Raw genomic sequence first — 285,403 nt, 5'->3', positions numbered from 1 at the left:
TACATCAACCAGATATCTAAATATAAATCTCACATTATAAATTGTATGATTAAATTAAGATTAGAATTCACTTCTTAACGAATATAATAATAAAAATATAATGAAATATAATATAAGATGACATGTGACTTTATTTTATTAAAAATGTCATCATGGTTTTCAATGTAATTACTTACAACAACCAAGAGATTAGTTGTGATGATAACTTTGATATTATTATCGACATTGATGAATAAAATATCATTATTCAATATACTTTCAATTTAAAAAGCAAAAGCAGCTTATCATTTTATATTAACTACATGTTAAAAAATGTATAGATAAATAAAACTAAACAAAATAATGATGATGTCCTCTAATTAACGAACTTTTTTAATAAAAACTACTTAAATGAAAAATGTTTACGATAAAAGAGTTGAAACTTAATTATGTCTTGAAAGAAAATGTTTGAATCGAGCTAAACTTATAAACAAATTGTTTACAAATTTCATTAGCAATACTACTAAAAAGCTTCATATTTTTTGTTAGTTTTATTTTGATTTTTTATAAATTATTTATAAATTTTATTATGAAAAGAAAAATATACAGAAAATTGTTACCAATTTTTTTAAAAAAATATTCTGTCTAAACATTTTTCACAACAAATCTGTAAGAAAAATTTCATTTAAAATTTTTAATAATGTAATATAAAAAATCGTGTCTAATGAAGCTTTTTCTCTATAATTTTGATAATATTTAATTTTTGTCCTTAACTTTAGAAACTTTTGAATTGTGGGTTGATCCAAAACCCGACTTAAAGAAAAAAAGTGGCATATGACATAAAAACATCTCCCTACATGTTGTTTTAACTTTGTAACACGAGTGATGATAAAAAAGTAAATTCCATAAAAATGGATGGTGGTGTAGAATAAGAATAAAATATATTATTTGCAGGTAGAAAGAAGAAAGAAGAAGAAGAAGTGGAATATTTAAAAGAGAGAATCGAAGATGACGATGATGATGATGAAGTTTGAGGTCATATATGAGAAGTGTGATTGAAATGGTAGGGTAGTCACCTTCTCAAAAGCTTCTGCAAGCCTCATCTCACTTCAACCAAAACTACACTCCAAAACAAAACTACATTGAAGCTGGGAAATGTTGTCGTGCTGCACTCTTCTACCTTTCTTCCACGTGGCAAAACTGAATAAATTATTCAGGAGTAAATTATTGAAGGGTGTCAATTTAGATTTTTTATATAAAATTTTTTGATTAAAAAAAATTTATTCCCTTTATTTAAATAATTTTCGTACCATATAACGTTCTATTTAATAGATAACCCTAATTAAAAGAAACGTACACAGATAACATAGCAACACGGTCTTGGAACATAAGTATAACTCCTTACAATACTCAAGACACACATTATGGCAAAAGCTAAATAAGATACAAAGTTCAACAATACTCCAATTTAAAATTAAAAGTCAAGCAAATACATGGGTCATAACCCTATAACGAAGCCCAAAGCAGTAAAATCCAGTCCAGGCGGACTGCGCAGCGGAATCATCCCTTCCCTGTTAACCTCGAGTGCCTCTCACATCAATAAATTGATCATCATCGCAAAAGGAGAAGAACCACATACAAGACAACCAAACAAGCAACAAGGTAAAGTAGAGTAGAAACAGTTTATCATGCAGTCACATGTTATCACACAATCCAAACAATATTTATCAACCAATCATGTTATGACTTCTCAAACAATACACTAGACTCAGAGTCGACTCATCCGGATTACATATAATCTAGTCGGATTCGGCGAATGCTTGCACTTGTGGTGGATATCTCTGCTCACCCCCGAGCTAAGTGTTACAAGTGGTACAATGTCTCAACCCCCCACACACAAGGTTAGCCCTTGATGAGTTTCATGCCTCCTGCTACTCTCACCACAAGAGTCAGTCTGCTTTAAGTGAGACTAACTGACTCCTTAGAGTGTCAGGATGCAACCTTACCTTGAATCCTTACCAAATTATATAGATGGGGCACCACCATGAACTCCCACTAACAATGGAATTACGTCCCGACCACTGAAGCACTACCACGAGGTCTCACCTAGAGGCTCATGGAATTACGCACTGACACAGACCAATCATACTCAATCAATCAAGTATTATTTATCATGCACATAACTTTCATGCCAACCTTTATAACCAAACCCACATTCATATTACATGTTGAATCCATTCCAACTCATCCTTCCCAATCCATGAATATAGAATTGTACTTCATACCAATACCATGTCATTTTGATACCAACCATTTCATTGAAATCGCATGCCAAGATTTATCCAAGTTCATCATTCACAATCCATGAATCACATCACTCATGCAAATTCATTCATCTCATACTTTATAAATGCATATCAAGACATACATATATCACAAAATAGTATTCATCCCAAATAAATGAGTGCCAACATTTAAGTACCTGCAATTTCATACAATCAAGCACAACCCACAACCATAATTCTTACACCAAAATTCCTAAGAAAATTTATTATCACAAAACCAAACATCATTGCAGTAATGCGTGACACATTTCTCAAGCTACAGACATCTATTAAACGATCCAACCGGTCAAATCATAAAATAACATGTTATGAACCAAATGTCAAAAGTTGAGCTCAATCCAACGGTTAATGAGTCGGGAAAGTCAATTTTACTAAAACTGCGCATATCAAAAAAATACACAGTCGCCCAGCGACCAAGTTAACTCGCTCAGCGACTGCGCGACGCATCCAGAATATGAGAAATAACCTCAAATATCACAGTTTCATGAATATTTGAACCCCTAACTCAGAAATATACCAAAAACTAATGTTTTCCCCAAACTTTTCTCATATTTTACAAAACATTAATCGCATAAAATAGAAATAACGTGAAACCCTAGCTTCCCTTACCTGGAAAGGGGTCAGCAGAGGACTTCAACACCCGAATCGTGACGAACAGTAGCTCAAGCAATAGCTTCGAGTGCTGGAAAACAGTGGAACGAGCTTAAAATGAACAGAATGGAGCAAGAGCATGAGTTGGAAGCTAACTTACGAAGAGTAGAGAACTGGTCTGAGTTCACTTGATGAGAAATAGTGGCTGAACCCTAGCAGAGCTTCACAACTGCTCAAAGAGGAAGTAAGGGAGAACTATTTTTCTGAAATGATACGAATGAGTGGGTTAGGGCAGGTCTTGGGTCATTTAGTTCCCTATGAGCCAACCCTTAGGCCCATTATACCTTGGGGCAGCCTTTAAAGATTGGGACTGAAATAAAAGGGCTTTACATACCACAATTTGCATTTTTCAATTTTTAATTTTTTAATTGATTGAATTTATGGAAAATAAGTATTCTAATTTATATTTTAATTCAAGACTATTCAACTCATTCATTGTATGCAAACAGAAAACACAAAATTCCAACATTTTATAATATAGAGTTATACTAATTTGAAAAAAAAAAATTGGGTTCATGTCAATTTCGTAAAAAATATTCTTAAAATCATACTTAGTGTTCATACTAATTTGAGGAAAAACTTCATTTAGAAGAAATATCGTAATGAAAAAATGATAAATCTAACATACATAGTAGGTTACTAATTCATAAGATATTGTGAGCATGTGTTCCTCTTCTCTCTATTCTCTCATCTATATTTCTCGATCTGTCTTTCTTTTTTCTTTCACACTTTTTTAATGACTTGCTGTGAAAAAAACCTTATGAGTAGATATAAAACTTTAATCCCTTAATTAACCAAGGTCCATCAAATTAATTTTTATTTTACTTTTTAAATAATAAAAGTATATAAATAATATAATAGTATATAAATTTAAATTTAAAATACATATAAATATATATAAACAATAAAATTAAAAACTTAGGGAGTCTTAGCTTCCCTTGGTCATAAAGAAGGTCCGCTTTTGCTTTCTTCCCCGACAAAACCTACATTCCTTCGGTCTCTTCTTCACCTATTATATTATAAGATCATATTGAATTGATTTAGGACGATGATAATGATATTTTGATAACTTTATTTTATAATTTGATATAACATCTTTTAAGTAATTTTGGAATATAAAAAATAAAAAAATAAAAAAAATAAAAAGCTACTTAAAATATGGCACCTCATGTTGTAAAAGAAAGTTATTAATATTTAGTAGTTAAAAAATTATTTATTTTAGATTTAAAATTCATTTCTTAAAATAATATTAAAATTCTCTGAAATTTATCATAAGAAAATTTAATATTTATCAGACTTATCATTTTATCATATCAGTATTAATCTAATCATATACTTAAGATGTAAATGTCTCAACATGTATTCAAAATCTTATATCAACTAAAATAAGATAAATTTACGATATATAAATCACTCTAAACCTTATCTTATAAATGGTTTTTTAAACTTAAATTAAATTTAAAAATCGTTATTTAAAGAAATATAAAATAAATGTGCTCTAGTCATAAATTTAAAAAGCTTCAGCTAACATATTACATGAGATTTTATAATACACTGATGATTCTAACCAAAGAATATGATATGAAGTTTATTCTTACCAATCGTCACGTTTTAAAAAAATAATTAAATCGTGTTTCATATATAAGAAACGATTTTACTTTATTATGATAAAATGAAGTATGTTGGAATATAACTCATAGGGATGTCAAAAAAATCCGTACACGTGGGTATTCGCGAATAAAACCCGCAACGGGTAGAAAACGGATATTAAAAATAGATACCTGCTATCCGCGGGTACGGGTATTTTTGATACCCGCATGTTAACGGGGCGGGTACGGGTATCATAATATCCGTACCTGTGGATATCCGTACCCGCTAAACATACACCTATTGACATTCTTCTCTTTCCTTTCTTTGAGATTAGATATATACATCAAACTTTATATAGACAATGACGTGCTTGTTGTCAAATGATGAAATAAAAATAAGAATACTTGGTATGTGACAATTGAGGTTTATTATTTGCTTATTTTGTTTATTTTTTAGGAATCAATAGGAGAGAGTGAGTTTGTTGATCAAAGCACTAATTAAAGAATTTCCAATGTGTTGAACGTCATTTTATATTTACTTATACAATTATTTGGACTTGTATCAACTTAAGTTTATTTGAATTTTTATTTAAAATTTATGACAGTGATGTATTTTATTTTATTTGAATTTATAATTAAATATTTATTTTTTAAATAATTTTGCAAATACCTGCTGGTACCTGTGATACCCGTGTATATGAAAAAAAAATAGGCAGATACCCGCACAACGAATACAGGATAGATACTTATTCACCGGGTAAGGTACAGGAAAGCTACTACCGATATCCTACCCACCCATTGACATCTCTAATAACACGTGAAAATGGTGACAACTTTATAATTGAATTGATGTAGTTATTACAAAATTTGAAATATTAGCTTTTAATTTGCATCGTTCGTTGGTTTTAATGGAGGAGTCAATTAAAGGACAATATATTTACTGTAAAAGAATCTAGTTTGTTGTTTGTACGATGTTTGAGATGCTCAATGATTCACTTAAAAAAGTATCAAAGTTAAGTGATTTGTCTTTATCCAAATTCTTTAAACACTATTTTTGGTTGTGAAATAGAACAGAACATTGTAATAATGGCTCCTAAAGATTTTTTTTTTTTTTTCACTTTCTAAATAGTTTATCTAAAAGTTGTGAAATAAGGTTCTAATTTTCTTAAAGAATAAATATGTTTTTACTTTATTTTTTATTTAAAAATTATAAGTATATTTATATAATAAATATATTTTTAGTTTATATAGATAATTTTTTAGTATAATGGAAAATAAAAAAATAATTATTGAATATAAAATATAATGAAAGAGATAAAATGATAGTTACTCCAATCTCATTTATTAACACAACTATAATCTTTTTGTTATAAAATAAAGGTAATAAGAGAGACAAAGGAGAGGAAGAATAGAGAATGAGAGAGTAGGGAGCAACTTCTGTTTTTATGTGTGTCTCATTACTGATAGGACGAGTCCTATTTATAGGTACAATATGGTAACCCAGAAAGGATATAAAATCAAATAGTAAATACAAAATATTACATCATAAAGAGTAATGAATAATATGATTATCAATCATATGAGTAATTGTATAAATCAATGGACGACCATTAATTCATAACACTCCCCCTTGGGTGTCCATTGATAAAAGAATGTGCCTCGTTAAAACCTTACTAGGAAAAACCCTTTGGGATAAAAACCTAGTGAAGGAAAAAGAGTACATCATTCTATATAATATTGTTCTTTGCATCTTCTAATTTCTCCCCCTCATGTAAACTTACATCATTAAGATGGCGGAGTCCAATCCTATGAACCAATTGCTCAAAAGTTCTCCTTGGCAAAGACTTTGTAAATAAATCTGCTAGATTTTCACATGAGCGAATCTTTTGGATCTCTACATCACCATTTCTTTGAAGATCATGAGTGAAAAAGAATTTTGGAAGAATATGTTTTGTTCTGTCTCCTTTAATATATCCTTCTTTCAATTGAGCAATGCATGCACTATTGTCTTCATATATCGTTGTTGGTTTCATTTTTCCCAAGGATAAACCACAAGTTTGTCGCACATGTTGAATTATAGACCTTAACCAAACACATTCACGACTTGCCTCATGTAATGCTAAAATTTCTGCATGATTTGACGATGTTGCTGTTATTGTTTGTTTCACAGATCGCCATGAAATCGCTGTGCCACCACATGTGAACAAATATCCTGTTTGTGATCGACCATTATGAGGATCTGATAAATAACCTGCATCTGCATAACCCATTAGATCTAATTTTGAATCATTTGGGTAAAACAAGCCCATATTCATAGTGCCTTTAAGGTAACGGAGTATTTGTTTTACTCCATTCCAATGTCTTCTTGTAGGTGAAGAACTATATCTTGCTAACAAATTTACAGCAAATGCTATATCGGGTCGAGTATAATTAGCAAGATACATTAGTGCTCCTATAGCACTAAGATATGGTACTTCAGGACCAAGTAGTTCTTCATCTTTTTCTTGAGGTCTAAAAGGGTCTTTATCAACATCTAATGACCTCACCACCATTGGAGTGCATAGTGAATGTGATTTGTCCATATAGAACTTTTTAAGCACTTTCGTTATATAAGCTTCTTGATGTACAAGAACACCTTTGTTTAAATACTCAATTTGTAATCCCAAACAAAACTTTGTCCTTCCAAGATCCTTCATCTCAAATTCTTTCTTTAAACAATCAATTGCCTTTGTGAGCTCATTAGGAGTTCCAACTATGTTTATGTCATCTACATAAACAGCAATTATGGCAAATTCATTCTCGGATCTTTTCATATAAATACAAGGACAAATAGGGTCATTTTTATACCCTTCCTTTAATAAGTACTCACTTAGACGGTTATACCACATACGTCCTGATTGTTTCAATCCATAAAGGGACTTATTCAATTTTATTGAATAATCCTTTTTAGAATTTGCTTTGTTGGGCACATTAAATCCTTCAGGGAGTTTCATATAAATATCATTTTCCAAAGAGCCATACAAATAGGCTGTAACAACATCCATGAGGTGCAAATTCAAACCTTCTTGTGCAACAAGGCTAATTAAATATCTAAATGTTGTTGCATCCAATACTGGAGAATATGTCTCCTCAAAATCAATACCAGGTCTTTGTGAAAAACCTTGAGCAACTAACCGTGCTTTGTATCTAACAATTTCACCATTCTCATTTCGTTTTTGTACAAAAACCCATCTGTACCCAATAGGTTTTACACCCTCAGGTGTGCGAACTACAGGTCCAAAAACCTTTCGTTTAGCAAGCGAATCTAATTCTGCTTGGATTGCATCTTTCCATTTTGGCCAATCATTTCTTTGCCGACAATCTTCAATTGTCATTGGTTCTTGATCATCATTGTCACTTATGACATCCTTTGCTACATTATATGCAAAAACCTCGTCAATATTGACTTTATTTCGATTCCATATTTTATGATTCATGACATAATTTATTGAGATCTCATCATTTTCAACAATTTCAGGTACCTGAGGTTCTTCTGGAACCGAATCATTGATTATGTCAAAAGAATCTTTTGGGACTTTTACCCCCTCGATTAGGCCATCTTGCCTTTTTTCCCTTTTTCTCACACGAGGATTTTTATCTTTGGAACCCAAAGGCCTACCACGCTTTAGGCGTGTTTGAGATTCATTTGCTATATTAGATTGTCCAACAGGAATATCAATTCTGATTGGAGTATTAGCAGCGGGTATATGCGACTTAGTTACCCTTTTTGTGTCAGTAAAAGCATCTGGTAATTGGTTGGCCAATTTTTGTAAATGAATTATCCGTTGAACTTCTAGTTCACACTCTTTTGTACGAGGATCAAGATGAGATAATGATAATTCATTCCAACCAATATCTTTTTCCAGTTTCTTTCTTTCTCCCCCTAACGTTGGAAAAATTGATTCATCAAAATGACTATCAGCAAATCGAGCTGTAAATAAGTCACCTGTTGATGGTTCAAGATATTTTATTATCGATGGAGAATCATATCCAACATATATTCCCAAACGTCTTTGAGGACCCATCATAGTCCTTTTTGGTGGGGAAATTGGGACATATACAGCACACCCAAAAATTCTTAAATGAGAAATATTTGGTTGTTGACCAAAAACCAACTGTAAAGGAGAGTATTTGTGATAACTTGTTGGTCTGATGCGAATCAATACTGCAGCATGCAGAATTGCATATCCCCAAGTAGTCATTGGAAGATTAGCTTTCATAAGTAAAGGTCGTGCAATCAATTTTAGACGTTTTATCAATGATTCTGCAAGTCCATTTTGAGTATGAACATGTGCTACTGGATGTTCAACTTCAATTCCAATTGACATACAATACTCATTAAAAGCATGAGATGTAAATTCACCAGCATTATCAAGACGAATTTTCTTAATTGGATAATCTGGGAAGTGGGCTCTTAACTTGATCAATTGTGCTAATAACTTAGCAAATGCTTGATTTCGAGTTGATAGTAAACAAATATGTGACCATCTAGTGGACGCATCAATTAATACCATGAAATATCTAAATGATCCACATGGTGGGTGTATTGGACCACAAATATCACCTTGTATTCGTTCTAAAAATGAGATTGACTCATTTCTAATTTTTTTCTGGTGATGGTCTTATTATCAATTTTCCCTGCGAACATGCAGTACATGAGAAATCATTGGACTGAAGAAGCTTTTGACTTTTAAGTGGATGTCCACATGAGTTTTCAGCTATTTTTCGCATCATGATATATCCAGGATGACCCAACCGATCATGCCAAACAAGAAATTCATTCTTATTTGTAAGCTTCTGGCTTACAATAACATGCGTCTCAATCGCATTAATATATGTGTAGTACAAGCCATAAGAGAAGGCTGATAATTTCTCCAATACACATTTTTTATTTGACTCAATTTGAGTGATATAAAGATATTCAACATCTCCTTCATTATTTGTCTCAATATGATATCCATTTAGACGAATATCCTTGAAACTTAATAAGTTTCTATTGGACTTAGGAGAATAAAATGCATTTTTAATATGCAATCTTGTACCTCTTGGCAGAAGTACTGTAGCTCTTCCAGAGCCTTCAATTATATTTGTAGTACCAGAAATAGTACTAACATTGACTTCTCGCATTACCAAAGTAGAGAACAATTTATTACTCTTGAGAATTGTATGAGTTGTTGCACTATCAGCAAGGCACAGATCCTCATCATTGGTGTTAATGCCAATATTCATTCTTCATATAAACATAAATATCAATATTAGAGATTACTTTGTAAGAGGAGAGAAAGAAAAAAAAAAATAAAATAGAGGATTTTATTCATAAAAACATAAAAACTTGTACATATAAAAGCAACATGAATTAAATATAAAACATTGTCTTAAAAATTAATCATAAAATAAAACTATTTTCTAACACTCCCATCACCAATAAGGTGATCAATGCTTCCATCGGGTTTAGAAAAGAAATCACCAATATCAAGATGAGTAGTATCCATATGACCATAATCAGAATCACCATCTTCATAAGCAAAGTGTGTTTCTACATTCTTCTTTTTAAGTGATTCTTGGTAGAGTTCAACAAGATGCTTTGGTGTATAACAGGCACGGGTCCAATGACCTTTACTACCACAACGGTAACATATATTTTCAGCCTTTTTGCCATTATTTTCACCCCTTTCTTTTTCCTTTTTCGCATTCTTGTTCCACTTCTGTTGATGAAGTTTCTCTTTGAAAATTTCCTTTATAACCATGTCCACGACCATGATTAATAGCACGACCACAACCACGACCATGGCTACGACCACGGCCAAAATTACGACCACGATTATTATTATGGTCTTGACCTCGTCCATGATTATATGGATCAGATGTTGCTGCATTCACTTCTGGGAATGGAGCAGAACCAGTTGGTCGGGCCTCATGATTTTTCATCAAGAGCTCATTATTTTGTTCAGCCACAAGAAGGCATGAAATCAATTCATAATATTGATTGCTCCATTCACTTCTGGGAATGGAGCAGATTAGGCGGATCTCATGATTTTTCATCAAAAGCTTTATTGCTTTGTCCAGCCAGCCATGCATAGGCATGAAATAAATTCACAATATTTGTGAAGTCTCTTTTCACAATATTTTTGTTATGAGCAAATTAGTTGCTTTATTTCTTTATTTAATGGTATCCCAATATCCATTGCATCTAAATATATTTCAACATTTAAAATCCAATATAAGGAATTCTTCCTTACAATATCAAGGGTCACAAATCCAAATTTTGCAACGTTTCGCGTGTTTAAAACTAACACATAAAATAATAATATTAATAATAATCATCATCATCAAAATAATAATATTAATAATAATCATCGTCATAATAAAAATATTATGACAGAGAATTTTGCAACGTTTCGCGTGTTTAAAACTAGCACATAAAATATTAATATAATCAAATTTCATGTATGAAATTATTAAAATCAAATAATAATAATAATAATAATATGACAGAGAAAAATAAATCAAACAATTATCATTACACAAAAAAAAGAAAATGAGATAAAGTTTGTGAATGAGAAAAAGATTAGAAAGAACCTCGGTTAAGGAATATAGAGCGTTGTTCTTAGGGAGAAAAAAAAAAATATGCCTTCACGCTCAGTTGGATAACCCTCGTGCTGATAACGTGTTATAAAATAAAGGTAATAAGAGAGACAAAGGAGAGGAAGAATAGAGAATGAGAGAGTAGGGAGCAACTTCTGTTTTTATGTGTGTCTCATTACTGATAGGACGAGTCCTATTTATAGGTACAATATGGTAACCCAGAAAGGATATAAAATCAAATAGTAAATACAAAATATTACATCATAAAGAGTAATGAATAATATGATTATCAATCATATGAGTAATTGTATAAATCAATGGACGACCATTAATTCATAACACTTTTATGTTTGTTATTTTAGGTTCTTTACATTATTTTAGGTCAGATTGATGTAAGACATATAAATTTACGTTACATGAATAACATATCGAACTATATTTTTTTTAATTAGAATAATTATTTTATTATTTTTATTAAATTTAACTATTTTATTTATTTATTTATTTATTAAAATTTTATCATTTCTTTATCTACAAAATAAGTAAATAAATATTCATAATGAAATTTAAAAAATATTCATATTTATTTTAAAAATTAAGAAAAGTAAATATACAACTAACTGATTTCTTAAAAAAAACTATTTAGTTTTCAAAAAAGTATAAATTATAATAATTTTTTTATATTATAATCAATATTATGTAAGTGTATATTTAAAACTAAAACCTCTCCTTTTCTGATAATTCACATGTTATAGTAATTTATGATAAATTAAAATTTCATAAAATCAACTTTTAGAAAAAAAATATAATTATAATAAAATGTTTTAAAATATGAAAATTAAAATACTTCTGGAATTAATTTAATGAGTTTTTTTTTTAATACCTGGTGTTAATATTAACGATGTAAGTCCACAGTATTTATTATTTTTGTATAGAATTTATATTCATACTAAATATGCCACATATTATATACCGTCCAATGAAAATGGTTAATGATTAACATTATTGGTTCGTCATGGATCACTTTGAACAGAAAAACTAACTATCACTTTTAAAAAGTATTAATAAGTATTAATAGTCTCTAACTGTAAAATGTGATTTTAAATTTAATTCTAACTAACCTTACTACTATTAAAAAAATTGTTTTCTCGCATCTAAAGCTAATATTTGTTACAGTTTGCTTCTTTTTATTTTATTTTATTAGTTTACATGAATTAAAAATAATGACATTTAATTTTGATCTTTCTTAATTATAATCAAATGATTTATCATATCTCCTATCATGTCCATGTCCATATCTTATAATTTTATCATACTTATTGTTATAAATTGGTATAAGGATAATTTTAAATTATTTAGATGAGAAGAATAAATATTTGATATTGTAAAAATTTTAATTATATAAATGAAATTCATGATAATTCAAATCACCATTATTATTAAAAAGATATATTTTTCATGCTAGTTGTTGTTGACCATATCCATATCAAAAAAATTGAGACAAAACTTCATGAACAAAACAATATGCATATAATTGTTAGGATCAATATACATTCCAAATATTATTTATTTTTATGTTCTATGTCTTGTGGAAAGATGCATAGAAAATTTTAAAAAGATCGATATTTAAAATTTATCCTTAGTTTGATACTGGTGTAGTTTTTACTATTTAACTCATGTGATATGCTTTAATTTTAAAAGTAAATAAAACATAAAATGCAATGACAATTTTAAAATTTGTGTGAACTTATAAGCTTTGATTGTTGCCATAACCTAAGCCTATTCACCTATATGCTTCGATTGCAAAGGAACTGAAACCTATAAGTTTGCAAAAATTTAAAAATTGTTACTTTTTTTTTAACTATTTCATTTTAGCGCAAAGATATAGGCTTCAATTTTTGGGGAACCAAAGCCTATACGCTTTGATTTTTTCTAATAACCGAGGCATAAAACTATGCCTAGAGTTAATTTTCGTGAAAGCCTTCACTGCGAAGTTCATTTATGCAGTTTCGCGAAAACCTCCACTTCAAACGTCATAACCATTTTCCTCTCTATCTCCACTACCTCTACTGCGAACTCAATTGCGTTCATTGACGTTGTGACATCCACTCTCTACCACTCAATGTCAAACTAGTGAGTGATTTTTTCGTGCCTCCTAAATATGCTCTCATTTTTAGCAATGCTCACACAACTAAATCTAATTAACCTAATGATTTTTTGTATTCTTTTTGCTCGTTGTACCTAGTTGCACTTTTGAGGTGTCATTTTTGCCCCACTACAATTCTCTCCATTCTTTCTCTATTTTCAACTTGCTTCATTTCCACTGTTGGCTCACTCGTCAAATTTGTTCTTTCTTCCCTCGTTTTTTTTTGTTTCATTAAGACTCGTTATGTTCTTCCTAATGCATGCATTTTGTGCCGACATTCATGTCCAGGTTTTGCATTCAGGTGGCATTGGTGCAACACATGTTTCCTTGCTTCCAAAACGTGTTTTACACTATTGCAGTCCTCCCCCCATTGTTGGGGTAGCTTCTACGCTCCTAGGTTCTTAAAAATTTATATTTTTTTATATGATTTTAATATATTTTTTGTATGTTTGATATGTTTAGTTATTGTGCCAACTACATAGTAAAATTGTACAATAGTATGTGTAGGATATTTAAAGTGTTTTGATTCAAGATTGTTATTTGTGTATTGTAATATTTGGTTTGTGTCTGAATATTTCTGGTTGTTTTGTTTCAGTCCAGGTTGATAAGGTAGAAAAAGAAATATTTAAAAAAAAATTATAGAATAGGTTTCGGTTATAGCATCAACTGAAGCATATAGTGAATAATAGATTTTGGTTGCCAAAGGAACCAAAGCATATAGTTGAATAGACTTTGGTTGTTTTCAAAATCGAAACCTATCCTTCACTTCAATTTTTTTTCAATATTTTTTTAATTACTTTTGACTTCGGTTATGAAGATCATCAAAATCTATTCTTAAATTACATGATTCGATTAGGAACCGAAGTCAAAAGTTTTCCCTTTTTTACCTTGTTTGGATACACTTCAGTTAGAGAACTAAAGTATAAAATTGAAGAAAACTGATGTCGAAACCTTTCACCGTGAAACATCCCTACTTTGAATAGTGTATTATTTACTTTATCCTTACTTTTAAAATTTAGAGTTAGAAAATTATGTGTTTTTACTAATGTTTTGTATTATATCTAGATATAGTTTGAACATTGAGAAAGAAATTAAGTAGTTTTTAAGAAACATTAAGAATAAGTAAAATAAAAATAACAATAAATGACAACAATTATGCACAAATCAATTTTGTTTATTTTTTTTAATTTATTTCCATTTATGCACTGGTCCTATTTATTTATTTTATTTAATCAGATCATGTTTATTTATTTTATTTAATTTATTTCCAGTTATGCACGGATCCTTTTTATTTATCACATTTAACTTATCTCTAGTTACACACTGGTCATGTTTATTTATTTCATTATACACACAAATATATATATATATATATATATATATATATATATATATATATATATATATATATATACACACACACACACACATATATACTTATGCACTGGTCCGATTTAATTTATATTTCTGTTGTTATATTTGTTTATAACATTCTATTCCATATCTAGTTATTTATTTAAAATTCTTGCTTTTATTCTTATTTTATCATTAATTTTAATTCAAAAAATATAAAAATAATGTAAAATTAAATATTATTTTATTGAGTGAGCTTGGATAAAAAGAAATTATATGTATATTTTATTGTTATTTTATATTCTTTGTGTATAGTTTGTATAATGACATAATTTGATAGTTATAACATTTTATGACATTTGAAAAAGTCCAAGAGTATGTCACTTAAGAAAGACTTAAGTTTGGTTTCAATAAGTTGAGATCAAACCAACGTCACCATTTTTATATTTGGGAAGTCACAATTTGGTACAAATTGGGATGAAAAGCAGGACCATCGTGGGGTTTAAGGAAATTTTACCAAGTACGTGAATATTTGGATAGTTTAGAATAGCGCACTGGAATAGGATATTCATAGGTCAAACTTTGGACTATCTAATATCTACTCGACATCCCCAAGGTTGGATAATGAGTATATATCTCTTTTATGGACCGATAAATGACTAATATTCTAGAAAAATAAATAATTATGATTGTACCAATGTTTTATGAGAAATACTCAACTATCTAATCACTTCCCAAAGTAACTTTTGATGTTCGTTCATAATGGATCATCAGAGGTGAACTGTAGATCCATACGTTTGATAAAATAGGATCAAGTTTTGTGGTTGTAGGTCTAATTCTAGGTCCCTAATATCTGTATTGTTTGTTGAGTTTATTAAGATTGATATTTAAGACTTATAAAAACCTCACTAATTTTATATATATTTTTTATATGTAGTTAGTTGCATGAGTTGTAAAGGAACCTATTTAATGAGAGTTATTTGAAATATTATTGATGAATTAGATTGACTTATGAATAATAGTTACAATATATATATATATATATATATATATATATATATATATATATATATATATATATATATATATATATGAAATTGTTATCGTTAGTTTTTTTCGAGCAAAATTTTATGAAAAATTTAATTCTATTTTTTTTATCAAATAATAATTATCTAACTGCACTGATATTACATCAACCAGATTTGGCTGTGGACATATAGATATTTATTTGATTTTTGTTTTTTCATTATTCAAACCCAGTGGCCGAGTCAATATTGGAGGGCTGATACTTCCCTTATGTGGTGGCATTTATACTCTTTCTAGTTTAAACACATTTTTTTAATATTTTAAATAAAATAACAATGACTATCTGAAATTTAAATAAATATACACCCTTTTGTGTGTTTTTTTATCATAAAAGATGTTCACTTCATGTTTTTAATAAAGTGACAATTATATATATATATATATATATATATATGTATATAATCTATAAAAAATAAAATTTTTCATTTTTCATTTAAAGAATATTATCTCATTTTTATATTGTTATCGCTTTTTATTTAAATTTTAGTCTTCATTATATTTCTAAATGAAATAAATGAAGTAAATAGTACTTTATAAAAAAAAATGAATGTATATTTAAAAACTATAAAGTATATTATTTATTTTTTAATAAATTTTATATACTAATAAATAATTGATAAATTTTGAGATGTCAACATAATTAAGATGTCAAAATTCATAATAATATCTAATATAATATGATTTGAAATATGAATCACATTTATTGTAAACAATTATCTATTTTAAAGCTAGATAAAGCATGAATATTATAGCTACGTTATCATATGACAAAAACTTTGAAAATGATGTGAATCAACCATCTTTAGTTCTAATGAAGGAATTAATTCGTGGTTAAATACAAAAAAGAAAAAATGACATGCACATACTAAATACGTCAGATAAATTTAATAAACTTTAATAAAAAAATATTAAATTTATGCATTTTAAAAATAAATAACTAAATTAGTTAAAAGTTTAAAAAAAAAAAACTAATTTCAAATTTTATTGAAACTAGTATGTTTTTCTTAAGAATTATAATAAAAAATGAATTTTTAGTAGGGTAGGGACTTCTCTTTTTTACTAATTAATTTTCTACCTAAGTACAATATTAGTTACATTAAAGTTTATGTATTTATTTTCTTAAGGTCAAACAACACGTGAAAAGACAAAAAGTTCAAACATTTCTTAAGGTCAAACAACACGGAGAGAGATCAAATAATTCTAAAAAGTTTTATCTTTTTTACTAATTAATTTTCTACCTAAGTACAATATTAGTTACATTAAAGTTTATGTATTTATTTTCTTTAAATACATTTCTAATTTTACATAATTGTTTATTGTGATCTTTTCTTTATCCTTATACTTTTTATACATCAAACTATAAGAAAGGTGAGTGTTTTCAAAATTAGAAAGAGGGTAAGCATGATTTAGCACGAGCTATAGTTATATTTTATTTAATATTAATGATTACATATTTGACTTTGGTTTTGTTTTGTTTGAAAGATGACTAAATCCAAATCCATGGCAAATTAAAAATATCACATGTGACACATGTTGTTGAACATATATAGTACACGAGCTTCCTATGAAAAAAACAAAAAAACATGTACATGAAAGATAGTGAAATTTTTGTCTTTGTTAGGGAAACCTCTCAAATCCATAATAATATTTGTTTTTAGTATTCTAAATTTCTGACACTTTAATTATTGCACTAATATGTTATAATTAACCCCATTCCAAAACTGCCTAAATTATTGGAAAAATTTGTCACCTATATCACATCACATTCACGAATATTTTCAAACAAATTACATTGCAATCATGAAATACATACAATTTTTTTAATTCTTTTTGTTTTTTAATAAAAGGAATTATGTTTCAATATTATAACTTTTAATAAAACATCTTTGTCTAACTTAAATTAATAAAATTTATTTGAGTTATCTATAACGATATATAAAGAAAATTTTTTATTTTGTGTTTATATTTTAAATATCAATTTTACTTATTAAAATACAATTATTTATTAAATTTATAAAAATTAATTGTTATTTTCATAAATTTCTTTTTCTATTTATCAACAATTATTTTCTCATATTTTCTTATATATTTTACTTTATTTTTAATAAATATGATTTTATTTTATATATTAACTAACATTATATTATTACCATCTATTAATATAATATTATACATATTTAAAAATTATGTACACATAGAAATACACCGGTAAAATCTTAAAAAGGATAATTATGACTTATTTAATAATTTTTGAATATAAATTAATTTATTAAATCAAAAACTACTTTTATAATTTTACTGAAACCATCATACCAACATAGAATCTATCAAAAATTCTGAATCATAAAAACATGTTTGGATTTTACTTAGAACAACTCAAACTCCCTTTAAGTTGAATTAACTAAGAGACAAGTTGATGAGTAACTTGATAAACATTTCATTTATCATTCGTGCAAACATATGGTGGAATGATTAATGTCAACTAAATGTACTTATTTTATTGCTTAAAAAATGGTGAGATTTGAACTATTACACGAACACGAACATGAACATTTTCTGATTTTGTCACTTTATTGAAAGGGATGAAAGTGAAAAATGAAGACAATGATGACGAATATTGCACACTGAGATTCCTGTGTGCCTGGTCCCAACCAAGTGTGCTTTGTCATTCTCAGATTTTAAATCTTTTAAACATATTTTCATTAAAAAATGTTTTCTTGAAAATATTTTCAGTGAATGTGGATATTTTATATTGAGGGAAGATATTATTGTGATTCCTAGGGAGAAGTTAAAAATAAAAGCAAGTCATTGAAAAGTTGTTATATTAGAATTAAATACTGTGCAATATTTACTTTTTACGGAATACCTTCATCCTCACGTGGAAATATTTTTTAATTCATTCTTTTTATAATTTATGATACCATTACAATTATATTTTAAATTTTACTTTATTTTTTCATTTTTTAAATATTTTTCATAAAACTAAAGACACATAAATAAAGATTGTCTTTGTTTTAGTTAGTAGAATTATGAAGTTATCAGAAAATATATAATTATTTAGCAATAAACGTTACGTAGAAATATGCACCGACATAGACTATTTATTTATCTTGTAAGAAATCAATGTTCAACTAACAATCTTATTACATGACCTTAGAATAAAGAATAAAGCAAAGTAGGTGTGGACAAAAAATCGAATTCTGATAAATTTTTTCAATACACTCATGCACTATTACAATTATACATTACAAATTTAATCCTCCAAAATCCAAATTCTTGACTTTAATAAAAAATAGTTGTATTGTGATAAATAGTGTTATAAGAGACTTATCACTTCCACAGATAATAGAAAAATTTATAATTAATACTAACATCACTTCATAAACGATTTTATAAGATTATAATTAATACAAACATCACTTTATAAACCAATTTTATGAAATGATATAATTACTGATTTAGTCTCCTAATTTCTTGGTTTGATTCAATTTGGTCTTTTTTTATTTATTAGTTCAATTTAGTTATCCAATTATTTAAAAATGTTCAATTTGGTACTTCTCCTAAGTTAGAGTTAACACCGTGTCCGTACATGATACGTGTCAAGGTGTGAAATTTTTATTTATTTTTGGTTCAATTTAGTACCATATTTTTAAAATGATCCAATTTTGTTCTCTTCAATTTAAGATCAAGGTAGTAAATAAGCTTAATTACAACTTATATATACATAATTTTTTTTTGAATTTATATATCAAATCACTACACCTAAATATTCAAATTATTTTATTTTTTACAAGTGTACAAAATTTCAAGTGTAAAAAATTACAAGGGTAAAAATGTAAAAAATAGGGATATTATATTGAACAAAAAATTTAAACAGAGCATATGTTGAAAACGATTACTACCATTGTCACGTGTCATCATGGTAAACTGTCACATCACTTGGCACGACGATAACATGATATGTGACAATTTATAAATTTTTAGAAAAAAAATTGAAAATTTCATAATTTGACACATGTCATGTATGAACACAGTGTTAACTTCAACTTAACGAAAAATACTATATTGAACCTTTTAAAATAATTGGAGGACTAAATTGAACCATCAAATCATAAAAGATTAAATTGAACCAAATCAAAAAATTAGGAAACTAAATGAGTAATTATATCTTATAAAATTAAATATATTGTTTAGCATAATTAGCATAATGTTATAATTTTTTAAAATTTATTAAAAAAATTTATTATTTATTGAAGATTATTGTTTTGTGATATTAAAAGAAAAAAATGTACTTTTGAAAAAGTCACTGTGATTCATGGTGTAAATATTTAATACTAATAATACGTACAGTTAAACTCCTACCTTAATTTTTGAAATTCTTGTAATGTGTAACTTGTTTAAAAATAAATTTAATTCCATTGAAATTTGATAATAAATCAATTTTAACATAAAAATTTAAAATTTAAGAAAAATAAAAAAGTTAAGATATTCAACATATTTTAAAATAAACAATATAAGTATAAATTTAATTCAAAGTAGATAAACTCATGGATTTGTTTATTTTAATACTTTTTATTGTTTTTAAATAGGTTTCGATATCTGAAGAATTAATCTTTTAACTTTTAACTAAAAAAAGCACCTAACTTCACCAGATATACACAGTAACAATGATTGAGAAACAATATATATATAAAGTCCATTGCAGATAAATTCAGCAAAAAGAATTTATGTTATCTCCATCAAAATAAAAAGTTCCATTTTTAATATAATACAGCAGAAAGAGGACACGAAATATGATCCACCAAACTTTGAAAATTAAATTCATTTTTGATCTGTGAGGAGAAAGGGGATGAACACCCTCTCTCACCAACACTAACCATTAACTGAGTGAGCAGGGTTGAAACCAAAGAACAAAAACGTGTGTTGTTTTCTTTTGTGAGCAAAAGAAGAAAGTGATAGTAACACTTAGTGGAAGTGATAGTCCTGCATTTTGATGACATTTCAGAGGAACTACAATGGCCAACAAGGGAAGTCCAATGCATGAGAAGATGCAGAAAAACCTTTGCACACAACTTGCTGTTGCAGTGAGAAGCATTCAATGGAGTTATGGGATCTTCTGGGCACCTTCAACCACTGAAGAAAGGTACAAACACACACACAGACACACACATCTTGCTGTTTTTGTTTTGTTTTGTTTTGTTTTGTCATATGCTACCAACATGTCTCTTTTCTGCAAGCTTCACTTCCTCTTGGTTAAGTCTTGAATCCCAAATTTTGATTGGTGAAAAACTGACATGGAAGTGTGCAAGAGAAAGATGTGAATGGTATGAAAGTTTAGTCAAAAGGGTGTGGTGAGGATGAACTGACACAAATTTTTTCCAGGTTTTTAACTCGTTTGGGTCTAAATTCAGTGTATACAGCTGAGTTAAGCACTTTAAAAGGAAAAACTTTAGTTACTATTTATAGAGAGTAGAGTCTATCAAACATCATTAACTTGTTTCAGTTTAACCAAACACTTTGTTTTGAAAATTTATCCATGTACACAGCTACATTAAGTATTCTGAGGAAAAACAAAGAAAACTTGGTATCTATGATGTTTTAATCTGATTGGAACATGACTTTAACTTATGTTTATGTGTGAAAGGGTGCTGGAATGGAGAGAAGGGTACTACAATGGAGACATCAAGACAAGAAAAACTGTTCAAGCCATGGAATTGGAAATGAAAGCTGATAAAATAGGTCTGCAGAGGAGTGAGCAATTGAAGGAACTATACAAGTTTCTTCTTGCAGGTGAAGCTGATCCACAAACCAAAAGGCCTTCTGCTGCATTAGCTCCAGAGGATCTCTCAGATTTGGAGTGGTATTACTTGGTTTGCATGTCCTTTGTTTTCGGTCACAATCAAAGGTACCAACATTCTTAGTTCCTTCTTCATTAGTACAAACCCTTCTTGTGCAATTTTTTGTGGTTTTTTTCTTTGGATCTGGTTTTGTTGTCTCACCATGGAAGATTTTTCCTTCCCTTGTCAAGTAGTTTGCCGGGGAGAACACTGGAAATTGGTGACACAATCTGGTTATGCGATGCTCAACATGCAGATAGTAAAATTTTCTCTCGTTCTTTGCTAGCAAAGGTTGGATTTTACTTCTGAATTTGATTCAATCAACACAGTGACTTACTGTTCTTCATATGTATTTTTATTACTGGTTTTTAAAGTTTACTAAAACTTAAAAAAAGTCATTGAATTGAATTTATTTATCTATCATTCAGTGATTCTTTTGATTAAAAAGAAAAAAACTGAGTCTGATAATAATAATAAGAGTTTGCAACTTTGCACCACTTTTCTTTTTGCTTTTTGCTGATGACTCTACTGGCATAGGATGATGAGCATAACCCTTAATTCTGAATTGATTTTGTGAGTGGATATATACTGTACTGAAAGTGGTGCATATTGGGCCTTTTTGTGTGTCATCTGAAATCATTTCATCCAAATTCATGAGAGTACCACTGCATCATATATTTACTTTATATATTGACATTCATTAAATTTTAAAGTAATTAAAGAATGAAAATTTTGTGCAGAGTATTAAAGAAACTGCAGAGGATTTTTTCTGTAGTGTATCCCAGCAGAACAGGATTCTTCAATCACAGAATAAAATCTTAGCCATCCAAAAAAAAAAAAAAGTTTGCATAAAAGTGTAACTAAAAGTTTTAGGGCATTGGATTGTCCCTGCAAGACCCTGCAGTTGCTTTTATGACACTATGGAACCCTGACCACATGTGCAATTGGTCCTTATCATAGCTGTATTTGAAAACCCATTTGCCTCTATTTTTTTTATCATTTAAAAATCCATCATGAATATTTGGGTCCCATTTTAATATATAGCTCCCTCAAAATATTTACAAATTATAAAATTAGTTTTAAAGTAAAATGATTTACCTTTAATGTTTTAACTCTGTGAGTTCACATAAAATCAGTATTCATTTTAATTTGTTACATCCAAATGATTTCTTGTTATTTCTTTTGTTTTGTTTTGGTTACAAACAAAGTAATTTCAAACATTAATGTGTACAAATATGACACAAAAGTTTGGTTGGAAGAGAGTGAATTGACAGAGGCCCCACATCGGACGGAGATAATACGCGAACATACATAAAAGCAAAATGCGGTAATAAAAAATGAAAAATTTAATTTAATCTTCTATAAATTTTTATTTAATTTTAAAAATAATTTAATTTTAAATTTGTGTTTTTTTTTTTTGTTTCATTGAATCTTAGTTCTACATATTCATTTGAAATGTCGTAAAAAAATCGAATTAATTAAAACTAATAAAATTAAGAATTTGATAAAATTATAGATTTTTCTTAAACAGGAAACCCATTATCTTTATTTTAAAATAAATTATGGATTAAACAAAACAGAGGGTATACATAAATCATTTTATTAATTCATCGTATCATATTATATATAGCTTAATACTTTATTTTGTAGAGACATTGAGAGAGTACTGATTTTTTCTTTATTTTCAACAACTTTTTCATGTGGACATTGACATCAATTGATGTATCCAGAGTGCGTCAATTCAGGTATGAGACTCTCTCTTGAGATTCAAATTTTTTTCATTATCTGAAGACTATATTTTATTATCTGAAAACCATGCAAACAAAGTTGAAAATATATTTGTAATTTGTAGAAGATATGAAAACTAAGTTCTCTTGAATGCAAGTACTATGAAACTTGGAACCAAATTAAGTAAAATGTTACTATGTTATAATCTTGTATGACTAAAACATAGATATTAACGTTGATGTTGTGTGTTAAACCTGTTTTCCACAGACCGTGGTGTGTTTTCCCTACCAGAAAGGCGTTATTGAGATAGGTTCAACTGAACTGGTAACATTTGTGTTCTATATGAAGATTCATTATCATTTCAATGTTGAATCTATATGAAAATAGGTAGCACTTACTTGTGATGTTTGTAAACACTGTTACTGTTCATTTTTCGTAGGTTATCGAGGACCCTAATCTGATCCAACATGTGAAGGCTTGCTTCTTAGAAATCTCAAAGCCTACGTGTTCTGATAAATCTTCCTCTGTGCTTGATAAGCCTCATGATGACAAATATCCAACATGTACCAAAAGTGACCACAGGGTGTTTGATGTAATGGCTCTGGAGAATCCATGTTCCCTTGAAAAGAAAATCAAATTTGATAATCATGATCCTGTCAATGGGTTAGAAGGTGATAACAATGAAGATTCTAACATGGATTTTCCTGATGGTTGTGAGCACCATTACCCTATGGAATCCATGATTGATGGTATGAATGGTGTGCCCTCTCAAGTTCATTTTGTGAATGATGCCTTAGTCATTGGTGCTCCTGATTCCCTGAGTTCTTGTGACTGCATGTCTGAAGCTTCTGAGAACCAAGGCAAGGATTCCAAGAATGAAGGCCAAACTCAACTTTTGGAACTTCAAGATTGCTACAGACCAAAGAGAGGATTCTTGGATGCTGGAGCTGATGAAGACTTGTGCTACATCAGAACCCTTTGTGCTATTTTGGGGAACTCGTCAACATTCAAAGCAAACCCTTATGCCGGTAACTCGAATTGCAAATCTAGTTTTGCAAAATGGAAGAAAGGGAGAGTTTCTGAAAGGAAGAGGTCAAAGTTTCACCAAAGCATGTTAAAGAAGACTTTGTTTAAGGTCCCCTTCATGCACAGAAGTTACTTTTCCCGCAAGTCACAGAAAGAGAGTGACAGAATGGAATGGACTAGTAAATTGGAAAATGCTGGTGATGGTTTCATGGGAAAAACATTATCTGATAAGAAAAGAGAAATTAAAAACTTTCAGGTTGTCAAATCTTTGGCTCCATCTTCTATAAGTGAGGTATTTATTTGCTTGTCATCTGCTAAAACTAATGTTACCATAGGATAGTGAATACTATGTTTCAATGAGGTCACTTAGTGAATATTGTGATGCAGGAGGAGAAGATATCAATTCTTGGTGACACAATTAAGTACTTGAAAAGGCTTGAGACTAGAGTGGAAGAGCTAGAATCTTACATGGAAGTTGCAGATACTGAAGCAAGAACAAGGAGAAAATGCCCTGATGTTCTGGAACAGATGTCTGATAACTATGGCACCAGAAAGATTTGCATGGGAGTGAAACCTTGGATGAACAAGAGGAAGGCCAGTGGTTTTGATGAGATGGACACAGAACTAGAAAGAATTGTTTGCGAAGAAGCAAAGGCTTTGGATGTGAAAGTGAAGGTAAAGGAGCAGGAGGTTCTGATTGAGATGAAATGTCCTTACAGGGAATACATTCTCTACGATATCATGGATACCATTAACAACCTACATTTAGATGCTCACACAGTTGAATCATCAACAAGTGATGGCGTTCTCTCATTGACACTTAAATCTAAGGTTTGTCATCTCACTTTTTCATCAGTGTTTATGATTCAAACATTTGTTCCATAACATACCTTCAAAGTGTTAGTATAAATCCTTGTTTTAGGTCCATTTACCTGTGACTTTTAATGACTTTTAGGGTTAGTTTGTGTATTAATACACTTCTTGTAATAATTTTTACATACTCAATAATACACAGTCCCTTTCTTTGTGTATTTCTTTGATTTCTATTGAAAGGAAGGGAGAAGAGTAAGTTATTTTGAGCAGGACCTTGCATCTTTGTTTCTTAGTACTTTTTTAACCATTATAGAAGTTTGAACACTTTCAGAACTTTTTTTTTTCCAGTTTCGAGGAGCAGCAACAGCACCACTGAGGATGATCAAAGAAGCTCTCTGGAAAGCATATGGAAATGTTTGATATGCCTGTTAGGATTTCTGATGATGGTGTTAGTAACAGTAAATACTTGTATGATTAAACAACGTTGTAGCTCTAGAACATTTATTTGCTTGCTAACAGAATATGTTTGTCCTGTGGTATGAACCTTGATTTTTGTTTTTGTGCTTAAAAATACTGATTTCTTGTTACCATTTCCCATTTTCCCATTTTGTAATTTAACTTTCCGTTATTTTTGTATCACTTCAACCACTCTGGTAGCATACATTTGCATTATTTTGTTAATGCAATCTTTCAGTTTGATCAAGACCCTGTTTCAAAATTTTTCTATAGATTTCAGTTACATCCTTGTGATATGTTTTCCCATGGAATATGTGTATTATAAAATATTATTTTATAATACTTATAATAATAATAATAATAATAAAATAATAATAAATGAACATCTTTCTAGAGGGATGAACACTTAAAAATAAACAAAATTATCGTTTGTTGCTTTCTCATTGAGATTTGTTACTTTATAATTCTTAGTCGTGGAATCAACTTGTTTATTTATGATATCTTGCTCAATTTCAGGGTGCAATCCTTAGCCATCTATAATATATATTATTTTGTGTGCTAATTATGGTTATATAATTTTTTTGAAATTTCTTAATCATTGATGATGACAACCTAACCGAGCCAATGTTGTGAAATTTTCTTAATGGGAAGAATTAGTGTGTTTTATCGGTAATTAATTTCTGTTAAAAATTGACTAATTTTTTTACATTTTTCTTTTTCAAACCTAAGAGTTTATTTAAATTTTTTGAATAAAAAGCACTTAGATCTATCAAAACTAGCTCAATCTAGCCCGATGGCAACTAGACAGATCAAATTGCAAAACAAAATTATCAAAAAATAATCGTATTGATTTAACTTAGTTCATTGAATTAAATAGATTAAATCAAACTTATAAATTTTTAATTGAATATCATCGGATTAATTTTATAAAATTAACATTTAAACAATGAATAAATAAATTTGATCTAATCTGACCAATAATAAATTATGAAAAATATGATTAATGAAAGATTGAGTTATATTAGATCAGTGTATTTGACCTCTTAATTAATATTTAAGTACTTTCAAAATGGGGCTTTTGTTTCCCGCAGCCCACAATTTTTGGTCCACACTCCTCAAATTTTCAAAATGACTATTTTATTCTCTGAAAAAGGACCTCTAAATCATATATTTTGAAAACTTTTTGGAACAATCTCTTTAGATTTTTTGAACAAAAATTTACGAACAAAATTTTGAGAATACAAGAAATGCATATAATATATAATATATAATACATTTTAAACGAGTTTTCTATAACACCCGTACAAAACTGTATTTTTTGAGATGATTTTTTTTTTCCGTATTTTCTCTCTTCTTTCTGTTCATCAGCAAAAGTAATGCAATAATAAAAATGTTTAAGTTTTTTCTTTTATTATTATTATTATTATTATTATTATTATTATTATTATTATTATTATTATTATTATAGGATGCAGTTAGTAATTGTAGAACTACAAGAAGCAGTAACCTTAAAAAGGACTGTGGTGGGGAATTTTCAACTTATGAGACCAAAATTAACTTACAAGGGCAAACAAAAAAAGTATCCAAAAATTTTCATTATTACCGAGTCTAATTTAATTTACTTTGATTAGACTAACAATTTATTAATATATGATACATATTTTGAATGTTATAGTTTATACATATCTGCATACCTTATTGATTAACTATATTTTGTTTTCAAATCTCATCCTTTGAATCCTTTTACTCTAATTAGGGATGTCACCAGTGTGAGTGAGTAGGATACTGGTAGTAGTTCCTTCGTATCCTACCTACTGGTTAAATATTTGTCCCGTACCGTATTCATATTCGTGCGAGTATCGTTATGCGGGTACCCGCATATTTTTTTAATATCCACGGATATTCATGAGTACCTACGAGTATTTATAAAAAAAATAAAAATAAATATTTAACAATATATTTTAAAATATATTTTAATTGTAAATTCAAATAAAATACAATACATAATATTCATAAATTTCAAACAAAATCTAAATAACTCATTTAAATAATGTTGAATAACAGTTTATCAAGAAATGACATTTTTTTAATTACGTTTTGTTTAATTTAAATTAGAGTTTAACGAGTATGAATATCCATATATACGAATACTATGATACCTCTACCCATCCTATTAACATGCGGGTATAAAAAATATCTGTATCCGTTATCCACAAATATCCATTTATAATATCCATTTCCTGTCCGTTACAAATTATAATACCTACATGTACATATTTTTTTGACATCGTGACTAAAACCATATGATCTTATTCTATTTTTTCAACCACAAAAATAATATACTTAATGATTGCATGTCTCAAGGATTACCAGTCTTTTGGGAAGTACATTGATTAATCATAAACTCACATCTAAGATTTTTATGAATGATGAATGTATTGACTACTAATTACTTATGTATTTCATATAATTATTTTTTTATTTATAAACGTTGTTCACTAGTGTTTTAAAAATTTGTATTCAACTATATATGATCAAAAGATAAGTAAAATCTAACATTTTTTTATTAAATTCAGCAAAATCATAACAGTTTTTGGTTGAACTTATTTGTTTTGAATTGCGTAATGTGACCAACTGCCAAAATAATGAATTAATCATTGTGATCACACTTGCCATCAAAATTAAAGAAAGAATTGTTGAAAAGAAGGAAATAAAATATTTTAGGTTTAATCATAATTAATATAGTGTGCTGGTGAAGAAAGAGAATGAGATTAGTATAAAACATTATTATATGATGATGAATGAGTGTGTCGTGAAGCATGTGATATGGTTAATTAGCAGTTAATTACAATACAAATCAAGATTAATGCACTCTTAGTCTTATAAGCATTCCAAAAAAAAAAAAAAATATATATATATATATATATATATCACAAAAGGAAAAGTTATTCAAGATGGTGCACTATGAACTTGGTAATCATTATAAAGACTTTACTTTTACAAAATTAAGGTGATGTCATTCAAGAGAGTGAAAAATGTATATGTTTTGTTTTTTGTTATGGAGACTTTCTTATGTATAGTATTTTAAAAATAATTTATATATAAATTAATGTATAATGCTTATTTTATACATTTTTTTAAATCACTTGTATGTAAGTTAACTTTAGTCTATAAAAATGAGTTTTTGATAGACTAAAGAAAAAAGTTATGAATGAGTCACCATTATAAATTTATGAAAACACAATGTTATTACAGTAATATAACTTTTTTAAAAAAATTTAAAGTTTAATTTGTATATTTTAATCCACAACAATATATATATATATATATATATATATATATATATATATATATATATAGCTTAAAGTGATATTATTAATTATGAAAATACAGTGCTGTTACAGTAAAAGAAACTAAAATAATAAATTTTTAAATTTAGAGATTTATACCAAACTATGGAAAAAATTCGAAACTATTTTCGAATGTTTCTGGAATTAATGTAACAGTTATATATATTTTTTGATGCCAAGATGATGGTTATAATTACCTTATAAACCATTATTTTTGTTATATCCTTGAGTATTTATAATTAATACTATTACTTAAATTTATCTTCTTTTTTTTAAAATCAGTTTGTCACGTCATTATGCTTTAACAATATTTTTTTTCACAAGATCTATGCTTTTATATTTGAATTTTATAATTGACCTTTTTTATATTTAATATGCATATTCTATTATTATGTGAAATCATTTCTTCAATGATAGATTTTTTTTCTTTCTAAATCTAACTTCTTTTCTTATAATTTGCTAAATATTACTTTTTAAACAAATATTTAATATGCATATTCTATTTTTCTTTTTCTTTTACTATACATTTTAGATAACTCAACCATAGTGTTTGAAATTTTAGTTCTCTCAACCATAGTTTTTGAGAAGGAACATGTGTAGACCCAATTTAGTTGGATAAAATGACAGTTTTTCAATGCATGCAAAGGAAGGGTTTTTATGAATAACAATGGTACACGTATTTGCTGGTTGACAAATATTATTGTTTGCTCAATAAATGCTATGTACAACCAGCCAAAGAACAGCAAGAACACAACAAAATTATTTGAAGACCAGCAAAGTTTTTCTGTCTATTTATTTTATATACCAAGAGCACCATCACTATTGGAACAAGTCACAGCAAGCACAAATTGCTCTCTCTGATGAACTCATTTTCAACTTTTATAACCATTTTTACGAGTCCAGATTCATACCGGTTCTTTGGTGTTGTTTTTTGCTGAGTATCTAAAATACACTAATGTTGATATTTTAAAAATACATCAAAATAAGTGTCTATCAGTGTATTTTAAAGATACAGCTGATAAATAACAAAGAAAATCCAAATTTTTACTTCACAGTTGAGACCTGATTCCTGCAAAATCCTTAACTGTATACCCCACCTTTTCAAATCTTCCTCTCTGATTGTTCTCTCTGAATTTCAAGTATTCTGAGCACACAAATGGATTATACACCCTTTTTTTTCCTTCTCCAATAACTTCATCTGGTGCCATCACAACCTTCTCATCCTCAAAGCACCAGAAGAAAGCCAATGAAAACCTGTTCAAAGGTTGCTTCAAAACAACTCTATGTTCAGAAGATCTTAGTTTATCATTGCTCCATGCTTGCATCATGTCTCCTATGTTCACCACTAGGGTCCCTTCAGAAGGGTTTATGTCTATCCACTTTCCTTCATGTGACTTCACCTGAAGCCCTCCTATTTCATCTTGGTACAAGATTGTGATGCAACTCATATCAGTGTGCATTCCAAGCCCCTCAACTTGATCCTCCTCCAATCTTTCTGGAGCAGAGTAGTTGTTTATCCTCAAGTAACCATGACACTTGTTGAATTCAGAATCATAGAAGAGGGTGTCAAACCCATCCTCCAAGCTCATCAACACAAGCTTCAGAATTTTCTCTGACAAATCAGCCATCTTACTGCAATACTCTTGCAGTGTCTCACTGTTTCAAAACAAATCGATAAGTTTTGCAGTGTCAGTCAGCATAGCTGAGATATCTATGTCAAAGTTCATAGTGATGCCTAACATGACCTTATTTGAAACACAAAAGAATGAAACATTAGCAATGTGATTGTTGTACATTACCTGAATCTGGAGTTGTGTTTGTCAAAGAGGATTTCTTCAGAGCTCTTAGCAGAAACATAGAAGTTTGGTCCATTGATTCTGAGGCTCTCAAAGAATGGAGAGGCAATGAAGTGAGGGGTGTAGGACTTTATAGAGGAGAAAGGACCAAGTTTAAGTTTTGCCTCAGAAGGGAGGCTGAAGAGGTATTTAGATAAATAATGGATCTGGCTGCAAAGATCTTTGGAGATCCCATGATTGATTATGTGGAAAAATCCCCAATCTTTGCAGGCTTTAGAGAGAGAGGTTAGAGAAGAAGGGTGTAATGGCTGAGAAATGTCTAAAATAGGAAGCTCAACAACATATTCAGACTTAGACATTATGGTATGCTGCCACCACCAAAGTCCTCAGAAATTTAATATATAGAAGTTTGGTCAGAACCTTTAAATCAGAAGACAGGTATAAGACAGAGTATAGATAAGACAAGTCCATTATTTTTATCCATCAAGTGGAGAAGTGCCAACAAAGATATAGAGCATAAAGCAAAACTAACTTCTTGGTGTTCTTCTTAGAGTCAAAAGGAATTAGGATATATAAGAGACAAAAAAAGTATGTGTACCGTCATCATCCAAAGTTTAATATTGTGATTTTATCTGATATCTGCCCAAATTTGAATTCTCTACTGTTTATCTGTTTATCTGTTATGTCTTCAAAATATTATATATACATTGATTTTGATTTTTAAAATATATTAAAAAGAGTTATAATAAACCAATATCGGTGTATATTTAATACTGGATAGAACAAAAAAACTCAACTCAGCAGAGAATCTGAACTGATTTTTACAGGAAGTACTTTAAAAGTCATAGTCATTATAAGATTCTAAATTGATAACAGTGTAATTTTTTTGTACTGTGGTTGTGGGAAGCTAATGATTGGCCAAAACTGAATGATAATATGCTAACAATGTGTCTATGAACTTGACCTGTTGAAAAGGCTATAAACAGAAGGCTACGAAGGTAGAATAAAGATATAACAATTCTGTCGTTAAAAGTGCATACACTTTTTCTCACCCTCTTGTGGAAATCCTTATTTCAAACAGTTAACAGAGATAAAGTTGGTATAATTCGGATATGTATGAGATAGAGAAAGTGATGAAGGAAAAAAACAAGAAAAGGGTAGCAGAGAGAGTGATGCAAGATGAAGATGTTGAAGAATGAAGATACTTTTTTTTTTTCATTTGTTTAGTTCCCACTTTTATAATATGCCTTCAGAGTCAAAAAGACAGGCTGTGAAGCAAGCATCTCAACCACAATTAGTTTGTATATTCCGTTATGCATGGAACTCTATTTCTTCTGTGAAAAGATTTGACTAAATACTTAGTCAAAATGTTCATCTAGATGCTTAAGAAAAAGAAAAAAGCCAAATATATCAACAAAGTACAAACCATACACACGCTTTTAGAGGCTCTGCATTTGTCAAAATTCAGATATGAATACAATACTCTGTTCACATGTGAAAAAAAAGATTGTCTTAAAATGTCTATGAAATGTGTACAGAGGGAGTTAATGTATCAGAATAGATATGCATGAGGTTTAGTGCATTGATTCCATGCTCATATTCTGAATATACATGAAAGGACGAACTCTCATAGAATTGTTGGAAATTTAAGTACGAGTCTAAGTTTTACATTGAGTAAACATGAAAAAGCTGAATACCACATAAATAAGATCGTCTTAAAGTGGTACATTTATTAGAAGTGGGCTTTCTGCCTAACTCAATCCCACAAAACCGAAATTAGTGGGTGGTCCGTTAGCGGCCTAATAGTTGGTGGAACACCATGTTCAAGAGATTTTGCTAGGATAGACTCTAACCTGACTTTGATACCATGTTAGAAGTGAGTTTTAAGCCTAACTCAACTCCACAAAACTGACTTGTAAGGTGAGGTTTGCATCTCACTTATATATTATGAATTGGCCTTATCTCTAGTCGATGTGAGACTTCCAACAAAATTACATTTGTGTTTTATTAGTATTGTATCCCACTAAAGATCCATAAAAAATGATGCATAAAGTCTGAAGTTTTGTATCTTTTTAAGGAATGGTATTATAGTATTATAGTTCATGTTTCAAGAGATGACTTTTTTGTTGTTGTTGATGTTTTAATGTGTTTCAAACTTGTGTATTGGAAAAATGGACACCAACATGTGTATTGTAACATTATAATAAGGAATGTGGTGTGTATGCACTTTTTTGAAGAATCATATATTATAGTTTGTCTGAAATATGTGAAGGTGGTTATTTTTTTCTTCTTTCTTTCTTTTGCTTTAAAATTGTAGATTATCCCAACCATGAAGATTGATGCATGAAGACATTCTATGACTTCCAAAACCAGAAAACAAGTAATGGAAGAAAGTGATTTCTAGGACTTGGAAGGATTGACTTGGGAAGAAAAATGGTTGTTGAATCATCATGGTATTCAAACAAGTTTTAAGATATAGAGAATCTTTGCACTAGATTTCAGTGGATTTAATATGATTGCATTTCATCATTCATATCCAAAAAGGTGCTTTTTGATTTGCACTTAGCACTAACGTGCTTTCTTGCTATTTGTATTTGTCACTTTTGGTTCCAATTTAATGCTTCCAGCAGCCCCTCGTGGATTAAACAACAAAGTGGGAAATCTTTGTGGTGGGAAAAAAGTACACAAAACTTTTGATGAAGATTTAATGTTATGCATACACCATTAATAGAGAATATTATAAGATGTTGTCATTTTCTTATTAAAAATGGTTAACGAAAATCTTTAGTTACTGGGTTTGATGAGAATAAAAAATTTAGTAATAGTAAATCAATGTTTAAGGATTGTTTGGGAAAACAACTTACATATTTTTTAAATATTTTTGATTATATAAAACTTGTGTTGTATGTGCTTAAAATATTAATATATTTGCGTTTGAATATACACGTTAACAAACATTTGCACAAATGTGAAGTATGTAGATGGAATGCTTCATAAACATCTAGCTTCATTAAAGGAAATGTGATAAAAAAATTTGAAATTAAAATATTAACTAAATGGTGAATATAATAGTTATTCAGATTTCAAGTTTATTGATATAACATCAGAGTCGATTAAAGCTCGATTTTATCGTTAAAGGACAAAACAAAGATAAAAGAAAGAAGATATATTTAAATTATTTTTTTAATTAACTTTCAATTGATACGAGATTATTGGACATACTACGACAATAGTATTTAATATTTTACAAAATAAAAAAAATCATAAGTTTCCACATACTTGACTATATTTTTTATAACAATAATTTAAGTATCATAAATTTCAGAAAAAGTATGAAACATTTTAAGTTGTTTAAAAAAAAAATCAGTAAAAGAAATTTTTTTTTCACACACAAGAATCATTAACAATCATATATTTATTATGTTTGTAAAAATTATTGTACACATTTTCAATATTCATATATCACGTATCTATTATGTATCGTATTTTATTATTTTAAAAATAAACATATCGACGTATTAGATACGTATCATATCCGATACACGTATCATATCTGAACATCTTAGCTAACTATACTGTTCAGTGATCTGGAGTGGGCATCATTATGTATCAAAATAAAAGTAAATTTGTAGAGTTATCATTAAATAGTTGGTCACTTACTATTTGTCACCATTTATACCTATATCAACTATCAAATCAATTTATACTTATTGGTCTCTAAGGTGGATTTAGGTAAACAACTTAATTAAACACTTGTTTAATGAGTATTTAATTAAACTATTTATCTAAATCCATGCTTTGTTATTGATTAATATTTATTAAAAACCATAAAAAACAACAAAATCATCCATCTTAGTTAAGGAGTGTCACTCATAGTTTTTATTATATTTAGTTAGAGTGTGCCATGATAATTGTGTTGATTCACTCTATTCATTTTTGGAATAAAGTTATAGTTTATTTAGATAATTTTTTTTTAAATATCTAATAAATTCTCCAAATTTTTACTTTTTATTTCTAAACTGGCTGATGAAAAATTTATTTATTATTTTCTTATTAATTTTCTTTCTTAGAAAGACTTGTTGAAAATGTTTTTCAGATACCATTATTGAATAATCTTACATCCTCTTTTGTTAAGGAAAAGTAAAATGGAAAGGTGGAACCTTCGTACCTGTTAATCCAAAATTTAGAAAAGGTGTTCAAAAAGATTAATTTATAATGAAGGTTTTGTATTTCAAATTGACTAATCCAAAACTTAAAAAAAAAGAGTATAAACTGCTATTATTGAGATTGAGGAAGAAATAGTCCAAAATGAAGCAAAGAAGAAACAAATAGTGCTTTATTAAGCTTAGATAGGGAGAAATATTTCATGGAGGTGTCTTTTTGAACACCATATGACCTGAATCATCCACATCAAACAAACGTCCAACAAATTCATTCCAACTTTGTGTTCTTTTCTTATGAAAGAAGGAGGAACCTTCACTTGATCTTCCAGAATCCTCTCCAACATCAATTTCATGAAATGTTCCATAGGATGAAGGAGAGTATGCTTGTGGAATATCCAAAGCAACTGCTCTCTGAAGGGCTGCATGGTACTCTTCACTGTGTTCTCGAGCTATGGATTCATGCCTCTCCATCCTCTGTTTTGCTGGAATCTCCATATGATCGTCTCTGTCTCGCATTAACTGATCACAGAAAATACCATATATCAAATAATAGAATATTTTTTCTTAAGTTCCTTCAGAAAGCTGAAAAATAAAAACAATTACATTCCAAAAACCCAGTTAGTGTACAAAGAGTTCAACTTACAAAAATCTACAGAAGACAGTCACCACCAGTATCTGTAGAAACACACTTAACACACTAACAAGAGGGAAAATGCTTACTAATGTCTACTAAGGTTGGGGAAAGATCGAGATGTGATAGATACTTCAGGAATGACTGCACTGAAACATTTACCATGTGGTTTTCTAAATTTTCTTAATCAATGGCTATTCGTCAATGGTATCATAAGAACATAAGTAGAAAATGTGACCAAGTGCTTGACAGTATCATAATATCTCTACTAGTGAAAGTAAACAATTACAAATATAACTAGCCGTGTTCTTGAAGTGTATGGAAACTATTTGATTAATGCAAAATTTATAAATAAAACCAAATTAAAGAGATGGGATTAAGTGTTTACATTGGTAATATTGAATATTCAATTTTATTAGACAGGATAAATTAAATAGATAAAATTATTAAAAGAGAGGAATAAATCATAGAAATAAAGTATTCCAATAAGACAATTAATCTTTTTTAATATTATATATATATATATATATATATATAATGTTTAAAATCAAAATAAAATTAGCTAGAATAAGAAAATAATAATAATAAAATTCAATTTATCTAAAAAAAGAAAGATATCTTCAATTTAATATAGTTTATCAAGATTAAAAATTTAAATTGGAAATCAAAGTCAAATTAAGCAATAGGGTTTATTAAAAGGAATAAAAAGTTATAGATTAAATTAGGACTTTTAACCTCATCCCACAATTCATACCAAGCTCAGGTAAAGTAGGAGGGTTGTGCTAGGCCCTAAAAAATTGATGTAAGGCTTGCTGAATACATGGATCACTCGTGACAAATTATGCGTTGATATACATGGCTTGAGTACAACGACCAATAAGATAGAGTGTCACTGCTTTGGCGCCTGAATGTAATATCAAAGCAAGGGCGACAATAATATTGAAATATGCATGATGCTCAACATCAACATTCATACATATATCAATATTATCTACCGCTCTTCTTCTTTAATACTACATTCAGGCCAATGCTCAGGAAGAAGAGGTTACATGTCTGCTTATCCTAACAAGTTTCTCAGGAACTGATGAATTCTTACTAATTATAATTCCAACCACATTATCCTAATTCCTAAAGAACCCGGTGCAAATGTAATTGGAATTTTAAGACCAATAGGTTTGGCTAATTTCAAATATAAGATTTTTTTCTAAATTCTTTCTGATAGATTAGCTTTGGTTGTAGGGAACCTCATCTCTCCCTAACAAAGAGGTCCGTTCCAGGAAGAGTATCACTGACTGCATAGGCACAGTTTCAGAGTCCATAAATTTATAGACAGGAAGTGCTCTTCTGGAAACATTGCTCTCAAGATTAATATTGGAAAAGCTTTTGACACCATTGATTGGAACATCTAAATAGTTGTTCTAAAAGCCTATGGTTACCATGACATTTTTTTGTAATTGGATTCTTTTACTTTTAAATTTTGCTAAATTATCTGTGCTGATCAATTCCAGGCTGAATGGTTTCTTTTCATGCTCTAGAGGGGTGTGTGTGTGTCCGGTGGTGGGATTTTAGGCTTCAAGAGCAGAGAGATCATGGGTTTTGGGAAAAATTTATACAAGAAAATTCAGTTTTTGAAGCTGAACTCCCGGATGTTATTCAGGCTATTGATATCACTATTCAAAAAGGTTGGAGAGCACTGCGGTTGGAGATGGATTCCTTGCTCACTGTGAAAGCTTTGTTGATAGTTTAGTTTCTAGGAAATTATGGAATAGATGGAATAATGTTTTGAATTCTATTAAATGGTATACAGTTTAGATTTTCACACACTTATAGGGACGGAAATAGGTGTGGGGATGGTTTAGTTGTTTATGGTCTTAGAACTTTAGCTTTTACTGGGTGGGATGGAGTACCTCCTATTGTCCCTTTTTTTCGTAGATTTGGTCTCCCACATTAGATATTTTCTTAGTGGGTTTTGGTTTGATTTCCCATTTTTGTATTTTTTTTAATTGTACTAAGAATACTGCACATGATTGTTACATGTTATTGTGCTAACTTGGTTTGGATTGCAGCCTGTAAGGTGATGCAATAACATTCAATCCTTTGATTAAAGAAAATATATCTATAACTGGATTGGGTAAATAAGTTAGTCCAACTGTCCAAGAGTGAGCAATTAAGTTTGATATGCAGAATATTGGTACTTTCACAAGTCTTTAGAGGTGGTGGACATCATGATACATCATGTGGGGTTATGGGAAAAGTTAACAAATAAAAAACTATGGAATTTAAACTCTGGTGAAAAGGGAAAGTATAGGAAAGAAGAAAGTGAAGATTATTGCACACAAAAATTAAGAGAGTATATGTAAGAAAGACCTGGGATAATATTTTATCTTTAAAAGTAACGGTAGGAGCAGAAATTAAAAATGGGCCAGTTCGGTTAAATATAAAATAAGTTTTTCAAAATATGAATTTTTTAAAAAATCACTAATTTAAGAAGAAAATATTTGCTTCTCCAAAAAAAAAAAACTACTGTTTAAAAAATTAGATTAGACAAACACAAAAAAAAGAAGCAGAAATCTGCTTATTTTATTAAAAAAAACTTTTTAAATAAAAAATCACAAACAAACTCACCCAATATCATGAGTGCTTAAGCAGTACAAGTAGGACTGGAATCACCTTTTAAGAAAAAGTTGCACTGCTATAATGAATCATTGAATATAAGCCAGGTTTTGGAATATCATTAAAGCACAAATTGCAGAGAAGTAGTTACTTTATATATACTGTTTTGGTAGACAACTCTGTTATTATTGAATAAATCTTATTGCTTACACTGAGTGCCCGTCGGGATTCTCTCTCTATCCAAATGATGGCATGGTCAGAAGTTGCATTGCAAGAAAGAACTAAATGCTCAAACCTCCCATCAACAGGTACTGCTGTCCTAACAACAGGTGGAAATCTTCCCAACCTGCAACCAGAAGAGACTATAATCCTAATTATTACTGCATATAGATAACATTCTGCTCTTCTAATTTGATCACTTTATCCTTTAAGCATACATAAAAGTAGATTAAAAGAACCTTTCAAACGTAAATGCAGATATGAAACCATGGGTCATACTTCGGAAGACTCAAATGTCAAACTCAATAAATCCTATTCCAGAAACATTAGATAATAGCATAAGCGGGCACACTCACATGTGCACACAGAAAAACTGTTGAATCTTGAGTACTGACAGGACATTTACAATATTCTATTGAAAATTTATCTACCGTTGAAAATTATAAAGTGCAACTTTCTTTGTCTTACACACATGCACAACCTTACACAAAGTTGCAAGATTTTTATGTTCAACTCTCTAGGAATGAGAAAAAATCAAAGGGAAAGTAGGATGAGAAAAGGTTTAATGCATAAAGGCCTGCTTCTCAACTAAATCAGAGGGAATACATGCATTTAGGGTTTAGGGTGAACAATTTGCACAAAAGTCACATGGTTAATAGGTGAACAAAATAAAAATAAGGTAAATTTGCTTGCAGCTGTGTAAAATCTTTCAGGGAAAACCCCATGCATATGGACTGTTAACTGAATGCCTTATTACCTATTAGGTAATAATAAGGCATTCAATTATGCAGATATAGTCTGTTTAGTTTTTATTTTACTATATATAAACTCTTGTATCTTTCTTAAAGAATAATACAGAAGAATGTTATTCAGTTTTTCTTTTTTCCAATTACAATATGCATCGATAGAATTTAAAGGATAAAACCAATTACCTTGACTACAATCACTATAGTCCTCCAAAATTAGTTCACTCACTACTGTGTTGGATAATGTTCAAAATGAAGAGTATTGGATACATTTTTATTAAATGCATGATTGCATAGCGACTATAGTAAGGCCAGTGAGAAGTCTTCCTTTAATTAGAGGGAGCTCAATAAGATGCCACAGCTATGAGATAAATAAAAAAGTAAAATTTGAGAGTATCATACTTTACCTAAATGGTTTTCGCTCCACAATGTGATAGAGCCGACCAGGTGCATATAGACGCCTTGGATCTCTGAGCTTCTTCTCCTCCAATGTGCAGGTATCCTTTAAGCACATTATACACAACAAACAGGGCCAACTGCCAATAAAGGATAACAACCACTGTAACCCGTTTTAACAGCAAGAGCTTCATTGTACTAATCCAATGCATATGCATGAAAATTTGAAAAACTTATCCTATTTTAACATATTAAAAGCCTGATAGGCTTCTAAGCTGTGTTTTAATCAATTAAAACTATCAGGTTCTGAAATCTTTATATCTCCCTCATTTGAAAATCAAATTACACGAAATCAGTTGCATTCTTTCTGAAAACACTTTGTCTACTGAGACAGACTGAGACTTGAGTAATACAATTCTTCTTGGAGACATCTTGCTTGAATTTGGTGATAAAGACCTTGGCAAAGAAGAACATTTAAGTAATCACCTGACTTTGTAGTTTTTCTTCTGTGCTTAAACTTTTTTAGGTGATATTGAATTGTTTTTCTGGTAAGGGTGCGAACTTGGATAGGGTTTCCATGTTGTTCTTGTGATAGGGTGTCACAAGAGGATGAACTATAAAGTCTTGTAGAGTTCAAGACAATAGTTCTTGGGGTTTCTTTCTTGTTTTTAGAGTGCTCGCAAAACTAGAAAGTTTAGAGGATAAGTTTGGCTGGAGTGGCTGAACAATTGGATGTAGCTATGATTATCGTGTGAATAAGTATAAATCTTGTTTTTCTTTTCTCTCTCTATCTTCTATACTTGATAATTGTAAATTTTCTTGTTCTTTTGCAATCAATCATCTTTATACATTAATTATTGTCTGCTGCTTTCTTGTTCAATAAATTTGATAAAGCATTTGATCTTTCTCTTCAAAAATTGGTGATAGTTCAATCCACATACCCCTCTTGATCTCAGTCCTATAATTCTAACAAACTCGGCCCCATTTGAGGTTGGGGCATAGTCAGCTTGTCCTCAACTAGAATGTTGTTCACTCACTCAATGCATACTCAACTCCACCTCGATTTTATGGCAGATGTCTAGTCGGTTTCCTTAAGACAGATATTGATCGGGATCATTTTTCAGATGACATTGCCAAAGTTATTTTTTCACCAATGTAAGCTAATGTTATTTCTTAGATGATGTTAACTAGTATTTTCTTGGTCCACATTGGCAGTGCGTTTTGACAAGTGTCAAACAATTTTTTTCACTAATGTTATGATGCGATCTAGAGGAGGTCAATATAATTGAGTATTCTTTGTAATTTTTATTATGTTTTTTAATTAGGCTTAATTGTCACAATGGAAGACTAAAAACCACAAGAGAAGGTAAACCATCATTTTCTCATGGTAGGAAATAATGACACATATAGTGGAATTAAAGACAACACTAGTTGGAGTTAATTGCTAATGAACAATAAAGACTACTTAGTGGAAATTAAGGTGGAATTTAGCAGACCTTATTATTATTGTCAAGAGTGACACATAATTTAGCCTATAAAAACGTGTTGTAATGCAATGGGAGATGTATCAATTTTGAAAGAAAATTAAGTTTCTTTTTGAGAACTTTATGGAGTTATGATTAATAAAAACCCAAGTATTGATCTTATAAAAGTAATTTGCAGCAATCAAATTTGCAGAAATCAACCCTAAGACTTATCACTCCCCTTCTTATCTTTCTTGAATGGGACGTCAATATTCATCCCAAACTAAATACCAAAATGGTCCCTCCATTCATTTTCTCATCACATTAATTGGTGTTATTTTCTGTGGATGTCATAGTTGTTTATCAACATCTCATAGTTGACATTAACCAGGAAGATTATCTTCTTGCCAATCTAAGTTAAAGTTTTTCAATTGATGGGGTACTTTTTGTTGACATTGTTAGGATTACTTTTCCAATGACACAAGACAAATTTAGTTCTCAGTCAACATTGGTCAGCATTTTCTCGGCCAATGTTGGCGAGACTGTTTTTCAATTGATGTCAACTAGTTTTGTTTAGTTGAATTTTTTGGTATTATTAGTTAATGGATGTCAACAAGAGTTGTTTTCTAATCAATGACACTAGTGTTATTTATTGCCCAAAATCGGTCAGAATTTTTTCTTATGTTGATTGAGGAAACTTTTGCATTATGCTTAAGTAGTACCATTTTCAATCAATAGCAATCAAAAAGATGGTCAACAAATAACTTCAACCAACAAGAACAAAAAGATAACTTTGACCAATGTCACATTTGTGACCAACATTGATAAAAGAACATTTGAATAAAATTTTGTATTTGGTGATAATTAAAATACTCTAATCAAATAAAATTAAAATTAAACAAATGAAGAATGTATTTTAATTTCCTTGAACTTGTGGAATTCTCTATCCTAACACAATGTAAGGAGGAAGGGGAAGGAGGAAAATATGAAGATTTTTTTACCATAAAAGTGATTTGAAGACATCTTCCAAAGCAGCAGTTGTACGAGGTAAAAAATCATCCTGGTTTGTCAAAGTAAAGCATAGAAAATTAGTGCACAGAACTGATAAATTGATAAATAAGAATAATAATGGAATAAATATCCCTGTCGCAAAAACAATTATTATATTAATTCTGTGGAGCACACATTCATCTAATTGTTGAAATTTCTCAAAGCATTCTTTCATCAATCACTATATTTTTTCTGGATGCACATCAATTTTCTTTTTTCTTTTTCTCAAACAAATTCTGCTTAACAAATTGTATGAGTATTCATTCTTAAATTTCAACAGTGCAAATCGTTACTGCTTTAATCATTCTAAATCAGCATATCACATTGACAGAGTATGTTCATCCTAACAAGGAATACAAGCTCATCAATTATCTAGGATATAGTTATACAAATATATCTTCCAAACATGAAATAAATTCGCAACACGAATTCAGGAAAATCATTTACTAATTGTTAGACATGCAAATATAGATGTATTATAAAATCCATCAACACTTAACACCAGAAAGAAATCCAAGTAGACCCTTATGTTATTACATCACTAAGAGAAGCATGTTTACTTCCACCACACTTAACACACTTAAGAGTTGTCAAATCATCTTGTTTTTTCAGTAGATCCTCCCTTTAATAATGTGTACAAAAAAGAATTCAGAGGCTTCACTCACAACCTAAATGAAACGGCAGATTTCATGCATATGATATCTTGATAAAGATTAACAAACAATTTTGTACTTTTAAACAAGACTACAAGAAGTAAATCAGTCAAGTTGTTGTACTAAGTTCATATCAAAAGGAGACTGTACAACCTGGAGTACAACAGAATTGATCACATCTGCATATCTTACAGCCAAGTTGAGAGACATACACCGAGGAGAAGCTATTGCAAAGCATCTGATCTTATTTCTCGGTATACCCAATTTGTCTCGATTATGAACTGCTAGCATTGTCAACAATGCCACCACCCCAGCCCCTAGAGAATGCCCTGTAAATATTAACATATAAGTTGGATTTTCTGCCACTAGCTTCCTAAGAACCTCATATTCTGCATCAAAAACCCATCCAGCTGCCTTCAATAACCCATTATGAACATAACCACCATGAAATTCAGCTTGTCCGAGCTTATTATCAAGCAAAACAACATAATCACTTTCCTTTGCTAAATTGAGTCCACTGACAGCTAGTATGATTTCAGCATGATCATGATCAAGGTATATCATGTATGGTGTAACACGGCCTTGGTTATCGCCGTAGTCCTTCCGCAAGATAACCCAATCAGGATTAATGCCATAACCTCCTTCGGGAGCCCATTGAGGGTTACGAACATCATCTTCGTAGACGGCTAAGATTAGCCGACAGATCCGAGGAACAGGCTCAAATTCTTGTGCAGTAGCCAGCCCCCAATTTTCACTCTCATAGCCTGCACTGTACAGACATTTTTTCCATGCCCAACGAGCACAGGCCAGACAATAAACACACTCAAGGACAGGAAGCCCACACAAAAATGACATCAATGCCTATGTTTTATGCATGTCTACAAAAACTTACACAGCAAAATACTAATTCGTACGCCTAAAAAATATGAAAGTTCACATAAATGACATCAATGGCAAAACAATAGTGCTCACAATCAAAATAAACAAGAAACTAAAACCTATGCCACTAGGGTTTGATCAGACAGTGATCAACAGAATCAACTCTATGTATCATCCCTAAAATGAATACTGAAAGCTTGAGTGAGACTATCACTATGCCTTCATAGATGAACAAAGATGGAAGCTACGGACAAATCTAAGTTAAATTGAAGATGCACATGAATAAACTAAAAATGTGAACTTCATGTTGAATTAGAGTTCATAAACCGTTTTCAAGTATACCCAGTTTGGGATAGTTGGGAAAATCCAACAAATTCAGATTGAGTTTACACAAAGCGTAAACTGAAGAATTGTTTTCGGAGGAAAAATAAAGCATTCGATGGATTTGGTTGGAGTGGAAATTGAAGCAGTGAATGAAGATTAGAGAAACAGATGAAAGGAAACACAGCGAAAGAAAAAGGAAAGAGCGAAAGGATTTAGGTGAGAGTGAGAGTAAGACAAACATACCTGCCACATAGTCAAAACGTTGAAGGGTGGATTTTGAGAATATGCTCACTCGAATCATTCTTTTTCTCATTCTTAAGAAATTTAAGAATGTGTTACGGTGATGAAATTAAGTTAAATTTAACTTCATTGGAGTTGAAAAATAAACCATATATTATAATTTGGAAATTAATTTAAATTTGGGATGAATTTTATTTTTAATAACAAATATCAAACGTATTAACCTAACGTCTAATAGAAACTGAAAAATAATTAGAGTATTCTAACTATTCAGTAGTCATAAAATTTAAGTGATAAAAATAGTATACTTCAGTATGATTTCTTTAATAAAAAAAATATGATTATCAATGACTAATATTGGTTTGATTTGTTACAATGCAAATTTTTCATATTTTAAAATTATGATTATCAATGACTAATATTGGTTTGATTTGTCAAAATTATTTATTTATAACATGTAAAAGAAAAATAAGACCAATGTTTGAGAGGGAACATAGTCTTCCGAACTGGAACAATCCTTCTTATGTCACAGAAGAAGAAAAATTGTTCTGATCATAAAAGAATTTAATGAATATGTGGGGCAAAGCATTCAATAAAAATTTATCATATGGTCATATTATTTTATTAATTGATATGATATGACAATACCAATTTCTATTAAATATGCATGTAATATTTTTAAAATAGAGATTAAAGTTTAATCCATAATATTATATAGCTCCATGCAGCACGCGCGTGACGGTTTTGTCTTTGAAAATTAAATATTCGAAAAATTATCTCTCGAATTTTGAATAATAACTTAATCTTTCAAAACCTGTCGTGGTTTTATGATGTTAGCATTCTAGTTAAGATTGATTGAAGTTCCCTTTTACTGAGAAATACTATATTCAAATGGTGAGATGGAACTTATCCTTTGCCATGCATTCTATACTGTATGGGTCGGTTTAGTATCTTAATTGAACAGTGATGTGAGGTTATTTTGAAGAAGATTTCTATATATGTCATTAAACATTTGGTCATTGGTTATATGAGATTATTTTAAAGAACATTTTTAGAAATGTGATCAAATAATTAAACATTGATCGTGTGAGATTACTTCGAAGAAGAATTTCAGAGATGCGATTAGTAGTCAATCGACCGTGTTGAGTGGCCATTTTTGGTATCCTCAATTGGATTGTCTATAGGACTTCACCCTAGTCTTTTATACAGATTAGGTGTTGCGTTGTTCGACCCATCGTGTCGAATGACGTTAATGTTAATCTCCTATTAGTGTAATCAAATCAGAAATCAGGATTAAAAGAGATTGGACCGTAATTAGACCGACCCTAATTACATACCCATGAGAAAATTTATAAATATAAGTCAAAGGTATGGTTTTTGAAACTTTTGTTTTACACTAATTACAACATTTATTGCATTAATCGATTGATCAATCGTTAACTCTAACATTGGAGCACCTTTGACAGGTACACATAGATCGGTTGACGAACAAGACCACCAAACGGATAACAAGAATGGAGCTTTGGAGAACATGGAAATTTTTGAGTGGACATGATATTCTTATACCCGAAACATTTTGACACCCACCGTAAGGCGATGATCATTCTACTTAAACTTATATGGTGACCACAAGAAACATGACAAGTAACACTGTTATGAACCTAAATGAGAATGGTGAACCAGTGAATTCAGAGGACTGTGAGATAGACAACCCAATTACACATGTCAAGCCCAAACGTAATAGAGCCAGGCCCAAGTATCTAGAAGACTATGCTACTGATTAGTGGGGAGGAGGTGCACGTGAGTTGGGGTGCAGGGTATTATTTCTCTTGGGTTGTTAGGATATATGCTAGATTTGTTTTCTGAGCAATGATGACGTGCCTGATGTCGTTAGACCATTTCCTTGCTATTTGTGTGTGAATATTGCATTGAATAAAGGAAGTGAAGAATATTGCAGTTATTTTGTCTTTTATCTTCTTGGAGGTAGCCTTCCCTCGAAGAAGGTCTTACATTCTGGTGCTTTCATTGAGAGTTCTTTTTTAGCGACCATGACAGGATCATCAAAAAATCAGGATAAGCTCGAAGCAACTATGAACCAGCTGTTGGCGAATCAACGAATCTTTCAGGAGGAAATGACCAATCGCATGACTAATCTCGAAGCACAGGTTCTCTCTCGTCACAACAACGGACCGGAATCCTCTAACAACAGGATTCTTCCATTTTCCCGCACCACAGTAAAGCTAGACATTCCGCGTTTTGATGGATCTAATCCGTTGAGCTGGATTTTTCAAATTACACAATATTTTGACTTACACAACATACCGGAAGAGCAACGACTTCAAATAGCTTCATTTTCCATGGAAGGAGAGGCTCTCAATTGGTTTCAATGGATGCATGCTAATAATCAATTGACCTCATGGGCAACTTTCATCCATTGTCTAGAAATCAGGTTTGTGCCGTCGCACTATGAGGATCCTAAAGGGGCCCTTTTCAAGCTATGCCAAACGACCAACGTGAGAGAATATCAGGCTCAGTTTGAATCCCTTGCCAATAGAATTGTGGGATTACCTCCTCCATTCTTTTTGAGTTGTTTTGTTTCGGGGTTAAAACCCGAGATTAGAAGAGAGGTGCAGGCTTTCCAACCCATTTCATTGTCACAAGCTATTAGCCTAGCCAAGTTGCAAGAGGACAAATTTGCAGATATTGCAACCTCTATTCGTTCCCAGCGTTTCACACCAATAGCCCAAAGATCAGTAGTAAACACTGATTTTCCTTCATCAAAACCAGTATCCATCCGAAACAGTTCCTTTCCTCCTCAATCGAGCCCAAACACAAATAATCCTCCTATAAAACGACTATCGACCGCTGAACTACAAAATAGAAGAGAGAAGGGTTTATGTTACTATTGTGATGACAAGTACAAACCTGGACACAAATGTAAGAAGCAATTTATGTTATTGATTGCTGAATCGGAAGATGCAGAGGGGGATTTGACCCGTTTATTGCAGGCTGAAACCCAAGATCAAACCGACCCACCCAATCCACTAGATAATGTTGCAGCCCAAATTAGTTTCAATGCCTTATTGGGCCATTCCATTCCGCGGACACTGAGAGTTTTGGGCCACATCCAGTCCTCATCCATTGCGATTTTGGTGGACAGTGGCAGCACTCACAATTTCATACAAGATCGAAAGGCTAAGTTCTTAGGTCTTCAAGCGGTTCCAGCGCAAGGGTTCCATGTCCTTGTTGGCAACGGTGAAGAGCTTTCTTGTAAATCTGTGTGCAAGCAAGTTCCCTTGCATCTAGGGACACACAAATTTCTAGTTGACCTATTTGTTTTGCCATTAAGTGGAGCAGAGCTGGTATTGGGAGTTCAATGGCTTACTACCTTGGGGCCGGTACTTACAGACTATGAAAAACTGACAATGAAGTTTATTAAGGATGGCGAAATGGTGTAGTTGGAAGGCCAAACTCGCGAAGTTCCGCAAGAGGCTTCCTCGCATCAATTGAGACGCTTGATGGTCACTGATGGAATTGCGAAAATGTTCCAATTACAATTGATACCTTCTCCCATGGAGCAACCTTGTCCTCAAGTCATACCCGATATTTGCGATCTACATGGCAAATACCCTCAATTGTTTGCTGAACCACATGGTCTTCCCCCTATTCGTGAGACTGATCATCATATTCCACTCCTTGAAGGGTCCAATCCAGTAAATGTTAGACCGTATCAGTACCCTTATTTTCAGAAGCATGAGATAGAAAGACAAATCAGAGATATGATGAATGAAGGCCTTATTCAGAGAAGTACTAGCGCTTTCTCTTCTCCGGTATTATTAGTACGCAAAAAAGATGGAACATTGCGATTTTGCGTTGATTATAGAGCCCTAAATGCCATCACGATAAAAGATCGTTTCCCAATCCCTTCAATAGATGAGTTGATTGACGAATTACATGGAACTCAATGGTTTTCCAAGTTGGATTTGAGATTCGGTTACCACCAAATCCGCATGAGCCCAGTTGATATACCAAAAATTGCTTTCTGAACTCACGAAGGGCATTATGAATTCTTGGTCATGCCCTTCGGCTTGTGCAACACCCCTGCTTCATTTCAGTCCACAATGAATATGTTGTTCCAACTACATTTGAGAAGATTTGTTATAGTCTTCTTTGACGACATATTGATCTACAGTAAATCCCTGGAGGAGCATCTTTCGCATTTGGATATTGTTTTCCAATGTCTGATTTCCAATCAATTCTTTCTCAAGAAGTCCAAGTGTTTGTTTGGACAAATTCCATCAATTATCTTGGGCACATCATTTCTAGGCATGGGGTGGGACCAGATCCAGAGAAAATTAGGACAATGCAAGGTTGGCTGACACCTTCTTCATTAAACCAGTTGCGGGGTTTGCTCGGGTTGACTGGTTTTTACCGCAAGTTTATTCGTCATTATGCCTCTATTGCTGCTCCTCTGACAAATCTGCTCAAGAAAGATGCCTTTGTTTGGTCTAACGAGGCTCAATTAGCTTTTGACGAATTGAAGACTGTTATGTCTCAAGCTCCGGTGTTAGCCCTTCCAAATTTTCAGGAAGACTTTGTTTTGGAAACCGATGCATCAGGATAAGGTATGGATGCAGTGTTATTGCAAAAGGGTCATCCCATTTGCTATTTTAGTAAGAAGTTTTGCCCAAAACTTTTATCAGCTTCAACCTATGTTAGAGAATTACATGCTATAACGGCGGCAGTAAAAAAATGGAGGACATATTTGTTGGGCAGAAAATTCACCATTCACACAGATCAACGAAGTCTCTGTGAACTCATGACTCAAGTGGTGCAAACACCTGAACAACAATATATTTATCCAAGTTGATGGGTTTTTCATATGAGATTGTGTATAAACCTGGAGCTGCAAATTGTGTGGCAGACGCCCTAAGTAGAATGCATGAAGATGAACCGCAATTGCTAGGACTTATAGTATCTCGATGTGACCTTGTGTCCAAAATACAAGCTGAGTATTCCTCCAACCCTATCTTAAAAGACCAGTATCAAGCGGTCCTTCGCTGCCCAACTCAACATCCGGAGTACAAGATCATCCAAGGAGTCTTATTTTACAAAGGTAGAATTTTCATCGCAGCCAACTCTCCTCTTAAGCAAGTGTTGCTCGAAGAATTCCATTCTACACCTATGGCGGGTCATGCGGGAGTCCACCGGACCTATGGGAGACTTAGTGAAAACTTTTATTGGATGGGCATGAAACACGATGTCACAAAATACGTAAAGAAATGTATTACATGTCAACAAATAAAGTCACCCTCACAATTGCCTTATGGGTTGTTGCAACCCCTACCCCTACCCACGACAGTATGGGAGGACATCTCTCTGGACTTTATCACAGGCCTCCCTTCTTTCCAAAACTACATTGTTATCTTGGTTGTAGTTGACCGTTTCTCTAAGGCTGCCCACTTTGGAATGCTTCCCACCGCCTTCACTGCAATTATAGTTGCGGAACTATTTGCTGTTCTGGTGTGCAAACTTCATGGAATGCCTAAGAGTATCGTATCAGATCGTGACCCCATCTTCATGAGCAAATTTTGGCAAGAACTTTTTCGGCTCAGCGGCACTAAATTACGGATGTCCACGGCTTATCATCCTCAAAGTGATGGTCAAACAGAGGTCGTGAATAAGGTTTTGCAACAATACCTTCGAGCTTTTGTTCATGATCAACCCAAGCAATGGGGAAAATACTTACACTGGGCAGAATGACACTACAACACCGCCAAACATAGTTCCACCGATATGACTCCCTTTGAAGTGGTCTACAACAAACCTGCACCAACTTTACCTTAATATATTGCGAGAACCAGTCAAAATGAAGCTGTGGACACAGAAATGTCCAACCGTGAAATGCTCATAGCAAAGTTGCGTTCTAAACTACGTAAAGCTCAAGATTCAATGAAGCTCTATGCTGATAAGAAGCGCCTCCAACACTCTTTTAAGGTGGGTGACCAAGTATTTGTTAAATTAAGGCCTTATCGACAGGTATCAGTGGGAGGTTCGCGAATTCAAAAGTTGGAAAAACGTTATTATGGCCCTTTTACTGTTACTAGACAAATAGGTGAAGTGGCTTTCGAGCTAGCCTTACCCCCGAAATCCAAAATTCATCCAATATTTCATGTTTCCAAATTGAAACCATGTCATGGAGATGTTACAGAGCCTAGTCTCTCATTACCGGAAGAGGCGCATAATAACCAACCCAAGATTCATCCATTAGCAATTTTGGATTGGCGTAAGGTAGAAGGTTCCGGCAACACTCAAGCTTTAATTCAATGGCAAGGATTGTATCCAGAAGACTCAACTTGGGAGTCTATTCAGGAATTGCTCATCGAGTTCCCTAGTTTACACCTTGAGGACAAGGTAATTGTGGAAGGGGAACGGTATGTTATGAACCTAAATGAGAATGGTGAACCAGTGAATTCAAAGGACTATGAGATAGACAACCCAATTACACATGTCAAGCCTAAACGTAATAGAGTCAGGCCCAAGTATCTAGAAGACTATGCTACTGATTAGTGGGGAGGAGGTGCACGTGAGTTGGGGTGTAGGGTATTATTTCTCTTGGGTTGTTAGGATATATGCTAGATTTGTTTTCTGAGCAATGGTGACGTGTCTGATGCCGTTAGACCATTTTCTTGCTATTTGTATGTGAATATTACATTGAATAAAGGAAGTGAAGAATATTGCAGTTATTTTGTCTTTAATCTTCTTGGAGGTAGCCTTCCCTCGAAGAAGGTCTTACAAACACACATGAGGAGGATGCTTTAGACGATCACGTTGACACAAGGGAGATGTTGTGGAGGATTCAAGGACACATGGATGAGATGCAGAGGGAATATGAGGAAGAGCTCAAGGCTTTGAGAAATAAGTATGACACCATTAGACAATAGAGATCTGGTAAGGATCTCGTACCATCAACCCCGACCCTCCTAGGCTCGTTCAAGCAGCCGAAGCAACCTAGGAAGAGGAACCTCGACCTTCACGAGCGAAACCGAACGGGCAAACTCGGGAGGAGCTAACTCACATTGTTTAAAAGATTACAGGAGTCTGCAGGGGCTTCAACCCGTCTGGTGCGACGATCAACACTGAAGGAATGTTCCCGTTCACGCCTGAAATCCTAGAAAACCCTTTGCTCGAACGATGGAAGATGACGAACTTCGAGAAGTATGATGGAACAATCGATCCTGAACACCACTTGCAGGACAAATTCAATTTTCATTCCTTCTTCTCAACCTCTCTCAGAAGCATTCTTGTTAGCTCCAATTGGTTTCTACTATTGACCATTGATTTGCTGGATGTGTGCTTCCGCTTCGCCCCAAGTCTCAACGTAGTCATTTTGCCTCTCTATCTGAAGCTTCAACGAATCCATAACTTCTCCTTGTGCAACCGATGTTGACCTTGCAGGTAGTATATCTCGTAGAGCTTTAGTTTTCCATCACTCGCCTCGTGCACCGCCACTGCCTCTCGTCAGATTGATTGCATCTCCGGTGTGTGTTTGTTTCATCTTCCTTTTCACTTGTTTGGATAATTTTCTGTGATGGTTTTATCCCATTTCACATGTTTGTATAATTCTCTTTGATGGTTTTGTTTGCTTGTTTGATCATTCCTTTTGGAAACAACGATTGAAGGGTGGGTTCCACACTTTCTCATATGCATGCATATTGGTTGATGAAATGTTAATGTTGGGTTTTGTTTGTGATTGGTTGGAAATGGTTTTGCAACCTTTGATTTGAATACTTAGACAATAAGTTGTTAAAAGAACTCCTTGAGGCGTCTGATGGAACAGGCAACAACTCCAATTAAATTAGAGTGGTCATGCTTTAGGTGCATTTTTTTTTCCTTTTGGTTTTCTTTATGTTTCTAAAGTCAAAGCTTTTTGAAACCTGAGTGGTTCTAATTGTAGACTTTAGGTCATAGAAATAAACAGAGAATTAAGTTGTCATTACATGTTCTCTTGAAATGGGCGTTTCCTTGATGACTTTTAATATTGATACGAGGGTATATATAAATAACACTCATTTCTTTCTTTTTCTCTTTTATAAAAAAGTTTAAACCAAAATTTAGTCAAAAAAAGTGGAGCATTGCATTAAGCTTGGGTGTTATAGAATAATAATTATTTGAAAGTTATTAAGGTTTAATCAATAGTTTATGAAGAACTTCACACATATGGTTGAAGCAATCTAACAATGTAGCCCCATACTTAGGGTTCCGCTTATTAACAGATATGAGGTCATGGTCAACTATCTGCGAGCAGATGGAAATGTCTCTCCGGTTGGCTCATGGGGATGCTCATGGGTGTTGTGTGACTAGGTAATTTTTCATCACCCACTTCTTCTTTTAACCTTTCATGGGTGCAGGCAATACGAGGAAAATACTTGCAACCAGTTGGCTATTGCAACTTCATGCATTTGAAGAGAATTAACAGGTAGAACTATGGTTTTGGTGTTTAGTTTTTTTTTTCTTAAAGATGGTGGTGTTTGTTGGATACTTGTGTTTAGAGGAGCCTTCACAAATTCGGATGTCACTTTATTTTGAAACCACATTAGTAGAAAAACTAAGTATAAAAGTCCAATTCAAAAGCTATTAAAGTCGCTTCAGCCTAAAACTAATTATAGACTCGATCATGAACATTGAATTAAACATGCAAAATTTTGCCTATAATCATGGTAGCGAATATTTCAATGTGATATTGGATTTAGTTTGAATCCAACCATGCTATAAAATTTACAACTTAAATTTTTGTGATTTACTTTGTGTACATGGATTTGAGACACCAATTATTGGGAAGCACCATATAAGGCATGTAGTCCAATTAGATATGGCGGCAATGAGGAGAGACGTGCCATAATTAAGCAGTGGAACATGGAGAAGGAAGAACAGGATCTTGGAAACAAGACTAAAGCTGAGAACATCGATAATGGTAACTATTAGATATATTCTTAAATATATTAGATATCTTAAATTTTTTATCTTTATTTTCTATCTTTAGTTTCTTTGTTATTATTATTTATCTTGTATATTGGGCTTAACCCATGTCTCCTTAATTAAAAATACATTACCCTACTATGTGTAGTTTTACAGAAGAGGGAGATTAATCTCAAACCTATTTTAACTATATTTAATATGGTATCGAGATCCTAAGGTTCTTTTAGAAAAAAAATTTACGCCTCTACCACTGCACCTGTCATTGCCGCCGACGGAGTTGCCGCTACCGTCACCGTCGCTGGAGCACCAGTTTCAATCGGCGACCACACGATTTTGATCGTCTTGTCCAGGCGGCCATCGTGCCGTCAACGACACCTTCGTCGGATCTCCCACACACCCTCACGCGCCTTTGTAACGTCTCATATCTGCCACCGTTTCCATCGCGCGTGGCAGCACATCCAACCTCTTCTCTAGCTGCGATCACCGTCGATATGCACTTCCCCATTGATAAGTTAGATGACAAGAATTATGCGACTTGGGCATTCGACGTTAAACGTTGGCTTGAAAGTCAAGGGTATCTTGATCATCTTACTCTCAAAGTGACTGATATTGCTACTTGTGAACACCAAGAACACGAAGACGAACCTAGACACGAGTAGAAATTGGGTTGTTTTGGGCAAACATGAATAGAAACTGGGTTCTTTTGGATATAAAGAAAAAACCCTCTAGACTAGCCACCTCGGTTGCAGACTCATGAGTTCAACCGAGTTCACACAGCGAGTCTACCAAGTTTGCTCCAAAGGCGAGTTTGCTTCCGAGTCAACTCGCTAGGATGAGTGGAAATGTAAATTTGGACGAGTTAACAAGTTAACTCGCGAGTTTGATAGCCATGGTACTAGTTGAGGAAATTCCTTTCCAAACACACCACCGCCTTCCCACCATTGATATAGGGTTGATGGCTCTTGAATGTTGAAAGGGATGAAGAAGATGAAACCCTTGTAGTTATTTTTGAAGAAGAAAAGAGTAAGGGAATGTTGCCAGTGATGATAACCCAAGTTGGCAGAGGGTCGCGGTGTCAAAGCCGTTCAGAGTGGAAGGGAAGGGAATAAGTGGTCTCTAGGTCGAATTGGGGGAAGAATCTCGTGGTCTCTCGCTATCCATGGAAGTGGATGAAGAATGGGATAAAAAAATAAACGTAACATGCTGACAGGTTGATGCAAGCTGACGGGTTAAAATACATGACCCAACCCACCATTTTTTGGTCAGGTTGATAGATTGGTTTGTCGGACTCGACCTGATTAGACACCCTTAAAGCTCAAGCTCTTGGTCTGGGCGAATTAAATGCTGGTTGATTTAGTTGTTTTCCAATACTAGGATGAGCAGTAGAGGATACAAACATCTCGGTAGATATGTGAATGACAATGGTGATTACGGTTGATGTAGAAATAGTTTAATGGTTGACTTGACCTCAGAAAGAACAACATATTTTTTTATTTTCTTAAAATTAAGGCTTAAATATACATTTGATCCCATTTTCGTTGTGTTTATTCAATTTGGTCCTCATTTTTGTCAATTTTTTGTCAATTTGGTACTTTTTATTAATGGTGTTTAAATAGTTAACATTTTTTAACATTGCATGCCATGTGTTAGCTCCTGATTTTTTTGAATTTTTTGATGTTTTTTTGAATTTTTTGAATTTTAAAAAAATTGTCCATGTGTTAAGTCACAATTGTGCCACATGTTAATACTAGCGCCACATGTGAGTTTGTAGTCGTGTTATTTTTGTTTGTTCAATTTAGTTTTTATATTCATTATTTTTGTCCAATTCAGTCTATATATTTATTATTTTTGTTCAATCCTAATTCTTGTTAAAATGGAGCAATTTTGTCCCTCCCAAATTGAGACCATGGCTAAAACATTTAATATTTTTATTGTGTTTTACATATTAAAATCTAAAATGTTTTATATTTAAATGTTAATTTTAGAAATATTAATATACTTTTCTAAAATATTTCTATTGTAATATTTTTAAATGCATGTGTTAGTCCTAAATGATAATAACATACTTATATTAATTTACTTTACACAGTATCTAATTAAACATATTTACGTATGTTTACATAATAATAATAAGCTAGTTCTTATTTACTCAAATTATGAAATTAAAATATTAAGACAGTTAATACGGTTGTTATGGCCAACGTTACATCTTAATTTCAACTCCAACGTTTCATCTTATAAAAGGATTATGTAACTAATACTAATAGTAGACTTTATTTTGGAGACGTTGAAATAAAAAGTACCGTATATAAATTTTTAGGTTTTAAGAATTTATATACAGTCTTAATATTAAATATATTATATTATATTATATATATATATATATTTCAATTAAATAATGATATATAAATTTTATTTTTTTTATTTTTTATTCACGTCTATGATCTTTACAGTCAATAAATAAATTCAAACTTATCGCTAAAAGACTTCAACGAGGTAAATAAATATCATTTATATCGGTGCAAATTTGCTTTTAGTATTAGAAGTTCTTAATAATTATTATTTAGAAATAATATATATTGATCTAATTTAATAAATTTTAATGCGTGCGATGTCAAGCACACAAAATGTCTTCTGGTAATGGTCACAGTTTCATGTAAAGAATGTGATAGAAAATGTGTAATGTGTCAATTAGGACAGAAAAACACCACAAATCATTTTTATAATCCTACCAACCATATCATGAAACTTTCACCTCATATTCTCTTATAATCAAACTGAAATCTCATATTGAACACAGAATTATATCTCAGTATTATTGATTTTGTATAAAGTAAAATTAGGGGTAGGTTAAGCATTATTTTAATATAAAAAAATTAAATAAAAATAGGGTAATTTTGTTATTTTAATTATCTTTATTACAGTGTACAAGAATAATGACGTCATTCAAAGAAGTGATTTTTTAGTTTTTTTGTTTATTTGAAATTTTTTTAAAGTATAATTTCGTCGATGAGTGGTAATTTGTTTTTGATGGAGAAATAATTTGTTTTTATAGAGAGACGCATTATTCTATGACGTAATTTGTGTAATCTAAGAATTGTGAAGTGAGAAGGTAACCAAGACCCTCTGAATCGTGTAAGAAAGAGGGACAAGAGGATTCGTGATTAAATTATTTGATTAAATTATTTGATTAAGTTCGTTTTTTGTTAAGTTCTTTGATGGTGGTAGAAAAAAATTGTCAAAGGGAGAAGAAAATCAGTAACTTCTAAATGGTGTAAGAAAGATGATAAGAGGATTCGTGATTAAGTTCTTTATAGTGGTGGGAAACAAATTGTTGGAAGCGGCAATAGAAGCCGTGGAAACCGCAAGAAAGAAAAAGAAGATCAAAGAACGAAAATTATTATTTAATAATTTATTTTGTTAATAAATTAAATTTAAAAAAAAATAAAGTTAGATATTTATTTTTTTTAAAAAAAAAGTTAAAGTTAATAATAAATATTTGATCGAATAATATGGTTAGATTAATGATTATATACATATGAACTTAGCTATATTTAGAAAATAATTTTATATGTATTAAACTTATATGTACATGGTTGATTTAGTATTCTTGTAAGTGGTTTAATGATCAATTCAACCAAATAAATTAATGTTAGATTGTATTTTGAATATTGATCTTGAGCTAAAAACATTTAAATGAATTGAGTTAAAAAATATTTGGATTTCGTTAATGACAGTTAAGATCATAAATAATTTTAAAAAGTTTATCTACTTGATATCTTCTAGATGTAAAGAAAGGATGTGTTACGGGATATCTTCTTGCAGATGCCTCAAGTCATAGTGGATTTCTTCATTAGTCATTTTCTTTACTTTCTTATCTCACAACCGTACAAGTTTGTTTTGCAGAGCATTCCTTTGTTATCTTATTTATTTCAATTTGTATCTTTTTCTTCTTCTTTGTAATTTACCTGTAATATTTTTACATAAAGATCAAGGTTTTTTACTTTAGCTGATTTGTTTAAGAATTTATGAAAACGGTTTAATATTTTTAAAACTTTTAAAATTGGACAATTCCTTGTAAGAGAAGATGTTGGGTTAATCTTAAATGATTTCTTAAGATTTAATTTAAAATCTGTCGACATGGAACTATTTATTTGATTTTAGGTTTAAATAAATATTTAGTCTTTATTAATGATTTTTTTTTTGTCATTTTTTAATTTGGTTATTTTTATTAACGATATTTAAATAATTAATGTTTTTAAACAGAGCATGTCACACGTCAGTTATAGTTTTTTTTTTGTAAGTTATTTACGTGTCAAGTTATTATTGTGTCACATGTCATTACCAGTACTACGTATGTCAAGAAGTCGTAGTTGTGTTATTTAATTTTGTTCAATTTAGTTCCTATATTTATATTTTATTCCAATTCAGTCCCTATATTCGTTATTTTTATTCAACTAAATCCCTTAAAATGGAGTAATTTTGTCTTTTCCAATTTGAGACAAAATCTAAAACATTTAATATTTTTATTGTATTTTAGATATTAAAATCTAAAATGTTTTGTATTTAAATGTTAATTTTAGAAATATTAGTATACTTTTCTAAAATATTTCTATTGTAATATTTTTAAATGTCAATTTTGAAAGTAAGTATTTTAGAATATAATTATTAGAAGAAAAAAAATTTAATAATTATATTCTAATAATATTTTAAATAATTGTATTCTATTTAACAATCAAATATAAGATTTATGGCATATGGTACATATGATACAATTGTAACTTGCCATGTGGACAATTTTTTTAAAATTTTTAAAATTTTAAAAAAATTAAAAAAAATTAAAAAAATCAAGAGCTAACATGTGGTATATATTATTCAAAAACATTAACTATTTAGACACCATTAGAAAAAAGGACCAAATTGACAAAAATGATGACCTAATTGAATGCAAAATGAAGATGAGGACCCAATTGAACAAGCATAATGAATGACCAAATGTATATTTAAGCCTTGATGTTAAGAAAATAAAAAATCATGTTGTTCTTACTGATGCCAACTCGACCCTCAACACGTTACAACTGTTGCTATATCAACTGTAATCACCATTGCCATTCACATATCTACTGAGATGGTTGTTTCCTCTACTACTCATCCTGGTATTGAAAAACAACTGAATCAACCCGCATCCAATTTGCCTAGACCAAAAGCTTTAAGGGTGTCTAATCAGGTCGAGTCTGATGAGCCGACTTGTCAACTTGACTGAAAAATGGTGGGTTGGGTCATGTATTTTAACCTGTTAGCCTGCATCAACACATAAGCTTGTTACGTTTATTTATCTTTTATCCCTTTCTTTATCCACTTCACTAGGTAGCGAGAGACCACGAGATTCGTTGCCCACTTCTTCCTTTCCGTCCCACTCTGAATGGCTCTGACACCGCGACCCTTTACCGACCTGGGTTGTCGTCATTGGCAGCATTCCATTACCTTATTCTTCTTCAAAAGCATCTACAAGGGTTTCATCTTCTTCATCCCTTTCAACGTTCAAGAGTCATCAGCCCTAGACTAATGGTGGGAAGGTGGTGGTGTGTTTGGAAGGGAAGGTGCTCAACTAGCATTATGGTTATCAAACTCACGAGTTAACTCGTTAACTCATCCAAATTTATGTTTCCACTCATCCTAGGCAAGTTGTCTCGGAAGCAAACTAGCTTTTGGAGCAAATTCGGTAGACTCATTGTGTGAACTCGATTGAACTCATGAGTCCAAAACAACCTAGTTTCTATTCATGTTTACCTAAAACAACCCAGTTTCTACTCGTGTTTGGGTTCGTCATCGTGTTCTTGGTGTTCACAAGTAGCAATATCAGTCACTTTGAGACTAAGATGATCAAGATACTCTTGAATTTCAAGCCAAAGTTTAACATCGGACACCCAAGATGCATAATTCTTGACGTTGACACTGCAAAGTAGAGGTTGGATGCACCGCCACGTGCGACAAAAACGCTAGCAGATCTCAGATGTTGTGGAGGCACGTGAGGGCACATGGGAGATCTGAGGTAGGTGTCGTTAACGACATGGTGGACGCCTGGACAAGACTATCAAAATCGTGTGATCACTGGTCAAAACTACATACAGTAGGCTAATGTATTTATAATTATGGAAACATGGGCTAAGTCCAATATACAAGATAAATAATAATAACAAAAAAAGTAAAAAATTTAAGATATCTAATATATTTAAAAATATTTCTAATAGTTACCATCATTGATGTTCTCAACTTTAGTCTTGTTTCAGGTATACATCTTTACTAAGTATGATGTATTCCTAAAATAAAACACATTGTTTATAAAATAAATATTTAATTATAATTTTAATCTTTATTTTACAAAATTCACAACTTTTATTTTTCCCACAACTTTTGTATTTTATTCTTTTACTCCACTCTAATATCTTAATTTCTATAATAAAAAATAGGTAACAACTTTTTTTTTGTATAACTTTGTCATAAATAGTTTTGATATGTAGCACAAGTTGTTTAAAGAAGTCATCATCTTTAATCCTGGTACAAAGTATTTCACATATAATATATATGTTTTTGTTTTCCTGTTATAACGGTGGTTCAAAGAATTAAATTTATAAAAAATTAATAATAATTAAAATTAAGGGATTACATCTATAAAAAGTTATAGAATAAAATTGTGGATTTATAAAATATAGGAATCAAATTTTTGAAAAAAAAAAAAAGAATAGAAAGGGACAAATAGTGCACCTATCAACACGTGATAGAATTAATGCGGGACAAATTGCCACGACTTTTGGATTTGAATATTGAAAACAGTGAGAAAAAAAAAGAAAAGAAAGAAAGAATAAAATTCTTGGATCAGTGGATATCTGATGTGGGCCACCACGCCGTAAACTCATGCATCCGCCGACCACTTTTCCACGTTGACGCAGATATTGAACGCTCTGTTGGCACTTCAATTTCACCACGCCCATCGGTGCAATGCTATTGGCTGAAATCCCACACATCCATGATTAAGCCCGCACGGCAGCATACCGGATCTCACACCGACCTCTGCACTATATATACCGAGCACAATTTGTCATTGTACACCCATCCACGTGCTAAACGCTAAAGTCGAATAAATATAATTGAAAATTTCAATCTCTCCGTCAAAAAATGGAGACCGAGAGAGGTGAGTTCGAATGAGAATTCATAAAATGTTTTTTCTTATTCTTATTATTATTATTATTATTTTTTCTCTGAGCAATCAAAACATAATGAAGATGATGACGATTTTCGGGGCTGATTTTTTTGTTTGCGATTTTTTTGGTTCGGTTTGAGTTTGACGCTTTTGGATTTTTTTTTTTTATTTGCAGCGTTTGAGTTTCTAGGACGCGTTCCTCTTCTGCAGAGACTTCCGAGCTCGTCTGTGAGGAAGATATCTGAACTTGTGGATGTCAAAAGCTGCGGTAATTTTTTCTGTTTTCTCAAGGATGCATTAGTGTTTGTAAATTGCTGCTGCACAGTAATCATATTGTCAGTAGTGATACATGAAAATGCAGTAAACTGGCTAGGTAATTTCCTAATTGATAGTGATTGCGGAAACCTACAAAGCTGCAATGCAGCATAATTGTACTTGTGGACACTGATTTAAGACCGTGAAATTCCAATTTATGCCGTCAATTATCTTAAAATATGGTCGGAGAATAGTTCTTAAATTTTTTGTCAGGATGTTATTCCGTTCATCTTATGGAGTTAGTGAAGTCTTTACTTTTCTTAGAAAAAATTATGGTACTTCATATTCACTATTTGTAAACATTGATTGGAAGATGCATTGATTAATATTTTCAATTTTTGATTGATGGATTCTTGTGTAGAACCGGGAGAGTATGTTGTTCGTGAGGGTGAACATGGAGATGGCGTGTACTTCATATTGGATGGAGAGGTATGCTTATATATTTGTGTTATTAGATGTCAGAGAAGCAAAATCTCAGGTTTTATTGGGTTGCCTTGGATTTCTGTAGGCCAGTTTTGATAGGACTCTGCCCCAGTCATGAGGCAAATATGATAATGGCAAAGAGAGTGTTAAATTGTCTATTGCTCTTCTCTCCAACTGATTTTTTCGTATTTTCTTGAAATGTTTATTAAAGATCCCAAGTTAAATTTGTTGTATCCCCTTAATTGTCTGTTTCACTCTTCAACTATGTGCAAATCTTTAAAAACAGGTTACATAATGAAAACAAGGTGGCAATTTTATAATTTTAAGATCAAATTCATGACCAAGGGCACAGAGGCTTAGATACCATGTCATGAACTTTACTACCATAATAGCTTAAATTTATAAGTGAAACTGCATAAATGGCTCTTTATATTTACCAGTAGCATTTCATTTAACAAATTTATGCTGAAAATCCTGTTGTATTGCTTGTAGGCTGAGGTTGTAGGATCCGTAAGTGCCAATGATGAAAATCGGCCCGAGTTCCAGTTGAAAAGATATGACTACTTTGGTTATGGTAGAAAACTTAATTCTTATATCTCAGATTGCACTTCATTATATCAAATTGCACTTTATTATATAAGTATTTTCCTTTCATCCCATAGGCTACATACTTGTCACTTGTCTGGCAGCTCTGGCATTATTTGGTTAACCATAATTACTTTCTTCAGCTGCGCTATAAAGTATATAAGTTAAACCCTTAATTACACTCACTCAAGTTTAAAACTTTATAAAGTATTGATTTTTTTGAGACATATGGTTAAAGTTAGCAGGAAAATGATTGACTAGTTTTTGGTTGTTATTATTTCTCCAGTCCTTCATTCTCTGTAATATTATCTCATGATACCACAGTTTTGTAGAACTTTGCCAGTGTCACTGCTATGTTTCGTATCCATTAACCTTTCTCTTTGGGTTAGTTGGATATTCATTTGCTAATTACAGTTATTGTCCTGTTCAAGATTCTTGTACATAAGCTTTTACTTTTGTTTTGAGTTATTTTCTGCAATTAGAGACATGAGAATGGTGTGAACTTGCTAATTTCAGGTTTGTCAAACACAGTTCACCAGGCAGGTGTTGTTGCTTTGTCTAAGGTACCCTTTTAGTTTCTTGTCCCACTGCTTTCCAATGTCAAAACATCAGTTTGAGCGTACAGGCAATCGCCTGAGATCACTTAAATGAAATAAATTATTCACTCCTGCAGTGACATTTTTTGTTTGATGTGGCAGCTGACATGCTTAGTGCTTCCCCACGAGCACTCAACCCTGCTGCAGCCAAAATCTATCTGGAGAGCAGAAAATTGCGCTGAGACATGCTCACATGTGGAGAATATATTGCATGTGGAACCCATGGAGGTGCTCTCAATGTATATCATTAATTTGATTATTGATTACTTCTTGTTGAAGTGTTTACATAGTGAGGATTTTATAGAGTGATTATTTTATTTGTGCAAGAAAAATAATTGTATGTGTAACTGCCTGCATAGTACTCATTTTGAAGATCTTTTCACAACTAGTCTATGCATGACCTTCAGAAAAGACATGCTACCATGCATACAGGTGAAAGATAAAAAATAAAAAAGAAAAGTAGGGAAAGGAAAGATGGTTCAGTAATTTAAATATTGTTGAATATGGATAGAAGCTTGATTGCTATTGGAAAAGGGTAGGAAAAAATAGACTGATGTGGATATCCTAGTTCTCTATGATGGTAAATTTTTGTATATTCGTTCATATTTATGATCTATCTTTTATGTAGTAATACCCTGGAATTAAGCCCTAAAGTATTTAGTTATTCTCTTTGGAAGGTAGATATCTTCCGAGGAATTACCCTTCCAGATGCTCCAAGATTTGGAAAGGTGTTTGGGGGGCAGATGATTGGACAGGTATGATTATCGGTCATAATTAAGGCATGATATTCATGTCAGTGGTGCCATCTTTGATACATATATTGATTACTGAAATATTTAATGCGCAGGCACTGGCCGCAGCATCAAAATCTGTTGACTGTCTAAAGGTTGTTCATAGTTTGCATGCCTATTTTATTCTTGCGGGAGATTTAGAAAGTAAGCATGTTTGATCACTTGACTTGATTTCCCTTTCTATTTCTTTTTCCTGATATGAGACGTGTCCTATTATAGGCTCTTAAACTATGAATCTTGAAAGCTATATCTTCTTTTTCTGATCCTGCCCATTAATTTGTAATAAATCATTCAAGCTCTATATGGGTCATTAGCTGAACTCCATGCTTTCTTCTCATATGAATTGCATATGCTCGAGCTTAGTTGGGAAAATATTTTGTAAGCTAGTTTTCATGTGACTTCACAGTTTCTACCAGAGACTAGATCGTATATTTTGTCCCTTTTAAGATTAACTTGAGTTAATAATGTCATATTCTTTATGATTGATTTTATGAAATTTCATGTGTAAATACGATTATTATCATACTTGTACTGCAAATTTATTTCTATGCTTTAGCTTGTAAACATATTATACATAGTGTGAACAATTCTTTACAGTGCCAATTACATATAAAGTTCATCGTATCCGCGATGGGAGGAGCTTTGCTACAAGGAAAGTAGAAGGAATTCAAAAGGGAACCGTCATATTCACGCTGTTGGCTTCATTTCAAGTAATCTTATATAATTTTTGACTTAGATGAATAATTTTTTTTGTAATTATTTTATTAGTGAATTTCGCCTTATTGTTCTCTCTTATATTTATATTTTACTTGTTATATTTAATGGTACATAATCTATTAAACCAATTTTTTGTACTAAATTAGTATTTCTGCAGGTGTATTGCTTATATATGACAAATGTTTATTTCATATAACGAAAATTTATATTAAGTAAATGCATTTGAACATATAAAAATTATATTATTGTAATTAAAATTCGTAGCAAATAGATACTTTTGAGTATATAAATTATATTTTAAATTAACGATAAGCAATTTCCATTATGATGCACAGTTTTTTTTAGCTGTCAATAATTTCTTTTGAAAAGTATTGAAATTCAATTTCGAAACAAAAGATGAAAATAATAGATTGACAGAGATAAATTAATTAAGAAAATTTTCTAATATTATTGTCGTTGAAGAATAGTTGTAAAAACATTTTCATTCAAGATAACTATTCTAATCTAGATAAAGGATAGTTATCTTCCAACTTAACATTTTAGACTTTACGACTAGGAATTTTAAAGATGAAAATACCATTCGGTAGAATATCTAAGACGTTGCAGCTATATAGGACTCCTATCGTTAACTACATTAGGACTAGATGATTAAACCAAGTGCTGCAGAACGGGGGCATTCTGGAGTTATGGAAATGAAAACGTTTATATTTAATTGGGTTATGGCACATAGATCATTATATCTAACGCAGTGAAAAAGGACATCATTGCTTATGCATCTGTTACCTGCACTAAAACCACTCTATCACTTGTCTGTTACTATTTTTTTGTTTAGTATTTATTTGTAAAGTACCCATTCTATTTTAAAATTACAGAAGTACGGACAGAACAAAAGTGAATTTTGGACATCTCGTGACCTCATAGACTAGGTTGAATGGTTAGAACTTAGATACTATTGAGATATCATAATCCGTAAACCCCAAGAATTGATTTCTTTTGTATATTGCTTAGCAATTTGTACACTATCTACACACAGTGAATCAATCCTTAGAGTTTACGGATTATGATAAGCTATCTAAGAAAACTATATGACCAAAATATCTAAGAAGCTAAATAAACAAGGAAACATGGAAATAGAATTAGGTTAGCATCAGGAGGATGGTATCTTAACTTAACAGATATAAAATATCTGTTTATTGTGTCCTTTATGGTTGGCTGCAAGGGAACAGGCCCAAGATCATCTTTCATAGAACAAGAATGTAAAAATAATGATATTTAAATTGATAGAGTATAGGACTATAAATGTGGTTTTTTGCTATTTATGACTACAATTTAAAATATGGTGCAAAATATGAAGAATGGATCCAGTACATGAAACAGGCCGCAGGGATCATTTACACAGAAGAGGCATGACATTCTGAACTGTTATGAGTTGTATCTTGGAATATCTGCAAGTTTTCAAGATTGTGTTGGATAAAATTTATTTTAAAGGTCAAAATAAGCATAAAAGAAATTAGTTCAATTACATAAAATGTAAATTTTATTTTCCATGATAAGTTTCTTTTTTGTCTATTTTTAATTTTTTCATAACAGCAAAGCACAGTGTAGCTAATTCATCTTCATGTTGGTTGTTGTTATTGCTCCACTCAAGGAATTACGTTCTGGATTTATAGCACATTCATCAGTTATTTTCTTAATCTGCAGAAGGAAGAACCGGGGATGGTCCACCAGAAAGTAGCTATACCATCTGTCCCATCTCCAGATAAGGCAAGATACAAGGTTATGTCTGTTAAGATTTTTTGTTACTTTGGATTTCTGATTATTAATATTTTTTATTCTGTTACTTGTAGCTTCTACCAATGGAAGAGCTACGGGAGAGACGACTTACTGACCCTCGTTTACCAGTGTAAGATTTATTATGAAGAACATGGTTGATGCAATATTGTTCTATATGACTATATTTGTTTTTATTTATCTTTTGTATGTTGATATGTGTGTTTGTTTACTGTAAAATGGTCATAGAATCTACCGGAACAAAGTGGCTATATCTCAATTCATCCCCTGGCCCATAGAGATACGATTATGTGAATATGAATTCTCAACAAATATGACAAAATCTCCCCCCAGGTTAGGCTGATCCTCGGTCTGCAATTTTTTTTATTTCTTTACTTTGCATTTACTTAATGCACTAATAAGAAAGATTTGGAAGGGAGCATCACGCTCTTTTGTTTTCCAAATCTAACCTTAATGTCTGCTTTTTTAAATGATAGATTTCATTGAAACTTGTGTAACTACTGTTTGCAGTTTGAGATACTGGTTTAGAGCAAAGGGTAAACTTTCAGATGATCAAGCCTTGCATAGGTACATATCTTATATATTTACTTTAGATGTGTTTGGTTCTTCAATAATTGAATTATTGCCCAAGCCAACGCTTGTATCTGTTGTTACCCTGCTAAATTCTGGAGCTACTTAGTGTGTATTTAGATTACCGCTTGAGCACCCAAAAGTCAGTTGAAGAGCATTAAAAGTCATACCCACTTGTTTGACAACTTTTTTTTGGCGTTTCAATTAGTATTAAAGAGGTTTAAACTGTAGTTGCATTCAAAACAATACCTTTGATGCTTTTCTGTTGGATGAAGTTTCATTCAACAAAACTTAATTTTTATAACGGTAATCCAAAAACACACTTAAGCAGTTTGAGTCATGTTAAATTTATGTCTTGCTTCTGAAAAATTCTCCCCATAAAGGATTAGTTGACAGAGTTTGAACAAACGGAAATTGCCAAAAGTCTGTTGTACCAAATGAATATATTTTGAACCTGCATCACTAGATAATTTGATACTCTTTAGCATACTTAAACAACGCATGATAAAATTTTCCAAAGATTGAATAAAGAATTCAAGAAGTGGTATTTGGTTTCTTGCATTTCATTTCTTTTTCATACTTTTCAGGTGCGTGGTAGCATATGCTTCAGATCTAATATTTCTTCAAGTAAGTTTGAATCCCCACCGTGAGAAGGGTTTCAGGACACGTTCTGTTAGTCTGGACCACTCGTAAGTATTTAAAATCCTACTGGTGAGCTAAATAGTTTATATGTTAACATTAGAAAAAGTGGGCTTTGTGTAACTAGTTTTTAAGGTATGAATTTTTCTTTCTTGCTTTTTGCTAAATGATTTTTTGGAATTTTATTTCAGTATGTGGTTTCACCGATCTGTAAAAGCAGATGATTGGGTGCTGTTTGCGGTGAGTTTCATATCAGTTTCACTCTTGTTTCTCATCTTTAATTTTGGGGGAAACTTGCAGAAAAAGAAATTTTCATAGAATTATTCAGTTTCTGATCAATGACATAAATCAAAATTCAGTAAATTATTTTTCATTAATCAGCTGCGACACATGTTTCAATATAAAATTTAACATTTGACAGTTCAAAATTAATTCTATCAAACTTCAGTTCAACTAAATTATGCGAATTTCTTTTTTACTTTGTTCCATTTTTTTATTTGTGTTGATTATGAATACATTTGGCTGTACAGATCTTTACTCCTACTGCCCACAGTGCACGCGTCTTTGTGACAGGCCAAATGTTCAATCAGGAGGGAGAGGTAAAGCATGATCAGATTATATCAATTCATTTTCCCTCTTTCCCTGTTTATCTTTATTTTTTTACATGTGCTACTCTGTTAATCTTGCAGCTTCTTGTATCATTGGTTCAAGAAGGAGTAGCCAGGAAAATTAATCAAGGAAATTCAGCCATTAAATCTAAGTTGTGAGCTGCTATACACAGACTAACATGTATCCATTTTATAGTTTTATTTTTAAAAATCCCGTGTGTCAATAACATCTTAATAATTCAATTATATATGTAAAATTATATTTTGTTCTAAAAATGTTTCTCTCGAATAAACTACACCATGGATTTGGAGATAGAAGGATTGACTTTGTAATAAAAGATTCTGGGAGGGAGCTCTAGGAAAGCTATACCATATAACAGGTCATAAAAATGAAAAACCTTATTGTAAGTTACTCTAAAGAGTTCAAATTATATATTCATAAAATTTATAGTATAATTATTAATTTCATAATAGACAAATGATTTAAACCACATAAAATTATTGGTTCAGCATTAATGCGTGTTTTCTAAGTAAATTTCACAACTTTTGTATAATTAGATGGTACAAAATAAAATGGAAATAAATACTGAGTGTGTTTCGATAGAGAAATTTTGGTAGATGTTTTTTTTATATATAGAAAATTTAGAATTTGTTGGATGTTTACAAAATTTTAAAATATAGAAAATTATGAAAAACATTTTATTATATAAAATTAGGTAATTTCAAATTTGAACTATAAAACATAAATTAAATTTTGTTACACTCTCAAATTTCTAATTTTTTTTTTTATAAATATTGGTTGAGGTTTAGAAATTTGACGGCGTCTGGTGAGATATGGTTTGATGAGCAATACTAATGATTAGTAATTGTTTTATATATTTATAACATTATAAAATTATATATGATGATAATTAAATAATATGAAAGGACAATATACTCTCTACCCCAATCTCCACTATAAGATTTTTTTTAATTCTCACCATCACGTGAGTATGTAAGGAGTTCAGATTTTCTACTGGTTTTTTCGGTGCTGTCCTCTGCTGAGCATTAAAAATACATTATACTGATATTTTAAATATCTTTTTAATATATTTTAAAATGTCAAAATGAGTGGTAATCAGTGTATTATAAAGACACAGTAGAGGAACAACACAAAAAAATTAACAAAGAATCCAAATTCGTCGTAAGTCTAGTAAAATTTGCAATGACTTCTCACCAACATTTATCCTTAATCAATGAATAATACTAAATTTACTAAAAAAAATAGTTTTCCTTCTTATCACACCAAATACACATCTCTTTACACCAACTATCCAATTTCACAAATTGTTTGATATCATCATATAAACTACATTCAAATATAACCGTCCACAATGAATCACAAATACCATCACAATATTCCATCATTAATAATAAAACTACTTAGTATATACTGCTCAGCGCTAATCCAAGAACGCCTAGCGATACCAAAAAAGAGACCTCCCTGAGAAAAGATTAAACTCACACCCAACGACAAGCTCTTGCGCCTGGTGCCTCAGACCATGAATTTAGTTCAATTCTTCAAACAATTCATACCTACAAAAACACAACAATTGACATTAACAAGTTATGCCTGTTCTGCACAACCTGATTGAAGATGGAAGGAGAGATTATGCTTGTCCTGCACGGATCGGCTAGGAAGGAGATGAAGGTGATTATGGTTTAGAGAAAGAAGATTGGACATTTGAAGAAGAAGAAGAAGAATAAAAGATGGAGGGAGTGGCTAAGCCTTTCTCCTTTATGCGTGGGTAGAAGATGGTAGGAAGAATGATGGAGAGGATTGAGTGTGCGTGGAAAATGAAGATAATAGGAAAACAAAAATCAACTCCAACCTTTGTTAGATTGAATTTAATTTGAGTTACTAACTAAATAGTTAAAAAAAAAATGATACAATAGAATCCACAATACACCTATTTAAATTTGCTGAAAATTAAAAAAAGAAAAATGAAAACCTCACTCCTTTCTAATGAACAACCTCTTTCACAATTCTACAATTTTCTGTAGATTTTAAACAATAGCAGAAATGAGAACCTGTATTTTGACTCCACTATAAAAACTTGTTAAGAATCATAGTTTGGGTAACCATGCAACAATAAACACAAAGGACTCCAACAGCGTGCAGTCCACAGATGCAAGTACCACTAGGAATATGCAGATTATGTATGATTCAGGTAATTTACAAAAATTCACAAGTTAAAAACCTTGGTACCATTGTACCAAGTAAAGAAAAAAATCATGTAACATTGATACATGTATCTTAACATGAATATACACACAAACTCATTAATGCTCAGATTGATAGGCATTTACAACTTATTACAGTGAAATCAGATAACAATCCTGGTATGGAAGAACTCATCAACACCTCATTCCCCAAATTACCAACATCAACAACCACAGTGCTAAGCATTTTCCCAACAATGAAAATGCTTCTACCAACTGCAACAAGCTGACAGGGTGGTCTAGTAAGCAGTGGTGATAGTTTTCCAACCAGTATCCACTGGCGTTTCTCTTTGTGCCACATCATTAGCCTAGTTCCTAAAGTTTGATCCAAGACATAAAGGGTGTCATCCACAACAACTGCAGGGCCTGTCCACCCTGAAACCATGTCTGCATCTGCATACTGCCATGTGTCACTTGATGGTTCATATACTATGGCAAACACATGAGGAGTTACAGGGTATCTGGAAAATCGGACGTATATCTTCCCACCAAGAACTACTGAATCTTCAACATCAGAAAAAATAGCAATGTCTCTCTGAGATCTCCAACAATTTGTCAGAGGGTCAAAAGTATCCCAAGAATGAGAATAGGTTGGATTTGAAGCTAATCCTCCAATAGCATATAGTTTTTCATCCAAAACTTCACAAGCAAAGAAACACCTGCAAGTTTTTTGCAGAAGAAAACAGTGATTTCTACATTGCTGTTGGGTTGAAAAACTAAGGTTAACAAAGACTATGCAATTTCAACTTCAATAGTAAAATATAGACACCTAAATTGACATATAAAATGTGCACTAATGATTCTTTGACAATGTAATGAGAGCATAATGTCAAAGCAGTTGTTGATCAAATTATACAGCATAAGGATAACTGTGATTTTAGAATGGAAAGAAACCTTATTTCTTAATAGGATATGTACTCCTAAAATCATGTTGTACAAATACCAATTACGGATCAGTACCTGGTACTGGTGGGTAACAGAAAATTTGGGTACTTTTCAATTCCAATAAAACAGAGTGCAGAAGTCATTAATCATGAAAATAAATTATTTGGATGCCATATACATGTAAACTATTTTCTCTCCAAGTAAAATACTAAGTTTGTAGCTGTCCCAAGTTTTCAGGTATCAACAATCCTTAACAATTCAAGTAACTGCAACAACTCTACCTAAAATCTATGATGAAAAATCTTAGGAGATTGATATTTACCAAGCACATACAAACTTAGCTTCCTGAAGGAATAAACATCAGGACATTTTACCTAGCAGTTGACATGGAAGTAGCTTGAACCCAACAGTTTGAGCAAGCATCATATGAATAAACCTCATCAGTACAATCTATTGACCAGCTACAACCACCCAACAAGAATAGCTTATTTCCCAAAGCTTCAAAACCCATGCCTTTTCTTTTTGAGGCCTGAGGAGGAATACCATCAACCAGCTTCCAATATCTTAGTGAGGCGGTTGGATCCAAAACATAACAGAAAGTCTCATTCAATTTGTCCCTGCACAGAGCATAAATCCAGGTCTCTTCCAGTTTGTGCTTCCGACGGTAAGTGCACCACTCTTCGTTGCAAATTAAGTCCCTCCATCTCTTTGAGACACACTTCAGGACTGGATGATATTTTCTAGGAACTCTTGCCAGACACATTAGAGATATATCATCTGGAAGGCCACAGATAAGTACAGAATTGCTGTCTTCTACTTTATTCACACTATTTGATGATTCTTTTCCATCATCTACATTCTCCATGGGATAGTACAAACAGAAGACCTGAAAAGATAGGATAAATGTTGGTGAAACTCTTATCAGATCATAGTTGCACTTGCTCTTTGTGCTTACACAGAACAAGAAACATCTAGCCAATATGATCCCAAGCCGAAAGTAACATCATGGCAGATATAAACCTCAAAAGGCTGTGTCAAGACACAAACAAGATCAAGCTTTGTGAGACCAGCACTGTACAACTTTTAAAGCTTAACGTTGACATGGAGAAGGTGCACAAATCATGTGATTTAAACTTTACTTAAACATGAACAGACTGCGGACACTTTAAACAGATTACAACCCTCACTAACCAAGCTGCAGACTCAATGAAATGTCAACTTCAAAAAATGCTTATACTTTCTAGTTATTAAAAAAATTCTCCTTCTACTTACATATACCGATAATTTTTATATACCCTACTGAACATGAACATGTGTAGCTTAACCAAGATGTGAAATACCATCACCTTTACGAAAACAATTTACAAATAAGTCCATTCCATTTTGCAGGCATTAGTTATCAAAAGACCACAACCAGACTACCAAAAAGGAGAAACAAACTTCTGCTGTCAAATTATATGAAAGAATATACAATTTTTTAACTTCACGCATAATATTGAGGCAAGGAAAATCAATGCCCAAATCACGTAAAAATCGCATAAGCAAAACACAAGCAGGGTTTCCCAACTGCCCACAGATCAAGCATAAATGGAGACGCTATCAAACTACAATCACAAGCTTCATAATCATTCTCAGCATCACAGTCCCAAAAAAAGAATCCAAATATACTCCTAGTATAAACCCAGTGCATTTCATTTTCTCAGACCAGAGCTAGACCAAATGCAAAACCACAAGCAACCCATTTAAGAATAAATGCAAAAGATAACTTCTTTACATGACCCTTCCCGCAATCATTGCAATTCCAGATCTAAAAGCAAAAGAGGCACACAAAAACTCTCATCATTCCAAAGATTTCAAATTTGAAAGTAAATGGCAAAGAGAGATATAAATCGAAGATCGATATAATAAGAAAGGTAATTCAATTTTTTTTTTTTTTTTGGGTTATTGTTGTGATAGGAGGAACGGAGAAAGAAAGTCACCTGTCACCAACAAAAGGATTCGACTAAGAAGTGCGGCAAAACGAGAGAAAAAAACAGTCCCAGAGATATTTATCGTGTTGTTGATGACCATCTTGTAATACAGAACTTCACTTTTTATTATTTTAATCAAAAAATTAATACTCAATAATTAAAACATTAGTCCTTTTTTTTATAATTACTAATTTTGTCTTTTAATTTTTTTATTTAGTTTAATTTGGTACTTATATTATTTTTTTCAAGTTAGAACTCAATTATTTAAAAGAATTCAATTTGGTTATTTTCGTTAGGTTAGAATTAACATCGTAATCATACAGGACATGTAGCAGTAAATTTTTTTAATTTTTTAATTTTTTTTTCTACTTTTTTTCTAAAATATTATAATATGTCACGTACGAAGTTACTACTGTGTCACATGTCAGTTTACAATCATGACACGTGATAGTAGTAAAACTTGTTTTTAATTTAGTTTTCTATTAAATATTTTTGTTAAATTTAGTATCAATTCTTTAAAACGATCTAATTTTGTCCTTTCAAATATAAGACCAAATTAGTAGATAAGTTTAATTATAACTTATATATACATATTAAAATTATTGTTTTAAATTTATACATCAAATCACTACACCTAATTGAACCATTTTAAATAATTGGGTACTAAATTGAATCAATCAAAAATACGAGGACCAAATTGAACTAAATCAAAAAATTAGGATACCAAACCAGTAATTATACCTTTTTTTTCTCTTTAGTCCTGTACTTTCGCTTAATTTATTAAGATGTTTTTGTGTTACTTTTATTTTTATTTTTCATTAAATATAGTTTTAGCCTCTAAATTTTTATATAAAATTAAAATTCATTTATATTTTCAATTTTTAATACAATTTAAATTTTAAACATTAAAAAATAATACATACAATACTCTTAACCTATTTATGGTAAAAAAAAATTATGTGTCTAATAATATTTTTAATATTTTTGATTAGCGTTTGAATTATTTATATTATTTCACATGTTCCTCTTCGGAAATCAATATGAAATGTCGTTCAAGAGTTTAACAGATAAAAGAATTCACTTTAGGTGAAGAGAACTATATCTCTTTATTTTTTAAATTTAAGACCCAAATATTTTAAACTTTAAAATAAACAAAAAAATCCAATTTTATTTTAAACTTAAGTAAATTATATACTTATTTAACTCCTTTTATTTATTACGAAATTGGAGGTTAATAATTAAAATAAGTTTTAATGAAAAATGGGTAAAAGAATAAAATATAATAGAATAAAAAATAACTTGAATATTTTTTTATTACATTAAACGGATTTTGGAGTTTGACTAATTACATAATTAAAATTAATTACAATCCATAAGACTCATAATTAAGATTTCAGATATATCTGGAGAAGGGCTATCACTCTATCTATATAATTCACATGATTTATTTGCTTTAAATATTCATATTTTAAACATCATGAGTTTGATAACATGATGCAAATACAAATCAAACTTGATTTACTAACAAATTTGTTAGCTTCAAAATTGAAAAGTCAAGTGAGAAATTTTGAAGAACAAAACTTTTGAGCTTAATATGAGTTCACATTCTCGATTGAGCTTTTGTTGATGTCCTTTGATGAACACCGAGAATATATTATGTTAGTATTTTAAAATTATTTTTAATATATTTTAAAATTTCAAAATCAATGGTTATCAAGATATTTTGTAGACACAATAGAGAAACAACAAAAAAGCAACAGAAAATTCAAATTCGCTTAATATAACATATACAACAAGTACACTCTACATCATTATATAACATAATAGTATTAGTACAAATGTCATATTTGAGCAATTAACATAAAAGTCACAAGTTCAAGCATTATCATCAATGTAGCAAGAAAAGAAAACAGAGCTTGATACTCCTCATAACATACAGAAACTAATTTATGCTACAAATTGGATTCACACACTCGTGAGACTCTCTCAAAGCTCTAGAATAGTTTCACATTATTCTCCGTCAGCTTCATCCTCTATTGGATAACATAACCCGAAAAGAAAGGAAAATGTTGATAACACATATTTTCATATGAAAATTTTTACTTGTGGAAATTTTCACTTTCTCTCAATTTAGTGTCATGATAGTGTTCATAGCCTAGCCAAGTTACAAACTCAAGAAAGACCTTAGTGATCCATGCTTATTGTATGTAGAAAACTTGCAAGGTTGTTTGGAGCGTAAAGATACTTAAGTTGGAGCATAAAGATCCTTAAGTTGGGGAGTGCATTCAGTTTAAACCAGATTGAAAAACTTGAGTGAAAATCCATGATGGTTCCAAAACTATGAACTGCTATGATTTGTTGTTGGTTCAAAAATGGATGGATTCTTTTGTTGTTCCCTCTCTTGCATTAAACATGCTAAAAGTAGTTCTTTAACAACCCATGAAACTCATCATTTTTCCATTATGTCTTGTTCTACTTTGCTTGAGGACAAACAATAAGCTAAAGTGGAGTGTGGTGATAAGTGTCAAGAATAAGTACATTTTCCATTTGAAATTGACACTTATCATGTATCAAATGGTGCTATTGTATACAAAACAAACCTCCTTAGCTTAAGATACAAAATGAGATATTGAAAAATAGAGTTTTATGAATTATAATGATATTTTGTTGTTTTTCAGTAGAAATAAAAGAAAATATCAAGTATGCATTTGAGCCACAGTACTGGAGCTGAGCAATGGAAATAGAAAAAATAGGATAACATATTTGGACTTTCTAGCTGAGCACAAGAAATGGAGCTAAGCCTCGTGAGGAAACCCTCTTTGTAGGGAAACCTAGAGCTATAAATCCATGAGGTTGAGCAACCAGGAAAACCCTTCCAAGAAGGAAAGGTCATGTGTTAAGCATCAGGACAAGGGGTTGAGCTGAGTATTGTGAAGTAACCTCTATGGTAGAGCATCAAAAGTTGGGCTGAGCACCGCCCAAAAATTCCTATAAATAAAGACCTTGGGTCTTCATTCTAGGCATTGAGTGGAGGCTCCACAATGTAGTAGTATGGTAAAATAGGATTTGTAAGGCACAAGAGAGGTGCTCTTGGTGTAAATCTTATGTGTAGATGCTGTTGGAATTTCATTGTAATATTCTATGAGTAGTTGAACTCCCTGGTGTCCAGGTTTGATGTAATCAATTTTGATTCTATTCACTTTTACTCCTTGGGTATTTATCTTTGCTTTCATTCAATTGTTTGTGGTTTGATTTATGTTTAATTATGACTTAATCACTCATTTATTTATCTGGTTTGGATTTTAAGTTGGGAAACCATTCTCAAACTATGGTCCAATCAAATCATCATACATGTACTGGATGCTCATGGCATACCAGGGTGGATGCTAGAGGAGAGAGTCTTGCACATTAGAACTCATTCTACCAGGAGTTGAGGAATCACACTAGGGTTTGAAGTCCTTAGGTTCTAATGTAATAGGGATGAACCTAGATCTACATAGAAATAGTACTCTCAGGACATTGAATGATTTGCATAGTAAGTAAACAAGATGGTAGTGGTCTAGTATAAGAAGATGAGATGAAATCAATTCATAACCCTACTCCACTCAATCTATCTAATCACTACTATTTTTACTTACTTGCACTCTCTATCAATACAAAAAATCCAAAAATCAAATTACCAATATACTTGTTAAATCTTTGTGAATACAACACTTGTTAATACTACTACGTACCCATATATCTGCTAAGGAAATGGTTGGTGAGAAGCACTCATAGAAACACATTAAAAGAATGTGAAAGGAACAATAGTTCCACATTTTTTGTTCAAACATAAAATAAAACATTTTTTATTTTAGTATATTTTATATATTTGGTATCCCAAAATTTGTATACATCTGTTTTGACAACTCCAAACAATTTTTAAAAATACATATATAAATATAAGTTTTATCACCTTTCTGTATACCATGTTTCATTGGGTGGATGTAGAAAACATGAGATTCTCCTAGAATTTGCTCTAAAAAAACTTTTTCTATGTGTCATATGACATGTTTGGTTTAATAAAGAAAGCTTCTTTTATTGTATATAATATGTTCATCTATCTTACTATGATATCGCATGGGATCCAATTTTTGTTTTGTCGTTGTTTCTCAAAATATTATCTTTTTAGAGAAATACCATTGACAAAAGCCTTAATTATAACTATTGTAATAGTAAGAATAGAAAAAAAAATATTATTTCTATATTATTCTTATAATTGTTTTAGTTGTTTAGTGAGATAAGATGTTAACAAATATAATTAGATAACGTCTCTTAAATTATGACTATGTTTTTTTTATAATGTATTTCACTTTGTGTATATTTTCACTAGTGTGCTTTATTGATTCGGCATGTAAAATTAAAAAAATTATAAAAATATAAGAAACACGTATTACTAATTATATTTGTCAATGGTATTACAGGTTGTCTCTTTGTTATAAGAAAATAGTATTTTAAAATGGGTTAATTATGTTTTTCGTCCCTCAAGTATTATGCGATTTTGTTTTTAGTCCCCCAACTAACGTTTGCTCCAATTTGGTCCCTCATGTTTTGAAACGATTGGAAATAGTCCTCCTTTTTGGACGCCGTTAGTTTTGTTTGACACCTGGCAAACGGAGTGCCACGTATGGATCCCGTTTTAAGCTGTATAAGTGGAGTGTGTTTCTGCACGTGCTAATTACAGAGAAGCTTTAATTAAATAAAACGAAAATTTTATTTCTTCAGTGGGAGAGTTATTTTGTCTGAATTAAGTGGGTTGTGTTATTTAATTAAGTTCTTCGAATTAAATGAGAATGTCGCTGTTCAAATTAAAAAGATAGGAAAGGTAGTATCTTGAGTGGGAGAGTTATTTTGTCTGAACGAAAGCGTTGCACAGACCATTCCAGGGCTTGAGGGAAGGGATTAAACCATTACACAGCAATCAGGAGGTTGAGGATAGGGATTAAAGCATCGAAGAGTAGAATAGGGAGTAGAATCAGGAGGTTGATGTAAGGGATTTAAGTATTGAAGAGTAGAATCGCGACCTAAGGTAAGTTCGTTCCTTCATGTTTTTTTTTTTTGGATACTTGGTCTGGTTTGGTTGCATATTTTGGTTCGTGTGTGGTTGTATTTGTTTAGTTTGTCTATTGATTGGAAATGTAGGGCTGGAAATGGGGTTTGCATGGAAATGGGGTTTGCAGTTGCTTTTCATCATATGGGTCGATTCGAAAGGAATAAGGGATTAAAATACGTTGGGGGTGAGATTCATGTAGTTAAAGGGATCAACCCCGATTTTTGGTCTTATTTTGAAGCATTGGGCATCCTCAAAGAGTTTAAATACGGGGGTTATGTTAAACTGTGGTGGAAGGGTTCAAAAGAGAAGCTATTAAACAATCTACGGACGCTGAATGATGACAAGGATGCAATGGCTTTGGCTTTCTTTGCAGAGGAGACTAAGGAAGAGGTTGATATATACGTTCAACATGTACCTAGTCAGCCTGAAGTCGTACACTTTATTTGTGATGGTGTAGCAGAGGAGGTAGTGGGTGAAGAGAATGTTATACACCAAGAGGAAGTACTGGTTAAAGAAAGTGTGGTAGGAGAAGAGGAAGAAGTGGCTGCAGCTAATGTGGTAATTGAAGAGGAGGGAGTGGGTGTAGATAATGTGGTTGTAGAATAAGAACAAGTGGTTGCAGATAATGTGGTAGTAGAAGAGGAAGAAGTGGCTGTAGATAATGTGGTAGTTCAAGAGGAAGGAGTGGCTGTAGAAAATGTGGTTGTAGAAGAAGAACAAGTGGCTGCAAATAATGTGGTAGTAGAAGAGGAAGAAGTGGCTGTAGATAATGTGGTAGTTCAAGAGGAAGGAGTGGCTATAGAAAATGTGACTCAACAGAATGTGGTAGCAAAAGAGGAAGTAGTGGCTGAAGATGTAAATTGTGAAGATGAAGAAGGTTTAGGTGGAGAGAAATTAGATGACAGTGAAGAAGAGAGGGTGGCAGACGATGATGGGTTTGGGATGGATATTGATCCACCTGTGAGGAAGTTTGGGCCTGTTTTAGATAGGTGGAAATCATTCAAACGGAATTCAAGCAGAGTGAAGAGGAAAAGAGATATTGGTGAAGGGGCATTTGTGACAAATGAAGAAGTTGGAGTGCATGACATTAATGAGGTAAACGCAAATATGTACTACTTACAATTTCTTTCATTCCTAAATACAACTTCTGAATCTTGAATTCATACCAAATTGGCAGGGACAGATGCATACAACTGGTAGTGCAGCAAGCAACACTGCAGGAACATCACACCTTAGCTCCACCAGTAGAACCAGATCCACATTACGGGTTGCAGCATCCACCAACCAAGGAGAAAGACCTCGAACCACTATAAGGAGAAGAGGAATGGGAACAAGGGTTTTAGGGTCTCAAGCAAGTACTGCAACTTCAGCACAACCCACATGAATGTGAAAGAATCAAGTTTTTTTGTTGCTTTTTTTGTATGGTGGACCACTTTGGATGTAATATAGTGCATTATAATAGTGGACCCCTGTTTTAGAATATTGGGCATAGTGAAAGTTAACCACTTTTTTGATTGCAGAACTATTGGATTATTGTATTTACAATTTGGGACCACTTGTCTGCTAGACTTAATTGACAGCTACTATTTGTTGGATTACGTTTTATTGTTGATGAATGAAAACTATTTAGACCACTTTGTTTTATCAGTAAATCATGATGTAATTATTTCATTGCAGTGAGTTTTGTTTCAATTCCTTGAATGTGGTATTAAGGAAAATTTTCAGAATCTGAGATTGATGATAACAGTAAACGCATAATAATCACAGCTACAAGTTCCATTTTCATTGCAAATACTAAGACATAACAGTAACCAAAAGTTTGAAATTCCATTACAATTCCAATAATATCATAATCATAACTACAAAAAACTTCCCACTACAGTAATCTCAAACATTGCAATTAACTTTGAACAACAGCATGAAGACCATTACAATTGTTGAGACCCACGATATCACAAATAAAAAAAACAGGAATGTCCCAATTTTTTTCTCTTGTTGCAATTTCATCTTCAACTTCTCATTTTTCTTCATCAAATCAAGCATAATTTTCTCCCTTTTCAAAGAAACTTCATCTTCTTCACCTTTTTTTCCACCATCAACTCTTTTTCCACCACTGGCTTCACTTTCTTTTTCTTTCCCTTGAAAATCAGAATCCTCGTCGTCAACCCATTCAAAGTAATTACAATGTGAACTGGTCTGCCAAAGAAAAAGATGAAACCATTACCACAAATACAAAAGCAACATCCAATAAGTCACGGGATTTGAAACTTACAGCCCAATTTCGACATCTCCAAAATAATCTCCCTTTGTTTTTCACAGTAGATGCCTTTAGGAGCAACAATCTTTCCCCACACCCATAGACTTTGGATGGCATTTCTGAAGATGACGCACAACTTTGCGACATTTTCGAACCTGTATTCCGCGGCGTACATGGAAACCCTTTGCTACCACTCTTCATCAGTCAAGAACGCAATAATTATGCCAAACTTTGCCTGCCCAGTGACGATATGCAGCAATTCCTCACTATCTCGAAGCCCCAATTCACAAATTTCAATTTTAGGGTTTCAAAATTTCCCAACCCCTGTTTTATTTGGATGTCATTCTCTGTAATTAGCACGTGCAGAAACACACTCCACTTACACAGGTTAAAACGGGATCCATACATGGCACTCTGTTTGCCAGGTGTCAAACAAAACTAACGGCGTTCAAAAAGGAGGACTATTTCCAATCGTTTCAAAACATGAGGGACCAAATTGGAGCAAACGTTAGTTGGGGGACTAAAAACAAAATCGCATAATACTTGAGGGACAAAAAACATAATTAACCCTTTTAAAATTAACAAATCCAACGGTAGAATAACACAATGGAGGAAGTGTGGGTGGTGGAATAACCACTGAATTTAGTAAATTTTGATGAAATCAATTTTTTTTTTAAATTATAGATCAAAATTAAGAGAAAAATTATAGAGAAAAATTTAAAAGTATCGTGATATTTAAATTTGGAAATCAAAATTAAGGATTTTGTAAAGTAAAGGTTAAAATGCCTTTTTAGTCACAATTTTCGTCAAGTTTTGTCAAATAAGTCTTAATTTTGGTTTGGTGTTCAAATAAGTTCTAATTTTTATCAATTTTGTTTAATTTGGTCTTTTTTGCTAAAACTGTTTAAATCGTTAACGGTCATAAATAATGACTGTCACGTGTTACTTTATGATTTATTATTATTATTATTATTTTTTTAATTTTTAATTTTTTTTAATTAGGATATCTAAGGTGTTTTAACCTAAAATAAATAATTTAAAATTACAATCAGTCGTTCAATATTCATTTGGGAAAAAAATTAACTTTTTCTTTTTGCTTCTGCGGTAGTTGATGTCATTGATCCACTTGTTGTAGAACCATTGAACATAAATAAGTCCTTCTGTTTCTGGTGCATCTAATAAAATGTTTCGCTAGTTTTCTTGATATAAAGAACGTGTTCAAATTTTTGTGGGCTCTATTTTCCTGGGGAATAGATTGATGGCAGAAGCTGAAAATAAAATTGATGAAAACAAAAGTAGATTAAAAAATAGTTTGACAGTCACATTCATAACTGGTTTTCACAAGTTCAAAAGTGAATGTAAAAACAAACAGAAACAACTCCATGAACAAGCGATTAAAGTTACCAAGATGCACACCCTTAAATTTAAATACCTATACCAAAAAAGTAAAAAATTGAAAACACAAAATAGTTTTACAACCATTTTTAATTAATTGATGAATGTGCTAGTGCTCCCTCCATATCCTAATTTGTGATCTTGAGTGTGTTCTTCAAATTCTTCTTTGGCTTGCACCAACTCCTTTCTTGCCCTTTCAACTTCTGTCTTCAGTATCTCTATTTTGATCTCTAAACCATCCACATCCTCCTTCAGCTTTTTCACCTTAGCAGCTTTCTCCTTCACGCCCAAGGCAAATGCAACATCACATTCTAACCAATCCAAATCAAACTCAAATATCTTAACTTCATCCCATAAACTCTGAAGATGATCACATGCTTCATCATCCATATCTTCCAACTTTTTCGTTATCAGAAAATGAAGAACTCGACCCAAAGCTGTAAATGCCCATTCTGTAAACATGCAACCTCTGTTTTCTTGAGATTCAACCAGTGCAGGATGTTGTAAACAAACTTCTTCTAACAATGGAACAAAGGTTGGATCTACATTTTTAAATGACCTTCTAAACATTTCATCGAATAAAGGATTATCGTTATCCTTCACAGGATTCTCATCAATCTTGCAAATAGGTTCATATTCTTCATTCTCGTACACATACTTAGTCACAAAAATCCCAGCTTCAATCACACAGCTATCATTCACAATAAACCCATTCTCAGGGTTTTTAAGCTCATCATAAGATACAAATTTATTACCTTCGAACGAGTTATGTACACTAAATTCATATTCAAATCCTGAAAAAGTCATATACTTATGTTAGATTGTGAATAATAGACTCATTAAGGTAAAACAAATCATATTAAAAAATTATTCTTCATACAATTTACAAAATAAATAAAAAATACCTTTTCTTATTGTCCTCTCATCATTAACCTGATCAATTAAAGCCAAATTAAAATTTTCAGTTTTTTTCCTTCCCTCAGTTAAATTAGCACAACCCGGATCAACTTCTAAATAAATTTCCAAGTAATCTTCGATCCCGTGAGGTGGACAGATAACAATGAACCTAAAAGCAAAATTAAAACACTTAATAAATAACACTAATAAAAATGATATCAGAGGTATAATTAGTATACAAAATGTTAATAGAGCACCATGTAAGATCGTCGATGATAAAGTTGTCGGAGTAAGATTCACAATCTAATGTAGAGAAGTTGTCGATCCTCCAATTATATTTCTCAAACATTAATTTACACCTTTTGTTGTCGTTCAGTTTAGACCTTTTGTTGTCGTTCTCCATTTGAATAACTTACAAAAATTTCAACCTGAACAAAAAGAACAAATTGTTAGCATTCTCTTAGAAAAAATGAAAACCGATGATTATCAAGAAAAGATTTGTAAAAAAGCATAAAGATGTGAAGATAAATTTTGAAAATTTAAGGTGGTTGGAAAAAAAAAGAAATACTAAGAACATATGAAATATACGGATTACTCACTTCACTTCAATTAATTGGAATGAAAACAAGTTGACTGCGAAAATGAGAGAAGGAACTATAATTTGGTTTTATAGTTACTTGTGTGTGGAGCTGAATAAAATTGAAACTTGAAAACAAAAAAAGTAACTATGGAAGTTTAATATTCATTAAAAAGATTTAATAATCCGAGAATATGTTCAGTTTTCTAAGAGATTTTCTGTAACAGATTCACTGTAACAGATCTTCAAAGGTAAGAGGTGGCATGGATTCTGTTTAACCAAGCTTTTGGTATTTCACTATTTTTTCCGGCCTCTAATATCTTATTTAATTTTTATTTTTATAATAATTTCATTTAAGATTTTAAATTCTTCTTTAGTTTTTCTTCTTTTTTTTTTTTACATTACGACTTTTCTCATCATGTTTATTAATTTTTACCAGTTTAAGTAAATTAACAAAATATATTTCTAAACCAAACTATATTTTTGTTAATGTAATTTTTAAAAAGATGATTAAATAATTTTTTTTTCAGTTAAAATTTTTCGTTCAAAAATTAGAATAAATAAAAATTGTTATTAAAGCTGTTTTGTAATGTTTCTCGTTACTTTTATTTAATATCTTTATTTTTTAAGTATAATGTGTTGTAAAAATATTTAAAAGTTATAATTTTATTACTGTTATTAATTGTTTTAAAATAATAACGAAAATGGTTATCAGCTAATGAAAAAAGTATACTAAATTTAATTTTAAATGGCCAAAACATAATTATAACTCTAATTTCATAGACTATTTTATGGTTTAGATTCAAATTTTACACATCTGAAAATTAGTGACTTAAGATTTTTTATTTTATATATATATATATATATATATATATATATATATATATATTGGTTATTTGATTCTCCCATTGAAGAGCGAATCTCGTAAATTTTCTATTGATAAGGAAAATGTGAATTTCAAAACAAATTTGAACAGAAATGAATATAAAATGGTCACTTCAACTTTCTTTTATTATCTAATAAATTATTATTTTAGTTCTTCGTAATATCAAACATATATAAAGTTGAAATTATTATGCTAATCAATTTAATAAATTTTGTACATTTCTAAAATTCATTTTAAAAATTGATGATTCTTAAAATATATAAATAAATTATTATATTTAATAATTCATTTCAAACGTTTAAATATATATAAAATTATGAGCTAACAAAATATAATTTTAAAATAGATATATGTAAGTTTATATTTGACGAACAAAGAAGTCTGGGTGTGAAATCCTCACACTTGAACTCCCCTTGAATAATTCCTTTCAGGTGCATCAAATAAAATTTTTGGCTTGTTTTCTTGATATAAACATTGTTCACTCCATTTTCGTGGGAATTAGATTGATGGTAGAAGTTGAAAATAAAATTCTGGAATGAAAACAAAAGCAGATTGAAAAATAGTGGTTTTCAAGAGTTAAAAAATGAATGAAAAAACAAACAGAATCAACTCCATGAACAAATGATAAAAGTTGCCAAGATGCACACTCTTAAATACCTACATCTAAATGAAAAATTGAAAACAAACAACTTTTTCCACCATTTAATAGTCTCTATATCCTAATTTGACATCTAAACGACGTTCTACAAATCCTTCTTTTGCTTTCACCAAATCTTTTTTTGCACATTCAAGTTCTGTCTCTCTCTCAATCAAGGCTAACCTCAGTCTCTTTGTTTCAATCTCTAAAGCATCCACATCCTCCTTCGCCTTTTTCACCTTAGCAGCTTTCTGCATATAATATCTCAAATTCAAAGCTTGTGCAACATCAGATTCTAACCAATACAAATCAAACTCAAATACCTTCACTTCATCCCATAATCTTTGAAGATGATCACATGCTTCATCATCCATATCTTTCATTTTTGTAGTGATGAGAAAATGAAGAACTCGACCCAAGGCTGTAAATGCCCATTCAGTAAACCTGCAACTTCTTTTTTCTTGAGATTCAACCAGTGAGGGATACAGTAAACAAACTTTTTCTAATAATGGAAGAAAGGCTGGATCAACATTTTTAAATGAGTTACAAAACATTTTATGGAATAGAGGATTCTTGTTATGCTTGACAGGATTCTCATCAATCTTGCAAATAGGTTCATATTCTTCATACTCATTTACATACTTAGTCACAAAAATCCCAGCTTCAATCACACAAGTATCATCCACCGTATATCCACTATATCGAAAAGGAAACCAAATCTCCAAAGCTTCACAGTTGTCATATGCACTAAATTCAAATTCAAATCCTGAAAAATTCATATACATTGGATTAAAAATAATAGACGGATTAAGGACATAACGAAAATAGATTTCTTCATATAATTTACAAAACATTTATCATGAAATTCAATATAGATGGTTTTTCAAATAGATTAAAGCGTCTACTAATTTTTTGTGTGCTGTTATTTGAGCATTATAAATACAATCTTGGTATTTTAAATATTTTTTAAATATATTTAAAATAATAAAATTAGTAATAATCAGTGTATTATAAAGACACAGTAAAGGAACAGAAAAAAAATCAATAGAGAATCCAAATTACAAAAATACCTTTTCTTATCGTCAGTTCTTCATCATGCTGGTTGATTAAAGCCAAGTTAAAATTTTCAGATTTTTTCCAGCACTCCGTTGAATTTGCACATTCATCATCTACTTTTAAATAAATTTCCAAGTTATTTCCCATGTCCGTGAGCCAAAGAGAGCGAATAACAATGTACCTAAAAGCAAAATTAAAACACTTAATAAATCTAAAAAGACAATAATATCAAAATATCAAAAGTATAATCAATATACAAAATTTAAATAGAGCACCATGGAAGATCATCAAGTATAAATTTGTCGGAGCAATGAAGTTCTCCACCATGTAATGTAGAAAAGTTGTCGACCCTCCACACATACTTATCAAATATAAGTTTAGGCCTTTTGTTGTCATTCTCCATCTAAATAACTTAAATTTCAACCTGAACGGAGGAACAAAATGTTAGAATAAAGATGTGAATATAAATTTTGAAAATGTTGGAAACACAAAAAAATGAATAAAAGAACTTATGCAAAATATAGGGATTACTCACTTGAATTAATTGAAAAGAAGAGAACTAGTTTGGATGACTGGGAAAATGGGAGATGGAACTATCACTTGGTTTTATAGAGTTACTTGTGTGAGTACCTAGATAAAATTGAAACTTGAAAAAAAAAAAGAGTAACTTTGGAAGTTTAATATTCATTAAAAAGATTTAAGAATTCGAGAATATGTTCAGTTTTCTAAAAAGACAGTTTTGGAAGAAGAGGATTCACTGTAACACGGATTGTTTAGGCCAAGCTTTTGGAATTCCACTGTTTTTTTCCCGTCTTTTAATATCTTATTTAATTTTTATTTTGATAATAATTTCATTTAAGATTTAAAATTCTTCTTTGGATTTTTTTTTTTACATTACGACTTTTCTCCGAATGTTGATAAATTTTTAATTTTCAATTTAGAAATATTAGGATATTTTTATTGTATGATTTGTTTTATAAAGTTTTAATTTAATTTTTGTGACATTATTTTTTGTGAAATTAAACCTAATTGATTAATTGCATATTATTTCTTATTCTTAGTTTTTATCTCAAAAAATTTAATTGATTATTTCAACAACTGTAATTGTTAATTGTTTTTATATAGATCTATTTTATTCAACTTGATTATGAAAAAAAAAAAAACTTTATGACCTTTTCGAAGAAGACTCATAAAAAACTCTTCTTTTACTTCATGTATACTAAGAAATAGCTTAAAGTATTTACTATTCTTCGTTATTCTAACTAACTATAATCATCACTATTATTATTAACAAATATAATTTAAATTTATATATCTAAATTCTCTAACATGTTATAACTTATATGCACTTGAAAATTAATAAATAATGTTTTATTTGTTAGCTTTTAGAGTTATATCAGGATGAAAAAAGTGACGAAGAACTGTTGTTTTTGCCTAAATGAGCTCGTTTCGTCTAGGTGAGAATAACAGAAGCTCGCCCAAGAGTTTTGCTCAAGCACTCGCTCAAGCGGGAGACTAAACTTTTGAGTGACGAACCATCTCGCTCAAGCGAGATGGCCTTGTCTAAGTGAGAGTCTGCAAAACCTCCAGGGCCTTTGTTCGCGGTCTCGTCCAAGCGAGAGCCTGCAACTAGAGCTGTCAAAATGGGTTGAAACCCGCGAGCCAACCCGGCTCACGACGGGTTTAGGCCGGGTTGGGTTGAAATTTTTTTACAAATTTCAATATGGGTTTATTTTTGACCCGGCTCATCCAGGTTGAACCCGTGGTGAGCCGGGTTGGTGAGCCAACCCGCAGATATAAGGGTCACACAAGTGTTTTTATTTTTTTATTACGTTGGACTTTACATTTGGGTCATGTTAGGTAGCTTTTTTATCCAACACATAAATAATTTGTATTTTTTTTATTTTGGTTTGTATTTGGATTGTATTAAAATTTGTTTAGATTTAAATTAGAATTACAATTTAGTTTTGACTGGAAAAAAATAATTTTTTTAATTAAGTGAATCTGTGAGCCAACCCGTTTAACCCGCAAACCCGTGGTGGGCCGGGCCAGGTTCGAACTTTTTTGGCTCGCTAAAAAGTGAGCCGGGTTGGGTTGGCTCACTAAATCATCAACCCGTGGTGGGTTGAGCCGGGTCAGGCCGGGTTACCCGTTTTGACATCTCTACTTGTAGCTTGAGCGAGACCACTCCTCTCGCCTGAGTGAGGGCTCCTAACTTGAGCGAGACCTGACACAGATGTACTGTTTTCTCACATGTTTGTTATTGATGGTATGATTGGATGGTTTGCTCTAGTTAAAGTGAGAGGCATGTGATTATGTATGAAATCTTTGATGTTATAGGTTATAATGATGAGTTTGGCATGTGACATGTATGGAATGGTTGGTTATAAAAATGGCATGGGATTGACATGAGAAATGATTTTATATTAATTGATGGAACATGATGTTGGTATGGTTAGGGCGTAATTCCATTAATGTCACTACAAGTGCAAGTCATAATTGGTTGACATATGCATCTTGGATTATGAAATAACTTTATATATATGGCTTATATGGGTTATAGGCATGGTCATGGATATAGTCATTGAGAGATTGTGGTTCCATATGGTTATATGACATTAGTCTTACACATATAAGACCTTAGACACCACTTTAACCCCAAAACCTTAAGGCAATGTTGTTATGGGTCTTTATTCTTATATAGTGTTTAACTTTGTCTATTCTATCCAATGTGGAACTTTGACTCACACTTGGACTATTTCAGTATGCGGTCAGTCACATCGGTGACCCCTTTTTGTTTATGGTGGTGTAGTTATGCGGTCAGTCACTCCGAACTTTCAGCTCTGATACCACTGTTGGGTTATGTTTCATATGTTATGGTCATGGTCATTGAGTGATTGTGGTTCTATGGTTATATGACATTAGTCTTATACATATAAGATCTTAGACACCACTTTTACACCAAAACCTTAAGGCAATGTTGTTATGGGTCTTTATTCTTATATAGTGTTTAACTTTGTCTATTCTATTCAATGTGGAACTTTGACTTACACTTGGATTATTCCCAACAGATAAATCATTTTATGCTTTAGCTCACCCTTTGCTTGTTTGATTGTTATGTGTGTGATCATCAATTTATTGATGTGAGAAGATACGAGAACCCCTTGTGGTCAACAGGGAAACAATGATTCCGCTGCATAGCCCATCTGGGTTGGATTCTGCTTGTTTATGTCTTCATTTAGGATTGTGGCCCATGTAACGCCTTATCTTAAAACTTTATTTTGAATACTTTAGATCTCTTGTTCTCTTTTGTAACTGGCATCGTGGTGTGCCTTAATCTTTTCCTGGTTTCTTTTGGAATAACGGAATAGCGTTAATACTCCAGTACCTTGCTTACTATTTTATTTTGTGTGACATTTTCTTTAATTGGGTTATTAATTAAATGGGGTATTAGGATTACACATCGCATGTGGAAATCTTATATGCACAACGCAAGATATGCTATTGAAAATTTAACAATAGTGAAAAAAATATATTACCACCAACTAAGAAACCAACAATTCAATCATACAAGTTTAATCTTCTATCCTTTTATCACACTCTCTTCATCTCTGCCATAAATTTAATTCAACAATAAACAATTACTTTACAAATTGAAGTCATGAATAACTTTAAATCCACAATCAACAGCAAAATAAGGTCAGCCGAACCGGTTGCTGGTATCAGTCGGTCAAGCAAAATAAGGTAGTATTAAATGCATATTAAATGTACCAACAATCATAACTTTGATTTCCATTTATAGTTTTTTTTTTCATGGATTTTGATTAGAAAATATAAAAAAATCCGTACCGCATGTATCCGCATATAAAACCCTTAACGAGTAAGAGATGAATATTGTAAATAGATATCCGCAGGTAATGAATACGGGTATTTTTTATACCCGCATATTAACGGAGCCGAGTATCATACTATCAGTACTCATGGATGATACCCGTACCCGCTAGACTCTAATTTAAATTAAAAAAATAATAAAAAACATGATTAAAATATTAAAATATTGATTTTGAATATGTTATATTTTATCAGTTAGTTTTAAAAAAAATGATTTCTTTCTAAATTATCATTCAACACTACTTAAATGATTTATTTGGACTTTGTTTGAAATTTATAAATGTTATGTATTGTATTTTATTTAAATTTTGCAATTAAAATATGTTGTTAAATATTTTTTTTTATTTTTTTTAAATACCTGCGGAATAGTGGGTACCCACATAAAGGAAACCCGCATGACTATAGGGACGAGTACGAGACGAATATTTATCCAGCGGGTAAAATATGAAAAACTACTACTCGTATCCTACCCGTCCGGTTGACATCCCTAATTTTGATTAGGGACGGCATAATGAAGGTCTAATCCCTCCTAATTATATTTACTGTTACTCACCGTTCCGTTACTATTTTGGTGGTCATATTGGATCGTGTTTCAGTATATTATTATTATTATTTATTGTTATTATTATTATTATTATATTTTTGTTTTTATTCTTTTTAACTATACAGTTTTTTAATGTTGGTTATTTGTAATTTTAATTATTATTACTATTATTATTATATTTACATTTTTTAATTATATTAATTATAGTGTGAAGTAAAAACATTTAGAAAGTATTGTTTTAGGACTATTATTAACTGTTTAAAAATAATAACCAAAATAATTATTAACTAACCAAAAAAACAACCTAAATTTAATTTTACAGATAGAGAATGAAACTATTTTTTTTATTCATATCGAAAAGAAGCTTATCTTTATTACTTACGAGCATGTGTGATTTTTTAAAAAGTATTTAATTTATTTTTTAAATTAAATATTTTTTTAGGTGGGCAGCAGGTGAAATTTATACAACAAAAAAAATCTCTATAACATAACTTATAAAAGATATGTTTATGTCTTAATTATAAATTAAGATTCTAATTTTATAGATCTAAGTATTAGTAACTTAATATTTTTTTTAAAAACATATATTTTCTTGAAGCTTTATACTACGTTTCTTTTTTCACGAAAATAAAAATATCTAAAATATATTTTCAGCTTACTTACTAAAAAAATTATTTTTATTACAACATATAACCATTATTTGTATTACAATATATAACCATTATTTAAATAATTTAACTTTTATTGCTATTCTTTACTAAATAAGTTAAAACATTTATTATTTATTATCAAAAAGTCTGGGTGGTGTAGTTGGTTATCACGCTAGTCTCACACACTAGAGGTCCCCGGTTCGAACCCGGGCTCAGACAATTTATTCTTTTTCAATCTGATTATGATTTTAGAAGTTTAGGCTAAACTTTTGGAAACTGTGCTTGCCACCTTGGAATTCTAATACATTCTCTTAGAAAGATCATACTTCCATATTTTCTTCCATCTTTTACTATCTTAATATAATTTTAAGAATTTAAATAACCTTTTTAGATTCTACATTTTTTTTTAGGACATGACATTTTTTTTAATTTTAAATTTTTTTCATTTTGCATGTTATAAATCTTATAGCTCTCTCCTTAACACAAAATCTTACAAATTGTAAATTTTATGATTAATATTCTCTACTCTGAATACTTTAAAATTTAAAAATTGAATATCATAAATGATATAAACTTATCAGAAGAAGCCTCAAATTTTTTGGAATGTTATGATAATCAAGTCTTAATATCAATTTATTATTTAAAACTGAAAAGAAAGAATTGTGTTATTATCTATTACAGAGAGATTGCATGCATTCACAGAGTTGGTGATCAACAAGCAACCCATATTATAGTTTTGTAGTAAGAGTAAAGTGTTACACTCTAAGGGAAGAAAAACATCACACATAAAACCTGTTCAAAAGTTATTTAATATGTATCTTAAGATGTAATTAATTTGACAAAGAGTCTTCTGGTTGAGTGTCATGGGCTTTTAATTTAAAACTCTAAATTCAATGTGTCATTGATAACATTGATATAGAGATAATAATTTTTTATCTCTTCTTATAGATTTTAATATGCAATATTATTATCACTAATCTCATCCAATGCAATCTTTTTACTATAATATATTCTCACAGCATGCATCCAGAAACTTTTTCTCCATGAACTCTGTTAGGTTTACATACATGTTTAACCGAAATTCTTGTCAAAAAAACTTTCGATACTAAAATTATACTGCATTTGTTTGAGTTGATTTTAACTGATACCACTTGTTAGGTTTATAGGGGGGTTTCACTAGGAAGATTATGAGACCTGAGACTCTCAACCCAAAACCTTAAGGCGATGGTTTATGGGTCTTTATCCTTATACAATACTTTACTTTCTCATTTCTAACCAATATGAAACTTAGACTCACACTTAGATTTCTAACAAATTGTCCCTTAGATATCCTAATTTGACATCCAAATTGACTCTTCACATCTTTCTTCTGCTTTCACCAACTTTTTACTTGTTATTTCAAGTTCTTTCTCTCTTTGAATCAACCTTGTCTTCAACTACTCTGTTCTAAACTTTAAATCAATCACATTTTGTCTCAACTCATCAACATTTTCCATGAATTTTTTCACATCTAAAGCAGATTCAATATAAAAAATTCTAACCAGGTCAGGTTAAATCCACATGTCTTAGGTTCATCCCACATGATTTGGAGATAATTATTCATTCAAATACCAATAAGTAGTTTTTTTCGGATTAAAAATATTTTACACATTAAGGCCAAAACAAATCATACTTAGATTCTTCTACCTGAAATCTCATCTCATAACCTTTAAAATAATTAACAAAAGTCCATAAACACGACAGAACTTGGAAAAAAAAAAGTAGGGGTAACAATTTTCTTTTAAATTATTATACGTAATTATAAGAATTTTAGAGAATTGTTTTTAATGTCATTAATTATTGAATTTTCATTAAAAATTCTTGAAAAAAAAACAATTTTTTTATTCTTTATCACATTTATTATTTTTTAATTGTTTAAAAAACAATTATCATTGTCCAATAATACATAATAAACAAATTTATCATATGTAAGTGAAAAGTAAATTATTTCAAAATTAATAAAAAAATAAAATTATTCAAAAGAAAAAATTAATCGATCAAAAATACTTTTTAACTTTTCAATCTTATTATGAATAGTTGAGAATAAAAGTTAAAATAAAATGAAAAAAAGACGAAAGTACGAAAAAAAGAATCGAAAGAAAGAAAGAAAAAAGAGGAACTATACATGTGCATGTTAAAAAAATAAAAACAAAATATATAAATAATATAATAATATATAAAAATAACTTTAAAATATATAAAGCCACATTGAAATGTACAGATTTTTTCCAGTCCTCAGGTAAATTAGAACGATCCATTTGAGCTTGTAAGTAAATCTCCAAATAATCCTCAATGACCACATTTGGGTTGATAGTAATGTAACTAAAAACAAAGTTAAAACACTTATTAACACAAAGAACAGAAAATAATATCGTGTATAAATAATGAACAAAATTTCAATAAAACACTATCTAAGATCGTCGAGTATAATAGGGCCGGATGAAACTGTTTTGCCATATTTCAGTTTACAGTTTAGAGTAGTTTGTGATCCTCCAAAAATACTTCTCAAACCTCAATTTAAGCTTTTTGGTGTTATTCTTCATTTCAGGCAAATTTCAACCTGAAAGAGACAACAATGGTTAATATTCAATGGGAAAAAATGAATACTGATAAATAATAAAGAGGCGAAGATAAATTTTGGAATTTTACGGTGGTTAAATACACCCAAAAAAGATTGAATAAAAACACGAATGAAATACAGGAATTACTGACTTGAATGAATTAATGAAAAAACATTTATATCTGGTTGAATGCGAGAATGCGAAGAAGGAACTATTTTGGTTTTATAGAGTTACTATAGGAGTAGGAAAATAAAATTAAATGCTAAAAGTAAAGAAAGAAGTGAAGTTAAATTTTGGATAACCATAGTTTAACCTGATATTTTTTTCCTCTTTTTAATCCGCTACGTGTCACCATCTTGTGTCATTTTCATTTTTGTTTTTGAATAATTTTAAATTGTGTGATGTGCTAAAGTAATTGCGTGTTGCAGTGGAGAAACAGATGAGCGTGTGTGAAAGACAGAGAATGCAGTGAGCGAAGTCGTTCCATCACTGAAGCGGAACGGAAGCAGCCACAATTTCTTTCTTTCTGCTAAGGTACACACACTTCCTGTTTGTTTTTCATCTGTTTTCTTTCTTTAAGAAATCGTTACTGCCACATTCTGGCTAAATAACAAATAGCAAAGGCAAGTTTTATATTTTTTCGAGAATCCTAACCGAGAGGAAGGATTTAGGGTTTGAGAAACTTATGGATATTTTAAAGGGGGAAAAGGGGAAGAAGGGAGAGAGCAACGAGCATATTATCGATGTTCTGTTATCACAATTTTTGACTATTAAGAAATTTTTGGTTTGATTTTTATACTCTGGTGATATTTTAATGGAGAAATTTTTAGGGATGCATTGTGTTATAATATAGGATAATGATACAGTGACCGGATTTTTTGATCTCATTCTTGTCCGTCTATGTGTCATTCTTTATTTTATTTTCTTAAAAGTATAAATGTCATCGGAGGCTGATTACAAACTTAGTTAGTGTGGAGTGCACACCGCAAAAGGCAAAGAACATATTAAAAAAATTAATTGACGTGTTGGCGTAAAAGAAGAACAATTTGCAGAGACGTTTTTCCTCCTTCTTCCACAAAGCTTCTTCTTCCACAAAGCTTCTTCATCCACAAAGCTTCTTCTTTCACAAAGGTTGTTCTCGTTGATATTTGGTGTGGGTAGCAATCAGAGCGAAGAAGTCGAGAGTGGATTGGGTTGTTGGACGTCGTTGGTTTGCCGGAAATTGGTCGTTACCGTTGGGCACATTGCTTGGTCGTAGTGTTCGTCGCCGTCTTTTTTCTTCATTGAAGGCCATTCACATAACCAATCGTTGCCTGCTAGGTTTTCGTCAAAAACCCCTCTTTCAAGCCTGTTATTCCCGAAATGGTTAGTTGATGAAGGTAAGTGAAGATAAGCTTTTTATTCCATACTCGAACAAGTACTCTGTATTTGAAATGATTGTTTTATTTTTAACAAGAATGTGCAGATTAATCGTCCTGACATCGGCGTTGAAGTTGTGTTCATTGTCATCTAACAGGGCTTCCATAGTAGAATCAAGGAATTTTTTGACTTCGTTGTTAGTACATTCTTCATTTACGGTTGAACATGGTGTGTTTCGTTGTTGTTTAGACATAAATATTTGTGTTCTTTGTTTTACATTTGGGATTGTATTTAATTAGTGTGGTTTAATAATGGAGTATTTTGTGATTCCTTAATTTTTGAAGTTATTTTTTTCTTGAATGGAGTTCCTTGTTGATTGTTGGACGTTATATGATTATGATATTTTATAGGTTGTTGATGAAACATGGGTGAAAAGAGTAGAAAAGAGAAAGTCGTAGAAGAAAAACAAGTGAGTGTGTTGAATTGATGTTTTGCATGCAAAATTTTATATTCTGATATGAATAGTTAATAATGCAATGTCTCTTGTTGGTTTCGTTGAAATGTACAATTAATTAATTTTGTGGACACAAAATATATTTGTTCAAATGAATAATTTGTTGACGGATGCACACCGTTCACGGATTAGAGTGACACCTTTCAAATAGTGTTTGGAAATGAAAAGATATTTAAATATATGTACTTCTTCAATACAACAAATGGTTCGTCGATGAAATTCATGTGAACAATGTTTTCATATCTGGTAGTGTCTTGTCCCCTTTGATGTAGTTGATGTATGTATGAGCTTGGGTTTGAGTGTAGTTGGGGAAGAGGTTGAGTTTGATGCTTATGGTTGTGGTTGTGTTGGTTCACTTTTTAGTGGTGAAAGTATAATAATCAAAGGTATTATTAAACTGATTAGTTGTACAATAGGCACTGAGCAAGATGATGTTGACAATGTTTGTCGGTTGTATATATTGTTGTGTTTTTTGTCTTGTACTTTCCAGGAAATTCAAAATGTGTGTGTAACATGTCATTTATCATATTAGACAATATTGATACTTTGATGAACTATAATTAGGGTGGGCCAGTTCAGACATTTTTTGGTTAATGGACTAAGTCGTACACATTTGGTGGATTGCAAACAAAAAAAATCAACATAACATATTTGTATGTTTATTAAACATGGTAAGGTTATGTTATGTTGATTTTTTTTCTTGCAATCCACCAAATGTGCACGACTTAGTTCATTAACAAAAAATTTGTGAACTGTCCCACTACAATTATAGTTCATCAAAGTATCAATATTGTCTAATATCCTAAATGGCATGTTACATACACATTTTGAATTTCTTGGAAAGTACATGACAAAAAAACACAACAATATATACAATCGACAAACATTGTCAACATCATCCTGCTCAGTGCATATTGTACAACTAATCAGTTTAATAATACATATGATTGTTATACTTTCACCACTAAAAAATGAACCAACACAACCACAACCATAAGCATCAAACTCAACCTCTTCCCCAACTACATTCAAACCCAAGCTCATACACACATCAACTACACCAAAGGGGACAAGACGCTGCCAAATACGAAAACATTGTTCACATGAATCCCATCGACAAACCATTTGTTGTATTAAAGGAGTACATATATCTAAAGATCTCTCCATCTCCAAACACCATTTGAAAGGTGTCACTCCAATCCGTGAACGGTGTGCATCGTCAACAAATTATTCATTTGAACAATATATTTTGTGTCCACAAAATTAATTAATCGTACCTTTCAATGAAAGCAACAAAATACACTGCATTATTAACTATTCATATCAAAATTTGCATGCAAAACATTAATTCAACACACTCACTCATTCCTCTTCTACAGCTTTCTCTTTTTTACTCTTTTCACCCATGCTTCATCAACAACCTATAAAATATTATAATCATACAACGTCCAACAATCAACAACGAACTCCATTCAAGAAAAAAAAAATCACTTCAAAAATTAAGGAATCACAAAATACTCAATTATAAAACCACACTAATTAAATACAATCTTAAATGTAAAACAAAGAGCACAAATACTTATGCTTAAACAACAATGAAACACACCATGTTCAACTGTAAATGAAGAACGTACTAGCAATGAAGTCAAAAAAATTCCCTGATTCTATTACGAAAGTCCAATTAGATGACAATGAACACAACTTCAACGCCAATTTCAGGGCGATTCATCCGCACATTCCTATTAAAAATAAAACAATCATTTCAAATGCAGAGTACTCGTTTCACTATGGAATAAAAAACTTACCTTCATCAACTTGTTTCACTACTCTACAAACTATTCTTCTTTTATGCCAGCACGTCAGTTAATTTTTTGAATATGTTCTTTGCCTTTTACGCACGTGCACTCCATACTAACTAAGTTTGCAGTCTACCTTAAATGACATTCACACTTTTAAAAAAATAAGATAAAGATGCCACGTAGGCAGGTAAGAATGAGGTCAAAAATCATGTCATTGTATCATTATCATTTAAAATAATTAAATGAAAGATCATATAGTTGGTTTTTAAATAGATTACAGAGTCTACTTACACAAAAATAGAGAACAAAAGCTTAAATTTAGAAAGTCTAAAGTAAGAAAAATAGATTTTGTAACAATCATTTTCATTAACCTGATTAATTAAAGCCACACTGAAATGTTCAATTTTTTTCGGCCTTGAGGTAAATTAGCACAATCCATATAAAATCCATATAAACTTGTAAGTAAATCTTTCAAGTAATACTTACAGAATGGCTTCATTTGGGTTGATAGTAATGTAGGTAAAAGAAAACTTAAAATACTTGCCGTAAGGGAAATATTTTAATGTTCTCACTGAAACAAGAATAAAGCATTCTCTTAATCTATTATGAAATAAAGAACATTAAGGCCAGAAAATAGCTCCCTTGACCCTGAGAGTTAACCTTTTATTTTTAGACAAAGAAGTTACAAATATCATAACCGACTGATCAAAATATCTCTCATATATAAAGTATCTTAATAGAATATCAACTATTAAAAAGGAAATTTAGGCCCAATTCCTATGTCCATAGAATTTCATGAATCGGGTCGGGTTCCGGACGACGAGGACGGTACATAGCCCAATAGCCTTGCCTTGAGCATCAGTATCTGAGGCGTAAAGGTTGAAAAAAGAAGTCTTGGTTTTTCGGGATCGTCGATTTAGAGGCTCTTCATTGCCCCAGAGTCGAGCTTGATGTTTGTCGTTTTAACGACTTTTTACCGCTCCCGAGCTGAGCTTGGCATTTGTCGTTTTAACGGCTCTTCACTAGCCAGCGCCGAGCTCGACGTTTGTCATTTTAACGGCTCTTCACCGCCCCTGAGCCGAGCTCGAGTTTTACCATTTTAACGGCTCTTCATTGCCCCTGAGTCAAGCTCGAGGTTTGTCATTTTAACGACTCTTCACTACTCCCAAGCCGAGCTTGAGGTTTATCATTTTAATGGTTCTTCACTGCCCCCGAGCCGAGCTCGAGGTTTGCTGTTTTAACGGCTCTTCACCGCCCCGTGCTGATCTCTAAGTTTGTCGCTTTAACAACTCTTCACCGTTTTGAGCCGAGTTCAAGGTTTGTTGAATTAAATACGATGAAAGAACTTTGAATACAACTACAAAATAAAGGTTAGTCCGCCCAATATAACTCAAATTATATATAATAATGATAATATTCATTGAAATAAATTTATTTATAAATAAACATATATAAATTAAATTAAAAATATCTTGCAAATAATAATTATTTAATTTCAACACCAATGTTTGTTGGCTCAGATCCTTCGCATCGTACGCTCTCTAAAGCTTAGTATTTTATTTAAAATTTACAATCAGTTAGTTAGTTAAAATATATCCTTATTTAATGTGAGTAACAAAAAATTTAATGAGTAAAAATTACCACGACCATACCGAATATAACAATCTTTCAACATACATAAGAAAACATATTTACTAATCAATATTCAGAAACACATATGAAACAATTTTTAACCTAAAAGTAACACGCTGTTTATAAAAGAGACATTTTTGAAAGTAACACTTCAGATAATAATATTAAAATAATTTCTAACAATATCCTTAAACAAATAACTTTTAAAATAAGAACCAAAATATTTATATGTATTAACAATATATATTATTCTTAAAGATAAGTGACAAAGAAAAATAATTAAGAATATTTCTAATAAATACTTATATATTAAAATCCGATACTTCTACAAAGCTATGCATGTATTCTTTATTTTGTATTATACTAATTATTGAGTAATAGCAAATAAAATATTATCAAACTTATTCTAATTAAAATTATATTAAATTAATATCAAATTTACCAGCCCAAGAATGGTTGAAACTGACGAAAATTAGCTCCCTCGTTTGTAAGACTTTCACGTTTGAAGTTGAACAATTGCAAGCTAATGTAGATAGACATGTCACGTTCTAATGAAGGAAGGAATTTTTAGTTGAGAAATGCGTTGAATTTTTTTGAATGAATGGGACCTGAGATAAATTTTACCGGCTACACGGTACACTTACTAAAACAAACAAAAGAAAAATAATAGAAAAAACGTAAACAGTTAACAAAATTTGAATAAAGCAGCATCTAAAATCATTTCTTTCTCTATTACATACGTGACAGATAACGTGGCATTAGTTTTTTTTTTTCTTTAATAAATTGATTTTTTCATGAAAATAAAAAATTAATACGACGTCACAAGCCAAGTATCGATGATAGTAAGAGGAAAAAAAAAAGTTATTAAACTATCATTTTTAAAATATTTGTAATTATAAACGTTCTTGTGTATGCTTAAGTATTTCTTTAAAATACTTATTGTCACATATAAGCCCTATCCTAGGTATCTTGTTATGTTACATGTTTTATATATGTTTTAAAGTGTTACATCAATCGTTTCTAAATGTAGATATAAAAAAAAGTTCGAGTTAAAGAATATAAAAGTTAAAAAAAAAACATTAAAGAAAAAATATAAAACTGAAATTTTTTAGCATACTTACTAAAATAAAAATTTATTTTCATTATAATATATTTATAGAAACACATGCACGTAAAATAATCAAAAGTTAAAATTGATTTTTCTAGTTATCATTAAAATAAAAAATATTATTATATTTACAAAAATTATATTCTTAAAATAATTATAAAACTAATTTGTGTTGATAAAAATAAAATTATTTATAAAACTAAATGAATGGTATTCCTTTTATAAACCCACTTTAATCACTCTTAAAGAACATGCAGGTATTTTTGGTACAGAGAACATATCCAACTTTTTAAAACTTTTTTTGGCTCTAATTTAGTGAAAGTTAAATTGATGGTAGAAATTGAAAATAGAATTGTTGCATGAAAACAATATAGATTTAAAAACAATTTGACAGTCTCATTCATTTTTCACAAGTCCAAAAATGAATGAAAACGAAAACAGAAACAACACAGATCATAAAAGTGATTAAAGTGGCGAAGATAAAACACTCTTAAATACCCATACCTCATAAATGAAAAATTGAAAACAAACTCATTTTTCCAACTATTGTTTAAAATATTCATCAAAATACAAGTACTTCCAGTCAATTCTTTGATTAATTTATCATATCAATGTGCCTCCATATCCTAATACACTATCCAAATTGTCCATTCTCTCTTCAAATTGTTCTTCTGCTTTCACCAGGTTCCTTTTTGCCATTTCAAGTTCAGTCTCTCTTTCGATCAATGCTGTTCTCAGCACCTTTGTCTCAATTTCTAAAGCATCTACGTTCTCCTGAGCCATTCTTACCTCCATAGCATCTTCCTCTATATAACTTCTCACAACAAGGCATCTTCAACATCATCTTCTAACCAACTCAAATCAAACCCAAATGTATTAACAGTATCCCATAGAATTTGAAGATGATTACATGCTTCATCATCCATATCTTTCAACTTTTTAGTGCCCATAAAATGAAGAATTTGACCCAAAGTTGTAAATGCCCATTCAGTAAACCTAAAACTTCTCTTCTCTTGACTCACCACAAGGGAGGGAACATATAAACATACTCTTTCTAATCGTGGAATTAAAGTTTGCTCTATATTTTTAAACGAGTGTATGAACATTTCATGGAAGGAAGAATTATCATTATCTTTTGGAGGGTTGTCATCAATCTTGAAAACAGATTGATATTCATCATTAACATACACGTACTTGGTGACAAAAATCCCAGCTTCAACAACACAGGTATCATTCACAATAAACCCACTTCCAGGTTTATTAAATTCACGGAAAGACAAGAAATTACTCCGACCATCATAGTAGTCATCTGCACTAAACTCAAATTCAAACCCTGAAAAGGTCACATGCTAAAGGGTTAGATATTTTGGATTATGAATAATAGACTCAATAAGTTCAAATCAAATTGTAATTTAATTCCTCTACACAAAATCTCTCCTCTCTCACAAAGCATATCATTATCATGAAATTTGATATAGTTGGTTTCTAAACATAGTCCGGAGTCTACTTTGACAAAAACAGTTAGCATAAACATAAAATTTAAAAAGATCAAAGTACAAAAAATACCTTTTCTTACGCTCCATCTGTCATTGACCTGATTGATTAAAGTCAAATTGAAATTTGCAATTTTTTTCCAGTCCTTAGGTAAATTAGCACAATCCTTGTCAGCTTCTAAATAAATTTGCAAGTAATCATGAATGTCTCCAGGTGGACAGATAACAATGTACCTAAAATCAAAGCTAAACCCTTGCTAAAACAAACAAAAAGAAAAAAATAAATCAAAAATCAGAAGAACAAAATTTCAATAGAGCACCATGTAAAATCATTGAGTCGAAATTTGTCAGAGAGAAGTTCTTCTTCCGGATTCAATTTAGAGAAGTGATTGATCTTCCACGTATACTTTTCAAACATCAGTTTAGGCCTTCTGTTGTTATTCTCCATTTCAGTAACCTGCAAATTCATATCTGAACTAAGGAACAAAATGTTAATATTCATTTGAAAAAAAAATAAAAACTGATAATTCCCCCGTAGATATTCACACAAAAAGAGTAAATATGTGAAGATAAATTTTGAAATTTTAGGGTGGTTTGATGCTCACACAAAAAGATCTTCAATATAAACTATGAGATATAGTTGCTCGACTGAGTGAAAGAGAAGGAATTGGTTTATAGAGTTACTGTGTAAGTAGCTGAATAAAGTTGACACTTGAAAAAATAACGACACAACAAATTAAAAAACACCGCAATATCAATTCACCAATAATTATGAAACAATGAGAAGCAGAAACAAAACAATTGTTCCATAGAGGACAAAACTGAATATGATAAACTCAACTCCCAGGGCCAGGAAAGTGTAGCATTGGATGGAGAAGAGAACCTATCTTCCAAATTTTGTGGATACCGCAACCGGAAGGATAACAAAACACCCAAAAATGCTACAAACTTCACCATAAGAAACACATTCACAGCAAAAATACTGAAATCAAACCTATTTAACACAATCTTCACCCAAAAATCGTACCCAAAAACAGAAACTTCAAAGCAGAAACTACACAAATCCAACAAAATTAACCTAAATATAAACACACGAAACCAACCAACACAATACACATACGACAACGGAGGGGAAAACCATACCTGAAGACATTACTCATGAAAAACCCCAATCTATCAACGAAGGAACCACGAGCGGGAATGAAAATTTGGACAAATAAATCCTAAATTTCAAAAAGCTACCAAGTCTACCCACGAGCGTGTAATCCAAAAAGATGTTCTAGTTTTCTAGTAAGGAAAACGAAAAGGTGATTTTGGAAGACGAAAAGATTCAATGCTGCTGCAGATTTTGGAAGACGAAAAACTTCTGTCTAAGCCAAGCTTTTGGAAACTAGTGTAAGAACACATTACACTATTTTCTTAGTCTTTTAATATCTTATTTAACTTTTGCTTTAATAATAATGTCATTTAAGATTTTAAATCACTTCTTTAGATTCTAAATTTTTTTACAATACGACTTTTTTTTTCAAATGTTGATAAAATTTTTTTTTTTTTACTTTAAAAATATTTGGATATCCCTATTCCATGATTTATTCTATATGATCTTAATTTAATTTTTATGAATCTTACCTTGTGACATTGCTTGATTTTTTTTTGTAATTTTTATTTTAGGCTTAAATATACATTTGGTCCCTATTTTTGTTGATTTTATTCAATTTGGTCCCTATTTTCGTTTTATGTTCAATTAGGTCCTCATTTTCGTCAAATTGTGGTCAATTTGGTCCTTTTCACTAACGGTGTTTAAATAGTTAACGTTTTTGAACAGTACATGCCACGTGTCAGCTCCTGGTTTTTTTGATTTTTTTTTAATTTTTTTTAATTTTTTTTTAATTTTTTTTAATTTTTTTTAATTTCAAAAAAAGTGTCCACGTGTCAAGTCACAATTGTGCCACGTGTCAATGTCAGTGCCACGTGTCAATTTCTGATAGTATTTTTTTTTTGTTCAATTTAGTCCCTATATTCGTTATTTTTGTTCAATTCAGTTCCTATATTCGTTATTTTTGTTTAATTTAGTCCCAAATTTTGTGAAAATAGAATCATTTAATTTTTAAAATTGACATTATTATTACTTATTTTTTAAATTTAATTATAAATTATAATATTTAATTGTTAATTGAATATAATTCTTAGATTCAATTGTTAAATAAAATATAATTATTTAAATATTATTAAAATATAATTATTTAAATATTATTAAAATATAATTATTTAAATATTATTACAATATAATTATTAAAATTTTAAAAATATATATTAACATTTGTAAAATTTACATTTAAATTTAAAGTATTTAATATTTTTATTGCATTTTAGATATTAAAATCTAAAATATTTTATATGTAAATGTTAATTTTACAAATATTAGTTTATTTTTCTAAAATATTTTGAATATTTAAAATATTTTTATATATCAATTTTAAAAATATTTTAGAATATAAATATTAGAAAAAAAATTAATAATTATATTTTCATAATATTTTAAATAATTATATTCTATTTAGAAATTAAATATAAGAATTTATTCAATTTATAATTAAATTTAATAATTTATAATTGAATTTAAAAAATAATAAATTTAAAGATCAATTTTAGAAAAGATATTAATATAATTTGTATAAAAGATATTAAATTTAGTGTCAGACTAAATTGAACAAAAATAACGAATATAGGGACTAAATTGAACAAAAAAAATAATACTACCACAAACTGACACGTGGCACAATTATGACTTGACACGTGGACCATTTTTTTGAAATTAAAAAAAATTAAAAAAAAATTAAAAAAAATTAAAAAAATTAAAAAAAAATCAAAAAAAAAATTAAAAAAAACCAGGAGCTGACACGTGGCATGTACTGTTCAAAAACGTTAACTATTTAAACACCGTTAGTGAAAAGGACCAAATTGATCACAATTTGACGAAAATGAGGATCTAATTGAACATAAAACGAAAATAGGGACCAAATTGAATAAAATCAACAAAAATAGGGACCAAATATATATTTAAGCCTTTATTTTAATACAAACATTTTATAAAAATTGAGAGATATATAGAGAGCCGGATGCTAAAGTCGAAATTACACACAACAAAAGTAACTTAGAAGAGGGAATGCTATAGTAGAATTATTTCCTTTACGATTTTTCTTGTTCATTGTAATATCAGTGACATTTTATGCAATCAATTTTAAAAAATTAATTAAAGAGCAAAATAAAAAATCACAATTGTAATAGTAATTACAAATAGTTGTAGCATATTCATCTCAAAAAAAGACATCAACTTTTTTCATGCTTCGTCAATAGTTGATATCATTGATCCACTTGCACGAGCAAAATCAACTTGATGAATTTTGAGTATGGTGCATCTAAAAATTATCTGGAAGGTATTCTTGATCTAAAAGAACATACTCAAATTTTATAAATTTTGTTATTTCTATTTTCATTAGAATTAAGAATGTGTTTGGTTATACTTTTATAATTGATTTTGTGGTTGAATTAATTCGTGTTAATTATTTCTCTTTAAACGTGATTTTTTGACATTTAAATTAATTTTGTGTGAAATAAAATTGATATCAACACGCACTAACTAAATTGATTGTAGAAGGTGAAAATAGAATTCTGGGATGAAAACAAATGTAGATTTAAAAACGAAAAATTATAGTTTGACTCTATGTTTTTTATTCTTATCTTTTACTCTATGACATGGTTTAGTATGTGTCATTGATTCATTCAAAAAATATAATGGTACATTAATCGATGACCTATACTAAACCACATTAAGAAGTAAAAGATGAGAGTAAAAAAATGAGAATCATGTTATCATGTCATTCTAAAAACAGGTTAACATTCTGATTCATGAATTATTTTCACAACACTCTTAAAATCCCACACCGAATAAAAAGAAAGAGTAAAATTAAACTAATTTTTCCATCCATTGATTAAGAAATTCATAAAAAAAAAAACAAGTACTCTGTATAGATTAATTTACTAATAAGTTTCATATCCTAATTTCTTATCAAAATTGTTTTTGTTCTCTTCAAAGCGATAGATTAATTTACTAATAAGTTTCATATCCTAATTTCTTATCAAAATTGTTTTTGTTCTCTTCAAAGCGCTCTTCTTTCATCAAGTTCCTTCCTGCCATTTCAAGTTCTTTCTCCTTACTTATCACTACTTTTCTCAACCAATTTGTTTCAATCTCTAATGCATCTATATTCTCCTTCACCTTTTTCACATCCATAGCATCATTCTCTTTATAACTTTTCATTTCCAAAGCATATTCAACATGAAATTCTAACCAAGTCAAATCAAACCCAAATGCATTAACTTCATCCCATAAACTTTGAAGATGATTACACGCTTCTTCGTCCATATCTTCCATCTTTTTAGTGTTTAGAAAATGAAGAACTCGACCCAAAGCTGTAAATGCCCAATGAGTAAACCTCCAACTTCTCTTTTCTTGACTCACCACAAGGGAGGGAACTTGTAAACATACATCTTCTAATACTGGAACAAAATTTTGCTCCATAAATTTAAATGAGCTTCTGAACATATCATGAAAAGAAGAAATATCATTATCATTGTGAGAAAAGAAGTCCTACATCGATGGGAATTTACTTTGGGGCTTACTTTTAATGTTATAAAAGGAGTTCAGTGTTTCCTTAGGAAATCATCCCAAAGTTTCTCCCTTTTCTATTCCTTTTTGCTTTATTTGCTTGAGAGAAGAATTAAGAGAGAATATTAGTTTCTCCTTTAAGAGAGAATATTAGTTTCTCCTTTAAGAGAGAATGTTAGTTTCTCCTTTAAGGTTTAAGGTTCTCCTTGTATTAGTTTTTCCTATTTCCAAGAGAGGAGTTGTCATTGTTTTCTCCTTGGGATTAGAGAGAATGGTATGTAATTTTTCCTTTCATTGAATAAATTATATTCATTGCCTATTATCTATTTTTGTTCCTTTATTTTCATCTTTTATTTTAGTTGTGAGTACTTGTGCTAGTACTCTGATACCCAACAGTGGTATCAGAGCTGTTGGTTCGTGTGATTATATTCCGCTGCTATTGTCATTAGAATAGTGTTGTGATAGTGGATAAAGTGTGGTAGTGTGAAAGTGCATGTCTATGAAAGTTCTGGCTAGGAAAGACTTGGTACTTAAGCGTGTCCATTAGTGACCTACCTCTCTTTCCTGGGAATTACCTGGTGCACTGGTTCACGGTCTGCCTCCATTGTTCCAGTAGACAGTACTATTCATAGTGAGAAGTGCATAAGTCTGTTTTAAAGCCATGACAACAAGATACGAGATAGAGAGGTTCAATGGGAAAATTTTCTCATTGTGGAAACTGAAGATGAAGGTAATTTTGAGAAAGGACAACTGTCTAGAAGCAATTGAAGAAAAACCCGAGGGCATTACAGATAAAAAGTGGAAGGAAATAGATAACAATGCTATAGCAAATTTGCACTTAGCATTGGCAGATGCGGTTTTATCCAGCATTGCGGAGAAGACTACAGCGAAGGAGATATGGGATACTCTCACAAGCCTGTACGAGGTTAAGTCACTTCATACAAGAATATACTTGAAGAGAAAACTCTATACTCTTCGAATGAGTGAGTCTACATCGGTGACAAACCACATCAACAATCTAATACATTGTTTGCCCAACTTTCAGCGGCAGATTTCAACATAATTGAAAATGAACGTGCGGAGCTTCTACTACATAGTTTACCTGATTCGTATGATCAACTTGTCATCAACATTACAAATTACAACATTATTGACCTCCTACGCTTTGAGGATGTTGCCGGAGCTGTTCTTGAAGAAGAATCCAAGCGAAAGAACAAAGAGGATATGGTAGAAAGTGCAAGGCAAATAGAAGCTTTGGTGATGACGGGAGGTAGATCAACAAAACGTGGATCTAGTGGGAGTCAGTCTCATGATAGATATCAAAGTAAGAAACATCTCAAATGCTACCATTGTGGCAAAAGAGGGCATGTGAAGAAAGATTGTTGGCATTTGAAGAATGGAGGAAAGAACTCTGAGGCATCAACCTCACAAGGTTGTATGGCAAATACCTCGGAGGACGAAGATATTCTGTGAAGAAGAGGAGAGATCTGGTAAGTCATGAAAGCTCAGAAGATTATGGCAGATGTGTATGTGCTTTTGGAGATACGTTGCAAGATGCTAATGCAATGATTGCATCGACGAGTCAAGAAGAAGCAATGTTGATGTGACATCGTAAACTTGGGTATAAGTTAGAGCGAAGTTTGCAAATCCAGGCAGAACGTAATCTTTTACTCGGGCTCAAGAAGGTTGTTTTATCTCTACGCGAGCACTGTGTGGTAAGCCAACAAACATAGTCATAGATCGCAGATTACTAGTTTAACTACCAGGAAAAAGGAAAACACAAGAAGACTCGATTTATTCTAATGTAAGGGAATCACCAGAGTTATCACTAGGAGAATTAAAGTTTACTCCAGGAGATTGTGGGTGTACTACATCAAGAGGAAGTCAAATGTGTTGTTACCAGTTCAAGGAATCCAAAGCACGAGTAGAGCTTGAAACTGGGGAAAATTAAGTGCTTGGGCTATGCTAACAATGTGAAGGGGTACCACCTGTGGGTCCCACTACCCACAAGGTTATTGTTAAGCAGAAATGAAATGATGCTCCAACCAGAAGGCGTTAAAGAACAAGAAAACTTGGTTTGCATGGTTGAACAAATCTTAGTACGGTTTAAAGAGGGCGCTCAAATGTTCGTACCAGAGATTTGATTCCTTCATAAGCCTCGGTTACAACAAACTGATGTTTAGACCATTGATGTTGTATGTGGATGACATGTTGGAGGTAGGCCCCAACAAAGTTCAAATCCAAGAATTGAAGGCACAATTGGCTAGGGAGTATAAAAAGGTCTTGGAACCAGCAAACAAGGATTTCAGGGATGCAAATTCACCGAGACAAAAAAGATAGGAAGGTTTGGCTTTCTCAAAATAAATACTTACTGATAATCTTGCGGCGCTTCAACATGCAAGATTGCAAGCCAATTTCTACCCCACTTTCTATCAATTGTTCCTCACGTATCAGTCCTAGCAGTGAAGCAGAGAGGATGGAGAAGTCTCGAGTATCGAGTGCATCGGTGGTGGACGACCTTATGAATGCTATGATGTGTACAAGACCAGACATTGCACAAGCAGTGGGAGTGGTTAGTAGGTTCATGGCAGGTTTGGTGGAGAGCAGTGAAGTATTGACAAGAGGTCCTTAAAAGGAACCTCGGGTGTTGCATTGCGTTTTGGAGGATCAGAACTATGTGTCAATGAAGTCTACGTGGATTCGATCCTACTAAAGTCTATCAGAAGAACAAATAACATGAAGGCAGAGAATAAAGCATGGTGTGAAGATTTGATTAATTTCATCAAAATCTTCAAGTGGGAGATTGTGAGAAAAGAAGTCTTACATCGATGGGAACTTACTTTGGGGCTTACTTTTAATGTTATAAAAGGAGTACAGTGTTTCCTTAGGAAATCATCTCAAAGTTTCTCCCTTTTCTATTCCTTTTTGCTTTATTTGCTTGAGAGAAGAATTAAGAGAGAATATTAGTTTCTCCTTTAAGAGAGAATGTTAGTTTCTCCTTTAAGGTTCTCCTTGTATTAGTTTTTCCTATTTTCAAAAGAGGAGTTGTCATAGTTTTCTCCTTGGGATTAGAGAGAATGGTTTGTAATTTTTCCTTTCATTGAATAAATTATATTCATTGCCTATTATCTATTTTTGTTCCTTTATTTTCATCTTTTATTTTGGTTGTGAGTACTTGTGCTAATACTCTGATACCCAATAATCATTTGTAGGGTTGTCATCAATATTGCAAACAGAATGATATTCGTCATTAGCATCCACAAATTTGGTGACAAAAATCCCAACTTCAACTACACAAGTGTCATTCACAATAAACCCACTGTCAGGTTTATTTAATTCAATCCAAGATAACATATTTACCATACCATTAAAATAGGCCTTTGCACTAAACTCAATTTCAAATCCTGAAAAAGTCACACAACAAAGGGTTAGATAGGTTAAAACAAATCATAATTATATTCCTCAACCCAAAATCTACACTCCCACAAAACATAATAAAATATTATTGGTATAATTATTGATTTGGTACCTAAGTTTTTGAGTTGGTTCAATTTAGTTTCCAAAATTTTGGAAAATTCAATTTGATCTCGGAGTTTTTGAATATTCAATTTGGTACTCTTATTGTTTAAAGTGGTTCAGTTTAGTACTTTCCATTAGATTCCAGTTAACGTCGTTTGTATATTAGTGAGATGTCACTGTGCAATAAAATCATGGATGAAATTGTTAATTGGATTGTTTGTTTATTGGATGTAGTTAACATCATTTTAGTCTCTCGATTAATGTTTCATTGATCAAGTGTATTCAGTATAGTACTAAATTGATCTACTTTCAAAAAATAAAAATACCAAATTAAATCTTCTAAAAATTCAAGAACTAAATTGAACAAAATAAAAAAATTGTAGAACCAAATCAATAGTTATACCAATATTATTCATCATATAACTTAACAAAATAATTCAATGATCTCCCAAATTTTATAAATATAATATAAACAAATTTTTAATAGATTTAGTCTCCTCAAATTTATTTAAACTTAAAAATAAGATTTTGGCATCTTTAAATTACTGGTAGAAAATCTACGATATAGTTAGTTTTTAAATATTACACAGTCTACTTTGTCAAGAAACAGTATACATAAACTTAAAGTTTCTGAAAACCATAGTATAAAAAATACCTTTTCTTATCGTCATCCTGTCGTTAATCTGGTTGATTAAAGCCAAATTGAGATTTGCAGTTTTTTTCCAACCCTGAGGTAAATTAGCACCATCTTTATCCGCATCTAAATAAAATTCCATGTAATCACAAGTGTCGCGAGGTAGAACAATAACGATGTACCTAAAACCAAAGTAAAACACTTACTAAAACAAACAAAAGAAAAATAATATTAAAAGTATAAATAATGAACAAAATTTATTTAAAGTACCATGTAAAACCATTGAGTATAAATTTGTCAGAGTGAAGATTTGCCCCACATCCGTCTAGAAGTTTAATATGCATTAAAACGATTCAAGAATATGAAAAGATATTCCAGTTTTCTAAGAACGAAAATGAAAATGAAAAGGTGATTTTGGAAGACGGAAAGATTCTGTTTAAGCCAAGCTTTTGGAAACTAGTGTAAGACCACATTACACTATTTTTTATTCTTTTAATATCTTATTTAACTTTTGTTTTAATAATATTTTAAATCACTTCTTTAGATTCTAAACTTTTTTACAATACGACTTTTGCTCAAATGTTGATAAATTTTTATTTTTACTTTAAAAATACTAGGATGTCCATATTGTATGATTTATTCTATAGGATTTTAATTTAATTTAATTTTTATGAGTTTTACTTTGTCACATTATTTTTTATATTTATTTTGTTAAATTTGCCTTTTATATTGTAATTTATTAATCGATCAATTAGATTTCAAAATTTAATAAATATTTGAATTTATCTTTTTTATAAACTTTGTGAAGGTCGAAAGCCTCATTTATTTGTTCAATATAAAAATTAAAAGTGTAGAGGTACATGCCTTTAAAAGTTAAATAATTAAACTTTATTAATCTGTGAAGCCATCATTGTTATTTTGTTTTTTCTTCCTTTTCCATCACCCTTTCTTTCTCTTCCATTTTTCTTTAAGATTTTGTCCAAAACCTGATTTTCTTTCAGAATTTGATTATACCTCACAAATAACTTACATAGGAAGATACAAAAGTTAATGTAACTTAAGTATAAATACTTAAAATGAAATAAATATGTCCATGTATATTAAAAATAAGAACAAAAAAACTACACACCCCTTTTATTTTATAAAAATAAATTAAAAATTGTGAAAAGTAAATTTTGAAAATAAAATTAAGAATTTCTTAAAATTTAAAAAATCAAAAATTAAAATGAATTCTAACATGTTAATTTGAAAAACCAAATTACTAATACCTACAACCAAAATTATCATAAATTGTAATAATATATAATCATTCATCCCCAAGTCAACATTGTTGAAGCTAAACAGCATATGAATATGTATCTTCAATATCCTAATCTGAAATCCAAATTGACTCTTCAAATCTTTCTTCTGCTTTCTTCAACTTCATAATTGCCATTCCAAGTTCTTTCTCTCTTCGAATCCACTTTGCCTTCAACTTTTCTGTTCTTAACTTTAAATCACTCACATTTTTTCTAATCCAATCAACATTCTCTTTGGATCTTTTCGCATTCAAGGCAGATTCAACATGAACTTCTAACCACGTTAAATCAAATCCACATGTCTTAAGTTCATCCCAGAGAATTTGGAGATGATTACATGCTTCATCGTTCATATCTTTTACTTTTTTAGTCTTGAGAAAATAAAGAACTCGACCCAATGCTGTGAATGCCCATTCACTAAACCTAATACTTCTTTTCTCTTGACTTAAAATAAGTGAGGGATGTTGCAAACATACTTCTTCTATCAGTGGAATAAAAGTTTGCTCTATATTTTCAAATGAGCTTGTGAACATTTTATGCAATAAAGGATTGTTGTGGTTGTCATCAATCTTGCATACAGGCTGATATTCTTCATTTTCATACACATATTTGGTGGTAAAAATTTCAACTTCAATCATTACAGTATCATTCACAATAAACCCACAACTAGGCTTATAAAGATCATTAAAAGTCAAGGTACCATCGAGAGCCCAATAAGAGACATTTGAACTAAACTCAAATTCATATCCTGGAAAATTCATATACCCATTTGTTAGGTTTTTTGGATTAAAAAGAATACACTCATTAAGGTCGAAATAGATCATAATTAGATTTTTCTATCAAATATCTCCTCTCCTAACTTTTAAAAATAAAATTGATTTTTAAATGAATTACAGAGTCTACCTAGACAAAAAAACAAAAAAAACAAAAAATTTAGAAAGACTAAAGGGTGAAAAATACCTTTTGTTATAGACATTTTGTCATTAACCTGGTTAACTAAAGCCAGATTGAAATGTGCAGGTTTTTTCCCGTCTTTAGGTAAATTAGCGCAATTCATGTCAGCTTGTAAATAAATCTCCAAGTAATCCTGAATATCCTGATTTGGGTAGATAGTGATGTAACTAAAAACAAGGTTAAAACACTTATTAAAGCAAACAAGAGAAGATAATATCATAAGTATGAACAGTAAACAAAATTTCAATAAATCACCATCCAATGTCATCAAGTATATATTTGCCAGAGCAAAACCGTCCGCGATTCACTTCAGAGAAATTGTTGATCCTCCACAGAAACTTCTTAAAAATTAGTCTAGATTTTTTGTTGTTATTCTCCGTTTCAGGAACTTGAAATTTCATTCTGAAAGAAGAGAGCAAATGTTAATATTCACTTAGAAAAAATAAATAAAAACCGATGACTAGCCAGTAGATATTCACACAGAATAAAGATGTATAGATAAATTTTGGAATTTGATGGTGGTTAGATACACAGAAAAACCTTGAAGAAAAACACCTATGAAATATGTCGAGTGAATTGGTGATAAGAGAGCTAGACTGGATTGAATGTGAGAATGGGAGAAGGAACTATCTTTTGGTTTTATAGAGTTACTGTGTGAGTAGCAAAATAAAATTCTCTGTTAGAAATAAAGTAAGAAGTGAAGTTAAATTTTAGATGTTTAATATGCATTAAAAAAAATTTAAGAATCCTAAAAGATGTTCCGGTTTTCTAAAAAGGAAAATGAAAAGTTGATGTGGGAAGAAGAAAGGTTCCACTCTTGCAGATTTCTCAAGAAGCGGCAATGGATTCTGTTTAGGCCAAGCTTTTGGAAGAAGAAAATATCATTATCGATGGGATATATCATGTAATTAATTTTTTGCTTACTAAAGTTCTGCTTTAGTGATACCTTTACAAACTTAGTATCCTGACCTTTCGCTTACTCAGCATTTGAATTGTATTCTCTACCAGCAGGCAGATCTATACAAAATTACTGGTGTTGGACACAATCACCAAACAAACAAAATTGTAGAAAAGAAAGTTTGCTTCATGAACTTTGATGTTCAAATTTACTTTTGAAGATGGAGTTGGCTTAGCCATGCTTACCTTTATTTGTTTATAGTTTATATATATGAAAATAGTAATCATTGAGAACTTTAAAGGAATCTTTGAAAAAGTGAAACTAATTCCATCACAAGGAAAACCGTAGAAACAAAAAATGTGTTTGCAGTGTACATTTGAAGGAGGTGGGGGATCACAAGAATGACTAAGCATACTTTACCTAATAACAAGAGTGTGCGAACAGAGTACATTGGTTGTGAACAAATAAAATAAAGCATTAAAGTTTGATTAATTTGGTAAGAGAGCAACTAAAAACAATAGGAAGAACGAGAAAATATCTGTTCTTAGCTTAGACATGACAGATAGACAGACAAACAATGTTTCTCTCTAGGGCTTGTGGAGAATCCCTCCAGCCAGTAAAGCGGCTTCCATAACAACATGTATTACTTCAACGACATCATCCACATTGCACGTGTTTCCTTTGAATGTAGGAGCCCTCGAGTTCTTGAAGCTATTCATACAGTTTATCAATGCTTGGCTGCATTCTTGGCTTAGGTAGTCATCTGCATAACACAATCATTAATCAACAGTTACCACATTCCCCAACGCAACCAAGAGTTGCTTTTGAGGTGATTTTACACAAAGTGTGAATCTCGGATGGAAAACCAACCCACCTAGGATGTGTTTGGTTCAACATCGATCAATTCTTCGACGCAGAAGCAAGAATTAATTGTTTCTCATTTAACATGAATTTTTTACCCTTCAATTGATTTTAGAAACCAAACACATTCTGATTTTGTGTTAGAAAATCAATTCTAATCAATTTTACATCAATTTGACACAAAACCAAATACGCATTTAGTCAATAAAGCAAAATTGGATTTTCCTGTTCAATAACACTAGTCTACAAGATTTCAGTATTCGACAAAAATAGTTCAATAATCATTTTTGTGGGGTGCAAAGTTCACTGTTTGTTGTAATTATCACTCGAATGTCCTCTTATGCATGTTGTTCGAGTGTAGAAGAAGGGATGCAATGAGGGTCATCTTCATAATCAAGCCAACTAAGTTGGCTAAGGAAGCTCCGTTACAAACTTATGGTAGTAGAATCAGTAATTCAAAAAAGAAGTAAATAGATGAAAGATCACGATTAGTTTCTATTTATGTTCATTAACTTCATGGCATTTACTGGATTCATTAGTGTACTGATAAAAAGCAATTAAGTAAAGAATCCCTATCAACTGTCATCTTTATTTCATTTTAATTCAAGACTTTAGACTTAAGAAAGATGCATACTTTGCCTTTTCTTCTAATATAGTGTTTGGTCCAGCTCTACACGAGTGAACCTTTTATAATAAATTTCCATAAAAACTCTGAATTTTGGGATAAGTTCATTGGAAAAGTTATTTTACTTATAAGAGATTGTGTTTAAACCCACTTCCTTTTTTTGAGAAAAAAGAGAAGGTAAACAAGAAGCTAGACTACACTACCTAAATCACTTTTCTAATTCTCACTCTGCCCATCCTAACGATTTTCTAAGCCATGTGCTTGCAACAGCAACTGCACTCACTGATTCAATTTCCTGTCATATCTATTTCAATGGTTCATTACCATCAGAGCTAATTTAGTACAGATTCAGTTTTTTTATGTACAAAATAAGTAATCATGGATCATTCAAAACTGAGTTTTAAGATAATACGGGACCTATGAAAATAAAGACAAACGCGGTACAAAAAAAAAAAAGAACACTGAATTGAACATCTAGTCTGTGAAGGGACGTGATGATCCCACTTACTAAATGTCAGATCCGATAGATTCTGATACTGGAAGTATTCAAGCAAATCTTTCTCTAATTCAAATCATAATGTAAGATGTCTTAATTGAAAATCTATTAGAGAACTCACTGTTTTTGGATTGCACACATTGATCATGCTTCATACAACAAGCATCAAGGCCATCACAAGGTTTTTCACCAGGGCATCCACTATACAAAAGTCCACAGTATTTGCCATATCTCAATAATGGAGGCACTGTCATTCCAAATTCCAAAGTGTTATTAAACAAATTATACCTTAATCCAATCAGCCAAATCTTAAAAATAAGAAGAAAAACACTCATAGGATCAGTCTTGTACCTGAGCAGAAACTTGACTCACATTGTCTACTGCACTCTTTGCTCTGCAGATGAAAGATAAAAAAAAAAAAGAGAATTAGGAAAACTACTAGCCGTATATGTTAACGCTTAATAAATTTGTTTGGAACTGGATGCTGTAAAAATTAAACAAGAAGATTACCACAGAGACAGCTACTCCAGTGGTTTCAGCTCCTATGTTGAGGGCACAGCCAGGAGTGGTTAACAAGTTAAAGGAAAAAAAAGTACAATAAAAGAGGAGAAGAACATACTTGAGTGAGGAGGTTGGTAGCATTTTTTGACGAACAAGGGGGAAAAGTGAGCTTACTTTTGAGTTTGGGAAACTTGGTTTTGCTTAAAGGCTCTGATTTATGTGATGAAAAGGTGTGTTAGATTTGAGAACAAAGTTTCAAACACATGGCAGGCACAGTCTCAGCCAGAGCCACAGAGAGAAAGAGAGGAAGGTAGGTGATTTGTTTTGTAGTGTCTCGTGACTGTATTGTTTGCATTATTTTAATCCATTGTTTTTTAGCTGCATTACAAACTTTAAAGCATTCCCATTATGCAATTTTCACAGCCAGTACATAGAAATCTCTCAGCATATGACGATATTGCAGAGAAAAGGCATTTACAATGTCAACACATCGAATTAAAAATCTTAAATTAATGACAAGAAAACAAACCCTTATCTTGTGGAGGCTGCTTTCATTGTCTCTCTCAACAACTCGTGAACTAATTGCTTATTAAGTTATTATATTACTTCCTACCTATTTCTCTATTCAGGGCCAAACAGGGATCAGTGATCATCAAATTCTACATCATATATTATTATCAACTACTATTTACCATCATTTTAATACTCAAATAAATTATCTTTTAAATTCTATTTTACTTTATTCAAGAAAAATATTCTACCTGACTTTCTGGAAACCTCACTCACTACCAAGTACCAGACATGTATATTACATTACTATTATTAGTTTTATCTATAACAACAACTTATTATCTATAGAAAACTTTTAAAGAATAACTATTAAAAACTAAACAATCTTGAGGGCACTACTTTTGTTAAGGCTACGTTTGGCAAAAGTAAATTACTTTCATGTAAAGCATTTTACGATTTGTATATATATCATCGTAAGATTAAATATTAATGGATGATTTCGACAAACTAGAATATACTCCAATACGATGTTAAAAAAATAAACTTCAACTTCAATTTTACAAAATTAATTTATAAAATAAAATTCATATCTATTTATATATTATAAATTTAAATTTACTTTACTTAAAGTTTACAGCAATATATCTATATATAATGCAAGATACCCCTTAAGTAATTGTTTTTACCCCAACTGATTTGGACACTCTACCAATTTTTCGTGCAATATCGTAATTGGTTATATGTCCCACAAAATTCAAACATGCATGCAAGAGACAAGTTACCTACAAATATTTAAGGATATGTGATGGGTATAAATTTAATTAAAATGTATTAACAGTATAAAAATATTGTTACACTAATTTGTTATAAGTGATTAAAACAATTATATTGTTGAAAGTTAAACTCAATGAGTCAGAAAGACCATACTTAAAAACAGAGAAAAAAAGGAAGAAATTTGTTTAGTGTTCTGAACAATTTGCCTCTTCATTCAATTGTCGTTTCCCAGAAGAGTTGTTTACATCATACACATATATGTTTATTATACACGCATGAACAAGTTGAACAAAAGACAAAAAGATTCCATGTTAAAAGAATTAATATTGTTTTTGGTGAGAAGCAAATGGGCTTTTGGGTTATGATACAATGGAAACTACTTTTTACACATCTTTTGTTATTAGCAATTCCATCATGTGTAAATTTAATGTGACACCTCAAGGAATGGACACTTACCACTCCCTCTTTTCATGTTCCATATAAATTTGAATAAATCAAACTTTAAACTTCTGTTTTTTTTTTTTTTTCATATTGAGTTCCTCATCGAGTGGCATATTAAGTTGATACATAACCGATACATTTAGATATAATATATAATGAGTCTTTTTAAAATTATTGTTTAATATTTTTTTATTTAAATTAGTTTTTGGAAAACTTTTCCGTCTTTTTATAAAAATGTATTTACTTATTATTTATATTTAGAAAATTAAAATTGAAATAATGTAAATATTTTATATTTTGTCACAATTTACGTGAATAAAATAAAATGACAAACTCTTACCTATAGCACATCACTAATATATTTTATATGTTCAAAATATATTTCTATAATTCAAAATATCATCAAGTCTCAAATCATGAGTAAACTTATGTATGAGAAACCTAATAAGTTAATAACACCTCTAATTTATAACATAAAAACTTTGAATTTGTAATCTTTTTTTTCATTATATGTTATTTATCTCTGAGTAAAACTCTTAACTCACATGAATTTCTCGCATTTCCACCTTCTAAAATGTTAAATTAATTAGACACTTGAGTTTGTGAAACAATGAGGATGCAAGTTCCAAAATCAACATTCTGAAAGTATATAATTTTAAACATTTGTTACACGCAAATATGAAAAAGTAAAAGATAAAATGCAATTATGTGACACTTAATAATTAATATAATATTGGTTATGTTTTTGGTAGTTTCAACAGGAATAGAAGTAATGCATGGGAAAGAGTATCCAACATAACATTGTAATTGATGGTCGCATGAAGGTGACATGACAACCAATTGTATATAAAATAACTTGAGTATAAACAAGTAGGATATGTTGTATCTGTAAAAAGGATCGTGTGTTGTACCAATGTATTCAAAAAGCCTATTGAGTGGTGAATTAATATCTCACCTAACTTTTATTTTATAAATTGCAATTTTTCCATTACAAGATCACCAATTGAATTGGAAATAGGCATATGGGAAAGAACGATTCCTTGTCATCATCATTCTGTCAGAAGTTGGAAGTTTATGAAGAAAAAAGAAATTAATTTGGGGTTGCGAAAAGTTCAAATAATGCAACTGATTTGGTACGTTTAGAAATAAAAATGTTGAATGCAGTTGAATAATTGTAATAATAATAATAATAATAAGCTTTTAAAATGGTGTGAAGAATCCTATATGTTTATATTTACAATATTGAGTTATTATATTATTTCACCAATTATAATTGGGCCGTCTTTATTTTCAAATCGCAACCCATTTTCTTCTCTAATCCCACAAGAAAAAACCTATCATGGATAGAGGAGAAGATCCAAGAAAAAGTGAAAGAGTTTTCCAACAACCCTAACAACTTCCAAGAGGCTCTTCAAGTTAGAGGTGACAAAATGGGTTGGGTTGAAGGTTTCAACTCGTCAATCGATTCTAGCCCGTCTCGTCCAGTTCGTCAACTTGACAGACTAAAGTATAGGTCAACTCATCATGACCGTTGGCCCATCTTAAAAAAATAAAATAAAATAAAAGTAATTAAAAAGATTAATTTTTTATACTATATTTTTTAAATGTGTAAATATATAATAGTATTGTAATTTAAATCATTAACACCTATAAATTAAGTTTCAATTATTAGTTATAATTGAATAATTTAGTATGTAAATTTAATAATTATTTTAATTTATCTAATAAAAAACATTAACTAATCAACTAAAAGTTTAAAAAATACTTTATTTGATTAAATATGCTTTTAATAATAATAATTTATATCTAAATATAAACAAATTTAAAAAATTAAAAAAAAATTGAAAAATTGAAAACAAATTAAAAAAATTATAAAAAAGTGGATGGGCCAGCCTGACCCGGCCCGTTAGCCCGTCCTATACGGGACATGTTGTGATAATTGACCCATTTTTGTTTGACGGACCAACCCGACCCGGCCCGTTTTTTTACGAACCACAAACGGGTGGGGGCCAAAACGTGCCGGACTGGCCCATTTTGCCACCCCTACTTCAAGCACCCAAAAGTGAATCTCTACCATGCAACATGAGGAAATCCCCCAAAACCCCGAAGAACATGATTAAATACTCATTTTTGACACATTAGCATCGCTATCACTTAACCCCATTTTCCACAGGATAACCCGAGTTCTTTCGGATGAACTGAAGCTTAGTGCCACTTTTCCACCACTCAGCGTTGCGGTGCTCAACCCTATACAGGGAAGTGATCCAACGTGAGTATTTGCTTCAAATTGATATTTTCTTGTCCAAAACATACTTCCTTGAGTTCTTGCTTGTTTTCCTTCACTAAAATTGATCCTTATTAACTTATTTCACATACTTAAAAGAAGAGATTAGAGGTAAAACAAACATAAAACAACTAAAATACAAAATAATACAAAACACAATAAACTTGAGAATAAAATAAAATAAAAGGTAGAAAGTAGTTGATTTATTTAGGACAACAAATACAATAGGTAAAAATGGACATTATGGACCATCACCATCCAACCATTAATGTAATTATGCCTCATGTGCAACATTTGGTTAGAGTGGGGATGCTTCATAGTCAAATCCCCAATGCTCTGATGCCACTATGAGGCGTTCAACATCAAGGTGGCACCCACCATGCCATATTCAAGCTCCAACATGAATACCACGATAGCTGTATGTAGGTGCACTCTTGACATGTTGAAGTAGACATCTGAGACTTCATTGTGTGGAGAAGATATTAATGAAGTATGAATGAGATGAAAATGAAGGTAGAAAGTGAGTGGTGTGATGAATAAAAGTGATAGGATAGTTAAAGGTGATAAGAAATCACCAAAGTTAGAAACCACATGGAGATTGTTCTGCTTCTGAGCTACCATGCACCACATACAAGAGAACTTCACCATAATGCTTGGCAAGGTTGACCATATTTATTACCCCATTGTCATCCTTCATTAGAAGCAACATTTTCTCTACATAATACCACAATTGCATAATAACAACATACCCTATATCCCTAACAACACCTAACACTCCAAAATAACTCCAACGATCAAGGTCACATGACCAATTACTAATTTCCCCACCAGTACATGCAAATGCACCATTTTCTTCAAACTCTCCACCATGGTGGACCCCAACTTCGAATTTACCATCACACATCTCAAACACCAATGCATACAAATATGTAACAATCTTGTGAAAAATAATATGCTTAAATTACCGAGGGACCACAAAGGAAAGCATTAAAAATGAATAAAGAAGAAAAGAAGTGGGATAAAGAAGTCTATAAAAAATTACTGAACTAACAACAAGGACATTAATCAATTCATCAAAATCTGACAGCAACATAACACACCTCAACATCGAACCCTTAAAAGAAAACGAAATAACATGATGGAAATGAAACTCAACTCTAAGATGCTTAACCCCGTCTCTCGTCACCAGAACTCGCCAAATATTTGTAAATTTATGAAACTAACTTTTTCTTCCTTTGATATAAAGGACATTCAAATTCTGTTTAAGAAAGTAGATTGAAAATGCTAATTTTTTCAACTCCAATAACAACACTAAATGTCATACATGTTTCACAAGTTCAATAACAATGCTATTGCCAAGCAAGTTTCACAAGTTAAACAATGAGTGAAACAAAAAAAGAACAGAAACAACACAATGAGAGCAAGTGGGGAAGCAATACCAACAACAAAATACGCAAAATAGAAGACAAAGTGGGATAAAGAAGTCTATAAAAAATTACTCAACTAACAACAAGGACATTAATCAATTCATCAAAATCTAATAGCAACAGAACACACTTCACCACCGAAACCTTAAAAGAAACCGAAATAACATGATGAAATTGAAACTCACCTCTTTGATGCTTAACTTCGTCTCTAGTCACCATAAATCGCCAAATATTTGTAAACGACGACGAATTCCACCACCTTCAGCTCACCAAGTTGCCTTCTTCTAGAATCAAAATGCCTCAATCTAGCACTCGTGTATGAAACTCTAAACGCACCGAACATTAGAAACAATTTCTCACATTTTCAATTTGAAAAATAATAATACAAATACATTTAAATTAGTTCAAACAACACACATCACATTTATCATTGCCACGTAACGGTATTTTGCCGACCTGTACTATTCACCATTAATTATTTTAACGTTATTAGGGAAAATGACTCAATTGAACAAAGTTGACGAATATTAGGATCAAATTGAACAAAAATAATATTAGAACCAAATTAACAGAACTTAACAAATATATGGAAAAAATTAGATATTAAACCTTTAAAATAATTAGACGTAAGGTTATATTTGCTTATTAAAAAGGTTTGGGTGGTGTAGTTGGTTATCACGCTAGTCTCACACACTAGAGGTCCTCAATTCGAACCCGGGCTCAGACATTTGCTTCTTTTTTCACTTTTAATATTAGTGAAAATTTATGAAACTAACTTTTTCTTTTTTTGATATAAAGAACATTCAAATTCTGTTTAAGAAAGTAGATTGAAAAATGCTCATTTTTTCAACCCCAATAACAACACTAAATATCATACATGTTTCACAAGTTCAATAACAATGCTATTGTCAAGCAAGTTTCACAAGTTAAACAATGAGTGAAACAAAAAAAGAACAGAAACAACTTAATGAGAGCAGGTGGGGAAGCAATACCGACAACAGAATACGCAAAATAGAAGACAAAGTAGGATAAAGAAGTCTATAAAAAATTACTCAACTAACAACAAGGACATTAATCAATTCATCAAAATCTGACAGCAACAGAACACACTTCAACACTGAACCCTTAAAAGAAAACGAAATAACATAATGAAAATGAAAATCACCTCTTTGATTCTTTACTCTGTCTCTCTTCACTAGAACTCGCCAAATATTTGTAAACGACGACGAATTCCACCACCTTCAGCTCACCCAGTTGCTTTCTTTTGGAACCAAAATGCCTCAATCTCGCACTCGTGTATGAAACGCTAAACGCACCAAACATTAGAAAAAATTTCTCACATTTTCAATTTGAAAAATAATAATATAAATACATTTAAATTAGTTCAAACAACACACGTCACATATATCATTGCCACGTAACGCTATTTTGTCGACCTGTACTATTCACCGTTAATTATTTTAACGCTATTAGGGAAAATGACTCAATTGAACAAAGTTGACGAATATTAGGATCAAATTGAACAAAAATAATATTAGAACCAAATTAACAGAACTTAACAAATATATGGAAAAAATTAGATATTAAACCTTTAAAATAATTAGACGTAAGGTTATATTTGCTTATTAAAAAGGTTTGGGTGGTGTAGTTGGTTATCACGCTAGTCTCACACACTAGAGGTCCCCGGTTCGAACCCGGGCTCAGACAACAGAATACGCAAAATAGAAGACAAAGTGGGATAAAGAAGTCTATAAAAAATTACTCAACTAACAACAAGGACATTAATCAATTCATCAAAATCTGACAGCAACAGAACACACTTCAACACTGAACCCTTAAAAGAAAACGAAATAACATAATGAAAATGAAACTCACCTCTTTGATTCTTTACTCTGTCTCTCTTCACTAGAACTCGCCAAATATTTGTAAACGACGCCGAATTCCACCACCTTCAGCTCACCCAGTTGCTTTCTTTTGGAACCAAAATGCCTCAATCTCGCACTCGTGTATGAAACGCTAAACGCATCAAACATTAGAAACAATTTCTCACATTTTCAATTTGAAAAATAATAATACAAATACATTTAAATTAGTTCAAACAGCACACGTCACATATATCATTGCCACGTAATGGTATTTTGTCGACCTGTACTATTCACCGTTAATTATTTTAACGCTATTAGGGAAAATGACTCAATTGAACAAAGTTGGCGAATATTATGATCAAATTGAACAAAAAAAATATTAAAAGAACTTAACAAATATATGGAAAAAATTAAATATTAAACCCTTAAAATAATTAGAAGTAAGGTTATATTTGCTTGTTAAAAAGGTCCGGGTGGTGTAGTTGGTTATCACGCTAGTCTCACACACTAGAGGTCCCCGGTTTGAACCTGGGCTCAGACATTTCCTTCTTTTTTCACTTTTAATATTAGTGAAAATTTATGAAACTAACTTTTTCTTTTTTTGATATAAAGGACATTCAAATTCTGTTTAAGAAAGTAGATTGAAAAATGCTCATTTTTTCAACTCTAATAACAACACTAAATGCCATACATGTTTCATAAGTTCAATAACAATGCTATTGTCAAGCAAGTTTCACAAGTTAAACAATGAGTGAAACAAAAAAAGAACAGAAACAACTCAATGAGAGCAGGTGGGGAAGCAATACCGACAACCGAATACGCAAAATAGAAGACAAAGTGGGATGAAGAAGTCTATAAAAAATTACTCAACTAACAAGAAGGACATTAATCAATTCATCAAAATCTAATAGCAACAGAACACACTTCACCACCGAACCCTTAAAAGAAACCGAAATAACATGATGAAATTGAAACTCACCTCTTTGATGCTTAACTTCGTCTCTAGTCACCATAAATCGCCAAATATTTGTAAACGACGACGAATTCCACCACCTTCAGCTCACCAAGTTGCTTTCTTCTAGAACCAAAATGCCTCAATCTCGCACTCGTGTATGAAACGCTAAACGCACCAAACATTAGAAACAATTTCTCACATTTTCAATTTGAAAAATAATAATACAAATACATTAAAATTAGTTCAAACAGCACACGTCACATATATCACTGCCACGTAGCCGTATTTTTCCGACCTGTACCGATCAATGTTAATTATTTTAACGCTATTAGGAAAAAAGACTCAATTGAACAAAGTTGACGAATATTAGGGTCAAATTGAAAAAAAAAATATGTTAGAACCAAATTAAAAGAACTTAACAAATATATGGAAAAAATTAGATATTAAACCTTTAAAATAATTATAAGTAAGGTTATATTTGTTTATCAATAAAGTTTGGGTTGTGTAGTTGGTTATCACGCTAGTTTCACACACTAGAAGTTCCCGGTTCGAACCTGGGCTTAGACATTTGCTTCTTTTTTCACTTTTAATATTAGTGAAATTTTATGAAACGAACTTTTTCTTTCTTTGATATATAGGACATTCAAATTCTTTTTGAAAAAGTAGATTGAAAAGTGCTATTTTTTCAACTCCAATAACAACACTAAATGTCATACATGTTTCACATGTTCAATAACAATAATATTGTCAAGCAAGTTTCAAAAGTTCAACAGTTCAACAATGAGTGAAATATTGTTGACATTTAAGGAGATTTTGACATGCACCTAAGACTTAGAATTTTTTTTTCAGATTTGTCATTCCACCTACCACAAGAGTAGAAACTAAATCTGCATTTCTTAACCTCATTTTTCACATTTGCTTTCAGGAACATATTATGAAGATCCCTAAACTCACATCGAGACATTCAATGAACGTTGCACACAACAATGGGAATTGGAATAAGGGGCTTTGAATACTTGACTAGTACTTAAAAAACACAACTAGCCAATACTAAATCTGGCCAAATAAGTTAAGGATTTGAACCAGAAACACAACTTACCAGTACTAAAGTTGATCATCAACTTGCTACTCCTGAAGTTGACCATCAATTTGTCAATACTGAAGTTTGTCAAACAATTAATAACTAAGTCATAAAAGAGAGGGAGACCTCTAAATTTAAAGATGATAAGTTCTTTGACAAAGTGGTTCAATCTAAGAGATAAATAAAGGATCTTGATGTAGAGAAAGTTGAAACCACAAAAAATAAAGTTGTTTTAAATTTTTGCACATTTAGTTTTCTGCACATTTTAGTTTTTGGCATTAAGTTCAAGTTTTAATTTCTTTGCACGTTTTGGGATATCATAGTAGTTGAATAGTTGAATTATGTTTAGATATAGTTATTAAACCCTTTGAAAATATGTTTTGAAAGGTTTAAAGAAGAACCAGGAAAGCAATATTTTTTGAAAAGAAAAACCATTTTTGGATATGGAAGAGTAGAAAAAATTTTGGAAATCCTAGTGCTTAAATGACAAACTAACAATACTAGTGAGATCATAGTTAAAAATTAACATGGATGAATGCACCTAATAAGTGAAAAAAGCAGTCAAACACTAAATTGAGAACCGAGTGAAAACATATATATATATATATATATATATATATATATATATATATATATATATATATATATATATATATATTCACTATGATGGATGTAGAAAATTTTCTCACTAAGGCCACGCTTCTTCCAAAGTATGGAAATGCATGCACAAATTGACTATTTATTGAGAAAGTAATAAATAGAAAATAAAAAACTCACAGTAATAAAAAAATTACTTGGGTTTTAAGTTTCTCTTCAACACAGTAATAATTTTATTTTTAGATAAAGTTAATTTTTATTTAAATAATAATAATAATAATAATAAATGCAATATAATAATAATATAAATAATGATAATGAATATAAATATTAATAAATAATAATTTTATATTTTTTCAATTAAAATATTTTTTTAATCTATTAAATTTGTGACATCATTCACTAACTTTTATAATTTTTTTCAAATATTCTCATTTCTTACCATTACCATGTTTCTTTTAATCAAAACAATTTCACATTCATTTTTGTTTCTTACAAATTCACTTCTTCAAATTCATCTTCAAATCCAAACATAATTTAAATATTTTATAGCATATGATTTGATTGTGAACTCTATTTTCCCGTCTATCATAACATGTTTCTTCCGATGAAAAACCTCTTGTAATGTAATTTATTCAAACATATAATTATTTCATTAGTGCGTAAAACACATTAAAAAAATACAAATAACTTAAAAGACATATTTACTTTCAATTGTTATATATATATATATATATATATATATATATATATATATATATATATATATATATATATATATATATATATATATATAAGAACTTGGTTCAATGCGAAGGGAGCATTGGTCTTCACAATTATTGTTTTTTCACACACATAAATCAATATATAAATAAAAATATTTTTTAATATATTTTTTCAAAATCTATCACTTTTATAAATATAAATTTTATCATCTTCATTTATATCGTTGGGTGGATTTAGAGAACAATCTTTATTTATATCGTTGGGTGGATGTAGAGAACATTCTCACTAAGTTTCTAGCAGAATTTGCTCAAACGAAAATACTCTTTTTCCATTTTTCCATGCGTCTCATGACATGTTTGGTTTAATAAAGAAGGCTTCTTTTGGTAGTACTAGTACGTTCCACAATATACAAAATTATCACCATGATTTTCTTTTATAATGTATTTCATTTTTTATCTTGTAGCTTGATTGATTCGGTAAAAAATAAAAATAAAATACAAATAATTTAAGAGACATTTAATATCTAATTATATTTATATTTGTTATCTTATCTCACTAAACAACTAAAACAATTATAAAGATAAAATACAAAAATAATATATAAAATTATATATATTAAGGTTTTTAATAATGGTGAAAAGATAATATTTTGAGAAACAACAACAAAACAAAAAGTGGAATCCCATGAGATATAAGCGTAAGATGAACTTGTTATGTACAAAAATTAATATAATTAAATATAGATACTTAAAATCTAAAAATATGCAGGAGATTACTTTAAAATGTTGTTTTTTCATAAAATTTACGGTTAAATATGTTTTGTCTCCTAATTTTCAGTGAAAATTAGAATTAGTTTTTTTTTTTAAATTTTGACTCAATTCAATCTCCAACTTTAGAAATACACGGATAATTCCTTCAACCAAAGTTTATTAAGTTTATTTGACATTTCAGATATGTTTTATGATAGTTTCTTAGCTAACATTAAAGTGAAAATATGTCGTATGAATAACTCAAATGATACCATAAAATGCACTTGAAATCCCAAATAAACCAAAATTTTATTAAAATGACTAAATTCATGTATTTATAAAGTTGGGAGACTAAATGAAGCCAATGTTTTGAAAAGAGACTAATTCTAATTTTCACTCAAGATCAAGGGACAAAAAACATATTTAACCCTAAATTTTATTTATCATGCAAATTTAGTTTTGTATATTCATGATGAAATTATTAAATTTGATTTGGATAAATTTATTCATATACACTTCTACGACACAAGAAAAAAATGAAAATGAAATAATTTTTTCTGTGTAAATTAAAAAAAAAATGAAAAAGTTATGACTCCTTCTTTAAATTAACTCATATTTAATAGCTATTTTTTTTATAAAAAAATAAAATTATATTTATTTTATCCTCACAAAGAAAAATAGCTTAAAGTATTTATTATTCTTCATTGCTCTAAGTGTAAAATCATCATCATTATTATTACTAGCAAATCTCATTTAAACTGATATCTAAATACTTTGAGATGTTGTATGCACTTTGAAAGTTAATAATATGTACAAATAATGTTTTTTTTTTTAGTTTTTAGGGTTATAGCGGGATGAAAAAAGATATTCAAAGTCAATGTTTACAACTAAATTCCTCGGTCATTAAAAGAGCAATAGTTAAATAGTTACTCGTACAAAACTTAAATGATATTTACGTACCTATTAATAAATTAGTGCTAAATATGAGTCTCAATTATTATCAATTGGAGTAGTTACACGAATATTATTTCTAAACCAAAATATTTTGTTAATTCAATTTTTTTAAATATTTAAATAGTTTTTGTTTTTGTTTTCAATTAAACTATTTCGTTAAAAGGTTATAATAAATTAAAATTTTTGATTAAAGTATGTTTCTAATTATTTTTATTTTACTTTAAAATGGTTCATATAACACTAACATCTTACTCTATTTGTCCGAAAAAACATATGTATTGAATAGATTCGAAGATAGTTATTTCTCACCCTTGCCTCAAAAGAGTTATAGTTATATAATACAAAATCAAAAAATCTCACTTCCATCAAGTACGAGATGGTAAATTCTATATTTGTAATATCAATCACTAAAACTCGAAAGATAAAATGTTCATCAAGTCTCACAACTAGACATCTTCTTCTATATGAGTAGGAGACTAGTAGAGTCAATATAATCTCTTGATGAAACCACTTCTCAATAGACCACTTAATATCACATCAATATAGTACTCCCTTCCTAAGAGTTGCATATACACCATAACTCACATATCACATTATCATATAATCTTAAATTATACATCATGTCATACTTTCATACATATGTATCTTACTTTAATCCAAATCAATCTAGAAAATAAGGTGTAATGAATAAAATCCAAAGTGGAAATAGTAGACAGCGATATAAAAAAAACAAAAAAGTTCAAATTACAAACAATAATGTGTAAAGAGAAAATTGGAAGAGCCAGACCCATATCCAGATTTTTCTTATTATTTGTTTGTTACTAGTTTTGTTTTTTATATATATTTCTTATGCATTTTTTATTTTTCTTTTATTTCATTCTCTTTCTCCTTCTCCTAGGACACTACATGCTTCTTCTCCAAGATGCTATTTCCCTTCTTCCTCTCCATAGCGCTATTTTCTTAAACATACATTAACAATAATTTAATTTTTTTCAAGTTAATTTTATTTCAGTTCTCTATATCTTTCCGAGTCTCAAAAGTATATTAAATATAATTTTAGTTTTTGTTGAATTTGTCTTTCAGATTTTAATTCGAAAGTTTAATTAGTTTTCAAACCTTAACACAAATATTTTAATTTATTTTTTTATAAACTTTGTGTGATGGTTCTCACTTATGGTTGGACATATTAATAATCATTATTTAAATATTTTAACTCTATTGATATTCTTCTATCAAATCACAGTATACTCAATTACAAACTTGTATTTAACATTATGAAATGGGTGATGTAAATAGTTATCACGCTAATCTTACACATTAGTGTCTCTGATTTGAGACATACTGGGTCTAGGCAATCTCACCCACATATATTTAATGTTAAAAGATTTTAAACCAATTTCACATGCTTGTTAGGAGCAATTCTCCTAAACCCTAATGAGTTATCATGCTAATCTTACACACTGATCTCTGTTTTGAAACTGAATTTAGGCCATCTCACACACACTAGTAGTAGACTTTTAACCAAAAACCAAAAACTAATAGTAATAAAAAGTACAACCCAGAAGTAAAACACTACATGGGTCATAACCCTAGAGAAAAGCCCAAATAAAATGAACTCCAGTTCAAGCAGACTATGCAGTGGAACCTCCATCACCCTGATGATTACGGGGAGTTCTCACATCTGCTCATATCAACAAGTTGATGATCATCGCAAAAAGAGAAAACCACACAACAGAACATACAACAAACAAAAGGGTAAGCTAGAGTAGAAAATAGTTTATCATACAGTTGCATACAATTTCACAATCCAAGATGCATATGTCAATCAATCATGTTATGACTTCTCAAACAATACACTAAGACTCAGACACGACTCATCCGGATACATACAATTAGTCGGATTCAGCGGATGCTTGCACTTGTGGTGGATTTCCCTACTCTACCGAGCTGCTCTCCCCCGAGCTAAGTGTTACAATGTCTCAACCCCACACACAAATCATGTTATGACTTCTCAAACAATACACTAAGACTCAGACACGACTCATCCGGATACATACAATTAGTCGGATTCAGCGGATGCTTGCACTTGTGGTGGATTTCCCTACTCTACCGAGCTGTTCTCCCCCGAGCTAAGTGTTACAATGTCTCAACCCCCACACACAAGGTTAACCCTTAATGAGTTTCAGGCCTTCTTCTACTCTCATCACAAGAGTCAGTTCGTTCTATGTGAGACTAACTGACTCCTTAGAGTGTCAGGATGCAACCTTACCTTGAATCCTTACTAAATTATATAGATGAGGCACCACCATGAACTCTCACTAACAAGGGTCATGGAATTATGTCCCGACCAACTGAGACACCACCATGAAGTCTCACCTAGAGGCTCATGGAATTACGTCCTGACCATACCAATAACATATTTCATCCATTTATATCATATCTCATACCAACACCATGCCACTTTCATTACCAACCATCCCATTTGTTTTACATGCCCAGATCATACCAACACACCCAACAAATTCATACCCTCGGATATTTCATGCATAATCACATGCATCATACTTTAAATAAGCAAACCAACCAATCAAACAACCAATAAAAACCATGTGAGGAAAAATAGTGTGACCCGTAGCACATCTCGCTCAAGCCAGAAGCCCTCGCTCAGGTGAGAGGGGTGCTCTCGCTTAAGCTACAGACTCTCGCTTAGGCGAGATCGCGACAGAGGCCCTGGGAGATTTTGTGAACGCTCGCATAGGCGAGCCCTCCTCGCCTGAGCGAGGCCACCCCTCGCCCAAAGGTGAGGTTCTTCGCCTGGGCTAAAACTGGAGCAACATACCAAGGCTCCCACACGTTCTCGCTTAAGCGAGAATCTCTCGCCTAAGCGAGATAGTACCTCGCTCAAAAAAAGAGCTCTCCGCCTGAGCGAGGGTTCGAGTGTGAACTTGGCCTGCTTCTGCAAGTCTTGCCTAGGCGAGGCAGGCCCGCTTGGGCGAGAGTATCAGACCTCGCCACTATTTTCCCTGCAACAACTATATTTTCATACCCAAACAGTAATACTAGACAGTTCACATTTCCACAATAGCACACAAGCCATAAAATCATGAAACAACGGCAATGCAAGCACAAATCTAAGTAGACAATAGAGCCCTAGCTTCCCTTACCTGGAAAGGGGCTAAAATCAGACTTTGACTCTTAAGCCAACGAACCCAGTAGCTCCAAGAGCAGATTTATGAACTGGAACAGCAGCACAAAACAAAGGAACGAGGTTACCGCAGTGTACCTCTAGCGGAAAGACGAAAAGGAGACAAGAAGGAACTAATATGAGCTGAGAGTTAACTCACATGAAATAGAGCCGAGTTTAGAGCTAGCTTGACCAAGAGGGGACCAAACTCTAGCAGAACTCTCTCTCTGTTGGAAAGAAAAGGTGAGGAGTGAACACTATTTCATAAAAGTGAAATCATAATGGATCAGTCTTAGGTCCATCTGCTTAAGATAAGCCCTTAAAATTTAGGACATAAATGAATAAAAATAAAGTGGTTCTTACGTACAATATGCTATGATGAATGAATAAATTCATTTTGTTGGCATGTTGTTAATTAATTGTTTCTTGAATTAGTACAATATTCCTCTGGCTCGGATTTGCATTTAATCGAATGAGAAGGTTTTTTATTCTCCAATTTCCTGCCATTTGATGATTATGGTCCCGTGATTTTAGTTTCATTAAGTATGTTTTACGTTTAATTTGGTTGTATGTAAATGAATGATTTTCAAGGTTTTGATTTTGAACTTGATGTTCAGATGTCTGTTTGAATATTCTGTTACGGTGTTTAATTTAGAGACAGGAGTGAAGATGTATGGGCATAATAACTTGTGTTGGTTAGTCTAATATTGAAATGTGAGCTTTATTTCGAATCTTGAATAATTAAATATTATTTATTCCAACACTTGACGAGGAGGGTGAGATATTTGTATATTGATTTGATACGGGGACTGTGCTTTATATAGTGTTGTTTGATATTGGGATTGATGCTCATATAGACCAAAGAGTTGTATTATTGAGAAATCTCTTGTATTATTTCGCACACCCGTAAATATTAAAAGAAAAATTATATTTTGATTTTACTTTAATATATTAATCAAATACTCAGATTAAGTTATGTTAGGAAATAAAAAATGAAAGTCAATAAGTAGAAGTCATAATATCATTATTTATATTAAAAATATTAAATTTTAGAAGAAAAGTATATTATAGTCTTTAAATATATTTATGAAATTGAAACTATACTTTTTATTAAAGTGATACAATAAATGATTTTTCTAATTTTGAATGAACCAAATCATATGCGCCCAAAATTACTGAATTAAAAATTAATTAAACAAAAAAAATAGTTAATTGTTTTCTAGGCAATCTTGCTTGTTTGGACAAAGGTGGTTTGGCTACACCGGGAGAGCAAAGAATAAAACAATTGCTTTTCTCTTTTCGTAATATCTACAAACACTATGCAAGCACTGTGTTCAGATTGCACCCTTCAGGTGCCCAGGTTCTCGATTACTGCAAATCCTCCAAAGTTTGCATCTTTTGTGTCCACCCTGAGCCCCTCCAAGGCTGGAACTAGGTTGTGTTTGACTTTTGGTGGTGGGAGTTACAAACCCATTAGGAGGAGTCGGTGGAATGGGTTTGGGGTGCAGTGTGCATCCTCCGATGGAGAAAGTGATGATGGGTTTTACATGAGAAGATGTGTGGAGCTTGCAAGAAAGGCTATTGGGTATACCAGCCCCAATCCATTGGTGGGGTGTGTTATTGTAAAGAATGGGATAGTTGTTGGTGAAGGGTTCCACCCTAAAGCAGGGCAACCGCATGCTGAGGTACCTACCTTCCCTCTCTTCCCCTCTCTGTCTATCTGAATTATTCTCTGTATGTAAAATAAAAATTATTCTTACGGTTCTGGTGAATGTTACATAAAATTAGGAGATATTCTGGTGAACATGTTTTGATTGTGAGATGTTACTGTTTCTTACTTAGCCTTTGGATAAAGACTTGTGTTTGTGAGTATGTTGAGTTGGGGAGATGAGATTGTCAGGTGTTTGCTCTGAGAGATGCTGGTGATTTGGCACAAAATGCAACTGCTTATGTGAGCTTGGAACCTTGTAATCATTTTGGTAGGACTCCACCTTGTACTGAAGCTCTAATTGAAGCTAAAGTGAAAAAGGTTGTTGTGGGGATGGTGGATCCAAATCCCATAGTTGCCTTCAAAGGGGTGGAAAGATTGAGAGATGCAGGAATTGAAGTTGTTGTGGGTGTAGAGGAAGAGTTGTGCAAGAGTCTCAATGAGCCTTACATTCATCGCATGTTGACGGGAAAACCTTTCCTTACTTTGAGGTAATTCAACTCTTCCTTTGTCCTTTGACACTTTCACATGCTTTTCCTAACAATGATGATTGTTCTTTGGATGCATTTTGGAGTTTGGTTGATCCTCATGTGTTTTAGTTATTTCATAAACATCACTTCACAGCCTAGCCTGTACTTGCATTGCAGATATTCTCTTTCTGTCAATGGAAATTTTTTGAACTTGCTTGGGAATGGAGCTGCAGAATGTGGTGGTTACTATTCAAGGCTATTACAGGAATATGATGCAGTGGTAATGTCTTCTTCCTTTTTCACTGAAAACTTTAAAGTACCTGCATCTCAAGAACCTGGAGCCAACCAACCAATTCGGATTGTAATACATAAAGATCCTAGTTCTTTGAATCAAATTCTATCATCCATCAATGACATCACAAGCAAAATCATAATCTTCACTGAGAATAAAGCAGGAACAGCTCCAGAAGTGGCTCAACAAGGAATTGAAACTGTAGTTCTGGATCAAATAAATCTGGATGTGATCTTGGATTATTGTAATAATCAAGGATTGTGCAGTGTTCTGTTAGATATTAGAGGTAGTTTCAGTGAGTTTGAAGTGCTTGTTATGGAGGCTATTGAGAATAACTATATTAATAAATTTATCACAGAAATTTTGCCTGTTTGGAACAAACGTACTGAGCCAGATCCTCTACAGACATTGAAGAGCTTAGACCAAGGAATGAAAGTGCTAAACCTGAAGTCCAAGGCCTCTGATCAGAGTGTTGTAATTGAGGGATATTTTAAGTCTGAGTAAATGGAGCCATAGTGCTCACAACTTCCATTTATCAATATTTCAGTGTCATGCATGGATTTTGCTGTAGGCTAACTTAAAAGAGCAGTTAATGTATTTTGCTGGCGGAAACTCGAGGGTATTGTAACCAATGATTTTTGTTTTCATTTATGTCTGGGCTAACATTTTGTTTAGTTGTCCAGTTTTTGCATGTATGCAAATCTTTGACTTGAAATTTAAAAGAGATTGTACCATTCTTATGTTACCTTGAAGTTGATCTGCGTGTTTCATGTGCAATATAAGCCCTTTGAATTAATGTGGACGTGGCAGATTTTAACAAATGAAAGTAGATTATTTGGTTTGAGCGTTCTTGTGCATTGTTTCTGAGAGTAAAATAACACTTTATGTACTTCAAATTAACTTTGATAAATTGTTATCATGAATGAAGTTTAGAAATCTGGATCGACACTTATCTTTTGGGCGAATGGAGTAAAATTTATTTGTTTTGGTTCTGTAAAATAATTATTTCTGCAAGGATTAATTTTATTCTTGGATATTAGTGCAATGATAAAGTTGCCTTGTGTCTCAATTTCTGCATCCACTTTTATATCCTTATCTGTTAATCTATCCTTCATCACTTTCTTTTATGACTTGGCTATCTCTTTCTCAAGGAATATACATTGAGCTTTCATTTTTAGTTTTCAATTTTGCACGTAAGTTACTTTTAAACAGATTATAATCAATCTCAGAAGAGTCTGCTCAGGTTCTTGCTGTTGATCTTTTACTTGTAGGTTATCTATAAGATAAACTGTTATGATTTTAAGAATGTTATGGATTTGGAATAGAAAGACGTTTGCACTTTTAATTACCAGAAACAAGTGTTCTATCTTATGTCCAAGTAACGTATGCAACAGTCGCATAACCTAATTAAAGTTTAGTTATTCCGTGCTCAAAGTTTGCATACCCTCACTCTCAATCGATGAATAATCATTAGAGCAGTCAATAGATATCAACACAGCTTTTAGATGCTCGGATTTGACTAATTCAATTTAATTGATGTGCAAAACACCCTTCTCAATTACAATTTTGGTTGCTCAGATAAAAGAAAAACAAAGAAACAATACAGATGCTGCTCCATAATAACACAAATGGTCATATTCATGTTATTGATAGTGCTGACAATCCTCCATCATTTATTCATCCTCAGCCTATATTCATAGCATCATTCTATTACACTTCAGTTCAAGCTGCTAAAACAAAACTTTGACTCAGCATGATGTTGCTATACAAGACTACCCATAAATCTATGGTTGATCCTTGTTGCTGTCCAATTTGCCCACCTGGTTTTCTTGAGGTTCTATCGTTGATCCCAAAATATACCCTTTCAGCGTGCTCTGTGCGGAAAGTATTTGCTTCTTAATCTGCCATTAAGAAAATATAGCATCAGAAAATTAATTGAAGTTAAATCATCTGAACCAAAATATAGATGGAAAACAAGAAACCAGTGTCAAATATAAATGAATTCCCAAATGATCAAGTAACTCGGCAAATATCAGAAAGCCACTCAATTGCATTAGATTTTGCCAACTTCTCCTCCGATTAAGAGTGTGAATTCATCCCCTCACCCCTTCCATCTTTATGAAATAAAACATAAAATGTTTATGGAAGAACCAAAACTTTTGCGACAACTTTCAAGGGGTCAATATCCCAATGAACCAATCTGTACTGTCTGCTTTACAATGAGAATAGAACATCCATCAGAGGGTCAGTAGAAATCAAATTGGAGTAGAAGCCCGCACAAAAGGACTGTCGCAGCTAATTGTAGCAGTCAAGGGAAGCTTTAGACAGAAGCAGTGCCAGAAACAAAGCTAAATTGGTCTCTGCTTGTGTCTATCATGCCAATCATTCAGACAGAGCTGAAAGTGAAGCAGGTGCTACAAAGTTTGTAACCTCAAAGTTGTCCATCAAGGTTAGAGATTATTCACTGTAACTTTAGATGGTATCAACATCCTGATTACTACTGGTGAAGAGATTCTACGTAGTATGTAGAACCTGTCTAATTTTGAAGGGCACCTATATTTAACTGCAAGGCTATAGCTTCTAATCCACCAAAGAAACTCCAACTCAGGACATATCTTACGGCTCATGATTCTGCCATACAGGAATGCAAGTCCAGGAAACCCCCTTTATGTCATTTCTGTACATCTAATTGCAATTTTACAAGAGGCAAACTAATTTAAACTTACTCATCACAAATGAGAAAAACCTTGTAAATCTTTTGTTTCATCACATTTAACATGAAAAAACAGAGTTGGTAGCAAGGCATGAAACCACTGTGAACAGGACTGTAAAGGTAAATAAACATATTAGGATATTGTTCTCTACTTCTCCCACCATAATACACTTACCCAATCAACTTGATCTGAGACCTAAGAAATGAATATACTAATTAATACCTCCAGCTGCTATCATCCAGGTAAATAGAATTTGCATACTCTAATAGCATCCTATCAGCTAATGCTGTGTTTTTCTAAAAGAATGTTATGGATTGTTTGGTTTGAGAAAATGTTTTTGTTTCAATTCTGTTTTTCACTTTTTATTATAAAAATCTCACATTATTTTCACTCCATTTCCTATTTTCAAAAGTTTGAATACGAAACAGTTAAAACAATTTTTTTCTCCAACAAAAGGAAAAATATTTGAAAATAGAAAACAAATGAAAATACCGTGGTGCATTTATAATTAAAAGTGAAAAATAGAAAAGCATTTTCTCAAAACAAAATAGTTCATAAGCTTTTCAAAAGCCTTCAATTTTATACCTTTGGTGTTGTTATAGCAAAGCCAACGCAATAGCAAATCCAGTCCTGTGCCATATTCTTATTTCCTGACACAATTTCTGGAGGACACAAGGCTGTATTAGGTTTGTGTTTCTTTTCACTGTTCTTGTCATAGTAAAGAGCTTTAGAGGCACGGATCAAACAGAACTGAACACAGTAAAACAATGATGTTCTGCACTCATTAGCTCCACCCTTTTTAGTGAAACCAAAATGTACAACTTTTAACTCCTCAAGCAGTTCTATTTTGAATAGCATCATAGAAGGAAACTTATGTTATGTTCCATCTAGTTTCAACATGTCTTATAAATACAACCAATGGATTCAAAATTGCTAAGAATTACAACTAAAGTGACCACAAAGTCGTTCTGAGGGCTGTTTGTTCCCACTTCCCTCTGTCAAATCCAACCCAAGCTACTTTGCTTGCAGTTTAGCCTATCATCCCCTTCCCACACAAGGTTTTATTATACCTTCGAATTCACAACAACAAAAGTCGTCACTTTCTAAGAAGTAAAAATTGATGAGTTTTTTCATCAGCAAATTAGATCTACCATATTAGTTTGCATAATAAACTAATCTAATTTTAACCTATAAAAAAGCTGTTTTTTTTTCTCTAGAAGTGCGTACAGCAAAGTTTATTTAAACAAACCCTTCATCAAACTTTGCAAACAGAACGAAAACCAACAGGCAAAGCCAACTCCAAACAATGAAGGACGGTAATTCAACATTGCAACATATACTAAAAACAGAAAAACAAATTGAAACGGTTCATCGAGAAAGAGAAAACCCATATAAGAATTTTAAAATATAACGGAAAAACCGTGTAGGGCATGGAAGAAATGGTAAAAAAAAAAATAGCTTGAGAGAAAAGGAGGAGACTTACAGGATCGAGAGCATTGGGTTGAGGACCGTAGTCAGCGGTTAGGAGAAAATAGGAAGCAGTAACAGTGGTCACAATCGTTAACCTTCTCACCAATTTCTCTGTTCTCGGATTCATGAGACTCATCACTGATGATCTTTACTTCAAATCAAACACTACAGTTATAGGTTGAAGCTTCAAGTTCTTCCCCAAACCTATTTCAGGGTTTCTCCTGTCAGAATTTCTTTTAAGAAAAAACATAATATTTCACTTCATTCAAGATTAAATTTAGGTTCAATTAAATTTAAAATTCTTTTCTTTTTTATTTAAAATTTTTATATTATTTAATATTTTTATTATTCAATGATTTCGTTGCTATTTCATTTTTATATATTGTTCATGTATAAAATTTTATGTTTAATATAAGAGGATATTATGCAATGTAAAATATATTGTATAAAAGTTAGTAATGTTATATTTTATGATTCTTATGTGGTCATCATATCTTATGATTTTTTTTTATCGATGATCATAAGGATCCCTTAAAGGAAGTAAATAAAAGTTAATTATTTATTATTTTATATTAATTATAATATCTCACAATTTTTTTAATAATCAATTTATATTAACTTCTCAAATGTATGATAATCAATTTATAATTATTAATTTTTAAAATATCAATATTTTAATTAAAATAAAAAATAATTAAAAGAGTATAGAGTATTCTTTTAATTTGTTATTAATACGCTAGTTTTAAGATTCTTGAGTTAAAATTTTTCCATATTATATTTCTTTTATATATAATACGTGTATTTAGCTATTTTGAAAAGTTTCCAGCAATATATCAGTACGTATACGTGTGAAGATATTACTTTTGTCATTTATTTTCAAATATGTTAAAATTGCTCGTCAATATTATTTCTTGTAAAAATTTTGTTAATTCAAGTCATACAAATTGATATATCAGAACTTATTATTATTATTATTATTATTATTAAATGTGAATTATTATTTAAAATAAAAAAAAAATATTAATAAAAATTATATTAAAATAAATTAACAAAAATTATATAAAATTAAAATGAGTTTTGTATAATTAAGTGAAATAAAATGTTGTGATTACTTTAAATTTAAATGAATTAAGTAAAAATTTAAATTGGTATTATTATTCTTGCAAAAAAGGAAAATTGGTTATTGTTATAAAGCATAAGTTTATATGACTTTTTCATTCGAAAATAATAGGAAGCTCACCCTTATAAGTATATTTACACAAATTCCTCCAAATAAATTAATTAAAAAAAGATTTGCACCTTTTTTTTTCAAGAGGATATTATCTCAAACAAACACAACATTAATCCAAACAATTTTATTTTCATTTATTTTTCCCTTACACTCCCCCAAATCTATCTTAAAAAAAATAGACCTTAATCTCTATTTATTTATAATTTTATACTGTTTAGAAGATAGAAATGCAATGAATGTTATGTTTGTATCAAGCGATTTCAGAGGAATTTTGACAAGGAATTTAGGAGAATAGGGATGAGACTCATCTTCGTTATAATGGAGAAATTTGAGAGGAAAGACAATTCCCTACCAACATAATTACCCTTTTGTCTTCAATGCTTTTTCACATTTCCACTCTCCATGGCTTATGCTTTTGGGGTAGGAGAGGTTTCATGGCAAATGAAGGAGAACTCAAAGGTCACGATAATCAATCATCTTGTTTCATTTTGCAGCTAGAATCAATTATGTTGTCACCTAATAACATGATAATCAATTATCTTCTCTTCCTCTACCTCCAAGAATCGATTATCTTCTCACCTAATATAAGGAGAATCTCAGTTTATTTACTCAAAGGGGTTAGTTTTCACAAAATATTACAGATATGGGCATTTTTTTTTTTAAATGGGTAAGTTGTGTTGCCGCCTATCAACTTTTATGGTATAAGTCAAACTTGGTCAAAAATGAAAGTCGTAAGGGAATGTGAGACTTCAGTTTGAAGTCATAATGGGGCAATACGACTTTAGTTTGAAGTCGTAGTGGGGTCTCAAGAATTCCAATTTAAATTTGAAATCGTCAGGATAACGACATAGGCTTTTTGATATCGATGACAAGGACCTTGTAATTGATTATCAGGGGTGGATACATAATTAAAAGTTACAAAACAATGAACTTCACTAACGAAGGACATGTTCCCCTATGGATGACCTTCATTGCGACAATAAGAACATTTTTTTGGCTTATTTGGAAGTGGTTGATCCATTTCATTATGAATGCGTTTAGTAGCTCATGTTCCTAATCCTTACGACACATTTAAGGATCAATGGTGAAATTCAGTATTGTATAGGTGGACCAATAATCTTCATTTCTTATTAGATGAAATTGAACTTGACAAACCATATTAATGGTGTGAAGGCGGTAAACAAGATCTATAAATGAGGATAATTGTATATGAGAATAAGAACAAACTGTTATGACGTGGTGACAAGGAAGGCGAATTGTTTGAAATTGACCACAATCGATTACAATAACATTGCTAGCTCAAGTACCCACCCCTGGTAATAATTACAGGGTCTTTGTAATCGATTACAACAAGGCAATGCCCGCTCCCTCTTTAGCGATTCCAAATTTAAATTGGAATTCATGCGCCCACACTATGACTTCAAACTAAAGTCATATAACCCCATTACGACTTCAAATTGAAGGCTTGCACTCCTCTTACAATTCTCGCTCTTGACCATGTTTGACTCGCACTATAAACAAAGTTATTGGGGGTAGCACAACTTACCCATTTTTGAAATCTTTTAAAAATCTACCCATTTTATAATATTTTGTGAAAACTGACTCCCTTGAGTAGAAAATTCAAAAATCTCTCATATTGAGAATCAATTTCTTAGTGGTTTGAGCGTGTTAATTCTCCTTGTAAATAACAAACTTTTTGCACCAAATTTGACTATTTACAAAAATGAAATCAAATTGCTAACATACATGTCTAAGACTTATAGAACTACATACATGTCTCAGGCTTATAGAACTTGAAAAATATGGAATATGAAAAAACTCTTGGAGTTATGGCTTGTTCTCATACAAAAAAGCTTAATGATTGAAAATGTAACAGATCACAAAAAATTAGAAATGATTATACAAGTCGATCCAACTCGTTTAGGTTCCTCCCATAGACTGAATGTACAAAATCAATAGTTAATAACCATCTTTTACGTGATAAAATCCCTTAACAAAAATACTATGAGCAATCAAAAATATACTTATCAAATATAGAGACCCTTTCAGATATTAGGTTTCTAAACTGGTTCCAAATTATTTTATTTAATCTATCCAACACCTTTTAGAAGATATTTTTGAGTACAGGTAGATATTTAGTGGGTGAATTAAAAAGGTGTAAAAACGTGGTGCATTATCCATCAAGCCATCACCAACACCTTCAAAAAAAAACCTACCAACCATGCCATCAACGGTTCTTTGAAACTAAAACCCCCTCATCCCCACCAACCAACCAACCATGGCATGTTTGGTTCCCAGTGTTCCTGAAACGTAGGATTAACTTTGGTTTGGTCTGAAACACAGTTTGGTTGGAAACAGAGCCACCCAATAATAATTTCCCACATACTAAAACAAACCTTAACATAATCAACGTACATGCGTTCCATGTTTTTCTATTATTTTTCTTCTTCTTCGTCTTCTTCTTCTTCTCGAACTCAATGTACCACCAACCCAGAACCCAACAACTCAAACCCACAACCTTCTTCTCTTCTCTCTTCTGCCCAAAATGCCCTCTCAACCACAACCTCCTTCTTCTCCTTCCCAAGCCCAACAAAAAGCCCACCATCTCCGCCTCTATGCCTCCCGGGCCCGCCTCCGGGCCCGACCAGGCCCTAATCTCCCTCCTCCGCTCCATCCCGGACTGGGCCGACACGGTGCAGGAGCGCGGCATGCAGAAGAAGCGCTCCCTCTACACCCACCTCAACTGGCGCGACCACCGCAGCTCCCTCCGGCACCTCCGGCACCTCCTCTCCAGCCTCTCCTCCCGCGTGATCCTCTCCCTCGTCCCCCCTGTCCTCTTCTTCACCGGCTTCGCGGCCGCCATCGCCTCCTACAACCAAGCCCTAATCCTTCACATCCTCCCCGACTTCCTCCCCCTCCTCCACTCCTCCTCCCTCCCCTACCAGCTCACCGCCCCCGCCCTCGCCCTCCTCCTTGTGTTCCGCACCGAAGCCTCCTACGCTCGCTTCGTCGAGGGTAAGAAGGCCTGGACAAACGTCATCGCCGGAACCCACGATTTCGCCAGACAAGCCGCCGCCATCCTGGACGACGTCGATAACGCCGACTTCTCCCTCAAGCACGCGCTTTTGCAGTACATAATCGCCTTCCCCATTGCGCTTAAGGTCTCTCTTTCTGAGCCTTTCAACTTTAATCGCAATTTTTTGTACTGTGGAAAATGACAGACCAATGCAGATCGTGTGGCAGATTGCAGCGTTAATGACTGTTTTCTAAAACCTAGATCTAAGTTTGTGTTTGAATCAGTTGGAAGAGCTCAAAAGAGGTTTCTAGATGCAACACGTTCTTCTATCTTCGTTTGTTGCATTTCAATGGCGAAAGTACTTTTTCAACTTTAATTTAAGCAATAGGTTTGCTTGAAGAAATTTCTCGATTAGAACTTGTAGGATGGAAAAATGAAACAGTTTTTCCCTTAATTGAGATCAGCTTGTCTGAGTTAATTCATAGAAGATATTTTCCATTAGCTTCTCTAAATCTGATCTTAAATTTGTTTGGAGAAGTTTTGTTAATACAACATGCTCAAAAGCTAAATCTGAAGCATTTTTTAATCTGAAGACAACAATTGTAGATCAATTTTTAACCTGAAGACAACATTTTTTTCTTCTTCATTTGGTGCATTGGAATTTGCAAAAGTACTTTTTGAACTTCATTCAAACATAGCCTAACGTGTTAGGGTTCTACCCATTTGGGCGTTTTATAATGTTAATGTGAATGGTTTTTGTGATTGGACTTGTGGGTTGGTAGTTAGTTGTGTTTGATAGTGAAACTTGCTGTTTGAATGCAGTGCCACGTGCTGTATGGTTCGGATATCAGGAGAGATCTTCAGGATTTGCTAGAAGTGGATGATCTAGCAGTGGTAATGAATTCAAAGCACCAGCCACGCTGCATTATTGAGTTTATATCGCAGAGCATTCGGTTGCTGAAATTGGAGGATTCTAGAAGAAATGTTCTGGTATGTATGAAGTAATTGGAATTGTGAGCAAGGTTTTAAATTACTAGTTGGAAATGTCCTGGTTGATAGTGTTTTTCTTCTTATAGTTGGTCAAAACCAGGATCTCATGAATGCACCGCAATCCCACAAATTGTCATAAACAGAAACAGGATGTGTGAGATAATACTCCCAGAATTAACACTTATCCGCTTGGTCCACAGCTCCTACAAGATTAAACAAGCTCCTCTTGATGTTGGTTGAGGCATTAAAACCAGTAAGATATCTTGATGTGAACCTAGGAACTCAGAGAAAGAGAATGCTGAAAAACGTGAGAAAAAATGTTGAGTTGAAAAAATAGCAGGTCTCTTAGAAGTTAGAAAACATGGAAATCAGGAGTAGATATATGAGATTTATACACAAGAACCAAGTAAAAAGATGGAAACATGAAATATCCTTTTTTCAGATAAGCATGAGCTTAAAATATTCTCTTAAAAATGATGTGATACTCTAATCTTTCAAAATATTATCAACAGATACAACAAATATTGCATTCAAATGCAGTTGATGTCGTCACAATTATAGTCATGATGTGACTCAGAAACCTTGATGAGGCAGACCATTTTGTAATTGTATGCATGTTTGTACATGTTGAATTAGGCAGCATTGCTGCATGTGAATTTGTCAAGAATGTAAATTTTTGACTCCTCAGTAATTTGGTAGCGAGGTTGTATTTTAGATTTGGATTTGTTAACATAACACTTCACTATGTGGTAATTCCTTGGCTGTATAACTCAATTAACACTTCCCCCATTGTGGCACAGGAATCAAAGATCTCTTGTTTCCATGAAGGAATTGGCATATGTGAACAACTTATGGGCATTCCCATTCCATTATCATATACTCGCTTGACATCAAGGTTTCTTGTCCTCTGGCATCTGACACTACCTATCATACTTTGGGACGATTGTCATTGGATTGTGATTCCTGCAACTTTTATTAGCGCTGCCTCTTTGTTTTGCATTGAAGAAGTATGTACCTCTCCTTACCCTGACTACTTGTCAAAATAGGTTGTTCTGTAAATTATTATACATGCAGCCAACAGAATTGGGATGCGACCTTTAATTTTAGGCTCTTGCACATTATTTAGGTTTTCCTTTCTTCTGAGTAATCCATTAGGTAAACAGTTTTAGGTTTTCCTTTCTTCTGAGTAATTGTGACAATGCCTTTCTTCCCATCAGCTACATTTTAGAGAATTGATTTGTGTAAACATTTGGAAATAATTATGGGGATACAAAATATTTTTTTTCAGTTTTGGGGAATCGTTATTGATAGAGCTTTTGTATTTACACTGTCAGAAATTTAGTTTCAACCACTCATCATTGATAGAGTGTTGCCAAAGTATGATTAAATTTGGGTCTGCCTCAAATCTAAATTGATTGAGCACTTGAAGAAGTATTGATGGATTCTCTTAAATATAATAAATTTTCTGGTTAGAAGAAAGCTAATCCAAAAATGTGAAATTGATTGGTGTAGGTTGGAGTTCTCATTGAGGAGCCATTTCCAATGCTTGCACTTGATGAACTATGCCAAAAGGCACAGAATGACATCCAAGAAGCAATTGCAACCGGGAATTTAATCCATGCACGCTTTGTTGCTAAGAAAAATAGCCACTCTGAAGAGCATTCACCAAATGGCTGGCCCAACTCATAAATGGAAAGAGGGAACTTTACTATGAATGTCTTCAATTTTTGCTTGAGGTGGCTCTGCACGTCCTGCTTGTTTAACCAAATTAATTGTAGTTAGGAGTTCTGTTGTGTAATCACTAATGATAATTGTGCAACACTTGCACCAGCTCGACAGAGTGTACCTCAAATAGGCCAGAATGGTGCTTTTGGAATGTATGTTGCTTATGAACTGGTCTGTATATATCATAAATTCATTATCATGTAAATATAAGTTATATTCATATTCAGGCTTTTACTTTTATATATCTACTTTTAGGACGAACCAGAAGTTCTATAACGCATTGGATTTTTCTACCACAAGTGCATAAGACTGTTTAACTAATATGAATCACGAGTGGACCATTTCTCCCGAAGTTGTCTATTTGATTCGCAAACAAAATTGAAAGCTTTTGAAAAGCTTAAGAACCATTTGTTGGGAGACCATTTTGACTTTGTTTCTGATATTACTTGTATCTACAGCTTCCCTTCACTGTCTTAAATAGTTGTATATGACAATCCTTTACTGGGGGCTTATACTCGAATTTAATTTCTACTGATGTTTTGTTCTCTCATTGTAAAGCAAACACTGCAGAATGGTTCATCTGGATATTAACCTCTTGAAAGTTGTCACAACAGTATTGGTTCTTCCATAAACATTTGGTGTTTAGAGTCGATTATTCCATAAAAATGAAAGGGATGGAAGGATGGCTTTAGATTTCTGAATCTGAAGAGAGGAAAGCAAAATCTATAATGCAATTGAGTGGCTTTCTGGTATTTACTGAGTTACTTGATCATTTATGCTTGACATTGATTTCTTGTTTTCCATGTATGTTTTGGTTCAGATGATTAAACTTCAATTTAAATTCTTTAATGGAAGACGTTGTAATTGAATTCTACGGGAAGCTCCGATGGTATATTTTCTTAATGGCAGATAAAGAAGCATACGCTTTCAGCACCCAGAACGGTGAAAGAGTATACTTTGGGATCAAAGGTAGAATTTCAAGAAAACCAGGTGAGCAAATTGGACAGCAACAAGAATCAACCATAGATTAATGGTAAACTTGTATAGGAACCTCATGCCGAGTCCAAATTTTCTTTTAGCAGTTTGAACTGTAGTGTAACTGAATCATGCTATGGACAGAGGTTGAGAATGAATAAACTGTAGATTCACTCGTCAGCACTATCAATGTCATGAATAAGACCATTACACCATAATTTTTTGTTTTTCTTTTGTCTTATTTGAGCTACCAAAATTGTAATTTAAAAGGGTATTTTGCGCATTAAATAAGAAGTTGCATTAGTCAAATCTGAGCATTCAAAAGCTCTGTTAATATCTGTTATTGACTGCTCTAATGATGATTCATCGACTGAGTGCAACAACAGGGTATGCAAACTTTGAGCAGGGGATAACTCAAGTTAAAATGGGTCATGCGACTGCTGCATACATGAACTTAAAATAGAACACTTGTTTCTGAAATTTAAAATGTAAACATGTTCCTAATTAACAAATATACGTATTAAAGTATCAAAAATGTCATTCTTCAAGTGTCAATTTTGAAAAGGTATCTATTGTCAGTAAAACGAAGAGGCTAATTTGGACAAGTTCCAGCACATGAATCCGCGAAGTTTAATTGAGGCAGAGGTATTCATGCTAAAGAAAACAGTTTTTTTTTTCTTCATTGCTCAGGAATTATGATGTATATACCTTGAGAAAGAAGAGATAGCTAAGGAATAAAAGAAAGTGACAAGAGAATAGAGAAACAGACAATGATATAAAGTTGATGTAGAAATTGAGACATGAAAAATTCAAGATAGATAGTAGTATCACGGTCCACAATATTTTCGGGTGATGAGGCAAACAGTAGGAAATGAACACTATTTTGGTGTCCTAAACTCAATGGTTTGCACCAGACAAAAGGTACACAGTTTGAACAACAGCTTTTAACTCTTCACATTTTGACCATTTATAAATAACAAAAAAATTACTAAAGTTTAGATTCATGCTTGCTCAATCAATCAAATCATAGAACTAAATGAACATCCTAGCCGACCCAACAAAAAGGGGGAGGGGGTGTTACAAACACTTAACCAATCCTTGTTTCTTGAAGAAATCTTCGAACACATGCAACTTTCTGTGGATCTATTGGTATCCAAGATGATCTTTATGACCAAAGTTGTGGGAGCAGTTATCAGCAAGAAATTGTCTATGTACAACATTTTTTCATTTTTGCTTGGTAGTTGCACTCCTCTTGGATTCCAGAGTTGTGCCATCTTTAAGTGCTGCTTGAGCTTCATTCTCCATCCCAAGTGCAGTGAGGGCAACAGATTGAAGATATGATGCTATGTGCCAAACAGGGGAAACAACTTGCGCCTGCATTGCATCGTTCAGCGCTTCCTGAGGCATGTCACTGATGAGATAACACATACTACGCCTTGCATAGACTGTTGGAGAAACCATTGTTCCAGCATCAATGAACTGCATATAAAACAATGAACTCTTAATGACTAAACTAGCATTAGAATCCAAATAAAACATTGAACAGAACAGCTCAATATAAAAGATCCGGTCACTATCAGTGAAAAAAAAAAACCTTTATTCTTGACCAGTACTCTTATTAAACATAAAGTATTGTGTGCATCTCTACCAAGAAATCTAAAGCATTATTCATAATTATGAAAATCTCCCATGTAGTGGATCTGAAGGATCTGGTCACTACCAGATTCAGTTTTATTTTAAAAATCCAGTAGAGATCTATTTTGTGATATGCAATCTAATTTGACTAATCAACAGTTGGAATAAAAAATTGCAAGCCAAATTCAGACAAGTCTAACCTATGATGCACAGATATAATTGTTGTATCGGATGCGACATATATGTGATACGCCAGTATGTTTATTTTTAAAATAATAAGATATGATACGTGATATATATATATATATATATATATATATATATATATATATATATATATATTGAGAAACATACAAAAATTCTTAAAAACATGATAAATGTATGATTGTTATTGTTTGAATCCAAATTAAAATCATATGTATTAAATATTATCAAAATAATATAAATTATTGTCATTATAAAAGTTTTATTTTATAGATTAGATACTTCGTTGGTAAATATCAGTAAAATATCCTAAAGTATCTAACACTGATACATGACCCGAATTGACGTATCCGTGCATCATAGGGTCCAACTTATCAACATAAGTAATCTACCTGCGTGTAGCACTCAATTGCCAGTCTAAAATCTTTTTGCCGGAAAGCAACATCCCCCTTTTTCTTACAATTTAACGTCTCCTGCATCTGATCAGTCCACATCTGAAATGATAACTGCAATACCAGAAAAAGGTAGAGTGGATACACGAGTTATCTTCTTTTAAAGAACATATATGTGTGTGTGTTGTGTATATGTGTGTATGTATATATATTTGTTATTCGGTTCATGGATTGTGGAGAAAGATAACCCAACAATTAAAAGATATGCAGTAACTCAGTGAAACATAATTTAGATAGAGAACCTCATTTGCCACTCCTTCATCATCTTTATAGCCAATATTTTCCAGAACTTCATGTATGGCAGTCAAGTCCTTCCTTGAGCATGCTTCACCAAGTGGAGATAATGAGGCAAAAGTAGTACTGTGCTGGATGCCCATCAAGACATGTGAAGGAACCTAGAAATAAATGAGAATAAAGGAATATTGTTAAGAAAAAATAATCACAACTTGAACTTCCAAATTGATTAACTAAGCTGTTGTGATCTGTTTGTCATGCATAGTGGGCAAAGATATGATAACCTGAATGAATAATAAAGACATGCTAAGAAAGACATGCCTTCTAAAATAGAGCCTAAATAAATGTTAGTTTAATTGTTTGAGATGATGTGCGTGTTACAAGAGAACAGATATAAGAACAAAATCTGGTTTTTCTCCACACAAACATATAAACAAATACAGGTGTTTATTCTTCAGTTTTGATCAGTTTCTAAGCAAAAATTCATCTAATATAACCATAAAAATAAACCATGTTTCCATTTAGATTGATTTGAATATGATCTCTAATTCAGACTACTCAAAAGTGGTATTGGATTGAATTATATTTTCATTTATAAATTCTAAACATGCAGTTTATATTAAATAAATATAAAGAACATAGTGAACTAGTACTACCTTTGTTCCGTTTTAAAGAACATAGTTGATATCTTTTTTTTCCATTGATATTTCATAATAAATGCATATTAGTTGTTTCTTTTTCACTTCCATTTTCATGGAAAATATGTAAATTAATTAAGAATGGGGTAGAACAAGTGCCAATTGACAAAAGAAATTAATGATATCTTGAACTTTGGAAATGAAATAAATAGGAAACTTTTTTTCAAAAACATTGACTTTATAAAGAAACGGAGGGACTAATTATAAAAAATATTAGACAACATAGTCTTAGTTCTTTTTTAAAAATAAATATCCAAATAAATTTGACATACATCTCAATAAGATGTAATTTTGAGATAATGAAGTTATGAAGAAAACATATTTATCACAATTTTCTACAGTATGAGTTACATGATTATGTTATAAATAAAATTATGTATATGGGTAAGTTCAATTTGGGTCAAATCAGTGTTTAAAATCTGGTTCAATCCAATATTTCTTTCTCTCAATTCTTTCAGATTTTAGTTTATTTAATTTTTAGTTTGCTCAGGTCTCTGCAGTTTGCATTGAATTAGACCAATTTAAGAATATCCCCTACACAGCAACTGCACTAAGCAAAACAAAACTTCAAACAAGATACTCATTGGTTACAACTAGTTACTTGATCCCTAACTATTACATAAAAATACTAAACCAACCTCAGTTTCCTTCTGAAGAGGAGCCAAAGCAGCTACCAATGACTTTGGATTAGGCCGTTCTCTAGGTTCATATTGTAAACATCGAGACGCCAAGCGTACCAATTCAGTTCCATCATCATCAGAAAATTGTCCTTCCAAACAAGAATCTGTCAGCATCTGAAGGTTTCTTCCACGAATGACATCGAGCGCCTGCACCAAATTTTCTAATAATCACATATGCAAGTTTACATACAATATCCAAATTTTCTAATAATCAAATATGCAAGTTTACATACAATATAGTAATATATAATAATCACATAAAGGTTTTGAACTATCTCAATTTGTACAAATTTCAAGCCTTTTAGCATCAAAACAAGGAAAGAAACCTGGTAAATTTCCATGATTAAACTTAAACTTCTGGAATTGTTGGCATTAGCACATTTGTTTTATTAGGAAAAAGGAAAAGGTAAATTCGTGGACAGATTAAAAACTTGAGTCTACCAACCAAACCAATGAGAGGCACTGGGAAATTTTAGGACCTAAACTGAACTCATAAGTCATTGAAATCAACCTCCACCTATATTCTTTACCAATTAGTAAGAATTACTTACATGACTTGGAGGGATATGCTTCCCACTGAGAAGGTCAAGCAGAAGAGTGCCAAAGCTATATATTACACTTTCTGGTGTTACTCTCCCTACAAAACATAGACATATAAGAAATCATGTATTGCTCATCTCTACATAACACAAACAATTGAAAATTTTCAAATGAAAAACAGATATTCATTTCAATATTATAAAGTGTTAAACATAAGCAAGAAGGCCAAATTAACAAAAAAAGAAACCGTATTATATGGCTTACCAGTTCTGAGATACTCTGGAGGGGTAAATGCCAAATTTGTGCTATAACTCTTCCCATCCCTGCTGTTTTTCATAAGACCAAAACTTGAAAGCCTGGGATTACCATCCTGCAAAATTCTAACACATTTTTATTAATCTAATTATTGGGATGTGTATAAAAAGGGGATACACAAAAACTTACCTCGTCAAAAAGAACTCTATATGCATTAAGGTCATGATAGAGAGCACGCCCTTTGCTTGTGCAGTACTCTAGAGCTTGTGCAAGATGTAGAACAACTCTTAGTCGCATTGCCCATTTCATAGGTTGTGTTTCCCCTGATTAGACACATGGCCACATTATTTCACACCACAATAACTTGAGGGATCTGGTGTTTAAAGTATCATTCCAACAACACATTCATAACAATATAGCAAAGTAAATAGGAGATTAGAAGAGTAAGGGCAGCAAACATCATGAAGAATATATGTATGTCACATAAGCTTAGTATAAGATCGAGCTTACAATGTTTTGATCAGACTTTTAAGGACCAAAAAATACACTGTTTGGAAAAACATGTAAAGACTGACTCTAGAAAACATGTAAAGACATTGCTTCCACCATCCAAAATAACTTTAGACACCTCCCAATACAGTATATATTTACATATTTACATAGAAGTCTTCATAGTTGTTGATATTCATTTTACACGCTTCTTGGTAATTTGACAGTTAAAACAGAGTTTTGTACACAGCAATCTTCCAACAAGTTGTAGTCAGTCAAATCTTATAAAAGTAGTTGTCCGCTAGAACCTAAATCATGATTGACAGAAACCAAGACTAAAATCTGTTTACACTTCATTACTTATCTCAGAAAAAAAATTACTAACTAATTAAAAGCATATTGATCTACATAAGCAACTTCTAAAGAGAAAAGAGAAAAAAATGTAATTATCAAATAAAAGTTATTCAAGTGATTATAATTATAACATAATGCACTGCATCTTTTATAATGTGCTCAGTTTGTCCAAGAAAACATGATAATCAACAAACACAAAAGAAATGGACAACATCATGAAAATTCCAAAAAGAAAATGTTAGAAATTTGGTGGCTTATGTACTAAGTATGTTGCACCAACAAAGTAGAGCATTAACCGCACAAAAAAGCACAAAAACAACAAAACCATAAACCATAAATTAGCACTGATCAGATTTTCAATACTTAGGGGATTAAAAAATGTATCTCTTACAATGGAAAAGGTGTTTCGCCAGTGTTTCATTGGGCATATATTCTGCCACAAGCAACCTCTCATCTCCTTCACAAAAACATCCAAGCAAATTCGCCAATCTTTGGTTACGAAGCTGACCGACTGATCTTGCTTCCTCCTGTAGTTATAAAAGAAATTGTTTTGATTAATTGAAAGCAAAAATGAAAACAAAAGAAAGGTGTAGCAGAACAACCAAATGCACACCAATAACTCATAAACACAATGAAACCTACACATCTGGGATTATTTTCAGTCCATTGAAAATTGTTATATACAGATACAATGTTAAGCATTAGACACACTTGCATGTTACCAAAACTGCAAAATTGACCAAGCAACATGGGAAGAATATATAGGATGAATTATTATCCATTTGAAAACTTGATTATGGCCAAAAAGAACTCAGAACTTACTATCTTTATCATTTTCACAGATGGTTCACTGGCACTAGTCCACATCTATGGTCATTTGAGTAGTGCAGAGTACATAAATAATGCATTTGTGCAATGCAAGGTCATGACCAGGAGAATATACAGCTAAAAGAAAGGTTGGAGAAGAAATCAAATGGAACAGATAAGCTTACCAAAAACTGCCGAGCATCTGGCCAAGCATTCCTGTTAAACCGCTTAACAGCAATCCTCATTTGATTCTCCAGTTTTCCTTTATAAACAACATTAGGAGCCTTCTCTCCATGTTCAGATACAATGTTCTCAACAGCAAAACCAGATGTTGCATTCTTGAGTTGCTCGAGTGTAAATTCCCGGAATGTAGGCCAGTTACTGACCTCACTACTATCCTCAATTTCTGGAACAAATGTTCAAATAAGTATATATCATATTTCCTTATACTCATCTAGAACTATATAAGGCACTAAAGTATCACTTTACCCACCAGCATCTGGAGTTTCAATAACAGATGCCTTAACCTGTGAATCCACACAGCATGGCATGAGTCTGGAACACTGAATACCCATTTTGGAAGACTGAAATCAAACTTGAAGCAATGAAAACCTCTTCCACTTTCAATGACAAGCCAGTCTTTACTGAAAATATTTGAAAATGACAATCAGTCCACTCAGATCCACCTGCACCTTATCAACGCTATGCACTGTCACAAGACACATTCATATTTGGCTTTGATACCACAGCTTATGTATCTGTAACAAAGCCAGAATTGTCTGTGAATCACTTCAAAAGCTTCCCTTAAGTGAAAAAGATTCATTTGATTATAGCACAAATTATGTATCAACATGATCTTCAAATATTTCAATACAAACAATCAAGCAATTGAAACAGAATAATCTGTAGATTCTGTACTTTTTTCCAGATTTTACGAACATTAGGAACCTTTTGGAAGGAAGAAGGAATAAGTAGCGTAGAAAAATTAACAACCCATAAAAGCACAACAAACCGAAAAGTACTTCTTCATTTAAGCATAAGATGGAATACTAGTACTTTTGTAGACAAGTTCATGTTCTCACAACCCAAACTAATGACAGCAACAACTCCAATTAAGATGCTCTTTAAGTATGACAGTCTAACTACTACCACCTTAGCATTAAAAGCTAAAGAACACCAGACATGAAGAATTACTGCATTCCTCAAAATGTGCAAGTAAAAATAAAACACAAACACTCATATGTTGAAGATTTAACTTCATATAATAGCCTACCTACTAATGTTTTAACATCTATATTTTCTATCTATTTTTTGGGATTTTTTGCTTCAAGTCAACTCAGTTACACTCAAGTCTTCATAACCAAAATGCTGAGCAAAAAGCACCAACTTTTTCAACCTACTCAAAAGGCTACTTCACCTTTTAAACTTCTTCTAACCTTCTCCAATGGCAGAGGAAAAAGTTGAACCACCTGGAGCTGAAAAAATGTGTCTTTTTTCGTCTTTTCTTTTCTTTCTCGATCAAATCAACACCTTTTACAAGATCCACATTCTCGTCCCCAGAGAACCTCGTTTTGCAATCTGCAAAGTTCAAGTCTTTCCCTCGATCCAACCAAACCCCAATAATCTTTTCTCTTCAGAAAATCAGGATTCTACAAATCACCCCCTCTCGGTTCCAACAGATCAAGTAAAATGCTCAAACCCCACAATATGAAAAATTCAGTTTTTTTATGAACAAAATCAGCTTGAGAGGAGAAAAATACAGGTGTTGGGTGAGAACTCAAAGCTGAACTGAAGATCTGTTGAGAAGCAGAAGAATAAGAAGAAGATGGTGATGAATGATAGAGCTATGGCTTTGGTTTTCTGACATTTTCTTTTTTAGCCTTTTTGGTTTTAATAAATAAATAAACAAATCAATTATTACCGACATGTCATGAGTGTATGTCATGAGTATATGTTCAAGATCAGGAATCTGTATGCTATTTAAACAATTTTTTATTAAGAATTTGTTGGCATAACACATTTTCTTGTACATTTTATTTTATTTTATCATTTCCATTGTTTCAAGTTTTGCTTTTTATTGTTAAGATTTCTTATAAGATGTTTGGTTGCAGTAAAATATTACTTTCCATATCAATAAATAATTGAGATTACGATCATTTGATGAAATTTGACCCATATATAATTACAATCTGAGAACCCATAAGTAACAGTAAACAGAAATTAAATGTGTCAATTGAGTTATAATGAGTCATTGAATTAGAAATAATTATTTTCTTTTTATTAACTTTATAATATTCAAATCTTAAAATTTGAGTCACTACTCTATCAAACTTCAATTTAATTTTACTCTCCAGTCTTGAAATTAACTAAATACCTGGTCAAAGTGTGATTATATATATATATATATATATATTTCCACCGCCAATTGTTTTGGAGGATTATCTGGCATGGCTAAAGCTTATCAAGTCAAATATTTCTTGCTGGCATATCAACCAATCCATGTGTGCATTTTACAAAAACTAAAGAAAAGAGAAAGGATAATGCTACTAATTGAGTTTAAGGGAGACAATTTTATTTGTAACATAGTTAATGGAAATAAATAATAATAATAATAATAATAATAATAATAATAATATGGTAATAAACATGGTCATCGTTTCTGCAACCACTAAAAATTGAAACAGTGCTAAGAGACATACAAAATAATATATTTAAAGTTTGTTGTCACTGCAACCATATAAAAACTTAACCATTAATGTTGTATTTGTTAATAATTTAATTTAAAGAGTTTTACATTTTTAGTTTACTATGAAAACTCAACGGTGTGTTTGATTTAAATTTGTGGATTCTTGAAGTATCATAAAAAGTAATGTTCTTTCATCATGTCTTCTTTCCATATTTACTGAGAAACAATAACTGAAACTGGTTGAAAAATGTTCCCATAAGACTTTTATATATGTAGCTGAAGGTATGTATTCTTTTCCACATTGTCAATGATGTTTAATTTAACAGTGTAGAAATTTTGCTTGTATCTGTCTTGCTTTTTGAAAAACACGAAATGATTATGTTTAAGTCTAACAACTCCAGCAAGATTTCTCATGCTCAAATCATTCTAATAGGTGGCTGATTATTACCATTAATATATATGTGTGTTATTTTATTTTTGGTTTAATTTTTTATGGTATAAAACTGTAGTAAACACATGACATTTCAAAGATCAATGTTGTTAATTAATGTTGTTGACCATGTCACCCTTATTACAGGTGGTAAAGGGTGGCATCATTCACATACACAAAGTGACAAGCTGAAACAAATGGTTTGATATCTACATCAAATACCAACAAAGCACTCAAGTTACAAGCAAAACTATAACACAGAAACCTTAACCTAAGGAATTTTACAATTTATAAAAATAAGTTATTGAAATTTTAAAATGTTTTATTTAGATTAAATCATTTAAGTTTATTAAATTCCATTTTTATTTAAATAATTATTAAAAATCATAAAACTATCATTAATATTGATAGGAAAAATAGTTATTATGAATTGACTAAAAATAACAATTACAAATTTCAATACAAAAATATAGTTCACACCTATAAAAAAAATCCCATCATTTAATTAATATATATATATATATATATATATATATATATATATATATATATATATCAAGAAACGGCAACTGAGAACAAATATTTAGAAAATTATTGATCTACATTGAAATACCTAATTTCAATTATGTCAATTAGAAAATAATATATATAAATTTTGACTAAAAAGTTTGAACTTTATTGAACAAAACATTAATTTTCTTGACATTAATTAAAAAATATCCTACTCATCAATAACACTAAAATAGTTATTTCAATGATATCAAGAAAATTCTGAAATTAGTGAATAAATAGTCCTAACCTACGTTTTATTAATGGTAATTGAAAAGACCATCAATATTTACTTAAAATAATTTTACTTAAAGTCAATAAAGTCGCATTTAACATTAGTTGAAAAATAACTTAATTAATAATTAATAATTATATGTTATATTTAGGTTTATAATTTATTTTAATTTCTATATTTTTTTATTTAATTGAGTTTCAATATTTATTAAATAAAATTAATTTAACCTTTAGTTATTAAACCTAAAACATAACACTAGATAAAGTAAAAAATCTTAGTAATGACTATTAAACAATAACCCTAATCAATTTAAGTAGAAAGAAACTTCTATGATATTAGTATAAAAGAAATTGATGTTAAACTAAGGAATATCCTAACCAAAACCACATAATAATATCTAGTCGAGGTGTAACTGGAAAGAATATAAGAAAAAAAAAAACATGAAGATACAAATTTAGAAGTTATTATATTTTAGGAAAAATTTAAAATTTTCCATGTTAAGTAATTAAATTATTTGTATAATTTTTAAATTTTCAATTTCACTAAATTTTATATCCAAACAATATATTTTATTATAAATAGTCCAACCTTTTATAAATTATATTTTGAAAATGATTAATTATGTTTTTTATCCTTAAACTATTAATAGATCTTGGTTTTATTCTCTCTTTCAAAGTTTTGTCGAATTAGGTTATTATCCTTTCAAAATTCATGGAATTAGTATTCATTGGTTAACACTGTTAATGTTTTCTTTGACATGGTAAATGGTGATTTACTTTAGCATTTCGTTTGAGACACGTGGCAAAGTATTTAATTTAAAAAGTAAAATTATTTTTCCCCTCTATTTTTTTCTTTCTCAAGTTAGGGCTTCCCCAAAATCTCCACCACCACCACCAGAGGCTTCTTTTTCCTCAACGAGCTCGTGGTCTTTGTTCTCCACTATCATTAACTATCTTCTTCCCTTCCTTTCCTCCATGTCCTCCATTTCAATACACACAGGAAAACATTCATCCACCTCCAACTTCAAAAAACCCTTCTCCACTTAACTCACAAAGTATCTCATCTTCTTCTAACCCTTTCATCACATTTTCCATCTTCACAAATTATCAACCTTCATCGTCCATCTCCACAAATTCTCTTCTTGGATTAAATAAAATTTATTTTTAACATCTTCACACTTCTCATTCTTCTCTAATCCCATACAAACTCCACTTCAACTCAATCATCTTTCACCTACACCAGATGATCACAAACAAACATAAAGCATCTTCATTCGTTACAACACCCACATAGCCAACTTTTCCACATTGTGACAACTCACACAAATATATTCAAACTCTCTCATTACATTTGGTTCCTCCATTGCCTCCACCCTTCACCTTCAACCTTCATAACATATTCCTACATTTTTAAACGCCATTGCAACTTCATTCCAATCTTCCAACACCACTCGAGACTCACTTCCATTCTCTCTCCATTTTGGCCACCACCTGAAAAAAAAATAAAAGCAACACGGTATCAATTTTCAGAACACGAATTTTCATTAATCCTCTTAATTCCTCCATACTCCTCTCATTCACAAAGACAAAGAAGACTAGAGAAGAGGAGAAATGAGAAGTGTCGTCGACGCTAGTAGTGCCTCTAGTCGTGAGCAACAACGAGCTTGGAAAGAGGTTGTTCGCCTTCACCAGCATGACTGGAGCACCGCGCCAGCGTCACCCACAATTCTTCCATCTTCCAAAACCTCGATCTCCATTTTCTCCTATTCTTTTTCTCTTCCAAGCCATAGATTAGGAACACCATAACCCTACCAATACCACCATCGCATTGACGTCGTGGTTGAAAATCACTTGGTTGAACCCTAAATCTGATATTGGTTTCTTTTTTTGTTGTAGAAGCACAGTTTGATGTTGGTGGTTAAGGAAGGAAGAAGAAGTTCTTGTTTGGCTTGTGTTGTTACGTGTAAGATGGAAGACAAAGCTACAATAAGGTGAGATTAGGTGGTTCTTTGAGAAGAGAATGAAACCAAAAATAAAAATATGAAGAGGATAGATATGGAAAAGAAATAATAGTGAAGGCACTATCACCAATGTTCACGGGTGTTATAGTTGAGATTATGATTGGTTTCTTTTCTTTTTTTTGAAAATTAATTTAAGGAGAGTAATAATGGAAGAAAACATGTGGTTAAGACATGAGAGTGATAATGAGTTTCCTTTGTGGTAGTGGTGGGTAACTGCTAGGTGGGTGGCTCAATTATGTGAATGGGGAAGGAAGAGAAGCCTCTTGTAGAAGAAGATGGAATAAGGGTTCACACGTGTCCAAAAATAAAGGGTGGTGTGACAATCCATTTGCCACATAGAGAAAAACACTAACGATGTTGGCCATTGAGGATGGTTTCCATGGATTTCAAAAGGATAAGGACCTAATTACTAGATCAAAATTTGAAGTAAGAACCAAAACCAAAATCACTTAATAATTTAGGGACCAAAAACATAGTTAACTCTTCTGAAAATTATATGTCTAAACACATTATAAATATATTAGTAAATACTCTGTATAGGCATAGAAACAAATAGGACAATTTATCCTTTTGATAAAAATTATCTTGGAGTTTTCTTAAGTATTTTTATAATGTCTTATATTGAAAACATAATATTAGGTGATATACCATCAAATGTGAAGCATTTCTCCCAAGAACTCAAACCATAATTCATTGCTTCATAAAAAGGTTAATTCCTTTCAAAACATAAAAACATGATTAGTTTATGAGAGTCTTTTATTACTACTAATAATAATATATTTAAAAAGTATATTAAAAAAATTTCTCACGCTTTGTGATGTAAGTTTCATTGTTGCAAATTTTGTACCGAGATTTTGAAAACAAAGTTATAAGGTGGTTTAGTGGTAAAGTTGGAAGGGAGGGTGGAAGAAGTTGTGGGTTCAACTCCCTCATTAACATTTGAGAGTTATAAAGTTGGTTTCAAGGGTTTGGAAGGGAGGGGGGGAGAGGTTGTTGGTTTAACTCATTTTTAAATCAATAGGAGTCATTATTGTAAATACTACACATCCACTCAATTAGAGTTGAAAACAAAGTAAGTTTATCTTTTATTCTTTCTCGAGTCATTTTCTTTCTTGTGTTGCTTGTAGCCTCATGGTTTTTGTATATGGCTTAAAAGATTTTTAGATGAATCTCGCTTATTTATGATCGTTAGGATATGATCAAATCTTTGATTTAAGTTTTCTTTGTGTAGATAACAATATATTGAAGTTAAAGTTGTTAGGAGTCGTGGTTGAGTTAATCCAGGTAAGCTAGTAATGTTTTTATGCATGATTATGCTTTGATGGTATGAATTGATATGTTGAGTATTGATGAAGTGATATGATTATTTGGTATGTGATGTTGGTTGATGTAGCTTTAAATGTGTAATATGCATGCGATTTGTGATTGTTGAACTATTTGGGATGTATCATTTTGGTCAATTTAGTCAATCAAAGACGTTTTGAACTTGTATGTATGTTATCTATGAACTAATAAAAGTGTAAGAGTGATTAGATGGACCAAATAAATGATTTGATACATATGTTGAGTTATTGATTTTATCCAAGCTCGTTGAATGAGCAAGCCGCTCATTGGAAAAATATGAAATTGATCAATCTAGTGAGCTCATATGGGCTCATTAACCGGGTGAGATAAGACTCATTGGGAGAGCCTAGCAAAACAACTTCCAATTGTCTTAGTTATGAGCGAGTGAACCTTGGAAGAAAATATTTTTGAAAAATCCAATGAGTCCAAGTGGCTTAATCGTGGACGAGTTTATATCTCATTGGTCGACCATACCTCTAGGGGTGTCTTGCTGAATAAGAAAAGGATTCATTAAGCGAGCTTAAGTTTAAGAGAAGAACAAACTTAGGAAATGAATCACTTGATGGTTGTGCAAGAATTAAAGTTTAAGAACATGAGATTTTAATGGTGGATTTTAAGAGTGAGGTTGAGTAGAGTTAGGACCGTATTATGTCATAAATGTGAGGTTGAGTAGAACCTAGCTGTTATTTACCAAAATCTATTGGTATTTGAATTGTTTTACCTTATGTGTGGGTAATATGTATGAATATGGTAATTTCTAAGGAGATATCTCATATTATATAATGTTAGCATATGTATTGACTAGGGATTTTGACACAAGGTCATCCCAATTCTACCAAACATTCAAACTCACATAAAGAATGATGTTTAGGTGGTGAGAGTTGAAATAATTCTTTAGTCTCGAGAGGCGATTTCAAAATGTATTGTATCTTGCAAATGATATGAGAATTTACATTGTCCAAAATGCAATGGCTTCATAAGAATCCGACTCAATTACGTTCGTCTTCCAAAATTAAGTCTAGAATTTGGTCATTAATTTTTTTTGTTCAATTTGGTCATAATATTCGTCAATTTTGTCTAATTTGACCCTTTTTGCTAACATCGTTAAAATACTTAACGGACTGTGAACAATAACTACCACATGTCATTTCATTTTTTTTTATTTTTTTTATTTTAATTTTTTTAATTTAAAAAAAATGTTCATATGTCAAACCAATATTATGCCACATGTCAGGATAATTATTTTTGTTCAATTTGGTTATAAGTTTTTTTTTTTAAATAGAGCAATTTTTCCTCTTTTCAAATTGGGACCAAATTTAATTTGTATATAGATGTTATATTGATATTTTTATTAAATTCATATTTTTATTAAATATTTTTTATTTAGGTTTAAAGTTGATTTAAAATTAGAAAAAAAAAATTAAAAAGTAGAGAATGAGCCCATTTATCTAAAAATTTAAGAGGTAAAAAATTACATAAAGTATTCAAAATCACTTTAACATTATAATACTTATTGATTAATACAATGTTTATGTGAATTTTTAATAATTTTAAATTAATAATATAAGTTAAAATACAAATTAATTTTTGATTCAAATTTTCTTACTTTTACATTTTGAAGTTAATTGCAAAGTTTTATTTAGTCACGCGCAACATTAAAAAGTTGATGACAAATCATAGTGCTGAAAACACAAATATTAAATTCCCATGTAAGTAAGAAATGGAAGGTTCATATTCATATTTCTTTATTTTCTTCTTCTACTACTACTATCGGTGTCAATAAAATTTTTTGAAATAATAATTTTGTAATCTATTATAAATAGAGAATTTATTTCTAAATGAAATGATACTAGATAAAAATACACTTTATTATATAATATTGAAATATTTTTCAAATAATTTCCGTAAGAAAACAAATATTAGGTCACATTTTTTACTGTCATTTTGTAATTCTTTTAGAAAGTAACTATTGTAAAATAATATGAGAATTTGATCTTAAAATGATTTTCTAATTGATAATATAGTCATAAAATAGTCATAATTTTTTTTAAATACTTTTTAATTTTTTTTACAAATATTGTTTCAATGATAATTTTAAAAAATCTTTGGATATATTTCTATTTTAAAAATGAAAACGGTTTTTTAGAAATAAGAAAAAAACACGCACAAAATATTAAATAACTGATGTACCAGAAGAAAATTAACTAAAACAAATTTCTAGGGTTAGGGTTTAAATGATCATAACCTAACTTTCTTTCTCCGTTCAGTGTTGGGAGTCGATTGAGAAGCAGAGGAACAATGTCGAAGAAGAACAACCTCGCCAAGAGAAAGAAGCAATACGAATTCGATCTCCAAAGTACTGTAATCTTCGATTTCTACCGTACTCAATCTCACTTTCAATATTCATCTTCTGATTTTCGTGTTTGTGTTGATTTTCATTCAGGGGAGAAGCAAGAGAAGCAAAAGAAAGAGAATAAGCTCCTTGCGAAGAAAAACAGTATGAAAGTCAGTGTTTGCTTCTCAGTTCCTTTTTTTTTTTGCGCTGGGATTTTTATTTATTTTTTGGTTAAAAAAGTTGCAGATTTTTGGTTTTAGGTTTCTTGTTTTTCGTTTGGGTTTTAATTTTGTTATGTAAAAAGATTTTAGCTTTTTATGCGAAAAATCTGGTTGTGGAATGCTGAGATAGTGGATCAAATTTAAACTCTGTCATTCTTCTTAATTGATTGAATGCTGAAGTAACCAATGGTGGCTGCCCATTGGTTTTTGGATCTAGGGTTTAGTGCAGAAGGGGTTAGTTTCTAATGTGACGAACAGAGGTTTGAAGGTTTCTTAGTATTCAGGTTTACCTCCAAAGGTACCTTGTTGATTTGAAAAAAAGTTGAAACCTGTTGAGAGAGAAATAAAAAAGAGTTGAAAGCTGAAATAGGATAAACAGAATGTATGCTATATGATCTGAATATTGGATTCTAACTTTGGACTCGAAGGAAAACTGAAAGTGAGAAAGTTTGAATTGTGTACATTTTTATGTGTTTGTGTTTTGAAGATTAATGTCTTTTGTTTGGTTTTTGTTTTTGCTGGGTATTTAGGTTGATGGTAGCAACAAGAAAAAGGGTGGATTTCAGGTGGGGAAGAGAAAAGTGAAGGTCAAGTTGACTGCCCTTGCTAAAGCCAAGGCTGCCCAGGCAATGGAGCTTGACAACTGAGGTTTTACATTTGCCATTTTCCACAATGTATTGAAATTGGTGGATGACAGTGTTGTTTTAAGGTTTAATGATACTTTGTTCTGTTCTGTTCGTTTCAGCTATTCATATAACTATGGTAGTGTAAGGTGTATATTATGTTATAATATTATTGTCTCTCTTTTACAATTTTTTCGTCAATCAACTCCTTGCTTCTACTTCTACATCTCTTAATTGATGATACGATTTTATACTTGTGTCTTCTTTGTGCTGTGCTCGCTGCTTATACAGCATGTCTGTCTTTCAAGTAATTCTAAGAGATGAAGAGGGTTTAGCATTTTGTTTTCTTGAGGTATTATGCTTTCTATGAGCACCGGATTATGTCTATAATTAGAAGAACCAGTGAGGTGTAATATGTCACTTTTTGGTTTCAGTTATCTAAGTTTTATGGATGTAGATATCACCAGAAAGGTTTCTTGTCCACAAAATCTCCTTAGTTCAGCAGTTCTATTTGATTTTGAGGCAAAATGGTATACCTGGGGTTTAAGCTCTTTATTAAGATACCTGGAAAAGGGCAATGGATTCTCTCATGCAAAATTTGAACATAACTAGATCTTGTTTAAATCCTGTTTGTGTCTCTCTCTCCGCCATAAACATGATTTAAAATCATAAAAATTGTCATTAGAAAGTATAAGTGATTGACTAATGAGTTTCATTACTAAAGGCATTGTCCAAATTTAGCAAACCATTCAAAATCTGAACTCATGCCATGCCTATGGTAGCAAGGTGCAGATTCGAAGCCGCAAATTCTATTAAAATTAGCAAGGTGAGAATAAAAGGCAAATTTGCTAGGATTTTTAGTCTCCATAATCTCTATTAACATTATAATATTTGTATTTGAAATAGTTTGTAATATCTTAGTGGAGTGCTGGTCTTTATTCTTCACTCAGACAATTTGAATACCAAGTGAAAATGTATGGCTTCTTTATGCTACTTTCTCCATAGTGGAATGTTAATGAACTTCAAATATATATATATATATATATATATATATATATATATATATATATATATATGTGTGTGTGTGTGTGTGTGTGTACATATGTATAATAGTTAAAACTGTAAGTGTGTGGAAAATTTTATAAGGAAAAAGAAAAAAAAAATCAGTTTCTTTATTAATTAAAAATTAGTTTCTTTATTAATTTATCTATGAGTTATTTAATAAATTGATTTTGTCTTAATTTTAACTTACAGATTTTATTCTTCTTTTTCATAGATAAAGTATAAGACCCTCATATTTATTCCTTTTAAGCATAAGTTAAGAACAGTCACTTTTTCATTTGAAATCCATTTCATAAAACAAATTCAGACCAAGCGTGCTCAAGGAATTAATACTTTCAAGTGTCCTCCAGAAATAAATAGATTTAAAAGAAAAGAATTTTTTTTTGAAAGCAATAAACAAAAGCTTGTCTTAGTTCGGGGCTTGCAGTTTTGGGCCAGACTTGCATAAATGAGGCTCAGCCCAGAATCACAAGCATTAGTGACCCATTAACTCCTCGAGAAATAAAGACAATTAATATTTCCACCTATCAGTTCTATTTAAACACTATTTTTTTCACAATGAGTTAAAATTTCACCATAATTTAAAGGTATTTTCAGAAGTGTTAAAATTTTAGCACATTCTCACAAAAAAAATTCTGGAGACTCAAATTTAGAAGAAGAAAAAGAAAAACGAAACCCCAAGAGAACAATCTTTGTATTATTTTGAAGAATCGATTACAATGATGCAGAACCCAAACAATTGTGTGTGTTACAGATCTGCATTGATATTATTGGAGTGGAATGTGATTCAAAATTCAAATGTGAAGAGTGGGAAGTTGCATTAAAGAGATTGTGACGAGACATAGCAGACAACCTCATTTGTGAAAACCACATGGACATGACATGACACAATGTTATCCAGTTATTCCTCTTTCCTTGCCTCACATAATCAATGTCACAATGAAAGTACACACTGTATATTACCACACACTTTATATTAAACTTCTTTTACTTTTTCTCTAATCATACTTATAAGAATCCTCTTACACATCGTAGGTTAAAATATTCTCTTATTCCATGTTTTTGCTGAAAAATTTCAAATAGGTCATAAGATTTTTTTTAGTCTCAATTAGGTCCATATTTTTGAAAATGTGTAACAATTAGGTCCATTCCGTTAGTATAGAGTTAACGGTGTTAAAGATGTGACACGTGTCAGCTTCACATTTTTTTTGAATTTTTTAAAATTTTTTTAATTTTTTTTAAACTTTTTTTAAAATTTTTTAATTTTTTTTTTAAATTATTCATGCCACGTGTCACGTCAGTATTGTTCCACGTGTCAAGTCAGTAAGGTGACACGTGTCAAATCATTGTCTGAATCTCAATTTGGTCCATATATTTGTTATTTTTATTACATTTCAGTCCATTTTTTAAAATTTTTTTAAATATATTTATTTTAACTTTTTACAAAATTGTTTTAAAATTTTATATTTAAATTTATAAAATTGTTAATTTTAAACCAACTCTAAGATTTGTATATAAATTATTTAAAACAATTTTGTAACAAGTTAAAATAAATATTTTAAAATTTTAAAACAAAATATAAAATAAACTTAATATTATTAAAATGTTTAATAAAAATATCATTATAAAATTTATATAAAAGTTAAATTTGATCTCAATTTGGAGAGGATGAAATTGAAAATTAAAAAAAATGGACTGAAATATAATTAAAATAATAAATATATGGACCAAATTGAGATTCAAACAATGACTTGACACGTGTCACCTTACTGACTTGACACGTGGCACAATAGTGATGTGACACGTGGCATGAATAATTTTCAAAAAAAAGTTAAAAAAATTCAAAAATAAAATAAAAAAATTCAAAAAAATTCAAAAATTCAAAAAATGAGAAGCTGACACGTGACACATCCTTAACACCATACTAACGGAATGGGCCTAATTGTTACACATTTTCAAAAATATAGATCTAATTGAGACTAAAAAAAATCTTAGGACCTATTTGAGATTTTTCAACAAAAACATGGACCAATAGAGTATTTTAACCTAGATCTTATTAGTTATCTCTAAGTTTAGATACACGTGTTTCTAATTGGTAATTCAAAAAGCTTTGTAAGAGTTTTATTTTTTATTTTTTTATGTGAATATGACTTGAGTTGAGTACCTAACATATGAATAATATAATAATGATCATTATTTGAAATTGTTTTTTTAGTTATTTTTTAGTTTTTTATATAATTTAAAATATTACAAGTTAATATAATACTACATGAAATTACAATATAAAAATTATAAAAAATAAATTGAAAAATTGAAAAATGAAAAAATATTAATTTTTTAAAAATAAATAGAAATCAAATTTGATCTATACTTGTTAGATTAATTGGTTTAAATAAAAATATTTTTTTCAATCAAAAGAACAAACAAATTTTAAAAAGGTAAATACAAGCAGTAAAAAGTTTAATATATATATATATATATATATATATATATATATATATATTTTAAATTATAATTATAATTACATAAGAATATATTTTATTTAAAAAGTACGGTTTTTATTTGTATAATAAAACTTATGTAGATATATCATTTCGTCGTTTTATATTTATTAACTAACTTATCATCTAATTTTATAAAAGAAAAACATTACAAATATTTTTTTAAAAGATTAAATATTTTTCCATTCTATTTATTTTTCCTTCTCTTTTTTATTTTCTACATTTTTTTCCTATTATCTTATCTTTCTTAAAAGGGGTTAAAAGTAATATACTTGATAATAACTCAATGATATTACATTATTCAAATTTTTTTCATAATTTTTTGTAATTATGTCATAGCATGTAACTATTCTATAATCGCGTATGCCATGTAATTATGCAAAGACTTTAGTTTTATAATTCTCGTCATTGATTTTATTTTCAAAAAAAAATCTATTTATGAGTTTTAACGTTGTAATGAAAATAAATTATTTTGAAATTTATTTGACATAATTGATTCTTTTAACAAATAATTAATCACATAAAAAAATTATATTAGGATGTCGTAGTAAAAAAAAATGCTTTTACAGTATAATTTGTTTGTCTGAATTGTAAAATAAAATATTTGCCATGATGAAATTTAAATATACAAAATAAACATTAGTTAAAAATAAACATTTGACTTATAAGAATTGTTCAATTAAATATTATCATCTAATCATCATAATATTTTGAAATTTTATGATAATTAATTTAAAATCCAGATTAATTTTTTAATCAATTAACATTTAGACTAAAATGTATGAAAAGTAAAATCAACTTTTAATCATAGTTTCTAAAACTTAATATATATCATCAGAATTTTATTTTCTGTGTTAAGATTACAATCTAAATCACCATATATACATCTAAATAGTACTACTGCCAACCTTTTTTTTTTTCTTCTATCAATCACATGGTATCATACTTAAAAAAAATAATAATCAAATTCAATGATATTTCTTTATTTCATATAAAATAAATATTCAATGCAAAATTTGATCCCATGTTCTCATTCTTTTACATGCTATTCCATTTCACTACCGACAAACATTCAAACACTTTCCAAAATTTCATGAACAAACATTCAAAGACAACAAAGAGTTATAAAATACTACAAGTAGAGGGAACAATGTATTTATTTGCTACACTCTACAGTTATGAAGTTATCCTTTTAAATGACTCAAAATAATTTCTTTTAGTTTGGCAGTGAAATATACAAAAGAAAAACACACATTTTTAGGGAAAACAAATCTACAACATATTTAACACACATTTATTATAAAAAAGAGAGTCATAGTTATTAAAATTGGTTAAAGATATATTCAAAACTCAAAATGAATTGTTTCAAAATAATAATCTCTTTCACCTTTGGAATAGACTTATCCTTAACATTATGAAAGAGGTTTGTTTTGTGGACCAAAGGAAAAAGTTAGGAAACTGTCTCTTCCTGTTTTTGTTTTTTACCCTCAAAACCAAAGTGAATCATTATGAAACATTTTGAGTCTATTTTTCCTTCCCCTTTTTGCTGTTTTAATTATGTAAAGTGCAATTGTAATTATGTGCTCTCATAATTGGTCTCACACACTCTCTCTCTCTTTCCCTATACATAGGTGAATTTAATAATCAATTTAACCAAGAAAACATTAGGTTTCTTGATTTAGTTGCTCATAACTTTGTGCTAATTATTAATGTAATCATAGGATTATAGTTGGGTATTCATGAATGGAGTGGTAGGGTTGTCCCTTTAAAGCTTTTTTTTCTTTTTTGTTCTTAGAAGAAAAAAAATGAAGATGTGGATGGAGTTCCTATGGAAGAAAAATTAGGGTTTCATAGTCAAAGAAATACTCATATTTAATGAGAAAAACTTTTTCTATACCAAAAGACACCACTTATTCCCCCAACAGATAGAGGTTGAGGGTTGCTTCATCATCCAATAATCTTTGCTCTTTTAATTCTTATATCTCATCTTTTTTTTTTCATGTACTCTTCAACACTATATATTCAAAATGAATGTGAAAGGGAAAATATATTGATTTATATTTGAAAAATGATTTTTTGACTACTAATTTTTAACAACTTTATCTTTCAATTATAAGTGGCATTTTTTAAGTGGTTTTTTATTTTTCTATTTTCTCATTCTTAATATTCTAAAATCACTTAGAAGATGACACCTCATGTTGTAAGAGAAAGTTGTCAAAACTTAGTAATTAAAATATCATTGTTTTATTTGCTTAGAGTGTTATTGGAATGGTTATTTAGTTTATATGTTGGATTTCTTGATTATTACGGTTTGGGTGTGTTTAGTAATTAGCTATTCAATCCATCTTAGAGAAAAAGTGAGTCCTTGCCATAATGACATCTTTTCCTTATTGTGTTAACCTTTTTTTAATGTTCAAAAAGTTTAATATGGTGACAAGATCGAGTTTCTCAAGACTGTTTTGATTGTTCATACACATTCAATATCTTGTTATTTTTTGAATATTGTTAAATAAATCTGACTCTCTTCCGAGCCTTTTTTTTAATCTAAAAATAAAGTGAGGATATTTTTATAATGCTATTTTCTATATGCATATAAGAATAACTAACAAGATGTATGTACTTAAAAAAAAATTAGACTCCTTGTGACAAATTAGATTCCTAATTTTCGTTAGCGAGACATTCCCTTTGATGGAAGTAATTAATTGCGATATTTTATAATATTTAAATAATAAATTTAAATGAATAGGAAAATAGAGGGTAGATGTTAATCTTTTAATTTATTTTGAAATATTCAATTTTTATTTTTATTTATGATTAACTGTTGTTGAGAATTCAAGTGAGTCTAAATTTCATATTAAATAGAGATCATAAAGTTGAGTACTTCATAGATAGTAAATCTATAAATATGTTGTCTTAAGGTTTTAGGTTATAAGTTTGTGTCATTGAATACATATGAGAAAGTTGAGTACTTCTATGTATCAATGTGGAAGAGACTCAAAGACTCATTCTTGATGTTATGTTTTCACTTAAGGATCTTGGTCACCTACATTACTTCTTAGGTATAGAAGTTCAATGAAATGTATGCACTTGAAAAAAAATTAGATAGGTGGCATTATAAGGAAAATCAACATGGAAAATGTATCACTTGGCCCAACATTCATGGTATTAGAGAAACCATGTGTTAGAGCATATCATAACGAAATTTATTGTTTGTTGAGTCTATTATTCCACCTGTCATCGGGCCACTATCGTGTCACCGTTAATGTCTAGTTTTACGCTTGAGATGTATATGTCTCGACATGAGGGCTGTGTGTTGGAGTCCCACATTGACTGGAGATAAAGTCAATTTACAATATATAAGTAGATGCAAATATCACTTTATAAGCCGACTTTATAAGATTAAGTTAGACTTAAACTTCTTAATATTGTTTAAGCTATTGTACTCTTTAGTAGAAAGAATTGTACTACAAATATTGATTATAACTTCTAACATGACAAATATTGAAGGATAAATTATTGCAGGTGACATTAATTACCATATGGGTCAAGTCATAATGAAGTCATGACATTTGAACTATTATGATTTGTAATAAAAAGAATCGTTAAGTGAGATACTCAAATTTATGATTTCTTATACGCTTATATATATATATATATATATATATAATATTTAGAGACAAAAAATAATGAATTATTATATTTATTAAATTAGAGAGCATTTATAAACTAGAAATATTGATATCTAAAATAGTTTTTATTGTTAATAAAAAAAATTAAAATAAATTTGTGAGTTAAAGTTTAAATTGGTTTTTAACATTAGTTACCAAAGTTTTAACTACTTATTGATTCTAAATTAGTCTATACTTTTACATTAAAGACTAATTTAATAAAAAGTAATATATTTCCATAATATATTTATAAAATTAATTTAAGAAAAATTGAAATATCCTAGTATAATATATAAAATAATTAATATATAAACCATCTCACAAACATGTGTCTCTCTTTAAGTTTTGTTTGTAATATTCATGAATTAGAAAAGAAAACAATAAAAAAGATAAAACAAATATTATATGGACGAGTCATAAAGAAGAAGAAAAAGAGATTTGATCATATGAAAAAGAGAGTAAAACTAATTTTTAGGTTGTATTTCCTAACCTCTCTAATATATGTATGTAATGAGACATAAGAAAGTCCTAGTTTCTAATTGCTTTTGTCTCCACTAATTTACACAAATAAGCTTACCATTTGACACATGTTTCATTTGCCATATTAAATTATGTGAAATCAACAATAGAGACATTGAAAATTGAAAAGAAGAAGATAAAAAAAAAATGCAAAGAGAAGTGCAATTGTATCTCTCTCATATATAATATTACGAAAGAAAAGAGAACCTAGTTACAAAAGCCTTGTCCTTGTCAATTAAAAAATAAGAACCATTATATATTATTATTATTATACAGAAGAAAGTTATGAGGAAAGCATAAATATGGAGAATGACTATATATTTGGTATTATAATTTGTTAGAGAAGCTTAGTACTAAGGACAAGATTGGATTAGCATGTGTGGACAGAAGACAGAAGACGAGGTTGCGAAAAGCAATATAAAAACGTTAAAGTTGTGTTCCAATGTTAGGACATTATAGTATAAACTCAGAGATAAAGTACTTCCATATATGGAATAGAGGAATCTAATCCATGATCCCATGTGGGCCAAATCAACCATTTCATAATTTTTAATTCTTTCTTCTTCAACTTAGATACTCATAACACACACATGTTGCACGCAACTTCTTCTCCATCATTCATCTTAATGCCTTTGGGAGAGAGAGAGAAACACATCACATGTTCAAAATAACCTCATGCTTTCTCATCTTTACATCTCAACAAAATCCTATATTTCTTATATTTTTAAAACAAAATCCTATATTTCTTATATTTTTAAAATAATTTAATGTGAGTCTAAGTCTCATATTGGATAAAATTAAAAAAAATGAAACATAATATAAGGATGAATATCCATAAACTCATTGTTTTAAGAATTTAGATTGAAGATAGTGTCAACGACTTATATGATCGAGTAAATCTCATTAATATTGTATCTCCAATAAATCTCATCCATCAAAAGATCTAACAAATAATATTCAAATTCATTCTATCCATATTATTATATAAGAAGAGATTTTATTTCGTGTGTAAATGTTTTTTTAACTTTACGTTTTGAGTAATTATTTTTTTAAACTAAATTAGTTATATTATTATATTTAAGTTATTGTTAATTTAAATTTAGCTATTTTTTTCAATTTTATTTTTTGAATGTTTTTTAAACTAAATTAATTATTTAATCATTTTTAATTTTTTAAATGACCATTATTTTAAACTTAATTATTTTTTAAATAAAATAATTATTTTATCATTTAATTTTTTAAAATGATTTTTATTTAGATTTAATTATTTATAATAAAAAAAACATACATGTACATATATTATGTGTTTCCGTTAGCATTTATTAAAGAATTAGCTACTGTAATATACTTAACAATGTCGTAGTATTGAACACATGATAAATTATCAAAGAAAAAATTAAGTAATATATTATCCAAAGTTAATAACAAAATACAACATATAAAAGGATAATTTTTACTTTATATATATTGGAAAGCTGAATTAAGTATAAATCTCTATTACGATAAACTAGTTAAATTTGTTTCATAAGATTAATCATGAAGAAATATGTCATGTTTAAAAACGTATTAACTCTAACTTTTTATTATTATTATTTTGTATATGATTTGAGTTGAGGAAATCATTACTTTGGTTTTGAAAAATAAATTTCAGTGACATGTTTTTCAGTAATTTATTCTTATAAATATTTGCATGCCCCAGTACCTACCCACTGAAGCACTGTCGCAATTATTGACTGATAACAAATACCACAGTCAACATTTTATTTTTAAATAAAAAGATACCATTTAGATAACACATTTAGTACTTATGTGGGGTCAAATTTTGACAAAATAATGTTGACCCTTATTTTTAAATAATTTAGTGAAATGTTTTCAAGATTATTTTTTATGATGTTATTTTATTTTATTTTTGTGTTCAATACAAGAAGTTTAGGATATCAGTTTAAGAATTAATCTGTGATTGTTCTTGTCTAATGAATAATGGTAATAACATAACATTTGTGTAACAAACATTCTAGCCAGAAATTGCATTGCACCTTCTTCTCCTTCGTGCACTTTATTTCAATTTTCTTTAAAGCAAATTGCACAACTCATTTTCATAATAATGATGGTAAGACAATTAGTCTATATAATGACATTCACATTAAGGAAAATGCCTCATAAATATTAAAAATAATATTTTATTTGAATTGGACATGCTTTCTTTTTTAATATATGCAAAACTATAATTTAATGATATTCAAAATTGGACACAGTGTTAAAGAAAAGAAAAAAGAAAAAAGAAAAATTGTGGAAGAGAATGTGCATTAGTTTGAGTAGATATTTTGTTGAGTGGAGTGAATGGTAAGGTGTGATGCAGAGAGAGACAGACAGAAAGTCAGATGGAGAGAGAGAAAGTCACATGCAAACAAAGTCAGCCATTTTTCTGAGACCAAACCCGTTTTGAGTCAGCTCTGTCACAACTTGTTTGTCATCACTTTTCTCTTTAACACGCGCCCTTCTTTATTCCCTTCTTCACTCTCTCTCTCTCTTTCTGTCTCTACCAACATACATGCTTTCACTCTCTCTATTTTATTTATTAAGGATGTGTTTTTTTTTTTTTACATAGATTTTAAAGTAGTATTAAGATGAATATGTATTGATGTGAGAGAATAAATTTGTTTTTTTTTTAAATTATTCTTTTGGTTCCTTTATTTGTTATGAAATTTCATTTTGGTTATCATGTTTTTTGTTGTTTCAATTTGGTCCTCATTTTCTTAAAAATGACTCAATTTGGTCTTCACCGTTAACTTTGACCAGACGGTGTTAAAATCAATGCCACGTGTCAATTTCTGGTTTTTTCGAATTTTTTAAAATTTCTTTTTTGTTTTTCTTTTTAATTTTTTTCTAGTAGAATTAGAGTGTGTTCTCTTGATAAAATAAAATTACGAAGAGTCTAAGGATAAATTTGTATGAATAAATATATGTGTTTTGAAAGGTAAAATAAGTGTATTTGGAAGTAAATTTTATGAAGGTATGATAGATTATAATAATAAATAATATATAATAATAATATATTTAATAATTAATATAATAATCATTATTAATAATATGATAATAAAATATAAGGAAAAAAATGGTAAACAACGATCCATCACGTAAATTTTTGTCTTTGATGTGAGATTGAATTGTATTGTCTTTTTAAATTCGTATGTGTTTTTTCTTTCTGCATATTCTGAAACGAACATCATTTCAAATCAAAATCTCCCCCTTCAAATAAGTTTGAACAATGCTATCTGTTCAAAAGAATACTGCCTTAGAGGGTAAAGTAAGTGAATTTGGAGATGAATTTTTGTAAAACTTAGAGATTAATTTGATTGATGTAATATATTAAAAAAATTGAAAAAATAGATAAAATTTGAAGTTTTCCAATAAAATTTTGTATTAATGAAAAAAAATTAAATTTAAAATCAACCAATAAAATGAAACACACACACGCAAAATACGAATCACATGTGTTAGAGTGAAAGTAGTAAAACGAAAAAATCACCCACAAGTCTTTATAGGGATGAAATAATGATTAGATTCCGCAAATCTACGCCTCCTTTTCATCACAGATCATGTGAGGAAAACACATAATTTCTTACTATCCGTCTTCGTAAATATGTGGGAACAATGATTTCCGTCCAAACAAACACGACATAAATATTTATTTATGTATATGTTGTTTTTTTAAAATAATTTTAACGTTCTAATTTAAATTTGTTAAAGATAAGAGTTTTTCATGTATTTCTGACAAATTTTTTTTAATAGAAGATTAAGGAAGTTTATAATTTTGAAGACCACACTAAACTTTTAAATTTTAAATTTATTAAAATAATATCATTAAAATTAATTATATTATATACTTTAAATTTAAAATTATTATCATAATTTTATTTTTAAAAATATATTAGATGATTAAAAATTATATTTAAATTATTTTTCTACTCAATACTTAAATAATACATATTATCTATAACAATATATAAAGATGATTTTCTTTTTGTATCCACATTTCATAATGTCAATTCTACCCTTTATAATATAATTATTTATTAATTTTTTTAACATTAATGGTTATTTTTACTTATTTTCTATAAAATTGTTTATCTTATTTATTTATTTATTAACAATTAATTTTTTTATTTATTTCACTTTATTTTTAATAAATATAAATTTTTTATATATTAACTTAATAATATTACACTATTATCATCTACTAACATATATGAAAGATTAGTACACATATGTGCTGTGTGCACGTTAGTTATATATTATACATATAATGTATTAAAGATTAAACGGCTAAAAAAGTGTATGTCCCCACCAAATAAGTTGTAAATATTTCGTCTTCAAGTAAAGATAATATTGAATTATAAGAATAAATTAAACTTAACGAAATAAATAATTTATTTAATTTCGATTCAAATTTTTAAACCGTAGGAAAAGGTGTTTTTTTTCCCAATAATAGAAATACTTTGATTATTTTTGATTATTTTGTAAATTATTCTCAAAATAGTCTTAATTAACTTTGATACATTAACTATCAATAATAAATAATTTATGATGCATTAACTATTTTGTTTACATTGACTATTAATTAATTTATTATACATTAACTGTTAATTAATTTATGATACATTAACTATGAATTAATTAACTGTGCTTATCAATATATCATTAATATTTTAGTACCCCAAGATATTTTGAATTTATGACATTTAAACGTGGGAATGATAATACTTCCTTAGGAATGTTCGCCCACTCTAGCGCGTGCACACTCCTCGGGATTATTCTCTATAATCATATTTGTATACACTGTATTTGTCACAAATATGTTGATTTTTATTTATTTTTATCAGTTTTAATTTTTTTTAATTCTTTTATCCCAAATTATTTTTTTCTGATAAAATTAGAGCTTTGTATGTATTTCGAGTTTTATAACTTTCCAAAATATTTTTCAAACATTACTTAGTTTGATGTTTTTTTTTTAATTTTGTTTACAAATTCTTGATATTTTATAATTTATATATTTTAATAATAATAATAATATTATTATTATATATCTTTTATAGTAACAATTGTATTTTATTATATAATAAACTAATAATTAGTGCTGCTAAATGAGAGTAGGTTAAACTAAATATATTATTTTGCTAATAGTATTAAACGTTTTTCTTGAATGAGAGTAAGAGTTTAGATAAAGAGGGGGTAATGTTTGAATGTTTTAAGACATTTATTAATTTTGTGCCTAAATGTAAGAGGACATATATTAATTATTTGTAATTATTTATGACAATATTATAGAAAAGAACAGATTACAAAAAATTAAAAGGTAAATATTTAAAAGATAAAAAATTTATTTTACAACAAATAAAGTATTTTTAAAGAAATACGTTAGCATTTAAAAATTATTAATTGAACAAATTACTACCCTAAGATAAATATTTACAAATTAATATAATTGTAAGAATAAAAAAATTATAAACTATTTCAATATTGAATAAAATAATAATATATAAATATAATCTTGAATTTTTTTTATGTTTATTTTAATAAAATTAGAAAAAATTAACTTTTTTGTGTTTGTCTAGTCTGTTTATTTTAGAAATAAATAGTTATCTTTTTAATTTTTTTAAAAAATAAACCCTTTTCACTTCTTGAATAAGTGATTATTTTAAGAAACACTTAACCAAATTTATCTGATACTAAAATAATCACTATTTTTACTTTTTGAAATAGAAGTATCTGAAAATAGATTAAACATTAAGAAGCATAGAAAAGTAAGGTATGAAAGATTGTGAATAAGAAAGGGAAGAGGAAGCAAAGTAAAAAGAACAGAAAATATTCACTATTCAGTGTTATCCAGTTGAAGTCGAAAGAGAAAAGTGCTTTTCCATTGAAGTTTTGTTTGTTTGTGAAATGCAGTGAGTAGGGCACATAGCTACCTTAGCTAGCTCCATAGCATAATTCACCATTATTCATTGTTCATCACCACAACTCAACTAGGAGAGAGAAATCTATGAACTCACCTCACTCACCCCTAGAAAATATATGCAATGAGATAAGGACTTGTGCTGCTGACACACATCAAGAGAGAGAAAGAGAGACATCACTATTCATTACTCATGTTTTGTTTTTTCCTTTTTCTTTCTCATTCTCAGTTAATGTTGTTGTGCTACTTCACTCTTTTTTTTTTTGTACACACTCACTTCTCACTTTCACACACACACACACACAGCACACAACAACACACACTCTCTCTCTCTCTTCTGTGCTCTTCTGTCACCCACCGCTCTTTAATTCCGCATGAAACCGTTGAACGTTTTTCAACTCTCTGCCTTCATAAGGGACCTCCAATTCTCTACCACCACTGCACACACCCTTTTGAGTTTTGATTCTCTCTCCTCACATGTTAGTACTTTCTTTTTTCTCTTTTTTTTTCCTCTCCATGATTTGAAGTGATTTTCATCTTGCATTCATAGCATTTTATCAGTTGTGTTTGTGGTGTGAAATCTGTTCTGGTCTTCATAAAGGTTGTTGCTTTCTCTGTGGTGATTGTGACATTTTCTACTCTTTACTTGAATTCTAAACTGGGGTTAAAATTTATATAATTTTGAATTGGAGTAGTTAAGTGGTTGGTTCTTCATGATAAATAAGTAAAGGAATTTGTCTCTGGGGTTTTGATTTTCTGGGTGTTGGCATCAAAGGGTGAGTGAGGTTGATATAGTACATGCCATGAAATTTGCTTGGTGTTTAAGGTTTTATCATGGGTTGGTGAGTGTGGACCTGTTACAGTTCACCTGGCCTTTACCTTCAATGTGAAGCCTTTTTGTTGTTTCTATATAATTTGGTAAGCTGTATGCAAACTAGCTTCTCTTTTTGTCTTCTCTGTAATTGGTCTACTACTAGAATATTTGTGTGAACCACCTTCTAGCTAGGCTTTCCATTCTTTTCATTGATCTATCTTTCTACTTTTCGGTTGTTTTCAGCTTGTCTTGTACCTTCAATTGAGTCTAGGGTCCCTTTCCCTTCCTTCATATGTATAATTTCAATAGGGTGTTAATGTGTTATCCTTGAGAAGATTCATCTATGGAAAGCCTATGCTTCTGATTTGAAGGACATGTTGGTGTTGTTGCTAATATAATTTAAGCACTTTTTTGACAGAATTGTCATGATGATAAACGATTTCATGGTTTTCTGATCTGTGCATTTTTTTTCTTCCCTCCAAAATTTGTCGACCATGGACTATATATGGGAACAGAGATAGGTGGAATTGAATATTGAGGGGTTTGAAGGTCTAGTAAATGCATGGATCGAGGGGACCAAATGACATTACCTGGCTCTGCATCTTACTACATGCAGAGAGGGATACCTGGTGCTGGAACTCAATCTGAACTGCACAACTCGCCTAATATTAGACCATTGTCTAATCCTAATTTACCATTTCAATCAAGCATTGGTGGTGGTGGTAACATTGGATCCACATTACCATTGGAGTCTTCAGGAATTTCATCTCCATGTGTCAATGTGAGTGTTCCTTCTGGTGCTGTGCCAGGGGAATCTGTCAAAAGGAAGCGAGGAAGGCCTCGAAAATACGGGCCGGACGGAACTGTGTCGTTGGCATTGACTCCAACACCAGCAAGTCATCCTGGAGCCCTGGCACAAGGCCAGAAACGAGGTAGGGGGCGCCCACCAGGATCAGGGAAGAAACAACAGTTGGCTTCTCTTGGTAAATCCCCATCTCAGTTTTTATGTTGTTGTGTATTTAGTGAATGATCAAAGTAATGATAATTTGCAGTTGAGTTGAGATGTTGCTGGTTGTCTAAATCCTTTTCCAAGTGATGTTTTTTGATTCTAACATCTCATTGAACTGAGTTTACAATTGCTTTTGTGTTGCAGACTTGCAGTGGATAAATTGTTATTTTCTGTCTGAGTACAAGATATGTGGATTGTGTGTTGAATGGTTGAGCTTTCAAACGTTTTGGTCAATTGAGATTACTGTGTTAGTGCAAAATCTGGATTTTGCTTTGAAACTTATGAGTATTGAAAAGATGGATTGTTTGGTTGTTGTGTTACTTGCTTATTTTTAAAGATCAAAGTTGCTTTTATCCAAGCACAACACCTGTTGTTTTCAATTTTTGAGCTAACTGTTTATTCGTTTTTTCATGCTGGAATTGGAATATCAGTTGGAGTGAATTAACATTGAGTCAGCAAGTTTTATGTTTTCATATGATTTGGTATATATAACCTATGAATTTCTTTACTATCAAAATTTTACTGTTTACAAGATAAATGGTTTAGCTTTCAGATTTTTGGTTTATTGAGATCACTGCAATAGGTGAAATTTTGAGGGTTTTTTCTACTAAATTTTCTAGAGTTGAACCTGTGACTGTTTCTGTTACATCACTTGCTTTACTTAGTATTGACACAACTTTTTAAATTAAAGTATTATTGCTAAGTTGTTAAGTGCTCTAGCATGTGCCAGCATTCAAAATTACACATTTCATCTTTCTCTCCAGTGGTTTTTATTTTTATTTTCAGTCTGGTATTCTGATATCAAACTCGACTCGACTAAATATACAACTTTTCAATGAATTGGGTATAAATAATGAACTATTAGTTTCTTTGCACACATAATTTTGTTTATTAGAAGATACATGCAGTGTTTGCAGAAAGTTGAACCCTCAAAAGTTTTGCTTTCTTGTGATTATGGTACTAGTACAAATTATTATGGATTTTCCTTTTAAACTATTGAGTGTTAAATTTGACTGTTTCAGTTGAACATCTACTGCAGCAGCAGCAGCCTGTGAAATTTGCAGTAGAATTATTAGGCAAATGATTATTACATCTCCCCTATTTAATAAATAGACCTTCATTTGGCTTTTTTGCCAGTATTTTTCTTAATTATCCTTCAAATTTATTCCCAATTTAAATTATTCTTAATGTTTTTTGAAAAAAAATATGCTCTCCCCCTTTACTATGCCATACACGCTTCCTCTGTCACGCCCCCACTCACCCCTTCTAATTTATAAGTCATACTTGTTGAAATTATTCTTTGAAATAGAAAAAGGCCTTTTAGTGCCACTTAAATCATTTAACTCTAGTGGTATTCTTGGAGTACAGTTTAATTTTAAGACATTATTAGTTGAAATTAACTAATTTAACTATTGGTCTGGATGAAGTATGTTTTTTTTTTCTTATATATAAAGTTGGAGGTGCTATTGTCAGAGCTAATATACCAATAAATTAATTTCAACACGTTGATATTTTTACCATGCCCATGATACAAGTTGTGTTTTTGGCAATAACATTACATTATTTTCCGTAAATCATGTTTTTATTGTGATTTAAAAAGGATAACAGTTTTTGTTTATTGAGTCATGTATAGGTGCAAAGTATGCATTGTCTGAATAGTGATGGTAACAGTTGTCAATTCATTCTGTAGATTAATCTTATTGAATCAAAAACTTCTGATCGTATCCAAGATGAACAGAAATCATTATAGCTTTATACTTTTCCATAACTGCTGCAGAAATACTCTGTTCATTTCAAATCAATTGTTAACTTATGAGTTTTAGTTTGTTTCAAACTTTTTGTTACTTTAGAAAACTAAGTAAGGAATAAACTAACCCCATTAATACACTTTAGGTCAGATTTCAAAATAATTGCACATGACCCTTCTTTTCCTTATTCTCTCTTTCTTGAATTTCAATTTTTATTTATTTTACTATTTGATGAATAGTAATAAATTTAAATATTTGTGTTACTTGAATATTGGTTTGGTTCAGTTTAGGTTGAGAATAAAATTTTACAAAAAACTGTTCAGCCTTATTTGATTGGTTTTGACTGTGGTTTCCCCATAAAACAATACTCTCTCCTTTTTAAGGTGTCCTTTAAGGTTATTTTTTTGGGAGAAACCAATAAATGTAATATATTTTACTTCAATAAAATATTTATAAGATATTTTATTCCTATATTAGAATAAAACAACACATATATAAATTAATTAAAAGTTAGGTGAATGACAAGGGTATATGGTAAATGTTCTTTAAATGGATCATTTTGGTTCTGTCTTTAAGGACTGATTATGTTAATTTTGTTTAATTATAAATTAATGTGAAGGGTGATTCATGTTTAATGTTGAGAGGTTATTGCTAGGTGAACTGATGTCTGGTTCAGCTGGGATGGGTTTCACTCCTCATATCATTACCATAGCAGTTGGAGAGGTATACCTCTTACTTTTAAGAATTTTTATCATTTTTTCTTTTTCTTTTTGTATGTTGAAAAATTTAAGTTCTGAATATTTATGGGCTGCATTTTTTTTTTGTTTTGCTTTCATCTTGAGTAATAAATTACACAACAGTACCTTGTTTTTTATTCTGTTTTCTCTTTTCAGACTTTGTGAAGGAAATGGTGAAGACATTCTGTTTTTTGCTTTAATTTTCAGTGATAAGTAAATTTCCTGTTTTAAAACTTTCAAGGAAATGGTTAAACTGTTTTTTTTTTAGTTTTCTATTCTTTCTTTACTAAAGTTTGAAAACAGGTGATAAAATGTAACTAGATACTTTTGATAATTGGTAAAAATGCATCAACTTTAATCAAAAGAGAAAACACATCAAACACCTACTCTGTGTTTTTCTCATTTTAAATGAAGTTCTAGATAAAGCATGAATTGATTGATTCTGGATGACAAAATGTGATATCTTTTGGTGAGAAACAAAGTACTACATTAAATTGGTCTCTTGACTTAATCACCAGCTTACTGGTATTAATTTCCCCTTAGAGAAAGGAAATTCATCTTTTGTCTGTCATTATTGTTTTATTGAAGTGCTACTTTTTTACTCATCAATGCATGTAAGATGATACATGCTCTAAAAATGATTTCATTTGAAACATAATGTGTTCCAAGGTGGTACTTGCTCTTTAAATGAAGAAATACTCTTTCAAAAAATTCTGTTCTTTCCTTCTCTGTAGGACGTTGCCACAAAAATCATGGCATTTTCTCAGCAGGGACCAAGAGCTATATGTATTTTGTCAGCCAATGGTGCTGTGTCTACTGTGACTCTTCGTCAACCTTCAACATCAGGTGGCACAGTCACATACGAGGTTTGTAACTTTCTAGTGTTGTGTTTGTGCATTTATGTTCAGATAGACTTGAAGTTGATAAACAATTTCACTTTATATTGCCCAACACATTTACTCCCAATTTCACTGTCATACTCTGATTCTTTTGTTCTTTTTGGAGAATGCCTCAGCATAAGCATTCTATTCATATGGATGTTAAAAATACTTTGTCTCTGAAAATTAAGACTCCATTCTAGTTACTTTGAGCTTGTTTTTTATGTATCCAGAACATGTAAATAGGTGCATTCAAATGTATGTATGCCATCTACTCACATTTATGACTGCACTTGCTATGTTACTTAAATGCAATTTGATTTAGTATTCCGCTCAAAAGTGTTAAAAACACTGATTGTACAAGTTTTGGCTATTCTAGTTTCAGAATTTTTTATAAGAAATAGCATTATTACCAAGCTTCCTTGTTGTGAGTCATAGTTCTAGACGTGTTTTGTTGAAGCATTTTATTTTACTCAACCATAAATTTAGAACAATCTGAAGTGGTTGTTCAGTATGCTTTCTTTTTGTTTCTTTTTCCTAACACTTTTATCTTGTTGAAGTTATTTACTTTGGTTATGTATAGTTATTGATGGACTTTGGATTCAACAGGGACGTTTTGAGATATTGTGCCTGTCAGGCTCTTACTTGGTTGCCGATGGTGGTGGTGGCTCGCGCAATCGAACTGGTGGATTAAGTGTTTCCCTTGCAAGTCCTGATGGCCGTGTCATTGGTGGAGGAGTTGGCGGAGTTCTTATTGCTGCAAGTCCAGTTCAGGTAAAATGCATTTTATTGCTGCCATCATATTATGTGTTAAAAGATCATCATTATCATGTCAAAACTTGCAACTTGTTAAATTTAGATGCTTTATTACCACAGGTGATAGTTGGAAGCTTTACATGGGGTGGATCAAAGACAAAGATCAAGAAAAAAGAACCTTCTGCTGAAGTGGCAGAAGTTGCTATAGAGACTGATCATCAGACAGTTCATAATCCAGTTGCAATGAATAGCCTCTCGCCAAATCAAAATCTTACTCCAACCTCATCTTTGAGTCCGTGGCCAGCATCACGACCGTTGGATATGCGCAACTCTCATATTGACATTGATTTAATGCGCGGGTGACAATTTATTTGCATATGCCAGTACTGAGTATATATTTCAGATTCATGGTCACTCATCTAATTTTTCTGTAGTAGTAACTACAGCATGGGAAGTACCAACAACAGAGTAGAAGCCAGCTGACTTATGGAAATTTGATAAAATGTCACCTATCTCTCTACCCATGATTGACTGTAGGGTTGTACTCAATATTTTTGTAGCTGTGAGGAATTTTAATTCGAAGATTTCGTGTTCTTGGTTGAATACAGACTGTTGTTTATATCCTATTTGAAAGAAATTGACATTGAGGTAGATGCTTTGTGGTTTTGGGGCACAGATTATGATATAAACGAGTGTGACTTTTGTCATTGAACTATGGTCTCCTGAAAGGTAATGACAAAGGGTGCATGAAGATTTACTACTAGGAATGCATAGTGTTGTGTCTGATATCTGTGTGTGTTATGCTTTGATTGATGATTCTTTTTTTCCTTCTCAATTCTTGTGTATCTTATTCTTGTTGCCAATGCTGCACTTTTCTGAGTTACATTCTCTGTTCATGTCTTGCTCCTTTTCTCCAACAATCTTTTCCTTTTCTTCTCACCCCCATTGATAGTCATGCCCCCAAAAGTCACCACCATGGCTTGGGAATCACTGGTGAAGACTTAACACCTTTGTTGTTGTTGTTGAAAACCAACTATCACCAGCTAAAGAAAGAAGGGTTTGTCTGTACTGGGTGGCGTGGCGTTGTACAAATGTTATGGTTGTTTTGTTGTTTTGTTGTTCTGCCGTGGTTGATTTGGTTTCTACTGAAGTGATGTTTACCTAAACTCTGAATTTGTACGTGCGTGGGGTTGCACTTCAGTTGCTTTCCTTGTTCAAGATGCATGTATCATGCAATGCCTTTTGTTTTGTGTGCGAAGGAAAATGCTAGAAAGTGACCCTTGTACCATCCATGATATTTTAGTTACAGACAGCTTCCCTACACATCAATTACTTTACCACCTCCACAGAATAGGATGACCAATCAGAGTGATGATGAATTAGAGATAACCAGAACACCGTATAATCTACTGATATTGGATACTTCTTTTTATTATAAGTATGTATAAAAAAAATTAATGGATAACACAAAAGATTATGAGACTAGACATTAATGGATGGTGTGATAACGACTTGATATAGTAGATGAGACTATAGATTCAACAAATAATAAATTTTTTGATAGTGGATGACACAAAAGATCAATAAACAATAAATTTTATTAGGATAAATTTTAATTCACTGATATGATAATATGCTAAGAAGTGAACTTTAAACCTAATTTAATATTACAAAATTAACTTATAATATAAGATTTATATTCACTTATGTATTATAAAATCGTCTTTTTTTTAATCGATCAAAGCAAAAATTAATTTGTACACAGACTAATGTCTTTATAATAATTGCAAACCATAAGTCTAATTCATAGTGTTTCCGGGAAGCCAAATTGTACTTTAGATTTTATAGATATTATGAATCACATTTGAAGTGGCTTTTGTTTGATACACCAAACGATAGTATCTTACTTATTAAATCTTCACAAACAGTTAAGAAAAGGAAAACGCCATCAAAGATATTTATGTAGGAAAAAGCAAAAAGATATTAGGAAATAAGAAGATAACACATGGGTGTACCAAAATCAAAGCCTTTGGAATTCAGACACACTTTATGTTCCTTCTGAACACTGGCTTAGCAAATCAAATGATTGCACATAGTCCCTACACTTGACAGGAATGAAGAAGAATGAGAGAAAACCAGAAGAGGATAGAATTAGCCAGTTATCAGATGATGTACTGTGTCACATCCTTTTGTTCCTTACCACCAAGGAAGCCATAGCTACATCCTTGTTGTCTACCAGGTGGAGATTTCTATGGAGAATGCTTCCATTTCTCGACATTCACTGCTCCAAACCAATCATAAAATCCCACGAGAGTGTTAACAAATTCTTGGCACTACGCATAACACAAAACATCACAAGGTTCCATCTCAAATGTAATAGTCATAGTTGTTGCTCACATTATGTGGAACAATGGGTGTCTGCAGTGATAGCAAGAATAGTTGAACATGTTGATGTCTCCTTATGCATGTGTCACAGAAGCGTGCTCAACTTTGCCACCTTGTTCACCTGTGCCACACTTGTCACTTTGAAGCTCGAGGGTCTCTTTAATCTCTCTATTCCTTCCGGTGTTCATCTTCCTAAACTCAAGAGTTTGCACCTGCACATACATGCATTCACCTCCTTCTCCAGCATCAGGAACCTTATCTCTGGATCTCCAGCTCTTGAACTGTTCCACCTGAGGCAGAACTGGTACTTGTCACATTTCAACGAGTTGAAGATTGTGCGAAACTCTCGAGTTATCCAACTGTTCCAACGCAAATGGTTTTACAACCTTGTTATACAAAGTGATCGTGATTATGATTTTGTCCCAGACTACTTGGAAAGTGGAAGTAGGTCAAACATTGTTAAAGCCAAAGTTTATATGACAGTGTTTGGTGGAATCAAGGATTTTTATGCTAACCAGTTTGTTTGTGAGACTCTGAAAGAATTATGTAACGTTGAGTTTCTGTCCTTGGGTGATTTTAGGGTAGAGACATACCCTTTTAGTCTCGATCTTCCACTGTTAAAGAATCTAGTTGAGCTAAGAGTTTCTCTTGAAAATAGGAACTCCTTGTATATGGAGCTTCCTGGGAAGTGCCCTAAGCTTGAAGTTCTTGAAGTTCATATCATGGAGGATCGGTGTGGTGCTAATCAAAGGTGTAAATATCGTATTAGAGGCGGAGTGAGGGAACAGGACTTATCTATTGTTCCTTTTTCACCAGAGATAACATTGCTGGAAAGTTGAGACAGAGTCCTTAAGAGATATTCTTGTGTTGTTCTTTGTTATGTTTTCTGTTCAAGAGAAACTATTTTAGGGGACTTTTTTTCTTCTTGTTTTCCTGGTTTTATATTACTAGGGTCATTGTGACATATATAGTCAGTGAATTTGAGCCTTTTCTCAGTGAATTCTGCTGTGTTATTTAGTTTTTATCTGGATTGGATTTTACATGTACATATAATTTGTCTCAAATATATATAAAATCTGCTAAAAAAAAGCATGTGGTCCATTCTATATATGTATATTAGAATGAATATAACTCTATTTTTCAATGGCACAATACAAACAAACACAGCACAACACAGAAAGCAGAAAGATAGAAGGCATGTAATAGTATTACAGCATTACATTAAGCATCAGCCCATGTAATTTGCAATCCCCCCCACTGATTGTGAGGAACACCTAAGGCTTTCCAGACAGCCTTGGAGGCATCAACAATGTTGTTGGGACAAGGAGGTTGATAATCATGGTCTTCATCACATCCCATGGTGGAGTCACACTCATCAACCACCATGGCCACAACACTTCTCCCATTTGCAGAGATGGTAACATTGTGGAGGCACCTACTCATGTTGTTAAACCATCCAGTGGAGAGTGCAACCACTGGTGTGTCATCAGAATGGTACTTGTTGTCACATGCTGAAGGCCCTCCTCCATCTCCACCCTTTTCAAAACTGTTGAGAGTGAGTTGTGCCTTGGTGTTGCTCGACACTGCTGGAGAACATTTGAATGTTGTGTAGGCCTTGCCTTGCACACAACACTCTGAATCATTCTCTTGGTTGCATTCTCCTGGTGGGGGTTTCTTTCCTATGATTCTGCCACTGGGGCGACACTGCTGTGCTTCACAGTGCAAGCTATTTGCTGAAATCAGAATGAGTAGCAGAACCAAGGATGCTGTTGAGGTAGGAACATTCATTTTGCACTGTGTTGTTTTGCTGGGTGCTTGGTGGGGAAAAGGGTGGATTTGGATGCAATTTATAGAAAGAGATTTTCATAGTAAGGGTTGGATTCTGCTAGAAAAGGAGCATCATGGTACTAGCATCCAATGCAAGGTTCCATTCATATTTAGCTGTGGTAAGAAAACTTGTAGTGTACGTGCCGGGGAAAGTAAGTTTCCTTGGTTATAGCAACCATATATTTGGTCAAAGTTTGAGATGAAAGCTGCAATGAGATGGAAATTATCAAGCTAAGTTGTGACTCATAACTCATGAACTTTGAAGCTAAAAGCTGGTCTTTTGTCACTTTGCTTTTAATTGATATTCAATAGTCTTTGAACCATATGATACGGCATAAAGCATAGTTGGGTTGAATGTGTTTTTCGCTTTTAAATTATTTTTACTAAAATTGTATTTTATCTGTGTTTCAAAGTATGTAACAAATCTGTGTCTACATTTTATTATAGAAAACTGTAAAATGTCATTAACATCAAACGATAACTAACCGTTGTACTTAAAAATAAACAAAAAACTTCTAAAAATGGTTAACACATTAATTATTCATAAAACTGCAATGACTAATATATTAATTTTACCCATACAACTACAACACGGTATTGTAGTAAAATTATAATATTACAATCGTGAATACGAAGGTGAAAAATTGTTCTCTGTTTTATGTAATCTTGTTATTAAATTCAATTGCAAATGTTTTAGCCTTACAACCCAAATCAAGAAAAACAAACTCAGCAGCAGCCACTAACTCCTTGCATAAAGTTACGGGTAGTTTCCTAAGGCTAAATTTTAGCATGATATTCCTACATAATAGGTTAACTACTGATCATATTATTTAAACAGAAAAATGCATTTAATGAAAAATAGAAAAGTAATGTCTAATTGCTAAAATTTCCTTCAACAACTTGAATTTGTGAGTTGCAACAACTTAACTTGATAGTTTCATCTTTCATTGAGTTTCTTAAAAAATTTAATTTAATGTCAATATGTGTGCTCCTCCCATGAAACATTGGATTCTTAAATAGTTGTATGGTTGAATTGTTGTCATAAAGAACCAATGTGTTCTTCTATGTCTTATAGACTCAGCTTTTCCAACACTCTTTGAATCCAAATGCATTGACATGCACAAAAGGCAACAATTATATGATCAATTTCTATGATGGATAACGTGACAACTAGTTGTTTTTTTAAGACCATGAAACTACTCCAGAGCCGAAACATTTTCAATCCAAAATCTTAAGGCAATAGAGTTTATAAATCCTTTTACTGGTATACTAGTCATCTTTATCACATTTTTTTTTTCAATGTGAGACTTTTAACTCACCTTGAACTCTTAACATATAAGAGAATGACACCACTTTCAACTCAAAACCTTAGGACAATAGATTTCTGAATCTTGTATCTTATATATTGCTCAACTTTCTCATTTTCATATGATATAAAACTTAAACTCATACTTAAATTTTCAACACATTCATATTTAACCTTGGTGAGAAAAATTCTAGTGTACGTGCCCCGTGGAAAGTAAGTTTCCTTCCTTATAGAGACCATATATTTTGGTCAAAGTTTGAGATGAAAGCTGCAATGAGATGGAAAATATGAAGTTAAGGCTCATGAAGTTTGAAGCTAAAAGCCTCTATTGGGAGTGGTTGACACGGTCGCTCCTCTTTGTCACTTGGCTTTTAATTGACATTTATATCCTTTGAACCATATCATATGCCATCTGTTTATTTAACATCTTTCATACACTTGCGTCCTTAGGTTCATGTTGCATGGCAACGAGTGTAATTAAGATTTTAAATTAAAACATTATCAACAAGTTCCACCATTTTAACATGGTACTCATTAGATTGTTTGTCTTTTTGTTAAGTTTTATGTCAATGAATAACTACTACGGTTAATTTATTGTGTGGTTTAGGACTATAATTTCATATATGGTCTGGACTAATAAAATTATGACAAATAATATACCATGAAGAGGTGAATGGAATATTTTTAAATTTTACGTTTTAGATAAAATTTTGAAAAATTTTAATCGAGTGTCTATTAAGTTTCAAGAGTCTCTTGAATATTTGAAAAAGAATAAATTAATTGAGTTTCTATATTTTTTTTAATTTTTTAGTTGGATGATGTGAATGTTGACAAAGTGATATGACTATTATTTTGATTAGGGTATTGTCACATGTAATTTTATAATTTATAAATTTTTGATTTTATAATTTTATAATTTCTTTTAATTTTATGATTTTATAATTTATAACTTTATAGTTTTAATATTTTATAATTTCTCAATTGTATAATTTAATAATTTAACAATCAATTTTTGTAAAAATTTTCGTCTATCACTCACTTTTTTTATTGAGCATCAATAACTTCTCAACTTGACATGTAATCTTTATATAAAAAAATCTTCAATCACAATCCTGTCATCAATAACGCCGTTTGCCTTCTGTTGAAATTAACTATTTAAAGTTGTTGGATTTCACTTTAGGTGTTTGAAAGGTTCTTTTGTAATATCAAATTTAATGAAATCAGTTAAAGTTTGGAGTTATGGAAAATGTGAATCATCTGTCAAAGTTTTGCATTTATTTTTCTGCTATTTGAAATGTTACATGGGCTGTAATTACAAGAAAGGACTTTAAATTTGAACAACATCTATCAAACGACGTTATGTAGTCTTTAACGGAAGGTACCAAAATAAACATGTTTAAAAAGTTTGGATACTAAATTGAACATTTCTAAAGTTCGAGTATCAAATTAAACTTTCCAAAAAGTTGGATACCAAATCTGTATTTATATCTTTAATATTAAAAAATTTGATTTTCTATACCACTTCAAAAATGGGAATAAAGTAAAAACTTTTAAAACCGGTTCAAATCACAAACCGATGTAAAATGTGAATTACACACGAACAATTCAGCTACATCTACCTGTTTGTTGGTCTCACCAAAGTAATTGTGTAGGTTTTTCAAATCTTGGTGGAAGCTATAAACATGAAAGTTAAGCTATTAACACAGGAAATTTACTAACTAACTTGACGCTTATAGAAACAAAATTGGAAACTTTTAAGGGAAATCAAACTGCACCCCCATACTCAATCACGTGCGTCCAAACTCTCAGTAGCAGTTAGTCCATTTCTTAAAAGCCAACTAGATTAAAAAAAAAAAGAAAGCAAAAAGCTTGTTAACATAGTTTTTACAATGGCTATAACATTCACACTTATTTTTCAATTAAAAAACTATCTTAATCAACTTTTTTTAACATTTTGTATAAGGTATATAAAATTTCTGTAATTTATTATAAAATTGTCATTGCCACTTTTTATATCATTCTAAAGACAACTAGATAACAAAACAAGAAAGTCATATATAATCCGATTAATATATATTAATCATCAATTATATAATTAACACAAAAATTAATTTGAAAAAGATATTTCTTACTATTTAATAAATAAAAAATTTAATAATAACTCGATTAAAAATTTCTAAATTTATCATAATTAAACCTAAAAAAGTTAAAGTCATAACTAAAACTGAGGAAATACTAAGAATATGTTATAATCAGTGTACACTTTCTTTCCATCAAAGAAAAAAAAATTTGGTGTATAATTTGCATTAAATAATATATATATATATATATATATATATATATATATATATATATATGGGTTGACTTTGATACCAATTCAAAATATATAATAATTGTGCCTAATCCATAATTTAATTCATGATGGAAAAGAATGCGGAAGTGTACTTAAATTTGTCATTGAAAATAATGTGAATGATGAAATTAACTGCGATACGTGATATTCTAAATGTAGAAAATTCACACATGAATAGAATATGGGTTAACTATGATACCAATGGAAAGAAAATCCCAATATATAAAAATTATCATATATTAATCTTTAAAAAATTTATAATCAATTCATGATGGACAAAAAAAATGCAAGAGCATACTTGAGTTTGTCATTAAGAATAATGTAGATGATGAAATTAAGCGCGATATGTGATATTCTAAATATAGAGGGTTTTAGACACCATTTTTGTTATCTCTCCGAATAGGGACTAAGAGAAAACAAAAACCCTTAATGAGTACATAATGACATCTTCTCTACAAATGGGGGGAGGGACATAACCCATCTTATAGTTGTTGTCAGTCATATTCCAAATTTTAATGATTCTAATCCTCTTTTCATTAGATTAGAATTAGTATCTACATAATCACCTTTCATAACAATTATGCCCTTAATCATAAACTTAATATTAATAGACCATTATATTATTTTAAGTAATCAGATAATGACTCTAACACATTTAATATAAAGTTAAATATGTTTTTAGTCCCTTAACTTGTAGTGAAATTTGGAATAAGTCCTTTTTTGAAATGTTGGACCAATTTAGTCTATTATCTTTAGAAATACGTAAATTTTGTTATTTTAACCAAATTTTGTTAAGTTTATTTAACAAAAATAAAATTCACGCATCTATAAGGTTAGGAAACTAAATTGTACCAAAATTTCACATAAAAACTTATTCCAATTTTTGTTGAAAGTTAAGAAAAAAAAACATATTTAATCCAATAATATATATATATATATATATATATATATATATATATGTATGTATGTATGTGATTCAGATTTTAACAAAATAGAGCTTACCCGGTCTTTATAATCGTAAATCTTGAAATCTCTTTTTAAGTATTTCAAATACATCATATTGATCACTCATAATTCATCATTTCAATTCGCAATTGTTCTTGTAGAAGGGCGAGTAAAAATTATACTGATATTAAAACGCTCATTACAAAAAATCATGTAAGTTGTGACGTTTATTTTTGTGTATTACGATGTTTTCAAACGTCGTTATTTACGCGCGTGACATTTTTTTGAAAACGTCGTAATTTCTGTCGTCACAAAATATAATATGGTGTTTTCATGTCAAACGCCGCTACAAACGTCACTTTATACATTGTATAAAGTAGTGTTTTAAAGAGGTAAACAACGACAATTAAAATGATGTTATTTACTTCCTAGAAAACAAATCCAATGAAAATAGCGACACTTGAAAATGTCATAATTCAAATTATATTACGACATTTATAAATGTCACATTTTATTATTTATTATTATCCACTATATTTATAATTTCATAATTCAGTAATGTTGTATTATTATTATTATCCATTTATATTTATGTTTTCATAATTCAATAATATTTTTTTATTATTATTGTTATCCACCTATATTTATAATTTTATAATTCAACATATTTTTTCTTTAATAATGACAAGTTAAATTATGAAAAAAATTATAAAACTCTATAAGAAAATATGCTAGAATACAAATAAAAATGAACAAAAGAAAAAATTTTATTGATTGTGAAACAATTTCAAAGTGCTAAAGAGTTAAAAGATCCAAACATAAAATAGACAATACTAAAAGTCATTCTGAAATCGTAATACAATTATACTTTTAAACCTAATCCTAATTTGTTTCGCTTCCACCACTTGATCGTACTACATCATTTGGAGACGGTGCACCACTTTGAACATCATGTGCATTCAATGAATTAGAAATATAAGTAATTGAATAATTTTTAAATAGCAATACAATAAAATTAATTAATTTTCTTAAGTAAATTATAATGCCTCGTTACCAGACGGATGTACCAAAGCAGCAACCATTGCAGCAAGAGGTTTAGGAATATCTTTTCTAAAAGCAATATAGGCAAGCACTTTTTGCATTTGCTTCATTTGGTTCTTAAACAGTTGCAAGCTCACTTTCCATCTTTACAAACTTGTCATCCATATTTGATGAAGTTCCACTGGAGGAAGCAAAGTTGATTCCACTTAATCTTGCAGTTGGACATTGCTTGAAAGCAAGTGTAGGACAAGCTCCAAAAGAAAGACCTCTAACCCAACCTAGATATTCTTTTCCAAATATAACACCAACCAGATCATTTGGAGATATATCTGATGCAATTTCTGGATTTTTCAACATCAAATCATTAATTTTTTCTTGCATAAAAACGACAAACATCACCATTTCATAAATTTCCTACTTATTAAGAAGATTAGATTTTTCTTTATATATGTCAAGTTTTTTTAAAGTCGTTACCCATATTTTGACGTGATTAATAGAAATACTCCTACTATTCTAAGTTTTTTATATAGATAAATTTAAAATTGCATGCTGATTTCTAAAAATTCTGATAAATATGCAGATCTACAAGTGTATCTAGATCTATATTATACAAGTTAACATTAAACATTAATTGATTTGAGACACTACAACTACAACATAATTATGTTGAGAGCTCTGTTTAAACAAAAAAATTGTGAGATTAACCTAGACCGTAAAGAACCAGTGGTCCATTCTACCACCAATGTAGTTGTCTAATAAATTCAAGATTCCGGTAGTGAACAATATTCCAACAATTAATTGATTGTGGTGGAATGTAGTGATTAATATTCCAGCAGAAAAAATTGAGTATATATAAAGTAGTGAAAAAATTTCAGCAGCAGAACATACCTTATACAATGTAGTTAACAAGATTCCAGCAGTGAACAAAGCATATATAATGCATTGAACAAAATTCAGTAGCAGAACAAAACATATATAGTGCAATGAAAAAAATTCCAGCAGGCATAACAAACCATATATACTGTAGTGAACAATATTCAAGCGACTAGAAAAACCATATATATGCAGTGAACCAATTTTCAAAACAGACCAGACAAAACCTTTTATATATAAGACACAATAAACTTATACACAAAAATTGCATAACTCAATTCACTAAATAAAGTTACCCCAATCTCCATAGCCTCGTCATTCACGCATGTGCCATTTTTTCTCTTATGAGTTATCTTTCACATTTCAGCTCTCTATTTTCTATGTATTCCAAGAAAAAAATTATAAGCTAAAGAAATCATTGCATAACCAATATGAATATCATTATTAAGAATTGAATAAGTAAAAAATTACCAAATGATCCCTTCTTCTTGACAAAGACATAGCACCACTAGTATGAGGAATAATTTGTTTTTTCCTAATATATTTATTTCTATTTCACAATTCCTACAAAGAAAAAATGAGATCAGATATTTTGAAAGTTCAAATTAAGCTTATTTAAATATACTAAATATACCACTGTCGAAGGCTTGAGGCGATAATCAACAAAAACAACCCATTGATCCATACTGACATTCTCTGGACAATTCTTAATGAGCTCATTTCTACTCATAAGTGGGTCATAAAATTCATTCCAAAGTTTGCATCTGTACTCCCTCCATAGTTTCCCAATTTTAAACATAACATCTCTTTTTTCCAAGTCTTCATTTATCTTGAAACAAAATCGAGTCTTAAAATATAAAATATAAAACACAAATATGTTAGTCCAAATTTATATTGAATAAAAGAAAAAACATAATAGATGTCTAAGAAATGTTCAATTACCTTTAATGCACTTTCCCATACATTATCCTTATAGGTGTTTGGCATTGCAGACCATCTCTCAAAACTTATAGGGAACAATATATGATTTGTTGCTAGCAACCCACTCACTCCGGAAAGTAAACCAGATGCTTCACCAATCGGTTGATATTTATCATCACAATTTACCACCACACGTAGTCCATTAGGCAAATTATGAGCATCTTTAACCTTCACCTTCAAATTTTGACTAACTCCATGCTTATTTATAAAATTTAAATACATTAATTAGAACTTAATATATGAAAAAAAAAAATTTACCTATAGCTTCTACAAACCAATAGTGGTTTCACTGCCTTGGTTTTTTTGGATCTACTCTTTGCGTTTGAGATTCAGAAGTGGCATGAATAAAATCTAAATTTGGGGCAGATTGAGAACTTGGTTGTTCAGATTCAGAAGTGGCATGAACAAAATCTGAATTTGGGGCAGATTGAGGACTTGGTTGTTCAGATTTAGAAGTTATATGTGCATATTCAAAATTTGTATGTGCAGGTTCAAAAGATGGTTGTACAGTTTCAGATCTTTGTTGTGTAGGTTGAGTGATTTGCTGTACAGGCTGTCCAAATTGTGTATTGGGTTATCTAGATGTAACTTCCACATAGTTTCCCACAAAATGTTCTAAACTATGTGAAGTGTGTTGAATTTCAGGGGTTGTAGGAACTGACTTAAGCAAGTTCCTAATCCTTTTAGGTCTAGGCATACCTGCACATAAAAATGCAATAATAAAAAAGCAAATAGGTTATAAGTTAAACATGTACTATCAATTGTATAATCTAGTATCATACCCAATAATTAATATTACTCTAACATTGAATCATTTTCATTAAATTGATCATTATGATTGTCCTCATTTAATAAGTCATCATCTTCATCGTCCCTAAACAATGCAAATTGTTCATAGTCGTTGAAAAATTGATTGAAGTCTTGTTGTGGACATGATTCAACTTCAAAAACATCATTAAATCGTTCTCCCATGTCATAAAAGTCTCTTGATTTCAAATGGACAACAATTGTCCAATCTTTATTGACCTCATCATTGACATAATATACCATTTCGGCTTGTGAAACTTCAATGTATGGATCATGCTTCTCACGATCTCCAATATAAAAAAAAATTATTGCCGCTTTTAACCAATTGTTACAAGATGTTATTTGATTATTATAACTAAATTTTGGAAAAAAAAAAGTTAGAATGTCTTTATGTTTTAATTGATTATAACACATGTTAATCAATATAATCCATTTTCTATTGAGTATTTGAAAACACAATTAATCGATTATGAAATATTATAATTGATTATTTTTCTGAGAATTCTGAATACACTTAAATTGTTATATGATTTATGGTTAGAAAAATTGATAATTGATTATACTATTCTGAAATCAGTCAAGAATAATTTAATTGATTGTTTTAAAATTTAATTGATTAATATTGGTGTGAAACATTTTTCTCATATATTAACTTTATAAAAACTTTGGGAATATCTTGTGTAAAATACTCAAAGAAACTTATAACTCTTAAAACACTTTTTCAATATCTTGATTTTTCAATCATTATCTTGTTCCCTTGAAACTTGATTCTTATCTTAAAGTCTAGCATTTTTCTTAAAATATATTAACAAAGTTGAAAAGAACATATAAAATTACTTTTAGTATCAACTTTAAATTATAGAATTTATTTTAATATAATACAAAATTTAAAAAACCTCTAAATAAAAAAATTGTCAAATTAACCCTTTTAAGGAAACAATAAATGTAATAGAAAAATAAATATCAATAATTGTTTAAAATTAGTGACATGATGAATTGGGTCTTTGACCGAGACCCATGCAACGCCACGAAAAACCAAGACAACTAAGGTGGCATTTCTTACAACCACGTTACGCCGATATAGACAAAAATATTATATGACTACTAAATTTTAACAATTTTCTCTTATGATTTTAGGTTGCATTTGTTATAAATAATTTTTTTTTTTTACTTTTTCATTTTTAATTTTTCAAAATCATTTAGAAAACATGATATATTATAAGAAAAAGTTATCGATAGTTAAAATATTACCGTCCAATATTATATCATTAGTTTCGAAAATGTGATTAAAGCAGTACTAACTCATGGAATAGAGTAATCAAAACAAAAATATGCACTCATCATAATTTGCATTACCAGACTTCATAATCACGTATTGAGCAATACTAACTATCTAGAATCTAACAATCATGACTTGATCTTAAAAAAAAAACTAAGCAATGGCAAATTAACATTACAGGCTCCTGAAGAAAGCATGCAACCTTCAAAGAACCCTAATTTGTTTTATTTTATTTATTTTTTTAGAACACTTAAACGGTCGGTTTGGATGCAAAGTAAAAATGTTCGATAGTTTCTCTACTGAAAAAACTCTCAAAAACACTTCCACTTCGTCTCAAACTGTAGAATAATTCTACAGTTTGTGTAAAATGATATGAGCTCCATGTTCAGGCTGCATAGTAATGATAAAGGACGGGGCATGAGTATAAGACGGAGAAAACTCGAGAGAGAAGCGTTGCAGGATCATCGATATTCATAAAGAAATTTGTAAATAAAACATGTCCAATAATACTCAACATCGCATTCAAGTAACACTTAATCAAAATGCAATCAATCATGCCAAACCAAGCATAGCATCACATTCATCTCAATTCTTCAAATATAGTGATTATAATCAAGCTTTGGTTTTTTGCAGCCTCTCACCCCACAACAACATCTAGTTTCCTAGAACAGATGGTTCGATGTATCTCATTTAACGCAGCCAGACTGTCTCTCTTATTCCTCAAGAAATTATGAGTAAAAACGTCAATGCATCGCACATCGGGCAATATACTCGCAACGAGCCAAAATAAGGTGAAACATTTATCCCCTCCCCACTGCTTCACACAGGCGAGAGGGTACAACACTCGGACCAATCATCTACCACTGCTTCACACAGGCAAAGAGGACCCCTTTCCATTGCTTCACACAGGCAAGAGGGTACAACATTCGGACCAATCATCTACCACTGCTTCACACAGGCAAAGAGGACCCCTTTCCATTGCTTCACACAGGTGAAAGAGTCTTCACTGGGTTCCTATGTACGAAAAACCTCACACAACATTTAATTCCACCAAGAGTTTTCAAGTAAATTAAAATACTCTCAACATGCAACACCTGGAGATTTCTTATTACCAACCAAATACATACCATCACTTTATGCTTGAAAAATAAAATCTCAAAACAAAACCCAATTCATATATCACACTTGTATTTAATACACATCAAATATTTAATAAAATACAAGGAAAAGAATAAGAAAATCACTTAATACTCCAACTGTATCTAAACCTTTTAAAGAAAACAACAAAATATAACTTATCATGCATGTAATTTAAAACCCGCTGCTCCAATTTCTTTTACGCATGAATAACACTAAAAAAAAGAGAAAGACTAATGGCTTTTGTTAGAGTTGTCAAAATGGGTTGGAACTCGTGAGCCAACTCGGCTCACCATAGGTTCGAGCCGAGTTGGGTTGAATTTTTTTTATAAATTTCAATACGGGTTGATTTTTGACCCGACTCATCCGAGTTGAATACGTGGTGAGCCGGGTTGGCTCACCAATCCGCAGATAAAAGGGTCACACAAGTATTTTTTTTATTAAGTTGGGCTTTACATTTGGGTCATGTTAGGTTATTTTTTTATCCAACACATAAATAATTTCTATTTTTTTATTTTGGTTTGTATTTGGATTGTATTAAAGTTTATTTAGATTTTAATTAGTATTACAATTTAGTTTTGACTGAAAAAAATAAAAAAATAATATTTTTCTTAAGTAAGTGAACCTGTGAGCCAACCCGTTTAACCCGCCAACCCGTGGTGGGCCGGGTCGGGTTCAAATTTTTTTAGCTCGCTAAAAAGTGAGTCGGGTTGGATTGACTCACTAAATCATCAATCCGTGGTGGGTCGAGCCGGATCGGACCAGATTACTCGTTTTGACAGCTCTAGTTTTTGTACCCTTTATTCACGTGAAAAGCTAAGCCAAAAGGAGAAAGAAAAAGCATGGCACGGTCTGCACCAAATTTAAAGAATACAAATCCCTTGAAAGTGGTATGAATGATTTAGAGAAAAAGAGACAAAAACAAACCCTTGGCCCTCACCACCTCATGCATTCACGTGTGGTATTATTAGAAAAAGAAAGGAAAGAGAAAAGAAAGAGAAGGATTTTAATAGAAGGGAGAAAAAATGAATTTCGTGAACCCTTGCACCCCCTGTAACGTGAATGGACTCTGTGACTTCAACCACCTTCATAAACGAAAGTGATGCAGCGTGATACAAAGATTTTAAAAAACGCTATCAGCTGCCAAAAGCTAGGGTGTAGCCATGCGAGACCATGCTGCACCAAAAATGGACCCAAACGCGCAGCCACCACCGAGTCCATACGCAAGTTTCCACTCCAAACGATGCAGCCATGCGAGAAAATATCAGCGTTCCACATCCACTGTCACAACACATGAATCATCAATCAAAGGACAAGCATCGATCCACCCGAAAACAGAACCCAGACCAAATGCATGCAAGAACGTTTGTACTGCACCACCAACCTCTTCAACGTTGCACACCAAACCAGCGTGAACGGATGTATATCCCTTCTCGAACGGTTGCAGCGCAATAACTCATCCAAGACAGACCTCACACAAGTGAGCAATGAAAAGAAAAGCAAGTGTGTGTATTCATCCATAATGGGTTCAAAAACTAAAAAAAAAAACAAAAGCAGAACAACCCTCATCATCAATCTATAAAACCATGCAAATTCTCCAAGGACCCATTCACCAAACAACTAAAGTATAGAGAAAGAAAAGAGAAAATGTTAAGCTTCATACATCAAGCACAAGAAAACAGGAAGAAAAAAAAAGATATAGCTTCCCCTACCTCTCTGGATGGTTCCTCTTCTCTACCACAACCACTCAAAAACTCCAACTTGCACTCTTCCTCCCTTTTCCTTCTCTTGTTCTAACCCTTTTTTTTTTTCTAAAGAAAACTTCTAGGTTTTAGCTTTATCTAATCCCACCAAATTATTCAGTTAAGATTCTCTAAATTTGAATTATTTAGCCCATTTTATTTTTCTTATCATTTAACTCCAAAAGATATAAACCGAAGAAACAGAAAGGAAAATAAAAAGAAAACAGATTCTATGTTGCTGCAGCGTTTTTTCGCCACTAGGCTATATGCATCACATGATATAATATATATTATATGAATTAAAACACTTATACTCCACAGACCATAATTTTTTAAAGTAGATAAATAGTAACTCTAATTACTCATTTAATTAAAATTAGTCTTTTGTCATGACAATTTATTTATAGATCCATACCAAATTATAAATCACTTTTTAATTTTATCTAAAATATTTCAAGTTGTTCCTGGGTCTTACAATAAACTTAATATTAATAGACCATTATATTATTTTAAGTAATCAAATAATGACTCTAACATATTTAAACAATATAAGGTTAAATATGTTTTTGGTCTCTTAACTTGTAGTGAAATTTGGAAGAAGTCATTTCTTGAAACATTGACCAATTTAGTCCATCATCTTTATAAATAGAATATTTCAAATAAGAACTTATTCCAATTTTTGTTGAGAGTTAAGGAAAAAAAACATATTTAATCCAATAATATATATGATTCAAATTCTAACAAAATAGAGCTTACACGGTCTTTATAATTGTAAATCTTGAAATCTCTTTTAAGTATTTCAAATACATCATATTGATCACTCATAGTTCATGCACCCTAGATGGATATTACTTGATAAAATAAAATTTTATTGAAATTCAAGATAGTAAATAAGATTCCCAACCGTAGGAAAATTTAAAACTTTATCGCTTCAGTTATATTACGCTGTGACATCATTATTACAAGCTCATAGTAGAGAAAAACTTCATAAAGTTTATTACAATGTCTGAAATTAAAATATAAAGTAAATCATCCCCTAGTCTTCCATGCTCAGTCCCTACGCATCAGCACACTCACCTGGATTCACATCTGCTCCCACGTGACAAGTCACATGATCATCGCCAAACACAAATCGAAAGAGTGAGTTGAGAAAGAAAAATAATACAATCAATGAAATAATAAGAATTAACCCTCACCCAATCTATCTTAGCCAATTTTAGTTTATTATGACTCCTTTATAACATCATACCCCAATCTCATAACCTTTATGAGAAAGATCCATTCACAACCTTGGTCCTTAGGGATTATCATGCTCCCACAAACCTACCCGCTCGTGGTCCAACTCTACGGACCTCCTTGCCGTAGTCCAACTCTACGAACATGCCCGCTCGTAGTCCAACATGCGTGAACACCTACTATGAACCTCTCAAGTGTGAGCACGAAACATACGAACCTCCCCGCTTGTATCCCCACACAAGAGTACAATAGACACCGACCTTCCTGCCCGCATCAATCATGCATCTCAAATCTCCGTTACGAACCTCCCCGCTTGTAACTAATCCAGCATATCCCTGACCAAGCCATCAAACTCATCCATGCAAATCCATCTACAATGGACCCCTGCCCCCTGCACTATCGTCTGGCGTTGCCTAAGCGCCGCCAGGCGAAATTGTGCTCTAAACCGTCTAGCGATCTTAACATGCTGTCGGGCGCCGCTCGTTCTAAGGACTTTACGGATTCACCTATCGTCTAACATACCAGTAACGTGAACTTACTGGAAAACATATTATAATTTGTCCAAACACACATCCAGATTACTCGTTTGCCTCTAATTTAACACGTGTATATAATTGCCTCTAATTTAACACGTGTGTGTGTAGTACTAATCATACTCTTAAGAAATTCAAACCAACACTCATGAATTAACGTATCTCCAATATAAAACACTGCACCGGAAAATCCTTATAAAACCCAAGCATAATAAAAGTTAAAGTATCAACCCCACGAAATATAAAATGTTGTCACCACATAACCCAGGTTAATAGCAAACTAAAGTTCCACACCTGGAACCATATAAATAAAGCAAATTCCTACCCATAATTTTGACGTTCTTCGAATATATAATTTATGTTACATATCCTTAACCAGTACAAATTCATTCACATAAATAAATTATTATTTATACATAAATACACATCTATATGAATCAAAGTTACCAAGTATACAAATATATAAAATATAACATATGACTTCCTTCATCCATATAATATAAACTATTCTAATAAATAGGATGTATCATATCCTAGGAATAATATAAAATATTATTATCTACATTTTTCTCATGTACCATTCTTTTTTTTGCCAACAAAATTATATTTAAAACAACAAAACCCAAATTACTAAGTCAACAAAATTTAAAGTTTTACTCCTAATAAATTATAATAACCCAAATGGAAATGCCTGACCGTAACCAGAACATTTTAACTTTTACAAAATACATATAATATTAATATTTCAAGAAAACCTATATCACCTAAAATCTAAGAATCTATAACATTTTACTACCCCGTAAATGAAAGAGAGTAAAATTACAATTGAATTTATCTATCCTTGTACACGCAATAAACAACCAATAATATACATATGTTATAATCTGTATAAAATATTATAATTGATACATTCAACTACATATTCATAAATAATAGTAAAAGTAACTAAATCTACGAAAAATCCTTTTTATACCAAAATGTAATAACAAAACTCACACCCGCCAATTACATTTTCTACCAATACAATAATACACTGAATGTTTATACATAATAAAACATCATGCTCCAATATACTAATTACATAACAAACACCAAAGCTCTTATTCACCTTAACTTAAACCATAATAGAATAAACTAAAAATACTTCCAGCTTAAATCTTTTTGACATTTTATAAGAACTCAACAACCCCACCAAAATATCGCCACCTCGTCGAGTATTAGGAAAGACCAAATCCCGACTATAATGATAAAATCAAGGTTGAAGTTTCATTGCCAACACCCAAAAGAATTCACTGAAATAGCCAAAATCCTCCAAAAGCATAAATCAATACACATTTTATATATCCTCGTTACTGCACAACATCTTTGATCCACACAGAAAATGATACCTTTTCATACCATATAATATCTTAAACACAAATATACCAAATATTTCCTTATACCAGCAACGTATTTCTCATAATAACAATACCGAAAATAGTAATAGTTTTAGGATTGCACAAGATAACTGGGAGATAAACAATTAAGAAAAAATTAACCAGCTCCCCTTACCTGGAATTCCCGCTCCCATTGCACTCCTAAGGTTCCATTTTGCCCAGAATTGATCTACCTTTAGCTTCTCCCACTTGGCACTCTTTATAACCTTTTCACTCTCTCCTTGGCTCCATTTTTGGTGCTCTCACATTCTCCATTAATAGTTGTACCAAAAACTCTTCCAATTCCCACTAACTCTCCTTTTAAATTTCATTTTTCAGCCCTTAAAATAATTTATTAACATTAAAATACGAAAATTTAAAACAAAAGGTTAATGGCCATCAAATACCATTAACATGGTGGTTTCTCAGCCTTTCTAGCTTCTCTCTGTGACACTATGGGAGCTAGGGTTTTCTGACCATTTTCCCTCATGCCAAATAAAAAGATTTGGCAAAAAGAACCTATCTCACATCCTCCAAGATTCAAACCCACAACCATATAACTTCAAAGCTGTAAAACCAATTCAACCAACTCACATTTCATGATAATTTCTATATATCTAGGATTATATTATCCCTCATCACAATCCAGTATTTCATTAAAAATAATAAACAGTTAAATTAAGACATAATTAACATACACATGACTTAAACCCAAGTCCTCTTAACACAACCAAATACTTTTAACCACTTGAACTAATATTATTTCTTGTCTTCTCCTTCTCATTAATTAACTTAAAGATTCCTGCCATCACATTTATTAAATAAATAAATAATTATTTATTTATTTTTTCCGGGTCTTATAGTTCACCATTTCAATTCGCAATTGTTCTTATAACATGATGACTAAAAATTATACTGATATTAAAACGCTGGTATAAAAAAATTTATTGGCACTTTTAACCAATTGTTATAAGATGTTATTTGATTATTATAATTGAAAAAAAAATAGTTAGAATGTCTTTATGTTTTAATCAATTATAACACATGTTAATCAATTAAATCATTTTTTTATCGAGTATAGAAAACATATTTAATCGATTATGAAAGATTATAATTCATAATTTTTGTGAGAATTCTCAATACACTTAAATTGTTATATGATTTTATGGTTAGAAAAATTGATAATTGATTATACTATTCTGAATCCTGTCAAGAATAATTTAATTAATTTTTTGAAAATTTAATCGATTAATATTGGTGTCAAACATTTTTCTCATATATTTTATAAAAACTTTGGGAATATCTTGTGTAAAATACTCAAAGAACATGAAACTTATAACTCTTAAAACTCTTTTTCAATATCTTGATTTTTCAATCATTGTCTTGTTCCCTTGAAACTTGATTCTTATCTTCAAGTCTAACATTTTTTTAAAAAATATATTAAAAAAAGTTGAAAAAAACATATAAAATTATTTTTAGTATCAACTTTAAATTATAGAATTTATTTTAATATAATACAAAATTTAACAAACCTTTAGTGAATTTTGGAATTAGTCCATTTTGAAATTTTGGACCAATTTAGCCCTTTATCTTTCAAAATACATGAATTTAGTCCTTTTAATCAAATTTTGTTGGATTTATTTGATATTTCATTTCAAGATTGTATTTGAGTTGTTTATACTACTTACATTTTTTCTTTACTGTTAAGTCAAATACTATTATAAAACACGTTTGAAATGTTAAATAAACTTAACAAAATTTGATTAAAAAGACTAAATCTACATATTTTAAAAGATAAAGGACTAAATTAGTTCAAAGTTTCGAAATGAACTAATTCAAAATTTAGTGAAAATTAGAAGACAAAAAACAAATTTAATCAAAATAAATATCAATAATTATTTAAAATGAGTGACATGATGATTGGGTCTTTGACTGAGACCCATGCAACGCCACGGAAAACCAAGACAACTGGTAGCATTTATTGCAACGACATTCTGCCAATATGATATGATTAGCTTCGAGATTGTGATTAAAGCAATACTAACTCATGGAATACAGTAATCAAAACAAAAATATGCACTCACCATAATTTGCATTACCAGATTCATAATCATGTATTGAGCAATACTAACTATCTAGAATCTAAAAATCATGACGATCTTAAAAAAAAAAAAAACTAAGGGCAAATTAACATTACAGGCTCCTAAAGAAAGCGTGCAAACTTCAAAGAACCCTAATTTGTTTTATTTTATTTTTTTTACTAACACTTAAAAGGTTTGGATGCAAAGTAAAAATGTTCGATAGTTTCTCTACTGAAAAAACTCTCAAAAACACTTCCACTTCGTCTCAAACGGTAGAATAATTCTACAGTTTGTGTAAAATGATATGAGCTCCATGTTCAGGCTGCAGAGTAATGATAAAGGACGGGGCATGAGTATAAGACGGAGAAAACTCGAGAGAGAAGCGTTGCAGGATCATCGACACTGCTACTTTTGCTTCTAACAAACCGAAGTTTTGTCCAATGCAGAGTCGAGGACCCCATCCAAATGGCAAGTATGAAAGTTTCCCTTTTGTTGCCTTTGAAACACCTTCTGAGAATCTTTCTGGATTGAATTCCCCTGCATCATCGCCCCAATACTCCTTTTCCTGATGTAGCATTGACACTGGCACTACTAGCTCCACCCCTGCAGGAATCGTAAGATCTCCAAGTTTTGTATCTTTTCGAAGATACCGAGCGAACATAACCACCGGTGGATATAATCTCAGACTCTCTTGTAAAATCATCGACACCTGTTTGATTTAGAGTATCAAATTGTTAGGTCTTTCAAGATAAATACAACACTAATCAGCATGAGTCCGACCCACACACATAAGGGATTGACACCGTTCTTAACCCAAAACTTAAGACGATGGTTTTACAGGTCATGATCTTTTATATATTACTCAACCTTTTCATTTTTATTTGATGTGTTTCTCATTTTTTTAATGTGAGACTTAGTCTTACACTTATATTCTTAACACAAATAATCTTCATAATTATGTCAATAAATTAAGAATAAGATTCGTAAACTTACGATTTTAAGTTGTCCGAGTCTTTCATAATCTGGCTTTTCATTACCGAAAACCTGGAAAACCTCTTCCCTGGCCTTTTCTTGCCAATCAGGATGTTTGCTTAATAATAACAGAGTCCAGACCAGTAATTCTGCATTTGCTTCCTGCCCTGCCAAGTAAAATAGCTTCACTTCTTCAACTACTTCCCTTAAACTCATTCCTCCACCACTACTCTTTTCAGATTCCCTGTAATTTGATTCCAACAGTATGCCCAACAAGTCGTTGTTCGTAGGCTCCCCTGCTTCCAATGCTTTCAATCTTCTGTTGATGATTCCCATAAGTGATGTTCTTATTTCGTTGTCAATTGCTTTCATCCTCCGGTTTGTACGCGTTGGCAGAAACCTATCACATGAAAAAATATATATATTACAGGACCTAGAACTTATGTTAACGATTTTTTTTTTACATTCTACTCTATTCAATATCGGATCCCTAAGGGAACTTCCACTGATCTCTTGTTTCATACATGAGATAAATATATCTTAGAGTGAGAAATACAAGTTGATTTTATGGAGTTAAGTTGATTTTATGGAGTTGAGTTAAGGCAGAAATCAAGTGGATAAGTACACTTGAAACGCTCGATCCAAATGTTAAATGAATATATTTGGAAATGTAGGATTACCTGTAACCTGGGATGAACGCAAACTTAAAGAGAGTCATTGTAAGTTGAAGCATTTCCCTTTGAAGTTGGAATACCCTTTTTCCTTCTTGGTAGCTACTTCCAAAGCCTGCGCGAGCCAGGACGTCGCTTGACACGTTTTGGACGAAAGGCCACAAATCTAACTCACACAGCCCATCGGACGAAGATAACGCACTCTCCAATTGCCTGATCAGCTCATCGCAGCTCTCGCAGAATATGGGTACTAAAGCCTGTGCCAATTTTTCACCGATCATAAAAACAACCTTAAGATAATAACAATACAAGTGAATATAATGTAAACGACAAACTAACCTTCAATTTCTCTACATTAAACGCCGGACTCACGATCTTTCTGTGTTTAGCCCACTTGTCACCGTCATAGTTTGCAAATCCTGAAGCTAGGAGCTTGAAAAGTGGACTTGTGTCGGGCTTTTGAAAGTCGTAAACCTTTGTAGCCATTTCTTTGAATTTTTCCGGATCCAAGACGAATACCCTCGGTCTTGGTCCAAGCCACATAAATGAGTTCTTACCTGTCAAAAGGTATACATGAGTTAAATAATTCAATGATAAAGTTCAAAAGAAATGTGAAAAATGATGTTACTTTATCTCAAAATTTATAATTTACCGTATTTAGCGATGGTGTGAACAACATAAGGCAATACACGAGGTGCGATATCATTAGAGTGAGGATCCATGGGTTTGGATTTGGCTTCTTTGATCATTTTAACCATATCTCTGATATCACCAATGAAGGGACGGTAGGAATTGCCTTGGATACCCTGCTCCTTCAGACGCTTCTCTATTCTCTTAGGTCTGAGCCATACCCAGTTGAGTGCATTCCAGAACCACCATATCAGCACCGTGGAAATCAAAGTAACGATGGCACATGTTGATGCACTCAAATTCAGAGATGATATTGCTAACCCTCCCACCATAGTCACCAGTTGTTGTGTAGTACTAAGTTTGTGTTGTGTTAAGGTCTGAGATAATATAATGGAAAAAACATTGTAGTATTTTAAAAAATAAAAACATGAAAGTTGTTCCACGAGAACCTCGCATGTTATAATATAATAACAATAATGAGAACGAGGACACATTTCCTCAAAACCATGTATTAAAAAACACAAAAAAAGTATCCTCGCATTGAGCATGACATATAACGGTGGCTGATTGCTAAATGCAGTGTTATGACTTTTAAAATACCCGTTTTATCCTTTTTATTTTATTTGAAAGCTTGCTCCTCTTTTCTTCCTAGTTTAATTCCACTTTTACTCATAAATTCTTTTATTTGAAGACACTGAAAAAAAAATTTAAAAACTTAAAATACAGCCGAAAGAATCTGCCCTCTCGAATAAACGGAATATATTATGGTGTAATTTTTTAAAAATTTACTAAAATAGGTAAATTTATCTATATTCGTAACTTGTATATTTATTTTAATATCTTTTACAAAAAATTATCCAACTTTAATAAAAAAACTAAATATATTCTGATTTTAGATAAAATAGATTAAAAAAATGAAAATTTTATAACTTTTTATAATTCTTATTAGAAAAAGTTAGTTACTTTGTAATTATATTTATATTTAATCACGCCAGTGCAGGAAGAGCTTTTTGTTTCGGTTATTTTTCTCATTTTGTCTTGGATCTGGAACCGAGACATATTGGAACGAGGCCAAAAGGTATTCCTTTTGGTCTCGGTTGTTACCCGAGGCCATATACCCCCTTTTATGCCTCGATTGTTAACAAACCAGTGCCATATACCCGCTTTTCTGCTTCGATTCAACTAGGACCGAAGCCATAGGTTAAAAATATTTTTTTTTAATTAAAATTTTCGCAGATTCTTTGGCCTCGGTTATGGAAAGAACCGAGGCCATATGGCACATAAGAGATAACAAAAAACACAAGAAAAAGTCATAAGTAACAAATAAAAGCAAAAACAACAATTTTCTTAACATCATATATTACCTATTTAATTATAGTGTTCTTACAATTCTCTTAAATTCAGACTTAATACTCTACATTTGAAGATACAATGCTCTTAAATTGAGACTCAATTCTCTCACAAAATTAATCAAAACACTCCAAACAATTTCAATCTCAATGCAAATTAACACTCACAATAACTAAAATTGAAAATTAACATATACAAAACGGAAAACCAAACAAAAATGCGTTGGAAATTTACCTTAGAGGAACCGCGGCGCGACAGTTGTGGGAAAAAAGGAAAATGTTCGTGCACGAAATGGAGGTGCAGGAAAAAGAGGTGCAACGACGATGGCTAGAGCAGCGTGGCCGGAGGCGAGACAGTTTGGTGGCAGCACAACGTTGGTGGAAGAAGAAGAGGGGCTCGCGTGGTGGTGGAGGGTCGCCGAAACAATTGCAGAGAGAGAGACACTATCCAATCGGAGCGACGACTGGCCGGAGCAGCGTGGCCGGAGGCGAGACGCGACAGTGGCAGCACAACGTTGGCAGTACAACGATGTCGCCGGAACAGTTGTAGAGAGAGGTGGAGGAGATGCAGAGCGCGTGAGGGAGAAGAAGAGGGGTTCGCATTTTTATGCCCTAATTAAACTATATGGCCTCGGTTCAATTGATAACCGAGGCATATAGTGCTATTTGGCCCCGGTTCACTGCCACCCGAGGCCAAAGACGTAACGGGTAATGGCATTTTTAAAATTTTTGGCCACGTTTCTAGCTTCGGGTTTGTTCAACCGAAGCATATAAGCACCTTTTGGCACCGGTTTTGTTTGAACCGAAGCCTATAACACCTTTTGGCTTCGGGTTTGACTTGAACCGAGGCATAAAAGTTGTCTGGAATTGCAAAAATGTCATCGCGCCATTATATGTTTCGGTTCCTTGCCAACCGAGGTCTATAAGACGAGGTAAAAATATAATCTGCACTAATGAATCATATAATAATAATGATATTTCATATTTATTTTACCTTTTTATAGTGGATTTTTTATTTATTTGTTGGGATATATTATTATAACAAAGTCTTACTCATCAGTTATAAATTTTTTAAATTATAAAATTTTATAAATTTATTAAATAATAGATTTTTCAACTAATTTGTTAGTGGAATACTTATTATTCCGATACATAAATGAGATTTTTTTATGTTTATATTTATTTTTCGATTTTATCTTTTGAATAAATATATTTTTTAAATTAATTTTTTTTATAAGTTTTATAATTTGAGTGATTGTTTGTTTAAATTTAATCAATCTTTTTGTTTGATTGGTGTTTTAGTTTTAATTGTTTTATTACTTTTTTTAAGTTTAATTATATTTTAACTTTGATTTATAAATATGAGAACTTTTGATGTAGTCTGTAATAAATTTTATGATTTATTGGATATTCAATATATTTAAATTTTTTAATTAAATTCTTACTATTCATCTATTTTACTAATATATAATTGTTAAGTAATTGATGTCGTTATTATTTCATGTTGTCATCATATATAACTTTAGTATTTTAAATATTTTATAACTTCTAAATTATAAAATTATAACATTAGTTCTCTTGCTAAATCGAAAAAATTCCCTTTTATATTTATTTATATTTATTATAAAATAATATTGTATACACGAAAATCAAATTTTAAATATAAAATTAAGATAAATTTATAGTTTAACTAATCAAATATTTTAGAGCTGTCAAAATGAGTTGGAACCTGCAAGTCAATCTGGCTCACCACGGGTTCGGGCCGGGTTGATATTTTTTTACAAATTTCAATACCGGTTTATTTTTTACCTGGCTCATTCAAAACCCGGCTCATCCGGGTTGAACCTGTGGTAAGCCGGTTTGGCTCACCAACCCGCAGATAAAAGGGTCATACAAGTGTTTTTATTAAGTTGGGCTTTACAGTTGGGTCATGTTAGGTTACTTTTTTTAGCCAACATATAAATAATTTGTATTTTTTTTATTTTGGTTTTTGGATTGTATTAAAGTTTATTTAGATTTTAATTAGAATTATAATTTAGTTTTGACTGAAAAATAAATAAAAAAATTGTATTTTTTTTAATTAAGTGAACCCGTGAGCCAACCTGTTTAATCTGTCAACCCGTAGTGGGTCAGGCCGGGTTCGAATATTCTTGGCTCGCAAAAAGTGAGTCGGGTTGGGTTGGCTCACTGAATCATCAACCTGTGATGGGTTGAGCCGGATCGGGTTGGGATAACTAAATATTTTGATTTCAACTAACATGTTATAAATTGATTGAATCTTAACCTTTTATCAAATTTGATTTGACAGGAATGAATAAGGATGGCAAAGATATCCGCGTCCGTAGATAAAATCCACGACGGATAATTAGTACCTGTGGGTATGTATTATCTACAGGTAGCGGGTATTTTAATATCCGCTTATAAACGGGTCGGGTACGAGTATCATATTATCTATACTCGCGGGTACCCGTTACCCATAAAATATTAAAATAAAAATTTAATTTATATTTTATTAAGTTAAATTTAATTAAAATTAAAATTGAAATTATATTTTATTAGGTTAAATTTAATTTAATTTAATTATACTTTATTTTATTTTTATAATTTTATATTAAAAAATTATAAAATATATATATTTTTTAAATATTTGCAGGTATGCGGGTATCCATGGATATCTGTGTTTTAAAAAAATTCGCAGACATTTTTTAAGTGGGTACCTAACGAATAAACAGACATGTAACAAACAATTTATTTTTTTTTACAAATTTGGTTGCGAGTGAACACTATTACCCGGCCATCCCTTGGAATGATATTCTACTGGGTCATTAAATACAGATTTCTGTCCATATATAAATTTTATTTATTTTAAAAGATAAAGTGTACATGAAAAATAGTTAAAAACACTTCTCTTATTTAAATAAAGGTAGAATAAATACGCAATGTATTCTGAATTTATATAAAGAAAATTACAAAAAAAAGTTATCACAATTTTTAATTGTTGTTCCCATTAAATTTATTTTTTAAAATATAATAACTCATAATTTAAATTATTTACTTTCAGATCACCATATAATTTAATTCAGATATTTATAAAAATTGAAAATTCATTAAGATAAAATTTGTTCTACAAAAAAATATAATTAGTATTGATTACCAGTATATATATATATATATATATATATATATATATATATATATATATGTTTGTGGTATAATTTAACATCTTATTTATAGAAAAATTTTCTAGTCATTTGTTTAAGTGCCCTTACATTCAACTTAATGACATAATCATATACTTTTCACAATCTACTTTCACTATGATAACACGTCTTTCCTTCTTCTGCATCTCATCTGCACTGGCACACTATCCAATTGTCATCTTCTTTCTAGGAATGTTGATTGATATTGATCAATAAAAAACACTTTTTAGTCTCTAATAACACTTTGAAATGATTTTATAAAGACTTTCTACCAAAGAGATATGGATCTTCAGTCCCATTGGGACATTGAACGATTAATTATTCTTCAAATTAAATTTATTTCTAAAATTTTTTAATTCAAATAAGTTATTTTCACTTTTATGATTTGTTTTTGTCAATAATATGTGACCCCTTGATCTCAACTCCTAACTGTTAAAAGATACAAATAAAACTCACTCAAAACATGCTGCAACAAATAAAACTCAAACATTTCTCCTTCACTGACACTGATCTGCTACAAAATTGATCGGTTCTCGCTTTATTGTATCTAAATTCTTTATTATTTTTGACATCACCAGATTTCACATTTTAACTCTTCTTATATGTTTTGGTTGTCTAAGTATGATAGTATTTTTGTAATTCTAGGTAAGTTTAAATGTGAGAATCACAATAAAATAAAAAGTTTATTAAAAAAAAATAGTAAAATAGGTCTCGGTTTTTATCAAAACTGAAACAAAAAAGTGGCCTATGCCTTCGGTTTTTACCATAACCGAAGTTAAAGGTTCTCCAAAATTTTTAACTAATTAAAAATATTATGAATCTATGACTTGAGTTCTAGTAGACCTGAGACAGAAAAGTGTCTATATAACTTCGTTTCCTTTACAACTAAAACAAAAAAGTGTCTCTATAACCTCACATGATAATTGAGGTAAAAAAATACTCCTTTTTAATTTCGTCCCAATATATCTCGATTATAAAACCGAGATAAAATAACGAATATAACCGAAAAAAAAAATTCTTATTGCTCCGGTAAAACATGTGCAACACAAAATGGTGCCGAGACAGGTTTTAACACAACCAGCTCATTGAATCTAAACAAAGATTCAACCTTACTGTGTGAATATATTCCCCTTTTTATTCAACAAGTAGTCACATCACACACACGAGTGATGATGTGATTCCCCCTTATTAAGCTAAAAGAAAAGGAAAGAAAGGGTAAACTATATATATAAATATCATGCATCAGACCAGTGAATGTTTAATTCACCCCAGTGACTTTTTGGAACACCCAAGGCCTTCCAAACAGCTTGAGAGGCAACAACTGCATGGACCCTTCTTCCATTTCCAAAGATGGTGATGTTGTGATGACACCTTTTTCTGTCATTGAACCATCCAGTTGATAATGCCACAACTGGAGTGTTGTCTGAGTGAAACTTGTTATCACATTCAGAAGGGCCTCCTCCATCTCCACCTTTCTCAAAGCTATTCAGTGTTAGAATTGCCTTTGTGTGGTGAGACACAGGTGGAGAACACTTGAATGTGGGGTAAGACCTTCCCCTTCTGCAACACTCAGAATCATTCTCTCTGTTGCATCTTCTTGGAGGAGGCTTTTCTCCCCTTATTCTCCCACTGGGCCTGCAGGTAGCACCTTCAGTACTGTCTAACCACAAGCTTGCTACAGGAACCAGCAGCAAGAGAATGACATGAACAGAAGCTGCACCAGTTTTCATCTTCATCAATTCTCTTTCTTCTTTTTCTCACAAGGGTGATGTGTGAATCAGCAAAGCTATTTATAGAGTCTAGAGACACACCAAGCACAAATCATGCAACGTTTTCTGATTTTGTTAAAACTATTACAAAATATTTGAAAAAAAAATTATTTTTCCCTTTTGATTTATATCCTTTAAGACATCTTAAGAATCCAATGAACATTGTTAAATGTCTCCACGTAATCCTTGTTCATGATTATGTCGCCAATCATATGCAATTTAGTTTTTACTAAGTAACATGCTAAATCTTTATTTAACCTCCCATTGCTAATCTTAATCTTGTACTTGTCTAGGGAAGGCCATGTTTGCTAGGAAAAAGATATGAGTGGGTTGACAGCAAATTATAAGTTCCAAGATTGCATGAACAACTAGTTAGTTAAGAACTGATAAAAAAAAAACAGTAACTCTCCTGTTATTGGTTTATTCCAAGATGTTTTTCTTGTATTAGTAAACATAATCATTGTGATCATGGACTTCGATTGTTAAAGCAGTAAAATGTGAATCAATATTGCTGTAAACAGAAAAAATTGTTTTCAGATTATAATTATATATCAGTTCAGAGTCTTTTTTGTGTTCTCAACGTTAATAACATAGTCATCGATGTTCATATATATAATGTTGGAATGTTGTAATTGGAAGTTGTTAATTGTAGACGGCAGCATCAAATTCACCACTTTTTTTTTTCTTTTGTTGCCTTCAAAGCACAAAAAAGATTAACTAAAAAAGTTTGACAAAACGGATAGTGTGGGAAGCCCTGGGTTTCCCTCATCACCAGTGGCGTGGATTACAGATTACTTGGTCTGATGCTTAGCGTGTGTCTTTCTTTCTGTTCTATTTATGTGTTTTTTGTGGAAAACTATGATGTGGTCATCTATATATTCATGAATTTACCAGTTCAAAACCCTAGAGTGGTTAAAAAAAAAAACTCGTATTCTCTACTTCAGTTGCTTTTGAAATAGTTTTTCCAAAAAGCTCAACATTTTTCTAAATTATTTCTACCTTGCCTTGTGTTAATCACACAGCTATTCACACTTTTCAAAGACTAACGAAGCCAGTTTCAAAGAGTATCTTTGAGCTAAAATGTGTGGAATTTGTGATTATTGGATGTTGTGAAATGAAAGAATCATTGACCGGAATCAATCATTTGCCTGCATTTGCATGTGCGTAATATATGTTTGATTCTCTTCTACGCAAATTCTGCCCACAAAAACATCGACTTTGGAATCCCATTCCCTGCTCAATAAGTTAACATTAAGATATACAGTTTCTAAACTGACTTTTATTGTAACTTCATCGTATACGATGAAACATACATGTACATAAACACTTAGACATATAAATAATAGGGATGACAAATAAAGTCACCGGTGTATATTGTTCGAAACCGTTTTCATTTTCAAAAAAAAAATTTGCATTCACTGAGTATGGATATAATCATGGATAATATCTAACTTTTTAATTGAAAAGTGATTTTTATCATTGTCCTTTTTAATTAGATATAAAGATGGGGATAGGGATATACATATATCTTCAAAATATGTTCAAATGATGCATGTTAAATATTTTTTTATTCTACTTTTATTTTGAGAGGTTACCTTGATAAGTTGGGTATTTTGGAGAAAGATCAATGGGAAGAGTCATATCAATGAAAGATAAGTTCAAACCACACATAAGAAATTGATATCACTCTCGACACAAAACCTTAAGACAATGAGTTTATGAGTCTTCATCCTTATATGGTGCTTAACTTTCTCATTTTTACTCGATGTGAGACTTAAACTCACACTTAGATTTTCAATAGTCCCCTTTCAAGTGTGAATCCCTTCACATTGGTACTTCTCCCTCGAGTAGAAGCACTTTAAGCCACAAGTACCCCTTACTTGTACTGTCATTCACATAACGGGGCTTGTCTGTCTCTTCGACAAGAAGACTTTCGATTCAAGGACTTGTCTAAGCTCGTCACCAAGACAAACCTTCGACTCTGATACCATTGTTGGGTCTTTCGAAAAAGGTTCACGGGAAGAGTCAACACCAATGAGACGTGAGCTCAAACATAAGGGATTGACATCACTCTCAACCCAAAACCTTAAGGCAATGGGTTTATGGGTCTTCATCTTTATATGAAGCTCAATTTTCTCATTTTTTACTCAATGTGAGACTTAGATAATTCCAAGCAAAATTTGTATTATGATAACTGTGTTGCAATACTTATGGCTAAGAGTATAAGTGAAAGTCAAAGCAAGTACTCTGACATGAAATATCTATCCTTAAAGAGAACATGTTAAATAAAAGAAAATGGTCACTCAACACACTAGCATTGAGTTGATGATTGTCAATCTTTTGACTAAATGCATGTCACCAAAGAATTTTAAGAATCATGGACTTGGTTCCGTGACAATAATCCAAAAATATGATTCATTTTCACAGTCAATTTTTATATATGTTGCATAGATTTTTTATATGTCATAATAATAGTTGAGTTAATATTTCTTTCTTCGTTTCAAGTTTACATTACTATGTTAAAACTTAGTACTAGCTAATCACTTTTATAATACTAATGAGTAGAATAATCATAATGACTACTCAAACACAAAATAATAATAATGCAAGCTTGTCATAGTATATGTCACTTTAGAGTGCTAGAACTTCAACAGGGAGAAATCAAAGTAATATTAGGTACTCACAAAGAATTATTCATTTTTCATTGTAATCTTCAATGAATTATCATGAAATGTCACCATAGCAATTTCAAAGGAGCTCCACATTGACAAACGTCTATAGCTATCCAAGACTCACCACTTCCACAATCAACGTCAAATTCTCAATTTGAACAACTTATAAATATTTTATGACACTAACAAATTAGTCAAAAAAAATTGTAATATAATGTAAACCTTTTATTATAATTTAACGTAACTAACTCATTGAATACCCTGTTAATAAATAACTTTAAAAGTAAATTGTTGATAGAATATAAAAACAAATGAACAGAATATCATTATGATACAAAATAACATGAGTGTAATATTAAATTATTATTATTATTAATTATTATTATTATTATTATTATTATTATTATTATTATTATTATTGATGATGATAAAAAATTTATTCTTGATATTAAATGTAAAGATTTTTTTTTGAAATTGTAACATCCTATTTAAATAATAATGTAGTAAAAGGAATATTACACATAATAGTTTAGGGAGCCAAGATGCAAAGTATAAGATCACCCCTTAACCATATCCAAGGTACTTAAATGGAATCTTGAGGCACACCACACGATGCCAATACAAGACAGAGTACAAAGTTCAACAGTAGTCAAATTAAGATTAAAAGACAAGTCAATACATGGGCCATAGCCCTAAGATGTGATATGATGTGGAAGAGTACTAGCTCAAGTGGTTAAGAGTACTTGGTTTGTGTGAGAGGACTTGGGTTCGAGTCCTATATAATATGTCAATTATGTGTTGTTGTTTTTTATTAATTTTAATAATATGTATGAGTATGGAATTGGTATTGTAAGCTTATAATGATTGGAGTGTATCATAAAACTTGACTTGGTTGGATTGGTTGTGTATTTGATATGATAATTGATGGGTTATGGGTTCAAACTTGGTTGGGAATGAAATTGGAACTTTATTTTTTTAAGTGTAGTTTTGGAGGGAATATGAGAGGGCAAAAGAAAACCTAGAAGGAGAAGCTAAGAGGGGCTGGAAATTTGAGGTGGAAAGGAGGGTTTAGAGTTTCTGCAATAATTTTCGTTTTGGCTTGAGAGGAGAGCGAAAATTGGAAGAGTGAGAGGCTGAATTGGGTGTACAAGGGCTGGGTTGGGAGAGAGAGGTGGAAGCAAAGAATTTGGTGAACCAAGGAATCCCTATTCCCTTCTCAATTTCAATCAAGAATTCAGGTTAGGGGAGCTGAACCCGAAATTTGTGTTGTTGTATGTTATTGTATGATTTTGATGAAATTATGCACTGAAATTCGTGATGCACATGAAGGAATTTGGGGGTTGTGAGTTTAGTACTGTTTTATTTGAATTTTGGACTAAATGCATGAAGGAAAGGGGTTTATACACTGTATATGCGGGAATGGTGTGAAACTTGGAATTTGGGAATTTTATGGAGTTTATACTATGCTTATGTGTTGTTGCAATGTGTGTAAATTGATTTGGTATGAATAGGAATGTGTTTTGGTATGTTTGTGCATTATTTAGAGTGAATTGTGCACGTGAACAGACTCGAAACCCTGCAAGTCTCGCCCAGGCAAGTCCATCTCGCCTAAGTGAGAGTTGCAGAGTCTCGTTTTTTGTTCTGGTTCGCGTTTCTCGCCTAGGCGACCATGGACGGGGTTGAGCGACTCAGTCTCTCGCTCAGGCAAGAGACATTCGCCCAAGCGAGGTCACGAGGAAACCTGGCGAGAGGTTTTGGGGTCCTGAGCGACGGGTATGCTCGCTTAGGCGAGAATGGCTCGCCTAAGCGAGGTCGTGATGAGACTTGGTGATTCTGCTAATGGAATTCTCGTCCAGACGAGGATCTTTGTATGTTGCGTGACTTGAGGTCTCGCTCAGGCGAGAAGATCTCGCCTAAGCAAGATGACAAGGTACAACCACTGTTACACGCTCGCTCAGGCGAGGTGGGCTAGCCTAAGCGAGACCGAGACTTTAGCTTGAGCGAACTGATACGGCTTAAGCGAGAATGGTGCGGAGTCATGTGTTTGTGCACTGTTTGGACTGTTTGTTTGTTATTTCCTAAAGGATAAGAATTATATGCTTGTGTTTGTGGTGTTTGGGCTTGAAAGACTAAGTCCAATAGGGGGTCTGGGATGTGCTTGATGGTTGGACACATGATGGGCATGAAACTGGTTGAGTTCCCGTCGGCTACTAATGGGCGAGGAGTCCTTAGTATGGTGATTACATGTGTCGGGCGCACGATGGGCAATGAACTGTTATGTTCTCATCGACTACTATTAGGCGAGGAGTCCATAGTATGGTGATTAAGTGTGTGTCAGGGTCCAAGTCGAGAAGGCTTGGATGATTTACTACAGACGAGGAGTCTGTAGGGCAGGACTATGAGCGGGATAGGCTCATAGGTTTGGACCACGAATGGGTTAGTTTCGTGGAAGCACAGTGAAGTCCCAAGACCTAGTTCATGTATAGGACTCATGAAGGAATATGAGACCATAGTTGGGTAATTTAAAAACAATGGAATAATTATTCATGTTATTTTTGGGGATGAATGATAAATTTATTTCACGTATCTTTTATATATTGTGCATAGCTCACCCTTTCTGTGTGTGTGTGGCGATGATCGGATAACTCGTTATCTGGGAGCAGATGATTTGACAGGTGGGCCAGGTGATGCTTAGACTCAGAGCGAGGGATAACATAGGATTTTGTATATATGTTTATTATTTTGGTTTTGAGATAATTATGTAACCTTTTGGGAGCTATTTGAATATTATTTCAGTTTTATAAATTATGGACTCCTGTCTTTATTACATGTATATTAAAGTTTAAAATTTCTCGTGTTTTTGAGAAATGTTATTATATTAAATAAGGTATTAAATTTTCTTTCCTATTTTATTTATTAAAAATTCGTAATATTCCTTAGGGATGTTACAGGGTGAGCCTCTGTTAGTCTCGCCTAGGCAAGACGTGCTCGCTTAGACGAGAATATTAGTTCTCGCCACTGTTCGCACTTGTATCAACCATATTTACATACCCAAAACACCAAACAGAGCATATCATACAACCATATCAGCATACACTTCATATAACCTCGAGACAAGTCAAAAACAGGCGGTTATTTAGAAAGTATGAGGAACTCTAGCTTCTCTTACTTGGAAAGGGATTGGCAAAGGACTTCAACACCAAACTCAACGAACTCAACAGCTTCAAGAGTGGACTCGAGAGCTGAGAACAGTGGCAAAGGGAGAATAACAGGGTTACTACAGTGAACCCATTAGAAACCACGAGAACTAACTCAGAAAGAGAAGAGCACGGTTCGAGCCGTGAAGGGAGAACGAAGTTGAACTAGCTTGAATGGGACGGAGGGATAAACCCTAGCAGAGGTTATATAGAGAGAAGAGTGAGCACTGATTTTGGTGAGCTACAAATGAGGGACCTTGGTTGCTTTAGGGGCCTTGCATCCTATGGGACAACCTTTAGGCGGCCCAACAGTATGGTAACCTTTAAATATTAGGACACTAAATAAGAGTGGGTCTTACAGAAACAATTATTTTTAAAATATTTAAATCATTTTTTAGCAGTCAATTAAGAGAGTTTGATTTAATAAAATAAACTTATACTTTTGATCGTAGTTAAAATGATTTAAAATGTTAAAATTTAACATTCAATATTTTAAAAAACATTTGATATGTTAGAAAAAGAAATTACTTGCAAATGTTGCATACTTTCTTTAAAAAAAAACTCTAAAATTGTTATAATTTAGTATTAAAGATTGGATTTGGTTAACACAAAAAATAATATATATTTCCCATAATATATATATATATATATATATATATATATATATATATATATATCCTCTCATATGTATAAGATTAGTTGGAAAGCACTAACTTATTCTAATAAAGAATTTATAATGAATAATAGTTATACTTTATTTTGTAAAAAAAATAATCTTAATATATCTAAAATTTTATAAATATTAGATTATATGTTGTTATTACTTTTACAAATAACTTTAATGGAAACAATAATTCATCATTCGAAACAATTTTATTAAAATATATCTTTTCATGGACAGTAATATATTTAAAATTTTTTTTTTTCGAACTACTAAATGAAAGTTGGATAAAAGTGGTTAAATTCAAACAATAATATATTTAAAAAAAATCTTTTATTTTTTTCGGGACCTCAGTTGGATAAAAGGTGGTTTAAATTCCAACTTCACACTCCTTCGTCTTCACCACTTCCTTTTCAAGCGTACTGGGTTTCCCGGTTTCCCAAAACTCTAGAATTGGTAGAAGCAATGGCTAAGAAAGAGACAAGAACAACAGAAGAGGATAGAATCAGTGACATGTCAGACGATGTTTTGTGTCACATTCTTTCTTTCCTTACAACAAAGGAAGCCATTGTTACATCGTTATTGTCAAAGCGATGGACTCTTCTATGGTGCATGCTTCCCTCTCTCCACGTTCACTGCTCCAAACCAATCATCCAACACCACGCTCATGTTCAAACCTTCTTGGCCTTACACAGAGCACCAAAGATCAAAACTTTTCATCTCCAATGTCACAGCCACGAAGTTTGTTGTTCACATCACACAGAAGAATGGGTCTCTGAAGTGGTGGCGAAGAAAGTTGAAAACCTGAATATCTCCTTATGCAACTCCCATGAATCGATGCTATCATTGCCTACCTTGTTCACTTGCTCCACACTTGTCACCTTGAACATCAATGGCCCCTTTTATCTCTCCATTCCTTCTTCTGTTCATCTCCCTAATCTCAAGACCATGGAGCTCCGTGTAAACTCATGCATCCCCCACTCTAATTTTTGCAAGCTCGTGTCTGAATCTGCGGCTCTTGAACTGTTTTACATGGGGCCAATGTTGTTAGGTAATTGCTTCCAAGAGGTGAAGGCTGTGCATAAGTGTGGACGTGTTGAAGTCTTCTACAGCAACTGGGTCTGCGACCTGTTCATAGAAAGTGAACGTGATTATGATTTTAATATCTCAGATGTTATGGCGCTGAGAACATGGCCAAACATTGTGAGAGTGAAGGCTTATGTGACAGTGCACTTTGATGATATAGATTTTGTCGAGAACATCCTCGAAGGGCTACGAAACGTTGAGTTTTTGTATATGAAATATTTTAGACTATGGTTGAAGCCTTCTCTTCATCTTCTACCGTTTAACAATTTAGTTGAGCTTCGTCTTCTTCTTAATAGAGAAGACTCCATGTTTGATGATTTTCCCAGAAAGTGCCCTAAGCTTAAAGTTCTTGAATTTAATATCATGGACAGTCCCCTTGATATCAGTGAACGATATCGATATCATGTTCATCACGGAGTCAGAGAACGCGACCTTTCCATTGTTCATTATCTTCCTCTAATGTCACCTTAGGATTTTTCTGTTCTTTTTTGTTTTATTTCAGTTTTCATATTTTAGTTATGTTTTCAATTTCATATCTAACCACCTAAATGTTGATGGTTGTTGATTTTGTTTGAAGGTTATATGGTCGTTTTTATTTTCAGTTTCTCTTATATTTCAAATATTTTAACTAAAGATGAAACTCGAAACTAAATATTATTTATTTGTTTTGAAATGAATATCAAAGACTAAAAGTAGTGATTAAAAATTTTGTGAAAAGGGAAAATATAGGGAAAATGTTTTCTAAAATCTAAAATCAAAATTCGCAATTTTAATATAAGTAATTGAAAAAATTTATATTTTCAAACTAAAAATATCATCAACAAAGTTTCGACTAAAAACTATCTTCAAAATAATCTTATTTCTTTTGGTTCCACCTTTAAGGCTGTTATGAAAGCCTTACCAGGCGAGGATTGCAAATTACATGGGCTCATGCTTAAATTCAATTTATATAATATGAAAAAAATATAATATGTAATTATCTAAAGAATAAAATTTAACAATAATTTCAAAATGCAAAAATTATAATTTCCTCTAAATGTAATTTTAACTATAAAATAAAATGAATTTTATATAAAAAATAATAATATGAATATGTACATATTTATTATTTATATATTCAACCATTTCAACTTTTTTTTTAAGTATTAAATGCCTTATTCAGTTTCTACTAGTCTTGTCAAATGTAACTACAAAATAATAATAATAATAATAATAATTAATTTAGTGACAAGTGATAGAAGAGATAATAAAACATTAGTGACAAGTGATAGAAGAGATAATAAAACATTAATGATTAATTAATAACAACAATCATGGCTATGATATGACAGTAATTGATTAGAAATTGGGCCACATGGAAAATCACATAAAAATTAATTAATTTACTATTATAAGTTTCATATAAATAAACAAAATGACCTATACTTTTAAAAATAAAAACGTAAAAACTTAATTATCATAAATTTTTTGAGAAGAAAAAAATTGTTTAATAGTCTCCTATTGTTCCGTAAACATTCTCGAGTTACCAAATCACTGTCGCCTTCCTTTAGATTGACCGGTAAAAAATTTAGAAAGAAAATTTCATTTGATTGCAATACTTACAAAATGTTGTACACTGATTTTTAAGGTAAATTAAATTGAACTCAAAGATCATTTTAGTACTCTTAAGAAGACAATTCAGTTGCAGATATTTGACTAGACAGATTATCGAACAGAGATACGAGTCATTCAAGCATTCATAGAACAAAAGTTCAAAACGCTGATTAACATGAAAACTACATTGGAGTTTACCACACCAAGTATACATTTGCATGAACTGTGTGAACACTCGATGAACAACACTAAGTGAGATAGCTCCAATGATTTTACAACCACTGCCAAAAATGAATGCCAGATTGAAACACTGGCAGCAGCAGATAAGTTTTGAAGAACACACAAGATTATCCATTTACAGCATGCTATCCGTGAGAGCCGGCAACCTGCGGAAGAAGTTAACCGGCGCCGGCGGCACCTTGCTCCGGAGCATGGGGTGCCTCATAAGGTAAAATCCGGTGAGAAGAATCGGCAGCTGGAAGGGTGTCACATACAACACAATCGCCGACACAAAGCAGAACAGCATGAACATGGTGGTGGCACGAGGATCACGCCAGTTCACAAGAGCTTGGATCCTCTCCCCTTGAGTAGCTAAATCTCCAACAACACTCTGAATCCTCCCCGCCACGCTTCTCAACCGGTCGTACCGCCACCGGACAACGTCGGGGCTCTTGGAGGAAGGAAAGGTGTCAAATTCCTCATCAAGCTCATCTGGGGTCACACCTTCTGCATAGGAGAGTCTGGTGTTCATGTGAGGAGGATACCTAGGACGGAACCTCCAATTCCACATGCCGATAACAAACAAGTATAGAAACACTGTTGGAAGAAGAAGTTCAGGGAAACACACAAGCATCAGAAAAAGAACATGCACCAGCACAGTTGTTATAGGATGCTTCCATGTAGAAACCTCCCCCAACCACCGCACAATTGAGAGAATCCCAGAAAACACTGTCATCAAACGGTAGAAGTTGGCCTTGCTGCGCCTCATACTCCAAAGATGAGAATCTGTGTCGGACATGTATTCAACTACCTCCTTTCTAAGAGGTGGCTCTGCCCTACTGAGTCGTGCAGCAACAACATTCACTGCTTGGTGTCGCAGCTTTTCCTGCTCCATGATGTTAAGGGGCCTTTTGTAGTGCATTTTTGGCATGTGAGGCTTGAAATATAGCTGCATCAAGTCAACCATTGAGAAACAGGAGAATCTAATGGCCAAGTGCAACTCACCCATCTTCTTGACACCTGAAGGATGTAGGACTAGTAATGGGTATACATTCGTGTAAACTCGACCAGTTTCCAGGGTTGAGATCCGAATCCGAACTTTACCGACGATTAGATCTTTGTTACCATCTGGGTTATTGAGTTGTCCATTATCAAACACCCCAACAGTGAGAACTGTGGCTGGATCATAAACCTCCCAAGTGTACTGCTCATTGTATTTCGGACTTAGACTGTCACTGATGGTTCTGGTACGAACCCATTTATGCCCATATTTTGCCACACAGTATGTATCTGTTGTTCCCCTTCCATCCCTGGTTTTCATTGGATGAAGTCCATGAACACTTAAAATGCCAATTTCTAATACACCAATTGGCTTCTTCCAGAGCTGCTTTGATGTGGCTCTGAGATCACTGCTATAATAAGTTGATCCATCAAAAACATGGTAACCACCATCAAGACAGACACTGAGGTGAATTCTACTAAAGAATTTATCTTTCTCCTTTTTCTCATGTTCCCCATCCATTGCAGATGACATTGATTCTTCAAGGTGATACCACCTGGAATGGATAGCTCTATCATCAGCCCTCTTGTCAGCTTGGCTTAAAGGAATAGCAACAACTCCGACAGTCTCATCCTTGTTGGGACCGACACGATTTTCAACTGATACAATCAGATGTTCATCAAAGGGCTCAGCAGCAACAAACATCAGCTCTTGATCCCAACGTAGAGCCAAGCTCCTTGATTCAACTGGTTTTGTCCTCAAAATCTGGTTACCAATCTGGAGCTTAACATAGGCATCATGGATTTGAGAGCTCTCTGATGAATGTAAGTCCTGTGCCTCAATCACTTTAACCCGTAAATACCATAATCTCGGTGAATGGTAAACCTTTGATCGCATATGAGCATATGCAGACGAAGAGAGCTCACTGGGAGTGAGAGCATCAGAATGCCAGGCATCAGGAAAAGCTTCATCAGCTTGAGTACCAAACCATACAGCAAGCATCAACTCCCCCTTCTTCTTGTCCTTACCCTTGTCAAGTCTATACCATTCAGGAGCCAACGGACTATTCGGTGGGACACGAGTAGGAACATCATGAAGATCAAACCTCACAGTGCCGACAACTCCATCTAGTAACATATTCTTGTCTTTGACTACAACTTCAAGCGAAGTGGACTGTTGATTCTCCCTTGCAAAGGCAAACACCTGATTCCATTCAGGGTCCTGAGTTTTCTCATAGTGCTTGGTAACTCCTTTGAAATTTCCAACCTTTACCTCCACATATGGATCAAGGCCACCAGTCACACCCTTTGATGGAAGGTCGCGAGCTTTTACAACTCGAACAAAAAGGTATTGCATTGGCTCAACAAGGTCATAGGAGCTGGCTGGCCCATATCCTCGTTTAACTCGCCCACCAACTACTTGACCCCCTCCAAGATAAGGGCTTGTCTCTTTGAGTGCATAATCCATTGGAGAGGACAAACCCGGATATGCATGGAAAACTCTAGGAGGAGGCAGTCCAGGTTTAATCTCATGCTTCCCATGGTCTGCACTAGCCTTTCCAGATTCTGAAGAAGAAGATTTATGCTGTTTTTCTTCATTTGAATTTGGAAGGTTGTGAAATGTGTGCCTTGTGTCATTCTTCTTACGCGAAAAAACATTCAGGATTGAATTTGCGAATGAAACTGGTGATTGATCTGTGGTTGAGCGTTGGACTGTGTCTGCAGAGGGTTCAATCTCATGAAGAGGGTGTGAGGATTTTACTGAAGGGTCATCAGTGACAAATACCTTCAAACCAAGCTCCCCTTTTATGCGGGAAAACACGTTTTTCTTTTCCAGAGGGTAGTGAAGAACAACAGCATCAGAATATGGCACAAATGAGGGTCCAGTGAGGTGGACCTTACCAAGGAAGACTTTGGAGTTATTGCTCTTGCTATAGTGATACACACAGGCATCAAGAGTGAGAGTCTGCAATTTGTTAGGATCAGTAACATTGAAATAAAATTTCTCGTTCCAAACAGGACTCAGATCTTTCTCTTTAGTCGAAGTCCGAAATTTCTGACCATCAAATTGAAGTTCCACATAAGTACTACATGATCCCTGCCCATCTTTTGGCATAAGGTCATGAGCACCCACAACTTCCACACCTAGCTTCAGATTGCTCATTGCCAATAACTAATTAGATTCCAGAAAAACTTGAGAGACGTTACACCTGAAAAGAAACGAAGAAACAAGGTTCATGATTGTTATAGTTTGCTTTTGATGTATAACTAGTTACCCTGATAGTGGATGAAAATCAAAAACTTAAATAATGAAAGCTTAGCTTCAAATTCATAGACAAAAAAATAAGCATATTTTTAGTCCATCAAATTGTTCATATTCTTTATCAATGTTCAAAGATGCATTTCATCATACATCTAAGCTTCAAAATCTTGCTCTCTTGGCAGACAAATTCTCTTTAGTCCTAACAAAGAACGCAAGACACCATCTGTAGAGTGTAGACCTAACTGACTACAATATTATCATATTGACCAAGCTCAACTTTACATGAAAACCTTTGAGTTCATATCATAATATTCAAAGTCAATAATGTGGAAATTCCCAAGAGATAAACATTACTTAAACAAAAGCATTCTCTTTGATTGAATTATCAAAGAAGGCAAGACAAATTCAAACTACTATTTATGTGGCATTTTATTTATTTAATAATAAAATTTGACCAAGGATGTCAAATATAAATGAAAAACATAAACTTTTTGTGTGTGCGTGTGTAAAGGAAAGCAACAGGATTTATTATTTTACTTGTAGGCATAGGGTTATAAATTATTATTCAGTTGGTTCCTGTCATAAATAAGACAAGGAATGACATGATTCACCCCGCTCATATGAAAAGAAATGAAAAAAAAAATTTAAAAGAATGTAAAAAAAGATGGATATCAAATCGTTATCAAAAACAAGTTATTCTTAAAACTCAAGCAAGAAAAAGAAAAATTCTAAAAGTTTCAACCACCACACCCACAATATCTTCTCCTACATAAAGAAGCAACACTATAGTCAAAACAAGCCTTAAATTTTTTCTTATTCCAAGTTCCAAGTATAAAAATGTATTTCCAAGATTGCAAAAGAATAGAACACAGCAACATCATAGAACAGGGAAAACAGGAATGACTCCTTGTACAACAGTACATGAGATCATGTGACAGGAACCTTCGGATACACTGAAGAAAACGAAAATCTCAAATGAAAAACAAAAGAAAATTCCATTGACCCGTGAATCATGAAACCGCGAGTGTTTATGTGTACTCATTCAGGTTCTTATTATCAAAATATGTTCAGGCTCTCAGCTGAAAAGCAGCCACAAGACCTAATCATTTATCCAATATTTACAAAATTAAGGGTGAAAAAAACAAATTTTTGACAGAAGAAAAGTTGATCTTCTGAGGAACCTTACCCAAATTTTCAATTAAAATAAAACTTCCCCAGGTAAGAAAAAAGGCACAAAAAGAGACCCGGATTTTCTGCTACAGGCTGGCCAAAATCCAAATACCAGAAGATTTCAACCCAAAAAATAAGCTTTTGAGGCCACAGAAATGAAATTAAAAATAATAATAAAACCCAAAAAAAAAACGTTTAAAAATAAACCCTTTTCCTACAAAATCCAACAAAAAACATAAAAAGCATTCCATACATACTCACAGAGAAATAAAACCAAAAACAGAACAAACCCATGACATAGAAGAAGAGGAAGAAACACACCTGAAATTTCGAGCTTTGAGACTTCCCTGTAAGACCCAGAACAGAAAAACTCAAAAAGAAGCCAGATTGAGGTGGCAACAAAGGGAGGGAAACTAGAAAGGAAAGGAAAGGAAAATGGGGTTTCTGAAAAGTTTAAGAAAGAGAAAAGGGTCAAGCCTCAAGTGGCACACATAAATTGACGTTGTAGAATGTCGGTTTCGGATTGTTCAGTAGTTATAGGAGTGTTTTTGTTGTGAACTGTGCCGTGGGGTGTCTGTATAAGAACTCAAAACACGGTTTTGATAAACCGTGCTGTTGGGTTGGGTGAGTCTAGCTTTGGCCCCACCTTCCACTCACCACTCGTCAATGGATGCAATTCCAAACACTCTCTTTCTCTCTCTTCCTTTCTCTGTCACAAGCTTATGCAAGTGTTCATGCTTTAGTTGTTTACTCATGTTTCTTCTTCAAACATACTCCAATATTTTTTTTATTTAGTTTTCTTGTATTTGTAATCTCTACCATTTTAAAAATTAATAGTTTAATGTTTTCTGTAATAAACTTTTTAGTTACAAGTGTAATGGAGAAGAGAATATATAAATATATAGATTCTTTAATAAAGATTAGGCAACAATAAATTCTATTAACCGTTTACATTGAAATCCAGTAAAAAATAATGAATAGTCAATTAATTAATACAAGTGATATGGATAGTCAATTAATTAATAACATCAATTTCATTAGATTATTTAATTCTAATTAGGAAGGTTTTTCGTCTCATTCCAAATTTATATTTTCTTGGTGAATATTTATAATCTTTCCTTGAATTTTTTTTATTGTGTTTCTGTCCTTATTGAATTTATTCATTTTTTTGTGAAGTTATAAGTATAAATTATCTATGGATTCTTTTAATGATTAATTTATATCAGAGAGTTGAATTTTAATTTATTTGTGCAAACTAAGTCAAATAATCATTATAATCTTGAAAAAAATGGGGGTTACACATTTTACGACTAATTTATTCTGAGACTCAAATGAAACCTAAAATTTGGTGTACATAATTTGGAGTCATGTATTTATTTATATTTTTATTTATCACATACCATTACGGGATTAAAAAAAACAGTTTTAGTAATACTCTATATATCATAACTTTTTATTTATACCAAAAATTAAAAAAAAATTGTGATTATTCATGCATCCTCTTACATGCATTAACTTTGTTAAAAGGGACAAATGACAAATGTGTCTATAAAAGACGATAAGAAAAAATAATGACATCCTTTGAAAATATGTATCTTTAAATTACTTGTTGTTTTGAATTACCATCATTTCATAACACGAAACAATCTCATGATGTTAATTCTCTTCCTACTAGTTTAAAAAATATGAAAAATAATAACAAAAAAAAATGTGGTGTTGTATTTTCTATGTATATTTAGTGAACGTTGTCATATGGAATAAAATTAGAAACTCTTATATAATATGAAATATAATTAATAGGTAATTATATACATATTAATGGCTATTATTATAAGAAAGCTTCAATTGAGTCACTAGTATTTAGATCAATTTTATGTATTTCACAATGATTTTAAAATATTACAAATCGGGGAAGGTGAACAGACCAAATAAGTACAAAATAAATAAATGTAGTATATCTCAAAATTATGGAAAAAAAAATCTTAATTTATTCTTCTACAAGTAAATATTTTATCTCATCTTTTTATTTGTTTGAACCATTCCAAGAAATTATCAAAATGAAAAAAAAAAAAGTATGAAGCAGTGCTAATTCGTCTACTTAGACTCAATACAAAAATTGTTGTTGTTATTATCATTATTTTCTTATATTATCATTTCAGATTTTGCTTTCAATTGGTAGCACACACACGCATTTTGGGTCCCTCCGTGAATAATATGGTGCTATAAGAAGGATATATTTCCACAATTATCTTTTTGGCCTTTTGTCAACAAAAAACTTCTAATAAAATATAAAATTGGAATTTTCTACCTTTCTTCCACTAATTTGGTTTGGAGTCATAGGTCATACAGAAAAGGTTTATCATAGAAAGAAATTCATTTTAAAACATAATTCAAATATTTATGGTTAATCACAATAAAATTGAAATTATTCACAAGTGTTTAACTATTAATATTTCTTTCACTAATAACAATTAATTTCTTTAAGTATATTAGTCACAACTAAATAAAACGTTATTATATATATATATATATATTATTGGTATTTATATGATATTCTAATATAAATTTTAAGGTTAAATGTAATTTTTGCCTCTTAATTATAACGCCAATTAAAATTGGTTCATAATAAAAATGTTAATATTCAGTTTTAAACAATTGTTTAACTATTAATATTTCTTTTACTTATAACGATTTTTTTTTAAGTACACTAGTCACAACTAAATAAAAATAGTTATTATATATATATATATATATATATATATATATATATATATATATATTATTGGTATTTATATAATAGCTAATATAAATTTTAGGATTAAATGCACTTTAAATTAAAATTGGTTCATAATGAAAATTTTAAGATTCAATTAGGACCATGACGGGATATAAGTAAAAACATACCTAATCCTACACATCACAATTTTTTTTTCATCCTTAAAAATATAAGTAAATTTAGAAGAAAAAAAAAATTAAAAATAGTTGCATGATAGGTCAACCTAATTTCCATAAAAGAAAATCTGGAATAACTACTTTTAATAAGATTTTTTTTAATTACATTAGTACCATTGAAATTGCAACTTCTTAGCATAAACATAATTGGCGACCTGAATACAAAAACATATGGCTATTCGAATAAAATTTAATTAAGCCAAATTAGTGTTGAATAAATTGATTTACATAAAAATTAAATTATTTTAAAAGTTGAGTGAAGTTATTATTTTAATTTAGCTTTAGTAAAATGTTTGAATACATTCATTAGTAAATAGTTTAAACAATTTAGATAACTTAAACTAGTTCTTCCATTAAAAGGAAAAGACAAACATTTCGTACTAGAGAATAATGCGAACATGACCAAACAACAATATAGTTGTTTTATAAGGTACATGTGTCCTTGTATAGTGTTATTTTATGCGAATGAGCATAAAAAATTGAGCAAAGTTTTAAAACATGCTCAACGGTGAGACACGTGCGTGCATGTGATAAGAAATTTTTTGCTTCTGTAACACGTCTAAGCTTATTTTGTATAATGTGACATGTATAAACTAATTAACATTACGCATCTTGACCACATCATTATTTAATGGTATGATTAATATAATGCAACCTGAAAGAAGCTTTATTAAATGCTACAATTAACAAAGATATTTTCGACATATCAAAACGCTATAATTCATCTAGGTTTTTATTTGTTGAGCCACTCCATCATTAGTATGGTTTTGTCACGACAAATACTTTTTGAATTTTCAGAATTTTTGTCCTGCACTTTTATGAATACAAAAAGTCTTTTGCTATTTTTAGATCTTGTATTATAAAATTCATAAATGAGTTTTCAATTATTTTATCTGAAATTAATAAATGACTTTTAGTTATTCAATTTAGAAATCAAAAATGATTTTTAGATTACATAAATAATTTGTTTTTAAAGGGACTTTTGAATTGTATAAGAAAGTAAGAAAAAAATTTTGATTATGCAATCCATAAGTTAATGACTATTGTGTAATTTAGAAGTCAAAGATAAGTTTTAAATTCTATAATTCAATTTTTTTTTTTTAATTTTCTCTAGTTTCTAGAAGTTAATTTTGGTTTACAGATAGCATAATTTGCATAATTGGAAAGTTATATTTAAATTTTGAATTATATAATTTAAAAGTCATTTTTAACTTTTAATTGTTAATGTTAAAAATAACTTTGAGATTGGATAATCTAAAATTTATTTTTTATTTTCAATTAGTATAATTAAAAAAATAAAAAACATATATTCATGGAATAAAAAATGTATGGAGGTGCATGAAGAATTCGGCTTTTTTACTGTGATGATGGAATGATAATTTGTTTTGGACTGTGTAAAGAGTTTGAGCCCATTCATACACTGCACAGTGATCCTTTCTGGCCCAATTACATTTAGCATAGTACGTACGTGACTAGTGACTAGGTTATTTAAGTTTTCAATTTATTAATTAATAATAGGACAATGATATTTTAACCTACTTTTTTTAACCCACTTTTAACCCACCACTTCAATCACCATTAGATCATCACATCACATCACTAAAAAGATGATCTAATGGTCATTAAAACAATGGGTTAAAAGTGGGTCAAAAAAAGTAGGTTAAAATATCATTTTCCTTAATAATATTCTAAACTTTTAAACGCGGATTATTTGCAAGATGTAACACCTACATTTGTACATAAAATAGCTATTTTTATTCACAATTTCATCAATATTACATATATTTATAACTATAAAGCTATATTTTATTTTATTATTTACTTACATTAAAGAAAAAATCATTAATTTTTATAAGTTTTATTAAATCTTATTTAAGATACTTCTAATTTAAAAATTATAAATTATTAAAAAATTTAATTTGATATATTTTTTAACATTTAACCACCTTAGCATATTTAATGTCTTGATATGAAACTAAAATGAACAATAAATAGTATTTTTTTCTATCAATTTTCTTCTTTATGTTAAGATGATATATTTCTTTTATCAATAATAAAAAATATAAAAATAATGGAACACTTGGAGATGCTCCAACTCATATACACCTTAAGAAAAGTCTAGACATAATAAAACAAAAGAAGAAAAATAGAAGACAAATCAAAAAATTCTAGTTAAATATGAAGGTACAACAACACAAAAAGACTTTTTTATAAACAAACCACATACAAAACAAAGAGAGAAAAAAAAAAGAAGAAGACAAGAATAGAAGAAAAAAAAAGATAAGACGTGCACATGCTGAATTATCAAAACACGTTCCCTAGTAATTTTGCGACTGTTTATCTTCTTTATCCTCGCCTTTATTGCCATTGAAAGTAATGGATATGTATTCAGCAAAAAGAAAATTTTAGGTTGTATAGCTTGAGTTCTAATAATACATTATCAATGGCAACATTAAAATCAGAATTATCGCCTCTAAAAGTAATGTATATATATTTTACAAAAGGAAATCTTTAGGTTGTATAAATGAGTTTTAATAACACATTATCAATGTTAACATTAAAATTAGGTGTACGGGAAAAATTTATATTCTGGTTGCTCTTAAAAAACACTCTAAGAAAAAAAAAACATTTGTTTTATAAACTTTTGGTATGTTAATTCTTGAATATTTTGGTATTAACTAGACCAAACTTGGTCGTGTCGAGCCAAGGCATTGCACTTTGTATTTATGTAATATTCTAAATTTACAAGATGCAACTAAAAGCTTCAAACAAATTAACAAAAAAATGCTCCTTTAATCAAAATAATGAATCTCATCTTGACAAGTTGAATTTGTTACGCTAACAAGCTATTGACTCCCTTTTTCTTCACTTGTTGTATTAGATTTTCCTTCTCTTGCAGAAACTGTTTGAGATTTTGGGGTGTATAAGGAGAAGGCATTGCACATGGAGGTGTATCACTTGGTGAGTTCACCATGGACTCTTCCATGAAACTTTTTTGTAAACCTTGCACAGGACATGCCATACTTTCAGAACAAATCTCAACAGCTCCTTCTGGTACCGTTGGCTTGAATTTCAAGAGCTTTGCATAATCATTTAACAGATGAAACATGTAATCGTACACATACTTCAACTTTAAATTCTCTAGTATATATTCAGTCCCTCCATTGCCAATCACCTGAGCCTGCAATTAAGATTCAAAATATGAATTAGTATACAATTTTCAACTAAAAAACCTTAAGATGATAATGAATTTATAGGTCTTCTGATACCCTAATGGATCTTTCGAGAAGAATTAGTTAGAAGACATAACATCAATAAGACATGAGTTCAACCCATATAAGGAATTAATATTACATTCAATCCAAAACTTTAAAACAATATATTTTCATGTCTTTATACGTCAAGGAATTTTGTGACCATGTACGAACGAGTTAACTTTTTCGTAAAAATGGTACCAGAGCCTTGCAACAAAGTTAAAGTCTCGAATTCGAACCTCATGGAGGAACTTACTCCTACAAAGGAGGAGTTCTGAACTCACGAGACTATCAGGTGACTAGTTTTTGTTAAAGAATTTTTTTTCCTTATATGAACGGGTTAACCTTTTCGTAACATTATACACATATACTACTCAATTTTCTCATTTATATTTAATGTGAAACTTCAATTTTCTTATTTATATTTAACATGGAACTTGAACTCAAACTTATTTTCAAAATCAAGAATAATGAATAATAGAGGAAGAAAGTGATTACATGTTGAAGGTGAGAATTTCCCCAATCCACAGCATACTTAATGTCTTCACACATGTTTCTGGGGCTGATAGGCCAATAGTGTCGCAAAGGTACCATATTTCTTGTAAAGAAGTCATAATAGATAGGCTCTATTAACAAGGTCATTGAGTCACACAGTATTATGTACTTTTCACTCACAGACCATGCAGCTCCTTCTATATAGATCTTATATCTTTCATCACAAAATTTTCAAAAGTTAGTAAGTAGCATATATATGTACCAATGAATTCAAAAGAAAGCACAAAGTTCTTAAAAACATTTACCTATGGGTACATTGATTCTCTAGTTTTGCATTCTCATAATTACTTGCTTTCTCCCTATTCCATTCCTGAAAAGGAAAAAAAAGAGGTTAATTTGAATTTGACATAACTAGCAAAGTATTAACCTAAAACAAGAATCAAGTTAAAGTTGTATATTTACTATGCTTTCTAATCTTGCATTCCAATCTTGTTGTTGTGTAGGGTTGCACTTCATGAGTTCTCTCCTAATATTAGCCACTGCAGGGTTGCCCTTCCAAAAAGCATAGGGTACCCTATCTATCCATTTAGACTTCTTGTTGCCTTCTAGTATATTGTGTAATGTTCTTTCCCATGGTCCTATGTTGATCTCAGGCCTAGTAACAGAAACCAAAATATATGAAATCATGTTATGGACTTAAGAAACATGTAATGGATCTTTCATGAGAGACATAATTTGACTTATATAACACATTGACACTATCTCTCACCAAAAAACATTTCTCTCTCTTAATTTTCTCTTATATTCACAAATATGAGTGTAAGTCCCACATTATATAGAAGTGAAAAAATTTAGCGGTCTTTTGGAGAAGGATTATCGGAGAAATGTAATAGCAATGAGATATAAGTTCAACTCATATAAAAGATTGACATCACTTTCAACTCAAAAGAATGTAAAAAAGAAAATTCATAAATTCATTGTCTTAAAGTTTTAGATTATTCTGTTAATCCTTTATATAAGTTGACCTTATATTTTATTGATATTGTATCTCTCTAACGATATTTTTTAAAAGGTTAATCAATTTTTTCATCTTTATCTAATATGAAACTTAAACTAATACCTTAATACTATTGAATCTAAAAGAAAATTAGATAAAATGTCTTCTAGTCTCTACAATATATGAATGAAACATAGCTAAAAGGAATAGAAATTTTACCAACCCCAGAAGGACCAATCAGGGAAGACAATGTCATGTGAATTTTCATCTCCACAGTAATGGAACACAGGGGGAGGTGACAAGGCTTTGGGTCCTTGGAAATCTTTTTTCAGTATAACAGTCTTGTCTCCACACTGAAACATTAGATCCAAATCTGGTATCTTCCCAGGGTACAACCTTATAAGTTGCAAAATTCCCCATATTGTGAACACATCCCTTGTCTGATACACTTTGTCGAGATTTTGTACATAAACTTTTCCATTCACAATTACAAGCCTAAAATGTGAAACGTTTCTTCCTCTTTCAACCATGTCCTTTGTGATTCCTGTGCTCTTCCATGGTTTTAGATCTTCATGGATCCATCTAAAGTAATCTGGACATGATGTAGTTGAATCACCATCAAACTCAGATGTTGTTGGGTAGTACGATGAACATGTTGCTGCTTTGTTTTTATCAGTACAATTAAGTGGGAATTGAAGTTGTGGCTTATTGAATATTATAATTGTGTTTAGAAGAGTAGTGCTTGTTATTCTTGACTGCAAAAACACAAGAAATATACATACATATCATCAATAAATATAAGTATTAGTTTTAATCAATTCAAAGAAATTGATAAGATATGAATACGAAGAAAGAGGAGAAAAATTTAAAAGCACCTATCAAAAATTTGTTTTAATCAAGACATATTATATGTATATAAAGGATAATAAAAACTACTTACAAAATCAGCTTCCAAGAAGAAAGAGCTTGCAACAAAAACAATCAAGATGATGATGAAGAAAATCCATTTGATCATCTTGTTAAATCAAATGGGAGGAGTTAGCCTTTGAATTTTACGAGATGTTGTTGTTGACTATTAATACTAAAACCGTGCACCTTCTTCAGAATACTTGGTTAATTATAATTAAAGTCATTGATTCATAATTAAATAAAATTAACCACTGAAGACTTTTTTATTGCTTTTTCAACATTAATTAAGTATCTATCTTTTTATTACGAAGTATAATGTTCTTAATTAAGAATTTAATGCTTTTAGGTAAAAATCGTGTAGCATACCGTATATACAAGGGTAAGGCCTTAAGCATCTGGTAAAGTTACAGTTAAAAATTTGGTTAAAGGGCAATTTTGATGCCATTTAATTTTGTCTCTTTATTTATGTTTACAATATTTTAGTCTTTTGATTTAAAAAATACTTTTTTTTATCGATTTCTCAATTTTTACACGTGATTTATTTATTTTTACTTTTATTCTAATTAAACCTAAACCTAATACATTCAAGAAATAATTTAACTAATTAAAATGTGAAAATAAACTATACACAGTTAAATATTAGACTAAAATTATGGATATTTGAAAATATAGTGACTAAAATAAATAAAATCCAAAATTACAAACTAAAGGGAACCAGATTAAAAACTTGGGCTTAAAGTTTTTAGGGAACGTAATTTGAAAAACAAATGTTTAGTTTAACAAGTACTTTAAGGGAATAATCGTGTAATCAATACTAAATACACGTTATTGAAATTCTTGAATTATTTTTGAAAATTATTCGTTAAATTAAGTCGTTTATGTTTTTTAGTATAATAATAAAAAAATTAATCTTCCTTGTAAGTGTAATAAAACACTGATTATCATTTCTATTTGAAAAATAACATGAATAAATATTTACATTATAATATGATGAACAAATTTAACAATTTATCTGTAGTGAGATTTTTTTTCTCTGCGATGATGTCAGTTATTAACCTGACTCAAATTAAGGATACTATGTACAAGGATAGAGTTAAGCATTACTTTAATGAATAATTTAAAAAGTTTAAGAAAATAAGTTTTTGAATTTTTTTTTAGCACATTTGATTAATTAGTCGAGCTGAAGTGCGAATTCTAAACGAAAAACTGTGTTTGGTTTTAAAAATAAATAATTTTTTTATAGTTAAGTGAGAGAAATTTTAAATTTAATAAATTATTATGTTTTATAAATTAATCTTAGAGTTCGTTAGGAGAGAAATATAAAAATAGTTTGTTTACATTTACCTAAGAGAAAATTAGTATATACACAAGTAAAAGATACTAAAGAAATTATATGAAAAAAAAAATTATAAATTACCTCGTACATTTTCTTAAATTTTGATACAAATATAAATATTTATTTTGACAAACCTAATACAAAATTACTTTATATATAAATTAACATTAAATTAAAAATTACATCTACATAAAAAAAAAAGTATCTATATGAAAAAGATTAATGCCTATAGTTCTCAATTTCTTTAAAACAGGTAATTGAGTACGTAACTTTGAAATACATCAACTTAAATAATTAGTGCATTTAATGTTTGGCTGCCTATGATCATACCACCTAGGTTAGGTTGATTTGCTAGAAAAGAACGAAACATTATGATGGGTAAAAAAAGTTAATAAAAATTAAAGTATGGTAGAAGATAACTAAAACAATAATCAGAGAAATGGGAATATAGATAAAGGAAATGAGAAATAAAATAAAAAAAGTATGTATTAATAAATCATATATATCCTACTTGTACTTAACTGAATAAACAGTATTCTTTTCACTAATATTTTACTTGAAAGTCAACATTAAAAACTATTTTTTTAGATTCTGAAAATAATTATTTATCTAACATCACATGTTAGACTCGAAATTATATTTTTTGGTTTAGTATGTTTTTAGTCCTTAAACTTTGATCCAAAATTGTCTATGTTCGAAACTTCAATAAATTTTAGTTCTTAAACTTTAAAAATGAATGAATATAGTCATTTTAACACAATTATGTTAATTTTTTTTGAAAGGTCGAACGTTTTTTATATTAGTATTGAAATTTTTTATATTGTTTGACAGGTCAAAAAAAGCTAACATAATTGGGTCAAAGTGACTATATTCATTAATTTTTAAAGTTTAGACCAAAATGTATCGAAGTTTCAGACATGGACGAATTCCAATTTTGAATGAAAGTTTGGAGACTAAAAACATATTTAACCATTTTTTTTTCTTCTATCTTTCTCTCATTTTCATTAATTATAGTGATTAGTTATTTCATGAATTTGAACATGCACTCAAATTCACGGATTCATATAATATAGGGTACACACCAACCAAGTCAAATTTCATTATTATTTTAATACAAAAGTTATTACGTGGGGTGACTTTAATCTCATTTTTACGTTATCTCTTTTAATTCTTTGTCCCCGTAAACCTACCCAACCCAACCCTACCTTTTCATTCATCTTTCTCTCTCAATGAAACAAAGTTATAAAAGAAATATTCACCCTTTTAGGTATTTATATATTTTCATTTTTCAAAATTAATATAGCTGACATTTACTTAATATGAAGAGGTAAAAAGGTAAAAATATAATTTCTAGACCACTAAAAATAATAATAATAATTCAAATTGAAGTCAAATTCAGTTTATATATCATCATCAATACCACAACAAACACCCTCTAGCTTCATGCAAAGGGATTCATGAAAATCATTCATGAAGAACAAAGGGAGAGTGAGAAAAGAAGAAGAAGAAGAAGAAGCAAAAGCATGATAATTAAGCTAAAATAAGTGATTATATAAGTTAATCTCACAAACAGAGAAATTAATTAACACTAATTAAGAAGATGAGATTACTTACAAGGTCAACCCAATTGACAAAGAAATTGATTGTAGCAAAGAAGAAGAGGAAGGAGAGGGAGAAGAAGCCATAGGTTGAAACCCATCTTCTCTCTTTGCTCAATGATTCATTCTTAGCCATCATCAATGGAGTTCTTCAACTCCCTGCAAATTTTGTGGTGCTGCATCACTACATATATGCACCAACTACCTCAAATATTGGATCTTAATCATATTTTTATTTATTCAAGGTTCAAACCTTGCTTACCAATGGAATGTATATACAACATATTTTTTTATAGTCAAGGTTCAACCATGTATAAACAATGGTATCTATAGCTTTTAACAAATCACTAGGATGATATAATATAACTTTAATAAATCACTAGTTGTGTGTGTGCATTAAACAAAAGTTGTTCTAGTTTAACATGAGAGGTTCTTAACTTTATTAGGTTCTGAAAAAATAAATTTAATTAAATTAATCGTATGATGAATGTTTGGTTCATGAAAATAAGGTGGTATTTGTTGGGAAAATCCTATTCTGTAAAAAGGTAGTGCAGCCGTCCGTATTTTAAATTAAGTAAATAAATTTTGAAATATTATAAGCAAGTTTTTGTTCTTTTAAAATACTATTTAAATTATATATATATATATATATATATATATATATATATATATATATATATATAATGGGTGAGAGAGAGAAACGTAATATTTTTTATTTGAGATACACTTAAGATTTGAAAAAATTATTAAAACTAGATAAACTACACATATACATGTCTATATGTTTACTATCAAAAAATAGTAATTAAAATAATAAAATTGAAAAAAAAAACACTGGAAAGACATATTCTATTTATATATAATTATAAATATTCTATAAATAATTTTTTTATTATAAGTAATTTAAAAAGGTAAATACTAAAATGATAAAAGAATAAATAATTCTTTTATAACGAATAATTATTTGAATTCAAAAAATAATTATTAAACTATATATATATATATTAATTTATTTAAACTTTATTCATTTTTTGTTTTGTTTATTTTTTTATATTTTAATTTTGTTTTTTATTATTTTATTTTATTTTTAAAATGTATAATAAAAGATAAAAAATAAATTAAAGAAAAAATCAAAATTTTAAAAATTATATATATATGTGTGTGTGTGTGTGTGTGTGTGTGTGTGTGTGTGTGTGTGTGTGTGTGTGTGTGTGTGTGTGTGTGTGTGTGTGTGTGTGTGTGTGTGTGTGTGTGTGTGTGTGTGTGTGTGTGTGTGTGTGTGTGTGTGTGTGTGTGTGTGTGTGTGTGTGTGTGTGTGTGTGTGTGTGTGTGTGTGTGTGTGTGTGTGTGTGTGTGTGTGTGTGTGTGTGTGTGTGTGTGTGTGTGTGTGTGTGTGTGTGTGTGTGTGTGTGTGTGTGTGTGTGTGTGTGTGTGTGTGTGTGTGTGTGTGTGTGTGTGTGTGTGTGTGTGTGTGTGTGTGTGTGTGTGTGTGTGTGTGTGTGTGTGTGTGTGTGTGTGTGTGTGTGTGTGTGTGTGTGTGTGTGTGTGTGTGTGTGTGTGTGTGTGTGTGTGTGTGGTGTGTGTGTGTGTGTGTGTGGTGTGTGTGTGTGTGTGTGTGTGTGTGTGTGTGTGTGTGTGTGTGTGTGTGTGTGTGTGTGTGTGTGTGTGTGTGTGTGTGTGTGTGTGTGTGTGTGTGTGTGTGTGTGTGTGTGTGTGTGTGTGTGTGTGTGTGTGTGTGTGTGTGTGTGTGTGTATTACATATATAAAAGGTTACTTAATAGATTATAAGTATTTTAATAATTTAAACGTGGACAAGGATATGATAATGATTAGTATTATGTAGGAGTAGCAAGCTAGCTCAGCCCATCTTTGTCAGTAAAAAATAGGTTAGGTTAGGTTGACTTACTACTAAAAAACGTACTAGAAACTACAAGCTGCCTTGCAATTTTTTTTTAAAACTTTTTTACTCCTTTTTTATTTTTTTTTATTTTTTCATTTTTATTATAAAATTGCATATATATATATATATATATATATATAAATAAATATTTAGAGTATATTTAATCATATAAATATTTTCTAAAATTTTAATTGATCAATTAATATTTTTAATTGGATAAATTAAAATAATTATTATATTTACATATTAAATTACTCTATTATAACTAATATTTGAAACTTAATTTTTAAGTGCCAATAATTTAAATTATAGTAATATTTACAATTATACAAAAATATAATATAAAGACTTAATTTTTTAATTTAAAAAAAAAATGGGCCAGCAGACTAAGGGTGAGTTGATCCACTAGTTTAACAAATTAGGTGGGTCAAAACAAAACGGTTTAACAAGTTAAAAATTCCAATCTGACTTGTCCTAATATAATTATAATTTGTCCACAAACAAATATTTAAAGAGAGTATTATATTGTTTCATCAATTTATTTATATTATATTAATTAGTGGAAGTGCATTAACATATATATGATTTTTATTAGACTAAAATGAAATAACTTTAAAAAATAGATAATCTTTTAAAATGTCGTTGAAGTGATTATATGAAAAAAAAGTAATGAAAAAACCATGTCTATTTTTGATAAGAAATATGAATTTTAAGTTCAATCCTATAAAATGAATTTGTAATATAAGGTATGTATCTAATTATATATTGTAAATTGTTCTTATTTATAGTCGATGTGGGATTCTTACCCCTCCCTTCTCACGTCGGGGCATACACCTCTTAAATGTAGGACTAGATATTAATAAATGGTCCAGTAACGGTTTGGTAACGTATAAAACAATACTCAACAAACATCAAATTTCATTAAGATAAGTAAATTTTAATGGATAACTCTTGTACCATATAACATTTAGCATTTATCCTCAACGTTTAGCGAAGAATTTTTAATAGATAAGTAATGTTGTTTCCCATTTTTAATTTTATTAAATATAATAAAATCATTTTTGTTTGACAAAGGATAAATAATCTAATTAATAAATGACAAAAAACTATTATAAAACACTAATTATTATACTATATAATCAAGAGTATCCTTACACATATAGTTACTATTTTCTTTTAGACTCACATTTTGAAGATCATTTTAGATAATTGAACCAAACATGTGAGATGTAAATCTATTTATAGAGACTTAATAGCACCCTCATTTGTATGAGCATGTGTGTATTACTATGGTTAATGGTTAATTTACTTTGGAGAGTCGCTTAAATCTTCTTCGTTATGCATATGTTCGGGTTGTCTCAACTAATAGAGAGATATCATTCACCTAACTTTTCGGAAATTTACATGTATTTATTAGGATATAAAATAAAAATAAAGTGAAATAAATTATAAATATTTTATTAAACACAACACAATATATAGTATTCTTAGTTTTTCAAAAACAACTTTAAACAACGATGTAATTTAATTTCAATAGCTATAACATATTCTTATAAGTTTTTTTTTAAATAATAATGTAAATAATTAAATTTTAACGGATGTATAATGGTATTGATTTGTAATATTCATTTTTTCTTTGATAACAGATTTGAAACAATATTTATTATAGTTTTATTTGAAAAGTTTTATGTTCAGTAAGTTTCCTTTATATTTGCTAAGTTCAGTTAATATAATACTTACTATTATCATTTTTACACAATAATTCGTATTTTACACTTATTAACTATAATATATATGGTTAAATTAAGTAACATGATTAAATATTTAAATAATATATTTATTAGATATAAATATAACTTTTAATTTTCTATTAGACACTATATTGAAATTGATTAATGTTAATATTCATAAAAGAGTTTAAATATTATTAAACATAATTAAAAATATTAACAATGTTAAAAATATTGTCAAGTGGCAGAATTCTAACCAATAATGGAAAATAAATTATTGTATATACATGAGCTTGTAATGAACAATATATCGTCATGGTTATCTTTCTTAACACGATATTATTGCAATCACTACACCACGTAACGTGAAAAAAAAATCACATGGAATTATTATTGTACTTTAATTAGTTATATTAAGTTAAAATATTAAACATATAGTTAAGTCAATATTAAGAATGAAAATTGTATCGAATTGAATAAAATTATTTTTATGTAACTGAATGCTATTATCTATTTTATATGTTCATTTATTGTATAGAGATAATGATGAAGTCAACATTACTCGAATTATAGAGTATATGAAAATTAGTGACAGTTTTTTGGGCTACACGATTTCATTCATTGCTTAAACCCCATCTAACCATCTATAAAATTATATTTGTCAAAACATTAAAAAAAATTGTTTTTTAATAAAACAAATTTTAAGTTATATTTATTAAATTAATAATTAATAATATTTACAAAAATTAAAATAACATGATTGAATATCAAAATATTAGATTTTTAACTTTGTCATTGCTTGCATTTTAATTTTCATTGTCTCCTTTAAATTATCATCGAAGTGATCTGGTTGGTGTCTAATATATATAAATAAAATATATAAATTCTTATTTTGAAGGTGAATGCACTTTTACGTATCAATTTTTCATATTCTTTATATTTGTGGTATTAATGTTATTTATTTTCTTATAACTGAAGAAACTGTGTGTGAGATCCGTCTTAGTGCAATGAAACTGGGGTTTCATTGAACACATTTTTCTTATTTTATTTTTATTAATATTATTCTTAGCCCAAGAGTCTAGGTTAATCGTGGTTTGACTAATCACATCTTAATTTCGTCATAAACAAAATATATAATTAACTTCGTTACTTAAAAGAGAAACAATTAACTCTCTTAGCACATGGCATGAAACAATAATTATTAAACCTTTATAAAAAAATTCATCTTCTTCTAGTCGTTAACAATGTCATTTTTTTTTTCACGGTAACATTTAAAAAAAAATTATACGAAAAAAATCACCAAATTTTATTTTATCGTTCTTTTTCTTTTTGGTGTTTTTCAAAAGAATGAAATCGGATAAGAAATTATATGTTTAATTGTTTTGAGAAAAATTGAGCGGTTTCTAGATATAAAAAATTTAGTTAAATGTTTAAATAATGTACTAAAATAATTTCTAGTGGTGCTTATTTCATTAAACAAACAAAATTATTGATGTGTAAAATTTAAGATGAAAAATTATAGTAGATTTCAGAATCTAATTGTATTTTTTTTTACTATTTTTCAAATTAAAGAGTTAGTGCGTATGACTTGTAATAAATCTAAAAAATATATGAATAATATTGTCTCTGATTGTTTGGTGTTGAAAATTTTCAATATTGAAACTGTGGAGAGTAGGGTGATTTTATTTATGGAAGTTCCATCTATTAATTGGCTTGAGTTAAATATTGATGATGCAACTAGGAGTTGTCCTAGTTTGACTTTATGGAATTTTTAGAGGAAGTTTAGGTGAATATGTGAGTACTTTTAAGACTTTTGTAGGGTACAAGTTTCTATTTATGTTGAGTTTATGTTGGCTCTTTATGCTTTGGAGCATGCTGGAAAGAGGGTTTTTAGGGCTTTGGTTAGAAAGTGATTTTTCTTTAGTTTGTCATGTTTTTTATGGATCAACGAGTGGTTCCTTCGAGTCTTATAGGAAGATGTCGTCAGTGTTTGCATTTTTGTACGTAGATGCTAGATGCAGTTCAGAGTTTCTCATGTTTTCTTTAAAGAAATCATTGTGTTGATAAATTAACTAATTTAATTTTTATTCATAGGTGGTTTAATATTTTATCTTCATATATTTATTTAGATTTTTTTTTATAATAGGTATATAGTTTGCAGATGTATAGTGAGGTATAAATTTTATCTTTGTATTCTTCTATTATTTTTTTAATGAATTTTTATGTGATGGTAAATGACTCATGAATTTTTGGATGTCAGCATAGCTGAAATGTCAATGATCACAGTAATGCCTAACATGATTTTATTTGGAAAAATTCTTTGGTGATCGCAAAAGTTTGTTTCTAAATTAAAATTATTGACAATCAATATTTTGTTGATAAAATGTTCATGGATACTGACGAATAGTAAAATTTCATCACTAAATAATGGCAGTTAGATAATTATATGTTGGTATTTACTTATTGTTGTCAAAGTTGTTGCCTCATCTCCTTTTCTTCTTATTCCTCTGCTTCTTCTTTTTTTCAACTATCTCTAATTAATTTATAATAAACATTTTATTAGATTTGATAGAAAAATTAATACCCATTTTACTAATAGATTTACCGAAAAACTAAAAAGAAAAATCTCTCTTTTAACGTAGACAAATTCAAACATGGACACAATTTGTGAACCCACGTTAAGCTGACTTATTAAAACATATTTTGCTTGCAAAGGAAGTTGATGGGAATTTTTTTAAAAAGTGTTACATGGTTTAAACCAACAATGGCAATGGATATCAGTTTTATCAAACTTATCAAGTAGAACAAATTTTAATTGTATTCTTATTAATAATAACTTTTCTTGATGAGCAAGTTATTACTATATCAACCAAACACTATTTTGTTTTTTAAGGAGTAATCAAAAATCAGAAACAAAAGAATCACTTTTTATAATATATATGATCAAATCATATGATTTTTTACCAATCCTCTAATTGGGTTAATATAATATCCAACTAATTCAGAAGCAAACAATATCAAGCATTGATATTTTCCTTTACTTTAATTTATCACCTCTCTTAAACATTACAAAATATGGTGTAATACCTAAGTTTTGTACAATCTTATAACAATACACAAGTCTATACCTCATCATTTAAAAAAAAAATCCTTAAATAACAGTCGATTTTAAAAATAAAAAATAATTAATTATTATAATACTTAATTTATATTGGTCTTTAAAATAATTATTACGAATAAAAAATTATTGATTTCAGAAAATTATATCCTATGAACTAAACCCTTAATATAAAATTAAAAAAAATGATGTTGTAAAGAATATGCAATCAAAATTTGATATATAGGTTGAATTTACACTACCTAACTGATAATGTGACATGCATTACGAATATTGCATGTCTGCAACAACTACATCTACATATAGAGTACAACACAATGAAGTGAGGTTTATTCCTTTATATTTATCGTCCTTGTCTTCACTTGTTTCAACAGATTTTGCTTCTTTTGCAGAAACTCATTCAAAGTTTCTGGTGTATAAGGAGGAGGAATTGAACATGGAGGTGTCTCACTTGGTGAAGTCACCATGGAATCAACAAAAAGACGTTTCTTCAAACCACGCACAGAACAAACCATACTTTCAGAGCAAGTTTCAACAGCTTCTGTAGGTATAGTTGGTTTGAATTTCATGAGCTTTGCATACTCATTTAACAGATGAAACATGTAATCATACACAAATTTCATCTTTAAATTCTCTACAACGTAGTTGGTTCCTCTTTGCCCAATCGCCTCTGCCTGCAATTAATTAAAATTGACAGTTCTTTAGAACATAATGGTAAAAGTTGTCAAAAATTCAAGAATGAAAGTATGAGTTGAAAGTGTATTGAATATAAATGAGAAAGTTAAGTTATATACAAGAAAAACAAATTAAGAGTAATTTGTTTAAAGCATAGAAATTAGTTAAAAAGAAATTAAGGAAGAGAGTGATTACAATATGAATGTGAGAATTTCCCCAATCCACTGCATACTTAATCTCTTCACACATGTTTCTGATGCTGATAGGCCAATAGTGTTGTAAAGGTAACATGTTTCTTGTAAAGAAGTCATAATACTTAGGCTCTATGAACATGGTCATGGAGTCGCATGCTATTATGTACTTTTCACTCACAGACCATGTAGCCCCTTCTGCGTAGATCTTGTATCTAAACAGTAAAAAACAAAACATGAACAAAGTTTCAAATTTAGAAAAGAAAAACTCGAGAAGATTATATGTTGAAAACATTAATACCTATAGGTACATTGATTTTCTAGTTTTGCGTTCTCGAAATGACTTGCTTTCTCAGCCTTCCATTGCTGAAAAGAAAAGAAAAAAGTTAGTTTCATCTTGAAGTAATCACTGCATTAATTTAACTAATTGACACAAAAAGGTTAGGGTTTATAAATTATTTACTATGCCATATATTCTTGCATTCCAATCATGGGTTTCTGTGGCATTGCACTTGCCTAGTTCTCCCCTGACATAGGACACTTTGGGGTTGCCCTTCCAAAAAGCATAGGGTACCCTATCTTTCCATTTCACTATTTTGTTGCCTTCTTGTATATTATGTAATGTTGCTTCCCATGGTCTTATGTTAAGCTCAGCCCTAGTAAGAAAAAAAAAACGATAAAATTATGACATTTTTTCTCTACATAGACCTAACAAAAACAAATATGAGTAGGCAATAGAAACTTTACCAACCCCAGAAGGTCCAATCAGGGAAGACAATATCATGTGAATTATCATTTCCACAGTAATGGAAGACAGGTGGAGGTGAAATTTGTGTTTCTGGGAAATCTTGTTTGTTCACCACAGTCTTGTCTCCACATTGAAACATTAGCTCCAAATCTGGTACTTTTCCTGGATACAACCTTAGGAGTTGCAAAATTCCCCATATTGTGAACGTATCTCTTGTTTGAAACACTTTGCCATGCTTTTCTACGTAAGCTTTTCCATTTACAATTACAAGCCTAATATGTGAAATGTTTTTGCCTCTTTCAACCATTTCCCTTGTGATTCCTGTACTCTTCCATGGTTTTAGATCTTCATGAATCCATCTAAAATATTCTGGACATGATGTTGGTTGTGAATCATCTTCAAACTCAATGTTTGTTGGATAGTACGATGAACATGTTTTTGCTGAGTTCCCATCAGAACAACTAATTGAGAATTGATTTTGTTGGTTATTGAATATAATAATTCTCCTAAGAGTAGTGCTTCCTATTCTGGACTGAAAAACAAAAGGTAAAACGATTATATATGTATATATAAAAGTTTTAATATTTATATTAAGTGCTATATAAGTATATCTTTGTGCTATAGTAATACACATTTTACCCTTCTATAAAAAATTGTGTACTTTATGCAGAGTAAAGAAAAATAATGATATATATAAAATTTTATTGAAACAAAATTATATAAAAACCTCCTTTAAATTATTAATTATACATGTATATTATTAGACTAATGGTCGGATAGTTGTGTTTATTTTTATAAGATTGTTGAAGTATTATTTTCTTGGAATGTATTTTTAATGGAAATGAGTGAAGTATAATGTTGCATGTCACCATCGATTTCTAGAACTTTTTATAATTTGTAAAATTATTTCCAACAACTATTTAATGGAATTTTTAAAATCTATATATGGAAATCCGTAAAGAAAATTATTTCTTGCAAATTAAAGTATTAATCGTACATTACTATAATCAACTATGAAAGCATTTGTATGTAGAAAAGAATACATTTTGATTGTATTAACATTAATAACTAAAAACAAACAAGAAGAAATAGCATTTTTTAAATTTTATTCACTTCAAAATATTACTAAGAAAGTAACATCATTTAATTATTATTTTATTATTATACGTTCAGTGCAAATTAGAATCCCAAAAGGAGTTCCTCTTTCTTAAGCAAACACCATTAACATGCATCAAGCCTCCCATTTGTATTATATTCATCACTCATTATACATTTTCTTCTGTCCTAAACATGATCCGAAAATCGTTAATAATAAATTGAGATTTGAAGAGGGTAGCAAAATGATGAATTTCAGGGTAAAAATTACACGAATTCTTATGAAACACCACACCAAAGAATAACAACAATTTGTATGTGGATCATAAAAACAGAGAAAGAGATAAATAACGCAAAAAAGAGGATCGAATTTAAACATATTGAAGAAAGATAGATTGATGATGAAGAAAAACTTACAAGATCAATTTCGAGAATGAAAGAGCTTGCAACAAAAAGAACCAAGACGATGATGGAGACGAAAATCCATTTGGTCATTGTGGTAAACAACTCATAGCCACGGTGATGAAATGAGAGATATTAGCCCTAGAATTCTAGAAGCTGTTGTTGTTTAGTATTAGTAATTAGTAATAACTAACTGCACCTTATTCAGGGAATGCTGTGCCAATTGCATGACGCAACTATACTTCGCTCATTGCCTTTCGGATGGAAGACTAATTTTAAGGGGTATACTATGTATAGTATATTTTGTTAGCTTAACCAAACAGATTAATTAAGACACTGAAATTATGTTAATTAACTTATTTTTTATATTTTAAATTATTTAATTGGAGAGTATTTAGTAGAAATGGGATGTTTATTTTTCTTCGTTTTCCTCTTACACCTTACTACAAATAGAATCTGGACGATGACGATCATTGAAATAGAATATGAAGGTTTGTAATGAAGAATTAAGAAGATTGTTTTAACATTTATTATTATGTCTGAGTAAATAAGACTAGAGTATGAAGAGATCATGGAAAATGTATGGAAAGAAGGATTATAAATTCCTAATAGTCGTGGTTTCAATCCTCTTACTAACAATTTGAGAAATAAAGTTGGTTTGATAAGTTTATAAAAGAGAATGAAAGAGATTGTAGATTCAACTCTTTCCACCGACAAAAACTAACAATTAATGTAATGTAAGGATCAATTAAGGTATCAATCCAAGTAAATGATGAGTGATTGGAGAGTGTGAAATCTGAATTATACATAGAATAATGGGGGAATGTGAAATAATACTTTAAACAACACTATAACAGTCCTTAAATGCTCTGCATATGATAAATGAACCAATATCTAAAACTCTAATTAAACCCCGACAGAATGCATGGTTTGTGAATGGTTTCACTTCAATCTCTAGAATGAATTATAATGCATGAAAATCATGTAAGAATGCATCAAATGTATTGAAAAATGATAATAAACCTATTATGAACTTTAAAACTACCTAAAACAATGCAGGGATGCTAAAACTCGAAGTGTTTGATAAAATGATTAAGAGAAAACTGAGTATTCACAAGGTGTTTGACAAAATTCCTAAGAACTAACAATGTGAATTATGAAAAAAGAATGGTTGGAACAAATTTAAATCACTAAAATAATGCATGAAATGAATGCATGACTGGAAAATAATGCAGAATTCACTAAATCACACTTAAAACTGAATCTGGCAGCAAAAGTTCTTAAACTAGCATGACAGCATCAGCTTGGCAGTAAAGTATATTGTGGGAGATGTGATGCTGAATGTGTTTATATGATGTGATATGGATGGAATCATGGTATTAACATGGAAAAAAGTTTGATACAGTACTAATTGAACATTAAAACTGAAATTTATCAAAAATAACAAGTGCATAATTTAAGTTCCTAAAACTAACCAACTAGAAAACCTTACTAAATGTAAGAATTGGAAAAGTGAGAAATGTGTAATTGAGTTTAGGGGCATGAATATATAATGTGGAAACAATCACGAAAACTATAACCAAAACAGGATTTAAGTAGCAGGAACTAAAAATCTATATTTAAACCAAAAGTAGAACAAAGTGGTGTAAGAGTAACGAATCTAAACTGTCAAGTAAACAAGGAAGAGTAGATGATTCTGACAAAGGAAACAAATCTGAATTCATTGAGACTTGAGTACAAAATTTACAAAAACAGGAGTTGAAGGTTGGAATGCACCAATGAAGATATTGTCCCTTCTCCAAACTTAAGAGAAATGAAGAACAAAAGATGGAGTTGGAATTTGGAACGCCCCAAAGATATTGTCCCCTCCCAACTTCAAAGAAAAATGAAGAAAGTTTCAACTAAAAAAAAAAGCTTCTAAACATACCTAAGAATCCTGAAAAGATTTGACTTTATGGTCACCAAATGTTATGCAAATCCTCCCTTCATGTTATTTTTGATGTGTGAAAATATATTTAGGTTTAAATATTTCAAAATATTCTTTATCTTATTAATTAATAAATATGTTATTTTTTTAAAATAATTCTTTGATTTGTTTGACCTTTTTGATAATTTTTATTAGATTTTTAAAATTTTTTTATTTATTTTCATTTCCCTTTTACTACACAATTAACTAATTAATATATATATATATATATATATATATATATATATATATATATATATATATATTAAAAATTATGCTACTTTTTAAGATTTTTTTCATGTCTTTTTTTATTATATTCTATAGGTTAAGCTACTAATTATTATTATTTTTACTGTTTTAGTTCACACAAGGAAAAGAATGCTATAATGATACACACTTTGAAGTATGTAATAAAAATATTTTTCATATAGAAACTTATGACTTTATTTGAACCTACTAGGTGGCATCTATATATGACTTTATTTAAATTTAACTGACTTTTTAAATTTAATCATGTTTTTAAATTTATCTATTTTTTAAATTAAATAAATAAAAATTATGAACTTAATAAATAAATAAAATTTTATGAAAAAATTATTTATATTTATTTTATAATTATAATTTCATTATGTTTTATTATAAAAATGTAAACATGTGCATGTTTTTTCACTATTAATACAAAAATTTCATGACAGGGTACTATTAGAAATATATATTTTCAAGGGGTTAAAATGTGATTAGGCACAAAATGATCCCACTAAACCCCGTGGTCTCCATCTCATTCCTTTTCAGTTCTGAGACGCATAGAGACTCAGAAAACGAAGATGGCTTTGAAGAAGATGTTGGCTGCAGCGATCAATCAAGGAGTGCCGGAAGCACGAGCAAGGATCTTCGGCCACCAATTGAATCCCTCCGGCAAGAAATCTCCGCACAAGATTCTCCGCATGAAGCTCTTCGGTGAAAAAGTCGCTCAGTGGTACCCTCATGACATCAATAAAGACGACCCTCTTGTCATGGCTCGTCAAGAACAAGAGTATTCTCTCTCACAGCTCTATCTCACTTTGTTATCCATCGTAATTTGCTTGCACGCGCCCGCATGGGAATGCCCACCATCTGTTTGTGTTTATGCCTCTCTGATGGTGTTATTCCGTTTTGGTTATTTCTCTAGTTTCCTGTGGTTTTGTAGCATGTGAGAGTTTATGGGGTTTTCTTATCTTGATTAATGAATGCAACGGTATTATCAAGTTTTTTTTTTTTTTTCTGTTGAGGGTTTTGGTATGGAGTTTTTGTCATTCTGTGTTTCCTTTAATCCGAGTAGATGGGAAAATATGTTTGCACGTTTGATTGGACGGGTTATCAACTTTAGATGTTCTGCATTTGGTATGAATTCCAAAATTTGTTGACACATGACAAATGTCTGCAACTACTTTTATTATTAGCTGAAATTGATTAAGAAGTATAAGTTTTATGTAGGTTTCGCACTTAGTCTTCACCTTGATTTTTAACTTTTATATTAACAGTGAGAAATATGTTAGAAGGAATGAGTTAAAGAGTGTCTTGTCAACACCCCTCTTCTTCTCTGAATACCTGGATATTATTAGTCTATTGTTTTGTTGGTGCGATTGTTTCCACTCTGAAGGTGAAATTTTACCATCTAAAATTTGGTCCATTTTGTATATATGTTTGTCACTCCTGTGCATTGTATGCCTTTGAACTTGGTTTACAGCTTTTCAAAATAGAAATGTAGAAACTGCAGGTCTGATGCAAACTATATTATGTTTAAGCAACCTTAGAAATAAACTTTATACTGAAGATGGTGATGGCTGATGACTATGTCTGTTAAGTTTGAGTTAGTAGAACCTATTTCTTTCTGATGTGAAAACTTGATATTTAAATCAGGTGATGTTTGTTTTTGATTTTCATGTGAATATGACTATGTTGTCTTGCATCAAGTTGTACAAGTCTGTTAATGTTACAGTCAGAATCTCTGGTCACTTCACATGTTACATAGACTTCCACTGATTCAGCATCATTTGTTATGTTGTTCTTTCTAGACGTCTATCCAAGCTTGAAATGTTGAAGCGACGAGGAAAAGGACCACCAAAGAAGGGCCAAGGAAGGCGTGCTGCCAAACGCAACAAGTAAATGAAACTTTCACCAGTCACTGGAATCTTATTGTGGACACTCTTTTGAGTTAAAGACAATTAGCAGTTAATGTGATAACACCATGAATTTAGAATTTAACTTTTGTTATCAGATTGTAAACCCAAGCATTTGAGAATTCAAACCTAATTTGGTTGAAGTCTGTGTCCTCTGTGTGCAATTAAATTTTCTGAAATTGCTTGCAAGAATGCAACCTAAGATTACAAAGTAGCCATATTTTCTTATTGACTTTGATACTATATCCTATCTCATATTTATCACATCTCATAAGTTTTGAGAAATTCACTGAAAACATCTTCTTCCACTTTTTAAAACGAAATCCACTAATACATTTTTAAGTAATTTATAAATTCAATTACCAAGTATAATTTAATTAAATAATATATAAAAATAATAAATAGCAAAAGTTAAATAAAAACAGAATTATCTTATATTATTTGTTTATTTATAATTTTAAAAGTTTTTATTTCATTATTATTATTATTTAAATTAGTTAACTATTAAACTTAATTTATATACTTAAATCACTTAATCTAAAAAATTATTAAAATATATTATAATTTATATTGTACAACGTAAAATTTACTCTAAAAGGTAAAATTGATTCTATTGATGTTAGATAAATTTAAAATATATATTTACTTTTTTAGTTTATAAATTAATTTTTTTTCCTAAAATTCTTCTTCATCCCTGTGCACAAGCTAGCAGTCTTAAACATAGAAAAAAAAAATTCTATTATAATTTTTAAAATGGAATCCATTATAATTTTTTAAAAGTAATCCATCTATAATTTATTCTCTCCAACGCATTGTTATGTAAAATGGAAAGCTAGAAAAACCTTATTTAAATAATTATACAGACAGAAAATATTATTAAAATAAATTTAAAATTTTATGATATTTATAGATTTTTTCATAAACTCTTGATACTCAACTCCAAATATCCTGAATTTTGAATCTGTAAAGTTACAAAGGAGGAGGTTTAATGACTAATGTTGTTCCATATATAACATAATTAAATTATATTTTTAATCCAAAATTTTATATCAATATACATATTTAAGTTAATTCAAAATCAAAACATTATTTTTTAATCACTAATATTGTTCATAATCTTAATTAAAAATTTGTACCAAAACAAATTAATTAATTTTCAATTGTTAATATTGTTCAACGTCATATATTTAAATTATAACCGTACTAAACAATTTATCAAAATAGATTATTTTTAACTGTGAATGTTGCTCAACACATCAAATCAATTTAAACTATAATATAAATCCTAAATTTTATATCACATTAGATAATTTTGAATTGTTATTGTTGTAACACCCAAAATAATAGAACAAAATTACCGATTAGAATTTTATACGGTTACTATTCAAAAAGTAATTTAAATTCAAATTCAGTGAGTTAAAAGAAAGTAATAACTATAGAGTTTTTCTAAAGATAACAAGTAGCAAAATGCTAACTAAGGTCTAAACGTTGCACTGTCATTGTCAGGGAAGTCAATACTTAAATCATCATCTGCTCATACCAAATATTGGAATATTGGTGATTATTGCAAAAGAACAACATCAAACATTGGTGATCATTGCAAAAGAAGAAAAACAAGACAAGAAACACACACAAGAAAGGGTAAGCTAATATAAAAACAAATGTTTCATTAATCATAAATCAAATCATATTAGGGAGCTGAGTAATTCACACCATTATAAGCAACAAGCCACGTAGAAGACTCATTAGACTCGGTTATCCGGATAACCAACATTTTAGAAGTTTTGGCACTTACCATGGATAACCCCCCCCCCCACACACACACACAAGATTAATCCTATACAGGTTCCTAGAACTACAAATGGTTCTTCCAACCACAACCTATAAACTTTCAAATTATGAGTCCCTACATCAATGCACACCAAAACACACATACTTTAAAAGGATTTACCTTAAAAATCCATTCATCACTCTCAATTCACAGTTAAATAAGTCTCATACATTATATATCATCAATATACAACACATATCCATTAACAAGGTCATCATCATTATGTAACACAATTCACAGTTTCATACATCATTAAATTCCAAAAGTTTATATCATTCTCACACATTCACATAATCATCAAGTAATTTACACAATAACTTAACAACACTACTATATATGTGTGTGTGTGTGTGTGCAAATCGGTTTGGGGTTTTAAAAATAAAACCGCAACTTGTACAAAATTGCAATATGTTCTTACATTCAAATCAAAGATAATTGAATCAATAACTTAATACAAAAAGAATCAATCCAATTGGATACCTATACAAAAAAGTTATGCACTACGCAAGTGACAAAGGTCAAAGCTTGTCAATAACCTAATTTACGGAAACCTTACAAGAAAAATTGCTCTCACTATATACTTTAAAACAAAGATTACAACGGTCAAAACAAAGCATCATATGTCTAGGACTTGCTGTAAAAATTTCAGATCGATCTGACGGTTATCGAAGAAGGAATTCAAAATTTTTCGAGATGACTCAGAGCTGGAAAATCCACTCATCCAAAGAAAATTATTCGCCCAACGAGGAAAACTCTCTGTCAAAATTAGTTTTAGCACTCGCTAAGCGAGCCGTTTACTCACCTAGCAAGTCTGCACGAACAAAAGCTCAAAATTTGTAGTTTTGCCGCTGCCCAACATACTAGAGCAACCAAACTCAATTATACCGAGTTAGAAATAATCCAAAACCAGTTACAACCTCTAAATAAAACAAATGTATCTCCATGAATATGCATTCAACAAAACACCCAAATTTTCCAAGCAATCAAATTATAATTCAATTCCATCATTATTATACATTTTATACAAATAAGTTACAAGATAATAATTATTTTAAATTTTATACAAATATGTTACTAAGTTATAAGATAATAATTATTTTAAATTTTAGGACTTTATATTTAGGTTAAAATATACATTTGGTCCCTATTTTTGTTCAGTTTTGTCATTTTAGTCATAATATTGTTTTTTTATCAATCAGGTCCCAATTTTTGTCAATTTTGTTCAATTTGATCATTTTTTGCTAACATCGTTTAAATAATTAACAGTGTTAAACAATTTGATCCATATTTTCGTTCAGTTTTGTCGTTTTAGTCCTAATATTGGTTTTTTTATCAATCAAGTCATAATTTTCGTCAATTTTGTTCAATTTGGTCCTTTCTTACTAACGTTGTTTACAATATACATTTGGTCCCTATTTTCGTTCAATTTTGTCATTTTAGTACTAATATTGTTTTTTTATGAATTAAGTCTCAATTTTCATCAATTTTGTTCGATTTGGTCATTTTTTTGCTAACGTCGTTTAAATAATTAACGGTGTTGAACAATGATTGTCACATGTCACTTCAGGATTATTTTTGTTTTTTTTTAAATGTCTACATGTCAACCCAAACGAATACCACGTGTAATGTTTTATATTCAATTTAGTCTCTATGTTTGTTATTTTTATTCAATTTGATCATAATTTTGTTTAAAATTGAGCAATTGTATCCTCTCCAGATTGATATCAAATTAAATTTTTATATAAATGTTATAATTATGCTTTTGTTAAAATTCACATTTTTATTAAATATTTTTTGTTTAAGATTACAATTAGTTTAAAATTATATCTAAAATTTTAAGATTAGTCATCATCCTTAAAATTCTCGTTCTAATATTAAACTAATTGTAACCCTAAACCAAAATATTTAATAAAAATGTGAATTTTAACAAAAACATCATTATAACATTTATATAAAAATTAAATTTGATATTAACATCATCTTAAAAAATTTTGGACTAAATTGAACAAAAATAACGAATATTGAACCAAATCGAATATAAAATATTGACTTTGACATGTGACACGTTATAGGTTAACACATGGACATTTTTTGAAAAATAAATAAAAAGTTAAAATGTTAAATAAATAAATGAATAAAAAACAAAAAAAAAAAAACATGAAATGACATCGTTACTACTCATAACCGTTAATTATTTGAATCTCATTAAAGAATAGTAAATTAAAAAAATTAATAATATGACTAAAATAATAAAGTTTGAACCATATATATATATATATATATATATATATATATATATATATATATATATATATATATATATATATATATTTTAACCTTCCACTTAGTAAAACATGAGTATCCAAAATCCTTCACTTTAAAAGCTTTGCGAGGTGTTTGGGAGGCCAAAACCACTACTTCCAAGAACAAATTAATCTTTTGTTGCAATGCTTAAAATATTATGAAATCATTTCGATGAAAAAATTAAAAGTTAAACGTTTAATAAAAAATAATTAAATGTATAAAAAGCAATAAATATATTGTATTTAATGAATATAACACTCAATATAAAAAATTTAATTAATGGAATTTAATATAAACAATCTTTAACTATTCTAATGTTAATGTTACTTTTGAAATATTTTTATATTTAAACTTATATGCACTATCTCCAATAAATATAACGGAAATGTTTAAAAATTTGAGCGTTAAACAAACTTTACTAACATTCTTCGTGTCGTGACTGTGAAAATAAAATATATAATTTTAATTATATTTGTATAATAGATTGGAAATAGTCAAAGAGAAGATGAAGAGAATGGAGATATTTCTTTAAAAAAACGTTGCTTATTTCATAAAGTATTTAATATATCTGAATACTTTTATAATGTTTTCTAGCAATAGAGTATCATGAGCATTTGTATCTTGTATATATAAAATTAAGGTTTTTTAAGTTTTAATTCTCTTATAAACTTTGGAATTTTTAATTAAGTTTTATTATATTTTTTTATTGAAAATTCAAAATTTCCAAATCATAAAATTTTACATTTCTTAATATTCGAAGATACATAAACAAATTGATCGATAAGATAAGAATTACATCACTCATTAAAAAATTATAAAAATTTTGAATGCTCAATAAAAAAAATAACAAAAAGTTGAGTTAAAAATACTTAAATTTTTAAGGAATTTATAACTTAATTATACTTAAATTTTATATAAAAATTCAAATATTTGATACTATGTAATAAAGTATAAAATGTATTATATTTAGTAAATATAACATTTACTATACAAAATTAATTGTGTATAATATCTAATAAAAATTATAACTTCACATCTTCATTCGTTATGAGAAGAAATTTCTCCATCATGTTATTAAATAGTAATTGTAACTTAAAATTGAACTTTTTTTAATATATATTTTTATGTGTGAAATCTTTGATATACTAAAAAAATATTAAATATGATAAAATATTGTATGTTATTGAGTTACACTTGAATTATAATTCATATAATTTTAAGTTAAAGTAGAACTGATATGATCTTAAGTTGAAGTGAATCAAGGAGATTTAAAATTTAGAATTTATTTTCCTAATTTTATTTTTTAAATAACCATTTTTAAATTAAAATATTATTTTACAATTTTCATTTTTAAGTGACCGTTTATTTAAATTTGGCTCTTTATATAAAATAATTATCTTACTGTTTTACTATTTTAAGTAATATTTTCGCGGCTGTTTATTTAAATTTAAAATTCTTTTTTTAAATGAAGTTAATTACATACATTAAAAAAAGAGACACATGACATGACGACTATAACGTTCCACTAGTCTATACAATTGTATCTAAATATTTAAATATAGATGGAATTTCTCTTTTTCTTTTTCATGTACATGATTTATTTTCAATTTTATCAATCATTATTTTAAATCAAAATAATTGCATTTTTGTATTTTACCCCTTTAAATGGTGTTAAATTAAATTTAATTAGTTTTTAAGATTAAATTAATTATTTATAATAAAAAAATATGGCATCACATATAACACATATGTTTTCACTACTATTTCTATTAGTTAGTAAGGAGAATTAGTTTTGGTTAAATCATTCCAGAAGTTCTCATATTTGTAGCGAAATCTCAAGTAGGTCCCCCAAATTTTATTTGACTCAATTGGGTCTTTAATTTTGAAAAATAGCAACAATTTAGCCATAATTGTTAACGACCGTTAATGACTGTTAAGTGAACAATGACTAGACATGTTGATGTGTTATTTTTTACTGACGTGGCTTGATCATAAGTAATTATGTGTTAAAAGTTAAATTTGTTGAATAAGTTAATTAGGTAGAATAAGAGAGGGTCAAAAAATTGATTTGGGGGAAACACAAATGACCTAGGGTTTTCTGCGAAGAGAAGCGAAGTGAAGAGAAGAGAAGAGGGAGAAGTTGCTGGAATCGAATTGCAATCGAGGTGTTCGTTCATCTGAATAGCGCGTTGGTTTAAATAGAAGGGCGAAGAAGGTGAGTTTCTCTCTATAGCATGTGAATTTGTGAATAAATTGTTCGGTGCATGTTCTGGTGTTTGTGGTTTGGGGAACCAGAATATTGGTTATGTGTGTTGTGTGTTTTGGGGGAAGCAAAATATTGATTATGGGTTGAAGGTGTTTAAATATGCTTTTGTTGGCCCACCATGTGTAAATGCTTTTGTGTTGTGGTCCCTCGTGTTTAAACTGTTGTTGGAGTGTCTTTTTTAGTGTGTTTTGTATTTAATATATGTTCATTTTTTTGTCGGTATTTGATTCATATATAGGTTTATGTATCTATTTGTATACGTGTTTGCATGATGGACGAAAAAATTGAGGTGTTTTTTCACCATGGAGGTAAATTCATAAGTGATGGGAAGTTGCGGTACAAATATGGGGAAAGTACTAGGTTATCGTTTGACCCATACATGTGGAACTACTTTGTTGTTTTAAGCGTGATAAAAGGGCTCGAGTATGTTGAAGAGAATAAATTATGGTTCTTTGTTGGAGGTGTTTCAATATTAGATGACAGACTGCAGCTTTTGTGTGATGACAATGGTGTAACGCATATGGTTAATATCACAAGACTAAATGGTGAAGTTCATTTATTTGTGGAACACTCATTGTCTGAACCCAAGGTGATTGAAATGTTGGAGTATTTTTCGGATGAACCTGACACACAGGAGGAGGGTGGTGCACGTGTTTTAGGAGAGGGTGGTGAATATGAAGGTGGAGTTGCTGTTTTGGGAGATGTTATTGAACTTGAAGGTGAATGTGATGTTGAGATAAGGGAAGAGGGAACTCAGGCTAATATTGGTGTTGTTTTAAGTGACAGTTTCCAGTGTGAAGCTGAAGGTGAGCCTGAGATAAAAGAGGATGGAGTTCAGTGTGAAGCTGAAGCTGAGGGTGAACTAAGGGATGATGGAGTTCAGTGTGGAGCTGAAGCTGAGGGTGAATTAAGGGATGATGGAGTTCAGTGTGAAGCTAAAGTTGAGGGTGAATTAAGGGATGTTGGAGTTCATTGTAAAGTTGAAGCTGAGGCTCAATTAAGGGAGGAAGAAGTACAATATCAAGGTGTGGGGCATACTGAGATAGAAGAAGATGGTGATGTTCACATTTGGACTGAGTCTGGACCTGATGATAGCATGGATGAAAGTACTGACAACCTACTAGATGTTAGTATTGATTGTGATATAGATGATGAACTAGGTAATAAGGAGTGGTCTAGTATTGTAGAAGTTGAGGTTGAATCTATTTCACGTGGGAAATCTACTGCTTCTTGACTAGAAGTGAACAAACAGTATGATACTAACGTGGAGGATGATGTCAGGGGGTTGTCGGATGATGAATGGATATATGATGAATATATGAGTGATGTAGTAGATAGTGATGAAGAGGGGTATGGAAATTTTGGTACTTTTACAATGCCCAAGACAATGGTTGATTATAAATGGGAAGTGGGGACCTATTTCACTGAAAAAGGAGGAACTTTTAAAAGCCATCAAAAGCTATGCACTTGAAAATGGGAGAAATATAAAGTTCGTAAAGAATGACAAAAGACGAGTGAGGTTAAGATGTATAGGTGAGAAAGGAAAATGCCCATGAAGTGCATATTGTGGTTACATGAAAGCAATTAAAACTTGGCAGTTGCAAAAAACTGTAGATAACCATAACTAGTTCTGGTTTATACATTTCCTTACATATTTTAACTTTACTAAAATAAATTGTTTTATTATTTAATTTTTAAAATTTTATAAATACATTTTAGAATTCAATTATATGGTTGTAATAAAACAAACTACATTCAATAACGATCACTAATAATAAAATTATATAAACTATTGAAAATAACCAAATTTGATAACAATATGGTTGACACGATCAAATCATTATTAACCTATAGTAAATTCATAATTGTTAAATTTGATAACAATATGGTTGATGTGATCAAATTATTATTAATCTACAATAACTTCATAATTGTTAAGATAGTAGTCAACCAAATAAAAAGAGTAAAGTCAATCTTATTTCACAAAAAATATGAATTAATTTTTTACAAAGTAGTTCTTATAAAATTTATACACTAAAAATATATTCAAATACAATAAGATAAAGATAAAATAAACAAATAAGATATTAGATGACAAATAATAAATGAAATAAATAAATAAAATTTTAAAACAATAAAAATAAATAAAAATATTAATAAAGAAAATATATTTATTTTACATAGGATTTATGTTGGTTATTTAAATATTATTATTCAATTAATTATTGTTTTATATTTTTAAATTAATAAATATAAATTATCAATTAATTTGTTATCATTATTAACCAAAGTATATTATCGATAAAAAATAATAACTTTTTAAATTAATCATAGTAAATTTAACAAAAGTACATTATCAATTAAATATTATTATGTCTAATCTTGTATATTCTTGTACCACTTGTACGAAGTAAAAAACTAATTACTCAAAGTACATTTTTTATTAATTTTTATTATAGTTTTTACCTTTAATCAAAATACATTTTTAATTATAGGCAAAAACACATTAAAGTTTATAACTCTAATCAAATTACATGCTCACTTTACTACAATGTAAATAAAAGACATATATAAAAATAAATCACGACAATAATCAAAAGAATAAACAAATTTATTCCAACTAATTTCATAATTTGCTTAAAAGATTACAACAAAATCAACCTCACTTGCCTAGCCCTCCATAGATAATATAAATGACATAAAAATAGAAGAAAATAAAGGAGGAGGGCATATGTATTCACTATTTTTATGATAACAAAAAATAATAAATTATTATTATTATTATTATTACAAAATTAAATATAAACATAGACTTAACTCTTCATAGATGGTGAAAATAACATAAAAATAGAATAAAATAGAAGGGATGACATATGAATTCACTCTTTTTATGGTAATAAAAAATAAGAATTTTTTTAATATTATTATTATAACATTAAATATAAATAATTTTTATAACTTCATTTTTAATATTTTTTATTTATTTTGTAGGGAATTTTATAATTAAAAATGACTTAATTTGTGATTTAGTCCTCTAAGGTGTTGGTTTGGTTCATTTTCACTTCCTTATTATTTTTTGGTTCAATTTAGTATTATAATTTTTTAAAAGAGTTCAATTTAGTTGGTTCCGCTGAGTTTACGTTAACGTCATATCTATACATGTTACATGTCAATTTGTGAAACTTTTAATTTTAATTTTTAAAATTTTTTAAACATTAATTACCACGTGTCAGATCATAGTCGTGTCACTTGACGGTAGCAATTTGACGTGTCAATATTATTGTCACATGATACTGATTTTTTTTTCAATTTAGTTCCTCTATTTTAAATTTTTGAGACCACATTAGTAATTAGGCTTAATTATAACTTATAAATACATGTTAAGATAATTTTTTAAAATTTATACATCAAATCATCCTACCTAAATACTTAAATTATTTTATTTTCTATATTTTTTCACTTGTAACTTTTAATGCTTTAAATCTTTTATACTCAAATGTTAGTATAAAAGTACGTCACACGTAAAAGATATTTAACATAATTAAACTAAAAAAACTATATATATTTATTTTTAAAGTTAGAATATTATAGTTTCGGATAGAAAAGGACAAATTATTTACACAAAATATAATAAATGCAAGCATTTATGATATATAAAGTCACATATTTATTAAATATGTATTATATTTATGAAAGTAATAAATTAGTTTTAATGAATATAAGAGATTTTTTAATTGTACTTAATATTTAATAAATGCAATCAGTTATATATATATATATATATATATATATATATATATATATATATATTTAACATTTAAAAATAATAAATATATTTCATTAATGAATATAATACTTTTTAGAAAAAAATTAATTATACATATTATATTTATTGAGTTTAATCATATATACTAAATTATAATTATACTTTCAAAATGTACATTTTTTGTGTAAAACTTTAATAAACATGCACTTTGAATGTAAAGGCTTTTTTATAGCGAAATAAATAATTTTTTCGTACGAAATAAATTTTGAGATAATTATAAGATGTAATAAATATACTATATATAACAGTCTCTATTAATATAACACGAAACAAATCAATTTTGCAGGGCCATGCACAGCTAATTTCTTATAAAGTAAATAATTACTTGCCAGCTTATTTTGATTTGTGATAAAGTAAATATTTATTTTGAGGATTGCATTGAATATAATTGAAGGCATGAAAAAGGAATGGGGAACTTTAGAGAATAACAGCAAGAACAGGGTCCATAAAATAATTGTTCGAAAATAAATAAAGAAAGAGTTGGTCCACCATAGAAAAAGAAGAGGGAACTAAGAAGGAAATTGGAGGTTTCTTCTGCATTCATTATTTTTCTGAGTTTCTGTGTTTTGTTCCCTTCTTCTCTTCCTTTCAACCTTAACCCTTCCAAGCCAAGATATAAATAAGACAAATTCTCTCTTCTTTTCTCTGCGGGTTGAACACCAAGAACCTTACAAAACCCTCTTTCTTTCTAGATCTGTAGGAATTCCCAACCCTTTCGGCTCCAATTTTCATTTCCCCGAACAAGACCAAACCCTAACCCTTTCCTGCTGTATGATATCAGATTGAGACGTAGTTTTCGTGTTAATTTGTAAATTCTTTGGGTAGTTTAGGTTAGATTGAGTTTCTTGGGTTTTGAATCGGCGAGATGAACCACCACCACAACAATAGAGCGAGGTACCCTCCCGGAATGGGGCTTGGCCGAGGAGGTTTCCATCCGAACGTGGGCCACAACCCCAACCTCAACCAGAACCCAGGCCTGAACCAGAATCAGGCGTTTCAGCCTCGGCCACCGTACCAGCAACAACCGCATTACGTGCAGAGGCATTTGATGCAACAGCCGCAGCAGCAGCAGCAGTGGCTGAGAAGAGACGCCAATGCCGTCGACGAGGTCGAGAAGACCGTTCAGTCTGAAGCCGTGGATTCGAGGTTCGTGTGTTGTCATTTCGTTATTTTGCCTCAATTTTTGTTGTGTGTTGTGATTAGGGTTAGGGTTGAGGTGCTGTCTTTGTTGTTTTTTGTTGATTCTTTGTGGTTGGTTGTGGTGTTTCTGCAATGTGCTTGCTTGATGATGTTTGTGTTCCAATGGTGGCATGAATTGTTACCATAGGGCATTGCTCTGTGCTGTTAAATAGCCACTGTAGTGGTATTGTGTTGGTGAGTTCTTGGGAACCGTGATTGTGACAATCTGCTATTGTGGCTGCTGTGGGTGTTTTGCATCTTCTTGTCATCTTCAGCAAGCCTTTGGCCTGTGAGTGAAACTTTTGAGTAATATTATTTACATGCAGCATGAGTTTGATTTTTATTTTCTATACAAACATAATTGTGTGTGTGTATACATGTATATAACTTCATCCACGAAGTGAATGTGACTTTTGGTATTTGCCCACCATATGTGGTGGTTTATTGGTTTTCTGCAATATTATGCATTTGATAACACTGGTATTGCTGGAACCTGTATTCTTTTAGTGTCTAGATCAGAGATCCCTTTGTCTGTTCAGCGATCGTGAAGTTCTTTTGCCAGTCTTCTTTCCATGTTTCTGCCTGTGTTCTTTTCAGAACTGAATTGTGCACCATTTTTACTTTGTTTTGCATGATTCATTGTCTGTTCGGTCAACCCTCTGAAATTTTTTACTTGAGTGAACAACTCATCATAAGAGGAATTGACATCAATGATCTATTTTTATTTGGCAAGGCAATTTGTTGCCCTTGGAAGTTGTCACCACTTTCCTTTTTCTATAGGCAATTGGTGTACTTCTTATTCATTTATGCTTATTAGATACTTTTTTTCATATTTTAGGTTTTTCATTAACTTTCAGCAATATCACTATTGAATGTATCCTAAATTTTATTATTGAAACTTTAATCATTCATTTGGAATTTGAATCCTGAAAATTGACTAAGAGAAAAACAGTGACTGCACAAACTTTGCCCTATTTATGGTCCCTCAGCAAAAAGAGATACAGCATGAGACCATTTTCTATTTCAAATGTGGTCTGAATTGGTGTGTCTCAGAATTGAATTGAACGACATAATCTGTTTTACAATTTATACAATTTTAATAACAATATTTGGAACATGTATTATTTAAACCGTTAGTATAATAGTTACAGAGTTATTTTGGTGATATTATGGGTCTACAATAGGTTATCACTTGATTTTGTTCTTTTACTACTAGATGAAATAATTTTTTTTTTCGGGTGGTTCTGTTATTCCAAAAGCAAGGTGTGTTCTCATGTTAGCATCATTTACTTTTTTGTTTTCCTGTTAGTTCGCAAGATTGGAAAGCAAGACTCAAGATTCCACCAGCTGATACACGCTATAAGACTGAGGTAAGGTCATGGAATACCATCATGTTATACCTCAAGTTATTGGTTATGTATATTTTGCATTAATCACATCTTTGAGATCCTTGGTAACACCTTGGTTTTGATATTTTTAATTCTTACTTTTTGTTTCTGCATATTCTTGTTAGTATGGAGCCGTTTTTCATACAGTAATATATTATAAATGATTGATGAAATTCATTTTTGTCATAGAGTGTAACTGGCACAATATCAATGTATTCATGTCTTTTCTTAGTGCCTTGTGCTCTATTAGACATTTGGTAATTTACTCAGTTATTTAGAACAAAATTGTGCCTGTAAAATTTACAAAGTACTTGAATCATTTATATATCGTGTAGGGAATGAGATGTATTTAGTTTTATTCCTTGTAACTAGTGCAGTCAATGGCGTATACCCTTGATGTTAGACTTCTGAGTGTTATGTTATTATATTTTACATATATTTCACTTTATATTTGTTATACTTGAAAGGTATAATAAAATTATACCATTCACAGATCAGTCATTTTAGCTACTATGATTGTGGGTTTTGTTATTATTAACTTTTGTTACATATTTACATGCTACTATGCTAGTCTTGATCTGCTTCATTTTTTATCTCCAGGATGTAACAGCAACAAAAGGAAATGAATTTGAGGATTACTTTTTGAAGCGTGAGCTGCTCATGGGAATATATGAGAAGGGTTTTGAAAGGCCTTCTCCCATCCAAGAAGAAAGCATTCCAATTGCTCTTACTGGCAGTGACATTCTTGCTAGGGCTAAAAATGGAACTGGCAAAACTGCTGCATTTTGCATTCCTGCGTTGGAAAAAATTGACCAAGATAATAATGTTATTCAAGGTTTGATCTGTTCCTCCAGTCCTCGATTCTCATAACCCTGTTGAAAGAACTGTATATAATGATGTTTCAATTCAATAAGCATATCGGTAGCCTGTAGATGATTGTAAGCAGTGTTCTAATAAAAAAAGGAAAATGGGATTTGGCACTGGTAAGATTCAGCTAGAGTTGCATTAACAAGCTGGGCAAGGGTGCATCAAGTTTGAACATTGATAAAATAGGAATTTATTTCTCCTCTCCTTATTCTCTACTGGATAACAAAAGCTCTATGTTTAAACACAAGATTTCGGAATTTCAAATAAAGTAATGGATACCCTGTTTTGCCAAGTTGATTCCCTTGGAAAGTTATTTTATATGAAGGACACAATTGATTTTATTGCTATAGTTGAAAATATTTGTGATATATGTTAGTGGCGTTGTTGAATCATGATTTAATTCTGCATAATCTTTAGCTATTTCATGGTTGACTATTTGAATAAGCATGATGATTCACTTTACATGTTCTGAATGTTTTCTATGTATTTTTTATCTCCTGCAGTTGTTATACTGGTCCCAACCCGAGAATTGGCTTTGCAGACTTCTCAAGTGTGTAAAGAACTTGGAAAACACTTGAAAATACAAGTTATGGTTACAACAGGTGGTACCAGCCTGAAAGATGATATAATGCGCTTATATCAACCAGTTCATTTACTAGTTGGAACTCCAGGAAGAATATTAGATCTTGCTAAGAAAGGTGTTTGTATTATGAAAGATTGCTCTATGCTTGTTATGGATGAGGTAACTATATTTAACCTGGATGACATTCGTCTGTAAAATTTGGTTGATAGTAATGAACAGTTTGTAAATATTTCATATTTAAAGAGGTTTAGGAAGTTGAAAGTGAGAATAATGATTGAATGTTATTACACATGATCTGTTGTGCATGCTTGTTTTAAGTTTTTGTTGAATCTCCTAAATGTTGTCAATCCGGTTGCAAAAGGAAATGCCTTTGTTAATTGATCTTCTCATTTATGTTTTAAATATTGAGAAAATATATTTTCTCTTCCATCATTTGTGTATGTTCTTTCTATGGCATTTTTAAGGTCTATGTTTTTTAGTGGTTACAGTTACTTATCTATCTGAAGCTTTACGTAGCTTTCTGTGTTTGTCAGGCTGATAAGCTGCTGTCCCCAGAGTTCCAACCTTCTATAGAGCAGCTGATTCATTTTCTTCCTCCAAACCGTCAAATCTTGATGTTTTCAGCTACATTTCCGGTTACTGTAAAGGATTTCAAAGATAGGTATCTTCATAAACCTTATGTCATCAACCTTATGGATGAGCTAACTCTGAAGGGTATTACACAATATTATGCATTTGTGGAAGAGAGGCAGAAAGTCCATTGCCTAAATACTCTATTTTCTAAGGTTTGCTTTTTATTTGTTGTCTTGGTTTTCTTATATGCTGCCTGGAATATGTTGATGATGTTGATGTCTTCTATTTCAGCTGCAAATAAACCAGTCTATCATTTTCTGCAACTCGGTGAATCGAGTAGAACTTCTTGCCAAGAAAATCACAGAACTTGGGTATTCATGTTTCTATATTCATGCAAAGATGTTGCAAGACCATCGTAACAGAGTGTTTCATGACTTCCGCAATGGTGCATGCCGAAATCTTGTTTGTACTGGTATGTTTCTGACACTTTAACACAACCCTAAAATGATTACATTTTTCCCTGTTGCATGTGAATAATACTAATCCTACCAGTTATGGTTATGTGCAACATTTGTTAGATTTTGATTGATTTCTTTTTTTGGATATCATATTATTTGTTTTATTCTCAAAAGCAAATTTAGTTATCATTAACTGTACAATATTTAATTTTTTTTGGTGTTGCGCTCTTATGTTGTGGTATATTAATTTCTTTTTTAATTAAACTTTTGGTTAGATATTATGCTTTTACATATATTGTAATGATTGAAGTTTTTCATGCTTCTTTATGTGAAATGATTGCAGATCTTTTTACTAGAGGAATAGACATTCAGGCAGTTAATGTTGTTATTAATTTTGATTTTCCCAAGAACTCAGAGACTTATTTGCACAGGGTATGTATGATTTGTGGTCACTCCCTCTCTAACTCATTTTCTTGGATACTAGTTATCTGTACATGTTCTAAAGGGTGCTCTTCTGATGATAGGTTGGTCGTTCAGGGAGGTTTGGGCACCTTGGGTTGGCAGTGAATTTGATTACTTACGAGGATCGCTTTAATTTGTATGTAATTTACTTTTGAATGATTTTTTGAGATACTCGGTGTAGTTTCTGATGCGTTTACTCTTTCGTTCAGATATAGGATTGAACAAGAACTTGGAACTGAAATAAAGCAGATTCCACCGCAAATTGATCAGGCAATTTATTGCCGGTAATTGGTTGTAAATACCAGGATTGTGTTTACAATTGTGGCTAATAGCAGTGGTGAGTGACAGGAATTTTGTTTTCCGTATTTATGATGCGAATTTTCTAAATCAAAACTAGAGTAAATTTGGAGATAAATATGAATAATTTGTAGTGTAGTACTTTGCAAGAGCAACTTGGTTTCCAGGAAGACAAATTATTCCTTTATCAGAAAAGGACTTTCATATTTTAATTAATTTCTATCAAGGGTGACAAATCCATCGTGATATGCCACTAAATATGTGGGTGTTGGTGAAAATTCAGTTATTTGGCGTATCTTCATTTTTATTAAATTTTGATTAAGCTTTTTCTGGATACCTTGTATTAATTCATGTAGTGGTATATGCCTGTTTGTTTTAGCTCCAATATGATTTGTAGCTGCTGTTGCTGTTGCTGACGTTTGTATTTCTTGCAGGTTAGTGTGACTGTGACACAAGCAAGTGCATGGGAGGATTTGCTAAGCTAGTGAATAGTGTATTATTGGACCCTGGCATGAGAGGATGCACTTTCAAAACTGGGTATTATTGGACCCATTACTGAGTGCTTTTCGATTAATTCTGGTTTTGAGAGCCCTGAAACATTATTGGAACATTTTGTGTTTAATGTCGGCTTTTAACTGCCAGATAGTTACTGGGTCCAGTTTGGGTTTTTCCGTTAATTACATTCGCAGATTATTGTCATTAAATATTTTAGTACTCTAGTTTTATAATATGGTTTAGGGATAATATACCTTGTTATGAACATGTCCCTTCCCAATCCTATTATGCTATCGGTCTGCAATTATGGCGTCTCTTATAAATTGTAGATTCTTAGCGTAGAAATCTCAAGCTGGGTATATGGTCATGCCGGTGCTGTTAATTTGCCTGTCGCCAGGATTTTCATGGCCATTGCCGTTGAAGTTTCTCGAAGGCCTTACCAAGTTTCTGGAGCCTTTCTTTTTCGTTTTTAGTTTTTCGAGGACCTCGTTGGGATCTCATCAATTTTTAATTTCTTGAGCTATGAAGCTACATGGTACTCAGATGCTATCTGCATAGTAGGTGGTTTCTTATGTTCACAGATTTTTATACCCGTGGCACTGTTAGAATGCATATTTCCTTTTTAAGGGCTTCTTTGGTATGTATCTCACTCTTTTTTTCTGTTTAAAAAATATTTTCCTAAAACAATTAGTATATTTCAGCATGAAATCTATCAATGAAATGTTTTTTCCAAGTGCTTTTAAAAAAATTATTTCAATCGTAAAATTAAGGGTGATTTTTATAATCCATGTTCGAAGACAGTGTCGAATGTTATGGTGCAAACATTCAGAAAAAGTGGGCTACTTTATTCAGAAAAGTAAACCAACAGAGTCAATAATATCTCATATCATGTATGAGTTTTTGATAATTCTGACCTCGCTGTCGATACTCGTTTCATTTTTATTTTAGTTTTCGTCCTTCTCATATTATATAAGGGAAATCGTATTTTAACAATTTTTTTAAATAAATTTTGATAAATTATCAATTTAAGTAAAAAAGTATAATTTATTATTTTATTTTGATTAAAAATAAAAAATTTATTCATTTTAATTTTATTTATAAAATTTTTGTCAAGTTTATAAAAAACAAATCCTTTTGAAAACATAATTTGAAAATTATAGAATGTTTAGGAAATTGGGAGTAGGACGTGGGTCTGTTTTCTGTGTTCAGACTTAACAGTTGATGTTGACATTTGGATAAACTTAAATATAATGTTAGTCCTTTCAACGGGAATTGAAATTTTTGCGAGAGAAGTAAAACTGTTTGTTGGAATAGAAGATGCAGGTACAAAATGGCTTGAAAAAAAAATGTGGTTCCAATGCTCTTTTCTGGTTTTATGATTGTCATGTCACCTTTTAGAATGAATGTTGACTTTTTGGCTCCTCTTATTTGCCTTATTTTAAAGTAGTAACTATCTCCTATAATTTTACAGGATTTACAAAAATTAACTTTTGGACTCAGTCTTCCAAGCTATCATTTCTTCATTATAACTTGGTTGATTTCTGTCCTTATTTTCTCTTTTTAGTCACTACACCTTCAAACTCAATTTCTATTTGGTTGAAGTTGTGATGATGAGAGATTCTGAACAATACCTCTTTGAATAAATTAGTAATGATAGAGGAAATCTCCTTTCTTCTACTCCCCGTTTATATAATTTATACTATTATCATGTTTGTTTCCTAAAAAATAGTTACACTATGATACCATTTCAGTAATAATCTTAATGTAAGAGGTTATGATAAGCTTTATAGGATAAAATGACACTCTCATGGCTTAAATGTCCATTTATAGTTATTTCTAATCCTTACTAAAAAGATATTACTATCTTAAACGATTCAAGGATCCAACGCGCTTTCTTATACGCAAGATTCTCATAAGAGATAAATGTAGAGCATATTTGTATTTATGTGGGAAAGAGATAGTATAAATAATACATTTCAAGACTTATAAAGAAGATAAAACTTAAAAGAAAGACATAAAATATGTGATGAGCATATTTTTATTCAACAACCAATATCATTTTACAAAATAAGGAGAGTCTCCCTTTTAAAAAAAGACCATACACACGGGTTTACATTTTAAATTTAATTATGGACTTCAAACTTTCAAAACATTTAAAAAGATAAGATCATATACAAAATAAGTATAAAAAACTAAAAAGATAGAAAAATAATAGTTGACAAAGCTTTTTTTAACAAATTTTGACAAATTAGAGGTAAAAAAATATCACTTTATTAGTTTATTTTGATTAAAAAATAAAAATTTAATCTATTTTAATTCTATTTATGAAAATTGTGCCAAATTTATAAAAAAAAAATTGTCAACACAACATAATTTTTCAAAAAGATAACATAATCTTAGAAAGTTGTCTACTTGGTAGTAGACCTACTATCCCATGAGTAGACAATGATTGATAGAATGGTATTAGTGTTGTGCTTGCAGTAGCTTCTTATTAATTTTGTCAGAAAAAATGATTAAATTTCCCTTTATAAAATATGAGTCTTGTTTTTTGGTGGCCAAACTCACACTTCTGTTCACAATGCAATATTTACAAAATAATTGCATCATAAAAACTGTCTAAAAGTAATATTTTAATTGTAACATGGTGAAGATACATGGTTGCACTTGAAAAGTATTTGACATATTGTGGTTAAGCCTAAACAAACACTCCAACAAATGAATAATCAAAGATTGTACTTTCCTAAGAGGAAAGATATTCTTATTTCTCTCACCTAATATTTTCTCAAAATCTTCTTAAAATTCTCAAATTTTCAAAAAGTTTAATCTAATTCAAAATCTTTCAAATTACATGTTTTGAAAATATTTTAATATATATATATATATATATATATATATATATATATATATATATATATATATATATATATATATATATATATGTTTCAAGATATATAAATTAGAATTTGTTTCCCACACAATAGAGTAATCATTCCATATAATATCACATAATATAATTTTTAACATTTCCAAAACAATTTAAAATATTTATTTTAAAAATGAAAAATTTACAACATTCCAAATTACTTTATTCAATACTCTTGGCATAAATTAAAGATCTGATTGAACAGAAAGGAATGTGAGGTTTGGAGTGGTCATATAAAAGAAGACCAATGATTGCTTACCATATAAAGTTTGAGGCTTCCATCACCAATGGCTTCACATATACATATAAATTAATGTTCTATCCTTCCACAGGGACATTCACTACTATTAAATGCTCTCAAATCATTCACAATCATTTTTTTCCGATCTTATCTTCTCTTCAATCAAAAAATACTTATAGTATTGTCTTATTATTTTGTTCAGAATTAATAAAGAAAAAGGTGTTCTACCTTAATCGTTTTGGAATTTATTTTGAATGCGTGCTTTTTTTTTTTTTTAAGATAACGTAATCCAGAGTTGTGGATTTTAAAACTTAATAAACACAATCTTTCTTTTCAGATTAGGCTTTTGAAAAATCTAATTCAAAAGTTATGCGAAAAAAAAGAGTATCATATATTTCTTTTATATTGTGAAATGTTACAAGAAAATAAAGTATAGGCTGAAGAAGAAAAAGTTGGAAGACGCTTTTAAATGATGAATGGTGTCAAATTTCATATATTAATTAAGAAAAATGATATTATGTGTTAAAAAGTATTCTATACTTACATTGCAGTTAGCTAGCATGCGTCAAATAGTATACAAAGATAAAATGTTAATCTGAAATACCATTTAATTTAATATGTTAAAAAAATTTCACGCATTTAAATTATATTAACTACATTTCTTCATTTTTTAAATTTGAAAATTATATCAAAATTTAAGATATAGGTAAATTATAATTTTATAAACAAGTTTAGGTAATAAAAACATATTTAACTCTAAATCTATAATGGGAAATGACAACATTGAAGACAAATATTTCTATGTTCATGATTAATGAAAATAGATCTCAACATATTTTTTTATTTATTTGTGGCATTATAAATTAGGATATCTTTCTGATGTGTATCTAACCATAGATCCTTTTAATCTTTTACATATGTACACATTACATTTCTTCTTTTCATTGACGTCAATGTTTATTAACTATTACACATAATTATAGTAGGTGCATGTGGATTTTCTTGACGAATGTAAATTAGAAACTAGACTATGAATAACTAATTTGATTACTTTTATCTCAAATCAATATTTTACCAAAGTTAAGATCATTATAGTTGATAATGACATCGAATATCATATACCTTTTCATTATTCTTCTCTTAGCATTCTATATGTGTTCAAATGCTTTAATTAAACTCTATTGAAATGAAACAAAGATACTTTCTGAATGTTTTCTCAACCCTTATTGATTATTTCAATCTAAATTACGCAAATCTTTTTTATTTTATGTTATCTTTCATTCCACTCACATTATTAATAGACTTCCTATTCTTTCCTATTCCTTCAATACATTCCTATTCCTTCAATACAGAAAAAAAAAAAAAAAAAACTTCATATGAAATGTATATATGTCTTACTTTTTACTTTCTTTTTATATATTTTTTATCATATACTACTATATTAGTCCACTGTAAGCAAATAAAAAAAATTACTTATAGAAAAATTAATTTTTTATAAATGTTCTGGTACATCTAATAGTCCTATATAACTTAAGAGGTATAGTATAATTTAAATATTTTTTTCTCTCTTCATCCTTTGAAATATCTTTAAAAATAAAATCACAGATAAAATTTTACACTTTAAAACGGATAATATTTCAAAAATACGATAATTAGTCTTAATAATAATGGACAATACTTCAAAAACACATTTTAACAATTATTTTTTTATAAATGTTCAGGTACACCTAATAATCCTATATCACTTAAAAATCTCACGATAAAATGTAATTAAAATTTTTATACATTTTTAAAAATAAAACCATAATAAAATTCTATACATCAAAATAGATAATTCTTCAAAAAAAATACGATAATTAATCTTAATAATAAAGAATAATACGTCGAAAACACGTCCTAAAAATTATATTATACTTGCGATGTAACACTGAATTTGTTTACCCACCTCTAAAATACTCAAATTACAAATATAAAAGCCAAGTATATTATTGTTAATTAGTCCTCAAACGGATAACTATTGAATAATGAGTGAAAATACTTATTCACACAATATAATTTTTTATTATTTACCGTTACTGTCAGAAATTAAAAAATCATATGAATAGAAATAACATAAAATAAATACACACTCATTTACTACTCCATATCTTTTCACACTTTTTACTAAAATTTGAGTTTTTTTTTTAAAAAAGAAAAAAACGAACTACTCCGCAAGCTAATTTAATGTTTTAAAAAATATATAAAAAAGTTATACACACAGAGCAAAAGATAGCAAAAAAAATTATAATTTAATCTAGGAACTAAATATACTTTTTTATAATAATTTAAAATAAACAACATATTTAAAAAATAAAAAAATATTTTTTGAAAATATTTAATTTGTATAGAAAATATGCAATGGGTTTCATCTTAATACAAGAGAAAGTTGAATTGATGGGGTGAATCCGTACACTGAGTGGCATTAATTGGAGCTTCATTGATGCTTCTTTTCGGCTCAGTCTATCCTTTGAAATATCTGAACATGTCACTGTGTGCATGTTCATTGCTCAATCTTTATTATTTTTTTCTTCTTTTTCTTTTTTCTTTTTCATTCTCCAACTAATGCAGTCACCATCGTCTTCATTGCTTCCCATTTTCTCTGTCATTCCATTTATGTGCAAAACAAAAAACCTATCTTCAACAACACACACCCTTTTCCCCCTTTATCATGCATCTCTTATTTTTCCTATTTTACGTATCACTCTGCCTTTAATATTATCAAATTTTTAATTCAAATAACACATTTCAATTTAAAAATTATTCAAATGTTTATATTTATATAGATATAATGACTTCTCATTTAAGATTTTTCACCAAGTGAAAGTTTAATTCAATACCTGTCGAGTTATATATATTTTGATATTATATGAAGAATTATACTTTAATTCTAATTTAATTCGACCTATTTATAAAAAAATTTTGTATTAAACCATTGCAGGTTCTTTAGGTGAATCCTCTTACTTAGGAACCACTTAATTATATATATTATACAAGTTAAACTTAATTAATTAACCAAAATTCAAACCGACTTAAAAACTATTTATGTGCCTTTGTAGCAAGAGAGATAAAGATGCTCTTGCAACTTTATCGGTTATGCAATAATATAAGAAAACAAAGAAACATTCTGTTGATTGAACATGTTGTTGATTCATTCATCTGATTGATCATTCACAAAAAAATATTCTTCTTTTGATCAAAACAAAACATTTGAAAAAATGCAAGAAAAAAATAATAAATAAGCACAATGTGTGTGCAATAAATATATATGAATATGAGCAGACTATGATTCAAGTTCTGAATTACTGAGCACATTTATTGCATAAAGCCAGCTTGAAAGTCGCCTATAGTCCTTGCAAGCCCAAACAATAAATACTGTCTCCTCAAATAGCCATAATGATCATACACATTTTCTTTATACTTTAAATCCTTCCAAATTTATGTCATAGCCACTTCCAGGCTTAAACTGTGTATGTAGTACAGGGATCTCACTCACTCACTTGAAGGTGTTTGTTTGTTTGTGTGTGTGTGAGAAATTAGAAAGAATACATATGCTGTTGTTTTTGTCTGGTTTATTATGAATGTTGGTTTGATTTTCACTTTGTTGGTGTGTTGTGGTAAGGATGGGAAGAAAACCCTGTTGTGACAAGATGGGTTTGAAGAAGGGTCCTTGGACTGCTGAAGAGGATGAGATTCTTGTCAATTATATCAACAAGAATGGTGGCCATGGAAGTTGGCGTTCTCTTCCCAAGTTAGCAGGTTTTCATACCCTTTTTCTTTCTCCTTAACTGGTTTTTGCTGCTGTTGTTTTGAAACTTTACTTCACATTCACTTTTTTTTTCTTTGAATCAGAAGTTCCCCTCATTTTGTTGTTGCACTGAGAAAAATGCTACTTTTCTGTTATATGAAGCATATGTTTCTTACATTAATTTAGCTTCTTTTTAAAAAAATCTGCAGCTTTAGTTATAGTTGTTTTTCTTTGAAATCTGCTGTAATAGGTGCTTTTGGGTGTATCTAATGGTTTTTATTTACCCTCTAACTTGTTGTTTGAACTGTTTGTTGAAGGGAAGGGGAAAGTTTTCCCTTTGTTATAAGTTTTTGTGTTGTAGTTTGTGAGCATTGCATAACTTCAGATGTCTTATTAATATATATTGGTTTTCTTTGTTTTTTCCCTTTTATCATGTCATATTGCTTACAGTGCTTAATTTCTTTTTTTACTTTCCTCTTTAATAGAAATGCTTAAGCATTGAATATGACTGAAGTATGCGTGTCTTCAAGTCAAGTTTAACTAGTTGTAGAATGCATATTAATGACCATTTTGTTTCCTAATACTTTTCTGTTGATTTTCTCTTCTTCCTTTTGTGTTCTTAACCGAAAACTTGGTCTTCATTTTTACAAGGTTTGTTACACTTATGTAGGCAAGTGCCAATTCATTCATGCATTTGGAGGCTTTTCTTGACATGCAAATTTGTTTTGAATTTGTTTAGAATATCTTCAAAAATGAATAATTTGGGCACATTCTGACTCTCCTTTTTTCAGGTCTTCTTCGTTGTGGCAAGAGTTGTAGGCTAAGATGGACCAACTACCTCAGACCAGATATTAAACGTGGTTCCTTTACTCTTGAGGAAGAAAAACTCATCATACAGCTTCATGGTATCCTTGGAAATAGGTACTTAATGCTCACTAAATCAGACACAAAAATTACACTCTTAACTTTGTCTGCTTTCCGGTTAAACTGACTTTCTTAAAGAAGTGTATATTCAGACCAAATCTCAATTAATGACAGATTTTTGGAATTGAAAGTTTTGACATGTGTTTAAAATGCTATGTTGCTCTCTTTGCACTGTGAAATGAGGAATGAAACACACAAGGTTTAGATGATAAACTGATGTTACTATCTATAGTTATGCATTCTTTTTTAGAAATTATTATAGATATTGATCATATCATAACTGTTGCAAACCATTTATGGTACAATTTTCAACAAATGAACCAATTCACAGATGGGCTGCTATAGCCTCTCAGCTACCAGGAAGAACAGACAATGAGATCAAGAACTTATGGAACACCCATTTGAAAAAACGTCTCATTTGCATGGGCCTTGACCCTCAAACCCACCAGCCACTGTCCTCTTCATGCAACCCTGATGGCAAGGCCCATGCACCCTCCACCTCAACCCGCCACATGGCCCAGTGGGAGAGTGCAAGGCTTGAAGCAGAGGCCAGGCTCTCAAGGGAGCCCTATTTGTTCACCACCTCCAACAAAACTGACTCTGATTACTTCCTCAGAATGTGGAACTCTGAAGTTGGACAATCTTTTCGTGGTGTGCACAAATCAGACAACAAAGGTAGCTGCCACAGTCCCATTTCTCTAGGGTCCTTGTCTGCTACCACCACCACAGATTTGGCTTCCAACCCTAGAAGCATTGTGAAAGAGGATTTGGTGTGGGGTGGTAGCAAGAAAATTGCCTCTGATTCATCAAGCTCCAGTGAACTAGAAGAAGACTCGTGTGACACTTCATTGCAGCTCTTGTTAGACTTCCCTATAAACAATGACATGAGCTTCTTAGAATGAGACACCAACCCTTAAGTGCATGTTTCATGTTAATATTCTGACATGTAGTTCTTTATTCGCTATTTTGTAGACTTGGTATATCAGAAGATGAACTAGTAGTTAGTCACATTGCAGACATGTGATTAGAGTTTAATGGATATGCTGTGTAAGCTAGTTCTGTGCTCAACATGGTTTCTATAAATTTCTCAAATACTTTGTTTTTGTTAACATTGTTGATTCGTTGGTGGTTTACAACTTGATGGTGTAAAGTTTATAGTATTCAAAGATTTAATGGAACAAATGAATAAACAGCATGTAACACTTCATTTTAAAAGGATCTGTTGCACAAACTTTGATATTGTTACCCTTTTCAATTTCTTACACACACAAACGACATATGAAAGCAAACAAGAAAAATTATAGACAAAATTTAATAATTGCTAGGACATGATTTGACCCAAAAAAACACAAAAAAAAAAATGAAAATTAAAAGCATCCAAAGGCCTTCTTTGGAGTGGTTCCAGTTGCACGGTATTTTGCAGCTGTTTCCTCAGCATTCAGAATTTCTTCCCCACGTTTGGCTTCAACCATTGCTCTCTTTTCCTCTGCTTGCTTGTGAACTAAGGCTATCTTGTTTTTCATTTTTTCAGCATATTCTGCTTTCTTTTTCTCTAATTGTTCCTGCGTAGACATAGTAAGAGTGTTAGAAAGTTTAATGTGGTAATACTCTTAAGTGTTTCTATGTTTATGTCAACCTGCTTCATTTACCATGTTCGATTAAGATTTAAAAAGAAAAAAAAAACTTTCCGAAAATAATGTTTTTATTTTTTCCTAATGGTTTGGTTATTAGCCATGTTTCTTACAATATCACTTTTATGCATAAAAATGAGAATCTGCATTTCTTAGATTAAAATAAAATTTTTACTTTGTAAAAAGAAATATTATCTTATTCTTATCAAATAATTTATGTGACAAAAATATACTTTCTAAGAATTAGCTTTAATTCTTAGAAAGTTCACTCAAATATTTTTGACCAATCAAACCAATTTTAGTCAATTATAAGAATTATAATTCTTAGAATTTATCACCATAAAAAATTTTAGGCTACCCCATCAGAATTTATCAGATATAGTTAAATTATTGACTTTTGGAATGATTTTAGAGTAAATTTTAATTAATTAACTTGTCTCAAAATTAAACTCGTAAAAAAATTGTGTTGAAAAATGTTACTCCTTTTCAGGTTGATCATTTTGAATGGAAGGAAACATGGGGGTCCCTCCGAGGAGAAGCCATGTTTAACTTGTGCTGTCAAATTTGGAGGTTTTTGAGACACTTTGTATTCTTATGATTGAAAGAGACACCTATGACATGGATATGGCCAAATTCTATCTATAATAAAAAAAGTATTAACTTTTGTACATTCCAGACTGTAGTAGCTCATTTCATTAAGAAAAGCATGATTCTTTATGTAGAAGGATTCAATCAGGGACGCCATAGGTATTTGATACCATTTTTACAAAAGCAAGAGTACAACTGGATAAAGGTTCCACATGTCTAGTTAGAATGTGACAAGGGTGAACAAAAGAGAATTTGTTGGATAAAAATCTTAGATATGGTTCTTTTGTCAACAGTTACGAGTCTGAGTGTCATATTTAGTAAAAATGAAAAAGTTGAATGAAAAAGTTGAACAACATATAAGAAAAAATAACTAAAAATTGATACTTAGAGTTCTAGGTTAAAAATGTTAAAAGTAGTGTCATGAATGGTAGAAAAATCAAAGTCATTGTTTTAACCAATAGCTGAACAAGTATTACCTCAATTTTTCTCAGCTGAGCTTCAAGAGCTGCTTTCTTGCTGTTTTCCCAAGCAGCAACAGCAGAGAGCTGCTTTTGGGCTCTGTTAACATATCACAAAAACTTCTATTAGTTCAGAAAAAACTAAACATAAGAACACAAGCCATAAAAAAGATCCTCAAATGAACACTTTAAATTTGTAGAAATATTCCTCCTATGACATATTGATAGGTTCTCAATTTTTCTTTTCTTTTTGCAATGTTACTTGGTTTTACTTTTATGCTGGTAATGGTAAAGTGCAAAAATGAAATTAAAATAAAGGCTCACTTATTCTCTGCTTTGGATTTTTCACTTTCTTCCCATGCCTTCACATTAGACAACCTTTTTTCTTTCTCTATTTCTGCAAGAGCAATATCTGTTCATCATAGAATTGCATCAGTCATTTGTTAATGAAGATTCATCATGCTATCCAGAAAAATTAATCAGTCAACAATCATCTCTAGGAAGCATATTTGGAAAGAGATTTCTTAACATAAGTTGGTATCAGCACACACTCATCTTACATAAATAAATAGCGAAGTTTCATCTAGAAATCAATTCATGTCAATTTGCAATGAGTGTAGAAACTAGATGGTTCATCTCAAATTGACTAATTCAAGCAGTTATAAAACAAAAAGCACCATATATTATAAATTACTATATAATCAAGATAAAAAAATAAAAAATAAACAAGAGAATGTAAACTGAAGTATGAGACAAGTTTAACACTAACCTCTATCAAGGGATCCACCTGAAGCCTTCTTTTTTACAGGTTCTGGTGGGGTCTCTGTGGATCAAAAGAAAAATGGTAAAAAAAGGCAATGATATCAAAGGTAAAATTGCAGGTTGGACTTTATTATCAGATTCTAATTAAGATGAACATTTTCTCATTATGTCCTTTAAATTAAAGAAAGCCAGCTGGAAAAAAGAAACAAATTTGGAATAACTTTTCCTGTTAATCAAAAGCATCATTAGCCAAAGTGGAAAAAGACCTTTCTCCTCACAACATTGGAGACAATGTTTTATGATAACTAGGAGAAACTATTTACTGGGGAAGGGGAAATATTGAGCATTAAGGTATAGAACAAGAAATTATTAACATTCTTTTTGTTTAAAGAGAATTGCTTTAGTATAACAATGGATCCTTGTTAGGAATGTATAAATTATTAGAAGAGAAGAGAATCTGCTATAAAAACAGTTCAGTTAGCTTGATGCAGAAACTAGTACAGATAAGTAGATAAACAATTATGCTTCTAAACTAAGCATAAAAAATGGGTGGAGCCAACTTTGAAAGCAAAAAGGAAAGTGAGGTTACCCGAAAAAGAAGACACATGAAAAAAAGAAGAAGCATACTCATATCATATAATCATTGAAAGGCAACCCTAGAAGATAACTGATAGGGAGAGCCATGAACAGAGTAATCAAATAAGGGAGGAAAATTATTCTTATAATTTACATACAAAATGAAAACTTTTCCCTGAATTTTTCCTATCCACACACTTAAATTCTCTCAAAGGAAACAATGAAAGTTGAAAACCAAAGTAATCCCATACAATAAATCCTTAATTAAAGAGAAAACAAGATCACAACATCACAAAAACATAACACAGATAAGAATTGGTACAAACCAAGAGCCATATCTCTTTAATTCTATTTCCTTTCATTTCCCATTTACCAACGTTTTCTCATAAACCAAGAAAAAATCAAGAACAATCACAAACACCACATTCAACTGTACAGTAGTAGTAGTACTGACCAAAACCAGACAAAGTCAGTCACAAAAAGCTTCAGATTTCATGACAACCGACAATCATTCCCATGGAAGATCAGCACCAAAACGAAGTACAAAGCAGTAGGGCAGAGAAACTTGAGCATGAATGAATAGAAACTGAGCCAACAGTGCAAATCAATTCCAAAAACTTATTGATGAAAAAGAAAAACTATATGCATATAACCAAAAAGAGAAACTCAAGCAACAACACTGATTAAACCATGTAACAGATCATGTCATACGATTAAAAAAACTATTCACGTTCCTTCAACTTTCCATCTCTTTCTCATCGTGTAGTTGTAAAAGTTGGATTTTGACTACAACCCATGATTCAGAGCAAGCAAAAGTATGAAACTTTGATCAACGAAAAAACAAAAACTCACTCTCACTCTCCTTCTCCTTCTCCTTCTCCACAACAGCAAGAGCTTTGGTTTCCGCTGCCGGAGCAGGCGCCGCTGCCACCACCGCTTTCTTGTCAGCAGCGTCAAGTGACGGCGTCTCAGCCGGCGGAGGCTGAGGTTCCACCGCAGCCGGAGCCGGGACCGAAGCTGGTTCAGCCTTGGTTTGGAGTTCTGCCATAGGTTGGGAGTTTGGTTCTGTCGAAGTTCTGAGAGATGGAACGGTAGATAGTCACGTGTGTTTATCTGGAAACAACAACAACGTTTGTATGTAGCAACGTTCCGATAAACCAGGTGTGCCTCTTCAACTCCAAGTACCTTTCAATTTAAAGCAACACAAGATTCATGTAACATCATCGATCAAATTAGTTTATGATAGTACACAATTAAATTACTAAGTGAAACTTAGACTGTATTAGCTTATGATATTACCTAATTAAATATCTTTGACAATAGTTTTTATTGTTAAGCTAGTTTCTTTTTCTTTATATATATATATACAACTATATTTTATGAAATATAACTGTATTTAAGTTCTTTTACAAAAATTTAGTCACATATTCATTACTTGAAATTTAACAAATTTGTGTTGTCTTAAGTTAAATCAATTTAAATAATTCAATAAATTCAAAAATATTGATTTACATGTTTTTTTCATTCAACGTTGACTAATTTTGCCGTTACTCCAGCTTGAACGGGAAAGCGTGGAATCCGCGTGAGGCAGTGGGCGAGGATGTAGGAGAGTTTGGACCGCTGATCGCAGGCGTGGTTTGATCGTGCGGTGGATGTGAGTGCCGACAGGTAATACAGGTAAAAAGTGGCCACGTATGCATGGATGAAAATGAATGGAGTTTATCGGTTTGTTTATGCATTTAATGAATGGGATGGGGGCATGTGTTATGTGTTATGTGTATGTATTATTGAGCATCGTATTCTCTTCGGGTGGTGGGTCCCACCTTGGATTTTCATCGACGTGGGACCATCTTTCAAAAGAGATTTGGTAGATAAGTGGTAAGTGATATCAGCACATTCTGTTTATACAAAATTATTGTAGACCTAAATGAACTCTAAATATGTTAAAACAATTCAGTAAAATGATTTTTTCTAGTAGTGGTATCATAAATTGAATGTTTCATAATCTATAAAATTTAAATCCATCTTATTGAATTAAAATTAGTTTAAATTAATTGAATTTAATTTAAATTAGTTTAAATTTAAATTAAATTTGGCCTATCAATTAGATTAAATTTATATTATTTTTTAATTATATTTAAATATAGTTTGAAATTGGCTTGACATGACCATTCATTTTAATACAAGTTCAATATCGATAAACTCAATCACTCATTACAACTTTCATCTAGTCAGATTCAATTTATCTAAAAATAATCTAATTTAATTTGAGTTTGGCTTCACTCAACTAAGTTTGACCCACAATATTAATTTAGGCTCAACCTGACTCAGGTCAAGCTTAATTTAGACTCCAATCCAACCCAAATTGTGTGGGTTTAACTTAATATATCGTGACTTGAATTCAACTCAACTTGACTTAACATTAGATGACTTGGTTCCAGCCCTACTTGACCTTCCTTGACTTGGTCTTAACTCGACCTAGACCCAATCTGATTTAGTTTAAGTTAGTCTTATCCAACTTGGCCTTACTTAGGTGTAACTCTTTACTTACTATAGGCTGACCCAACTTAAAATAACAAGGATTTGGGTTGACTTATCCTAACTTATGCTTAGCATGAGCTTTAAGCTCAATTCAATATTACAAAATTGACTTGTAAAGTAAGAGTTTACACCCACTTATATATTGTAAATTGATTTTATCTCTAATCAATGTGAGACTTTCGACACACCCTCTAACACTAAGGTATATACATATCAAGCGTGAGACTATACATTAATGGTAGGTGAAATAATAGACCCAACAAAAAATAATTTTGTTTGGATATACTCTAACTTGACTTTGTGACCATGTTAATAAGTAAAATCTAAGTCTAACTTACCTTACAAAATTGACTTATAAGGTGAGGTCTGCATTCACTTATATATATATATATATATATATATATATATATATATATATATATATATATATATATATATATATATATATATTTATATTATAAATTAACCTTATCTTTAGTTGACGTGAGACTTTCAACAAATTTGATCCAACTTTACTTATGCTTTTGACTCAATGTGATTTGAAATTTTGATTAACTAAGCATGTTGTTGACTAGATTCAACTTAGTTTGATCTAGGTCAAACTTTATTTATTATGACTTGGTCCGATGTGGGATCAACCAACTTAACCTGACATGAGTCTGAATCAACATAGTCTCGACTTCACTCGATTTTTTTTTCCATTACTTATTTTTTTAAGAATAATAATTTTGAATAAAAAAATATCATAGTTTTACTTGTTTTTAAAGTAATCTTTATCAAAATTGTAAATCTTTAGGGGGAAGAATAGTGGGCTTAGTCAGCCTAATGTTGTCCACCGAAAAGGGAAAGTTCTAGTGATTTAAGGTTTATCGACATGCTACCCTAAGAGAAGAGGATTGGGTTAAGAGCAAGACCCATCAAAGGATAACCTCACATCTTCATAACAAAAGGTGTACACGTTCGGTCTCACTTAAGGTAATGGGCTAAACTTAATGAGTCCAAACAAATTGGATCTTATTATATGACAAGACTAGACAGAGGTCATTCTTCTCGTAATTAATCTCCTTGAACAATAGAATTTAAACTTAACATGGGCTCAACTTCTTTAATGTCTTAAAAAAAATCACGTTAATTGACACTTTAATGTTGTTATATTAGATTGAATGACAAATATGATTTCTTTCTGAAAATTGGACCACACCCATTTTAGGTTTATTAATCAAATCAACATTAATAAAAAAATAGGCTTCAATACACATTTGGTCCCTATTTTCGTTGTGTTTGTTCAATTTGGTCATCATTTTCGTTTTACGTTTAATTAGGTCTTCATTGTCATCAAAATTTAGTCAATTTGATCCTTTTTACTTACGGTGTTTAAACATTCAAAATCCAATCGATTAAACACTGTTAGTAAAAATACTAACTTGACCGAAATTTGACAAAAACGAGAACCTAATTGAACATAAAACAAAAATAAGACCAAATTTAATAAAAATATAGGAAACAAATACATATTTAAACAAAAAATACAAAAAATATATAAAATAACGTTACAAAAATATAATATTAAGAAAAAAATGCATATTAATAAATACTTTATTTTTCAAAATAAAAAACAAACATTTTAATTTTTATAGAAAAGGTCGTTGATCCACTTTGCACCAACCTTTTTTTATGAACTACACAGAAAGTTAAAAAAGGACGTGATTTTCAAAAAATAAATCACATGAATTAATTTAAACACAAATAAGAACGCATAGTAAGAAAGAAATAAGCATACGTGTTTTTTTTTTTTTATCGATGTGAATGAAAAGTGATTATTATATTAATTAAATGTAACGAAATTGAAGTCAACAAATATTTGTGAGGATTGGTTAAATTAACTATGTAACATGAATAATATTTATTAACTTAAAATGCTAAAATAATTTATTATGAAGAAGAGAAATATATTTTACTCGGCAATTATATGATGATAAAGACGTAAAGTGGATTATTCTTGAGAACTTGTCTTTAATTATTAATAATTAATCACTGTTCTTAGCACTTGATAATGACAAATGACAATGATTCATCTCACCCTTTCAAAAATTTAACGTTGCCAACACCTTTTAATTCATTGAGAAAAAGTGACAAAAGAAAAATGTTGCCACTCTCTTTTAGGTACAATGGCAACAATATATAATGGATTATTTAATTCATTCTTTTAAAGGTAAAAGTTATTTTTAAGGACTCAAATAAATAATTATAATTATTAATTAAAAAATGTTTAGCAGATAAGATTTGACAAACTACATGATCAAATTATAAATGTGCAACCAATATATTAAATATGAAATATAAATTGGAAATTTCGAGAATGTTTTAGGATCCAACTTCATGAGTAAAAATATGTAATGAAAGTAACAATAAGTTTTTTCAGAGGAAATGAATTATAGTGTTGCGAAATATAAGAGTGTGCATATAAGTTTAATTACAAATTTAACTAAATATCAATTAATAATTATTGTCACTCTCGAATATATATAAATTTTTTGCACTATTTCTTGATCGAAGTACAAAATCATAATTTATTCAAGAGATTAATCACTTTCTAAATATTTTCTTTATTTATATAATGTT

The 285,403-nt window shown here is 30.7% G+C and overlaps 26 protein-coding genes, 1 long non-coding RNA gene, 5 other non-coding genes and 1 pseudogene across 47 annotated transcripts; 19 read left to right on the top strand and 14 right to left on the bottom strand.

Annotated features, from left to right (window-relative positions):
* The first annotated feature begins 20,522 nt into the window (after window positions 1-20,522).
* LOC114165112 (transcription factor EGL1-like) lies at window positions 20,523-25,767 on the top strand. 3 transcript variants are annotated; one of them, XM_028049780.1, is made up of 9 exons: window positions 20,523-20,916; window positions 21,418-21,678; window positions 21,802-21,901; window positions 23,341-23,355; window positions 23,606-23,662; window positions 23,778-24,087; window positions 24,184-24,656; window positions 24,752-25,195; window positions 25,526-25,767. In XM_028049780.1, the coding sequence occupies exons 1-9, from the start codon at window positions 20,789-20,791 to the stop codon at window positions 25,595-25,597; spliced, it is 1,860 nt and encodes a 619-aa protein (XP_027905581.1). In that variant the 5' UTR covers window positions 20,523-20,788; the 3' UTR covers window positions 25,598-25,767. The 3 variants fall into 3 exon arrangements, with proteins under 3 accessions (XP_027905581.1, XP_027905579.1, XP_027905580.1); XM_028049778.1 differs by having other exon boundaries at window positions 23,778-24,656; XM_028049779.1 differs by having other exon boundaries at window positions 20,525-20,916; window positions 21,805-21,901; window positions 23,778-24,656.
* Window positions 25,768-29,749: 3,982 nt separating this feature from the next.
* LOC114167244 (gibberellin 20-oxidase-like protein) lies at window positions 29,750-31,265 on the bottom strand. The gene is made up of 2 exons (XM_028052267.1): window positions 30,783-31,265; window positions 29,750-30,639 (listed from the first exon to the last, which is right to left on the bottom strand). Exons 1-2 carry the CDS (start codon window positions 31,136-31,138, stop codon window positions 30,033-30,035), a joined length of 963 nt encoding a protein of 320 aa, XP_027908068.1. The 5' UTR covers window positions 31,139-31,265; the 3' UTR covers window positions 29,750-30,032.
* Window positions 31,266-35,088: 3,823 nt separating this feature from the next.
* On the bottom strand, window positions 35,089-44,200 carry LOC114166995. Its single transcript, XM_028051882.1, has 5 exons — window positions 42,867-44,200; window positions 42,012-42,070; window positions 39,559-39,687; window positions 38,397-38,532; window positions 35,089-35,461 (listed from the first exon to the last, which is right to left on the bottom strand). Exons 1-5 carry the CDS (start codon window positions 43,566-43,568, stop codon window positions 35,144-35,146), a joined length of 1,344 nt encoding a protein of 447 aa, XP_027907683.1. The 5' UTR covers window positions 43,569-44,200; the 3' UTR covers window positions 35,089-35,143.
* A 2,004-nt stretch (window positions 44,201-46,204) lies between these two features.
* Window positions 46,205-48,202, top strand: LOC114165577. Its single transcript, XM_028050164.1, has 2 exons — window positions 46,205-47,554; window positions 47,615-48,202. The coding sequence occupies exons 1-2, from the start codon at window positions 46,205-46,207 to the stop codon at window positions 48,200-48,202; spliced, it is 1,938 nt and encodes a 645-aa protein (XP_027905965.1).
* A 191-nt stretch (window positions 48,203-48,393) lies between these two features.
* Window positions 48,394-48,780, top strand: LOC114165576 (uncharacterized mitochondrial protein AtMg00860-like). Its single transcript, XM_028050163.1, has one exon. The coding sequence runs from the start codon at window positions 48,394-48,396 to the stop codon at window positions 48,778-48,780; it is 387 nt and encodes a 128-aa protein (XP_027905964.1).
* An 11,291-nt stretch (window positions 48,781-60,071) lies between these two features.
* Window positions 60,072-67,760, top strand: LOC114166354 (acyl-CoA thioesterase 2-like). The gene is made up of 17 exons (XM_028051072.1): window positions 60,072-60,327; window positions 60,512-60,604; window positions 61,013-61,080; window positions 61,567-61,648; window positions 62,176-62,222; window positions 62,358-62,483; window positions 62,933-63,010; window positions 63,103-63,190; window positions 63,644-63,756; window positions 65,465-65,527; window positions 65,611-65,666; window positions 65,783-65,887; window positions 66,065-66,121; window positions 66,712-66,813; window positions 66,955-67,003; window positions 67,294-67,362; window positions 67,453-67,760. The coding sequence occupies exons 1-17, from the start codon at window positions 60,312-60,314 to the stop codon at window positions 67,528-67,530; spliced, it is 1,290 nt and encodes a 429-aa protein (XP_027906873.1). The 5' UTR covers window positions 60,072-60,311; the 3' UTR covers window positions 67,531-67,760.
* Window positions 67,761-69,585: 1,825 nt separating this feature from the next.
* Window positions 69,586-72,582, bottom strand: LOC114165847 (F-box/kelch-repeat protein SKIP4). 2 transcript variants are annotated; one of them, XM_028050453.1, is made up of 3 exons: window positions 72,498-72,582; window positions 70,893-71,404; window positions 69,586-70,292 (listed from the first exon to the last, which is right to left on the bottom strand). In XM_028050453.1, exons 2-3 carry the CDS (start codon window positions 71,381-71,383, stop codon window positions 69,701-69,703), a joined length of 1,083 nt encoding a protein of 360 aa, XP_027906254.1. In that variant the 5' UTR covers window positions 71,384-71,404; window positions 72,498-72,582; the 3' UTR covers window positions 69,586-69,700. The 2 variants fall into 2 exon arrangements, with proteins under 2 accessions (XP_027906254.1, XP_027906255.1); XM_028050454.1 differs by lacking the exon at window positions 72,498-72,582 and adding an exon at window positions 72,293-72,488.
* Window positions 72,583-90,515: 17,933 nt separating this feature from the next.
* On the top strand, window positions 90,516-90,589 carry TRNAV-CAC. Its single transcript has one exon. It is a non-coding gene; the product is annotated as a tRNA-Val (tRNA).
* Window positions 90,590-93,391: 2,802 nt separating this feature from the next.
* On the top strand, window positions 93,392-98,002 carry LOC114167323. 4 transcript variants are annotated; one of them, XR_003600180.1, is made up of 2 exons: window positions 93,392-93,504; window positions 97,432-98,002. It is a non-coding gene; the product is annotated as an uncharacterized LOC114167323 (long non-coding RNA). The 4 variants fall into 4 exon arrangements; XR_003600182.1 differs by lacking the exon at window positions 97,432-98,002 and adding an exon at window positions 94,023-94,664 and having other exon boundaries at window positions 93,404-93,504; XR_003600179.1 differs by lacking the exon at window positions 97,432-98,002 and adding an exon at window positions 94,011-94,664 and having other exon boundaries at window positions 93,404-93,504.
* A 1,914-nt stretch (window positions 98,003-99,916) lies between these two features.
* LOC114167322 (MATH domain and coiled-coil domain-containing protein At2g01790-like) lies at window positions 99,917-102,288 on the bottom strand. Of its 2 annotated transcripts, none has more exons than XM_028052381.1 (4): window positions 102,019-102,288; window positions 101,196-101,346; window positions 100,949-101,109; window positions 99,917-100,715 (listed from the first exon to the last, which is right to left on the bottom strand). In XM_028052381.1, exons 1-4 carry the CDS (start codon window positions 102,026-102,028, stop codon window positions 100,201-100,203), a joined length of 837 nt encoding a protein of 278 aa, XP_027908182.1. In that variant the 5' UTR covers window positions 102,029-102,288; the 3' UTR covers window positions 99,917-100,200. The 2 variants fall into 2 exon arrangements, with proteins under 2 accessions (XP_027908182.1, XP_027908181.1); XM_028052380.1 differs by having other exon boundaries at window positions 101,196-101,351; window positions 102,019-102,287.
* A 2,698-nt stretch (window positions 102,289-104,986) lies between these two features.
* On the bottom strand, window positions 104,987-106,149 carry LOC114165574. The gene is made up of 2 exons (XM_028050162.1): window positions 106,100-106,149; window positions 104,987-105,473 (listed from the first exon to the last, which is right to left on the bottom strand). The coding sequence occupies exons 1-2, from the start codon at window positions 106,147-106,149 to the stop codon at window positions 104,987-104,989; spliced, it is 537 nt and encodes a 178-aa protein (XP_027905963.1).
* Window positions 106,150-111,017: 4,868 nt separating this feature from the next.
* Window positions 111,018-115,785, bottom strand: LOC114167512 (phospholipase A2-alpha). Of its 2 annotated transcripts, XM_028052610.1 has the most exons (7): window positions 115,449-115,785; window positions 115,340-115,371; window positions 115,181-115,223; window positions 114,951-115,076; window positions 112,205-113,610; window positions 111,956-112,116; window positions 111,018-111,743 (listed from the first exon to the last, which is right to left on the bottom strand). In XM_028052610.1, exons 5-7 carry the CDS (start codon window positions 112,348-112,350, stop codon window positions 111,067-111,069), a joined length of 984 nt encoding a protein of 327 aa, XP_027908411.1. In that variant the 5' UTR covers window positions 112,351-113,610; window positions 114,951-115,076; window positions 115,181-115,223; window positions 115,340-115,371; window positions 115,449-115,785; the 3' UTR covers window positions 111,018-111,066. The 2 variants fall into 2 exon arrangements, with proteins under 2 accessions (XP_027908411.1, XP_027908412.1); XM_028052611.1 differs by lacking the exons at window positions 111,018-111,743; window positions 111,956-112,116 and having other exon boundaries at window positions 113,195-113,610; window positions 115,340-115,676.
* A 5,634-nt stretch (window positions 115,786-121,419) lies between these two features.
* On the top strand, window positions 121,420-121,493 carry TRNAV-CAC. The gene has a single exon. It is a non-coding gene; the product is annotated as a tRNA-Val (tRNA).
* Window positions 121,494-122,399: 906 nt separating this feature from the next.
* On the top strand, window positions 122,400-122,473 carry TRNAV-CAC. The gene has a single exon. It is a non-coding gene; the product is annotated as a tRNA-Val (tRNA).
* A 625-nt stretch (window positions 122,474-123,098) lies between these two features.
* Window positions 123,099-123,172, top strand: TRNAV-CAC. The gene has a single exon. It is a non-coding gene; the product is annotated as a tRNA-Val (tRNA).
* A 907-nt stretch (window positions 123,173-124,079) lies between these two features.
* On the top strand, window positions 124,080-124,153 carry TRNAV-CAC. The gene has a single exon. It is a non-coding gene; the product is annotated as a tRNA-Val (tRNA).
* A 7,962-nt stretch (window positions 124,154-132,115) lies between these two features.
* Window positions 132,116-134,099, top strand: LOC114167650 (riboflavin biosynthesis protein PYRD, chloroplastic-like). Its single transcript, XM_028052764.1, has 3 exons — window positions 132,116-132,562; window positions 132,778-133,076; window positions 133,233-134,099. Exons 1-3 carry the CDS (start codon window positions 132,197-132,199, stop codon window positions 133,849-133,851), a joined length of 1,284 nt encoding a protein of 427 aa, XP_027908565.1. The 5' UTR covers window positions 132,116-132,196; the 3' UTR covers window positions 133,852-134,099.
* Window positions 134,100-134,861: 762 nt separating this feature from the next.
* LOC114166174 lies at window positions 134,862-137,781 on the bottom strand. The gene is made up of 2 exons (XM_028050852.1): window positions 137,545-137,781; window positions 134,862-135,248 (listed from the first exon to the last, which is right to left on the bottom strand). Exons 1-2 carry the CDS (start codon window positions 137,665-137,667, stop codon window positions 135,132-135,134), a joined length of 240 nt encoding a protein of 79 aa, XP_027906653.1. The 5' UTR covers window positions 137,668-137,781; the 3' UTR covers window positions 134,862-135,131.
* A 3,163-nt stretch (window positions 137,782-140,944) lies between these two features.
* Window positions 140,945-144,733, top strand: LOC114165706 (UPF0187 protein At3g61320, chloroplastic). The gene is made up of 4 exons (XM_028050269.1): window positions 140,945-141,923; window positions 142,601-142,768; window positions 143,569-143,775; window positions 144,281-144,733. Exons 1-4 carry the CDS (start codon window positions 141,240-141,242, stop codon window positions 144,455-144,457), a joined length of 1,236 nt encoding a protein of 411 aa, XP_027906070.1. The 5' UTR covers window positions 140,945-141,239; the 3' UTR covers window positions 144,458-144,733.
* Window positions 144,734-146,244: 1,511 nt separating this feature from the next.
* LOC114167066 (serine/threonine-protein kinase BSK3-like) lies at window positions 146,245-153,700 on the bottom strand. 5 transcript variants are annotated; one of them, XM_028051992.1, is made up of 11 exons: window positions 153,234-153,700; window positions 152,310-152,574; window positions 152,002-152,222; window positions 151,401-151,536; window positions 150,356-150,489; window positions 150,176-150,281; window positions 149,923-150,008; window positions 149,330-149,518; window positions 148,002-148,154; window positions 147,700-147,813; window positions 146,245-146,947 (listed from the first exon to the last, which is right to left on the bottom strand). In XM_028051992.1, the coding sequence occupies exons 2-11, from the start codon at window positions 152,389-152,391 to the stop codon at window positions 146,693-146,695; spliced, it is 1,476 nt and encodes a 491-aa protein (XP_027907793.1). In that variant the 5' UTR covers window positions 152,392-152,574; window positions 153,234-153,700; the 3' UTR covers window positions 146,245-146,692. The 5 variants fall into 5 exon arrangements, with proteins under 5 accessions (XP_027907793.1, XP_027907795.1, XP_027907792.1 ...); XM_028051994.1 differs by having other exon boundaries at window positions 152,310-152,502; XM_028051991.1 differs by having other exon boundaries at window positions 152,310-152,460.
* Window positions 153,701-161,252: 7,552 nt separating this feature from the next.
* Window positions 161,253-162,460, top strand: LOC114166441. Its single transcript, XM_028051176.1, has 3 exons — window positions 161,253-161,436; window positions 161,524-161,585; window positions 162,167-162,460. Exons 1-3 carry the CDS (start codon window positions 161,379-161,381, stop codon window positions 162,281-162,283), a joined length of 237 nt encoding a protein of 78 aa, XP_027906977.1. The 5' UTR covers window positions 161,253-161,378; the 3' UTR covers window positions 162,284-162,460.
* Window positions 162,461-176,116: 13,656 nt separating this feature from the next.
* LOC114166799 (AT-hook motif nuclear-localized protein 9-like) lies at window positions 176,117-182,670 on the top strand. 2 transcript variants are annotated; one of them, XM_028051636.1, is made up of 6 exons: window positions 176,117-176,444; window positions 177,295-177,762; window positions 180,192-180,259; window positions 181,008-181,139; window positions 181,761-181,925; window positions 182,028-182,670. In XM_028051636.1, the coding sequence occupies exons 2-6, from the start codon at window positions 177,342-177,344 to the stop codon at window positions 182,268-182,270; spliced, it is 1,029 nt and encodes a 342-aa protein (XP_027907437.1). In that variant the 5' UTR covers window positions 176,117-176,444; window positions 177,295-177,341; the 3' UTR covers window positions 182,271-182,670. The 2 variants fall into 2 exon arrangements, with proteins under 2 accessions (XP_027907437.1, XP_027907438.1); XM_028051637.1 differs by lacking the exon at window positions 176,117-176,444 and adding an exon at window positions 176,642-176,883.
* Window positions 182,671-183,841: 1,171 nt separating this feature from the next.
* LOC114166798 (F-box protein At4g22280-like) lies at window positions 183,842-185,292 on the top strand. Its single transcript, XM_028051635.1, has one exon. It carries the CDS (start codon window positions 184,022-184,024, stop codon window positions 185,129-185,131), a length of 1,110 nt encoding a protein of 369 aa, XP_027907436.1. The 5' UTR covers window positions 183,842-184,021; the 3' UTR covers window positions 185,132-185,292.
* Window positions 185,207-212,400, bottom strand: LOC114165573 (putative ripening-related protein 1). The gene is made up of 2 exons (XM_028050161.1): window positions 211,912-212,400; window positions 185,207-185,999 (listed from the first exon to the last, which is right to left on the bottom strand). The coding sequence occupies exons 1-2, from the start codon at window positions 212,398-212,400 to the stop codon at window positions 185,514-185,516; spliced, it is 975 nt and encodes a 324-aa protein (XP_027905962.1). The 3' UTR covers window positions 185,207-185,513.
* On the bottom strand, window positions 203,826-206,510 carry LOC114166797 (annotated as a pseudogene). The gene is made up of 5 exons (XR_003600022.1): window positions 206,144-206,510; window positions 205,831-206,048; window positions 205,501-205,748; window positions 204,842-205,220; window positions 203,826-204,557 (listed from the first exon to the last, which is right to left on the bottom strand). The product of XR_003600022.1 is annotated as a cytochrome P450 72A15-like (transcript).
* Window positions 212,401-219,434: 7,034 nt separating the features above from the next.
* On the top strand, window positions 219,435-220,526 carry LOC114165572 (FBD-associated F-box protein At4g10400-like). Its single transcript, XM_028050160.1, has one exon. It carries the CDS (start codon window positions 219,435-219,437, stop codon window positions 220,524-220,526), a length of 1,092 nt encoding a protein of 363 aa, XP_027905961.1.
* A 1,233-nt stretch (window positions 220,527-221,759) lies between these two features.
* On the bottom strand, window positions 221,760-226,959 carry LOC114165078 (FT-interacting protein 3-like). Its single transcript, XM_028049732.1, has 2 exons — window positions 226,621-226,959; window positions 221,760-225,076 (listed from the first exon to the last, which is right to left on the bottom strand). Exon 2 carries the CDS (start codon window positions 225,028-225,030, stop codon window positions 222,004-222,006), a length of 3,027 nt encoding a protein of 1,008 aa, XP_027905533.1. The 5' UTR covers window positions 225,031-225,076; window positions 226,621-226,959; the 3' UTR covers window positions 221,760-222,003.
* Window positions 226,960-231,925: 4,966 nt separating this feature from the next.
* Window positions 231,926-238,096, bottom strand: LOC114166418 (O-glucosyltransferase rumi homolog). Its single transcript, XM_028051150.1, has 7 exons — window positions 237,857-238,096; window positions 234,217-234,752; window positions 233,463-233,655; window positions 233,306-233,370; window positions 233,004-233,214; window positions 232,026-232,432; window positions 231,926-231,993 (listed from the first exon to the last, which is right to left on the bottom strand). The coding sequence occupies exons 1-6, from the start codon at window positions 237,977-237,979 to the stop codon at window positions 232,085-232,087; spliced, it is 1,476 nt and encodes a 491-aa protein (XP_027906951.1). The 5' UTR covers window positions 237,980-238,096; the 3' UTR covers window positions 231,926-231,993; window positions 232,026-232,084.
* Window positions 238,097-244,884: 6,788 nt separating this feature from the next.
* On the bottom strand, window positions 244,885-247,792 carry LOC114165571 (O-glucosyltransferase rumi homolog). The gene is made up of 6 exons (XM_028050159.1): window positions 247,715-247,792; window positions 246,202-246,734; window positions 245,918-246,110; window positions 245,756-245,820; window positions 245,459-245,669; window positions 244,885-245,262 (listed from the first exon to the last, which is right to left on the bottom strand). Exons 1-6 carry the CDS (start codon window positions 247,790-247,792, stop codon window positions 244,918-244,920), a joined length of 1,425 nt encoding a protein of 474 aa, XP_027905960.1. The 3' UTR covers window positions 244,885-244,917.
* A 2,629-nt stretch (window positions 247,793-250,421) lies between these two features.
* Window positions 250,422-252,038, top strand: LOC114166331 (28S ribosomal protein S33, mitochondrial). Its single transcript, XM_028051043.1, has 2 exons — window positions 250,422-250,698; window positions 251,720-252,038. Exons 1-2 carry the CDS (start codon window positions 250,490-250,492, stop codon window positions 251,808-251,810), a joined length of 300 nt encoding a protein of 99 aa, XP_027906844.1. The 5' UTR covers window positions 250,422-250,489; the 3' UTR covers window positions 251,811-252,038.
* A 10,531-nt stretch (window positions 252,039-262,569) lies between these two features.
* Window positions 262,570-268,681, top strand: LOC114166998 (DEAD-box ATP-dependent RNA helicase 8-like). The gene is made up of 10 exons (XM_028051886.1): window positions 262,570-263,197; window positions 264,540-264,600; window positions 265,219-265,453; window positions 265,989-266,227; window positions 266,602-266,853; window positions 266,933-267,113; window positions 267,443-267,531; window positions 267,624-267,697; window positions 267,771-267,898; window positions 268,293-268,681. The coding sequence occupies exons 1-9, from the start codon at window positions 262,917-262,919 to the stop codon at window positions 267,847-267,849; spliced, it is 1,491 nt and encodes a 496-aa protein (XP_027907687.1). The 5' UTR covers window positions 262,570-262,916; the 3' UTR covers window positions 267,850-267,898; window positions 268,293-268,681.
* A 6,222-nt stretch (window positions 268,682-274,903) lies between these two features.
* LOC114166862 (transcription factor MYB41-like) lies at window positions 274,904-277,586 on the top strand. Of its 2 annotated transcripts, XM_028051736.1 has the most exons (4): window positions 274,904-275,059; window positions 275,176-275,312; window positions 276,093-276,222; window positions 276,557-277,586. In XM_028051736.1, exons 2-4 carry the CDS (start codon window positions 275,177-275,179, stop codon window positions 277,125-277,127), a joined length of 837 nt encoding a protein of 278 aa, XP_027907537.1. In that variant the 5' UTR covers window positions 274,904-275,059; window position 275,176; the 3' UTR covers window positions 277,128-277,586. The 2 variants fall into 2 exon arrangements, with proteins under 2 accessions (XP_027907537.1, XP_027907536.1); XM_028051735.1 differs by having other exon boundaries at window positions 274,904-275,312.
* LOC114166864 (remorin-like) lies at window positions 277,399-281,471 on the bottom strand. Its single transcript, XM_028051737.1, has 5 exons — window positions 281,093-281,471; window positions 279,672-279,725; window positions 279,227-279,314; window positions 278,921-279,002; window positions 277,399-277,787 (listed from the first exon to the last, which is right to left on the bottom strand). The coding sequence occupies exons 1-5, from the start codon at window positions 281,286-281,288 to the stop codon at window positions 277,593-277,595; spliced, it is 615 nt and encodes a 204-aa protein (XP_027907538.1). The 5' UTR covers window positions 281,289-281,471; the 3' UTR covers window positions 277,399-277,592.
* Between the last annotated feature and the right edge of the window lie 3,932 nt (window positions 281,472-285,403).

This window comes from Vigna unguiculata, chromosome 10, assembly GCF_004118075.2.
Source record: "Vigna unguiculata cultivar IT97K-499-35 chromosome 10, ASM411807v1, whole genome shotgun sequence".
Taxonomy (NCBI): Eukaryota; Viridiplantae; Streptophyta; class Magnoliopsida; order Fabales; family Fabaceae; genus Vigna; species Vigna unguiculata.
The sequence above is the reverse complement of the archived record's forward strand: the minus strand, read 5'-3'. Positions and strand labels throughout refer to the sequence as shown.

Bases quoted from the DNA above. Each gene is read 5' to 3' on its own strand.
- LOC114165112 (XM_028049778.1), top strand. From the start codon at position 20,789: ATGGCCAACAAGGGAAGTCCAATGCATGAGAAGATGCAGAAAAACCTT. The intron at 23,663-23,777 runs GTAACATTTGTG...CATTTTTCGTAG, and splicing joins AGATAGGTTCAACTGAACTG to GTTATCGAGGACCCTAATCT. The intron at 25,196-25,525 runs GTTTGTCATCTC...TTTTTTTTCCAG, and splicing joins CATTGACACTTAAATCTAAG to TTTCGAGGAGCAGCAACAGC.
- LOC114167244 (XM_028052267.1), bottom strand. From the start codon at position 31,138: ATGTCTAAGTCTGAATATGTTGTTGAGCTTCCTATTTTAGACATTTCT. The intron at 30,640-30,782 runs GTAATGTACAAC...GTTTTGAAACAG, and splicing joins AAACACAACTCCAGATTCAG to TGAGACACTGCAAGAGTATT.
- LOC114166995 (XM_028051882.1), bottom strand. From the start codon at position 43,568: ATGTCATTTTTGTGTGGGCTTCCTGTCCTTGAGTGTGTTTATTGTCTG. The intron at 42,071-42,866 runs GTTGTACAGTCT...TTGACAAACCAG, and splicing joins TCAATTCTGTTGTACTCCAG to GATGATTTTTTACCTCGTAC. The intron at 38,533-39,558 runs GTAAAGTATGAT...TTCTGGTTGCAG, and splicing joins GTGGAGCGAAAACCATTTAG to GTTGGGAAGATTTCCACCTG.
- LOC114165577 (XM_028050164.1), top strand. From the start codon at position 46,205: ATGACAGGATCATCAAAAAATCAGGATAAGCTCGAAGCAACTATGAAC. The intron at 47,555-47,614 runs GTACTTACAGAC...GAAATGGTGTAG, and splicing joins GGCTTACTACCTTGGGGCCG to TTGGAAGGCCAAACTCGCGA.
- LOC114165576 (XM_028050163.1), top strand. From the start codon at position 48,394: ATGTCTGATTTCCAATCAATTCTTTCTCAAGAAGTCCAAGTGTTTGTT.
- LOC114166354 (XM_028051072.1), top strand. The intron at 61,081-61,566 runs GTATGCTTATAT...TATTGCTTGTAG, and splicing joins ACTTCATATTGGATGGAGAG to GCTGAGGTTGTAGGATCCGT. The intron at 65,528-65,610 runs GCAAGATACAAG...TGTTACTTGTAG, and splicing joins CTGTCCCATCTCCAGATAAG to CTTCTACCAATGGAAGAGCT.
- LOC114165847 (XM_028050453.1), bottom strand. From the start codon at position 71,383: ATGGAGAATGTAGATGATGGAAAAGAATCATCAAATAGTGTGAATAAA. The intron at 70,293-70,892 runs GTAAAATGTCCT...AAAAACTTGCAG, and splicing joins ACTTCCATGTCAACTGCTAG to GTGTTTCTTTGCTTGTGAAG.
- LOC114167322 (XM_028052380.1), bottom strand. The intron at 101,110-101,195 runs GTGCTCTATTGA...CTTTGATTTTAG, and splicing joins CGACTCAATGATTTTACATG to GTACATTGTTATCTGTCCAC. The intron at 100,716-100,948 runs GTATTTTTTGTA...TGACCTTTTCAG, and splicing joins CAGATGGAGCGTAAGAAAAG to GGTTTGAATTTGAGTTTAGT.
- LOC114165574 (XM_028050162.1), bottom strand. From the start codon at position 106,149: ATGGAGGCAGACCGTGAACCAGTGCACCAGGTAATTCCCAGGAAAGAG. The intron at 105,474-106,099 runs GTAGGTCACTAA...TGATATGTTCAG, and splicing joins GTAATTCCCAGGAAAGAGAG to AAGCTCATTTAAATTTATGG.
- LOC114167512 (XM_028052610.1), bottom strand. From the start codon at position 112,350: ATGAAATTTCAAGTTCCTGAAACGGAGAATAACAACAAAAAATCTAGA. The intron at 112,117-112,204 runs GTGATTTATTGA...CCTTGTTTTTAG, and splicing joins ATACTTGATGACATTGGATG to TTACATCACTATCTACCCAA. The intron at 111,744-111,955 runs GTATTTTTCACC...TGAATTTTCCAG, and splicing joins CAAAATGTCTATAACAAAAG to GATATGAATTTGAGTTTAGT.
- LOC114167650 (XM_028052764.1), top strand. From the start codon at position 132,197: ATGCAAGCACTGTGTTCAGATTGCACCCTTCAGGTGCCCAGGTTCTCG. The intron at 132,563-132,777 runs GTACCTACCTTC...TGAGATTGTCAG, and splicing joins CAGGGCAACCGCATGCTGAG to GTGTTTGCTCTGAGAGATGC. The intron at 133,077-133,232 runs GTAATTCAACTC...CTTGCATTGCAG, and splicing joins AAACCTTTCCTTACTTTGAG to ATATTCTCTTTCTGTCAATG.
- LOC114166174 (XM_028050852.1), bottom strand. From the start codon at position 137,667: ATGAGTCTCATGAATCCGAGAACAGAGAAATTGGTGAGAAGGTTAACG. The intron at 135,249-137,544 runs GTAAGTCTCCTC...TCTTAATGGCAG, and splicing joins AACCCAATGCTCTCGATCCT to ATTAAGAAGCAAATACTTTC.
- LOC114165706 (XM_028050269.1), top strand. From the start codon at position 141,240: ATGTACCACCAACCCAGAACCCAACAACTCAAACCCACAACCTTCTTC. The intron at 141,924-142,600 runs GTCTCTCTTTCT...GTTTGAATGCAG, and splicing joins CCTTCCCCATTGCGCTTAAG to TGCCACGTGCTGTATGGTTC. The intron at 143,776-144,280 runs GTATGTACCTCT...TGATTGGTGTAG, and splicing joins CTTTGTTTTGCATTGAAGAA to GTTGGAGTTCTCATTGAGGA.
- LOC114167066 (XM_028051992.1), bottom strand. From the start codon at position 152,391: ATGGGTATTCAGTGTTCCAGACTCATGCCATGCTGTGTGGATTCACAG. The intron at 147,814-148,001 runs GTTCTCTATCTA...CTGGTATTGCAG, and splicing joins ATGAAGGAGTGGCAAATGAG to TTATCATTTCAGATGTGGAC. The intron at 146,948-147,699 runs GTAGATTACTTA...TTTTATATGCAG, and splicing joins CAATTGAGTGCTACACGCAG to TTCATTGATGCTGGAACAAT.
- LOC114166441 (XM_028051176.1), top strand. From the start codon at position 161,379: ATGTCGAAGAAGAACAACCTCGCCAAGAGAAAGAAGCAATACGAATTC. The intron at 161,437-161,523 runs GTACTGTAATCT...ATTTTCATTCAG, and splicing joins ATACGAATTCGATCTCCAAA to GGGAGAAGCAAGAGAAGCAA. The intron at 161,586-162,166 runs GTCAGTGTTTGC...CTGGGTATTTAG, and splicing joins CGAAGAAAAACAGTATGAAA to GTTGATGGTAGCAACAAGAA.
- LOC114166799 (XM_028051636.1), top strand. From the start codon at position 177,342: ATGGATCGAGGGGACCAAATGACATTACCTGGCTCTGCATCTTACTAC. The intron at 180,260-181,007 runs GTATACCTCTTA...CCTTCTCTGTAG, and splicing joins TTACCATAGCAGTTGGAGAG to GACGTTGCCACAAAAATCAT. The intron at 181,140-181,760 runs GTTTGTAACTTT...TGGATTCAACAG, and splicing joins GTGGCACAGTCACATACGAG to GGACGTTTTGAGATATTGTG.
- LOC114166798 (XM_028051635.1), top strand. From the start codon at position 184,022: ATGAAGAAGAATGAGAGAAAACCAGAAGAGGATAGAATTAGCCAGTTA.
- LOC114165573 (XM_028050161.1), bottom strand. From the start codon at position 212,400: ATGAAAACTGGTGCAGCTTCTGTTCATGTCATTCTCTTGCTGCTGGTT. The intron at 186,000-211,911 runs GCATGATATTTA...TGTGAAGCACAG, and splicing joins TAAACATTCACTGGTCTGAT to CAGTGTCGCCCCAGTGGCAG.
- LOC114165572 (XM_028050160.1), top strand. From the start codon at position 219,435: ATGGCTAAGAAAGAGACAAGAACAACAGAAGAGGATAGAATCAGTGAC.
- LOC114165078 (XM_028049732.1), bottom strand. From the start codon at position 225,030: ATGAGCAATCTGAAGCTAGGTGTGGAAGTTGTGGGTGCTCATGACCTT.
- LOC114166418 (XM_028051150.1), bottom strand. From the start codon at position 237,979: ATGATGGCTAAGAATGAATCATTGAGCAAAGAGAGAAGATGGGTTTCA. The intron at 233,656-234,216 runs GTAAAATTTCTA...TTCTGTTACTAG, and splicing joins GATTGGTCCTTCTGGGGTTG to GCCTGAGATCAACATAGGAC. The intron at 232,433-233,003 runs GTAATCACTTTC...TCTTAATTGCAG, and splicing joins GAAATTCTCACCTTCAACAT to GCTCAGGTGATTGGCAATGG.
- LOC114165571 (XM_028050159.1), bottom strand. From the start codon at position 247,792: ATGACCAAATGGATTTTCGTCTCCATCATCGTCTTGGTTCTTTTTGTT. The intron at 246,735-247,714 runs GTAAGTTTTTCT...TTTGTTTTTCAG, and splicing joins TCATTCTCGAAATTGATCTT to TCCAGAATAGGAAGCACTAC. The intron at 245,821-245,917 runs GTAAATAATTTA...TTTTCTTTTCAG, and splicing joins ATGCAAGAATATATGGCATA to CAATGGAAGGCTGAGAAAGC.
- LOC114166331 (XM_028051043.1), top strand. From the start codon at position 250,490: ATGGCTTTGAAGAAGATGTTGGCTGCAGCGATCAATCAAGGAGTGCCG. The intron at 250,699-251,719 runs GTATTCTCTCTC...TGTTCTTTCTAG, and splicing joins ATGGCTCGTCAAGAACAAGA to ACGTCTATCCAAGCTTGAAA.
- LOC114166998 (XM_028051886.1), top strand. From the start codon at position 262,917: ATGAACCACCACCACAACAATAGAGCGAGGTACCCTCCCGGAATGGGG. The intron at 263,198-264,539 runs GTTCGTGTGTTG...TTTTCCTGTTAG, and splicing joins TCTGAAGCCGTGGATTCGAG to TTCGCAAGATTGGAAAGCAA. The intron at 267,698-267,770 runs GTATGTAATTTA...TCTTTCGTTCAG, and splicing joins TACGAGGATCGCTTTAATTT to ATATAGGATTGAACAAGAAC.
- LOC114166862 (XM_028051736.1), top strand. From the start codon at position 275,177: ATGGGAAGAAAACCCTGTTGTGACAAGATGGGTTTGAAGAAGGGTCCT. The intron at 275,313-276,092 runs GTTTTCATACCC...TCCTTTTTTCAG, and splicing joins TTCTCTTCCCAAGTTAGCAG to GTCTTCTTCGTTGTGGCAAG. The intron at 276,223-276,556 runs GTACTTAATGCT...ACCAATTCACAG, and splicing joins CATGGTATCCTTGGAAATAG to ATGGGCTGCTATAGCCTCTC.
- LOC114166864 (XM_028051737.1), bottom strand. From the start codon at position 281,288: ATGGCAGAACTCCAAACCAAGGCTGAACCAGCTTCGGTCCCGGCTCCG. The intron at 279,003-279,226 runs GTGAGCCTTTAT...ATATGTTAACAG, and splicing joins AAATCCAAAGCAGAGAATAA to AGCCCAAAAGCAGCTCTCTG. The intron at 277,788-278,920 runs GTAATACTTGTT...ATGTCTACGCAG, and splicing joins CTCAGCTGAGAAAAATTGAG to GAACAATTAGAGAAAAAGAA.